This window comes from Dasypus novemcinctus, chromosome 21, assembly GCF_030445035.2.
Source record: "Dasypus novemcinctus isolate mDasNov1 chromosome 21, mDasNov1.1.hap2, whole genome shotgun sequence".
Taxonomy (NCBI): domain Eukaryota; kingdom Metazoa; phylum Chordata; class Mammalia; order Cingulata; family Dasypodidae; genus Dasypus; species Dasypus novemcinctus.
This window is the reverse complement of record NC_080693.1, coordinates 15141873-15415399: the sequence shown is the minus strand read 5'-3', so window position 1 is coordinate 15415399 and position 273527 is coordinate 15141873. Positions and strand designations below refer to the sequence as shown.

The 273527-nt window shown below is 43.3% G+C and overlaps 2 protein-coding genes, 1 long non-coding RNA gene, 1 other non-coding gene and 1 pseudogene across 7 annotated transcripts; 1 reads left to right on the top strand and 4 right to left on the bottom strand.

Moving 5' to 3' along the window:
- Positions 1-8165: 8165 nt before the first annotated feature.
- Positions 8166-8673, bottom strand: LOC101423179 (protein tyrosine phosphatase type IVA 1 pseudogene; annotated as a pseudogene).
- Positions 8674-48326: 39653 nt separating this feature from the next.
- Positions 48327-76215, top strand: LOC131274970 (uncharacterized). Of its 2 annotated transcripts, none has more exons than XR_009182297.2 (2): positions 48327-48610; positions 65604-76215. It is a non-coding gene; the product is annotated as an uncharacterized lncRNA (long non-coding RNA). The 2 variants fall into 2 exon arrangements; XR_011646765.1 differs by lacking the exon at positions 48327-48610 and adding an exon at positions 48623-58811.
- Positions 76216-78103: 1888 nt separating this feature from the next.
- On the bottom strand, positions 78104-155041 carry LOC101437429 (multidrug and toxin extrusion protein 2-like). 2 transcript variants are annotated; one of them, XM_071210279.1, is made up of 16 exons: positions 154946-155041; positions 147993-148061; positions 145809-145957; positions 145098-145140; positions 144484-144528; positions 142630-142727; positions 140588-140685; positions 128797-128910; positions 127820-127887; positions 107601-107709; positions 106995-107070; positions 92327-92396; positions 91250-91382; positions 80059-80153; positions 78971-79025; positions 78104-78587 (listed from the first exon to the last, which is right to left on the bottom strand). In XM_071210279.1, exons 1-16 carry the CDS (start codon positions 155030-155032, stop codon positions 78346-78348), a joined length of 1551 nt encoding a protein of 516 aa, XP_071066380.1. In that variant the 5' UTR covers positions 155033-155041; the 3' UTR covers positions 78104-78345. The 2 variants fall into 2 exon arrangements, with proteins under 2 accessions (XP_071066380.1, XP_012380243.3); XM_012524789.3 differs by having other exon boundaries at positions 78104-78584.
- Positions 155042-158494: 3453 nt separating this feature from the next.
- SLC47A1 (solute carrier family 47 member 1) lies at positions 158495-211151 on the bottom strand. 2 transcript variants are annotated; one of them, XM_058283379.1, is made up of 18 exons: positions 210971-211151; positions 203304-203405; positions 199853-199921; positions 196447-196595; positions 195525-195567; positions 194603-194647; positions 189356-189453; positions 188697-188794; positions 187223-187336; positions 187077-187144; positions 182644-182752; positions 182443-182518; positions 175129-175198; positions 174701-174833; positions 171398-171492; positions 170680-170758; positions 158909-159096; positions 158495-158796 (listed from the first exon to the last, which is right to left on the bottom strand). In XM_058283379.1, exons 1-18 carry the CDS (start codon positions 211088-211090, stop codon positions 158776-158778), a joined length of 1677 nt encoding a protein of 558 aa, XP_058139362.1. In that variant the 5' UTR covers positions 211091-211151; the 3' UTR covers positions 158495-158775. The 2 variants fall into 2 exon arrangements, with proteins under 2 accessions (XP_058139362.1, XP_004446552.2); XM_004446495.3 differs by having other exon boundaries at positions 158495-159096.
- Positions 211152-257935: 46784 nt separating this feature from the next.
- TRNAW-CCA (transfer RNA tryptophan (anticodon CCA)) lies at positions 257936-258007 on the bottom strand. Its single transcript has one exon. It is a non-coding gene; the product is annotated as a tRNA-Trp (tRNA).
- Positions 258008-273527: the final 15520 nt, after the last annotated feature.

Sequence of the window (273527 nt, the reverse complement as noted above, 5' to 3'; positions counted from 1 at the left end):
TAGCTAACGAGCCTCTCCTGCCCCGCCTTCTGTGAATCAGCCGACCTTGCACCTGCCTTCTGCTTCTGTAACCCCGTTGCCAAAGTTCGCCTAGCAACCGTTAGCCACTGAGCACAAGTGATGCTGATCCCACGTGAAATCCTATATAAACCTATGAAAACTGAAAAACGGGCCTTCAAGTTTGGAGACTGACTCTCCTCTGGGCCCGCGCATAATAAATGTGTTCCCCCGCCTCTCTGAGTGCCGATTTGGGTTATTCTTTGCCGCAGCAATTGGTTCTCTGGCCGGGAAACCCAACCGCACTGGCCCTTTGAGCCTCGGGATCGGGCCCGGCAGGCGCGGCCTGCAGAGGTCTCCACGCGCACAGGGCAGCGCCGCCTGTCCCCTTCACGGGGCCTTCTTCCCGGAAAGGATGCCTGCGGGCGGCGTCCTCCAACCCGGCCTGACTCGGTAGAGAGGTGGATTGAACAACATCAGGAGACGTCGGAACGGTAAAGCCCCGGGGGTCTGAGTCCCAGCCGGCCCGTCTCCAGACGGAAGGGGAGACTGATCACCTCCCCAAATCTCGAGATTCTAGATTCCAGGATAGGGCAGTCCCTTGGGTGAGCCTGTGTGACCTCTGAGTGATTGGGTGAATGAATGGGGACTGCAGAGGCCTCCACTGATCCAGCCTGTGGCTCCACAGTCTGCGCTACAGAGTCCGAGGGGGCCCCAATCTGCACTCCGCGGCCACAACATACGGCATAACGGCTAATCCTGACCCTACATGGACGCTTTAGCAAAGACGAGCCTGAGGTCTCGTGAGAGACGCCGGCAGGCGGGCACCTGAGTGGCCTCATGAGGGTCTCCCTCCGTTGTTTGTCCTGTGACACTGGTTCAGGGATGGGATCATCACAATCCAAACTCACAGTCTTAGCGTGTATGTTAAAAAACTTCAAGAGAGGTTTTTCCAGGGATTGTGGTGTCCGTATGTCCCCCAAAACTCGCTGGACTCTGTGCAAATTAGAGTGGCCTAAGTCTGGTGTTGACCAGCCCTCAGAGGGAACCCTGGATGTAACCAAGGTTTGTGCAGTTTGGCGGGCAGTCACTGGGACCCCTGGCCGCTCTGATCAGTTTCCCTACATCAATTCCTGGTTAAAAGTTGCCCAAGCCCTGCCCTAAGGAGAACTCCTAACTTAAGGAGTTCGATTCTATGTTGAAAGGGTCAGAGTAGGGTCCTAGTATCTCAAATGGCTGGACCTCGAAAACCTATTATTCTACAAAAATCTCCAGAAGAAAACCCATTGCCCCTGCCATATGTTCAGCCGTTCCAGGACATCTCCCTGTCCTGGAGCCTCCACAGGCAGATCTCCCAGAAACTCCTCCACCTTCAGTCTCCCCGGGTCGTCATTCCCCCGAGGGGGGTCCTGAAACCTCTTTGGCAAAAAAAACTTCGGTAAGTACAACCTACGCTTCAGATGCCCCTTGGTGAGACACAGCGTCCAGCCCAGATCAGTGCAGACGGGGCAGTCCAACCTGGGAGGCCAAGCCTGCTTTATCAGCCTTCCACAGCTACAGATCTCTCACACTGGAAGCACCACCACAGCCCTTCACGTTCAGAAAAGCCTCAGGCTCTTAGTGACCTCATGGAGACCATTTTCCAAACCCACTGCCCCACTTGGAATAAATGCTGCCACCTTCTCCTAACCCTGTTGGCTACAGATCCTCACGGAAGCCAGAAAGTGGTTTCGAAAACAGGCGCCCGCAGGTGTCTTGGAGCCAGAGGAAAGGGCCCGAGAGGCGGCACCAGAAGCTCAGCCAGCCTCAGGGATGGGCTGCCCTTCAGCGGTGTGGAGAAGCCCTCCTCAGAGGGGCATGGGAAAGAGTCAGGTGGCCCACAGACATGTCCAAAAAGGCCTCCGTCACGCAAAAGCCTGAAAAAACCTCCGGGAAATTTTTATGAGCGATTCTGCAAAGCCTTCAAAATTAAACCGCCTTCAACCCAGAAGCCCCAGAAAGCCAGAGAAGGGTCAACGCAGCTTTCCTCGCCCAGGCAGCCCCAGACACCGAACAAAAACTTCAGAAGCTAAACGGGTTCGCAGAGATAAACATCTCCCAGCTCCTCAGAGTCACCAACAAAGTATTTGTCAATCGGGACAAAACTCCTGAGGGGGAAGCAAAAAAACGAATAAAACAGTAGGTCTCCCTGTTAGCAGCAGCCTTAAAAAAACCCAGACCCAACCAATTGAGGGGGGCCACCCCAAAAAGGGGGGAATACTTTGCCCTGAAACACTCCGCTGCTGCCAGTACCGCCCGGGGCTGCCTGGTTCACGTGGCCGGATTTAAAGAACACTTTTTTCTGCACATAGGTAGCTCCCCAGAGCCAGTCCCTATTTGCTTTTGAATGAGAGAATCCCAGGACTCAACAAAAAACTCAGTTAAGTTGGACTCGACTTCTGCAGAGCTTCACAAAATCCCCTACCCTTTTTGGAGAAGCCCTTGCAGTGTATCTGGCTTAATACCCATGGAAAAACTTAAATTGTATTCTCCTTCAGTATGTAGATAACCTCTTGCTGGATAGCAAAACAGAAAAAGGATGTGCCAGCTGCCCCAACCTCCAGGACTGGCCACTTCTTTGCCCAGCTCAAACCCTATTCACAAACGGCAGCAGTTTTATCAGAAGTGGAGAGAGCCTTGCTGAGTACACCGCAGTCACCCTGGCTAAACGGCTCCCCTACCTACAGGGTAGTCTGCACAGCAAGCAAAACTCTGGGCACTAATTCAAGCCCTACAACTGGCCACCGGGCAAACAGTAAACATTTACACTGACTCTAAATCTGCATTCGCTACTGTACATATCCATGGAACAATTTATGAGGAGAGGGGACTCCTAACTGCAGGGGTAAAAAGAAATAAGAAATAAAGAAAAAATCCTTCAAACACTGGAGGCAAAGCAGGGTCACCATCATACACAGTCGGGGCCATCAGAGGGGAATGGATGCAGTTACTAAAGGAAACACACTAGCTAATGAAGTGACTCAACAGGCAGCCAAAAAGCCCTCGAACTGCAGGCCCTGCCGCCAGCGCCTCACCTGTCCCTTCTCAGGCAGCACATTAAAAAACAAAACAAAAACCTAAACTATACCCGGGAGAAACAGGAGTGGGCAAAGGAAAAAGGAGGGCCCCAGACCCCAGAGGGAAACTGGCTACTCCCAGATGGGAAAGTCTTCATCCCAAAGGGGCCACCTACACCCTTTTTCCACGATACCACCAGCTCACCCACCCGGAAAAACTGCTTTAAAAGCCCTGCTCGGAAAATATTACTACATCGCCCAGATGACCTCACTCTGCACCACTGTTAGCAGCCGATGCCAAACCTGCACTAAAAACCATCCCTCCCGAGGTTCCCAGGCCCCGGCCAGCAGCCAGCACACAGGAACTGCCCCTTTTGAAAACTTAACAATGGACTTTACAGAAATAAAACCGAGTCAAGGGTATAGGTTCTTATTAGTAATCATGTGCACCTTTCTCAGGCTGGGTTAAAGCCTTTCCCACCTGCACTGAAAAAGCAAAAGAAGTAACTAAAGCTTTACTTTGAGAAATAGTTCTCCGGCACAAGATACCCTTATCCATTAGCAGCAACAACGGCCCAGCTTTCGTAGCAGCCATCGTCCAAGAGCTAGCAAAAATGTTAGGAATTAAGTAAAAGCTCCACACAGCAGAAAGGCACAAGAACTCAGGGAAAGTAAAATGCGTAAATCAAACCCTCAAAACCATCCTAGTCAAGTTCTGTAAAAAAAACTGGCCTACTGTGAGTAAATCTACCCCCATTAGTCCTCTTTAAAGTCAGACCCTCAGGCTGTTCACCTTTTGAAATTCTGTTTAAACAACCATCCCCAATTATTCAAACCTTCAAGGGAAATCTCAGGCTCCTAGGAAAACCTAGCCAGGATTCTACCCTCCAGCAGTTAGGAAAACCCTAGGCCAAATACACAAAACTGTCCCCTCTCAGGATCCTATTCCATTAAGCCACTGAGTACACCCACACTTACACCAAAACCTAGTTTGGGTAAAAAACTGAAAAAAAAAAGAGCCCCTTCAGCCCATCTGAACAGGCCCATATACTGTTATCCTTATAACTCCCACTGCTCTCAAAGTTTCAGGTATTGCCCCTTGGGTTCATCATGCTAGAGTTAAAAGAACACACTCCAATAAAAACAAGATGACTGGACAACTCACCCTGTACCTGACTGTCCCTTAAAAATCTGAACTGCCCGGAACCGCCAAAAATTGTCATCACCTGAATAAATGGACTCCTGTTCCCTGTGATTCCTGCTCCTCTTCAGGCTGCTCAGCTTACTGTTTGGGGCTGGACTAACAACTACAGCTCCCAAAAGACTGGAATGTAGTTAAAAGGATACTAATCTTAATAATGTACTTGTGTTTGTAAAATGCTTTACTACCTTAAGTTGTTTTTCCACTTAGCTCAAGTAATGCCCTATAAAAATTATAAGGGGGAAATTATTGAGAAATAAAAAGCATAACCTTGCAGAAAAAATAGCTAATGAACCACTCCTGCCCCTGCTTCTGTAAATCAGCCTGTGAGAACATAGCCTTGCAGGAGAATATCAAATGAATGACTCCGGCCCCTGCTTCTGTAATCTAACAAACCACTCCTGCCCACCCCCACTTCTGTAAATCAGCCCGTGACCTTGCACCTGCCTTCTGCTCCTGGGTTTTTCTGCCACTCAGAACTCCTGGCTTTGCTGCAACACTTATACCTCACTGACTGAGTCCTCTGTGTTCTCCTTTATTGGATTTTTCTCCCCTTCCCGACCTCTTAAGGGATCAAGTACCCTAGGGCTCAATCCTTGGTCCTCTTTTCACAGTCATCCATCATCTGATTCCATGGATGATGGACAGAGCAGGCTTTAAATTCCATCTCAAATCTTAAACTTTCCTCTGAATTTCAAGTAGTATATCCAGCAATATCCTATTCCTCTCACTTGACTTTATAGTAGGCATCTTAAGGTTAACATGTCTAAAACAGAATTTGTGCTTTATCTTCCTCCTACCAAACCAGCCTCCCTGGTGCCGAGGGATTACTACCAATCACCAGCTGGTGATGCAACTAGAAAAAGACCTTGAATAAAAGGGGAAAATGGTAAAGACAAATGAGTTTATATGACTAAGAGACTTCAAAATGAGTTGGGAGGTCATCAGAGGGGTCGTGCTTACACACATCTCAGCAGGATCTCAGTGACAGCCAAAGTAGATACAACCCCAGGCAGTGGTGCTCCTGAGGGCTACGGAGACACCCAGGTCCTACGGTTATGGCAGATGGCTCTGGAGTTCAGTGCCTTGCCAGTGGGCCCTACTTTGGAATTTGTGCTCCTGAGTGTGATGGAGTTGGACTCAGATGTGACCTCTCTACACGTGCCTCTTCTGTTACTTTTACTGAACCTGTGATTGGTCCTGGGTTGGTGCATGCTCAGAAGACTTGAATCTCTGGACTGTCCATATGCCAGCTGGGCCCTGAGCCTCAGCAGAGTTGCAGCACCTACTCTCTCTTTCATTGGACTTACCCAAGTCAGCTAACAGGGAGGTGAGGATGGTCAACCACTACACCAGGGGACTGAGAGAGTCTACAGCTGCAAAGAGGAAAATCGCATCCATCAGCCATGTGGGATCTAAGCCCCTTCTAGATTTAGAGATGGAGTGGACATTGCCATCCCAGGGTCCACAGGATGGAGGAATAAAATATGGATTAGAGTGGACTTACTGGTATTCTACTAGAGAACCACTGTAACTCTCGCAGTGAAGAAATTGTGTCATTGATGTGGAGACAGTGGCCACAGGAGTTGCTGAGGGCAGGGAGAGGGAAGAAGAGGTGTGATAAGGTGGCATTTTGGGGACTTGGCATTGTCCTGAATGATCTTCCAGGGACAGGTGCAGGACGTTATATATCCTGCTATAACCCACTGAATGGACTGGGAAAGAGTGTAAACTACAATGTAAACTGTAATCCATTTGGTGTAGCAGTGTCCCAAAATGTATTCATCAAATGCAATTAAGGTGCCACGCTAAAAAAAAAAAAAAAGGTGCCACACTGATGAAAGAGGTTGTTGATGTGGGAGGAGGGGGGTGGGGTGGGGAGTGGGGTATATGGGAACCTCATATTTTTCAATGTAACATTTTGCGTGATCTATGTATTTATTTTTTAAAAAGACAATAAAAATTTTTCATTTTCAAAAGAACCCAAAAAACAGAAAACAGAACAAAACAAAAGAAGTATATTGGTTGCCGGTCATTTCTACAATGGAAATGGAGGTAGGGCGATTTCTGACTCTAACAGTTCCTTCCTTGGTCCAGGTGGCACCTCTCTAGTAGAAAGAGAATGACAGCTCCAGCATTTCCAAAAGGCAAAGGAGCAGGTATAACATCATAGGTTCCCACCAAGGGTATTTTCAGCAGCTTCTAACTTCTGATATCACCCCATTCTTCATTTTCCTCTTCCAGCCCACTTATCACTCCTATAATCAATTCTCTATACTAAATTCCCTTTGCATGAAACACCTAGAGTGTTTTCTCTTTGTCTTGACTGGATCCTGACTGATATACTCACTACAGCCTGTTCTCCACCTACCTGTCAGCGATCCTTTTAGAAGGTACCGTGACCAAGTTACTTTCCTGCTCAAAACTTTCCAGTCACATTTAGAATAAAATCCAAAGCCCACACCATATCCTATAGCCCAAAGCCCAATATATCCTCACCTCTGGCTGCCTCTTCAAACTCTTTGATTTATCCACTGAGTTCTAGCCAGAGTGGCTTCCATGCTGTTCACAAAACACTCCAAGCACTTTCCCACCTCAGGGTCTTAACATCCTGTTGTTTCCTTTGCCTCGAGCGCTCAGCTAACTTTTTTCTTATTGAATCTCTGTTTAAATAATATCACCTTCTTAAAGAAGACTTCCCTGGTCACCACGTCTAAAATAGCAGACTCTGCTGCTCTCTGCCTCTTACCCTGCTTGACTTGTCTTACTAGCAGGCTTTATTTTTCTAAGTGTACGTATGTGATTATTTGTTTACATCTGTGTTCCCCACTCAAATAGCTTATAAAGACTTTGTCTTTCATGGTTACTGTAACATCAGTACCTGGAAAATAACTTGTGCCATAGTAGGTACTCGATAAATATTGTTTAAAAACATTTTCCATTATTAGAGAAGTTGTGAATTTATAGAACAATTACGCATAAAACACGGGATTCCCATACACCACCCCACTACTGATACCTTGCCTTGGTATAGAACATTTGTTACTATTGATGACAGCACATTTTTATAATTGTAGTATGAATTAAAGTCTGTAGTTTAACTTAGGGTTTATTGTGTAGTGTAGTTCCAGTGATTTTTAAAAAATTACTTTGTGTTCATATATATAATCTAACATTTTCCCTTTTACTCATATTCATATATTTCAGTGCTGGTCATTGAGTTGACAATGTTGTGCTACCATCACCACCATCTATTACCAAAACTTCACCACAATTTCAAATAGGAAACCTATACATTTTAAGCTTTAACATCCCACTTCCTATGACCACCGCCATCCCCTGGTAACCTCTATTCTAGATTCTGACTCTATGAGTTCATTTACTATAATTGTTTCAAATCGGTGAGATCATACATTATTTGTCCTTTTGTGCTTATTTCACTCAACATAATGTCTTCATGGTTCACCCATGTTGTCGAATGTATCAGGATTTCATTCCTTTTTACAGCTGAATAGTATTCTGTTGTATGGAGATACCACATTTCATTTATCCATTCATTGGTCGATGGACATTTGGGTCACTTCCATCTTTTAGCAATTGTGAATAATGTCACTATGAACATCAGTGAGAAAATATCTCAGTACTGCATGATTTCAGGAAAGGTCAGTTGGTACAAATGATAATCCCATTTTAAATGCTGACTAGCAAGAATCTTTGCTAAGTATCCAAATAGGCTGATTATAACACATAGAGGTTGTAATTCTTTCAAACTTGTAGTGTGGTAAAACAACTTTTCAGTATTCCTATGGAAATTTCTTTAGTCTTATTCTCTAAGATGTTGACTAATGCATGACAGATTAGGTCCTCTTTCAAGTTCCAATTCCAAGGTAATAGCAGCAGGCAACCCAATTTTATTGAATACAGCAGTTGCTTCTGTGGCCATTGGAGTCTCTAAAGTGCAGCCACATTTTAGGATGATACTTCTCCAGATAAAAAAGTCACTTGCTGTTAAAAGCTCCATACTGCTATTGTCTTAGGAACTGTACTGCATCTTCATATTTCATTCACCTTCAGTCACTGCTAGGGCAATGAGCACTGGGGCGCTCCCCAGACCGGCAACACAGTGAATAGCAATGCAGCAACCAGGTTCCTCATGAAACTTAGCCTTCTGAAGATTTACGTAAGCATCAACAATATGGTCGAATGGTGGGGCGCCATCATCAAAGGCCAGTCAAGCACACCATGTCTTCTTTCTTCACAAGAGTTGCGTCATCAGTTGCCTCACATACTCTTATTGTTGTGGTAACTCTAACCCTCTATAAATTTCCTTAAGGTTGCATTGGTTGAATTGTGCGTGATAAGAAATCTCATGTTCTTGTACGTGACTCCCACAGGAAGTGGGTGGTTCATTTGAGCCATGTTAATTTAGTTAAAATACACTCAGTAGGGTTATGAAAGAATTAAAGGAGTTGAATACAGAAATGATTTAAAATAATTGAAGTCTACTTCAATATACACCACTTGAAATTCTCAGGGCTTTGAGTTGAGTATGAAATTGGGAGTAATGGAAAATGAAATGAAGCTCCTAACATGAAGAAGCGATTCTTCAATCCAGTAATACTGAGGCAGTGTAAAGAAGTGCCCTGAGGGTTACCCCATCCAGATCAGAACTCTTGTAAAATGCTCTGTCAATTTCAACTCAACACTTCTGTGTCCAGGTGAACCACTCTTATGGGGATTTCTTGGTGGAGTAGCAATGAGTTTCTACAGTTCACTTGTCTGCAAAGAGGTCGTGCTGTGCCTGGCAGTCATCTCCACTGCCCTTCAGAAACTCCATAAAGGTGTGACCAAGAATACCACAGAACGGAGGAATTAGTTTACTCATTGAAGATTTTGGCCTAATCATATAGCTGATCCTGAGGCAGGAGGAAAAAGGCAGCAGTGGTGGCATCAGGTTCTACCTTGCAGTGAATAGCTCTGAGGAGAATGAGTTACCAAGCTGTCCTGCAGCCAAGAGAGCCAATATGTCTTGAGGCCACCATGGTCTTTTTTTTTTTTAAACATTTATTTATTATAATTATTTCCACCCCCATCCCTTGATGGTTCTCTTGTCTGTCTATTCATTTTTGCTCACCTTCTCCAGGAGGCACTGGGAACTGAACCTGGAGCCTCCCACATGGGAGGTGAGTACCCAAAGACCTGAGCCACATCCACACCCCACCATGGTTTTTTGATCACTATAACTTTGTAATTAAGTTTTAAGATGAGGAAACACAAGTCCTCCAACCTCATTCTTCTTTTTCAAGGTGACTTTAGTTATTCAAGTCCCCTTGCCCTTCAATATAAATTTGATGATTGGCTTTTCTACTTCTACAAAGAAAGTTGTTGGGATTTTGATCAAAATTGCATTGAATCTATAAAATACTTCAGGCAGTGTATTAGTCAGCCAAAGGGGTGCTGATGCAAAGTACCAGAAGCCTGATGGCTTTTATAAAGGGTATTTATTTGGGGTAGGAGCATACAATTACCAAGCCATAAAGCATAAGTTACTTCCCTCACCAAAGTCTATTGCCATGTGTTGGAGCAAGATGGTTGCTGACATCTGTGAGGGTTCAGGCTTCCTGGGTTCTTCTGGGCTCAGCTCCTCTGCTTTCTCCACAAAGTCAGCTGTAGACTATCAGGTGAACAGCTCTGTCTCTCTCCCTGGGGTTTCTGCTGTGTCTAAGGAACCATCTCTATTCCTTTGTGTTCTTCTCCTGGCTCAGGTCCTCTCTTCCCAAGGCTTGCTTCTCTTTCCTCTGCATGCTTACTTCCTGGGGCTCCAGCTTAAGACTTCAGCATCAAACTCCAACATCAAAACTCCAAAATCAGAAACCCCCAGCTCTGTCCTTTGCCATGCCTTTTATCTGTGAGTCCCCACCCTTTGTGCCCTACTAGCACAAGAGGTTTACATGATTACTTAATCAAGCAAACCTCTAAATCCAATATAATCTAATATGCCCAGAGAAAAAGATCAGTTTAAAGACAATCCAATATTTCTTTTTGGAATTCATCGATAATATCAAACTACTACAGGCAGTATTGACATCTTGATGATAAAATTTTTTCCATCCATGAGCATGAAAGGTCCTATTTATTTAGGACTTTTTTGGTTTCTTTTAGCAATGCTTTGTAGTTTTATATGAATAAGTCCTTTATATCCTTGGTTAGATTTATTCATAGATATTTGATTCCATAGTTGCTATTGAAAATGGAAATTTTTTTCTTGATTTTTTCTTTCAGTTATTCATTGTGTATAGAAAGACTACTGATTTTTGCATGTTGATCTGGTACCCTGCCACTTTGTTAATTTATTTATTAGCTCTAGGAGTTTTGCTGTGGATTTTTTTTTTTTGATTATCTGTTTATAGAATCATATTATCTTCAAATAGGGAAAGATATATTTCTTCCTTTCATTTCTTTTTCTTGCCTAATTGCATTGGCAAGAACTTCCAGTACAATGTTGAATAACAGTGGTGATAGAAGCATCTTTGTCTTGTTCCTGATTTAAGAGGAAAACTTTCAGTCTTTCACCATTAAGTAGGATGTTAGCTGTGGGCTTTTCATATATTCCCTTTCTCATGTTGAGGAAATTTCCCTCTGTTCCTAATGTTCTAAGTGTATTTATCATGAAGGGGTGCTGGATTTTGTCACATGCTTTTTCTGCATTGTTTGAGATGATCATGTGATTTTTCCCCCTTTATTCTGTTAATGTGATGTATTACATTAGATGATTTTCTTATATTGAACCAACATTGTATACCAGGAATAAATTCCATTTGATCTTTTAATATGCTGTTGGATTTGGATTCTTAGTATTTCATTGAAGATTTTTGCATCTATTTTCATATCATATATTGGTCTGTAGTTTTATTTTCTTGTATCTTTATCTGGTTTAGGTATGAGGGTGTTTCAGTCTGCTATGTTGCTGAAATGCAATATACCAGAAAGCGCTGGCTTTTACAATGGGGATTTGTTTGCTTGCAAGCTTACAGATCTCAGTCTGAGAATAATGTCCAAATCAAGGCAACATCAGGTGATGCATTCACCCCAGAAGTGGGCTGCCAGCAATCACGGACTCCACTGTCATATGGCAAGGTACATAGCAGTGTCTGATGATCTCTCCCTTCTCTGGGATTTGTTGTTTTTAGCTTCCTGTTTCCCTGCCTTTCTCCATGTTCCTCTGCATTTCATTCTCTTATAAAGGACTCTAGTAAAAGGATTAAGACCCACCCTGGGTCACACTTTACTGAAGTAACCTAATCCAAATGTTCCACCTACATTAGGTCCACACTCACAGCAATGGGTTAATCTTAAGAACATAATCTCCTGGTCCATCCAGCTTCAAACCCTGACAAAGACCTAATAGAATGAGTTAGGGAGTGTACCCTCTTCAGTTTTTTGGAAGAGTCTGAACATAATTGCAGTTAAGTCTTGGAATGTTTGATAGAATTTCTCTCTTCCCCTGTGAAGCCATCTAATCCTGGGCTTTTCTTTATTGGGAGGTTTTTGATTACTGATTCCATCTCTTTACTAGTAATTGGTTTGTTGAGATTTTCTATTTCTTATTTTTCTTTCTTTCTATTTTTTCTTGAATCAATGTTGGTAGTTTGTGTGTTTCTAAGAATTTCTCCATTTCATCAAGGTTAACTAATTTAATGGCATTCTGTTGTTCACAGTATCTTCTTATAGTGCTTTTTATTTCAGCAGGGTCAGTAGTAATGTCCCATTTCATTTCTGATTTTTGTTGTATGCATTCTCTTTATCAGTCTAGCTAAAGATTTTTCAATTTTTAAAAATATTTTCAAAGAACCAATTTTTAGTTTTATTGGTTTTCCATATTGTTTTCTTTCTTTTTCATTTTTCTTTTCTTTTCACATGGGAGTAAAGAGTTTATTAAAAAACTGGAACACTACAATTGAGATAAGTACACAACCCAAGACATGAATTGCAGGTGTGCCACAGGGTAAGATGCATACACGGGGCCCCAGGTTAGGCCTGTTCAGGCCTTTCCTCCTCCCTCTTTTAATGTTGTGGAGAGGCCCCAGCTGTTTGCTGTTCTGATTGGTTGCCCCACCTGTTAGCTCTCAGGGGGCAATGATGAGGCTTTTTGTTTGGGGTTTTATCTGGGGCTTCCCTTTGACCTGGAAAGAGTTCCAAATGGGACCTTGTGGCCAGGGCCTCAGTGGGGTCTTCCTGGCCTTATTCTTAGTAGTAGCCTTCCATCAGGTCAGGGTTTCACATCTCTGTTCTCTGCCGGGGCTCAGCTATGACTCATCTCCCCTCCTTCCCCCATGCTTACCTGCCTCAACTCGCCCCTCGGAGAGTTCATACACTTATTCTTAAGAGGGAGCTGGAGGGTGATGGTCATTCTTCTGTAGCTGCTTCCTGCTAGTTGGAGGGAGGAGTGACACTCTGCGTGACAGAGTGTAAAACCTCTGGCTATTCTACTGAGGTTGAGGGAAGATGGGTCTGGCACCATGGCTCAAACTGGATGAAATCCCTGCATGACTAATATCTTGTTCTGGAAGGCATTGATTCTGGAAGAAATATAAACTTAGTTAGAATTTAAGCTACATGGTCCTACTAAAAGGATAAAGAAGATGGTGGTAAGCAGGCCCAAAAAGGGGGCTCACCATGACATCCTGCACCACGAGAGTGAGAAAGGCCAGGGGCCTTCAGAGGCTGAATTCTCTCAAAGTTGATGGGAAACAGCATTCTTCCTTGTGTTCTTTTCTGCTGTTGATTAACTCTAAGGAGAGAGTGTGGTAGATCTGCTGGGTTTGATATAAACTGCTGTATTAGTCAGCCAAAGGGTGCTGCTACAAAATTCCAGAAATTAGTTGGCTTTTTATAAAGGGTATTTATTTGGGGTAGAAACTTATAGTTACAAGGCCCTAAAGAATCCAACTCAAAGCTACTTTCTCACCAAGGCCTGTTGCCATATGTTGGAGCAAGATGGCTTCCAGTGTCTGCGAGGGTCCAGCCTTCCTCTTCCTCTTAAGGCTCCATGGTCCCAGCATCGTCTGGTGTCAGCTGCAGGCTGGGATAAGTCTCATCTCTCTCTCAGGGCTTGTTTCTCTCTGGGCTCGGCTGCTCAGTTCCTTCCAAAGGTCAGCTGTAGACTATCAAGCTATCTTCCCAGGGCCTCTACCTTGTCTATGGAGCCATCCTATTCCTCTGTGTTCTTTTCCTGTGTGTTTACTTCCCAGGGTTCCAACTCCACATTCCAACTAACTCCTGTGCCTTGCCGATTTCTCTGAGTCCCCATCCCCTTGGTGGGCGGGGACTCAACATCCTACTGACATGGACCAATCAAAGCCCTAATCATTATTTAATCAAGTAAAAGTGAAGCCTCTGAAGATAATACAATCTAATACATCCCGCTCTTTTAAGAATTTCCATTTGTTAATTTGATATTACCATTCCAAAGTATGAACACTGAACAAATAGGCAGGCACAAATAGAGTTAAACACAAACACTCAACTCACTAAAGTTACTTAGAATTTTCATTCTCTTACAAAAGTAAGTTTAATTGTAAAATAATATTATATTCAAAAAAATCCCTTTGAAGTCTATTTCTGATTATTCTGCACTGTGACCATGCAGTTTTGCATAGAAAATTTCATTCTTTTTAGTTATTAGCTTATAATGAAATTGTTCTCAATGCTTTGAAATACAGTAGAAAACAATTTCCTTTACTTCAGAGCTCTTCTTATTTTCCAACTTTGACTTTGAGAGACCTTGGATGAGCAACATTAATTCTAGTAAACACTCACTGAGGTGGTTGAAGTCTCAGGGGAAAACTTGTTTTTTTCATAACCTGCTTCTTTCAGAATTCTTGACGCTCAAAGTAGGAGACCCCTCAATCCCCAGTTCTCAGAGATAACAGGACTCCAGTGGCTGCTGTACTGGAAGAGTGGACATCCAACCCCAGGGTGGAGAATTTCATGAGTAGCAATTTCCTCAAAGGTTGTGGGGTCCCTCTGGGCTCTTGCCTGGAGTAAGTAAATTGGAGTCCACCCCTGATAATCATGAGAAAAGGAGGACCACTAACACCAGTAGAAGAACAGGAGACAGGGGCATCACAAATTTGCCTTTCCCCAAGCCATGGGGAACAGAAGTTTCCATGGATTCAAACGGGGGAATAGAGTGAGCAAATACATCCAAAGGTGAGGCCAGTCCTGAAATAACCATAAACAAAGGCAAACTCAGTTCAGAATTATCATCACAATAGCTCAAGTCTAAGGGTGAAGCTATTACGCTAGTCACAAAATAACCATAATCAAAGGTGAGTTCAGTTTATGATTACCATTACTATAGCAAGCACCTGGCAAGGGTGAGCCTAGACCCAAGTAATGATAAACAAAGGTAATTTAGCCTAAGATGACCATCACAATAGTAGGTCTAGGCTAAATCCACCCAGTTATAGCAATTTCAGCTTTTGCTCTTTTATAATATAAACACATTTATATAATGATCTTAACTCTTAGTTACAGTTTCTATTAAGTTTCCACTTAAAAACAATCTGGGCACTTTCATTTATTAACTAAGCAACTAAAACAATTTTATTAGTAGCATTAATGTTGCTAAGTTTTCCTGCTTTTCCAGCAGTTGAACTAATTCCACTTGTGATTTCCTTTTATAAATCAAATCCAATTGCAAGATAGCATTGACATTTAAAGGCTTATTTTTAGGTTACCTTTCACCGTTATCTAGTTTGTAACAGGAGAACGCCAAATCTGATCTACAGGTTTCTAGGCAGGAGCAGACTGACCACGTTAAAGTTAGCACAGATCAAAACAGAAGAGAGAATTTTACATGCTTACTTAGCACAGGGGAAGACCTGATGAAAGTCATTCTCCAGGCACTTTTTAATCCCTCTGCTTCTAATTCCTCTTCTACAGAGGAGAGGGTTAGGAAGTGGTCGAGATCTTGAGTCCCCATTCACTCACTTTAGGCGCAGCTGAGCTAGAGGTCTGGAGTGGCAGGTTAGCTCCATGTAAAATGGCTCTCGTGTTAATTAAGAAATTAAGAATCTTACCTGCCATGTCAAGGGTCACCCAAGGGTCCTGGTCGATGGTTCACACGTGACTTTGTTCCCCTTCTGTCCTCACCTGGGGCAAGTCCAGGTGGTGGGACAACTTGGGGCCAAGTTCCTGCATATGTGAGCCCCAATTCAGATGGCCCAGAGGCGATGGTGCTTTTTATGGTGGCAGTTAAAAGGTGAGCCTGTCCCAGACCCCATGCCCAAAGCGCTTTACCTTCTCCGTCCTGACAGTGTGGTCTGGATTGTTGAAAACTGAGAAGGCTGTTTCTCAACGGGAGTTAAGGAAGTGTGGGGGGCCAGGGAAAGTTCCTGCAGCTTTCTGTGGCTATCCGAGGCAGAATGGCTGGGAGAGGCTGTCCTTCCCTAGATGCAGGAACTACCGAGGGTAGTTTTATTGCCTCTACCAGCTTTCCTAAAATAAGGCTGGTTTTCGTCCTGCCTCTGAGTAATTTCCTTGATCTTGTTAAAATTCACCAGTTTGGTAGCACCTTTCCTCATCCCTTTAAAGCAGGGGTTCTTTTTTTATTTTTTAAGATTTATTTTTTAAATTTATTTCTCTCCCCTCCCCCCCCCCCCTCCCCGTTGTCTGCTCTCTGCGTCCATTTGCTGTGTGTTCTTCTGTGACCACTTCTATCCTTATCAGCGGCATGGGAATCTGTGTTTCTTTTTGTTGCGTCATCTTGCTGTGTCAGCTCTCCACGTGTGCGGCGCCATTCCTGGGCAGGCTGCACTTTCTTTCACGCTGGGCGGCTCTCCTTACGGGGTGCACTCCTTGCGCGTGGGGCTCCCCTACGCGGGGGACACCCCTGCGTGGCAGGGCACTCCTTGCGCGCATCAGCACTGCGCATGGCCAGCTCCACACGGGTCAGGAGGCCCGGGGCTTGAACCGCGGACCTCCCGTGTGGTAGGAGGACGCTCTATCCGTTGAGCCAAGTCTGCTTCCCAAAGCAGGGGTTCTTAACCAGGGGGTCCGTGAGCTTGAATTGAAAATTCAAAAAAACATTATTCTTGTGGGGACGTGTTGATGTGGGTGTGATGTATTAATTAAATAATGCACAGTAGAGTGTGGACTCAGTAAGGAGACTGTGCAACAAAAAAGATTAAGAACCCTGCTTTAGGGAGACATGACCACGTGGTCTCTGGCCCTCAGATCTTTAAGGGTAAGGCCACATTGGGAAAATAGGAATAGAACTACATTAGGAAATAGGAATTGCAAGTGCCTTCAGAGAAATAAGTACCTTAGGGCTGCCTCCAAGGAGAGTGCCAATAAATAACGTAGGGCTGTCCCCGAGAAAAGGGCCAATAAATAACATGGGAATGTGCACAAGAAGGGGCTTTTAAAAAAAGAAAAAAATAGATACGCTATCTTCAGCTAACCACAGTGTTCCGCTTCTGTGCCTGCTGGCTTGCTCCCAAACGCCCCCCTTCCTAAAAGGCTATAAAACCACCCCTTCCCTGAGGCTCGGGGCTGCTCTCTCCTCTATGTAGGATGAGGCAGTTGCCGCACGGCTAATAAAGCTCTCAATTGGAACTTTATTCAAAGTCTGAGTCTGGTCAATATCGCTGGTTTATAATAATGTCTCCCCTTTCCTCTTCCACAGGTTTAACTGGAATTCAGGGTCCCATACAGTGGTCACTCCTGGCCATAATTTGGCCACATAGTATGGCAGGAAAAGATTAGTCTTTTCCTTTTTAGGCCTTCAGTAGGCAGGTTGCCCCAGTTCCTGGGAAGACGCCCCATGGGGAGTCTGCAGGAATGCTAGAGGGAAAAGGAAAAAAAGTCTGTCAGCTGATCTGGCATCCCAGATCCCAGCCTGACCAAACTTTTGTCCTCCAAACCAAAGTGCCCAAGCCACTGAAGTCTTGGGGGACATTTGGAATTGCTGCTCTGGTTCCCGGCATCCTGGAAATTGCAGAGACCATGTCACTGAGCATCTCCAGGGCCGGCCAGGACTTGGGAGACATCCGGACCTAGGTTCTGGACCAGAGCTGCCAGGCTGGATCCTTTCCCCTAGAAGAAGGGCTGGCCTGAGGCCTTTCTTTGACCTGCTCTTGCAGAGCTCTTAGAAAGGTTGGCCATGAGAAAGGCCACTGCCAGGGACCAAGTTCTACAGTTAAAACCAGACATTAAGAGGCACATTAAAAAGCCAAAGGCTGATTGTTCTGGGGCTTCCAGGCAAAGAGCCCCAGGGGCCCCCGAGGTGTTGGCTTAACACGACTCTCAGGGCCTCCCGGGGGCTGAGTAAGGAACAAACTTCCAGGAACAACCCAGGGTGAGAGTCTTAGGTCTTGGGGGCCTCACAAATGAAATAAAAGAGGGCACAGACAGACTTTAATTAAATGTTTAGACTAACCAGCCCTTCTGGGTTCGGGGAGAGTTACTTGTCTCTGTCTCCTGGCTTGGCTGACCAAATACGTTAGCAGAACGCTTTGGGTTCCCGGCTTCTAGGTTCTTAGCTATGTTGCATAAAAGAATTTAAAGACCCACCATAGGGTAGGCAAGGGAGTAAAGAGTTTATTAAGACACAGGAAAAGGAGAAGTGAGATAAGTACACAACCTGAGACAGGAGTTGCCCTGTTTTTTGCTTGTTTTTTTTTTTTCTCTTTCTCTATTTCATTTATCTCTGCTCTAATCTTCATTTAGTTCCTTCTGCTTGCTTTGAGTTTAGTTTGCTCTTCTTTTCCTAGTTCTTCCAATTTTGAGGCTGGTCTCTGATTTGGTCTTTTTTTTTTTTTTTTTTCATTTTTATGTAAGCATTTAGAGCTTATATCTCTCTCAGCGTTGCCTTCACTGCACTCCATAAGTTTTGTTATGTTGTATTTTCATTTTCTTTCTCCTCAAGATATTTCCTAATTTCACTTCTGATCTCCACTTTAGCCCATTGGTTGTTTAAGCGTATGTTGTTTAATTTCCACATATTTGTGAATTTTCCAGTTCCCCCACTGTTATTGATTCTAGCTTCATTCTGTTGTGGTTGGAGAATATACATGGTATGATTTTAATATTTTTTAAATTTACCGTGACTAGTTTTATGACCCAAGACATGGTCTATCCTGGAGAAGATCCATATGCACCTGAGAAGAATGTGTATTCTATTTTTGTTGGGTGAAGTGTTCTATATATGTTTGTTAGGTCTAGTTGGTTTAGAGTATCATTCAAGCCCTGTACTTTCTTCTTATTATTATACTTATTGTAATTATTATATTATTCTAATAATAATTATCAGTGTATCTAAGGCATCTGAATAGCAAAGAGCTACTTCTACTGAGGATCAGATATGAGGATTTCTTAAAAAGAATAGGTTGTTGTATAGAAGTATTAAGTGTTTATGAAGCATAATGTAAATAATCTATTCAAATGTTCAGAAAATAAATTGATAAGTAGTAGACAGATAAATAGAATGATACAGAAAATGTGGCAAGATGTTAAAAGCTGGTAGATGTGCATATCTGAGGGTATGTTAGAGTGTTCTGTATGGGTTTGAAAAATCATTTTTGCAACTGTCTGTTAAGTTTGAAATTATTTCAAAATAAGTTGTGTTTGTTTTTTTTTAAAGAATGCATGGTTATTCTAATGACACACTAAGGAAGAGTATGACACTTCACGAACCCTTGAACATTTTCTTTAGTAGTTGGAAAAATCAAATGATGGCATTTTGTTGGGCAAATTTACAACCAAATATTTTAACAGAACAAAGATATATTTTGGAACCAAAGAGAGGACTGGAAATTCTTCCACCACACTCCCAAGCTGAAACATTCCAGCTTTTTGAATATGATATATTCATTGATTTAAGTAGTTATGGGTCAGTGAAATCACCACGACACGATATAGGACTAAAGAGTGAGTGCTCAAAGGCTATTTCTTTCAGAAAATGTAGCAGACTGTGGTAAATGTAGTATACATGCCCAATATATGTTTTCTATTCCATCCTTCAGTTAAAGGAGGCTTCCTTATTGTGGGTGATCCCTGCCATGACCCCTCTCTGTCACAACCTCAAGGCTGCCACATGACCTCGGCCTGTGTAGTCAAAGCATCATCCCTTCCTCACCACAGGGCCCAGGTCAGGAACGTGACCCACACCTGACCATTTAACCCTCCCTGGAATGTTGCTAGACCTACCATGGAAGAGCTGTCCTTTCCCCCACAAGATCACTAGCTACATGGGTAGTATAATCCTAGAGCCACTGTTAACCTTTTTTTTTTTTTTTTGGTCAGTCTGAAGAGAGAAAAGACTCTGTAGCAGTGTGATATGGATATATAATTCCAAAAACAGATACTGGATTATGCTTGTAATCTGATCTGCACCTGGGCATGACTGAGTTATGATTACGGCTTTGAGTCCCCACCCCTTGGTCAGTGGGGACTCACAGATAAAAGGCATGGCGAAGGACAGAGTTGAGGGTTTTTGCTGTTGGAGTTTTGACGTTGAAGTTTGATGCGAAAGCCTTAAACTGGAACCCTAGGAAGTCAGCTCACAGAGGAAAGAGAAACCAGCCCCAGAAAGAGAGGAAGCTTGAACCCAGAGAAAAGCAAGCCCAGGAACGTAGGAACCCAGGAAGCCTAAACCCTTGCAGATGTTGGCAGCCATCTTGCTCCAAATAGACTTTGGTGAAGGAAGTAAATTAGGCTTTATGGCCTGATATCTGTAAGCTCCTACCCCAAATAAATACCCTTTATAAAAACCAACCAATTTCTGGTATTTTGCGTCAATACTCCTTTGGCTGACTAATACAGACTCCCTGAAATTAAACCAGTAAAAAGGATAGCAGACATACAGTTTGAGAGAACTTCTGGGAAGATGACATCAGAGTAGGTAAGCAGGGCTCAACTCTCTCACAAAAACAATTTAGGAAGGATAAAAAGCTACCCAATGTAGATGCTTTGGGGATCTGCAGACCCAGAAGAGTGCTGCCCATTCTCCAAAAGAACAAGGGACAGAGATATAAAGAAGCCAAAACAAAAACTGTGAGTTACTGGTCCCCATGGCTGGAAACAGCACCCAACCCTCACCTCAAGGCAAACAACCTGGATAAAACTTATGGCTAACTGCAGCCAAGAAGAGAACAGATGTCTTACTTCCTGGGAAGTGGGAGGATGCAGCAGAGAGCAGAGAGTGGTTTCTCTTCAGTGAGTTTGGCCAACAGAGCCTGCTTTGAATCTTGGCTCTGACCAGACTCATGGAAAAGTGGAGGTTGGAAGACATACATCCATGGAAAGATTTGCTGACAAGTGCCATGTGCTGGCTATATGGGAAACTGGAAAGAGAAAAAACATCTTCTAGAGTCTCTCGTCTCAGACCCCTTTGATCAGTTCTGTGCCCATTAGTAAAGCCCTGGTCCTATTTTGATAACTTAGGATGGGCAATTTTAAAGACTTAGAATAAGGTGAACCAAAAATCAAAGAAGAGCTGTGAAACAAAACCACTAGGCAAGAGAGAGAAATTAACCATCAGAGTCAATTAGACATCAACAAAAAATTATAAGCCATACTAAGACACAGGAAAAGATGGCCTTGCCAAGGGGGAAAAACACAAAAATTCTGATGACACACATGATTTAAGACATGTGTGTCAATGATAATCACATAAATCTCCTAAATCAGTTCAAGGAGTTGAAGGAAAATATGACTAAAGAGGTAAAGGATTTTAAGAAGACTGGATGAGCATAAAGAACAAACTGAAAGTCCTAAAGAAAAGTCACAGAGCTAATGGGAATGAAAGACACAATGGATGAGATTAAAAATACATTAGAGAGTGAAAAGGATGTGGCTCAATTGATTGAGCTCCCACATACCACATGTGAGGTCCTTGGTTTGGTTCCCAGTGCCTCCTGGATTGGACAAGCAAGACAGCTGGCATGACAGGCAGGCACAGTGAGCTGACACAAGCTGATAACACAAAGAGGAATGACAATGAGAGACACAACAAATCAGGGAGCTGAGGTGGCTCAAGTGACTGAGGACTCAGGTTCAGGTCCCAGTGCCTTCTAAAGAGAAGATGAGCAGACACAGAGACAGCACACAACAAATGGACACAGAGAGCAGACAGCAAGCACAAACAATGGGGGGGGGGGGATAAATCTTTAAAAAATACATTAGAGGCATAAAATAGCAGATTTAAATTGATGGAAGACAGAATTCATGAATTGGAGGACTGAACATCTGAACTTGTAAAAACAGGAGAACAAAAAGAGAAAAGCATGGAAAAGTGGAACAGGGTCTCAGGGAATTGAATGACAATATGAAATGCAAAAACATGTGTCTCCAGTGTCCAAGAATGGAAAAAGGGCAGAAAGAATATTTGAGAAAATAATAACTGAAAATGAAAACATCCCAACCCTTATGAAATACATAAATATCAATATCCAAGGACAATGTACCTCAAATAGAATAAATCTGAATAGACCTACTCTGAGACACTATTCTGAATGACAAATACCAAAGATAGAGGATTCTTAAAGCAGCAAGAGAAAAGCAATACATCACATTCAAGGGAGCCCCAATAAGACTAAGAACTGATCTCTCATCAGAAACCATGGAGACAAGAAGAAAGTGGTATGTAGTTAAGGTACTGAAAGAGAAAAACTGCCAGCCAAGTATTCTTTATTTGGCCAAACAAAAAAAGAGACTATTACCAAAAGGCCAGATTTACAAGAGATACTAAAAGAAGTACTACAACCTGAAAGGAAAAGACAATGGCGAGAGACTTGGAGCAAAGTGTAGAAATGAAGATTATTAGTAAGGGTAACTTAAAGGGTAAAAAGACAGATAATAGTTAAATGTAACAGCAGAAAGCAAAAGGATAAAATAGATGAAGTAATGCCTTTACAGTAATACCATTGAACACTAATGGATTGAATTGCCCAATCAAAAGATATTGACAGAATGGATAAAAAATATATATATGAACCATCTATATGCTGAGTACAAAAGAGTTACCTCAGATATATAAGGACACAACCAGGTTGAAAGTGGAAGGTCAGTAAAAGTTATTCCATGCAAACAGTAAGCAAAAAAAAAAAAAAAAAAAAGACCTGGAATAACAATACTAGTATCAGACAAAATAGATCTTAAATGCAAAACTGTTATAAGAGATGAAGAATATCACTATATATTAATAAAAGGGACAAAGTAATAGAGTTCAGCATAGTGGTGGGATACAGAATTAATACCCCAAAATCAGTTGCATTTTTATACACTACAGATGAACAATCTGAGGAGGAAGTCAGAAACAAATTCCATTTATAATGGCATCTAAGAGAAACAAATATTTAGGAATAAACTTAACCTAGGACATAAAGAACCTGTATTCCTAAAAATACAAAATATTGCTAAAAGAAACCAAAGAAGACCTAAATAAATGGAAGGACATTCCATGTTCATGAATTGGAAGACTAAATATCAATAAGATGTCAATTCTACCCACATTCACTTACAGATTCAAAGCAATCCCAACAAAAATCCCAAGTCTTTTTTGCAGAAATGGGAAAGCCAATTATCAAATTTATTTGGAAGGGTAATGGACCCTGAATAGCCAAAAAAAAAAGTCTTAAAAAAGAAGAAAGAAATTGGAGGACTGTCACTTCCTGAATTTAAATCATATTACTTAGATACAGTGGTAAAATAGCATGGTACTGGCATAAAGATAGATTGACGAATGGAACTGAATCAACAACTCAGAAATATACCCTAACATCTATGGTCAAGTGATTTTTTTTTTCTGTTAGGAGGTACCAGGGATTGAACCTAGACCTCATACAAAAGAAGCATGTGCTCAACCACTGAGCTACACCCTTCCACTTAAGTGATTTTTTAAAAATATTTATTTTTTATTTATTTCTCTCCCCTTTGCCCCCCAGTTGTCTGCTCTCTGTGTCCATTCGCTGTGTGTTCTGTGTCCACTTGTATTCTTGTCAGCGGCACCAGGAATCTGTGTCTCTTTTTGTTGCATCATCTTGCTGCATCAGCTCTCCGTGTGTGCAATGCCATGCCTGGGCAGGCTGCACTTTTTTCATGTGGGGTGGCTCTCCTTATGGGGTTCACTCCTTGTGCGTGGGGCTCCCCTACATGGGGGACACCTCTGTATGGCACAGTACTCCTTGCATGCATCAGCACTGTGTGTGGGCCAGCTCATCACACAGGTCAGGAGGCCCTGGGTTTGAACCCTGCACCTCCCATGTGGTAGGCAGTTGCTCTATCCATTGAGCCAAATCCACTTCCCTTAAGTGATTTTTGATAAGGCTGTCAAGCCCAGCCAGCTGGACCAGAACAGTCTATTCAACAAATGATGTTGGGAGAACTGGACATCCTTATCCACAAGAGAGAGGACCCCTATCTCATACCTTATACAAAAGTTAACTCAAAATGGATCAAGGATCTAAACATAAAAGCTACAACCATAAAACTCCTAGAAGAAAATGTAGGAAAACATCTTCAAGATCTTGTGGTAGGTTGTATTAGTCAGCAAAAGGGGTGCTGATGCAAAATACCAGAAACTGGGTTGGTTTTTATAAAGGGTATTTATTTGGGATAGGAGCTTACAGATATCAGGCTGGAAAGCATAAGTTACTTCCCTCACCAAAGTCTATTTGGAGCAAGGCAGCTGCCGACATCTGCGAAGGTTTAGGCTTCCTGGGTTCCTATGTTCCTAGGGCTTGCTTTTCTCTGGGTTCAAGATTCCTTCCTTCCTGGGGCTAGCTTCTCTTCCCTCTGCTTGTTGACTTCCCGGGGTTCTAATTTAAGTCTACAGCATCAAAACTTCAACATCAGAAACCCTCAATTCTGTCCTTTGCCATGCCTTTGGTGGGTAGGAATTCAATGCTCTAATCATAACTCAATCATGTCCAGGTACAGATCAGATTACAAGCATAATCCAATATTTCTTTTCGGAATTCACCAATTATATCTAACTGGTATACTCTGCCCTCTGAATTCCAAAAAGTCATTACAATAGTTTAAAAAGCCTTAAATCAGTTACAATACAAGTACTAAATCATATCATAACCAATTTAAAGAAATATAGTTTGTCTTGAGGAAAAGTCATCTGCTATAGACCTCTGAAACTTACAAAACAATTTATCTGCTTCCAATACACAAAGGGAAACATGAGTTACAGTTTCTCTACAGTTCAGTAGACCTGCAGGGAATCCTCTGTTCAAAGTCTGAGAGTCATTCTTAAGAGGATGGTTTCTTCTCCTTGGGGCCATATGGAGACCCACCCTTTCCACGGTCTTGCCCAACGGTCATTTGCTTGGTTCCACTCTCATCAAGCATCTGGGTGTCGACCAAGCTCCAAACCTCTCCCTCCAAAAGGGTTGGGGTGGTTGCCATACCTTATGCAATATTTGGGTTAGAGTCTTAACCCCCCTAGTACAGTGATGTGAACATAATATTTTCCCTAACTTTTGGCATACAGGCTCAACTCAGAGCAACAAGTTGACCACCTGGCCTTCCCTAACCTTTGGGGGACAAGTCCACCCCTCTCAGACCTGTGGGGTGCTGACCTTAACTGCCCTAATCCTTGGGGAATGTGCCCTACCCTCTCTGTACCCTGGGGCAGTAAAACTCTCCCAGAGCCTCAGACAGGAACATCCACCCTCTTCAACTGCTGGGGCAAACTCACTCTCTCTTTATTCATGTATGGGGTTCCTCTCTTGGCCCAAGGTGATGTCCGAATTCCAGATTTCAGCTTCCACGGTTTTCCTCTTGAAGTTGTTTCTCCTTCAATCTCTCCTTTCCATGTCCTTTTTATTCCAGGCTGACAGTGGTTTTGTTCATACAGGTCTCTCAAAAACCTTGTTGGTTTAGCATGCAGGCAGCAGGGGTCCAAGCCATCACACAGTAAGACTTCCCACAAGTCTTTCTGATATAACTGCATCTTCAATCCTGATTTACAAGTTCCAAGTTTAGTTAAGTCCTCCAATTGGGCACTTTCTTCTGGGAGCCTTGCCAACAGTGGTTCATGAAGAAATGAAAAAAATCATGCAGACTGGGGTTCTTGGGATCAGAGCAAATGCTACTGACAAGTTTATTGTACCAAGTCATAGTATTTGTACAATTCCAAACAATGCTCTTTTTAGCAAAAAGGCCCTAGCAAAGCTATAATTAAAAACTTGGCAAACACTACGCACATTTATCCTAACATGCACCCACACAATGAGGAACAAGAAGTCACCATCTCCTTCTGAGGAGATGGCTCCTCTTTCTGAGCCATTTATTTCCATGCCAACTGCAAACATTTCTGTTTAAAGCAGTCGTGTCAAGTATCCCAGCATGCTTTATGCTGGCTAATACTCCAACATGTCCCCCTTCTATTTTTATAGCAAGGTAACTGTGCCTGTCTTAGGTTGTCTTCCTCTGAAGATCTTACCCGTCATTGACTACCAGTTAAGCACCTGCTACGGGGGGTTGCTGTTGTCTTAATATGGCTCAAGACACAGAATGTCGTTCCATATGATGTTTTGCCACCAACCAAGATTTCCATACTATTAGTATCACTAAGAATAGTAAACAGTACATGATAAGGTCATGAAACATAGGAATCCATTGTTTCCACCAAGAGACAGGATTTAATGATTTTAATTCTTTTAATCATTTCATTCCACATATCTGACATTTCTATCTCTAAATTTGATTGAGACATCAATATAGCTTTCTGTTGCAACGCCTGAATTTGCTGAGTTATATTAGAATGTTGATAGCGTAACAAATGTTTTCTAATACTATTTTATTCCTCTGAATCACTCCATTTTAAAGGAGTAACACAAACAGAACTTTGATTATAATCACATTTTAAAGCTAATTGCATTTGCATATTATATCCTGTATCCCCAATATGTGTTACAGTGTTTTCCAGATCATTAACATGGTTGGATAATTCCAAATCAATTTTTGTTTGACTTTGCCACATATCTGAGGCATTTCTATGCCAATCTTGCACATATGCTGCTGTTTTTATCACCTTATGCAAAGCAACGCCAGCAACACTAGCTGCAGTAATAATACCTATGAGTCCAATAATTCCTGCTATTAACAATCCAATAAATCTTTTGTCCTTTTAATGTAATGATGTAGAAAGTCCCAAAGTACACTAGATTCCGCTGCCAGCTGCCAGCGTCTTTTCAAATCAACAGGAAGCCAAACTCCATGCCATCTTCTAGTGAGAACCATGCTGCTATTTGGATGCTGTAGAAAATTCCATGCTCCTGGCCTTAGAAAAGTAAAATGCTTACAATCCTTACAAATAAGCAGAAAATCGTTAAAAGTAAAATTTCTAGCAGCAAATACCAAAGGATCATGCACACAAGCTTGAATATGAACACTGCTATGCGTAGATGTACTGAAAGTTGCATTTTTAGTAATAACATTAACAGGGGCCGTCCAAACATTCACTGGAGCCATAGCTAAAATCCATCTCCATAAGGTATTTTGATAAGGAAATCCTTTTGCTTCCAATCGAGGATTAGGAAGCCATTTACCTAAAGGGGCATTTCTGATTGATATTTGTTTCCCTGTAAAATTTCCGTTACTGTCACCCACAGGGTACCCCATAGGGGTACCATCATATATGATACCATAGGAATCATTGGTGACAGTAGAATGATGAGATATAGCACAGTATACCCAGCATTTTGTGTGATCAGATTTTATTCCTACACAAGAACAGTTGGAAGAATGTCCATGAGTTGCATTTAAAGACACATAGGAGATGATGGATAAGTTGCCCTGCTGGAAAAAAAAATACATATCGAACTTGAGGTTTCACACAAAGTCCTAAAGAAGCACTGAGACAAAGGGGACGCTGGAGCACAGGAAGGACACATAGAATAAACCTTTCTCCATAGGCTGCAAAGGCAGCCGATCATCATATGGACCAGGGAAATAACCAGTATTGCTAATAAAAATAGGAAGAGGAGAATCTTCCCATGTCAGTGTTTGCAATAAGGGCGGATTGGGAATATAAACCCAATAAGTATAATCCATGTCATTACTCACACAACTAATCCCGATAACGTGTGGCGACAGGAATCCATTCTTCGGTTCCATTTTCTGTAATGACAAGAACATACCCACGACCCCAAACCTTTACTTGTCCCTGACACCAACGGTTAACATGAATATCTAAACAGAAAACAGGCTGTAATAATGGTTCCTTCTTGTATTGGTTATACCAGAAACGCTCAGCGGCTGTTAACTTATCCTGTTCATCACGATTTAATAAATTCAAAGTAAGCAAAACCCTTAATAAAAGTTTCTGGTTGTCGCCGTTGGTTTACATTAAACAATTCCTCTTCTTCATCTCCCCCTTTTATTTTATATTTAGCAAGATACGCCTTTAAGGTCGCATTTTTCCTTTCAACTATAGCTTGCCCTTGAGGATTATATGGACTACCATATACTAAAGAGATACTCCAATATGTACAAAATTTCTGAAATTTAACAGCCGTATAAGATGGCATATTGTCACTTTTAATTTGAGTAGGAATGCCCACGATATTAAAACAGAACATACAACATTGTATGACATGTGAAACAGTTTCACCAGACAAAGCTGAAGCCCATGCAAAACCACTGTAAGTATCCATGGTAACATGTATATAAGAAAAACGATGAAAGACTGAATAATAAGTGACATCCATTTGCCATATTTGTCCACTACATTGCCCCTGTATATTTACTCCCATTGGTATAGATAGATGAGAAGCAGAGCAAGAGGGACACCGTTGAATTATAGGCTTGCATTGTTGTGCAGTAAGTGAAGGAAAATAATGTTTCAGACCTTTCGCATTTATGTGTGTGAGACGATGAAAAGTGGAAGGAGATAAGGAAGTAACAGAAGCGATGAGCTGATCTATGGTTTGGTTTCCATGGACCAAAGGTCCAGGTAAATTGGTATGAGCTCGAATGTGTGCAATATATAATTTTTGTTGATGTGTTTGAAGAACCTGTTGTAAGGACAATATTACATCGGTAGGTTCTATTTCATATATATTAGCATCAAGAATCTTTTGTACAGAAAAACAGACATATCCTGAATTAGTTATGACATTAATAGGTTGAGTTACATCCTGTAATAACTGAATAACAGCTGCCATCTCAGCTTGTTGGGGAGCAGGATAAGTTTCTTGTAAAATTTTAGTGGTAGGACCATAATAACCTGCTTTTCCTTTTCCATTACCATCTGTAAAATAATTAGGTCCATCAATAGGGACGTCAGAAATTATCTGATTGCATACAAAGGTGTCATTTTGAAGAATTGTACAAGTTTATTTTGTGGGAAATAATTATCAATTTGTCCCAGGAAATCAGCAAGAACTATTTGCATACACATGCTATTTTCTAATAAATGATTTATCCTTTTTTTTGTTAATGGTAGGATAAGAATGTCAGGATTCTTTGCACACAATTGCTTTACACGCTTTCTTCCTTTGCATATCAAATCCATAATTTTTTCGACATAAGTGAACAATTTTTTATTTTCTTTATTTGGAAGATAGAGTCATTCAATAATTAAATCTGTTTGATACATAAGTCCAGTAGGAGAATACTTGGTAGGAAAAATAAGCAGTTGCGTAGGCAACTGGAGAGCAATTCTTTGAGTAAAAGCTTGAGATATTCATTGATCCGCTAATTGTAATTCTTGTTCTGCTAAAGCAGTTAACGTCCTAGGGCTATTAAGATCTGAACTTCCTTCTAAAATACGAAATAAATTTTGTAATTGATAATTAGGAATGCCAATAGTAGGATGCAACCAATTAATATTCCCTAATAATTTTTGAAAATCATTTAAAGTCTGCAAATGATCACTCCTCATAGATATTTTTGCTGTGATAATAGTGGTTTCTTGTCATTTATATTCTAAACAATCCATAGGATATGTATCTTGTACTTATCTGGAGTAATATACAAACTATATTCAGATAACTGTAGCACAGCTTGTTCAAATATTTGCTGTAAAAGTATATCTGATTCTGCAGCAAATAAAATACCATCCATATAGTGAATTATATATTGGAAAGGAAATTGTTCTCAAACTCACTGCAAAGGTTGATGTACAAAATGTTGACATAAAGTAGGACTATTATTCCCTGGGGTAATACAGTCCACTGATATCTTGCAGTAGGCTGCATATGATTTCTACTTGGCACAGTAAAAGCAAATTTTTCTTTATCCTGATCCTTTAAAGGAATTGTAAAAAAACCAATCTTTTAAATTTATTATTTTGAGTTTCCAATTTTTTGGAATCATATTAGGAGAGGGCAGTCCTTTAGATAAGGTAGCCACCAAAGTATTAATATCATTGGTTCCACCAATATCCTGACAAGCTTTAATGAAATCAGCGAACTTTCCTCCTGCGGCTTTAATAGGTCAAAGTGTAGCCTTACATTGCTTATTGGTGTTGTCAAAAGCCAACATTTGTAAAAGCGTCTCTCTCATATCAGGGTCAGTTATAGTTTTATGAATTACATCCTCCAATCGAGCCAGAAACTCTGTATATGGCTCAGAGGAACCTTGAGTGACCTTTGAAATAGCTAATTTTGCTTTACCTGGATCTTCAATTTTTCTCCAAGCGTTCAAACAGCATGTCCTAACTTGTATGATAGCTCTAGCTGTGTGATTGACCTGACGTTGGATACAGAACCAAGCCCCTGTGCCCGTTAATTGTTCTAAGGTAATTGGTACAGGAGGATTTTGATTTGGATTTCTAACAGAAGCTCTTTGAGCTTCGCCTCTCCACCAGGTTTTAAACTGCAGAAATTCTGATGCACTTAACACAGTTCTGCCCATCATATCCCAGTCCCAAGGGGCAGTCTCATTTCTTGTGAGACCTTGAAGTAACCCAAATGTAAAAGGACTCTTAGTTCCAAATTGCACACAGGCTGTTTTTAGTTCCTTTACAGTTTTTAAACCCAAAGGTTCATAGTTAACTTGCATACCACCTCCTGCAGAAGAACTGAAAGTTAGAATGTGAACTGTCATTTGTACACTAATGTTTATAGCAGCATTATTAACAATTGCTAAAATATGGAAATAGCACAAGAGTCCATCAACCACTGAATGGAAAAACAAAATGTGTTATACACATACAATGGAATACTGTTCAGCTGTGGGAAGAAATGAAATTGGGATGCATATGACAAAATGGATGAAGTTTGAGTATATTATGTTGAGTGAAATAAGCCAGACACAAAAGGACAAATATTGTATGATCTCACTAATATGCACTAAAAATATAATCTGTAAATTCATGGAAGTAAACTCTAGAGTGTAAGTTACTACTACAGGGTGTTAATAATTGGGTGGGGTTGGGGGAAGAATATACCAAATGTAAGATATGGGCTATACTTAGTAATATTTTGATGATGCTCTTTCATAATTTCTAATAAGTGTTTCACAACAATTCAAGGTGTCGGTGGTGGTGCGATGTATGGGAGCTTTGTGTGATGTTACACATGTTTGTTTTCTAAGTTCACAATTTTTACTATACATTTATTCTTTATGTATGCTCATGTAAGAATGATATACTTCAATAAAATTTTTTAAAAAATCTCACAAATATCTAAGGTGGTGCCTTAGAGAATGTTCAGTCCCTTTAAAGGCATGGTATGTTTTAAAAAGATTAAAGCTTTTTTATAAGGGTACAGGTTGATGAATTTTCACACAGTCGAACACCCATGTAACTACCACTCAGGTCAAGAAATAGAGCATTATGCGCACTAGAGAAGACCCACTTGTGCTTTTTCCCAATCACTATCCAACTTTCTCCTCCAACTCTTGATTTCTTGTATGGCTCTTTCTGAACTTTATATGAATGAAATCTCACAGTACATATTATCTTGTGTCTCACTTCTTTCATGCAACATTATTTTTGTGAGGTTAAGCCATTTTGCTCGCATATCTGTGGTTCATTCATTTTTTTAAAACTCCCCCCCTTGCAGCTTTTTGCGTGCTGTCTGTTCTCTGTGTCCATTCACTGTGCATTCTTCTGTGTATTTATTTTTATTTATTTCCCCTCCTTCCCTTCTGGCTTGCTTGCTGTCTGCTCTCTGTGTCTGTTTGCTGTGCTCTTCTGCATTTTTGCTTCTCTCCCTTTTTGTTGGGTCACCTTGCTGAGTCGGCTCTCCGCGGCGCTTGCAGTCTGGGCAGCACTCTGCAGCATTCGCAGGCTGGCGGCTCTCCACAGCACGTGGGTGAGCCTGCCTTCACGAACCCAGGGCCTCCCATATGGTAGACGGGAGCCCAGCTGATTGAGCCACAGCCGCTTCTCATGGTTCATTCATTTTTATAGAACTTGCAAGGAAATTTCATTATTTGAATTTATAATTATACCCATCTGTAATTTATATACATTTGTTTACACTTTGGGACTCTTGTAAATATTGTTGTTCACTCTTCATGTTTTTGATGGATACAATTTATGCAATTCTGATGGGTTTATAACTAGGAATTGAATTGTATATACCTAAATTCAAATTTGGAACATACTGCCTAATATTATCTGAAGTAGTTGTACCAAGTTCCCCTGCCCCCAGTACTGTATGAGAATTCCAGCTGCTTCACATTTTCAGCAACACCTGATGTTGTGAGTCCTTTTCATTTTAGTCATTCTTAGTGGATGTTTAATTATTTCTCGTGGTTTCAATTTGCATTTCCCTGATGACTAATTAGATCAAAAACATTTTTATTTGTTCACTGGACTTTTGCATATCTTTTTTGGCATGCCTCTATCTCTATTGTGTTGTTTGTTATTTTTTCTATTAATATATAGACATTTTTGGTATTCTCTACTGTGTGGTTATATGTTGCACACATATTCTATCACTCTGTAATTTATCTTTACACTTACTGGTGTTTTTTTTCCCCTCATTAACAGAGGTTACTACATTTAATAAAGTTCAATTGATTAAAAAATAAAAAAGGGGCGGCGGACTTGGCCCAGTGGTTAGGGCGTCTGTCTACCACATAGGAGGTCCGTGGTTCAAACCCCAGGCCTCCTTGACCCATGTGGAGCTGGCCATGTGCAGTGCTGATGTGCACAAGGAGTGCCCTGCCATGCAGGGGTGTCCCCACGCTGGGGAGCCCCACGTGCAAGGAGTGCACCCCGTAAGGAGAGCCGCCCAGCGCGAAAGAAAGTGCAGCCTGCCCAGGAATGGTGCCGCACACACGGAGAGCTGACACAGCAAGAGGACGCAACAAAAAGAAACACAGATTCCCGTGCCGCTGACAACAACAGAAGTGGACAAAGAAGATGCAGCAAAATAGACAGAGAACAGACAACTGGAGTGGGGGGAAAGGGGAGAGAAATAAATAAATAAATAAATCTTAAAAAAATAAAAAAATAAAAAATAATAATAAAAAAAGAAGATAACAAAGTTCAGAAAGTGTCTGGTCTGGTTAAGATTATGTTAGTTCTTGTACCCAGCACAACTTGGAGCTAAATGTCTATCCAGACTTCCCAGTTCCATGAACCAGTGATTCGCCAATGTTTACAGGCCCAAAATTTACATTGAATTTTTGCTGTTTGCCACCAAGAGACTTGAGTATAAGCAAGAGACTTGTCAAATTTCACTCAATTTTGTTGTTCAGAGCCTCAAATTAACTCTCCTGTGGAGTAGGCAGAATTAAAACATCTTGAAACTTTGAAAATATATCTAAGTATATATTATACCGGTTTATTCCTTGCAGGGGAAAAAAGTGATAAGCAAATCATATCTGTTACAGCAAAGCCAGGAGTACTGAACTGCAGAAGAAACCCCAAAACCGGCACTCAGGAGAAGTGGAGGAACAGATTTATTATGTGCGGGCCCAGGGGAAAGTCAATCTCAAAAATCTGAGCCCAGTTTTTCAGTTTATACAGGATTTCATGTGGGATCAGCGTGACTTGTGCTCATTGGCTAACGTGTTGCTAGGCGAAATTTTGCAAGCAGGGTGACAGAAGCAGAAGGCAGGTGCAAGGCCAAGCTTTCGCAGGATTTACAGAAGCTGGGGCAGGAGTGAATCATCAGATATTTTTGCAAGGTTATGCTTTTTATTTCTCAACATATTCAGTTTCCCAGAAAACTAAATCAGCACCAGAGAGAAGAAAGAAGTTCTGGGCATACAGTTACAACCCAAGTTCCTCTGAGGGTGAGAGAATTAAGGTGTATATTTCACCTCTATATTTAAGAAAGCTTTCTTTATATACCTAACTACCAAGTAAATCAAAGGTATACAGATTATTTTTTTGGTAATATATATGACAGTTTTATTGGATATGATATACGTATAAAAATGCATAAATCAAATATATATAATGGATTTTTATTTCTCTCCTTTCCCCCCCCCCACCCCATTTGTCTGCTCTCTGTATCCATTTGCTGTGTGTTCTTCTTAGTCTGCTTCTGTTGTCAGCGGCACAGGAATCTGTATTTCTTTTTGTTGCTTCATCTTGCTGCATCAACTCTCCGTGTATGTGGTGCCATTTCTGGGCAGGCTGCACTTTCTTTCATGCTGGGCAGCTCTCCTTACAGGACACACGCCTTGCGCTTGGGGCTCCCCTATGAGGGGACACCCTTGCGTGGCACGGCACTCCTTGCGCGCATCAGCACTGCGCATGGGCCAGCTCCACACGGGTCAAGGAGGCCCGGGGTTTGAACCGTGGACCTCCCATGTGGTAGACAGACACCCTATCCACTGGGCCAAGTCTGCTTCCCTATAATGGATTATTATAATGTTAATCTGTGTATCTATCATCCAGATTACTATCAACATCTCATCTCTCTTGGGCCCCTACCCAATCACTACTACAGAATTTTTGGGTGAAAGAACATACATGTTAAACATGTTTAACTTTTTTAGCCAATAATTTTCCAAAATGCTGATACCAATTTACATTACCCACCAGTGGTGTATGTGAGCCAATTTTTAAATTATCCATTTTGCCAGGTGTGTAGTGATGGCTTCCTGTGATTTTAATTTGCACGTCTCTTATGACTAATGATGGTGGGCACTTTTTTTATGTTATTGGCGATTTGCAAATGCATTTTTCATGGGCACTCAATAACAGATTTTATGCAAGGTATTTAAAACAAAAAACAAACGAACAGGGAAGCGGACTTGGCCCAGTGAGTGGTTAGGGCATCCATCGACCACATGGGAGGCCCGCGGTTCAAACCCTGGGCCTCCTTGACCCGTGTGGAGCTGGCCCATGAGCAGTGCTGATGCGTGCAAAGGAGTGCCCTGCCACGCAGGGGTGTCCCCGCGTAGGGGAGCCCCACGTACAAGGAGTGCGCCCTGTAAGGAGAGCCACCCAGCACAAAAGAAAGTCCAGCCTGCCCAGAAATGGCACTGCATACATGGAGAGTTGATGCAGCTATATGAAGCAACAAAAAGAAACACAGATTCCCGTGCTGCTGACAACAACAGAAGCGGACAAAGAAGACGACACAGCAAACAGAGACACAGAGAACAGACAACCGGGGGGGGGGGGGGAGGAAATAAATAAATAAATCTTTAAAAACAAAAATAAACCAACCAAACAAACAAAAAAACCACCTGAATTGAAGCTTCAGACTTACTTGGATACCTGTCCTAGCTCTCCCACACTCTTCCTCAGCAATGCTGGCCTTAATACAGCTGTCTGTGTCCACGGATAAGTAATAGCCAGAAGAGAACAAATGCAGGACCTACGCATCAACAATATACACAGTCTCTCTCACAAACACAAGCACACACCTCTAAGGAAAGAGATGAAAACCTTATACAAAAGAGGAGGCATCCAGATGCATAATTCTTACAATTCCTTGAGATTGAAATATGATCTTTGATTATTTAAAAAAGGTTAAATAGATGCTATAAGAGATTAAAGAAGAGATGATCAATAGAAGAGGGCAAACCAGCAGTTAAAACTCAAGAAAGAAATGGAATAGAAAAAGGAAATCTTAACAGAGCTGAAAGCCACATTAGAAACAACAAAAAGTTAGACAAGAGATATGAAAAGAGAAGTTGGACAAAATTACATGAACATGAAATTGAAAAGAAAAATATATAAAAGGGTGTGATGGTTGTGTTCATGAGCCATCGTGGCCAGATCACGGTGTCCGGTTGTTTGGTCAAGCATGCACTGATTGTTACCGTGAGGATTTTTCACGGACTCAAATCATCAGGAAGTTGCTTGCATTTATGGCTCATTACAGTCAACTGAGATTGCCTTCAGTAATGAGAGAAGTCTCGGCCAATTAGCTGAAGGCTTTAAAAGGGTAAGTGATAATTTCAGCAGTCAGAAGAAAGCATTTCCATCTCTGCTTCAGCCAGCCAGCTTCTCCCGTGGAATTCACCAGAAACCTTCACTAGAGTTCCCAACCTGCAACCTGCCCTATGAATCCCGACTTGCCCAGCCCCACAGTCATGTGAGATGATTCTTATATAAACACCTCATAATATTTACATATATCTCCTGTCAGTTCTGTTTCCCTAGAGAACCCTAATAGAAAAGGATTGAAAAGAGATTCCAGGGAAGCAGATGTGGCTCAAGCAGTTGGGTGCCCACCAACCACATGGGAGGTCCTGGGTTTGGTTCCCGGTGCCCCTTGAGGTAAGGACGAGCAGGACAGGGAGCTGAAGTGATGGGCTGGTGCAGCGAGGTGGCACAACAAGATGACACAGTGAGATAATGTAACAGGAGACAGTGAGGAAACACAATGAGACACAACAAGCAGGAAGTGGAGTAGCTCAAGTGATTAGGGTGTTTTCCTCCCACATGGGAAGTCCCAGGTTCAGTTCCCAATGCCTCCTAAAAGGAGAAGATGAAGAGAGAGCATACAGCAAATGCAAATGAGAGGGCTGGAGGGGGGAAATAAATCTTAAAAAAAAACGGAGAGGGAAACGGACTTTGGCCCAGTGGTTAGGGCGTCCGTCTACCACATGGGAGGTCCGCGGTTCAAATCCCGGGCCTCCTTGACCTGTGTGGAGCTGGCCGTGTGCAGCGCTGATGCGCGCAAGGAGTGCTGTGCCACGCAAGGGTGTCCCCGCGTGGGGGAGCCCCACATGCAAGGAGTGCGCCCGTGAGGAAAGCCGCCCAGCGTGAAAAGAAAGAGCAGCCTGCCCAGGAATGGCGCCGCCCACACTTCCTGTGCCGCTGACGACAACAGAAGCGGACAAAGAAACAAGACACAGCAAACAGACACCAAGAACAGACAACCAGGGGAGGGGGGGAAATTAAATAAATAAATAAATCTTTAAAAAAAAAAAAAAAAAAAAAAAAAAAAAAAAAACGGAGAGATCCCAGAGGTTACACTTATGCACGTCTCAGCAGGATCTCACTGACTGCCACAGTAAACACTGCCTCAAACAGCGGGGCTCCTGAGGGCTCTAGAGATGCAGACACCATAAGCAGGGCAGACAAGCTCAGGAATTCAGCACCCTGCCAGTGGGCCTGACTTTGGCATTTATGCTCCCCAGTGTAACAGAGCTAGAGTCATGGCTTTTCTGCCCCTTTTATATGAACCTATAATAAGCAATATAATTGTTAAATATATGTCCCAGAGACTTAAGTCTGGTCCATTAATGTACTAGTTGAGCCCTGAATCTCAGTAGAGTTGCAACCCCTACTCTCCAGTTCATTGGGCTCACCAAGAACAGCTAACAAGGAGATGATGTTGGACAACACCCATCCCAAGGAACAGAGAGTGTCTACAACTGCAAGCAAGGTAGTTCCAGGCACTGCCCCATGGGATCTAAGCCTCCTCTCAATTAGAAACAGAGTGGGTATCACCATACAAAAATTCACAATTTGGGGAATGAATGATAGACTAAAGTAACCTTATTATTATTCTTTTATAGACTTACCATTCTACCAATGGAAGAATTTTTATCATTGATATAAAGACAGTAGCTACCAGAGGTTCTGAGGGAAGGGAGAGGGAAGAATAGGTGTGATATGGGGCATTTTGGGACATTGGAATTATCCTGCATGACATTACAACGACAGATAGAGGCCATTGTACATTTTGTCTTAACCTACAAAACTGTGGGACAGAGTGTACACTGTAATGTAAACTATAGTCCATGGTTAGCAGCAATGCTTCAATAAGTGTTCATCAATTGTAACAAATGTACCACACTAATGAGAGATATTGTTAATGTGGGAAAGTGTGGGAGGGGGAGAGGGTGGAGTATATGGGAATCCCCTATGTATTTATGTAACATTTTTGTAATCTAAAGCTTCTTTAAAAATAAAAATGTAATTAAAAAAGAGATGTAAGTCAGAATATTAAAAAAAATAAAATTTATAAAAGAGAAAACAGTAGAAGAAATGTCAATGTATATATTGTTCTTGGAAAAAACAAGAGAATACTTAGATTGACCAAGATGACAGTATAGGACGCCCCAGGGTGCCCTTCCCACACCGACAACTAGCAAAAGCTAATAGAGCTATTTTCCTCAAAATTCCAGAAAACTGTTAAAGGGTTGCAGTAACTGGGTGAGTGCTTCATCAAGAATACTCAGCTTTAAAACCAGTAGGAGGGAAGCGGACTTGGCCCAATGACTAGGGCGTCTGCCTACCACATGGGAGGTCCCCAGTTCAAACCCCAGGCCTCCCTGACCCGTGTGGAGCTGGCTGGTGTGCAGTGCTGATGCGCGCAAGGAGTGCCATGCCACACAGGGGTGTCCCCAGCATAGGGGAGCCCCACGCGCAATGAGTGCGCCCCGTAAGGAGAGCCGCCCAGCACGAAAGAAAGTGCAGCCTGCCCAGGAATGGCGCTGCACACATGGAGAGCTGACACAGCAAGATGACACAACTTATAATTTGTAACAAATGTTTGACCTTGGTGTGGTGTGTTGATAAAGGGGTGTTGTTTGGGAATTCACATGTGCATGATTGTCTTGTATGTTTTAAATTCTGTCATAAAAATATATTTAAAAAAATAATAGGGTGGATTGTGGGAAAAATTCACCAAATGTAAGATAAGGACTATAATTAGTAGTAAGATTTTGACAACAGTCTTTCATAATTTGTAACAAATGTCTCACGACAATGCAAGGTGTTGGTGGACAGTTGATGTATGGGGCCCTGTATGATGTTATGCGTGTTTGCTTTGGAAGTTCACAACTTTTACCATACACTTTTTATTCGTGCATGTTTGTATATAAATGACGTGAAATATTAGTAATAATAGGGTGAGTTGGGGTAAAATACTTTGATTAGTAGTAATATATATTTTTAATCCCCCTCTTGAGGCTTGTGTGTATGTGTGTGTGCTGTCTGCGCTCTGTGTCTACTCACTGTGTGTTGTTCCTCTGTGTATTTATTTTATTTATGTCCCCTCCCTGCCCTTGTGGCTTGCTTGCTGTCTGCCCTCTGTGTCCATTTGCTGTGCTCTTCTGTGTTTTTTTTTTGTCTCCCTTTTTTGATGCATCACCTTGCTGAGTTGGCTCTCCATGGCGCTTGCAGGCTGGGTGGCTCTCTGCAGCGTGTGGGCAAGCCTGCATTCACAGGAGGCCCGGGGACACGAACCCAGGGCCTCCCGTGTGGTGGACGGGAGCCCAAGTGATTGAGCTACAGCCACTTGCCTATTAGTAGTCTTATTTTGAGGATGCACTTTAATCATTAAAAATGTTTACCCCCCAGCATGGGACATGACACCCGGGGATGAGCCTCCCTGGCAACGAGGGACCACTATCAACTACCAACTGATGATGCAACTGGAAAATGACCTTATATGGAAGGTTCAATGCGGATCAGCAGAATATCCATGTCTACATAAAATACCATGACTTTAAAATGCTGTTTGACCTAAAGTAAGGGGGAAATGGAAAGGAGAAATGAGTTTATATGGCTATGAGTTTCTAAAAAAGAGTCTGGAGGCTGGCAGAAGGATTGCCCTCATGCACAACTGAGCAGAGTCAGAGAGACAGATAAAGCAGATACAACCCCCAGATATTGGTTCCTTTGAGGGCTAAAGAGACCCATGGGAGTTATGGTCATGGCCGATGGGGTTAACTACCAGGGCAGATGGCCCCTCTTTGGAAATGGTGTTTATGTGTGATGAATCTGGACTCAAATGGGATCTCCCTTCATAAGACTTTCATGCTAATGTGCTGGAGGTGCAGTTAATGTTGGGGTTTAAGATATATTTAGGGGATTTGAATCTCTGGACTGACAATGTGATAGCCAGGTCCTGAGCCTCAACAGACTCCAGCACCTACAATCTGATCTATTGGACTTACCACACTCAGCTAAGATGGAGTTGAAGAAGGACAACCACCACACCATGGAGCCTAGAGTGATTACAACTGAAAATGGGAGGATTGCATCCAGCATCCATGTGGAATCTGAGCCTCCTCTTGACATAGAGGTGCAATGGACACAACCAATCCAATGTCCACATAGAAGAGGTGGCATTGGATTGGGAAAAGTGGACATGGTGGACGATGGGTATGGGGAAAGGCAGGAAGAGATGAGAGGTGGAGGCGTCTTTGGGACATGGAGCTGCCCTGGATGGTGCTTCAGAGGTAATCACCGGACATTGTAAATCCTCACAGGGCCCACTGGATGGAATGGAGGAGAGTATGGGCCATGATGTGAACCATTGTCTATGAGGTGCAGAGGTGCCCAAAGATGTACTTACCAAATCCAATGGATGTGTCATGATGATGGGAACGAGTGTTGTTGGGGGGGGGAGAGGGGGAGTGGGGGGGTGGGGTTGAATGGGACCTCACATATATATTTTTAATGTAATATTATTACAAAGTCAATTAAAAAAAAATAAAGAAGCAGGTGGAGGAAGTGGAGGTGGGAGACGAGAAGCCAAAAAAAAAAAAAAAAAGAAAATAAAGAGAAAATTCAAGTGCGCTGCAACTTGAAAATATGGATTTTCAATGGGTGGTAGGTCATAAACTCCAGTGAACACCTGAACACCAGGGGGCAGCCTCATACCAGGCTCCCAGGGAAGAGTGCCTCTGAGTGCTGAGGGTCCTTTTTTCCACCTTAGCGTGCACAATAAAGTAAAACTCAACAGTTAAAAAATAAAATAAAATAAAATAAAATAAAAAAATAAAAATAAAAATGTTTAATAACAATGCAAGGTATTGGTGTTAAGGTAAGATATGAGAGCCTTGTATGAGGCTCATATATATGTTTGATTTGTAAGTTCACAACTAGTACTATAAACTTGTTCATGTGTGTTCATGTATGAGTTATATGCTTCAATAAATTTTTTAAAAAAAGAAAAAAATCATCTGATTGAATAAAACTACCTTTGTACAGCAAAGAAAAAAGAAAGAAAAAAAAGAAACACAGATTCCCAGTGCTGCTGATAAGCATAGAAGCAGTCACGGAAGAACATGCAGCGAATGGACACAGAGAGCAGACAACCACGGCGGCGGGGAAGGGGAGAGAAATAAATAAAAAATAAATAAAAATAACACCAGCAGGAGACTCACGGTGCCATTGCTGGTCCCGTTACTCCTATGCTCCCGTTTCGGGTCCCTGGCCCTGCCCTGGAGGGTTCAGAGTAACCCCTCTGTGCATACTGAGGTGCCTGTATGTCAGTGCTAATCTGCCTGGTAGTAGTGAAAGACTAAACCAAGAAACTCACCTCTGACTCACTGTATCAGAACTTGCCCTGCAGGCAGAAGTAGCTTGGGACAGTCAAAGCAGTGTAAGGAAAAAGTCAAAGCAGCCTGGGGCAAAGTCTTAACTTTGTCATACAATAGAGCACCTGAGAGGAGGAGAATCTTGTTCAGTCTCGCATTGGTTTTTTTTGAAAGGAGGGGTAAACACTGAAGGAGAGCACTAACCAGGCCAAAGCCAATGTGCAAAAACTGTCAAAGGTGTTTTTTGCAGTTTCTTTCTGTTAGCTCTTGGCACTCAAGGAAATCTCTATCATATCATTAACTGGATACAAACTTAAGGAGCAGAAGATCAGGGACTAAAACCCAGAGTTGACACTTTAAAATATGAAAATGTACACTGTGCAACAAAAGATTACAAATGAAAAAACAGGAAAGGATGGCCCATCCAAAGGAGCAAGAGAAAAATTCAGAAACCATCAACAAAGATGACTAGACAAAGACTTGAAAAAAGAAAAAGAAAAAAGAAGATCCTTAATATGCTCAAGGAGATAAAGGAAAGCACAGAGAAAGAACTAAAGGGTATCTGGAAAACACTGAATGAACCTCAGTAGAAAGGTAGAAAATTTAAAAAGGAAACAAGCAGAAATATTGGAGTTGAATAACATGATAACTGAAATTAAAATTCCCTAGATGATTTCATCACCAGATTAGAACAGACAGGAGAAAGAATTAGTAAACTAAAAGATGAGTATTGAAATGATTCAGACTGAGGGACAGAAAAAAGAATGAAAAAAGTGAACAGAGACCAACAGACATGTGGAACACCATCAAGCATCTAATATACCTGTACTAGCCAAAGGGGTGCTGATGCAAAATACCAGAAATCTGCTGGCTTTTATAAAGGGTATACATTTGGGGTAGAAGCTTACAGTTACCAGGCCATAAAGCATAAGTTACTTCCCTCACCAACGTCTGTTGCCATGTGTTAGAGCAAGAGGGCTGTGGACAGCTGCAAGGGCTCAGCCTTCTTCCTCTGAAGGCTCCCTGGTCCCAGCCTCTTCTATTCCAGCTGGAGGCTGGGCTAAGTCTCATCTCTCTCCCGGGGCTTGTTTCTCTCCAGGCTTAGCTGCTCTGCTCGCTCCACAAGGCCAGCTGTAGACTATCAGGCTAATGGCTCCTCTCTCTTTCCAGGGCCTCTGCCATGTCTCATGGAGCCTTCTTTCCTTCCTCACATATCTGCTTCTCTGTATGTTTACTTCCCAAGGCTCCAATATCAAAACTCTAACTTTCTCCTCTGATTTGTTGTTTTCTCTGTGAGCCCCCACCCACCAAGGTGGTGGGGACTCAATATCCTATGGACATGGCCCAATCAAAGCCCTAGTAATAATTTAATCGAGTAAAAGTGAAACCTCTGAATTCAATACAGTCTAAGGGTATTACTAGCCCAGAGGAAGAGACCAGTTTACAAACAGAATCAGTATTTCTTTTTGGAATTCATCAATAATATCAAACTGCTACAATACCCATTATGGAAGTCCCAGAGGGAGAAAAAAAAAGAAAAAAGGATGAAGGAATATTCAAAGAAATAATGGCAGAAAACTTCCCAAATTTTACAAAAGACATGAACATGCACATGCAAGGGACCAAATGAACCCCAACAGGATAAACTCAGGAGAACCATGCCCAGACACACATTAGTCAAACTGTTGAGGGCCAAGGACAAGGACAAGCTGCAAGAGAAAATCAATGTGTTGTGTAAAAGGGGATCCTAATAAGAATAAGTACCAATTTCTCATCAGAAACCAGGGAGGCAAGAAGGCAGTGGGATGAAATATTTAAAGTGCTGAAGGAAAACAATTGCCAACTAAGAACTTTATAGCCAGTGAGAATGTCTTTCAAAAATCCAGGAGAGATTAAGACATTGCAGTATAAATAAAAGTTGTGGGAGTTCATCACCACTAGACCTACTCTACAAACAGTGCTAAAGGGAGTCCTTTAGACCGAAAGGAAAGAGCACTAAACAGTGAATTGCAGCAGCATAAAGAAGTAGAGACTTCCAGTAAAGGTAACCATTTGGGTATGTTTTTTTTGGGGGTGGGGGGGTAGGGTACGAAACTCCACTTTTTACTTCTTACAGGTTATAAAATGCAAATGCATAAAAGTAAGGATAAATCTTTGATTTTTGACATACAGTGTATAAAGATATAATTTGTAACAAGTATAACAAAAAGGTGGGGGGCCGATGGGTATAGGGATAGTGTATGTATATGCTATTGAAGTTAAGTTGGTATCAAATCATACATGACTTTTTGATTTAAGCCCAGTGGTAATCACTAAGAAAATATCTTAAAAATATATACAGAAGGAAATGAGAAGGGACTCAAAATGGCCAATACAAAAAATCAAATAAATATGAAAGTAGGCTTTAACAGAAGAATTGAGGGACAAAAAAAGTATGAGTATACAAAGACCAAGTAGCAAAATGTCAGAAGAAAGTCCTGCCTTGTCCATAGTTACTTTAAATGCAGATGGATTAAACTCTCCAGTCAAAAGGCAGCAATTGGCAGGATAAAAAAGCATGACACACCAACTATACTCTTTACGAGAGACTCGCCTTAACTTCAAAGACCCAACAACGTTGAAATTAAAAGAATGGAAAAAAATATATCATGACAATAATAATCAAAAGAGGACCGGGATAGGTATACTTGTTATCAGATAAAGTTTAAGTAAAAAAATGTTACAAGAGACAAAGAAGGTCATTATGTACTGATAAAGGGGTGAAATAAACAGGAAGACATAACAATTACATATGAACTTAAATGCAGAGTCCCAAAATATATAAAGCAAATATTGACAGTTTTGAAGGGAGAAATAGTTCTACATTAATAGTAGCAGACTATTATAAAAAACTATATTATTTTAAAAATGTATTATAAATATACAAAATAGTAGACTTATTTAAAAACTATATTGTAAAAAAGACCCACAATGAGATACCGTTTCGCACTCACTAGAATGACTACTCTTAAAAAACGGAAAATAATGTTGGAGAAGCTGTGGAGAAATAGAAACACTCATTGTATGTTGGTGGATATAAAAAATGGTGCAGTTGATGTAGAAGACAGTTTGGCAGTTCCTCAGAAAGCTAAATATAGAATTACTATATGAACTTGCAATCTCATTTCTAGGTATATACCCCAAAGAATTGAAAGCAAGGACTTGAACAGATACTGGCACATTGATGTACATAGCAGCATTTACCAAGAGATGGAAGCAACCCATCAGTCCATCAACTGATGAACGGATAAATAAAATGTGGTATATGCATGCAATGGAATATTATGTGACTGTAAAAAGTAATGAATTTCTAACACATGTGACAACATGGATGAAACTCATATGGAGTGAAACAAGCCAGGCACAAAAGGACAAACACTGTATGATTTCACTAATATGAAATAATTAGAATAAGCAAATTCATAGGGTCAGAAACTAGAATACAGGTTACTAGGGGCTGGGCTGAAGTTAGGGAATGGAAAGGTAATGCTTAATTAGTACAGAATTTCTGTTTGGGGTAATGGAAAATTTTCAGTAATGGTGATGGTAGCACAACATTATAAACATAATTAACGCCACTGTATTATAGTTTTGGATGTTATCAAAAGAGGAAAATTTAGGTTGTATATATGTTAGTAAAATATTTTTTTTAAACGATAGGACTGTACAACACAAACAGTGAACCCTGATGTAAACTTACAGTTGTTATATTATTCTTTCATCAATTGTAATAAAGCTACTACACTAATAATAATAGGGAAACTGTGTGAGGAGGAGTATATGGGAACTCTATTTTCTGCATGATTTTTCTCTAAACCTATAACTTTTCTAATAAAAAATTGTTTTTAAAAAGTTGAGCACCTGCTTCACATGTATGAGGTCCTGGGTTCGATCCTTGGTATCTCCTAAAAAAAATAAAAATAAAGCAAATGGAACAAATGGAAGAAAGAAATTATTCAAACAAATAATAGCTTGAAGTCTGCCTATTAAGAGGGCACTCTGTTCCAGAAAAAAAAAAGCTAAGACATATCCTGGTGACATTTCTTCAATGAGAAAGAATTTCAAGGCCTTTAGGCAGAAAGAGTAAATCACTTACAAAGGAAAAAAATCAGATTGCTTGCTGACTTCCATCTACACAGCTACATTTATTTTGAGAAAACAATAAAGTAATGTCAGGAAGTGGATGTGGTTCAAGAGACTGGGCTCCCATCTACCATACAGGAAGTCCAAGTTTCGATTCCTGGGGCTTCCCGATGAAGGGAAGCTGGCCCATGTAGTGAGCTGACCTGAGCAGAGAGCTGGTCCACGTGGAGTGCTGGTCCATGTGGAGTGCTGACCCACAGGGAGTGCTGGCCCACAGGGAGTGCTGACCTTCAGAGAGTGCTGGCCCACAGGGAGTGCTGACCCACAGGGAGTGCTGACCTTCAGAGAGTGCTGGCCCACAGGGAGTGCTGGCCCACACAGTAAGATGACACAGCAAAAAGAGACACAGAGGAGAGGCAATACCATGCAGCAGACCAGGGAGCTGAGGTGGCGCAAGAGATTGAGCGCCCCTCTCCCACTCCAGAAGGTCCCAGGATTGGTTCCCAGTGGTACCTAAAGAGAAGACAAGACACAGAGGAACGCACAGCAAATGGACCCAGAAAGCAGACAGTGAGTGCAAAAAAAGTCGGGGGGGGAGGGGCGGATAAATAATAAATAAAGCTAATATAAAAAAGGTAACAACTATAGAATTCTGAAGGGGGAGAATGAATCACATGACCAAAGAGTTCTGTACATAACCACTTTGTCATGTAGATACTGTGTAAAGGCAACAGATAGATATCCTCCAGCATTCAACAATTCAGCAGATATAGCATCCCATCCTCAGTTATTTTTGAGGGAAAAAACCCAACTACTTGTGAAAGAACTCAAGATAATACAGAGATGAATCAAAATAATTCAGTAATAGGACTGTTTGGTGAAAGGACTGGCAATATAGAATCTGAAAATAAGGCTTAAAAACAATGTGAGTTGTGATTATAGAACATTATGTATATGTAATTAAAACTTAAAAACATTAAAATAACACGATTTTTAAAAATGAGTAGGTGTGGAAAGGGGATGTGGGATAAAGTATAAATGCTTTAGTATCCTCATTTTACATATCAATATATCTTGCCCAAGGTTGAAACCTGTAGTTTAAAAAAACTTACAACTTCTTTTCAATAAATAATGACTTTTTTACTTTGAGGAACTTTAAAAAAAAATGATCTCTTCTAAAGAAAGCTCACAAAGTTTAGCAATTCAATTTCACTTCAGTCTTTTTCTTTCAATGAATTCAATTAAAATTAAATTGCATTGGTTTTATAAATATAATGTTACAGAATAATCCCACTTTTATAAAGGCATAACTTCCTATCCTTGTGTGTGTGTGTGTGTGTGCAATGTCCAGATTGATATCCAACAAATGTCAGCAATAATTATTTCTGAGTTGGAGAATCTGGAGTGATATTTTTTACTCTTTGCTTTGTACAATTCTGTATTGCTTAAATTTTAAAAAAATTGACTGTTGTATCATTTTCCCAAAACATAAGATCATTTATTTAAAAAGCATTGCCTCCTTCAATGCACTAAGAGAACATGGCATAAGGCCATGAAGTTATCATTACCTTTTCAGTGCAGTTAGGTGAAGAAACAGAAGTGGGCAAAGAAAAAGTACCCTGGATACCTCCATCTTCTCTCTCTTTTTTTTTTTTTTTAACTTTTTTTACTTTTTATTTTTTATTTATTTCTCTCCCCTCTCCCCACCCCCACCAGTTGTCTGCTCTCTGTGTCCATTTGCTGTGTATTCTTCTGTGTCCACTTGTATTCTTGTCAGTGGCACTGGGAAACTGCGTCTCTTTTTTGCTGCGTCATCTTGCCGTGTCAGCTCTCTGTGTGTGCGGCGCCATTCCTGGGCAGGCTGGACTTTCTTTTGCACTGGCCGGCTCTCTTTACGGGACACACTCCTTGCGTGTGGGGCTCCCCTATGCGGGAGGCACCCCTGCATGGTACAGCACTCCTTGCGCGCATCAGCACTGAGCATGGGCCAGCTCCACACCTGTCAGGAGGCCCGGGGTTTGGACCCTAGACCTCCCATGTGGTAGGTGGACGCTCTATCAGGTGAGCCAAATCCGCTTCCCACCTCCGTCTTCTCTGGACTCCCTCTGCCCTCCCAGGAAAGGATTTGTTCACAGCTCGATGAAGGTTCCCTAACACTTTTAAAGGCCAGAGTGTCACACTGTGATCTGACATTTACTTTTTTATTATGACAAAGATTCTTAAACTTTCAGGATTCATGACACCCTTAGTGTTTCAGTAATTTTTCTACTCACCCCAAAGCCAAAAAAAAACCTAATAGTTTTATTTATTAATTAGTTAGATCAGAGCACCTTAGTAAGTGCTTATATCCTGATAATGTATTATTTGTTTAAAAAATATAATACACATAAGTTCAAAGAAAAAATAATATTACAATTTCTTAAATAATTACTAACAGAATGTGTGCACCTGTTGGCACTGTACACCTTCTCAAACACTGGAATCAGATTGGACCCCGCCACCCTCACACCTGTTTCACATTGATTTTCACATAGTAGTACTTTCTATCACAGCAACTGATGAAAAAACCAGCTTGGCAAAGATATGACATGATCAAAAGGAATATAGTACAATCTAATGATGAAACCGTGAAGCACCTTCAGCTGTCAGTTTGCATGGTGTCTGAAAGTTGTCTAGTATCAGTGTGTTTCTCTCAAAAATTTAGAGTATTGCACCTGTGCATCCACTGCTGCTCCCCATAGCACCTGGGCCCACAGACTGGGAGCCATGAATAAATACAAAGAAAAAAAAAGTCTGTTAATGTATAGAGCATTAACAGTAGGTACTTGTGGCAATGGTATTACAGACAGTTTTAACTTTTTACTCTGTAATTTTCTGCATATACTGAAATCTTTTAAGTGTACATGCAATACTGTTACAATCATGGGGGGAAAAAAGCAAATGATAGGGAGTCATCAGATTAACAAAGTTAAAAATATCTGACAATATCCAGTGTTACCTCGTATGTGGAATTATAGGAACTCTTAGACACTGCTAGTGAGAACTCTAATTCGTACAACCACTTTGGAAAACAGTTTTGTATGATCTAGTTGAGAAATTAACCTATGACCCATTAATTCCATTCCTAGTAATGTACCCTAGAGACAAACGTGTACATAAACACCATGATACCTATGTAAGGATATTCATTGCAAGCTTGTTTGCAGTAGCCTTGTGATGGTGAGCCTACTGTGTCAACTCAGGCAAGGTGACTGTGCCTTGCTGTTTGGCCAAGCAAATATTGGGCTAACTTTAATACAAGGACGTAATATGGACTTTAGTCACCAGTGAGTGTATTTCATAGATGGCGTTACAACTACAATCAATCAAGGAGTCTGCATCAGCAATAAAGTGATGCAAACCAGTCCGTTGAGTGCCTTAAAAGGGGAAGCAATTGCAGCATTCAGAGAGAACTTTCCAGCTTGACTTGAACAACCAGTATCTCCTGGGAACTCATCAAGGACCTTCATCGGAGCCCCTGGTTTGCAGTCTGCCTACGGAGTTTGGACTTGTGCATCCCCACAGTCATGTGAGAGAATTTTAGAAAATCTTATACTATTTACAGATATCTCCTGTTGATTCTGTTTCCCTAGAGAACCCTAATACAACCCAAGAAGGAAACAAGTCCAGTACGTGGTATATTTACATTGATTGACTTTCTTCTGTTGCACTAAACTTCCATTCTTGGAATAAGTCCCACTTTATTATCCTGTATAATCATTTTAATGTGCAGTCAGATTTGGCTTGCTATGATTCTGCTGGTGGCTTTTGCAACTATGTTTATAAGAGATACTTGGCTGTAATTTTCTTTTCTTGTGACAGGTCTATTTGGCTTTGGTATTGGGATGATGCTCATCATAGCAAGAATTTGGAAGCTCTTCCTTCCCTTCCATTTTTTTGGAGAGTTTGTGAAAGATTGCTGTTAATCCTTCTTTGAATGTTAAAATTCGCTAGTGAAGCATCTGGTCCTGGGCTTTGCTTGTTGGGAGGTTTTTGATTACTGATTCAATCTCTTTACTAATTATTGGACTGAGATCCATTTCTTAAGTCAGCATAGGTAATTTGTGTGTTTCTAGGAATTTGTCCATTTCATCCAGGTTTTCTAAATATTGGTGTGAGATTGTTTACAATATCCTCTTAGAATCACTCCCCAGCCTTTTTGTTCTCTTAAGATCAGTAGTGATTTACCCCATCTTAGTGTGCCAAAGGGCTGCCAAAGCAAAGTACCAGAAATGGGTTGGCTTTTATAATTGGGGATTTTATTTAGGGTAAAAGTTTACAGTTCTGAGGTCATGAAATGTCCAAATCAGAGCGCCATCAGAGTTTCTCACCACAGTCAGCTACTGGTGATTCTGGTGTCCTGCCACGTGGCAAAACAAGATGGCAGCTGATCTCTGCCGAGGCCCCTGCCTTCCCCACCAGAATCTACCATCTCCTGGAGCTCAGCTGTGGGCAGCCAGGCACAGGACTTGTCTCTTCCTGGGCTTTCTCTCTAAGTCTGGGCTGCTCTGCTTTCTTCCAGAGTTCAGCTGTAGGGTGTCAGGCATATGACTCATGTCTTCAGTCTTGAGATGGGTCCTTGGGCTCAGCCTCTTGCAGGCTTTGTGCTTAAGCTTTGCTGCCAACGATCCTCAATCCTTGAGGCCCTTCCATGGCAGGGTCAAAAATTGCAGCTTCCTTTCTCTGTGTGTTTCTTCCTCTGATTCCCATTTATATAAGGCTCCAGTAAGACAGCAGAGACCCAACCTGAGCCATTCCTCACGGATGCAGTCAGTGCCCTACATCCATCAGCCATGTGGGATCGAGGCCACCTCTCAATTAGAGGGGGAGTGGGCATCACCATCCCAGAATCCTCAGCATTGGGGAATAAAAGATGGACTAGAGTGGACTTACTGGTATTCTACTATAGACTTGTTGTGATTCTAGCAGTGGAAGAACTTGTATCACTGATGTGGATATAGTGGCCACTGGAGGTGCTGAAGCCAGGGAGAAGGAAAAAGAGGTATAATACGGGGGCATTTTCAGGACTTGGAATTGTTCTGAATGACATTGCAATGACAGATACAGGCCATTATATATCCTGCCATAGCTTACAGAGTTCAATGGGAGAGAGTATAAACTACAATGTAAACTATAATCCATGCTGTGGGCAATGCTCCAAAATGTGTTCATTAATTGCAATGAGTATACCACACTAATGAAAGAATATGGGGAAAGTGAGGGGTGAGGGGAGTGGGGCATATGGGAATCCCTTATATTTTTTTATGTAACATTTCATGTAATATAAGTATCTTTTTAAAAAGACAGAAAAAATATATATATTTTTAAAAAAGGTCCCACACCTGGGGTAGCCCTGCCGAGGCATGGAGCCTGGGCCCTCCCCCAGACAGTGCTGCAGGGGTACGGCGGTGTGCGGCTGGGCGAAGGGGCAGCAGCCGGCTCTCCGCGCCCTCTCCTGGTCAAACTCCTTCAGACCCAAGGTGTGTCCAGCGTCTTCTTGTTAGTTTTAAAAGTTCTTTTTTTGTATATATGTCAGCAGGAACTTCTTTTTTTTAAAGATTTATTTATTTCTCTCCCATTCCCCCCACCCCAGTTGTCTGGTCTCTGTGTCTGTTTGCTGCGCCGTCTTCTTTGTCTGCTTCTGTTGTCAGCAGCATGGGAATCTGTGTTTCTTTTTGTTGCGTCATCTTGTTGTGTCAGCTCTCCGTGTGTGCGGTGCCATTCCTGGGCAGGCTGCACTTTCTTTCGCGCTGGGCGGCTCTCCTCACGGGCGCACTCCTTGCGCGTGGGGCTCCCCTACGTGGGGGACACCCCTGCGTGGCAGGGCACTCCTTGCGCACATCAGCACTGCGCATGGGCCAGCTCCACACGGGTCAAGGAGGCCCGGGGTTTGAACCGCGGACCTCCCATGTGGTAGATGGTCGCCCTAACCACTGGGCCAAGTCCGCGGCCCAGCAGGAACTTCTTGAACCCAAGCTGGAGAGACGTGTGTGTGAAACCTGCCCCTGGGCACTGCGGGCCTGGCCACCGTGTGTCACAGCGTCAGGAAGCCTGTTCTATCATCTCATTAAGGAAAAGGTATTTATTGCAGCAGCATCTCTTAAACACTCAAACTGGTAACAACACAAAACATGCCAGAGGGGGTGAACTCTCAGCAGAGCCTTCATTCAGAACAGCGGCCATCAGCCAAACTCACCGCACAGCCAAACCCAGCGTGTCGCATGTTCCCCACCAGCAGCTCAAATATGCCTTCGCCATGCAGAACACAGGCGTGGGGCGGTTGCCAGGACACCCCAGACCCCGGGCAGACCCCACCATTGGCCACACTGCAGGATGGCAAAGAGACCCCACTCTCCACCGCTCCCCTCTTGCCAGAAGAGCTGAATGAGGCCCCCCCAGCAATGAGACGCTGACGGCGTCTGAACGACACTGCAATGACAGCTACAGGCCATTATATATCCTGCCGAGCAGTGACCGCCTCCAGGAGCCCCTCGGCCCCCACAGGATTCACCCCGGGCAGCGCCTCCCCCATGGCGCCGCTCCACCAGCCTGGCACACTGGGACCCCGTCCTGCGTTGAAAGTGACGGGGGAGGGCCACAGCAGAGGCAGGGCGACCTTGGAATGTAGTGACCGCAGGACGTGTGAACGTCGTGGCCTGACCAGGAGAGCATTCTGCGCCGCGTCCTGGGCCCACGGCCCATGTGCCGCCACGCTCAGGGCTGAGCGAGAAGGGAAGGGCCCGGGACCTCGGTGGGGAAGGGTGCATAGCCGCCCCGGGACCCCGGGGGCCCGGGCTCCCAGGCGGGCAGGGCCCTTCTGCCATCTGGGCTGGCTCTGCTTGGTGAGGGGCTGGGCCACAGGCGGCGGCCCCTTCTCCCTCCCCGCGACTCTGCCCGCATTCCTGGGAAGCTGCTCCGCGCCCCTCCGCCCCAGCTTCCCACAGCTGGCAAGCCCCGCTCTTTCTAGTGACCCCTGCATCAGGCCCCAGGCCCCGAGCTGGGCTCACTTCTCCCTGAGTGAGATGAGACAGGAGGACATGCTGCAGAGGGGGCTGGCAGGAGCCATGGGGCAGGGCACGCGCTGAGGGCCGTCAGCCTGTGCGCCAGGGAGAGAGCCCTTATGCTGTTGCAGAATTTAAGAGAGGTTTAATTATTTGCGTATAGAGAGGCCAGGACTCAGGAATGATTTTGAGAAGGAAAAATGGTTTATTTACAGCCGGCCAGACTCGGGAGTTTTTTGTTTGAATTCCGAGCTCGGAACAAGATTTTTAAATGTTTTTTATACAGAGAGGAAAGGCCAAATAGTCCCTTTGTTTCAGTTCTCAATAGGCTTCAATTAGCACATCTGTCTTTCACATCTTAGGTAAGCTTTTAGCATGGACTCTAGACATTCTAGATAAGCTTTTAACATATTTGGTTTGCATTTCCCCTAAATACTTAAAGTTTATAGACCTTGCATTGTTAAACTGTTTCCTGGGACTGGAGTTGTTGCCATTGTCACTAAGGGCAGGACTGCAGCCTTTTACTGTTCTACACCCACAAGTCACAGACAGCTTAGGTTATCTCTGAAGAGACAAAGAGCCTCCCACCCATAGCCCACATCATTCCCCCCCTTTGCCAAAGATTAACTTGTTAAGCTTTGGCATAATTATTGTTGGAGCTATGAGGTGGATGGCTGTTTGTTGTTTTGATTGATTATTTATCAATCTTTAGTGTAGCATTCAGGACTGTTTTTAAAAGTTTAGAAGTTTTTATTCTGGACAGCAGAATCTTGGGGCGGGGGCCTCCTGCAGTCATTCTGTGGCCCCCGGCGCTCACGTGGATTTTCAGTCAGGTTTCAGATCCATCTATTAATTTTATTTTACCCTTGAAGAGTTTACACCTTTAATTTAAAAGGGGTGCTAAAGGGAGACGATTTCTTTTTTGTAACTGCTTCTTGCTGGTCATGGGCTGTAATTATTGCCTAATAAGGTGTAAAACTCTTAATTTATTTTAACTGGAGGAAGATGGATCTGGCATTCTGTACGAAGTTGGATGACGTTTTCATATGGTTAATAAGATGTTTACTTTGAAAGAAACAAACTTAATTAAAAATTTGGAATACTCGTTTTTAAAAGAGGACATTGGATTACAGAGGTAGACAAGGTTACGTGCCTATAAAGATGCACTCCTTAAAAGCTGGTGGGAACAGTATATATATATATATTTTTAAATTTATTCATTTTTAGAGAGAAATTGCAACAGACACTTAGCTTTGTTTGAAGACACATTCTAAGCTGTTTAATGATTGGCATTCATTCGCTCTGTCAGATGCTCCTGGTGAACTGGCACTCCTTGGGCAACTGGCTTTATTTAGGATTAGAACACTAAGTTGGAAATTTTCTTAGTTTTTCCCTGTGGGAGTGACCAGAACTACAGAATAAAGGTTTTTTTACACCTTGGTTTTAATTGTACAATTTCTAGCAATTTTGACTTGTTCAATAGGTGACTCACCATCAGCAAGCAAGCCTCACCTTTGCTACACAGCATAGTACAGCAGAATATAGTAAGTTTGTTGTAGAATTTGAGAGAAGTTCAATTTATTGAGTATAGAGAGGCCAGGACTCAGGAATGAGTTTGAGAAGGAAAAATGGTTTATTGACGGCCGGCCGGACTCGGGAGCTTTCGGTTTGAATCCCGAGCCCTGAACAAGATTTTCAAACATCTTTTATACAGAAAGGAAAGGCCAAATGGTCCCTTTGTTTCAGTTCAATAGGCTTTAATTAGCATATATATCTTCCACATCTTAGGTAAGCTTTTAGCATTGACTCCAGACATTCTAGATAAGCCTTTAGCATATTTGGTTTTTGCATTTCCCCTAAATACTTAAAGTTTATAGCCCTTGCATTGTTAAACTGTTTCCTGGGACTGGAGCAGTTGCCATTGTCCCTAAGGGCAGGACTGCAGCCTCTTACCGTTCCACACCCACAAGTCAAACAGCTTGGGTTATCTCTGAAGAGACAAAGAGCCTTCCACCCATAGCCCACATCAAGTTGACTGAGACTGGATGAGACTGCCACCTTATTCTATAGACATGTTTATTAACTGTTTAGAAAATGATTTTACTAGGAATTTAACATGTCTAATATACTTTTGCACTTGATCCAAAATAGAAAAGATAACGTTATAATTATTAGGCATATATTTAGTACAGGATAAAAGTACAGCACTTAATATTAACTAATGTATTACTTAATGCATAAGGATTCAGAGTTGCAATTATTAGTTTTGAGTTTCAGGTTTGTAATACTTTACATGTAATCTCTCCATGAGAGAAGGCCATAATGCTAATTGTGTTTAAGTTTTACTTACAGTATCCTGGTATCATGGCTCCACTTAGCATGTTCTTTAACGCAGTGAGCAAGTTGCAGCATCCTTGATTTTAGAGAGATTTTCTAGTATTCTACTAGCCTGGTGCATAGTGCTCTCTGGCACCATGGCAGAGTGCCAGTTAGGAGGCGATATCCATTGTACACTTGGCTGTACCGAGTCATTATTGGCTGCTGCAGGAGCTTGAAACTGCAACGTAGTTTCCATCGACTTCAGGAGCAAAACCAGAGGCTGATATAGCAAATATTTTTAATTGAGGGGTTAGGGACCAGCCTAGCCAATAACTCACATGGAGAGGCAAAATGCAATGTTTGCAAGGCCTGGTTTGAATACACAAGAGTTTGATAATGTTAACGTTTATTCTTTGTTTTTATATATATTTTAAACAATTTAATGCAACGCATATATCAAATGACTGTTTACTTACACAATTTTACTGTGAAGATAACAATAGGTACTTTACTTTAGTAATAGAGGGAAAAAATTATTTTTCATTGTTAAAATGAAAACAGAATATTTCCAATAGAATCAAGATAACTTTTTATTACCATTTACTTAAATATGTACCTTGTGGTGGCCTTCAGACAGGTTTTATTATTACGATGTTATTTTTTTTAACCAATACCAATCTAAGTTTTAGTTAACAATGACTTTTAGAACTAGAACTATTTAAATGTTTTTAGTTTGGAAGATGTTTTACAAACTCTTTATAATTGACTATAACCACATTGACTAGCTACTTTATGTTTAAATAAACTTATTAAATTACAATTACCAACCAAAGATATGTACTCTATTTATTTAAGAGAGCATATTTACAATTTTTCTTTTAGCCTGATTTCACTAATGTGAACTTATAATTTTATTACTCTAAAGATATCGTACATATAATGTTAATTTAGTTTATAAATTAACTATGGGATGGGAAACGGACTTTGGCCCAGTGGTTAGGGCGTCCGTCTACCATATGGGAGGTCCGCGGTTCAAACCCCGGGCCTCCTTGACCCGTGTGGAGCTGGCCATGCGCAGCGCTGATGCGCGCAAGGAGTGCCGTGCCACGCAAGGGTGTCCCCCGCGTGGTGGAGCCCCACGTGCCAGGAGTGCGCCCGTGAGGAAAGCCGCCCAGCGTGAAAAGAAAGAGCAGCCTGCCCAGGAATGGCGCCGCCCACACTTCCCGTGCCGCTGACGACAACAGAAGCGGACAAAGAAACAAGACACAGCAAATAGACACCAAGAACAGACAACCAGGGGAGGGGGGGAAATTAAATAAATAAATAAATCTTTAAAAAAAAAAAAAAAAAAAAAAAAAAAAAAAATTAACTATGGGAGATTACGCTCAAGTTAAATAAAATTGAAACTATTATAGTTTATGCAAGGAATGTTCTCTTTTTTCCTTACAGGAAGCTAAAAACTTTTTTTCTTTGTTTAAGTTATGAAAATGAATAATTTAAAAGCATACTATCAGGTTTTAAAACACATTACACAATTACTTAATTTGTTTAATTATAACCCAGGAAAGATTTTTTCATAGTTTTTATGGACTTTTCTTTACTTACTGAAATTTGTTAATAGAGCCACTAATTACCTTTATTTTGTTGGACAGAAACTTTTGGAAGTAAGTAAGGCTTACTAGATTGTGAAGAAGAAAATAATTTATTCTCAATTTTGCAAGAAGGGGCACAGAGCCAGATATGGCTGGTGCCCCGAACAAAAAAAAAATGACACAATTTATACCCCTAAGCCTAGCACACAAGCTCTTTTTCTGTTTTTCCATAGATTGGATACTTCAGAAGTTAAAGCTTATCTGAGATTTAACTTTCCTGTGCAAAAGTTTGTGATTTAACTGTTTTCTCTATCACATTCCAACTATTTTAGTTTTTACTTGTTCCTCTTTGTTAAATAAGGAATAGAATTTAGTGCTGAAATGGCACCGACCTAGCTCCTTCTTAGGCAACCTTTCACTGCCCATAGGATTGGCCTAAGCTGGTTTTCTCCACTGCTGTTCCACCCGGGAGTGGGAGACTGAGGCAGCAGGCCGCCAGTTTACAGTAATCAACATTTTTTTTTAATGTGAAAATTAACTTAATCTTTGTTTTTTTTTACATTTTATGGCTGACAAAAGGTTTAAACTGGGAAATTACCAGGCAAACTGATTCTTAATTTCCTAGCCTAGTAGATAGGTTTTATCTGCTACACCTAGTCTTGCCTTTAAAGCTCTTGCAAAGAGGAGACCTTTTCCCAATTGTTTCTATAATTAGATTTTTATGACTTTTTCATCCTGCTTAGTTTAATTTGGGCTTTAAGAATATTTATTTACATATACAACTGCATATTTAATTAACAATTTGAATAGAGTTTTTTTAAGAATTTTTATTTGTTAATTTGATATTATCTTGATGTATGAAGACATACACTTAGCAAATGGGCAGACACAAAGAGTTAGACACAGAAACAAAACTTATTGATATTATTTATAATTTGCATTATTTTATATACTGTTTAGCTTAATTTGGGGTCCCGAAATATATATTACTTATAACTGCATATTTAACCTCAACAATTTGAGCAAATAGGCAGACATGAATAGTTTGACACAACATAACTTTAGTTACTTTAAACTTATAATTTTCATAAAGCAAGTGTGACTGCAAAACATTTCAAAGACTCTTGAAACTTTTCTTAATTTGCACTATGACTGTTGCAGTTTTACACAAGAATTTTCTTTCTTAATTAATGGATTGTAACCAAAATGTTGTTAATGCTTTAGCACTATTTTGTTTTAGAACTTTATATTTTACTTTGAAATTAGCAGAATTTTGGATAAGCAACAAGATTAATCTTATATATATTTACTGAGGCTATTTGAAGCCTCAGGGAGACAGACTGGTTTCTCTCATGAATTACTACTCTTAGGAACACTGACCGTCAGGGCAGGAGACTTCTCCCCCACTGCCCCCCTTTTTTTATTTTGGAGATAATAAAACTTCAGTGGTTATTTAACCTTATTCTAGCAGGCAGCAATTTATTTAGTTTACACTTGAATTCATGAGAGAAAGGGTTACTAATACCAGGACAGGAGACAGTGATGTCCCAGCTCTTTTCTGGCTTGTAGGGGCAGAAGCTATTATGAAATAACCATAGGCAAAGGCAAGGGGTGAGGTTAGGCTTGAAGTAACCATAAACAAAGGAAAGGTTAGTTTAGAATTTACACTTAAATAATAGTTTCAGGCTAAATTCACTCAGCTATAATTTCAGTTATTATCTTTTCACTGTTTTATAATATAGATGCACTTATAAATGATTTTAACTTTTAGTTACAGTTCTTATTAATTTTTAAAAACCTGTTAATTTTATAACACTTTTAAACACTTTTCATTTGACTTATAACATATTAAATGAACTTAACCATTACTTTAATTTTTTTTTAAGGTAAAATAAATCTCTTGCAGTTAGTTTGAAATAAAAGCTACTTTTCAGGATTTGATGACATAAGACCCTTTTTCAAACACTGAGGAAATGACGAGGTTAAAGCACAAGAAGCTATTTTGATAAAACAGATTTTCTTTGTATACTAATCTTACTCAATTTTAATCATAAAAGTTTCTTTCCACAAACCTTCTACACTTTCAGTATTCATTCAGGTTTTGTCCCACACTCTACTCTTTCCAATAATCAATCATTTTATCTTAGGACAAAATCATTTTCTGTTTCTTTAACAATAAAAACACATTCCATATATCTTACATACTAAGTTACCAGGCAAACTTCTTACAATATATAATTGCTATTAATACTAAACAAGCTTGTTAAAATAATGAACTTTTCTTCGCTTTTAATACTTAGTAGCATGTAATACCAGAAACAGTTTTTTTGGATGCAAGTTGGCAGGGAAGGCTGGTATTATCAATTCAGTTTTTGTTTAATAATGACTTTCTGCAATTAGCCATTTAAATACCTTAATTTAAACAATGCTTTGTTAAAACTTTTATAACTATTTATACCTTTAAGACAAATTTTACTTTCACAGAACACATTCTCTTACTTAAAGTTACTACAACACCTTCTAAGAACCTGGGCAGAACGCAAACGTATTTTGGCTTTGACACCCTATGGAGGGAACTTTACTGCATTTATTCTGATTCTGCTTTTCACCCCCTTTACTTCCTCTCTTTCAGGCAGTAGGGTGCACAACAATTAAACAGGAATGCGGCTTATGAATAGAAGGTGTGGACTCACTGGAAAGGGGCAAGCCACTCCCCCCTTTCCAGCTTTCAGGCCAAAATGGGCAGACAGAACCTACTCAAATTCGGCAACCCTCCAGGGGACCCAGCCACCCTGACTGGGACATCCCCAACAAATGGGTGCGTGGCACAGACACAGATGGCCTCCAAGCCCCGGCAAAGGGCCAGACCAGAGACAAGACAGCAGAGTATGCACAAACATCCAGACTCCGCAAACATGCAGACTCCTCAGTTTTGCCCCATAATCATTTCACCCCCTTGCCAATGGCAAGGGAGGGCTTCGGCTCAGCTGTAATTCTACTTTATATAAGGACACAACTCCAACACTAGCATTGAGCTGACACAGACAGAAGCACAAAGGTCACTAATCTGACTCACAAGTTTTATATATATATTTTCAGCATGGCTGCCTCCACAGCCATCACAAACCTTAGAACACTTAACATTTGGTATAAAGTGAATTCATTCACAATTTAGCACCATATCAGAAGATTTCAGCTAGACTTTTTCCCACTGTTTAACTTTACACCCAGACTAAGCTTCACTAGAAAAGCTGATCCATTTTCCTGTAACCAAGTTGTTTCTTTTGGGTTTTTTTTTTAATCTAGACCAATTTCCAGGACATGAGGACTTGAACCTATAAACAACCCTTTTTATTAAAATCAAGCCTCCACTTCTTTAGTGGATATAAGACTAGTACCAGATTCTAACATGCAGTTAGACAAACCCAAAACACCAGGGCTTTTTCCCGGTTTTTCTCCAAGACATTAGGACTCGAACCTATAAATAGCCCTTCCTATTAAAACCAAGACTCCACTCCTTTAGTGGATGTGAGACTAGTACCAGATTTTAACATACAGTTACACAAACCTAAAACACCAGGGCTTTTCCCTGGTTTTTCTCCTTTTCCCAGGCCTAGAGAGAACGGCTTCTCCCCAATTTTGGGGGGCTACTAGGGTTCTCTCGGGAGGTGATCAGCCTCCCCTTCCTAGCAATTAAAGCTAGGGCCTTCCAGACTGTGCTCACCCGGGGAGTCTTACCTTTTTTCATGTTTGGAGTTCTTTTTCGTTCCCAGAATCTTTCTCTTCAGACTTTCCATTGCCCTCAATTTTTGTCGGGAAGATTCTGGTGAAGCCCACATCTTTTTTGGATTAAATTTAATCCAGGGGCGCACAGATTTGGGGTTCACCCGAGTCCTTCTGGTTTCTTTGGGGATTTGGAAGGGGCAGCAAAATGCTACCGTCTCTGGCCTTCGTTTGCTGTCCCATCTGAGTCACCAAAAATGTTGTAGAATTTGAGAGAGGTTCAATTATTTGCGTATAGAGAGGCCAGGACTCAGGAATGATTTTGAGAAGGAAAAATGGTTTATTGACGGATGGCCAGACTCGGGAGCTTTCTGTTTGAATTCTGAGCTCGGAACAAGATTTTTAAATGTTTTTTATACAGAGAGGAAAGGCCAAATGGTCCCTTTGTTTCAGTTCTCAATAGGCTTCAATTAGCACATCTGTCTTTCACATCTTAGGTAAGCTTTTAGCATGGACTCTAGACATTCTAGATAAGCTTTTAACATATTTGGTTTGCATTTCCCCTAAATACTTAAAGTTTATAGACTTTGCATTCTTAAACTGTTTCCTGGGACTGGAGTCGTTGCCATTGTCACTAAGGGAAGGACTGCAGCCTCTTACCATCACACCCACGAGTCAAACAGCTTAGGTTATCTCTGAAGAGACAAAGACCCTCCCACCCATAGCCCACATCAATTCCACTTTCCAGAAAACCACGGGGGTTGTGGAGACCCCCGGGTACAGGGGGGCCTCAAAGAGGTGCCCGTGACCCAGGACACGGGGTTGAGGGGTGTCTACAAGGGCAGGGGGGCAGTGGGGGGGGCCTGCGCGGCGCACATGGGACCCACTGTAGGAGAGGCCTGTAGCCAGAGCTTGCAGTCCAGCCTCCTGGTCGGGGTACGGGGAGTACCTGCCGAGACCCTCCCAGCCCTGGAGCCCGGGTGGCTGCTTCTGGGCCGCCCTTCACAGCCTGAGGCCCTTCCGGCCCAGCCGAGCCCGTAGAGGAAGCCCGTGGCAGGAGGCAGCCCGAGCTGCGCAGGCGCAGGCCTGCCCACTCCGGCCCGCGCTCGCGCCGCCTCGCGTTGAACGTGCTCCTTCCCGGCGGGGCTGCGCTGCTCTCTCACTGGAGGGTGTGCGTTCTGCCCGTCTACCTGCGTGAACCCCAGCGACACAGGTTTGTGGCAGATATTTGCCCTGGTCAGGTATTCCCCATTCTTATTTTCTATTGTCCAGAAATTAAATTTTCCCACCAGTCAAATTTGTTGAACTTTCACTTTATGTCTTCATTTCCTTCAGTCTAGAAAGTATCCTCTACACTGGGGATACATATTCTATATTATTTTCCACTAGTTTTTCTTTTCTTTTTTTTTTAAACGACATCTTAGTCCATACGGATTGCTGTATTGATTTCCCAGGTCACTTTCCACTTGCCTCCGTGGCATTTATTACGGAATGCAGCTCTCTCCTGCTGTTCGGCGTTACCTGTTTTCTCATGTAATAAATATCTATTTCTGACCTGTAAAGGAAAAAGAGAAAGGCCTCACACCCATAGGAATGGATTAATTAAAAAAACAATCATTTTTTTCTTAATTCACCAAATTAAACTGTCACACCCCCTTTCTTTTTTTCTTTTGCCAGTGTAGCTAAATGTTTGTCAATTTTATTGATCTTTTCAAAGAACCAATGATGGTTTAATTTATTCTGTTGTTTTTCTATACTTTAGTTCACTTTATCTTTGCTCTAAACTTTAATATTTCTTTCTTTCTGCTCACTTTAGGTTCAGTTTCCTCTTCTTTTTCTAGTTTCTCTAGGTGTGAGTTTAGGTCACTAATTTGAAATCTTTTTAAAAATACGTTTCCCTCTCAGCACTGCCTTCATTGCATCCCATAAGGTTTGATATTTTGGTTCTCATGTTTTCTTTTTTTTAAAGATTTATTTGTTTATTTCTCTCCCCTTCCTCCTGCCCCAGTTGTCTGTTCTCTTTATCTATTTGCTGTGTCTTCTTCTTTGTCCGCTTCTGTTGTCAGTGGCACGGGAATCTGTGTTTCTTTTTGTTGCGTTATCTTGTTGTGTCAGCTCTCCATGTGGGTGGTGCTATTCCTGGGCAGGCTGCACTTTCTTTAGCGCTGGGTGGCTCTCCTTATGGGGTGCACTCCTTGCATGTGGGGTTCCCCTATGCGGGGGACACCCCTGCATGGCATGGCACTCCTTGCGCACATCAGCACTGCGCATGGGCCAGCTCCACATGGGTCAAGGAGGCCCGGGGTTTGAACCACGGACCTCCCATGTGGTAGACAGATGCCCTAACCACTGGACCAAGTCCGCTTCCCTTCATGTTTTCATCTCAAGATATTTCCTAATTTCCCTTGTGATTTCTTTGACACATTGTTTAAGAGAGCGTTGTTTAATTTCCACATATTTATGAACTTCCCAGTTCTCCCTCTGTCATTTTCTAGCTTCATTCCATTGTGGTCAGAGATGACACCCCTTATACTTCAATCTTTATTAATTTATTGAGATTTGTTTTGTTCCCTAACGTATGGTCCATCCTAGAGAGTGATTCTTGTGCACCTGAGAAGAGTATGTATCTGTTGTTGGGTGAAGTGTGTGATGTATGTCTACAAGATCTAATTGGTTTAAAGTATAGTTTGTCTGTCCTCTGTTACCTTATTGATCTTCTCTCTAGATGTTCTATTATGGAAAGTGGTTTATTGAAGTATCCTACTTGATGTAGAATAGTCTATTTCTCCCTTCAAATCTGTCAATATTTCCTTCATATATTTTGGGACTCAATGTAAGTATATATATGTTTATAGTCATATTTTCTTGGTGAATATATTGTGGCCTTCTTTGTCCCTATTAATAGTTTTTTTTTCTTGTTTTTTTTTTTTTTTTTGTTGTTGTTGTTGCATCACCTTGTGTCAGCTCTCCGTGTGTGCAGTGCCATTCCTCAGCAGGCTGCACTTTTTGTGCTGGGTGGCTCTCCTTATGGGGCGCACTCCAATAGTTTTTGACCTATTGTCTATTTGGTCTGATATTACTATAGCCACCCTGCTATCTTTTGATTACTATTTACATGCAAATTTTTTCCCTCCTTTCACTTTCAACCTACTTGCCTTTGAATTTAAGGTGAGCATCTATAAATAACATATAGTTGGGTCTTTTTTTTTTTTTTTCCCAATCCATTCTGCCTTTTGACAGGAGAGTTTAACCCATTTACATTTAAAGTAACTATTGATAATACAGGACTGACCTGCACTTCCACTCTTGGAGTTTTGTATGTTTTATCCTTTCTTTGTTCCACAATTCTTCCATTACTGCCTACTTTTGTATTTAGTCAAACTTTTTGTAATAAACACTATAGGATCCCTTCTCATTTCCTCTTGTGCATATTTTTCATATATTTTCTTTGTGGTTACTAGGAGGCTTAAATTTAACATGCTAACTCAGTGACAATATTGCTAGCTTTGATACCAACTTAATAACTTCAATAACATAAAGTATGTTCCTAAACCCCTCTGTTTCCCCACTTTTATATAGTTTCTGTCACATTACATATATACATATATATATATATATATATGAGTCCCAAATGACTGATACATCATTACATTTTGTTCATTTGATTTTTAGACCCTGTAGGAAATCAAAAGTGGCTTTACAAATAAAAAATACAATAGCAATGGTATTTGAATTTACCCATGTCATTATCTATAATGGATATCTTTATTTCTACTGCAGCTTCTGTCTGTTGTATAGTGTCCTCTCCTTTCAACCTGAAGAACTCCCTTTAGCATTTCTTGTAGGGCTGGTCTAGTGGTGACACACTCCTTCAGCTTTTCTTTATATGGGAATGTGTTAAACTTTACCTCATTTTTAAAAGACAACATGCCAGATATGATTCTTGGTTAGAAATCTTTTTGCTTTTAGAACTTTAAATACGTTATCTCATTTCATTCTTGTTTTATGGTTTCCAGTGAGAAACAGGCATGTGATATTGAGGCTCACTTGTACAGGATGCTTTGCTTCTCTCTTGTGGCTTTCAGGAGTCTCTTTATCTTGGTGTTTGACAGTTTGAGTATCTCTCTCAGTGTAGGCCTATTTGGGTTTATTCTGTCTGGAATTCATTGAGTGTCTTGGATATTTATCTTCATGTCTTTAAATGTTCAAAGTTTAGAGCCGTCATTTCATTGAGTATTCTCTCTGCTCCGTCCTCCCCTTCTGCTCCTTTGAAGGACTCCCACAGTGTGTATATTGGTATGCTGGATGGGGTCCCACAGGTTCCTCAGGCTCTGTTCCCTTTTCTTCATTCTTTATTTTTCCTGCTCCTCAGACGGGATAATTTCAGTCATCTTATCTTTAGGTTCTTCTACCAGCTACAATCTGCTGTTGAACCTCTCTAAAGAATTTTAAATGTCTATTCTGTGACCTTCAGCTTTGTTTGGTTCCTTTTCATAATTTCTATTTCTCTATTGATATTTTCTTTATATTCACCTATTGTTTTCCTGATTTCTTCTGGCTTTTTGTTCATGTACAGAAGCTAACAAAAACAAATTTTAAGGAGGAGACAAAACACATTTTCCGGTCTTGGAAGATCGACCTGTGTGAGTGCCCTTCTTCAGGACTTACTTTACATTCCCTGACTGTCCCCCTCTTTGTGTGATGGTTTCCTCATGGTCCCAGGCATTCCACTGTATGCCCTACAACCAGCAGTCCCTTGCCTCAGGCATCAGGACCACTGCTATCCCACAGCCTTCTGTTGGAGACTCAGGGAGCAGCCTTCTACCTGCAGGGCGTGTTCTGGGGCAGTGAGTTCCTCATCATGCTTCTAGTGTGTGCACAAAGTTGACTGTGCGCTCTCCAGAACCGGGGCCAGGGATACACCCTGGGACTGCGAGGCAGCACCCGGAGCCAGTGAGGGGATGGAGGAGGAGCCCACCAGGGAACCACTTTTAAGTGGCCTTTTCCTTGATTTGGCACTCACTGTGTTACTGTAGCCTTTTAACTATTTTCTAGAGCCTTAAATCTGTTTCTGCCAGTTCTTGTTGGTTGTTCAAAGTATCTGTAGAGGTCTGGAGTCCTGAAGCAACTCACTCTGCCATCTTCATTCCAGATATATCCTTAGGGATACTAATGCTCATAGAGAGTTTGCTAGGTCCCTTGCTCCAAATCAGGACAACTCTTGGAACTTCAGAGTTCCCTGTTGGATGTGTTGAAGTCTTGTTGAGCTTTCATCACAACCCAGCTTCTCCCTTCACCTAATTCTGCTTCCTTTCCTTTTCCCACAGTTGTTGATCCCAAGAGCATTTCAACTACAAACTCGGAGTGTACTTCTTTGGGGACCTAACCTACATGTTAAGTTATTATACTGATTGGCTTTCCAATAATAAACCATGTGGGATAAACTCCACTAGTCTTATTTGTTGGAAACTGAGGCACAGTGGTCTCACAAGGAGAGATGTGCTGTCTTCATGACTACACTTAAAACCTAAGGAATGCAGTAATTAAGAGTTCCCAGCAAACAGGATGAAGCTTTTAAAGGCTGAAAGAAAAGATAAGCACATACCTTTTGTACAAAACACTTAAGCTTTGTACCTTGAGATAAGATTTTTTTTAATTCCTTAAACTATGAGTAATGCTGATAGTTAACTGCATGTTGCTGCTTGTTGTCACATAGACTGCTTGTTGTCACGTAGACTGGGGTATATAGAGCCCCTTGTAAACAATAAAGTTGTCTGAGGAGTCTCTACTTGCAGACCCCCTGATCCCATCTCTCTTGTTCTTTCTTTCTTTTCTTTCTCTCTTTCACTCTCCTTTTTCTCTTTCTTTCATTCCCAATACCCTTCAGACCCAAATCTGCAACAACTGGTGCCCAACGTGGGGCCTGAAGAAGTGAGTCTTCCAAATAAGTATCGGGAACCGCGGAAAAGACCTTGTCGAGGGTCAAGTGTGACGTCCAAAGCAGAGTGACTCAAGTCTTCAAGATTAAGTAACATTTCCACAAAGTCATCAGGGTAATGGGTAATCAATGGGACGTGTGGAAGCATATTCATGTTAAAAACTTTACTGAAAGTTAATGGGGTGTCTGTAAAAAGCTATGAATTACTAGAATTGTTTGTTTTAATATAAAAGCATTGTTGCTGGCTTCAGCCTCAGGGGCATAATGTTTTAAATTTGAAACAGTGGAGACGTAATGAAAGCTTTAGGAAGAGCATATAAAAAAAGGGAATTCATTCCATTATGAGTATGGGCCTTATGCCACCAGGTAGTGACAGCTTTAGATCCTTTCCAGTCTGAAGAAGGAGAGAAAGGAAATTACTGTATTTTCTAAGCCCATAAGTCAATTTGAAATCAAAGAAAGTAAATTGGATCAAGAACGGGCGCTTGAGGCGAATGGGGAACCATCAGGTTTTTTTCCTCATCCTGATATTAACCCTTTCATCAACAAAAGCTCAGCGAAGTGTCCTAATGAAATATCTTCTGTGTATCTAGTACAACCTTTTGCACCTACTGAATTGCCTTATTACTAAGCCTAAGTTAGAAATGTTTTCAGATGTTGCCGATGCTTTGCCTTATGTTAAACAATTATTATCTGCTTTTCCAGTAACAGTGTTGTAGAGTAGTGGGGTGTGCATGGTATCAAAGGCCAGGACACGAGAACTCTGAGCAGGAAGTTGGTTTATTTCAATCGGCCGGACCTGGTGGACTCCTGTCCTAATAAAAACCAAGCCCCGAATATAGCATTTTTCAGTCCCTTTTATACAGAGGAAATAGGATTAGGGAGACAAACAGTGATTGTATGCAAACAGACTTTTTGTTAGTTTCTTCAGTGTTTTATCTGAGTATCAGATAGGCTATTTCCTCCAGGTAAGTTTGATTTAACACATATTCCCCACATTCCAAGCCAGCTTGAATTTAGCATATCCTCCACATTCTGTCTGGATGCAACCTTGAATACACATTCAGTCTTACATCCTTTCTGAACATTCAAGGACTGTAGGGCCTATATTACCTATTTGGATTTCTAGAGACTAGGTACACTTGGAAACAATTTTGAGTTTATGCACAGGCTATATTAACATTACATGCGATGCCACCAGATACAAATAATCTGCAAGGGGGTGTTGAGTTTCATCCTGAGCCAATAACTTTTAAACTACTGAAAGATTTAAAACAGGTAAAAATACTAAATAAAGTATTTGTTAGTGATATCAGGCTTGTAAGAAATCTCTCTGTTAAAGTGTTAACTACGATAAGGAAACTATTCTGGCAGCAACTCTGCAGACCCCCTCCTGTCTACATGACAATGTAGCTGTGGGCCAGTGGGGGTTAATAGAGTTAAGCCACTGGAAAAAGAGAAAAACATGGCAACAGTAGTGTTCTGTTTTGTTTCCAGGCAAATTCTGATTGGGCCTATTTAACCAAAATAATAAAATTAGTACAAAATTTTTATCAAGGTGTTAAAAGGAATTTTCAGTTTTAAATCAATAGTTTACTCCTGAACTTGGTCTCAGTATAGTCTTACAGAGTAGTAATCCAAAAATGTGGGTTAACAGTCTGTCTAAACTGCTAAATAAGAGCTTAACTATATTTAAGCTGCTCAAGTTATCGTAACTGATTGCTGATAATTAAAATGTTTCCAAGCACAAGCTTGCATGTTACAGGCAACATGGATTCCAGAAGAAATCTTAAAAAGTAAAATCTAAGATGTGATATAACGGAGAACTTAAAAACAGCTATACCAAGAAAGTAAGAATTATGAGTCAATTGTAAACTGTATGTTTCTGTTAATGTGTTATAATTGTTTTGTGTTTGTTTGTTCAATGTCAGTGTATATTTTGATACTTCCGGATGGTAATATAAATAAAAATTTTTTAAAGAGCTCTATTCAAATGGCCAAAAATTAAATAAGCGCTTATATTAATACTTAAGTTTAAATGTTAAAAAGATCTCTACAATGATAAAAATTGTAAGTCTTGATTAACAAAATTACTGTAAATCTTTTCATAAAAAGTTGTTCTTGCCTAGATTGAAATGAGTTTATTTTTCTTCACAGGATAAAATGAAGGATGTAAAACTTAAATGAATATTAAAGAAGGTTAAAAGTTTGTGGGAATGCTGACTGAAATTTAATAAGTTTTTTCAAAGAGGTGTGTTTTGTCCTAAAATAGGATGGCTAATTTTCATAAATTCATGAGACCTAAATGCATGTGGCAAGTTGTAGAAGGTATTGTGGTAACTTTAAGTAAGGGAATGTATTCCATGAAGGTAAAATTTGTCTTAACATAATATAATTATAGTCTATATGGTTATAAATAACTATAAGAAGTTTAATGATGCATTGTTTAAATTAAGGTATTTAAAGCTAATTCCAAAAACTCACTATTAAACAAAACTGAATTGATAATACTACTAATAAAAGGTAATTTTATAACAGGAAAACTTGTCAGCAGCCAGCCTCCCCTGCCAACTTGCTTCTAAAAGACTGTTTCTGGTATTGCATGCCACAAAGTATTTAAAGTGAAGAAAAGTTCTTTATTTTAACAAGTTTTAGTGTTAATGATAATTATATATTGTAAGAAGTTTGCCTGGTAACTTATGTATGTGGGATGTATGGAATGTGTTTTTATTGTTAAGGAAACTAGAGATGCTTTTGTCCAAGATAAAATGTTTGATTACTGGGAAGGAGTAGAGTGTGGGACAAAACCTGAATGAGGCAGCGGACTTGGCCCAGTGGTTAGGGTGTCTGTCTACCATATGGGAGGTCCGCGGTTCAAACCCTGGGCCTCCTTGACCCGTGTGGAGCTGGCCCACATGCAGTGCTGATGTGCGCAAGGAGTGCCGTGCCATGCAGGGGTGTCCCCCATGTAGGGGAGCCCCTTGCGCAAGGAGTGTGCCCCGTAAGGAGAGCCGCCCAGCGCTAAAGAAAGTGCAGCCTGCCCAAGAATGGTGCCACACACATGGAGAGCTGACACAAGATGATGCAACAAAAACAAACACAGATTCCCATGCTGCTGACAACAACAGAAGTGGACAAAGAAGACGCAACAAATAGACACAGAGAACAGACAACCAGGGTGGGGGGTGGGGAGAGAGAAATAAATAAATATATCTTAAAAAAAAAACCTGAATTAATACTGAAAGTGTAGAAAGTTTGTGGAAAAGAAATTTCTATGATTAAAGTTGAATAAGATTTGATGGGTCTATAAAGTTTTAAAAGGTTTAGTATCAAGTAGTATACTGATGCAAAGTTAAAAATTTTGTTCTTTCTCAAAGTCTCTCAAGTCATTAGTCTGTTTTGGTAAAAGTTTCCTGAATAATCAGTATACAAAGAAGTCTGTTTCATCAAAATAGCTTCTTGTGCTTTAACCTCATCATTTCCTCAGTGTTTAAAGAAGAGTCTTACTCTTTTAAAGGAAGATAATGTTCAAACCTGCTTTCTAAAAATCAAATCCTGAAAAGTAGCTTTTTATTTGAAACTAATTACAAGAGATTTGTTCTTTTACCATGAAAGAAAATTTAAATAATTGAGTTCATCTAATATAAGTAGGTGTTTAAAAGTGTTATAAAAATTAAAAGGACTTTTTAACCCTCTGTTAATTAAAGTTGTATGAGTAAAAGGTTCAAATGAATACTTAAGAGTGTATAAATTTACCAGTATTTCAGCAAATTTTATACAGAAGTACAATGTGGTTAATTATGGTTTTATTATTATAAAAAGGTATGTGTCACAGAAACAACCTCTTATCATAAATTAAAATAACAACACTGTAGTATGCAGCAGTCCCAAATATTGCTAGTTTGTTGCAAGAAGTTAATGTACAGCTATGTCACTATCACTTTAAAACTTGCTAAGACTTTCTTTAGTGTCTCCTTAGTTGGGTCGAGCCAGCCTGCATTCCCCTATCTATGGAAAACCCAACAATGGACTTTTGCAGTGCTTCCCCAAGGCTGTGTGCATATTCCAACCATTTGTCCTGGCATGGTGGTGATAATCTAGCTGCATAGAAAAAAATTGGTGGCTAAAACTCTACTGATGACATTATGTTAACCAGTAATCCTTTTTTCAGAATGAAAAGAAACATCAGAGACAATAGTATCTTACCTTAAGAGCCTGAACTAGGCAAACAATTTGGACGGGCTGCAAAGTCCCTGCTGCCTATCAAATTCTTCAATGTTGTTTAGTTGGGTAAAACAAAACTATACTCTCTGCTATAATTGATAAAGTACAATGTTTTCTCATGTTAATGTAGTTTGTAATATTGTTGGAATACTGAAAATCTTTCATCCCTCACTTAACTCAAATATTAAAACCATTGTATGTACTAATTGGGAAAAGTCCTTCATGGAAGTAGGAAAACCTCCAGCAAGCTGCTTTAAATAATAATAAAAGGAAGGTAAATTGTGGACATTAACTTAGCCTGTGAATTGGATGCAGCAAGCACCAATACTGGCTTTGTGTGGAGTTTGTGGCAAAAGCAAAATTCTAAACAAGTAACCCTTGGCTTTTAATCACAATTCTAAAAAGAGGTCAAACGCAAAATATAAAAAACAATTGTGTGCAGCATGGGAGGCCCTGATAAAAGTGAAAGACTTAACCCAATAGTGTCTGGTCACTCTGAAGACTGCCATCCCTATCCAGGGGTGGACTGCAAATACTAAAAAGCAAGACAGAAATGATGGCATTATAGCACCAAAGGACCAATTGGCAAAAGCTTTGTTCACTTTAAATTTCCTTAATGTATATGATTCAATAACGCCTACTGAACGACATTATGCATTGAGTAAGAATAAAGAAAAGGTATTGTGTGACTCAGCTGAGCATCAGCCAATATATTGGAAAGATGTACTAACTAACACCTGGCAAAAGGGAAAGGTTAAAGTATGGGGGAGAGGATATGCTCTTGTCATTACAGAAGACAGAGAACAAATTTGGTTGCCAGCTTGCTGGATTAAACCACGGATAGAGGAGAAGAAAGAATTTTGACGATGATTTCTCCTCTCCTGATCATATTAATGTTAACTCTGGGTCATGCAGGTGAAAATCATACTTATTGGGCATATATTCCTAACCCACCTCTAGTACATGCTCTAACATGGACAGACCCATCATTTCCTATATTTTTGAATAAAACACATGTATTTCCTGGGCCTATAGATGACAAACTACCCTTAAAACCCGGTGAAGGGAAGGAAATATATAATCTTACCCTTCCTTTTGATCATAGACCCTTATGTATTGGAAAAAGCCCCCCTTGCATGCAAACAAAAAATCGGACTGTGGTTATCATGAAAAGTAATGGTACCAAATTATTAATAACTTTGTTTCCCTCATATAATTCTTTCATAACTGAAAAGCAAAATTATAATTGTCCACCCCAAGAACCTGAAGAGAAAGAGGGATGGCAGGACTGCCATATAGGAAGAGGATCTGTCGTTTTTAATGATTCCTATGGAATAGTGTGGGAAAGTGCTCCTATGGAGACCCCCAAAGAATATAACAGCAGATTTATATGGTATAGTCTTGACAAGGGTCACCAAGTTAGTAATATGCAATATCCTTTTTCAGAATCTCTATTCTTGGGTGAACAAGTGGTATATACTAACAATTTTACTATTTGGAAATGTAAAGGAAAATGGTTACCAACCCCTTGGATTAATGACACCTATAATCTTAATATACATAAAAACTTGTGGAAAGTATTTCTTGGAATTGCCCATACTTATGAATGAATCAGTAATTACAGTCAAACAAGTGAATATCTACAATTAAATCAAACCTATCAATTGAAAGCATGTGTCAGGGATCCTTTCGTATTCATTACTGGAAAAATAACTATAAAAGATAATGCCTTGTTTTATAAAAATGGTGCCTTGTATACATGTCTGTCAGAAAGTGTGTTGCAGGACAGAGACACCATCACAATGGCCAGAAGATAGGTATATGGATTCCCATTCAAATGAACCGAATATGGCAGTCATCACCTGAAAGTCAGCTATTGCTCCACATGGCACAAGAAATCCTGAAACAAACAAAAAATATTTGTTGGACACCTAATAATTAGTATAATGGGACTGACTGGAATCATCACAGCTGCTGTAGCTTTGCATGAGACTGGTCAGACTCAACAATACATGCATGATTGGCATAAAAATGCTAGTGATTGTGGCCTAGCCAAGAGCACATTGATGAACAGTTAAATAATCGGGTTAATGATTTACAATCAGCTGTGTTACATATTGGAGGTCAATTATATAATTTAAACTTGTTAAGGGGATGAAATGTGATTGGAATGAAAGCAACTTTTGTATTACTCCTCTTGCCTATAATTCATATGATATAGAATGAAAAAAAAATCATTTCCTAGGCCATAAAAGTAATCTCTCTGGAAATAATTGAATTACAAAGGAAAATATTAGAAATGTCTCAAAATCAAATTTATGTAGCCAGTGATAAGGATATTTTCTCAGATATGATTTCACATATTACAAAATTTAACCCAGTTAATTGGTGGAAATCACAGCATTTCCTGTCAGCTTTAGGAATAGGGCTAATCATATTTGTTCTGTTGCTCATGATTCTTGCCTGTGCCAGACAGTGCTTTCGAAGAAAATTGCAAAGCCTAACAGCCATGGGACATGTGAATAATCTAGTGCTAGCAAAATCAATAATTTCCCCAAGTCGAAGATCTTGGCTGGTAGTCAATGACGGGTAAGACTCTCAGAGGAGGGCAACCTAAGACAGGTACGGTCACCTCAGACTGAAACAAAAAGGGGGAAATGTTGGAAAATGAGGCACAGTGGTCTCACAAGGAGAGATGTGCTGTCTCCATGACTACGCTTGCAACCTAAGGAATGCAGTAATTAAGAGTTCACAGCGAACAGGATGAAGCTTTTAAAGGCTGAAAGAAAAGATGAGCACATACCTTTTGTAATAAATAGAGCACTTAGGCTTTGTATCGTAAGATTTTTTTGAATTCTTTAAACTATGAGTAATCCTGATAGTTAACTGCATGTTGCTGCTTGTTGTCATGTAGACTGGGGTATATAGAGAGCCCCTTGTAAACAAAGTTGTCTGAGGAGTCTCTATTTGCAGACCCCCTGATCCCAGCTCTCTTGTTCTTTCTTTTCCTTTCTTTCTGTCTTTCTCTCTCCTTCCTTTTTCTCTTTCATTCTCGATACCCTTCGGGCCCAAATCTCCAACACTTATTATCCTTTTTTATGTATCAACACATCTAATTAATATTTTAAAAGAATTTTTGCATCATTGCCTTGAATATTACTGGTCTGTTCTCATAATAACTTGGTCTGGTTTTGATGGGTTTTGGTATAAAATGAGTTGGGAATTGTTCCTTCCAACCTGTTTTCTGAAATACTTTGTGAAGGGTTGACATTATTTTACTTAAAATGTTTGATAGGAGTCACAAATGAAGTCATTTGGGACTGGATTTTTCTTTTGTGAGGTTTTGTTAAAGGAATTTATTCATGCCATGTAAATTGTCAAATTTATGGATATAAAGTTATTCAGAATATTCTTTTGTAATCCTTTTAGTATCTTTTTTATCTCTGGTGATATTCAATCTTTGAATGTGCTGAGGCTGTTGAGCTTTCATCATAAACCCATCTCCCTCCACCTAATTTTCTTTCCTTCCCTTTTTCCACAGTTCTTGATCCCAAGAGCATTTCAACTTTACAAACTCTGGGTAAAATGTATTTTGTAAATGTTAAGTATTTTGAAATTTATTGAGACTTATTTTATAGCCCAGCAAGTGTTCCATCTTGGTAAATATTCCATGTGTTCTTGAGAAGATCTGTATTTTGATAGTGTGTTTTAAATATCACTAAGATCAAGATAGTAAACAATGTTGAAACTTCTAAATCTTTAATATTTTGCTAAGTTTGCTATCAGGTACTGAGACAGGGGTATAAAAACCTCCCATTGAGTATAATTTCTCCCTTAATTATCTCAGTTCTTGCTTCATGTTTTTTGAAGTGCCATTATTTGAAGCATGAATATTCATGATTGTTTCGTCTTCCTCATGAATTTACCTTTTTTTCCCCCTCCATTATTAAATAACTCTCTAAACTCTGGTACTTCTCCCTGTCTTTATGTCTACTTTGATGTTAATATGCCATGACAACTTGCTAAGGCATACTGTTTGCAGGGTATAACTTTTTCCATCCTCTTAACATTAAATTTTTCTGTAGTTTACATGTCAAATGTGCCTTCAATAAAAAGCATATAGTTGTATTTTGCTTTTTAAAAAAATCCAGTCTAACAATCTTTTAATTGGAGTCACTTGATGCCATGTGTGATATGGCTGGTTTTAGGTATACCATTTTGGGATTTTATCTTGTTCCATCTTTTTTTTTAGGTCTGTGCACCTCCTTTCCTGATTGCTTTTAGGATCATCAAAAAAATTTTTTTCCATTCCATTTTGATTCCTCTAATGACAATGTAGATACATTATTTTCATTTTATTTTTTGGTGGTTGCTCAAGGTATTACAGTATACACCCTTATCAGTCTAAATAGAATTGATATTGTATCACTTCACATAAAATGTAAGATACTTGCAACATAAACTTTCATTTACCACCTGCTTCCACCTGTTACTGCTGTCTTATATTTTACATTTACATGTAATAAACCCCATCATCCAATGTTAAAATTGATGCATTATGCAGTTGGTGATCTTTTAAAGAAATTGAGAAAACAAATACTGCCTTTGTCTTTTATACTTCCCCACATAATTACTACTTACAAAACTCTTCGTTCCTTCTTGTATTGATGTGGGCTATGGGTGGGAGGCTGTTCATCTCTTCATAGACAACCTAAGCTGTCTGTGTCCTGACTTGTGTCCCAACTTGTGGGTGTGGGATGGTAAGAGGCTGCAGTCCTGGCAGCGACTCCACGGAGCCTTAAGAGGGAAGAGGAAGGCTAAAACCTTGTAGATGTCACCTGCCATCTTGCTTCAACATGTGGCAACTGACTTTGGGTGAAGAAGTAACTTTGAGTTGTATTCTTTAGGGCCTTGTAATTGTAAGCTTTTACTCAAAGTGAAAGTCAACAAATTTCTTTTTTGTGTATCAGCACCCCTTTGACTGACCATGGCAACGACTCCAGTCCGCGAGAAACAGTTTAGCAATGCAAACTCTATAAACTTTAAATATTCAGGGAAAATGCAAACCAAATGTGCTAAAAGCTTATCTTAAATGTAGGAAGTTCATGCTAAAAGCTTACCTAGGATGTGGACGATATATGCTAATTCAAGCCTATTGAGAACTGAAGCAAAAGGACCATTTGGCCTTTCCTCTCTGTATAAAAGGGACTCAAAAATCTTGTTCAGGGCTTGGGTTTGAAACAGAAAGCTCCCAAGTCCAGCCGGCCATCAATAAATCATTTTTCCTTCTCAAAATCATTCCTGAGTCCTAGCCTTCTATACGCAAATAATTAAACCTCTCTCAACTTCTGCAACAGTATATCTGAGTTTCCATCTGGTGGTGTTTCTGCCTGAAAAACTTCCTTTAGCATTTATTGTACTGCAGGTCCACTGAGTTCTTTCAGCTTTTGCTTTTGTGTAAAGAAATACCTTTATCTCATCTTCATTTTGGACGGGTATTTTTGCTGGGCATAGATTTCTGGGTTCACTGTTTTTTGTTTTGTTTTCCTGTCACCACTTGAAATGTTATTCACAATTAAATCACTAGAAAATCCTGTGTTACATTTTTTCTATGAAAGTTTTGTTTTACTCAAGATTAATAATTGTCTGGATTTTTAAAAATTTGTTTCTGGGTACTTCCAATTAATTCAATACCAAACCTTTTACTAGTTTTCTAAATCAGTGCTGTTCATAATAGTCTGCAACAACATAAGGATCTTGCCCAGAATGTAAATGAACATTTAGGTTTTTTTTTCATTAAAAAGAACTTGCTATGAAAGAACTATCAACTAAAATAAAGAATATATTAAACGACATAGTTGAGTTACGTTTTGGAGCAATTCCTTATCTCACTGTGGACAACAGCAAAGAAGTTTAGGGAAGCGGACTTGGCCCAGTGGTTAGGGCGTCCGCCTACCACATGGGAGGTCCACGGTTCAAACCCCAGGCCTCCTTGACCCGTGTGGAGCTGGCCCATGCGCACTGCTGATGCACCCAGGGAGTGCTGTGCCACACACGGGTGTCCGCATGTAGGGGAGCCCCACGCACAAGGAGTGCGCCCCATAGGGAGAGCCGCCCAGCACAAAAGAAAGTGCAGCCTTCCCAGGAATGGTGCCACACATACAGCTGACACAGCAAGATGATGCAACAAAAAGAAACAGATTCCCGTGCTGCTGACAACAACAGAAGCAGACAAAGAAGAACACACAGCAGACACAGAACACAGACAACTGGGGGGGGGGGTGGGTGGGGAGGGGAGAGAAATAAATAAATCTATCTTAAAAAAAAAAAAAAAAAAGAGTTTAAGGCCCTCACAGTCTGCGGAGCATATTTTGAGTAACACCAGTATAAATCACTTTCACTTCAGGTATTCTACCAATTTCACCTAAATTAGCCAACCTTGTCCAGACTGAACTAGTTGTTCTCTGACTTGGTATATAGGCATCCTGAGTTAGCTTTTGCTTTCATCCTAAAGATGCCTTCACTTCTTTCCGGGTTGGATCTCCTTCTTTTGGACCCCAAGTTTCCTTTTTACTTGCCCCATTCTCAAATTGGTAGATTATACTTTCCATCAGTTCTTAAGAAAAGTTGTGGGAGGGAAATTTTTTGAGTCAATTGTCTGAAAATGTCTTTTTTCTATTATTCTCTGTAATTGATTGATGGTTTGGGTGTAAATTCTTGGTTAAAAATTATTTTCCTTTAAAATTTTGAATGTGTCACATCATTGTTTTCAAGCTTCTAGTTTTACTGAGAAATCTGAGGCCATAATTCTGAATCCTTTGTGTGTGATAGCCTTTTTCCAGTCTGGAAGCTTGAATACTTCCTTGGCCACAATGTTCTGAAATTCACAGTGATATGCTCTAGAGTAGGTATTTTTTCATTCATTGTGCTGGACCCTTTTAATCTCGAAGTTTGTGATTTTTTAATTTTTTTGCTTCATTGATGATCTCTTTCCCTCTATTTTCTTGGTTATCTCTTTCTAGAACACCTATTCAAACTTTGGACCTCCTAATTTGGTCCTGTAATTTTATCTTTTCATTCCTCTTTCCCATGTCCTTTTTTTTTTTAAGATTTATTTATTTATTTCCCCCCCCTCCCCCGGTTGTCTGTTCTCTGTGTTTATTTGCTGCGTCTTGTTTCTTTGTCCGCTTCTGTTGTCGTCAGCGGCACCGGAAGTGTGGGCGACGCCATTCCTGGGCAGGCTGCACTTTCTTTCACGCCGGGCAGCTCCCCTTACAGGGCGCACTCCTTGTGCGTGGGGCTCCCCTACATGGGGGACACCCCTGCGTGGCACGGCACTCCTTGTGCACATCAGCACTGCGCATGGGCCAGCTCCACACGGGTCAAGGAGGCCCGGGGTTTGAACTTCAGACCTCCCATGTGGTAGACGGACGCCCTAACCACTGGGCCAAGTCCGTTTCCCTCCCCATGTCCTTTTTTGCCTCTATTTTCTGGGAAATTTCTTCTACTTTACCTTCCAAACCTTCTACTTACTATTTAATTTTTCTTCTGTAACATTTTTAGATTCCAACAGTACAGTACTTTAAAAACTTCTCTAAATGTTTTACTCTATAGATCCTATTCTGTATTAAGGTTGCAATATTTTCTGTTACCTCTTTGAGGATATAAGTCTATGCCCTGCAAGGTCTTTATTTCTATCTAGTTGCTCTCTCATTTAATTGGCTTTTTACAGATATCTGATAATCTCAGGTTGCCGGGAATCCTTGGTGGGGCTTTTAATGGTGCGCTACACTCTAGATAAGGTAACAGGCTCCTTGTTAGGGAATCCTTTCTCTCTGGGCTGGTTGGATTCCCTAGAGAAGCCTCTTACAATCTCCTGCCTGGAGGGTGCAGCCAGAGCTGCCAGCATTCTTGTAGCTGAGTAGCAGAAGTGAAAATAGATTTTCTAGTTTAATATGAATGTTGCCACCCAAATTTGTTTAAAGGCAAAAAATAGTAAAAGTTATTTTTAGATTGTGATTTTGTATCATCAGGACACATTTTATATTTTAGGGAGTTTATTTTAGAAAAGGTTATACGGTAATGCCTAAGATAGGCTCCAATGTGTAACAGGCACTTGTACCAAATTAAATATGTTAACTGAGAAATAAAAACAACTTAGTCAGCAATTAATATCTTCTACAACAATAAACAGCTTTTAACATACAGAGTAAAGAACACTTACACCAGGGCAAATCAAATTTATAGATTTAAGAACCATGATCGGGTTAACATTTAGGAGAAAAGAATGCTTAAGATTAGAGCTCCTTTCTTGATCTCCAGTGGGATAGTGCCGTTTGTTAGAATCACCAAGAAAACCAAACATATCCTTGCCATCCACAGTTGAGAGGTTCACGAGTTCATTTCCATGCCTTATGTATGGCATATAATTATTTTTAATTTGTGGGTTGGTGGTAATTCATTTAGTTTAGCCCCGGTCATTAAAAACTCTTATTAAAATTCCTGCTAAGAGGACAGCAATGGCAACAGCTAAAGCCATTCCACGGTAGAAGATCAACTGGCTCACTGTCAAGACATCCCCAACGGTGGGCGCTGCGTCCTGGGTGTCTTCCTCAAGGGCCATCAGTTGGATGGCCTGACTCTGTGGTCTGATGACGTCAGGCAAAATCACTCCCTCAGTTCCCTCTCTTTCCAGGACAGGTAGGTCTGCTGGCAGAGAGAAAGCAGTGTGGGTATTTATTTGTATACTGGATTGAGTAAAGGGGCTTTAGGAAGATTATGCAATAATACATTGTAAACAATGACAATCAATCATTGATTGGGGTATGCTAAAATTACACTGAAAACATTTCATGGAAGAACAGAGTTAACATCTCATCAATTATTGGAGCAGAGACAAGTCTTACTGACCAAGAGAGCAGGATGTCATTAAGCAACTCTGGCTACATTAAGTTTTAGTTTTTGTAAATGGCATTATCTAAAGGAGAGTTTATGGTCCAACATTATGTCCTCTGTACTTTATTCCCATAATAAACCAAATTGAATACAATATACTAGTAAATACAACATTCCAGAGGTAGGTCCTCTGTTACCTGTTGAGGTAGGTATGGTCTCTTTAATATCTTTTAGTCCAGCTCGAACCTGTGCCTAAAAACAAGTATCACATGAATGGAGATAAATTCATTTTAATGGAGGGTAATTCAAATTAAACTAGTACTCTTTTAAAATTGAAAACTTTCAATTTAAGCTACTTCTGAAACTACTGCTAAAGGGTTACAATATCTAGCACAGTCTTTCTTGGTCCTGAAAATGCCATCTGCTGACAGAACCTAACACCAGAAAACCCCAACACTGTGCTCTAATGATAGTATAAAAAACTACTTGTTGCTATACTTGCAAACCTAATGTATTTTTCCTACTTGTTCCCTTCAGTGTTTCTAAACACAAATGAAGGGAGTAAAGTCTAATGATAAATGGTGTTATCTAATGGAGAGTTTATGGTCCAACTTTATGTCCTTTGTACTTTATTTGTGTAGTAAACCAAACTGAAGATAGTTAACACATAAAAGGTCGCAGTTAGGCTAATGGAAAGGGATCTGGACTCTGAAAGATGGTCAAAACATAGCCCCTGACAGTTTGTGCATCTGAACGCAGCCTCATGTCTCTGTTAATATCACCTCCTGTAAGCCGGCCTCCCATCCATCTAATCTCACACCTTGACACAATAAAGCGGGCTCACAATGCAACACATAAATCCCCAAACCAGTCAAGATCCTCATCCTCTATGCAAATGTTGTGGTTCTGCTCCCAAATACCTTCTACTGATCACAGACATTTAACAGACCGCTTTTAAGTAAACCAAGGCCCCCCACAAAAAACTAAACGAGGAAACAGCTAACAAAATCAGTATAAACAAAAAACAAACTGTTTTTCTAAGACTAGTACATTAAAACATCAAAATATTTTAAGCTATTTTTTGAAAGACTGAGGCCCTGATTAAGAAACAATAAATTAGCTCTATATTGATAGGAAAATTTCCCTTCCTCCCACACCAACCTTATTATATTGAATTCATGATTCATACTGAATCATGCTGGCAATGGCTTTCTTAGCATTTTGACCCTAAAAGATATCATGGGATCAAGTATAGCTGCATTTCTAAAATGACACTGATTGTTACCTGCTCTGCAACTCTATTCCAGTTTGTCCTCAAGATGGACACCAGAAAGAAGAGTGCTTGAAAGAAAACACAAACTATCAATCCAGACCAGAGACCTACGGGTGTAAAATAAAGAATATCACATTTTAGATGTTCTTCAATTCTGTTCCTATTATCATTAAAATTCTTCTCTAACTACTATTCAGAAAGTAAAATTTCAATTAAATCAACTTCCCTCAAATTTTAGATTGTTATGGACCATGGATTGGACTCAAGTTGCCTGCTGTACTATCAATGGCTATCAATGAATAAACATCCAAACACCCCCAAAACTGTCGTGTTTTACATAAGCTGATGTAACAGATCTTTATGGATCGGTCCTTTGTAAGCATGCTGGGTTTCACGTGCTAAGGATGCAGGCTTGACCAGGCGGACGGTGCCCTCGCTGACGTCAGGCAGCGTGGTGGAATAACCTGGAGGGGACATTTTAAGTAGGACACACAGCAGGGCTCTCTGGGTGGTCATCTGAGTGGTCAGGAGCCGCCTCTAAGAACATCCAGGGCTGGGCGTGCCAGGCTGAGAGCAAGGGCAAAGGCCCTGGCACGGACGCTAGCTTGCATGTGTGAGGGACAAAGGTCGACATGGATGAGCGCAGTGAGCGAGGGGGTGTGCAGAGGAGACGAGGGCAGAGAGGCAGGCAAATGCCAGGCCACGAAAGAGCCCTGGAAGCTGTGGGGGCGTCTAGGTTTGAGTCCAAGCCTGGGGGAACCCATGGGAGGGCTTTTGACTGGTGGGTGACTTTATGTAGATGAGACCTGATGTTTTAAAAAGCTCACTTTAAAAACAATCACTCCACCTGCAGTGTGGAAAAAATTATTGGGAACATAAGAGTGCTCCATGAAAGAATATGTAAGCTGTGCGTACCTTCTTATAAGAAGGAATTACTTCTTTCTAATCATTAAAAATATCCATTTTATACCAACAATTTCACTGCAAAGCAAGCTGCCTAGGCTAGAGTTGTAATCACCTGTAAATTGGGAATTAGTTGACTAATTCATTTAAGATATTTGGGGTCCCCACAGTGGCAGACACACTGAGGCTGGCCCTCACATACACTCCTGGCAATAACCCTAAAACTGGAATATCCTCTCCAGTTTAGAATGAGATTCACTGGGAGTTTATACCCTTTGACCAAGTAATTGCATTCCTACGAATCTATCCTCAGGAAAGATTCAGGAATGTTGTTCATAATTCTTATATTTGAGATGCTTAACATACTGTTTTTAATAGAGAGAAGCAATTTAAATGGCCAATATTAGGGAAGGATTAAAAAATCATACAAGGAAATATTATATAGTTACTAAAAATCATGTCTTTAACAATTACAAGGAGAAAATTCAGTATAACCCCAATGTTCTGAATAATAGTAAAAAAAAGTAATGGAATAAAATATACTGAAATGTTGATAATTTTCCTCTCTGAGGAGTGAAATTGAAAGTGATTTATATTTTCTTTATGTTCCTCTAAATGCTTCAAAATTTTCCATAATTTTAATATGTTGCTTTAATAATTTAAAAAAATGTTAGAGAATTAAGGGATGATGGCAGAGTAAGAAGCTCCAGGAATTAAGTCTCTCTACAGAAACAACTTTTGAATTGGCAGGAACAGTGTGCATCAATTGTTTTGGAACCTTGGAGTCTAGTGAAACACATGCATCAACCAACCAGGGAAGAGCTGGTAGAGACGATGGTAAGTTTCAGTGAGTTTTGTTTTCTGCGTGGCAGCTCCCACCACTCGATACCCAGCCTCTTGGCAGGCAGCTGTGGGACGGAAGCCCACGTCCTGATGCGCCTCTGGTGCCACGGCGGGTGCTAACCTCTCTTCCACAATTCAGGGTTGTGTGTTTTGACTGCTTGACACTGTTTTTGATCTCTGTGCTGGGGGGCCAGGACAGAGAATGGCCAATGTCTCAACTCTCACAGGTTGAAGCTACAGGAAGTGGAGATTTTAAAAGACAGCGTTTTTTTTCCTCCTTTCCCCATTTTGGAGCCAGTGTAGTTTAGAAAAGTCACAAATGCATGGCTCCAGCACTCAACAAGCAAATCTCAGTGATCCCTGAGGAAGAGAGAATTATATCTTCACAGTTAGCACAATATACTCAAAATGTATACTTCTACACACACACACACACACACACACATATATAAAAATACAGAGGAGGAGGAAAGGATGGCTCATCCTCAGGGGAAAAAAAAGAATTTGACAGATACCATCCCTGAAGAAACACACTGGAATTATTAGTCAAAGATGTTAAATCAGCGATCTTAAATATGTTCCGTAAGCCAAAGGAAACCAGGGACAAGGATCTAAAGGCAATTAGGAAAACGATATCTGGACAAAATGAGATTATCGATACAAAGAAATTATAAAAAGGAGCCAGACAAAAGATACGATGCATGAACTTGAAAAAAAAGACAGTTGAAATTATCCAGTCTGATGAAAGAAAGAACAGAATTAAGAGGCATGAGCAGAGTACGAAGGAGCTGTGCACCACCACCATGCACTCCCACAATGCAGCATAGGAGGCCCAGAAGGAGAAGACAAAGAAAGGGCCAACAAATATTTAAAAATTAGCAGAGAACTGTCCAAATCTGATGACAGACATGAATTATACACACCTAAGAAGCTCAACAAACTCTAACCAAGCTACACTGGTTGAGACACATAGTCAAAATGCTGACGTCTAAAGCAAGAAGAGACTTTTGAAAGCATAAAAGGGATCCTCCGTAAGATCATCAGCTGACTTCTCCTCAAAACCATGGAGACCAGAAGGCAGTGGGATGACGTATTTAAATAAATGTCCTATCGCTTCTCGGCCTTTTGGCTAAGATCAAGTCTCTGTTCTTATCAGTAAATAAATGTCCTGAAAGAAAAAAAAACAAACATCAACCAAGAATTCTTTATGTGGCAAATGTATCCTTCGCGCATGAAGGAGAAATGAAGACATTTACTGGAAAATAAAAGCTAAAGGAGTTGATCACTGGTAGAAGTGCCCTGTAAGAAATGCTACAAGGAGCCCTTCAGGCCGAAATGAAAGGGCAGAAATGAAATGAAAGCCAGATAGAAAAGGACAAATATCGTCTGATTCTGCTTACGTGTGGTATCAAGAATAGGAAGCTCAGACAGACAGAAAGTAGAATAGTAGTTACCAAGGGCTGGGGGAGGAGAAGTGGAATGGAGTTTGTATTGCTCAATGGGTACAGAGTTACTGTTTGTAATGATGAAAACATTCTGGAAATAGTGGTGATAATTACACATTATGAATGTACTTAATGTCACTCAGTTTTAAACTAAAAAAATGATTAGAATTTCATGTATGTGTTTTTAACTATCATTTATTATTTTCTTAAAAAAGATTTATTTATTTCTCTCCCCTCCCCCCCCCCCGTTGTCTGCTTTCGGTGTCCATTCACTGTGTGTTCTTCTGTGACTGCTTCTATCCTTATCAGCAGCACCAGGAATCTGTGTTTCTTTCTGTTGCATCATCTTGTGTGTCAGCTCTCTGTGTGGGCGGCGCCATTCCTGGGCAGGCTGGACTTTCTTTCATGCTGGGTGGTTCTCCTTATGGGGTACGCTCCTTGTGCGTGGGGCTCCCCTATGTGGGGACACCCCTGTGTGGCAGGGCACTCCTTGTGCGCATCAGCACTGTGCATGGGCCAGCTCCACACGGGTCAAGGAGGCCCGGGGTTTGAACCACGGACCTCCCATGTGGTAGGTGGACGCCCTATCCATTGGGCCAAGTCCACTTCCCTTAACTATAATTTTAAAAAAACTTTTTTTTAAAAAGGGGAGTAAAGAGATAAAACAACCAAAAAAAAGTTATTTAAGAAGTCTGACTGGGGAAGCAGATTTGGCTCAACTGATAGAGCATCTGCCTATCAAAGGGTTCAAACCCAGAGCCTCCTGACCTGTGTGGAGCTGGCCCACGCGCAGTGCTGATATGTGCAAGGAGTGCCCTACCACGCAGGGGTGTCCCCTGCATAGGGGAGTCCCATGCACAAGGAGCGCACCCCGTAAGGAGAGCCACCGCATGCAAAAAAAGCACTGCCTGCCCACGAGTGGTGCCACACACATCGAGAACTGATGCAGCAAGATGACACAACAGAAAGAGACAACAGATTCCTGGTGCTGCTGACAAGAATGCAAGCACACAGTGAATGGACATAGAGAGCGGACAAGGCTGGAGGGAGAAAAGAGAAATAAAAAAAAATAAATCTTTAAAAAAATAAAAGTCTGACCATCTGTACGTACTACACGAGAAGCCTTTATGTGTGTGAATTTCAAATCCAGCATGATATTTAATAGAAAAACATTGGAGGCATTATTACTAAAGTCATGATAATACAAGGATTCCCGCAAATACCATAACAATTTATTATAGTGCTGAAAGCATTAAGGATAAAAAAAAAGAAAAAATATATATATAAAAAAGAGAATATAAAATTAAGATTATTTGCAGATGATAAGATTATGTACCTGGGAAGCCCATGAGGATCAACTGAAAACTACTGCAGACAGAAATTGTAACAAAATACAAAATTAACACACACAAATTAAGAGCCTTCATATATATAAACAGCAGTCACTTAGATTATATAATGGAAGGCAAGGCTTCATTACCAAGAGCAACAAAAGGATAAAGTATCTAGGGATAAGCTAACAGGAAATGTGAAAAAGCTTTGAGGAAAATGATTTTAAAAAATAAACATGCCTGAGCAGGAGCCAGCATTTCCAAATGTTCATCAGATATTTGAACATAAAAGCTGAGAGCATCAGATAAGCACCCATTTCATGAAAACAAAGATGGCCTCTAGGTCTTGGACAGACAGGCAGGTGGACGTCAGGTCTGGCTCCCCAGTCTTGTGGCAAGATTGCATCAGAGTGGTGTCATCTTGAGATGAAACCTGGGAAAGGAGAACTGCCCTGAGAAATAAACGAGGCAACTGTTTTTAAAAGGAAGCTGTGTTAAACCCTGCCCTCTGCAGGAGCACAGGAGCTAAGCTGTCGTACCATAAGGAGGTACTAGTACCCCAGCTAGGAACAGATAATAAACACTGAGCTAGGTGGGCCACGGCCATAGAAAGTGTATCACCTCTCTGTCCTTGACCTTGCAATACATCTTTCACAGATAAGAAAGATACCCGAGACAGAACTGTTAAGTAAGATTTGGCAGCTTGACTGGGTCAGAGTTCTTGGCACTGGTGACTGGGGAACGAGGAGCTGCACAAGAGGGAGCGATGTTGGCAGGACGTCCAGTGACTCAGCAGATGGAGACTGACAGCCATAGTCACTGAGGAGTGAAGCCCTGAGATTTTCAAGGGTGAGTATGCTGAAGAAGAAAAGCAAAAGAATCAACTTTCTGACCCCTGGTAAAGGCCTATATTTTCAAGGGCAGAAAGTACAAGAAGAGCCAGAGAACATCAGAAGGGAATGAAAGCTTAGGAAATAGAGTGAGAGCTCACAGAAGACAGGGACCTCGCCTGTTTCTCTTTATATGCCCAGATCCTAAAGTAGCACAGGGCCTGATACACAATAGCTACGCAATTCGGGTTGGTTGAATGAATGCGGAAATCCTATAGCCCAAAGAGAGTGGCAGCCTGCATGGGAGTTACAAGTGCAGCTCTGGAGTCAAACTTTGTGGGTCTGAATCCTGCCTGCCATTTACTAGCCATGGGACTTTGAGCAAATTACTTGACCTTTTCAGGTTTTAGGTTCTTCATGTGTAAAATGGAGCTAATGGGGGATCATACCGTATGTAGCCGTCATAAATTCAAGTGAGAGAATGTGAAAAAAGGGTTTAGCATATTTCTGACAAAAGTTCTTCATGAATCTGAACTTGGATCTTATACATTTTAGCTAGTATTTATTTAAATTAAAAATAAAGGGGGACGCGGACTTGGCCCAGGGGTTAGGGCGCCTGTCTACCACATGGGAGGTCCGCGGTTCAAACCCTGGGCCTCGTTGACCCGTGTGGAGCTGGCCCATGTGCAGTGCTGATGCGCGCAAGGAGTGCCCTGCCACGCAGGGGTGTCCCTGCGTAGGGGAGCCCCACGCGCAAGGAGTGCGCCCCTAAGGAGAGCCTCCCAGCTTGAAAGAAAGTGCAGCCTGCCCAGGAATGGCGCCGCCCACATGAAGAGCTACACTTGACGCAACAAAAAGAAACACAGATTCCCGTGCCGCTGACAACAACAGAAGCGGACAAAGAAGACAACGCAGCAAATAGACACAGAGAACAGACAACTGGGGTGGGGGGGTGGGGGAGAGGGGGAGAGAAATAAATAATCTTTAAAAATAAATAAATAAATAAAGGTACCAGGGAAGTGGCTGTGGCTCAGTTAGTTGGGCTCCTGTCTACCACGTGGGAGCCCCTGAGTTTGTGTCCCGGGGCCCCCTTGTGGAGGCAGGCTCGCCCACCAGTGCCATGCAGCGCCACCCGGCTCCCCAGCATTGCAGAGAGCTGACTCAGCAAGGTGATGCAACAAAAAAAGGGGAGACAAGCAAAAAACACAGTGAATGGACACAGCAGACAATAAGCAAGCTGCAAGGCGGGGGGAATAAATAAAAATACAGACACAGAAGAACGCACAGTGAATGGACATAGCGAGAAGACAGCAAGCCAAAAAAAAGCTACAAAGTGTGGGAGGGGGATAAAAAAGTAGAAAAAAATAAAGATACTGGAGAAAAATATAGAAAAATTAAAATTCTATGGGAGGGTGATTGTAGTTTATAAGACTCAACGTTGGGGAAACGGACTTGGCCCAGTGGTTAGGGCATCCGTCTACCACATGGGAGGTCCGCGGTTCAAACCCCGGGCCTCCTTGCCCCGTGTGGAGCTGGCCTGTGCGCAGTGCTGATGTGCACAAGGAGTGCCGTGCTACGCAGGGGTGTCCCCGTGTAGGGGAGCCCCACGCACAAGGAGTGCGCCCTGTAAGGAGAGCTGCCCAGCGTGAAAGAAAGTGCAGACTGCCCAGGAATGGCGTCGCCCACACTTCCCATGCCGCTGACGACAACAGAAGCAGACAAAGAAACAAGATGCAGCAAAAAGACACAGAGAACAGACAACCGGGGTGGGGGGTAAATAAATCTTAAAAAAAAAAAAAAGACTCAACATTGTTAAGATGTCAATTCTTCCCAAATAAAACTATACATTTGAGGCAATCCCCATCACAATCCTAGCAAAGTTTGTTGTAGAAATTGAAAAACTGATTATAAAATTTATATGGGGGAAGCGGACATGGCTCAATTGATAGAGCATCCGCCTACCATATGGAGGGTCCAGGGTTCTATACCCAGGGCCTCCTGACCCGTGTGGTGAGCTGGCCCATGTGCAGTGCTGCTGTGCGCAAGGAATGCTGTGCCACACAGGGGCACCCCCGCGTAGGGGAGCCCCACGCGTAAGGAATGGGCCCCTCAAGGAGAGCTACCCCACATGAAAAAAGTGCAGCCTGCCCAAGAGTGGCGCCGCACACATGGAGAGCTGATGCAGCAAGATGATGCAACAAAAAAGAGACGCAGTTTCCCAGTGCTGCTTGATAATAAAGCGGATGCAGAAGAACACACAGTGAATGGATAGAGAGAGCAGACAATGGATAGGGGGAAGGGGAGAGAAATAAATAAAAATAAAATCTTTAGGGGTTGAATGGGACCTCACATATATATTTTTAATGTAATATTATTACAAAGTCAATAAAAAAAAAAGAAAAAGAAAAAAAAATAAAATCTTTAAAAAATAAGATAAAATAAAATTTATATGGAAATACAAAAGACCTAGAATAACCACAGCAATCATGAAAAGATATATAGATTTGGAGCATTCAATACTACCTGACTTCCAAGACTAACCAAAGCTGTAGTCATCAAGAACATAGGATGGACAAAAAGATCAATGGGAAAGAACAGAGAGCCCAGAAACAGAGCCACACTTGCATGGTCATCTGAGTTTTGAAAAAGGAGCCAAAACAATCCAATGGTGGAAGAAAGTCTTTTCAACAAATGGTGCTGATGTAACTGGATTCAGAAAAAAACAAACAAACAAAAATCTGGACTCCTATCCTCACATCATATATAAAAATTGGAGATAATTATAGACCTAAGCATGAACACTAAAAGCATATTACAGGAAATCAGCAGAATATCTTCATGATTTAGAGGAAAGCAAAAATTTTTTTACAACAGAGAAAGCAATAAACCCAAAAGAAAAAATTGATAAATTAGACTTCATCAGCATAAAAACTTCTGTTCATAAAAAGCTTCCATTAAGAAAATGAATAGGCAAGCCACAGACAAAATATTTTCAAAATATAAATCTGATAAAGAACTGATATCCAAAGAACTGAATACAAAGGACTCTTACAACTTAATAGTAAAAAGACAAACAGTCTAATGAAAAATGGGCAAAAAATTTGAACACTTAATAAAAACACATCACAAAGAAGACATACAAAAGACCAATAAGCAAATAAATAAATAATATTATTCATCAGGAAAATTCAAGTTAAAACCACAATGAGCTGCCACTACACACCCACTAGAATAGATAAAAAGACTGACCACACCAAATGGCAAAGACTTGAGCAACTGGAGGTCATACGTTGTTGGTAAGAGGGTGGTATGGTAAAACCATTTTGGAAAAATATCTAGCAGTTTACAATAAAACTAAACACATATATATCCTCTGACTCACTATCCCACTTTAAATTTATATACCCAAGAGAAAAATGAAGACTTATTTCCTCAGAAGACTTACAGAAGACTGTTCTCAGCAGTTTTACTCGTAATATCCCTAACTAAGAAACAGCCCAGGGGTTCAGTCAAAAGGAGAATGGACAAACTGTGGTATATTCACACAGCAGAATACTACTTAGTAAGAGAAACAAGTCACTATACATGCACCAACATGGATGAATCTCAAAAACATTGTGCTGACTGAAAGAAGCTTTATTCAAAGGAGTACATACTGTAGGTTTATTAGTATGGAGTTACAGAATGGCAAAACTTGTCTATGGGGGGGGATTTGGAGCAATGAATGGCTAGGGAAGGGCACGGTGTAACCTCTGGGATGCTGTAATGTTCTACATCTTGACGGGTTTGGGTTACAAAGGTGTATACCCATTCATGAAAACTCAGCGAATGGCTTGGTTGTGTCCACTCCACATCTACATCAAGAGGGGGCTTAGATTCCTCATGGATGCTGGATGCAATCCTCCTGCTTTAGGAACAGAATATGGATTAGAGTGGACTTACTGATATTCTATTCATGAACTATTGTGATTAGTGATCGAAGAAAATGTGGCATTGGTGTGGAGAAGGTGGCCATGGTGGCTGCTGGGTGCGGGGAAGGGGAGGAAGAGATGAGATGTGGAGGTGTTTTCGGGACTTTGAGTTGTCCTGGGTGGTGCTGCAGGGACAGTTACCAGACATTGTGTGTCCTCCCATGGCCCACTGGGTGGACTGTGGGAGAGTGTGGCTATGATGTGGACCATTGACCATGAGGTGCAGCGGTGCTCAGAGATGTATTCACCAAGTGCAATGAATGTCTCATGATGATGGAGGAGAATGTTGCTATGGGGGGAGTAGTGAGATGAGGGGGGTGGGGGGTATATGGGGACCTCATATTTTTTGAATGTAATATTTTAAAAAAGGAATTTAAATAAATAAATTTAAAAACTCAGCAAATGTACACTTAAAATTTCATGTAAACTTTACCTCAAGAGAAAAGAACTGTAAATAAATATTGAACTCTAGAATGATATGCATACTGAAGAATTTGGGGAGAATGAATGAAACTAAATCTGAAAGAATGAGAAAGACAGAGAGAAACAATAGGTAAAAAGTTTCTAGTTCTACTTAACAATATCCAGAATGCAGTTTCCTGACCTATACAATAACTTAAAAGTGCCAGTAAAAGAGTCCACTTTTCATGACAGCAGAAAAGGTATTGATGACACATGAAGAGGAAAAAAAAAACAAAAACAGTTTGCAAGTCAAAGAAATGAGGTGGTCTCAGGGAGCATCTGACCAAAAAGTGCAAAGGATTATTTTTACAGTGGTTTGAGGAAACAGAATTAAACTTCTCTTCTTGCTGGTTATAAAATATATATACACTTATTGTAGAAGTCCATAGTGCTACCATTCAGAGACAATGGTTGCTAATTTTTCACTAAATCGCTTTCTAATTTTGATACCACTACCTTGCCTAAACCTCTTCAGTGATTCCCACTTACTTCAGCATTAAGCCTAAATTCCGAAATGGACGCCGGCAGACCTTCCCGGTCTAGCCCCACCTGGTTTCTTTCCCAGTCTCTAAACTCAAACCTCTCTGCCCTTGTTTCGGTTCCTTGAACAGCTGGGATCAATCTAGCGGGGCCACCATAAACGCTACTGCCTTGAGCAGAAACCCCGCTGCTGCTCGCTTGAGCTTCCCCGTCTGAGCCGGCGCCTCGCTCCCTGGGGGCTGTCCTGGCAGCCAGGCTGGCTGAGATGGCCCACAGCCCGTGACAGGCGCACACCACGCTCTTCTTCTCTTGTGCAGTACTTAACCCAACTGTAATTGAATAACTGCCTAATTAATCTCGGTTTCCCCTTGAGTGCAGAAGCATGACTATTTTGTTCAACACTGTATCTCCAATATATTTGTACAGAGTACAAATTTGTGGAGAAAATAATTTTCCTCAATAGAAATCAGGACATATACAAAATTTTGTAATAAAAATTAAAAAAAAATTTCAATGGCATATATTATTCTATTGTATGGAGATACAGTTTCTTAATTTTTAGAAAATGCTGTGCCTCAACTACACGTTTAGGTGGTTTCCACTTAGCGATTAACAACGCTGCAATGGTACTATTTTTATATATATTTTTCTTCCTTCTTGTGTTTCCTAAGGAGGGATAGCCCAGATTTGGATAGTGCAGGTCAATAGCTATGAAATTTTAACAAAGGACGACCCCAAATATCTTCATCAAGTTTATTCAGGAGTTTGGAGAAGATTTGAAAAATCTCTTAAGCTAGATGAGAAGACTGAGATTCTGAAGGACTCAAATTCTTGCATATATTGATTCCTATTCCACAGGGACAACTTTCCAGTTAACTACTTTTTATCTCCAGAGTTTATCTGTTATGTGGTGAGTCAGTGAGAAATCAAACACATACCTACTATCCCAAGTTTAGCAGCAAACATCAGAGATACTCCAATGGGAAAACCAATAACGTAATAACCAATGGCATTCAAGATGGCACCAATCTTTTGTTTTCCTGTACCTCTCAGTACTCCACCACAGGTGCCCTAAGGAGAGGAAAACCAAAAGCAACATTGCAGTCATTATCCACCATCATATCAAGTTCAGATTCTGTTTTACAATTTTGGGTATGGTCAGTAGACCTCTATCTCAAAACAGGCATCGCATACTATGTAAAAGATAAAGGAAAATATTTTGCCTCTAAAATTTTAACAACCACTAAAAAATCTACAGCAGCTTTCATTAGAAACCCATCAGGCAATATTATTTAAGTCTCTAAAGTGTTTAAAAATATTTTGGTAACAGGATATGTTACAAAAAGATTTACAGGTTTCCGTGATGGAAATCTTATCAGAAACTATAGTCAGGTATCACGGCTGAAAAATGTGGAATGTAATTGTGGACTTCAATACCACTCAGCATCAGGCTGCCGACAATCATTTTGCGCTCTTCCACATTATGCTTGCCACAGTCGGTGTTAAATCATGGTTACTGCATCTTAGGAGAGATACCGACAAAGTAGGAGAAATTCCACTGGGAAAAAGTAAGATGGTAAATGAGCCTAGAAATCATGTCAAGAGGAATAATGGTCAAAACTGGGCATAAGCTTCAGGACGTGATTCTGGGGTATAGCAGAAGGGTCTCCAAATACCCAGCAAGCCCCAGAAGATCAGCCTAGAGAAGTACTTTCTAGTGGTCAGAGTGAAATCAAAGGCAGCATGGCCTGTCATGAGGAATTCAAGCAGAGATCACCTAACCACTTGGCTAGGATTTCAAACAGGGCATTTAAGTAACAGCTGGCATAGAAGAGGCTGGGTAACTCTTCCAGTTGGAGATGCGACAATCTTAAACTAATCCATTTGTCCCTCAAATGGCTCCAAATGCTTAAAGCACGAGTGCTCCTTTACAAAAATGAAACCACATTTAATTAAAAATCTAGAAACATAAATTTTGCTATACTAGACAGAATAAAATCACTCCAAATACTCACTGCAATTGCATCAAACAGATGAAAGGGAGCAAATATAGGCATCACTTGGCGCACAAGGGAAACAATATCTCTGTTGCAGGAAAACAAAGTAGACACTAATCAAAGTCATGTTTACATGGAACACTAATTCCTGATCTAATAAACGTGATTAGTCAATTCAGTCCAAAAGTTCTTTTCTCCCCCACAAAGTACACAATATAGCCTTATTAATTTAAATTTTATTAAGTTAGAATTTAGATTAAAAGGGACATGGGCTAGGCGGACACTTTAGAGGATAGTTCTTAAAAGTTCTGCATAGGGAACATAAATGTGTGGGTGGGAAGAAAAAGAAGCCAACTTTAGCCTATGGACAGGAATCTTTCTCTTTGTATGGGTCTCTTCCCAAAAAATGGAATTCAAGGGCAGTGTTCATAAAAGGAACATTTGCTGCCTCATAGCACCCCCAAACTTTCCCCAAATATGGGAAAAGAACTGCCGGGAGGAGACCTGCAGTGTGGGGTTGAAGAGAGCCACGGCAGAGGCAGGGGCGACTGGAGACCTGCACAGGCATCCAGCACGGACGCTGTACATGAGATAGACGGCAACAGTTTCCCTAAGGCAAAGGATTTCCTGCTCCACTTCCCAGTCACCCTAGAGGGAAGCCAGCTGGTCAACCGGTTCCTCCAACCCGGAGCCTGTAATTAACCCTCTCATTCAAAGGAGAGACCTCTTTGGGTAAATCCATAGGACTGCAAAATCACCTAACAGGTACACATTCTCTACCAGTGAACAGGACAATGTATTTCATCCATAAATACAAAGTGTTTACCAGGCACTGAGGAAAACCAATGGCACACCAAAAAAGACCAAAATTAACATGTAAAAGAGCTGATGCAAGGAATGAAATGAATGCAAGGAAATGAAAATAAAATGAAATGAATGAAAGTAAGAATGAAAGGAATGCAAGAAAAATAATTATAATTACTATTCTTGAGACATCATAAACAACAGGCACTTAAGGAAAAGAAGCCGCTGGGGGAAAAGTACTCAGAAATAAAAACTATGAACACTAAAGTAAAATATTCTATTTAAACACTGAATAATGAAATGGACATGGCCAAAGACTCAGTTTCAACTTGCAAGACAAAGCTGATGAAATATCCCCAAAATCAAAGAGATAAAAAATAAAGAAGAGAGAAGCAGACTTGGCCCAATGGATAGGGCGTCCGCCTACCACATGGTAGGTCTGTAGTTCAAACCCCAGGCCTCCTTGACCCATGTGTGGAGCTGGCCCATGCACAGTGCTGGTGCGTGCAAGGAGTGCCCTGCCATGCAGGGGTGTCCCCTGTGTAGGGGAGCCCCATGTGCAGGGAATGCGCCCCATAAGGAGAGCTACCCAATGCGAAAGTGCAGCCTGCCCAAGAATGGCACTGCACACCGGAGAGCTGACACAGCAAGATAACGCAACAAAAGGAAACACAGATGCCCGGTGCCGCTGATAAGGGTAGAAGCGGTCACAGAAGAACACACAGCAAATGCACACAGAGAGCAGATAACTGGGGGTGGGTATGGAAGGGGAGAGAAAGAAATAAAAATAAATCTCTTTAAAAAGAAAAAAGAAATTAAAGAAGAGATATGTCAGATAAATGCATAAGTTCTAACCTTCATCTAAAAGAGAAATTCTAAAAGGAGAGAACAGAGGAAATGTATTGTGGAGGAAGGGTCATGAATAAAATAAAAAAAGGAAATTTCCTAGAGCTGAAGTCTACACCAAGTGCCAAGTAGAATAAAAAGAAAAAAATATTCACCCACAAATAAGCACCTTGAAGGACAGAAAGAGTATCTGAGCTTTTTGCTACATCTACTGAGAGAATGAAGACCATAATTAGCAGCCTGTCTGTCACATTCCAGGAAATGCTGACATCACACACTGAAGGGATGCAGTTATGTCCCTAGAGGAGGCCTGCAGAAACTTCAGTCACATCAACACAGAACTCAGTTTCCTCGGAAAGAAAAAGAAGAGACCTCAGGTTGACAGATGGTGGGGAAATAGAAAGAACCAACCACGTTTCTCACGATCTGTAATCGTGTACAAATCATCATCAAGACACTGTCCTGGGCATGCGTTACAAGACGAGGTCTGGGTACCTTCACTTCCCCATCAATGTCATTATTCAAGAGAGTGGGTCTCTTGCTGAAATCTGAAATTTTGAGGGTGAAAAATTTACCCATAGGGTTCAGATAAGGCCATGTGTTGCTTGTGCAGTATCTCAAGGCCAGAAAGAGGAGTACATTCTTGAAGGAAATGACATTGAGCTTGCATCAAATTCAGTTGCTTTGATTCAGCAAGTCACAATGATTAAAAACAAGAATATGAGAAAATGTATGGAGGGTTATCTATGTCTCTGGACAAGGAACAAGAGCTAAGAGTTGTCCAGTTATGAAAACAAGATACCAGACCTATATGTGATACTTTAAAGATGTAGTAAAGTTTATCTGTTGGGGGAAAAAAAGAGAAATACTGAAAGCTTTTCTGGGGAAAAAAAAATCTACAAAGGAAAGAGAGTCAGACTGGCAAAAAAATTCTATAGCCAGCCAAATTATCAGTCAATTGCTAGAGCAAAATAAAGACATATTTAGATCTGCAAGGATGTAGTACGTTTACCTCCGTGCATCCTTTCTGGAGGGAAAAATGACTATAAAATGAAAAAGGAATCCAAGAAAGATGACAATACAAATTGCAAGAAATGGTGGACCTAACCAAAGAGTGCAGTGAAAGAAATCCTAGAATGATAGCTATGCAGCAGGCTGAGAAAATAACCAGTCCAAGCTGGACTGAAATATTTAAGAAACTATATTCTAGTAAATAAATCATAGGGTTAAAAACCTAGAAGCTGATAACTAAGAGTTTGGGATGATGAAAAAGTTTTGGTGATGGTGAATATAATGCCAATTAATTTTACACTTAAAAATTATTAAAATGGAAAATTTTATGTTAAATTTTTTTTCCACAACAAAACAAAATAAACCCTAGAAGTAGTTTATGATATAATGAAAAGCTGTCTCTTTTGTTAACAGGAAAAAAAAGAGAAATGAAAACTCCAGGAAAAAGAAAAAGTTATACAAGAAAGACATGACCCAATTACGAAACAACCAAAAATATGGCATGATTTTAACCAACTACTAGAACATGAAACCAAGGAGAACCAATTTGGGTTAGCATCAGTTTAGTCCAGAGAGCTAAATCACGCCTCTACACTGTTTGGTTTTACAGTGACTAATAGTTACATAGTTATAATGTAAAAATTAACCAATGATCTTCAAATTTTAGATCCAAACAGTAGACAAAAGTACAGAAAATGTATGTGACAGAGTAGAATGTAAATATTACAAATGTAATATTTGACAATTTGACAATAGCTTGACAATGTAAGCTAATTGAAAGCAGTTGAAAGGTATAGGTATGGAGAGAAGTAGAAGGAAATCGAAGTACCTAAATTTCTCATACAGAAAGAAGTCAATAGATCCTGAGATTAGTAAGTAAAGACACAGAAGTGTAAGTAATGTTGAAGTATAACTGGAGTCAGTAGAAGAACTCCAAACAAATATGTATAAAATTGGCTACCTCTTGAGTGAAACAGAGCATATTAAATAAAGTTTCTTTTTAAAACCATGTTGGGAAGCGGATTTGGTTCAACTGATAAGAGCATCCGCCTACCATATGGGAGGTCCTGGGTTCAAACCCAGGGCCTCCTGACCCGTGTGGTGAGCTGGCCCACGCACAGTGCTGGTGTGCGCAAGGAGTGCTGCATAGGGGAGCCCCACACGCAAGGAGTGTGCCCCACAAGGAGAGCCACCCCCGCACAAAAAAAGTGCAGCCTGCCCAGGAGTGGAACCACACACACGGAGAGCTGACGCAGCAAGATGATGTGACAAAAAGAGACACAGATTCCTAGTGCCGCTAACAAGAATACAAGCAGACACAGAAGAACACAGCAAATGGACAGAGAGAGCAGACAACGGAATGGGGGAGAGGGGGGAAAGGGAGAGAATAAATCTTTAAAATAAAATAAAATAAAACCATGTTTATTTATAGGTGTATAATTTTAAAAATTATTTTTATCATACAATGAATAAAAAGGTAACTCTTATTTGGTCTCCCTGGCTCAGTTGGAAAAATGTTCTGATTTGAATAGTTTGTCTCCCTCAGTAAGATAAAGTACATTTGACCAATAGTAGACCTTTCTCATCCACCTGAGTCTTAGTGGGAAAAAACCTGGAGAGAGAGAAACCTCCCCTATCACATCCACCCAACCCCTTGATTCAACCCTCCTCTCTTCCTCAACTCATACAGCTACTTTGGGAGAGATGGACAAGTGAGAAGCTGATTTTACTCCGTATGTGTGTCTGCGTCTGTGTCTGAGTTTGGTGATGGTGGCTGGGTTAGTGAGAAGAGATCTGAATCCTGGTTACAGACAGGGGCTGCTCAAGTTGACATTCCATCTATCCCACGAGGATGGTGCCTTTAGATCCTACTGGAGGGACAGAATACAAGAGAAGAGCAGCAGGGAGAGCAGAGTGCAGTGAGTCGAGAGATACTTGAGCTGTAGCAGGTGGAGGGACTGGGCCCATGAGCTCCGGGACTACCTGGTTTGTTTTACTGATGACAAGAGGTACTAACCGCAATCCTCTGAATGAATGACAAGCGAGATAGATGTTACTATTGCTCCTAATTTTCAAAGGAGGAAACCAGGACTTAAAAGAGTAACTTGTTACATTAAAAAATATAAGAAGTTCCCGTATACCCCCCACCTCCCGCACCACTCCTCCCACATCAGATGTATATATCTTAAAAAAAAAATACAATTTACAAAAATGATGGGGTGGGGGGGGTGGAGAGTGGGGTATATGGGAATCTCTTATGTTTTTTATGGTTTTTAATGTAACGTTCTTTGTAATCTATTAGCTTTATTTTAAAAAGTGTTTTAAAAAAAAGTGTAACTTGTCTGGTTTCAAGTGGCTGGGAAGTAAAGGCACCAGGATTTGAGCCCAGGAGTCTGTCGTCGGGGCCTTGCGTTTAACCATGGAAGAAGGGACTAAGCCAAGAGGACAGCCCGTGCCCGGGCCTTGTCTTGTGGAAGGAGGGAGTGTGGGGCATTTCAGGAAAGGAAGGCCAAGAGGAAATGCAGAGGGAAATGAGGCTAGAGAGAGAGCTGGTGGGGCAAGGTGGGGTATGATCAGATATGTGTCCTTGAGAAGATCAATGTGGAGAACTGAGTGGAAGGGCTCAAGAACACAAGTGAAAACATCAGATACAAGTCCAGAGGAGGGACAAAGGTAGTTTAGACTCAGATGGCAGGCAGCTGCAGACTGAGGGGAGTGGAGGGGTCATTTTCCTTAAAAGAGGGAAGAAGGAAGGAAGCAGCCTACCTATAGCAAATTCAGATTTTGGCAGGGCCTTGGTCTGCTGTGGTGGAGGGGTCCTGCGTTTCCAGGCTGGGTGGGGCAGCGACACTGTTTGCCCTGAGAGCCGACAGAGAGCTAAAGACCATTTGCCTCCTCAGACACCTCCTACTGCCCTGGGCTGGTGACTGAAGACTCAGAGGGAGGGACAGTGCCGCTGGCCACGGGAGAACAGTTTCTGACAAAGTTTTGGCTTGCCCTGAGCACACTGTTTCTGCACCACCCAGAGCAGGGTTCAGTTAATGCATTCTCTCCTACCACCTGGAATCTGAGCTGAGAGGTCTGCCAAAGAGCACCATCTGCTGGCATACCAGAAAAGTGCACTAAAAGAGGGGGAAAATAATAATAAACAAACAAAAGAGGCAATCAGGTGCCTTTACTGTCCCCCTCGCCAAGGACCTTGGAAACTGGCCTGCACCCCATTACTGGGTCCTTAGTCCTGGTTTAAGTAGTTAAACAGGGGCAATCCTAAATATCTAGATCAAGTTGAACCAAGAGTCAAAGAACAGTGGTGGTATACAGCTACTTAGTAAATCCCTAGGCAAGAGAGAGTAAACTGAGCATTAGAATCAGATGCATAGGCATCAGCAAAAAATTACAAGCCTTACTAAGAAAAAGGAAGATATGACTCAGGCAAAGGAACAAATCAAAGTTCCAGATGAGACACAGGACTTCAAATAACTAATCAATGAGTTTCATATAAATCTCCTAAATCAAATCATGGAGTTGAAGGACAACATGGCTGAAGAAATAAAAGACATTAAGACAAGGGTTCTTGAATTGAAAAAAATCAACTTATCTTTATTTTCTCTGACCTCTAACAGAAATCTAGCATTCCTTCACTTATGAATGTATGCAATAAATCACAGTAGTATTCATTTCATATCACATTACAGTTGCTGCATATCTTGAAAAATCATTTACACTCATCCATACTTAGAAATTATGGCAGTTGTTAGACCCAATGGTAGTTGAGTGTCCTAAAACTATCTGCCACTACATTCTGAGAAGGGGTCCATGTTTTCCACCTGACTGGCAAATGGGTCTGCGGAACAACAAAGATTAAGAACTCCTGCATTAAGAGCAGAGAAGAATATGAAATCTTGGACAGAAAAATAACAGAGCTTATGGGAATGAAAGACGCAGTAAGTGAGATTGAAAATATAATAGAGGCACACAACAGCAAATCTGAAATCATGGAAGAAAGAATCAGGGACACAGAGGACAGAGCAGTTGAAATTGAAAAGAGAGAACAGAGAGAAAAAAGAATGGAAAAACTTAAGCAGGGGCTCAGGGAGCTGAATGATAGCACGAATCACACCAATATATGTTGGATGGGAGTTCCAGAAGAAGAGAAGGGGGCAGAGGCAGAAAGAGTATTTAAGGAAATTACAGCTGAAAATTTCCCAACTCTCAAGAAAGACATGGATATATGTGTCTAGGAAGCACAGTGTACTCCAATTAGAATAAATCCCAATAGACCTACCCAAGACACATAACATTCAGAACCCAAATGCAAAGTTAAAGAGAAAATTCTGAGAACGTAGAGAAGTGAAACATCACACACAAAGGACACCAGTAAGACTTACTGCAGATTTCTCTTCAGAAATGATGAAGCCAAGGCAGCAGTGGTATGATATAATTAAGGTACTGAAAAGAGAAAAACTGCCAGCTAAGAATTCTTTATCAGGCAAAACAGTCCTTCAAATATGGTGGTGAGTTTAAAATATTCACAGATAAATAGAAACTAAGAGTTTGCAAACAAGAATCCATCTGTGCAGTCAACACTAAAGGGAGTTCTGCGGCCAGAAAAGAAAAGATGAGAGAGAGGCTTGGAGGAGAGTGTAGAAGGGAAGACTTTCAGAAAGGTAACCAAAAGGGTAAAAAAGACAGACAAAAATAAGATATGACATGTGAAAGCCAAAGGATAAAATGATGTTAGTAACGCCTTTACAGTAATACTCTTGAATATTAATGAATTAAACTCCCCAATCAAAGACATAGCCTGATAGAATGGATAAGAAAACATGAACTATGCATATGCTGTCTGCAGGTGGAGACTTACCTTAGACCCAAGGATGCAAAAAGACTGAAAGTGAAAGGTTGAAAAAAGATATTTCACACAAGCAGTAACCAAAAGAGAGCAGGGGTAGCTATACTTGTGTCAGACAAAACAGACTTTAAATGCAGAAAAGTGGTAAGAGATGCATAAGAGACAATCTGGGAAGCGGACTTGGCCCAGTGGTTAGGGCATCCGTCTACCACATGGGAGGTCCACGGTTCAAACCCCGGGCCTCCTTGACCCGTGTGGAGCTGGCCCACGTGCAGCGCTGATGCGCGCAAGGAGTGCCATGCCACACAACGGTGTCCTCGCATAGGGGAGCCCCACGCACAAGGAGTGCACCCCGTAAGAAGAGCCGCCCAGTGCAAAAGAAAGTACAGCCTGCCCAGGAATGGTGCCACACACACGGAGAGCTGACAAAGCAAGATGACACAACAAAAAGAAACACAGATTCCCGTGCCGTTGACAACAACAGAAGTGGACAAAGAAGAACATGCAGCAAATAGACACAGAGAACAGACAGCTGGGGTAGGGCAGGGGGGGAGAGAAATAAATAAATAAAAATTTTTTTCTTTTTTAAAAGAACAGCAAACCAATCCCAAAGCAAACAGAAAGAAGCAAAGGTTAGAGCAGAAATAAATGAAATTGAGGGGGAAAAAATAGAGAAAAATCAACAAAACAAAAGCTGATTCTTTAACAAGATCAATAAAATCAACAAACCCCTATCTAGACCAACAAAGAAAAAAAGAGGATGCAAATAAATAAAATTAGGAATGAGAGGGGGGACATTATGACTGACCCCACAGAAATAAAAATGATCATAAGAGGATATTATGAGAACCCGTATGCCAACGAATTAGAAAGCCTAGATTAAATGGATAAATTCCTAAAAATATACAAACTACAATGACTCTATAAGAAATACAGGAACTCAACAAACAGACGAATCACAACTAAAGAGATTGAATCTGTCATCCAAAGTCTTAAACAATAAAAGTCCATGACCAGATGGCATCACAAGTGAATTCTACCAAACATTTAGAGAAGAATTAATATCAATTCTGTTTAGATCTTCTTAAATATTGGAGGGAAAATTACCCAACACATTTTATGAAGCCAACATCACATTAATACCAAAGCAAGACAAAGATACTACAAGGAAAGATGTCACACATCTGACAAGGGTCTAATATGCATGATGTACAAAGAGATCCTATAGGTCAAAAATAAAAAATACAAGTGACCTGATTTAAAAATGGGCAAAAGACCTTGTATTAGCCAAAGGGATGCTGATGCAAAATACCAGAAATTGGTTGGTTTTTATAAAGGGTATTTACTTGGGGTAGGAGCCTACAGATACGAGGCCTTAAAGCATAAGTCACTTCCCTCACCAAGGTATTTCCATGTGTTGGAGCAAGATGGCTGCTGACGCTGCGAGGGCTCAGGCTTCCTGGGTTCCCCCTTCCAGGGTCTTGCTCCTCTCTGGGTTCAGGGTTCCTCTCTTCCCAGGGCTTGCTTCTTCCTGGGCTCAGGGTTCCTCTCCTCCTGGGGCTGACTTCTCTTTCCTCTGTGGGCTGACTTCCCGGGCTCCAGCTTAAGGCTTCAGCATCAAACTCCAACATCAAAAGCCCTCAACTCTGTCCTTTGCCGTGCCTTTTATCTGTGAGTCCCCACGCCCTAATCACAACTCAGTCATGCCTAGGTACAGATCAGATTATAAGCATAATCCAATATTTCTTTTTGGAATTCATCAATTATTTCAAACTGCTACACTCCACCCTCTGAAATCCAAAAAGTCCTTACAATATTCAAAAAAGCCTTAAATCAGTTGCAATACAAGTACTAAATCATATCATAAGCAATTTAAAGAAATACAGTTTGTCTTGGGGCAAAGCCCTGTCTGCTATAGACCTCTGAAACTTACAAAACAATTCATCTGCTTCCAATACACAAACTGATAGAAAAAGGATAAATATTTTCATCACAATAAGGAGAAACTGGGAGGGAAATGTGAGCTACAGTTTCTCTGCAGTTCAGTAAACCTTCAGGGCATCCTCTATTCGATTTCAGTCTGAGAGTCATTCTTAAGATGATGGTTTTTTCTCTTTGGGGCCTTATGGGGACCCACCCTTTCCACATGCTTGACCAATGGCCATTTTCTTGGTTCCACCCTCATCAAGCATCTGGGTGTTGACCAAGTTCCAGACCTCACCCTCCAAGAGTTTTGGGGTGATTGCCATACCTTACCCAATCTTTGGGTTAGTCTTAACCCCCCTCGTACAGTGACGTGAAGACAACATTCCCCCTAACCTTTGGCAAACAGGCTCAACCCTCTCAGAGCAATGAGTTGACCACCTGGTCTTCCCTAACCTTTGGGGGGACAGGTCCATCCCTCTCAGACCTGTGGGGTACTGAGCTTAACCGCTCTAATCCTTGGGGAATGTGCTGCACCTTCTCTGTACCCTGGGGCAGCAAAACTCTCCCAGAACATCAGGTGGGAACATCCACTTTCTTCAACCACTGGTGCAAACTCACCCTCTCCGTACACATGGGTGGGGTTCCTCTCTTGGCCCAAGGTGATGTCCTAATTCCAGATCTCAGCTTCCATGGTTTTTCTCTTAAAGCTCTTTCTCCTTCAATCGCTCCTTTCTATGTCACTTTTATTCCAGGCTGACAGTCATTCTGTTCATACAGCTCTCTCAAAAAGTCTGTTGGTTTAGCATGCAGGAAGCAGGGGCCCAAGCCATCAGACAATGACTTTCCACAAGTCTTTCCGACATAACTGCATCTTCACTTCCTGATTTGCAAGTTCCAAGTTTAGTTAAGTCCTCTAATGGGGCACTTTCACCTGGGAGCTTGATTTCCAGAGGCTTGGAATTTCCAGAATCAGTTTCTGTTTTCTTTGTGCCTGACAGTTCCATCCTCAGCATATCTCTCTCATCCAGCATTTTGCTATAAGCTGCAAGCAGAAGCCAAGCCACATTCTCCAGGTTTACTTTCGAAATTTCTTCAGCTAAATGCCCAGGCTCGCCATTTTCAAATTCTGCCTTCCATAAAACACCAGGAGTTAATCTTGCTAAGCTCTCTGTAACTTTAAAACATGGATCGCCTTTCCTCCAGTTTCCAAAAATAGTTTCATCATTTACTTCCAAGGCATCATAAAAAGTCTCTACAGCATCCATATTACTATCAACAGTCTTGTCAAAGTGATCTAGGCCTTTTCCATCCAGCATCTCACAGTTCCTCCAAAAAATACCCATTACCCATTTATAAAACCTTTCCAGCATTTCGGTAATTGCAAAAGCACTTCCCCACTCCTCAGTACCAAATTCTCTATTAGTCAGCCAAAGGAGTGCTGATGTAAAATACCAGAAATTGGTTGGTTTTTATATTTGGGGTAGGAGCCTACAGATACGAGGCCATAAAGCCTAAGTTACTTCCCTCACCAAAGTCTATTTGGAGCAAGATGGCTGCTGACGCTGCGAGGGTTCAGGCCTCCTGGGTTCCTCCCTTCCAGGGTCTTGCTTCTTTCTGGGTTCAGGGTTCCTTTCTTCCCAGGGCTTGCTTCTTCCTGGGCTCAGGGTTCCTCTCCTCCTGGGGCTGACTTCTCTTTCCTCTGTGGGCTGACTTCCCAGGGCTCTAGCTTAACCCTTCAGCAGGAAACACCAACATCAAAAACCCCCGGCATCAAAAAGCTTCAACTCTGTCCTTTGCCATGCCTTTTATCTGTGAGTCCCCACCCACCAAGGGGTGGGGACTCAACGCCCTAATCACAACTCAATCATGCCCAGGTACAGATCAGATTATAAGCATAATCCAATATTTCTTTTCGGAATTCATCAATTATTTCAAACTGCTACAGATCTGAACAGAATTTTCTAAAAAAGAAATACAAGTGGCGGCCAAAACACATGCAAAAATGTTCAACATCACTGGCTATTAGGGAAATGCAAATCAAAGCTACAATGAGATATCATTTAACACCTGCTAGAATGGCCCCTATTAACAAAACAGAAAACTACAAGTGTTGGAGAGGATGGAGAGATAGGAATGCCTGCTCACTGTTGGTGGGACTGTAGAACGGAACAGTCATTGTGGAAGTCTGGTGGTTCCCAGAGAAGCTGGATATAGATCTGCCAGGTAACTGGGCAATACCACCACTAGGTAAATACCTACAAGTGAAAGCAGGGACATGAACAGACATCTGCACACCGATGTTCATAGCAAGCGTATTCATAATTGCAAAGTATGGAAACAATGTAGGTGTCCATCAGCTTACGGATAGACAAACTGTAGTATATACACACAACGAGGTATTATGCAGCTGTAAGAAAAAATGAAGTCTTGAAGCATAAGAAAACGTGGATGAACCTGGAGGACACTACGTTGAGTGAAGCAAGACAGGCACAAAAAGACAAATATTATATGATTTTGAGCAAACTCATGGAGTTAATAGGTAGATTATGTCATCAAGAGAACAGAATATAGTTAGAAAATGGAAAGCTGAGGGTTAATCTGCAGAATTGGTAAAAAGTTGTATGTAAGTGTTTGGAAATGAAGAGAAATGGTGAAAGCACATCATTTTTAATTAGCAGTGATAACACATAGGTATGATAGTGTTTTGTTTTTTTCCTTTTGGGAATAATGAAAACGCTCTAATTTTTTTTTTTTTTAGATTTTTCTCCCCTCCCCCATTGTTTGCTCTCTGTGTGCATTTGCTGTCTGTTCTTCTGTGACCGCCTCTATTCTTATCAGTAGCACACGAAATCTGTGTTTCTTTTTTTTTTTTTTTTTTTTTATTTATTTATTAAATTTCCCCCCCTCCCCTGGTTGTCTGTTCTTGGTGTCTTTTTACTGCGTCTTGTTTCTTTGTCCGCTTCTGTTGTCGTCAGCGGCACGGGAAGCGTGGGCGGCGCCATTCCTGGGCAGGCTGCTCTTTCTTTTCACGCTGGGCGGCTCTCCTCACGGGCGCACTCCTTGCGCGTGGGGCTACCCCACGCGGGGGACACCCTTGCGTGGCACGGCACTCCTTGCGCGCATCAGCGCTGCACATGGCCAGCTCCACACGGGTCAAGGACGCCCGGGGTTTGAACCGCGGACCTCCCATATGGTAGACGGACGCCCTAACCACTGGGCCAAAGTCCGTTTCCCCTGTGTTTCTTTTTGTTGTATCATCTTGCTGTTCTGTCAGCTCTCTGTGTGTGCGGCACCATTCTTGGGCAGGTAGCACTTTCTTTCACGCTGGGCGGCTCTTCTTATGGGGCGCGCTCCTTGCGTGTGGGGCTCCCCTACACGGGGGACACCCCTGTGTGGCACGGCACTCCCTGCACGCATCAGCACTGCGCATGGGCCAGCTCCACACAGGTCAAGGAGGCCCGGGGTTTGAACCGCAGACCTCCCATATGGTAGGTGGATGCCCTATCCATTGGGCCAAGTCCACTTCCCTCTAATACTGATTGAAGTGATGAATGCACAATTTTGTGATTATACCAAATTATACCAAATGATTGTACACTTAAAGTAAATTTATGGTTTATGAACAAAAATAATAATAATAGGGTGGATCAGGGGACAAATACACCAAATATAAGATATGGACTAGAATTAGTAGTAATACTTTGACAATGCTCTTTCATAATTTGTTATACTTTTCACAATAATGAAATGTATTGGGGGTGGGGTGAGGTATGGGAATCCTCTATGATATTATGTATGTTTGCTTCATAAGTTCACAATTTGTACTATGCACTTATTATTTATGCATGTTCATTATGAGTGATATACTTTAGTAATTTTTTAATAAAAAAAAAAAAGGCAACTTAAAAACAGTAGACAAGTAATGTGACATTTTTCCTTGCCCTTTCACCATCACTCCCACCTCTGGCTCAGCGGTGGTCTGGAAGACAACAGCCCATATTTCCAGAGTGGGAACCTGGCTCTGGAAGGGAAAAAAGCAGACTTTGTTCTTAGAGACTTCTGTTTGCCTGTTTTGACCTATGAGAATAGGCTACAGGAAGGACTGATGGAAGATACCTGCCTCAGAAATCTCTCAGGGAGGAAAGGCTCCATGCAGAGGATCTCCCCTTAAAACAACGAAAGGTAAATGCACAACCCATTATCACCTGAGGCGAAAAAAAAATTGTCACCAAGGCAAATAATAGATAATTCAAGCCTTGGAAGAAAAGCTGAGGCGAGAGATTCTTTAGAGAATTGGCCCACTAAAACTACCACGTATATCAGGGAATGTACCAAGCCACACGCATGCCCACGGCAGGAGCATGCTCAGAAAAGACACGCAGAGACCCTACGCTTTCAGCTCTGGCTCTTCTGTAGCCTCAGCAGGACATGAAGGCAAAGACAGAGTTGTAAATGGCTAAGGCTAAGCACTGAAGGGGTGCCCAACACAGAACCAACCCGCAAAGACTGGGAGAGCTGTGGTTATAATTATTATTATTTGCTGCAAGTGTTCAGGAAATGTCTGTCGATACACTAGCTGACCACAAGCTAAAGGAACAGAGACATCAGAGACTACGCATGACACAGAACACAGTCTCTACAAAAAACAGTTTAGAAAAATGACGAAACAAACAAATGTGATCAGATGAAACGAGGAACACACACTTGAAAGTAATAAAACAAAATTTCTTCATGAGAGTAAGAAAGGCCAATTGGTGTAAATTATTGACGTTTCCTAGGGAAAGGATTGGGTTTATTCAAGAAGACACTGCATTGTCTAAATAATTACGTAGTCACATAATTATAGAAAATGTAATAAAATTCAACCTAAGATTGGGCCAGCAATTCATGCAAATACTACACCAAATGGTCTGTGGCTCAGGCATGGATGCTGTGGGCTCTGTCCTTGGACTGCAGATTCTCTTCCCGGGGGTGAGGACATTGGATGTGCTTTTTCTATTTATCTCTAAGCAAAACCGGCTTTGAGTACAGGAGAAACCCCACTCATGTTCATGAATAAATAAATTGGGTGTTGGAGGAATGGAGATGATTTTCATGGGCTTCCTTCATTCAAATTAATCACTGGCTGCCCTACAGAGTCTCCTGGGAAGTATTAATAGAATCCTACTCCCCTCTCCTATTCAGAAAAGTGCAGTGAACGAAGTAAGGATAGACTAGAAGTATTTTTTCTATAAGTTGTGTACATACTTGTCTCTGGTAAATATATAGGCAACCACATCCTTCAAAGCTGCAAGTAAGACTCCCACTACGAGTGCACAAATGCCTGGAAAATATGGAAGCAACAACAAAAAAGAAAATTCACAGGGTGATAAAACCTAGGACTGACTTCTGATAATTTAAGAAATGTAATAATTTGAATAAGATCTCAGGTTTCTTCATATTGACTGTGAAAGAGATGTCAGATGGCTTTTTTTTTTTTTAAAGAAAGATTCATAGAAAAAGCACTCTAAGAAGTCAGTTCAAGCAGAAATTTTTTCTAACTTCTCAAATTATGCAACAGTAAAACTGAGACTTAAAAGCTGTGTGATTCAAGAACAGGGAGAACTGGTCACACCTGCACTACCCTTTAAAATGATTTTAATGGTACCAAACTTACCATTAGTTAGCTGGCATATAATTATAGAAAATCATCACGAGCAGCTTTATTTAACCGAGTAAATTGAGAACAGCACAGAGAGTAAAGGTTTGGTTTGCGTGTATGTATGACCATCCCTAGAGGAAGTCTGCTACGTGTACTTCAACTTGCCCTGCTGAGTTCAGTGAGGATGCGAGGAGCCGGCAGCTTGCGCTCACCTGCGCACAGGATGACAGTGACGCAGGAGTGCCGCGCCTGCTCGGCATTCCCCGCCCCCAGAGCGTTGCCCACTCGGACGCTGGCTGACACAGCAAAGCCAAGGGGTACCTGAGAAGGGACAGTGACAAATCACAAGGGAAGTAAGAGGACTTGAAAAGAAGGCTGTTAGCACACTGGGGAGTCTAACTGCATAGAAACCCTAGACAGAGACCTGGATTCGAGAACTGGTTCTGTTACATCCTAGCTGTGTGACCGTAAACCAATTACTCATCCTTGCTGACACCCGATTTCTTCATCAAAGTAGGATGAAAGCTACCCTGTATCAAATGTATAGAACAGCACCTCTTCATGGATCTGGATTTGAAGGCAAAACACTTCCCAGGTTGGCTAAATGCATAATATTGAGACTTAATTCAGTCTAGCTATGTTCTACAAGGAAAGAACATTATAAATATATAAATCATTTGCAAAAACCAAATGTATCATGTGAAACAGCACTTAGAACAAAGCCTGGCACAGTGTAGAAACTTGATGAATGTTGATTAAATCTAACCCTATACCATACCTCATGCATCCAACATGGTGGGAAAATGAAGCACTCTTATGATTATGCAGTAAATTGAAATACGCCTGTTCAAATGCCAAAACTGTATTTGAACCATCGCTTTTGGAAATATAAAGCTATAGGCTTCTTTGCTTCTTAAATAGAATCATTTAACCTTCAGGTTCATCTTTATGACCATCCCCCTCCCCAATATTATACCATGATACAGCACTGCCTTTGGGGACTGTTTGGGCTAACATGGATTGCACAGACTACCATGGTTTTAGCTATCACATCTATTTTTTATTATTATTTTTAAATATGATTCCATTTATTTATTTATTTTTTTAAATTTATTTATCCCCCCCCTTTCCCCCCCACCCTGGTTGTCTGTTCTCTGTGTCTATTTGCTGCGTCTTGTTTCTTTGTCCGCTTCTGTTGTTGTCAGCGGCACGGGAAGTGTGGGCGGAGCCATTCCTGGGCAGGATGCACCCTCTTTTGCACTGGGCGGCTCTCCTTACGGGGCACACTCCTTGCACGTGGGGCTCCCCTACGCGGGGGACACCCCTGCATGGCACGGCACTCCTTGCGCGCATCAGCACTGCGCATGGGCCAGCTCCACATGAGTCAAGGAGGCCCGGGGTTTGAACCACGGACCTCCCATGTGGTAGACGGACGCCCTAACCACTGGGCCAAAGTCCGTTTCCCCATATCTGTTTTTAATAAATCATACGTGAGCTTTAACTTCTCATTCCTATTAAGAGCAGCATCCTCCCAAGAGCCTTCTTATTTGCTTCAATTTTGAAAGATGGCCTAAGTTGATCTGATTGAGAACAAAACAAAAAGATATTAAGTCATTAAGATCTAACAGATTGCAAAACAGTAGACCTGACTATATAAAAATTTACAAGACTTTCATGTCTGAAGTGGACATATTTAGCTTCCAGCTTTCAAAATGACTGACACTGCTTAATTCCCCTTCTTCTGAAAACACTGTTAAAATACCAATAAAGATATTTAAAAGAAAATAAAGTGATGAGCGACACAGAGAATCGGAGAAGAGACCCAAAGCCTGACGAGTTTCTGGAAGAGGGGAAGCTGGCGCCCTCCCACTCCGGGAGGACACAGGAAGCCACGGTCTTGCATAGAAATAGAAGGCCGCATCTTGTTTGTCCCAGTGGCGCCCCACAGTGGCTTGAAGATTTTGGGTTCCTCAGAGAGGCAGTGATGAAGGAGTGAAATCAGGACGATTCGACCGCAGGTGACTGCTGGAGTGCGTCGCCACAGGGGCCCCCTCTCAGGCCCGAGGCGCAGCATGAGCAGGCTGACGGGAAGGACAAGGCGAGAGCTGCCCGCAGGCCAGCGCGCCCGCACAGGGCCCTGCTGGCTTTGGCTTGGGGAGGGCGGGCTCTGGAGGAGCGCGGGAGGGGTACCGTATGAACAAACTGCCAGGGGCCTGCCTGCCCCTCACCCTAAACCCCGAAACAGAGATGGTGGGTCGACACAACCCGCCTGTGCATTGAGCTGCCCCCCATCTTCCCACCCAGAGGAGAGGTCTACTGGAGAAAAAAACCCAAATGCCGGGACAGGAGAAGCCAGGCCATTTGTTTTATAAATCACTGTACTCGTTCACTCCTCAGGACAAATGGCCTGCTCACCAGAACTGTGAGGAAAACCAAAGGACACACGCCCCTCCAAAGATCAAGATAAATAAAAGACAAAAGGACTCTAGAGGAAACGTAACCCATGATTTGAAGATCAGAAAAAAACATTGAGTATTCTCAGAGATATTAAAGAACTGGTTCCTGTAAACGAGGGACGAGAAGAGGAGGAGATGGTCTAGACCTTGCCCTGGGCCTCTGGCCCTCTCGGGACCCTGGATCGTAAGGCCTGATAGGAGCACCTCTGTTTGGGGACCTTGTGTAGCCTAACAATGTGATGTAGGGTGGGGCAGGGCGCACCAGATAGAGGGCTGGAGGCTCCCCAGAAAGACCAGCAGTGTGGCTTAGGGAGAGGGCTTTGCACCAGCTGACGTAGAGACTGGGACCAGCCACGTGGGGAATGAATCATCCTAAGAAATTGGAGTCCCAGGAAAAACTCAGAGCACTGAGCCTCAGGCACGCTGCCCTGGTTGGCAGTACTCCACGCAGACTGTCACACAAATGCAGAGCGCCAAGGCCTGACTTCTCCTGGCTCTGCCCTACGTGCACACCCTGCGGCTGATTTTAATCTGTATCTTTAATCTATATCTAATAAACCATGACCATGAGTACAGCCACTTTCAATGAGGTCTGTGTGTCTAGAAAATTACTGAATGTGAGAGTGGCTGTGAACCCCACCTGAACTTGCAGCTGGTGTCAGAAGTGAGGGCGGTCTTGTGTGGAGACTGCTAATTCGTAGTTGGCCCTAAACTCCTTCTAACTAAACAGGCCCCCAAAACATAAGACTGAAATCTAAGAAAGAGGAAGAAACGGCATCAAAGAAACCATAGATTTAATTTATGAGGATAATGAAAAACAAGTTCTAGAATGTCAGCTGTGCAGCACATTAGAAAGTATAGAAATCAATGGATACAAATTAAAACAAAGCAATCAAAGGAAACTGAGAGACAGTTTTCAAGAAGAAAATAGATTGACTTAACTATGCTTAAACCCTGGATGATCTTAGAAATAGGGTGTAGGTACAGGTTTCTTCCGTGAATAAGAAATAAAAGCTATTAGAAGCCATATAAGTTACAATCTAAATAGGAAGAGCCATATAAGTTACAATCTAAATATGAAGAAAGATAAAATAGGACATGATTTTGAGCAACTGATGAAAATAATGAAAAATACTCTATTTAATCCTTTTTTTTTTTAAAGATTTATTTATTTAATTCCCCCCCCCCCCCCAGTTGTCTGTTCTGTGTCTATTTGCTGCGTCTTGTTTCTTTGTCCGCTTCTGTTGTCGTCAGCAGCACGGGAAGTGTGGGCGGTGCCATTCCTGGGCAGGCTGCTCCCTCCTTCGCGCTGGGCGGCTCTCCTTATGTGTGCACTCCTTGCGCGTGGGGCTCCCCTACGCGGGGGACACCCCCGCATGGCAGGGCACTCCTTGCGCACATCAGCACTGCGCATGGCCAGCTCCACACGGGTCAAGGAGGCCCGGGGTTTGAACCACGGACCTCCCATGTGGTAGACGGACGCCCCAACCACTGGGCCAAAGTCCGTTAAAGGTTTATTTTTTCCTCCCCTTCCTCACTTTGCCCCCACCCCCCCGGTTGTGCACTCTCTGTCCATTCGCTGTGTGTTCTTTTGTGTCTGCTTGTATTCTTGGCAGCAACACCCAGAATCCGTGCCTCGTTTTGTTGCGTCATCTTGCTGCGTCACCTCTCCGTGTGGGCGGCACCACCCCTGGGCAGGCTGCACTTTCTTTCGCGCTGGGCGGCTCTCCTTACGGGGCGCATCCTTGCGCATGGGGCTCCCCTACGCTGGGGACACCCCTGCATAGCACGGTACTCTGCGCGCATCAGCACTGCGCATGGGCCAGCTCCACACGGGGCAAGTCCGGGGTTTGAACCACGGACCTCCCACGTGGTAGGCGGACGCCCTAACCACTGGGCCAAGTCTGCTTCCCTAATCCTTTACTTTTAAAAGTCTTTCAAGTGGGAGATCTTTCATGACTATTGGGATTATGTGTCTTTCTCATCTGATCTAGGAACATCACTTAGATACATAATATTTTTAAAAATCATAATATAAATATTATTTACTGGCTTTCAGATTTGTAAGCAGCCTTTAACACAGGAAAGATAAAATGGTTATAAAACCCAATTCAATGTTAAAATCTTCACAAAGTAAAAATTATGACATAGCTGAGGTAGCATAATACAGTGATTAAGAACATGGACTCTGGAGCTGGACACTCAGGTTCAAATCTTAGCAAATATTAACTTCTTTGAATTTGGCCAGATTATCCTCCCTGGACCTCAGTTTCCTCATTTGTAAAAATGTGGGAAATTAACAGTAAATACGTCATGTAGAATGTAATGAGGATGAACTAGTGCCTGGCCCACAGCATCTGTGGTATCAGCGGGTGGTGGCTGTTAATGTCCTGTGGGATCTGGCAGGCAAATGAGAAAGGACATGGAAAGAAATGGGGATAATATTCCTCATTTTACAAGATGGCAAGTCAAGCTAAACCATCTCAAGTTGATGAATCAAGAAACAGAGGCCTAAGTGTATTATGTAAAGTTGTAAAAGTAACCAGGGATGGAACTAGAAACAAAATAACAAAAACCCACAAGGTAGAGGGAGGTGCCAGGAAGGGGAGCTGTATGTCTAGTCTTTCCTAAAGGGAAGTCGACTGACACTATGTAAAAGTGATAAGAAATGCAGATAATGAAACACTGGTGGCAACTTTTAGAACTAAAAATAGAAATGATTATAAATGGATACCTCTGGGGAGCCAGATTAAAAACGGGAAAACACACTTATTTTCAGTCTTGTAAATCCTCAGTTCTATTTAAGTGTTTGATGTGTGGCTTAGCATGAATTATTTTTAAAATATTTTTTAAGAATATAGAAAAATTTTAAGGAAAACGGGGAAAAATGCCACAAATACTACTGAAAGCAAACTAATTATTTTGTAGCTGGAGTTCATATAAACTGATAAACAGGCAAAGAATATAGATAATTAAAAGAAAAATAACTAATCAAGGAAAAATAGGGATAACCTAATAAATAAAACAAGAATGTTAAACTGCCCACTTCTCATGCATAGAATTAGCAAAGATACTTTAAAATACTCAGTTCTGACAAGATTTTCTTTATGTTCCCAAAGACAAAATTTTATGTGGAAAGATAATTCACTGAAACAGTACTGGTGGTTGTAAGAAGTTGCACACAAATTAAAAGTCCAGTTATAGTTGTGATTAAGTAAAGCACTATATTCAGGGGCTGATTATACACAGGCAAATTGGAACTTTGACTTATCTTTATCAAGAGCCTATAAAACCTGAAAGAATGCTTGTGTTGTAGTGTTAAGTGAAAAAAGTAGGATACAACTGTGGAAAAGCAAAGCAGAGCAAAAAATTTTGAAGGAAAAGTAACTCAACTGTTAATGATTCATGCTTTTCTGATTCCTAAATTCTACAGCAAATGAACATTACTTTCATAATTAGAAAAACCTAATTTGAGACTGTAATGCCAAGTCTGGGAATCTAGTCTAAGGAAATAAGTCTAAATAAAAATTATATGCTTAAAAATGGTTATTGTAGCATTATAACTGCAAAGCATTTGACACGATCTAAATGCTTAGAAAACCAACTTAACGGACTATTAGCAGCTGATGACAAAATGTGGGAGAACAACATTCACATTAGGACAGGGGTTTTTAACCTTTTTTTCCCACGGACCCCTTCTCAGAACGTAGTGGCAGATAGTTTTATAACACTCAACTAGTGTCAGGTCTAACAACTACCATAATTTTGAAGTATGGATGAGCATAAGCAATTTTTCAAGATATGCAACTGTAATGTGATAGGAAATGAATACTACTATAATTTATTGCATATATTCATAAGTGAAGGAAATGCTAGATTTCAGTTAGAGGTCAGAGAAGATAAGTAGATTTTTTCAATTCAAGCTCACAGACCTCTTGAAATCTTTCCATGGACCCCTGGTTAAGAACCCGTGTTAGGAATTTTCTCCTATCTTCTACTTTCCCACTTCTTGCATTCTAAGTTTTCTTTAGCTACTAAGTATATTCAATTTGTGTAACAAAAATATTTTTTGAGAATGAGTAGTCTTTAACAGAGAGGGCGGGAATACGTGGACTCTATAATAGCTATTTTGATCATCCAGGCTTCTCTCCAGGAGCGCAGTGGGGGGGAGCGGTGGGCAAGAGGCATGGCAGGTTTTGGAATTTCCTGGGCTTTGATGGAGCAATTAAGTAGTTCTCAAACTTTCTTTCCCCTTGAAACACACCTGAGAGTTGGGATTTCCTTCTGAAACAGTGGAAACTGAGTTGTGCCTTGTATACCACAGATGCCTGAGAGAGATGTTTTCAAAGAATGACTTGTATAGTGTTACTATAACTTGGAAAAAATATAAATATCTAACATAATGAAAGTTAAATAAATCCATAGAATGGAGTTTTAAGGGGTAATGAAAAATATTTTTTGTGTGTGTGTCACTAATGTATTTTTTTGTCTTTATTCTTTTAATGTTACATTCAAAAAAATATGAGGTCCCCATATACCCCCCTCCCCACTCCTCCCCCCATAACAACAACCTCCTCCATCATCATGAGACATTCACTGCACTTGGTGAATACATCTCTGAGCACTGCTGCACCATATGGTGAATGGTCCACACTATAGTTTACACTCTCCCCCAGTCCACCCAGTGGGACATGGGAGGACATACAATGTCCGGTAACTATTCCTGCAGCACCACCCAGGACAACTCCAACCCCCGAAAATGCCCCCACATCACATCTCTTCCTCCCACTCCCTAGCCCCAGCAGCCACCATGGCCACTTTCTCCACACCAATGCCACGTTTTCTTCAATTACTAATCACAATAGTTCATGAACAGAATATCAGTAAGTCCACTCTAATCCATACTCTACTCCTCCATCCTGTGGACCTTAGAATGGTTGTGTCCACTCCACATCTATATCGAGAGGGGGCTTAGATTCCACATGGATGCTGGATGCAATCCTCCTGCTTTCAGCTGTAGGCACTCTTGGCTCCCTGGTGTGGTGGTTGACCTTCTTCACCTCCATGTTAGCTGAATGGGGTAAGTCCAATAAACTAGAGTGTAGGAGCTGAAGTCTGTTGAGGCTCAGGGCCTGGCTATCACATGGTCAGTCCAGAGATTCAGGTCTCCTGGGTATACATTAAACCCAGCAATAACTACAGTTCTGATAAAAGTAAAAGGACAGACTTGTGGACAAAGATCACATCTAAGTCCAGCTCTATCACATAGAAACACAAACTTCAAAGTAGGGCCAACTGACATGGCACTGAACTCCATCTGCCATGACCATAGAACCTGTGGGTCTCTGTAGCCCTCAAAAGAACCAATACCTGGGGTTGTATCTGCTTTATCTGTCTCTGGGACTCTGCTGAGGTGTGCATAAAGGCAACCCCTCTGATAACATCCCAACTCTTTTTGGAGACTCATATGAAAAATATTTTTTAAAACATTTAACAACATGGGAAATGCTTACATCTAACACTAAGTTATAATAAACATGAGGAAAAATGTGATGTGAATATAATAATTCGTAGTATTGGTGCACCTAGGTGAAAAAACAAACAAAAGTCAGGAATGTTGTGAAGACTCTGTGACGAGGTGAGTTTATGAGGAATTAAAAATTATATTTCTCTACATGCTAAATTTTCTACAATAAAAACTGTAGGAAAAAAACAAAACCAAAAAAAAAATCAACGTAACACAAAAAACCATAGAAACCTCTCGTATATAAATACCACAACCACTGGCAAGGAAAATTTCTACTACATTTTCTTGGGGGCTGGTTCTTTTAACCAAGATGACCTTAAGATTCACTTAAAAAGGAAGTTTACAGATTAGAGGTGAGCAGACCTAGTAGGTTTTTTCCTTCTCTGTTTTGAGTACAAAATAGTAGAGCCTTGAGCTTAGGTTCTTTGTTAAAATGTGTTAAAAATCAATGCATAGAAAAGTAGAGAAAACAAAATAAATAAAACCCACGTTCCCTCCACTGAGATTATTTGATCTATTCCCCACCCTTCCCTTCCCTCTTTCCCATCCCCTTTCCTTTCTCTAGAAATGCACGACAGGTGGAGGTCAAGTCCAACAGATCATCTCTACTCCCTGCCTCCCGAGAGGTCCATTATCCCCAAATTGGTGTCTATAATTCTTTGATTTCTTTCCTCTCCCACTTTTTTTATTCTTTAAAAGATAATTTGATTACATAATTGTTACAGACTACAGGGTATTCCGTATGCCCCACTGCCCACACCTCCCACGCTTTCCCGTATTAGGAACGACTTGCGTCAGTGTGGTATATTCTTTGCAATTGATCAACACATCGTGGAGCACGGCCACTAAGCACGGAGTATATTAATGGTTTACACCGTGGTTTACACTCTCTCCCACTCGACTCCACAGGCCATGGCTGGGCACACAATGGCCTGTATCTGTCGTAATGTCATTCAGGTAATTCCTCCCCACTGCACCTGTTCCTGCCTCTCCCCGACCACAGAACATCTATGGTCACCGCCTCCACAACAACGGCATCTCCTCCACTGCCAGATTCACAGGGAGTCCATAGTCGAACACTAGTAAGTTTATTTTAACCCACAGCTTGCTTCCCAGTCCTGAGGACTGTGGGAACGTGATGTCTACCCCGCCACCAAGTGAGGAGGGCTTCGATCCCATACATCCGATAGATGGGACTCTCCTGACTGCAGCCACAGGCTCCCCCAGCCCCCTGGCGCGTTGTCTGTCCATCATCTCCTCCGTTAGTTGTTCAGGGTGAGTCCATCAACCAAAGAGTAGGTGTTACAACTCCCCTGAGACCCGGGGCTCAGCTGGCACATGGACAGTCCAGAGATCCAAGCCTCTTGGATGTACACCCACCAGCTCCAGCAAGTTTGGTGTTTCGGATCCCTCCTCTCTGTTCCCCACTCTTCTGTCAGTTGTGAAGCAGTGTCCTGGTCTCCTGCACCCTTGGTAAGGGCACCAAGGCAGCCCCAGACTCCCTCTCCATCGTTTCAGTGAGAGCAAAGCGTTATGTCTACCCCACTGGCCATATTCCCACAATCGGTGTATATAATTCTAAAGCGTGGTTTGCTGTTCCCTACATATATTTGAATCCAGCATATACATTATTGTTTTATTGTAAATGACATCATACAGTATATATCCTTTTGCAGTTTTTTCATTAAACTTTGTATTTTTGAGATTTGTCCATGCTGATGGCATGGGTCCAGTTCATTCATTTTAATTGCTTGTAGTATACACTGACAAAACTGCACTTTAGTTATTGCTCTCCTACAGAGGACTGTTAGGTTGTTTCCACTTTTTTCCCTACTACACATAATTTTTTAAGATTTAAAAATTTGTCTTTCTCACCCTCCCCTCATTGTCTGCTCTCTTTATCCATTCACTGTGGGTTCTTCCTGTCAGCACCACTGGAAATCTGTGTCTTTGTTGTGTCATCTTGCTGCGTCAGCTCTCCATGTGTGCGGCACCCATTCCTGGGCAGGCTGCACTTTTTTCATGTAGGGCAGCTCTCTTTGCGGGCACACTCCTTGCGCGTGGGGCTCCCCTATGCGGAGGACACCCCTGCGTGGCACAGCACTCCTTGCGCGCATCAGCACTGCACATGGGCCAGCTCACCACATGGGTCAGGAGGCCCGGGGTTTGAACTCTGGACCTCCCATGTGGTAGACAGATGCTCTGTCAGTTGAGCCAAATCCGCTTCCCTACACATAATTTTTAAATGAACATCCTTGTACATATTTCTTTATACATGTGAGAATATTAAAAAATGTGAAACTGTTAGATCATAGGTTGTTTGCATCTTCATCTTTACAAATTAGTGCCAAATTGCCCACCAGCAATGTACTGAGTTCCCACTTCTCCACATACCAACAATCAATGTCCTCAAATATTAAATAATGGCAACCCTTAAAAATGTTATCTCAAAGTTTTAATTCACATTTCCATTGACCCGTGAGGTGGAGAATCTTCATATATTTATTGGCAATTCTGGTTTCTTCTAAAAGTGTCTTACTATGCTTTGTCCGTTTTTCTACTGAATTGGTACTCTTTTTCTCTCTTTAGTTCTTTTTATATGCTGAATCCTAATTCATTAATAGCAATGTGTCAAATATCTTTTATAGTCTTTTAATTGTCATTTTCTTTATGATGTCTTTTGTCTTATTCAACCTTTTTATATTTTAATCAAATTTATATTTTCCTTCATAGTTGGACTTTTTATATCTTGTTGAAAAAATTTTTGCTTCACAAAAATCATGGTTACCTACAATTTTACCTAATTTTGTAGTTCTGCTTTCCACATTTAGGACTTTAAATAATTTCTGATTATTCTGTGTGTACATAAGGACCAAATTTTTATCTTCTTCCTTTTTTTAAAAAAAAAAGATTTTTATTTATTTCTCTCCCCTTCTCTCCCCCCCCCCCCCCCCGCCCTGGTTGTCTGTTCTCTGTGTCTATCTGCTGCATCTTCTTCGTCTGCTTCTGTTGTTGCCAGCGGCACAGGAATCTGTGTTTCTTTTTGTTGCGTCATCTTGTTGTGTCAGCTCTCCATGTGGGCGGCGCCATTCCTGGGCAGGCTGCACTTTCTTTCATGCTGGGCAGCTCTCCTTACGGGGCGCACTCCTTGCGCGTGGGGTTCCCCTACGCGGGGGACACCCCTGCGTGGCAGGGCACTCCTTGCGCGCATCAGCACTGCGCATGGGCCAGCTCCACACGGGTCGAGGAGGCCCGGGGTTTGAACTGTGGACCTCCCATGTGGTAGACGGACGCTCTAACCACTGGGCCAAGTCCACCGCCCTCTTCTTCCTTTTAAATAGCCAGCTGTCCTAGAAGCATCTCTTTCCCATTGATATTTATCACCAACTCAAATCACAGAACAAGTTCTCATGTGCACATGGATCCAGTTGCAGATTTGTCTATCCCTGAGCAAAACATTTCACAATTGTAACTATAGAAAATCTTGACATATAGAAGGATGAATTCCTCTATCTCTTCTTTCTCTTCCTCTTTTTATTCATCTTGTTCTTCAAAAGTTTTTTTCTTTTGTCTGTACTTGGCCAATAACTTTCCCATATTTAATTTACAATAATTCTATAAAGTTTCATTGAAAATTCAGTTGGAACTCCACTGGCTTTTATATTAATTTTGGGAGAACTACCATCTTTGCAATATAGACTTTCCCCACCCGTCAATGTGGTAGAATCCTTCATTCATTAAATTCTCTTTTATGACAGTCAATGAAGTTTTTTTTTTCTGGAAATATCTTGTACATGTCTTGTTGTATTTTATTCTCAGGTACCTTATAGTTTTAAATATATGTATCTGGCTTATTGAATTTACTCTTTATTGTTATTGTTAACTGGTTATGGGTTGCTATATAATGATACTGATTTCTGTCTAATAATTTAACATCTAACAACTGTATTAAGTCTGAAAACTTTCAGTCTTTGAATTTTTATGGATAGTCATATCATCTTCAAATAATGATTTTCAAAGAAATTTTGTTTTAGTTTTATGGCCACCAAAGCAAATACCACGCAATGGGTTGGTTTAAACAATGGGAATTTATTGGGTTAGGTTTTTGTTTGTTTGTTTTAAGATTTATTTCTCCCCCACCCCACCACTGTCTGCTCTCTCTGCCTATTTGCTGTGTGCTCTTCCATGTCTGCCTGTACTCTGAACAGGTGGCTCCGGGAACCAATCCCAGGACCCTCTGGAGTGGGAGAGGGGTGATCACTCTCCTGCAGCTCCCCAATTTGCTGTGCCTCCCATTATCTCTCCTCTGTGTCTCCTTCTGCCGTGTCCCCTTGATGTGCCAGCTCTCCACGTGTGCCAGCACTCCTGCGTGGGGCAGCACTCCCAATAAGACAGTACTCCGTGCAGGCCAGCTCGCCACACGAGCCAGCCTGCCCCACCAGGAGGCCCTGGGCATCGAACCCTGGACCTCCCATGTGGTAGGCAGGAGCCCAATCAATGGACCTCCCCTATGGTAGGCAGGAGCCACACCCGTTTCCCTGGGTTAGGTTTTGAGGCCAGGAGAAGTCCAAATCAAGGCATCATCAAGGCCATACTTTCTTCCAAAGAACTAGTGTTCTGGGGCTGCTGCTGGTGATCCTTGGTCCTGGGCTCCTCTGCCACCTGGCAGTGCACATGGCGGCCTCTCCCGGCCTCTCCCTTCTCTTCTGGGGCCCATTGACTTTCAGCTTCTGGCTGCTTCCTCTGAGGCTCCTTTCTCTCTGTGTGATCCTCCCTTAACTGAAGTAATGCTGTCAAAAGATCCTATTTACAAGGGCTCACACCTCCAGGAACTGATTAGGAACAGAGCTCCAAACTACCACACATTTATAGTCAAATATTTCATCTTTCCAGTGAAAAAAGTCTGAGTAGATTTGGTATTATTTCTTATTTAAATGTTTGGGAGAATTTGCCAATGAACTCTTTAAGGTTTGGGAAGGTTTTTCTCTTGCTGCTTACTTACACCATTCTATCTTTGACTTTTTTTGTTAAATAAGGAAATTATTTATTATAAGGTTTGTAACCAGAAAAGAAATTCATTAGCATATTTAACTAAAAATAGACCTCACTAAATCTGATTTCCAATTCTGAATAAGCAACTACTTGTATGCCACATTGTTAGCTTTCTTAGGTATACTTACAAATATTCTTACAAAAAAATTGTAAGAACACAATATAGATAGCTAATTTTATAAAACAAATTGTCTTTTGGCATACAACTAATTTTTTCATTTTGAAATGATTTTTGGATGAACAATGAAACAGTGGGCAAATATAGATAAAAGGACTGATTTTTTAAAAAAGTGAATTACTCAGCATTTTTATCTAGATGGTAATAGTGCTGTTTTTCTTCAGCTCTGTGATCTACAGGCATACCATAATTGAAATCAGTGCTTAAAAATAAGACCTTAGGAAGTAGACATAGCTCAGTGGTTGAGTGCCTGCTTCCCATGCACAAGGTCCTGGTTTCATTCCCAGTACCTACTTAAAAAAAAAAAAGACTTTTTATGCTGTTCCTTGTCCCTTGTATTTTCTCCCTGCAATAGTCAGCTGAACCATTTTCTTGGAGCACACAAGAAGATGGAAGTGCATGTGTTAAGAATACAGTGTGAACCACCTCTGTCCCTGGTGGATAAATCCATTTGAAAGATACATTCTTCCTTCTGGAAGGGCCAGTCTCTGAGTTCTGTCCCTACAATTATCAGTGCCAAAATTCTTATCTAAATACCAGTTGGTTTTATGATATCAGGAAGTGGGTAGTCTTGAAAGGACCTCGGTCTTTGTAGGGATGTTTCAGGTTCAGAGTCTTTCAATGGTATCTGTTCTTATGGATCACAAGGTGGGTGGTCACAGTAGGATATTTGCCTTGGGCCGGTTCCATTGCTGAGATAAAAATTTCTTAACTGCATCTGATTTTGAAACTTTTTAAAGGGTGGTGGTCTCTGTCCATGACCTGTTAACACATTTTTTCAATGGCATTTTATCTGAGAAATCACGGTTGGAATGGTCATATGAAAGTCCTATTTTGTGCGCTGATACTTCAGCAGTATATTCTAAATCTTCCAAATTCATTTCATCATGAGAATAGTGCTGGTGGAAAGGACTTTGCCTTTGAAAACCACCTCTGTGGAGGAAATTAAAACCTTGTACAAGTAACTGGTCCTGAAAATCACGTTGAGGTGTGTATTCTTAGTGGTTATAGGAAGATCGTTAATTTTTGTCCCTGGTCTCTATTAACAAAACCAATAGTTGTTGTTGGAAATTGCTCCTAGAAGTTACTATAAGCCTGATGGTTATGAGTAGAATGCATCCTTTGTCCACAAACTCTGCTAACAAAATCAAAATCTTCTCTAGGGCCCAGTCTTTGGTCACTGTGATCATAAAAAGGACTTGATCTTTTTCTTGGTTCTAGGTATGCTGTTTTTGAAATCCATGACTTATTGGGAGACATTATAACATCACTTACTAGCAAGAAACAAACAAAACAAAACAAAACAAAACAAAACATCTTGGTCCTGGTCTCGTTACCAAAATCTCAGTCCCTCAGATGTCTTTCTGCCAGCATGCTGTCACCACACTGGTGACATAAAATTCCTGTGACTCTAAGCAGGTCCATTGTTGACATAATCATAATCCTCTATATGTACATCAGTTCGAGGGTATTAATAAGCCTTGACCTTTCCCCCACACCTCGTTAAAATTTTCCAAACAGTTTGGAAAACAGTGTTTCATATCATGATAATGCTGTTCCATGGAAGTCTTCATTTGGGAACCAATCCCAGATCACACAGTAACTCCAGATCACAGTTACTGAGCAACTGCCAGGCTCTTTCCCAAAGTAGTTGCACCATTTTACATTCCCTTCAGCAAGGTATGAGTTCCAATTTCTCCACATCTTGTTGACACTTAATTTTACATTTTAAAAATTATAACCATCCTACAGGATATGAAATGGTATCTCATGGTGTGTTTTGATTTGCATTTCCCTAATGTGCATTTCCAATGACCATCTTTACATGTGTTCATTGCCTACATGTCTGTTTTCTTTCAAAAATATCTGTTTAGATCCTTTGCCCATTTTTTTGGTTGGGTTATCTTTTTTTTTTCTGTAATAACTACATATTCTAGTTACAAGACTCTTATCAGATTAATAATTTGCAAATTTTTCTCCTATTTTGTGGGTTGTCTTTTCACTTTCTCGGTGGTGGTCTTTAAAGCACAAATTTTAAAAAAATGATCGTCCAATTAATCTATTTTTGTTTTGTGGCTTGTGCTTTTGATGACATATCTAAAATACCATAGCCTAATTCAAGTTCAAGAGAATTTATGTCTGTTTTCTTCTATGAACTTTATAGTTTTAGCACTTACATTTGGGTCTTCGATCCTTTTGAAGTTACTTTCTTGTGTGTGGTGTGAGGTAGGAGTCCAAATTCTTTCTTTGGCATAAGGATATCCAATTGTCCAGCACCATTTGTTGAAAAGACAGTTCTTCCCCCATTGAGTGGTCTTGGCAACTGTGGATTTTATTTATGAATTCCAAAAAGAAATATTATGTTTATAAACTGGGCTTTTCCTCTGGCATGATAACCCTTTGATTGTATTAGATTCAGCTGAGATGTCTGATTAAATTATGTTACACTTAGGGTTTTGATTCAACCATATGAGAGTGCAACTCAGAATGGAGTCCCAGCCCCTTTGGGCTGATCAACTCTCACAAGGAAGTAGACACAGAACAGATACGCTGGGGGAGAAGTGCTCCATAGATACAGACCCAGGGAAGAGATGAGCCTGAGTCTACAGCAGACCTTGTGGAGAGAACAGCTGAGCCCAGAAAGAAATACCCAGGGAGAGTGATGAGACATATGCCAGCCTACAGCTGAGAATGAAAGAAGCTGGGACCATGGAGCCTTACAAGGAAGAAGGCTGAACCCTCGCAGACATCGCCCACCATCTGCATTAACATGTGGCAACAGACTTTGGGTAAGGAAGTACCTCTTATGGTATCTTGAGTTGGACTCTTTAGGGTCTGGTAACTGTTGGTTTCTACCCCAAATAACCTTTATACAAGTTAACAATTCTGGTACTTTGCATCAGCACCTCTTTGGATGACAAATACAGCAACCCTGACAAAAATCACTATCACTTGCTGATTGACGTATGGAATTATTTCTGGACTCTCAGTTCTGTACCACTGATCTACATGTCTATCCTTATGTCAATACCAAACTTGGATTACTGTAGCTTTGTAGTAAGTTTTAAAATCAGGAAACGTGAGTTCTTCAATTTTGTTCTTTTTCAAGAATGTTTTTGCTAGTTTTGGTCACTTGCATTACCATATGAATTTTTAAGATCAGCTTGTTCATTTATGCCAAAAAAAAAAAAGGCAGTTGGAATTCTGCTGGGGACTACAGTGAATCTGTAGATCAATTTGGGAGGTAATTTCGTCTTCATAATATTAAATCTTCCAATCCATGAACACAGGATATGTTTCTATTATTTATTCTTAATTTTTTTCAAGTGATGTCGTTTTTACTATTCAAGTCTTATACTTCTTTGCTCACATTTATTTCTAAGTATTTGATTTTTTTTGGACACTATTACAAATGGAGTTGTTTTCTTAGTTTCAATTTTCAGATTGTTCATTGCTAGTGTACAGAAATTCAACTGATTTTTATATTAATATATTGATCTTGTATCCTGCAAACTGGCTGAACTCACTTATTCTATTTTGCGTGTGTGTGTGTATTCATCAGGGCTTTCCTGTCATCTGCAAATAGAAAGCTTTACTTTTTCCTTTCCAAACCGTATCTTTTTACTTCTTTATCTTGCCGAATTGTCCTGGCTAGACCCTTTAATACATTCTTCATTATGAGTCTTGAATATTAAAATTCATGTCTTACTTTTACTGTCTTAGTCTCCATTCCCTCCTGTGGAATTCCTATGTGACATATAATGGACCTCCTCATTCTACCCCCTTATCTTATAATTTATCCTTCATATATTCTTTCTCTTTGTATCTTTTTTGCTTCATCCACAAGTTTGTCCATGGACGTATCTCCAATTTCATTTATTTTTCAGTAGTAACTCATCTGACTCCAAATTTCAATGACTATATTTTCTGTTTCTGGAAGTTCTATTTAATTCTTTTCCAAATATTGTTCTTTCGGTTTCCATTCTTCTATGTGAAATTATTTTAAACATAATCATTTTCTCTTCTCTGATTTATTGTACCATCATTTCAATTTCTTTCCTTTAGTTGTATCTATTAACTGACATTCATGGTGAACTATCCCTTTGTATTTTATAATTTTTATTTTAAGCTCATCGCTAGTGTTTTAACCATGAGAATAACAAGGAATTATTGTCTAAGTCTCTAACAAAAGGAAGTAGATATTGATATATTATATTCAGTAGGTAGAAAAGAGAAGATCAGAACATAAGGTAGAATTTCGTAGGCAGTTACTCTATACCAAATATCTAGTGAGCTCCAGTGTCACCATTTAAGAACAGAAGCAAAACCAAATCCCACCAAGAAAACCAAATCCCGTTGCCTATTTCCTTCCATTGACAACCAAACCCCTAGACAGAATTGTCTATCTTGGCAGTCTCTACTTTTCTCCCTCCCTCGAAAGTCAGTGCATTCAAATCTGGCCTGCAATCCTCATCACTCGGTGAGGTGTCCAAGCATCCTAAACCCAGCAGACACTTTTCAGACTTCACCTGTGTCACCTCGCAGCAGCGTCTGACCCAGTCAGGCATTCCCTACATGAAAGGAAATTCTTTGTTCCTGCGTCTCCAACACGTTCACTCAATTCCTCCTCCTACGCTGGCCAGCCCTTCAGCCTCCTCTGCTCAGGCTCCCCACTGTCTCTGACCTCTACCTATGGGCTCGCCTCCTACACACTCTTCCCTTTTACTCCTAGATGACCACATCAATAACCATTCAAGATTTTTTTTTAAGATAAAAAATGTAGACATGCAAGAAAACCCCCCACAAAACTGGCCCATAATCCCATTCTCAGATGTCTGATCATCTTAAAAAGCAAAAAATGAAAAAAAAAAAAAGCGAATAGCAGTACAGCATTAGAATGCACAAAAATTGTCAGAAGGTGTATTAGTCAGGGTTATCTAGGGAAACAGAATCAACAGGAGGTATCTGTCAATAGTATGAGATTTTGGTTTTGTTTTTGTAAAAGATTTATCTTTATTTCTCCCCCTTCTCCCCACTGTCTGCTGTGTCCATTCGCTATATGTTCTTCTGTGCCTGCTTGCATTCTTGTCAGGTGGCACCAGGAATCTGTGTCTCTTTTTTTGCGTCATCTTGCTGCATCAGCTCTCTGTATGTGTGGTGCCACTCCTTGTTGGGCTGCACTTTTTTCATGTGGGATTGTCCTTGAGGGGTACACTCCTTGAGCATGGGGCACCCCTATGCAGGGGGCACCCCTGCGTGGCATGGCACTCCTTGCACACGGCAGCACTGCGCGTGGGCCAGCTCACCACATGGGCCAGGAGGCCATGGGTATCGAACCCTGGACCTCCTATATGGTAGGTGGATGCTCTTATCAGTTGAGCCACATCTGCTTCCCAGTATGAGATTTTATAAGAGTCTCTCATGTGACCTTGGGGATGTACAAGTGCAGATTCTGCAGGCAGGCGGCAAACCAGGGGCTCTGATGAAAGTCCAATGAAGGTCCTTGATTAGTTTCCAGGAGACGTTGGCTGTCCAAAGATCAACTGGGAAATTCTCTCTGAATGCTGAAATCACTGCCCCTTTCAAGGCATTTAACTAATTGGATAAAGTGTCACTCATGGCTGACGGCAATCTCCCTGATTGATGTAGATGTAATCAACCATCTATGCAGTAAACTCACCGGTGACTAAAGTCCAATTATTACAATTATCCCAGTGCTTGCGTCACCAAAAAACTGGGCACAATTACCTGGCAGCATTGACACACTAGCCTAACCATCACAGTAGGTCAAGCATTTCCTCCCACCTGGTTGCTCAAGCCAGAAACTCCCAAGTCCTTTGTAACTCCTCCCATTCCCTTGTTCTCCACATGCAAACTCCAAATGAATCCCATCAATTCTGCCTCTACAGTAAAGCAAATTCATCTGCTTTTCTCCAATCCACCAGCTGTCCTCTTCGCCCCACTGCTCCCTACCCCACTCTGCTCTTACCCGAGCCATCTTCTATGTGGCAGCAAGAATGGCTGTTTCTTACCAGGGCCCACCAGGCTCTGTGTGCTTTCTCCAGCCACACATTTCACCAGCCTCCTCACCAATTCCTTCAGCTGGCTGCTCTTGAGTTTCAGGACCCTGAGCACACAAAATGCTTCTTTCCACCCTTGAGGCTTGGCTTCCCTCTTGGCCAGGGATGACTTCCAATTGAGCTTCCCGGGCTGGCCCCTCCCATCCTTCAGGTCTCAGCTTAAGCAGCAACTCAAAAAGACCTTTCCCAACTACCCTATCTTAAAAAGTGTCCTCTGGGGAAACAGACTTTGGCCCAGTGGTTAGGGCGTCCGTCTACCATATGGGAGGTCCGCGGTTCAAACCCCGGGCCTCCTTGACCCGTGTGAAGCTGGCCATGCGCAGCGCTGATGAGCGCAAGGAGTGCCCTGCCACGCAGGGGTGTCCCCCGCGTGGGGGAGCCCCACGCGCAGGGAGTGCACCCATAAGGAGAGCCGCCCAGCGTGAAAAGAAAGTGCAGCCTGCCCAGGAATGGCGCCGCCCAAACTTCCCGTGCCGCTGATGACAACAGAGGCGGACAAAGAAACAAGACGCAGCAAATAGACACCAAGAACAGACAACCAGGGGAGGGGGTAGAATTAAATAAATAAATAAATCTTAAAAAAAAAAAAAGCGTCCTCTGTTTTTATCCATCTCAGACTCTTTCCTGCTTCTTTCATGGTACTCTCTATAATTTGTAAAGCTCTATTTATCTGTTGGTTTGTTTAGCTCTGTCCCCCCACCAGGCTGCAGCCAGGAGAGGGCAGGGCCTGGGTACACCTTACTCTCCACTGCAACCCAGCACCCACTCCATGGGCAGGCCCACAGGAAGTATTTGTTGAACTAATGTGCCAGGAATTGTACAAAGTGTCTCATGAGTTTCACTTCATTCAATCTTCACCTGCAAAATAGGTACTGCTTTTTTCCATTTTACATATGAGGAAACTGAAGCTCAGAAAGGTTAAGCAGACAGCTGTGGTCACACAGTTGGGAAGCAGCATGGCCAGGACTCGAACCAGTCCACCTGGCTCCCCTCACTCTGCTATGCTGCCTGGTTCCCGTCTCTCCCCAGGGCACAGAGAAGGGTGGGCACTCAGCACGCGCTGGTGGAAGGAACCAAAGACACTGGCCAAGCAGAGTTTAGGCAGAGCGTGAGGACTCTCAACCCCAGAGGTTCTTACCATGTAGGCCACAGAGGCCAGTTCATAAACAACAGCCTGGGCTCCAAGCTCGGTCACATTAATCAGTCCTAAAATGTTGGCACACACATACACACACGAAACACATTGCAAAGGCAGGTTAAAGCAAACATTTTCCTTATGAAACCATAACAAAATTTTAATTTTAAGAGAAGCTAAGAATGTCAGAGAAGCAAAACCCCCGGCAGAATTGGCTGGCTGTGCTGTAGGAAATCCCCAAGTATTCTTTCCCAGGGAATTACTAAGATCTTAAGCAGTGAAGATGTGATAGTTTCATTCTAGAAGTACCTACTTCTAGAACAAAACATTAGGTCTAAAGTAGATAAAAACGAGGCTCCTTGAACTGCAGGTCTCTTCTGACATTCTCTGGGAGATGTCGGGTGATGGTGTGGTCAGGGAAAGGACAGAAGACAACAGTGCTCTTTTAGATAAATCACAGGATATTTGAAGTGTTCAAGTGTCCAAGAAACCTTTGACATGAATTATTATCATCCTCTGTCTCTACAGTTTACTCTATTATTTTACTAGTAATGAGAGGGCAAACATGAATACTTGTGACAAAGTATAGTGCTGAAGTAAAGAGAGGTCCTGTCTCAACAGCCAACTCGGTCAGCTCTGCATTTGGAATTATCTTAACAACCTGGCATGAAGCCTAACAGGAGTCAGCTCCAGCTGACTGAGGATGGACTGAGGGAATCACAAGACCCAAGCCCAGGTGTTTTTTCTCCCACCCATGGCCTCAGTTTCCTCCTCTACAATATGAAGGCACTGGGGTAGAGCAAATGGTCCACCCAACTTGAAAATGCTACGGTTGGATGAGGATTTAAACCTACATTGAAAACTTTCACGGGGACCTGATCAAACATGCCAGGAAAGAGAAGCAAAACTTAGGTATCTTTAAAAGCTCTGATGCATGATACCCAGGCTAACTGTGGGTTTATACTGAACCACTGACAAACCTGCAAGGAAGGTTCCAATCTCAAAGGTCCACCACTCGATACACACCATGATCATGCTGGGAATGGCCAGTTGGATGAAGGAGCCCCACTCCTGGAAGCAGTCCCTACTCCAGCCTACAGAACAGGAAAGAAACAGACATTTACGTTCTTAGCAATCTCTGAGTATGCCTATCTCATGTACTTGCTTCCTCCAAATGGTCAGAGACTAGGAATGCTTGATGGCTATAGATGGTGAAACTGATGGGGGTGGCAGGTGGTCAAAGCATAAGTCCCAGTAAGGAAGGGGCTGAATGGGAGTTGGAAGCCAGGAAAACATTTCCTCCATCTGTGAATAAAGCCCAGAAAACCTGCCTGCAAACCTAGTGTCATATACACGAACAAGCTGCCGATCCCAAATCATGAACAGAAGGGGTCACCACATGTAGAAAAGAACTTGAACCTGAATTGCAGGCACAATGAGGAAACCCTGGCCTAAGAAACTGGGTTTGGAACAGGTATATTCCATTATACATAAGCAGACACAACCCTCAAAAAAAAAAAAAAAAAGGATGGGGTACTGGTGTAACTCACAAGGATGGGAACTCCCTTGGAAGATAAGCTCACAGACAAAACCATAAAGAAAGCAGTCAAAACTTCAGCCTTAGGCAGTGTGCAACAATCAGACAATACTGAATAAAAGTCGTATTGTATTTCATCAAGAGAGATGTCATTATGTGTCGCAAAGAATCTGCCAGTTAAAACATGACAATATTTTAACACATCAATTAAAAGATGAATTCAAATTTTAGAGATACTAAAGTGTGAAAATAAGTCTTAAAATCAACATAATATGAGGGAAGCGGACTTGGCCCAGTGGATAGGACATTCGTCTACTACAGGGGAGGTCCGCAGTTCAAACCCTGGGCCTCCTTGACCCGTGTGGAGCTGGCCCACATGCAGTGCTGATGCGCACAAGGAGTGCCGTGCCACGCAGGGGTGCCCCCACACGCAAGGAGTGCGCCCCATAAGGAGAGCCGCCCCGTGTGAAAAAAAGTTCAGCCTGCCCAGGAATGGTACTGCACATATGGAGAGCTGATGCAGCAAGATGATGTAACAAAAAGAGACACAGATTCCCATGCCACTGACAATAACAGAAGCAGACAAAAGGAAAACATGCAGCAAATGGACACAGAGAACAGACAACTGGGGCGGGGAAGGGGAGAGAAAAGAAAAGAAACTTCACAAAACCAACAATGAAAGATTTCACACCTGATGAAATAGAAATATTAGGGCAATTCCAAATAAATTTTAAAATGAGCACTCAAAAATTTTCAAAGACAGGAGGTTTTGAAACAAGGATAGGCAGACATAAAAAGAACTAAGTAAAAATCTTAAAGATTAGAAATATAACTGTTGAAATTAAAACCTTAATAACTGGATCAGAATGAGACAAGACATAGTTAAAAAGAGAATTAGTAAAGTAGAAGATAAAAGTAAGAAAACCTCCCAAGGCACAGCAGTTACAGAGACAGAATACAAGAATGAGAAATGAAGAAACAAGGATGATATCTGAGGGCAGAGGAAAGAATAGTTATTAAGTGGAGGGAAAAAAAAAAAGAATAAAAGATTACAAAATCTCCACTACTGACTAGAGATTTAAAAAGTTCACCAGGGAAACAGATGTGGCTCAAGTGGTTGGGCTGCCATCTACCATATAGGAGGTCCAGAGTTTGATACCCAGGGCCTCCTGGCCAATGTGGTGCTGGCCCGTGTGGAGTGCTACCCTGTGCAAGTAGTGCCCCCCATGCAAGGAGAGCCCCCTGGGCAAGGAGTGCTGCCCCACGCAGGAATGCAGCCCACCTAGGAGTGGTGCCGCCTGCATGGAGAGCTGACACAGCAAGATGAAGCAACAAAAAGAGACACGGAGAAGAGACAATATGAGACGCAACAAACTAGGGAGCTGAGGTGGTACAAGAGAATGATCACCTCTCTCCCACTCTAGAAGGTCCCAGAATGGGTCCCTGGAACCATCTAATGAGAATACAAGCAGACACAAAAGAACACACAGTGAGTGGAAACAGAGCACAGACAACTGGGGGGGGGGGGGAAGGGGGGAGAGGGCTGGGGGAGGGGGGGAAGGGGGGAGAGGGGAGAAATAAATAAATCTTAAAAAAAAAGCTTACTAAATGCCTATGAGATAATAATAATAAAAAAGAATCCACATGTGGACATGTTGTAGTGAAACTATAAAAAGGAAAAAGGAAAAATCTTTACAACTATGAGAGAAAATACCTGCTTGTCAACAAAGCAAAGACAATCAGATTTATGTAAGACTTAATACCAAAAACAAGAAGGCAATAGTATAATATCAGCCAAAAAAAATTACTATCATCTTAGATTTTTATATACCACAATACTAAAGAATGAGAACAAGACTAAATATTTTTAGAACATTTAAAGACTATGAGTTTCCTATTTACAGCCCCTCACTGAAAGAACTATGAAAGATGTATTTTAGCAAGGATAAGCATCAAGGATCAACAGTGAAGTTATTGGTAAGGGATGGAGGTGGTGGTCGCACAACATTGTGAATGTAATTAACACCACTGAATTACACATTGACTGTGATGAAAAGAGGAAATTTTAGGTTATATATATGTTATTAGAATAATTTTTAAATGGTAATGTACAACAAAAAATGTAAACCCTAATGTAATCTATGGACAATTATAATAATATAGTACAATTATAATAACATTGTTTCATCAATTATACCAAATGTACCACACTAGTGCACTGTTTAATAATAGGGTAGAAATATGGGAATTCTGTATTTTCTGCAAGTTTTTTTTTTTCTGTAAATCATGTGGAAAATTTTTGTAGAATTACTGTAAGCTTTATGTCAGTGTTAGATTTCCTACACTTGGTAACTGGACTTAAGGTAGACACGTAAATGAATATCCTTGCTCTTAGGAAAAATACACAGAAGTACTTATGTGTTCAAGGAGCATGGAGTTCACACCATACTGGCAAATGTTAAGAAAAAACTGGTACAATGTTACATTGGAACACAGAAACAAATGGGTAGATGGATGGATTGTTGGTAGGTTGGTTAGTTGGATGCGAGGGAGGGCAAATGTTGCAAAATTGTTGAAAGTTGGTGGATCTTGGTATCTGGGTGGGGGTATGTTGAAGTCTTCTGTATGGGTTTTGTATAATTTTTGCAACTATCCTGTAAGATTGAAATTATTTCAAACTAAAAAAAAAAGAAAAAGAAGAAAGAAACCAAGAATGAGCAGGTAAAGGGCAATGAGATAGAACTCCTGCTCTCAGGCTTATTTCCCTCTGGTTCATTGTATTGTTTTCCTAGGGCTGCCATGAAAAAAGAAATGATATCGAATATAGGGTTGGGAAGAGAGCAACTTAAACTGTACAATCTTATCTGCTAACAGGATAGAGATAAGAAAAACAGGACTTTAGGTGCCTGCCCAACAACTACTCCTCTTCTCTTGGACACTCCTACCTTTCATTCCCGTACCCCTGTCTCCTCTGCACAGCCCATACCATTGGGAGGAAGTGACACCACCTCTGGTTCAAGGGGTGGTAAGATGGAACTCGGGCTTTACTGCTGGTTGCAGTCACTGCTTTAGTCTACAATCTGACCCAGTCTGAGCGGCAAAGCATGAAAAGAAATGTATTAGAAGCTCCTAGGAAAGGAATTTCCTAACTTCCTGACAGAGCATTCAAAATCAGCCATCTTGTGAGAATGAAGGGAAAACAACCTGGGGGTGAAGCTAACATCACAGAGAAGAAAGCAGAAAGAAACTGGGCTCTTGACGACCCTGCTGAGGCACTGAATCACACCGAGGCTGGAACAGCCACTCCTGGACTTCCAGTTTCATGAATCAGTGATATAAATCTTGAATGGTTAACCTAGGTGGAGCTGGGATTTTGTTTTGTTTTTAACTTATAACTGAATGCATTTTAACTGAGACGAGTGTGCATACTAAACATTTAAGAGTTCGCCAATGGAATCATTGATTCAAGTGAAAATCATGAGTGGATGCTTAAACCACTGTATGAAAGGTAAACGGGGAACCAGACAGTCAAATTATCTCAACCTCCCTACAGATTACACACTAATTACTTACAATGGAGAAATCTGGCAATCACTACCTCAACCAGGAAAAAACAGAAAACACACAAAAACCAGGCCTAACATTTCGTACAAATTACAATAAATGCAAATGGGTTCAATTTGCTGAACTATAAGCAAAAACTTGGCTGGTCCTTTCCCCAGCAGCCTCTGAATCTTTGCAATAACCTGTGGTGTGTCTTTTGTTCTTCATGGTGAGCTGGGGACCACCCCTGACAGTGGCAGGGTAGGGCCGTGCCAGAAAGACCCACCACGTGGCTAGGCCTAGCGTGCTAAAGGCTGCTAAGACAATATACCAAAAATGGGTTGTCTTCTACAACGGGGATTAGTTTATAAGCTTACAGTTCTGAGGGTGTGAAAATGTCCAAACCAAGGCTTTGTCAGGCAGTGCTTTCCTCCCCGAGGACCAGCTGCAGGTGGTTCCAGATTCCTCCCAACTGGCAAGGCATATGGCAAGGTACACGGTGGCATCATCTCACCCCCTTCTCCACGCCTCACTGCTTTCAGCTTCTGGCTTCAGTGGCTTCCTCTCAGTTTCTGTATTCCACTGATTTCAGCTTCTGGCTCCCAGGACCTTCTCTCTCAGCTTCTGGGGGTTGTTCTCTGTGCCTCTGCGCACCACCGATTCCAGTCTCTGGGACCCTCTCAGTGTCTGGGGTTTTCTTTGAGCTCCTGTGTGTCTCTGTGGCTTCCTCTCTCTTCACAGTCATCTGTTTATAAAGGACGCCCTAAGAGAATTAAGATCCACCCTGGGTCATGCCTTACTGATATAATCTCATCAAACGGTCCCATACCACAATAGGCTCACAGCCATGAATGGACCGGTTTCAAGAACATGATTTTCTGGGGGTATACAGTCTCAAACTACCACAGGGGGTTGGGGCTCTGGGCCACATCACATCATATCATATCATGAGACAGGGAGCTGCAGATTGAATTCCATCAAGCTAACACTGAGGATATAAATCATGCCTGCATGAGATCCCATGTGCACTCGGGATACTTACAGCCAAGAGAGCTTCAAAAATTGAGAAGAGGGAAACGGACTTTGGCCCAGTGGTTAGGGCGTCCGTCTACCATATGGGAGGTCCGCGGTTCAAACCCCGGGCCTCCTTGACCCGTGTGGAGCTGGCCATGTGCAGCGCTGATGCGCGCAAGGAGTGCCGTGCCACGCAAGGGTGTCCCCCGCGTGGGGGAGCCCCACGCGCAAGGAGTGCGCCCGTGAGGAAAGCCGCCCAGCGTGAAAAGAAAGTGCAGCCTGCCCAGGAATGGCGCTGCCCACACTTCCCGTGCCGCTGACGACAACAGAAGCGGACAAAGAAACAAGACGCAGCAAAAAGACACCAAGAACAGACAACCAGGGGAGGGGGGGAATTAAATAAATAAATAAATCTTTAAAAAAAGAAAAAAAAAATTGAGAAGATTCATTTCTGGCCAGGAGGGTGATGTGTTCTGAATCCATTTGGAGAAGACCCAGAAACTTGGATTTGAGACCCTCCCAGACCTCACCCTGTGCATCTCTTCTCTGGGCTTTTTCTGATTTGTGCCCTTTTACTGTAATAAACTTTTAATCCTAAGTATAGATAGTGCTTTCACAGTGAGTTCTGCGAGTCATTCTGGTGAATTACTGAACCCAAGGGGATGATGAGAACCCCCAAAGTTATGCTCAGCTGGTCAGAAAGTGCAGGTGGCCCTAGAAACCCCTAATCTTGCAACTGGTGCCTGAGGGGCAGTCTGGTAAAGGATTGCCCTTATCCTGTGGAGTGTGGCCTAACTTGGGAAAGTCAGAGTCAGGGTTGAATTGACTGAGTTACTACAGTCTTGGCAGTTGCTGATTGAACTTTGATGGCCTATACATTCACTTTAAAATATTACAGTTTCTTAGATTGATTAATACAATATGCTGTCTACAAGAGAAACAACAAAAACAAAAGCAGAATATAAAAAAATAGCTGTACTTTCATACATTTTGATAGGCATTGCCAGGCTGCTAATTTATGACAGTCAGTGAGAAATAAAAGATAACAGTTTTTCAGTGATTTTAATTAAACCAGACCAAGCCTCACACAGAGCAAGCTACAGGGCTGTACTACAACATTAACACACTCAGAACAAGCTCTTGTTATGGTGAGTAAATATCAAGTTACACTATGAAAGGAACCACTTAGGTTAAATATTTTTAGGGGAAAAAAATCAGGATTGGAAAAAACATATGAATGGTCACAGAAAATAATGTAATGGGAAAGTCTATCCATAAAAGAAGGCCTTACCTAACTAGATTACTGTGACAAATTGAATCTGGGTGGACCCCAGAAAATTATGTTCTTAAAGCTAATCCACCCATGCAGGTGTGGACTATTGCAGAGAGGGTCTTTTGATTAAATTATTCAGTTGGAGGGTGGCCCAGGGTGGCTCTTAATCCTCTTACAGGTGTCCTTTATAAGAGAATGAAATTCAGATGAAGAGAAAGAGAACCGCAGAAGCCAGAAGCTGAAAGCAACACACCTAGAGGAGGAGAGCCCAGCAGACACTGCCATGTGCCTTGCCAACGTGACGAGAGTCCAGGGTCGCCAGAAGCCAGTCTTTAGGGAGAAAAGTGTCACCTGATGATGCCTTGACATGGATATTTTTCTCAGCCTTGAAGCTGTAAGCTTGCAACCTGATAAATCCCCATTGTAAAAACCAACCCATTTTCTGATATATTGCATTTTGATGGCCTAGGTGACTAAAATAATTATAGACTCAGAACCACCTGTCAAGGCATCTCCAAGCCTGTGTCTCTGGTCCTGAATCACAGACTACCACCAGTAACCTTATGCTCAGCTGGTCTAAGAAGGTAACCTTGCTCTCTAGGATAGATGATTAAAATTATTTAAAAAATAAAGAGAGAGAGAAAAAGAAAGAAACAATGTTAAAAAAATTATTCCTTCAGGAATAATAACAGTAAGAGAAAAGATAGTGAAGAAATGAATTTACATTTTGAATATGTATACTTTTATGACAAATTTTAGTGCAAGTATATTTGATCATTAAAATCATAATTATTATAAGTCATCATAATCACTATAAATGTTTACATATTTTTAAAAATTGTTTTAAGTTGGTTTAAAGCGGGGAAAGGCAGGAAGAGATGAGAGGTGGAGGCGTCTTTGGGACATGGAGCTGCCCTGGATGGTGCTTCAGAGGTAATCACCGGACATTGTAAATCCTCACAGGGCCCACTTGATGGAATGGAGGAGAGTATGGGCCATGATGTGAACCAATGTATATGAGGTGCAGAGGTGCCCAAGGATGTACTTACCAAATCCAATGGATGTGTCATGATGATGGGAACGAGTGTTGTTGGGGGGGGGGGGGGGTTGAATGGGACCTCACATATATATTTTTAATGTAATATTATTACAAAGTCAATAAAAAATAAAAAAATTTAAAAAAAAAAAAAAAAAAGTTGGTTTAAAGCATAAATTCACAATCAATATTTAAATGTTTGATGAAATCTAAATTGCTTATTCTTAGGTACTTGATTTTTAGTTGTGTAATTTACTGAATTATTTAAGAGAATGGTGATTATTTTATTTAATTAATTTATTTTTAAAAGATTTATTTTTTATTTATTTTTCTCCCAGTCCCCCCCGCCCCCCCCAGTTGTCTGCTTTCTGTGTCCATTTGCTGTGTGTTCTTCTGTGACTGCTTCTATCCTTATCAGCAGCACTGGGAATCTGTGTTTTTTTTTAATTGTGTCATCTTGCTGTGTCAGCTCTCCAAGTGTGCAGCGCCATTCCTAGGCAGGCTGCACTTTCTTTCACGCTGGGCAGCTCTCCTTACGGGGCACACTCCTTGCGCATGGGGCTCCCCTATGCAGGGGACACCCCTGCGTGGCACGGTACTCCTCGCGTGCATCAGCACTGCGCATGGGCCAGCTCTGCATGGGTCAAGGAGGCCCGGGGTTTGAACCGCGGACCTCCCATGTGGTAGACGGACGCCCTAACCACTGGGCCAAGTCTATTCCCGACTTTATTTTGAACTACTTTCAAACTTACAGCATAGTTACAAAATAATACAAACCCCACACAGAGAGCTACAACATCTTTTCTCCCTTCCTCACCTGAAATCCAGATGCACCAATTTTAACATTTTGCCACATTTGCCATATCATTCTATCCATCTATCCATTAATCCATCTATCTGTCTACCCATCCATTTTTCTCAACTCTTGAGTGTAGACTGTATACATCATACTTCTTGAACACTTAATACTGCCGTGACCATTTTCTACAAACAAGGATATTCACTTCTGTAACCACCTTAAATACAGTCACTAAGTTCAAGATGTTTAACATTAATATAAAGTTTACAGCCTATATTCCAATTTTTTCCTCCTTCTTGTTAGAGCCTGTCCAGGGCCATGTATTGTATTTGTCACATTAGTTTTTGTTTCTTTTAATTGTAGTAACATACAACAAACTTTCCCACTTCAACCACTCCCAAGCATACCATTTCAACAGGATGAATCACACTCTCAATACTGGGGCACCCTCATCACCCTCCGTTACTAAAACATTCCCATCTCCCCAAACAGAAACATTTTCTGAATGCTCTATACTCCCCATGTGTGGCAGAGACTACTACTTGTCTACCAAAACCCAATTTTTCTTTTCTTTCATAGAAATAAACACATCAAATTTTGGCCAGTGGGATAAAATCAGAATTGGTTTGGGCAACTTTTCAGGAAATGTTCTTGTATGTCTTGTTCTTCTCTCCTTCCAACTAGCTGGAATGTGGTGGCAACGCTGGTATTCCAGCAGCCATCTGGTCCATGACAGACTTCAGGAATGGAAACGATATTAGATGGAGAAACAAGGTAATGAACTTGAACCTATATGGTGCCTTTTGCAACTTAGAAAAACGTGGGAAGCAGATTTGGCTCAACTGATAGAGCGTCCACCTACCACATAGGAGGTCCAAGGTTCAAACCCAGGGCCTCCTGACCCATGTGGTGAGCTGGCCCATGCACAGTGCTGACGTGTGCAAGGAGTGCCATGCCACGCAGGGGTGTCCCCCATGTAGGGGAGCCCCAGGCGCAAGGAGTGCGCCCTGCATGAAAAAAGAGCAGCCTGCGGGAATGGCGCTGCACACATGGAGAGCTGATGCAGCAAGATGATGCAACAAAAAGAGACACAGATTCCCGGTGCTGCTGACAAGAATGCAAAGAGACACAGAAGAACATACAGTGAATGGACACAGACAGCAGACAACAGGGGGGTGGAGGGGGGAGGGAAGAGAAATAAAAAATAAATCTTCAAAAGAAAAAGAGAAGAAAAACGCACCACCTCTGGCTGGATACAACCCCATGGACCCAGAGCTCGGCATGTAAAGCAAAGGCTGGATTCCAGCCCCACGCACCCCCTTACCTGGGCCCTTTGTTGGCAGCGCCACCACTCAGGATGGCCCTGCCTAACACCCTGGCACTGTGGGAAAGCCACAGCCCCAGATAACTATATCTGGATTTCCTGCAGGTGAAGGAAAAGTAAACTCCAGTCTCATTTAAGAAATTGCCACTTGGAGTCTTCTGTTATTCACAGCAGAACCTAATCCCAACTAGCAAACTCTACCTACAACGTTTACTTTAAAAAAAAAAAAAAGGGCAGGATGAAATTAACAAAACATTAACAGCTATTAAGTCCGGCATTATAAATCATGGGCATTTGTTATGTTAATATTTATACTTTCTGCTAACTTTTAAATATTCAGTAATTTCTGACTTTCATACCAAAGACAGGAGAAGATGATAAAAGAATTACATATGGTGTAAAACATCTGAGGGAATGGCATGGAAGCATCTTTGGAGCCATACAGGTAACTAAAGAAATGCCAGAGCCAAGCAGGCCAGGAAAGCACAAGAAGAGATGCTCAACTTCATTAGACCTCAGAGAAATGCAAATCCACCTACGATGAGATGCCACTTCACCCTGCTAGGAAGGCTGGATTTTTTTTAACTAGATAATAGCATTAGTAAGGATGGGCACTGCTGGGAATGTAAAGGGGTGCAGCTGCCCTGGGAAAGCAGCAGGTGCGCAAATGGTTCAACACAGTCACCGTATGACTCAGCAATTCCATTCCTACATATGTACCCGAGAGAACTGAAAACACATGTCAGGAGAGATGCAGAATCCAATAGGGGCCATTTAAATGTGTGTGACAGCTAGACAGGAAAGACAGTGACTATCAATTCAGTGATGTGCTACAGGCTTTCTCTTGGGCATGATGAAAATGTTCTAAGATTGATTGTGGTGATGGATGCACAACTCTGAAAATACATTAAAAGCCACTGAATTGGTGCACTTTAAAGGGGTGAATTGTATGATATGTTATTCACATGTCAAAAAGCTATTTTGTTTTTAAGCCAACAGACAGTGCAGGGTGTTTCCTGACTCTTGGATACAACTGACAGCTCCTGGCTACTCACACCAGACAAAGTACGAAGCGGTGGGATGACCCGAGGAACACGGGCCGTGAGTCTGCCCCACGCACCTGTTTTAAGGGCACATGTAGCCGAGGGTCCCGGGCACATCGCACAGGGCACATGCGGCCCCAGGGCTTGCCTGAGTCCCGGCCAAAACCCTCTGCTGAAGTGGAAATCCCAGGCGCCAGGGATGGTGAAACGGCTCCCTTTGTGCAGGGCATTTTGGACCAGATAGTTCTTTGTTGCAGAGAGCTGTCCTGTGCATTGTAGGACATTAGTAGTGTCCCTGGCCTCTACCCACGGACTACAGCAGCACCCGCTTAGCTGTGACAACCAAAAACACGCCAGATGTCCTCTGGGGGCAAACTCACCCTCAGCTGAGAACCACTGCCTTAGGAATTAATGCACTTCATCCTGGGGAGGTTACCAAGTTAAATACTAGATTCAGATTACTTCATATCGAATATTCTTACATTAAATGTAAGGGAACCGCGTCTTGTATTTAAAATAGTTATTTCATTTAACAGAGTTTTACACATTAGAATATGACAGGTTAGCCATGCGATTCCAGATTAAAATGTGTAATTGAATAATCAATTTTAGACTTGCAATTTTAAATTGAAAGGAATAAGAAAACTGAACTTATAAACTAGAATGTTTAGAATTTGAGAGTCAATACTTTGATAAGTTTTATTTATTAGATTAAGTTATAATTTGGGAACTTTTTTTTGTCAGTTTAGGCAAAGCGCATGCTGAAATAAAATAACTCAATTTAACTAAATTTTTAAGTGTACTCTAAAATATTTTAAAGGCATTTAGCTAATTTATAAATGATACTGATTATTTCAGAGAGTTTGACCCATTCATATGACTTGATAAGACATTAATCAAATTTCTCCTTAAAAGAAAAGAATGATTTACAAGGAAAAGCTAGAAATTTATGTTGACAATTTAAACTAATTAAATGTCAATTCTTAAAACCTCAGTAGCACCAAGTCTTCTATAAACAGAAGCCGCCTTTGTAGACATAAAACTCATATTGACACTGTGATTTTTATATTTTCAGTAACTTAAGCACTTTCTTTAACTTTTAAATTTCCCAAAAGATGAAAACAACAGAAAATCCCCTCCAAGGGTTAAAATCCAGGAACCAGAATTATACGTTTCTGAATGACAAATCAGTGTCTCCTTACCTCCCCAGGTAGCCACATGGAGTTTTTTCCACCACACAAACAGGAAAAGGAGAGCCCACAGGAAAAACTGGGACATGGTGTTGGCCCAGGCAGACCCCCTGAGAGGGAAAAAGGAGCCTGTGAGTTTGTTCCTCTAAACATAAACAGACAGACATCCCCTGGAAAGCTTGCTCTGCCCAAGAACCCCAGCCACACCGAGAGCTTAGAAACTGCTGTGCTGTCTCCCTTAATATTTTAATACCATGCCCATTTACTATAGACCTGTTTTCTTTCCACCCTGATGAAATATTGCGGAAGACTCAAATGCTACTATCCATCAACAGAGAAACTAGGATGGAGGTGATGGGAGCATGACATTGGGAAAAGCACTGCACTGTACATCAGAATGCGGTTAAAAGGGGAAATTTTAGGTTGTGTATGTTACGAAAATACAAATTAAAAAATAAAACAACCTAGAACTATAAAATAGAAACAGGGAACTCTAATGTAAACCACGGACTATAGTTAATCGTGCGATTATAATGATATTTGTTCAACTGTAACAAAGGAACCACATTAATGCAAAAAAGAGGGACATATGGGAACTTTGTATTTTCTACATGATGTTTCTGTAAACCTACAACTTCTCTAATAAAAAATGTATACTTTGAAAAAAGGGCATAAAGATTTAGCTTTATTCCTTGAGTTTCTTAACAGCCTGAAATAACCCATCAAATAAATTCTTGAACATAATTCGTTAAAAGGGATCTGTCCAACAAGCTGCCCTGCTCAGCACATTTGTCTGGGTCACAATAGTTTCATTTGCCAGGACTGTAATAAATTTGTGTTCTCTTTTTCAAAATAACTTAAAGCATCTCAAACAAGCGACATTTCATAATCTCAAATAAAAATGATGTCCCATTCTGGTACAGAGTCAGAAATCCAGCTTTTTTTTTTCTTTTCATTTCTTGTCTTCTGGCCAATCCTCACAGCTCATCACTTAATCCATTCTCAGATTTTCTTCTGCTTCTGCCCACCTACCCCACACTGTTCCTGCATACATCTGTCTGTTAGGAATTCCTAAGAGCCCCCTCTCAGGGTGCACTGGGCGTCCACCTGGGTGTCTATGTGGGTCGCTGTCTCTGCTCCTTCAACTTGCCTGTTTGATGCCTCATTCCCCAAAGCTGCTTTCAGTTTTCTGGCATAACAAAGTTGTTACAAATAGGTTTTCACTGATTGCTCTTGTGTCCCAGCCCTCCACTAACCTTTAATTAATGGTGTGTGTATGTACATATATATATGCCATCAACAGTGAGACATGTTTTATTCACATTGCTATCCAGTGGCCACGTGAATACCGTACAGCACCCTAGTACATAGCATACAAACCTGAAATAAAAAGTTCTGTGAAAAACACTCCCACCATACTTGATGCGCTTTGATCTTTTCTATTCTGTTTCATTTTCTGAAAGTGCCTGTCATGGCCCACAAAAAATGATTTTGGTTAGAAAGGAACAAATTGCCCTTGGACAGTAGTAAATTGCTGGTGCTGGGCTGGCTCTGGACCATGGAGCCAGGTGCTTCCTCAAGCGAGGGGTGGACAAAACAGCAAGGTGTCCACTGAGCTACGAGGGGGCCCAGACTGACAGTGCCCTCTAGGCGTGAGCCCACATCCTCTCATGCCTCAGGAAAGGCAAATCTGGCTCAGTGTCTTACCATTCAGAGGCACGGGAAGAGCCCCCGTGGCATTCAGCCTGCCCCGCTCCTTGCTGGGGTCTCCTGTCTCCCCTCTTCACAGAGCGGAGTGGCTCCTTCCTCTGCACTAACCCCACCCTGACACACAGATCCGTTTACCCATCAGTGCTTGCACGACCTGCCCTGGTCCTGCCCCTCCCGTGTGCCCCCAGCTCTCACCCTGCTACCCAAAGCATCCAACAGCAGCTGCCTGCCTACCTGCCCACTTTCCCTGCCAGGCCAGCCCTAAGGCGGGACGTGCACCGCTCTGCTTGCTTCCCAGGCCCCCGCAGACACTCAGGGTTTGTGGAATGAAAGCCGTTACTTACACCACCCCGAGGTCCAAGGCGTGCAGCAACAGGGCGTTCATGCCGACGTTGAGGACATTCGCTGCAATCCCGGTGATCACCTGAGGCATGACGATGCCCTAAAAACCCCCAGACAAATCAGCGGGCCCTGAGTTAAACCGTGGGCTAGAGTCAACAGTGCCGTTCCAACAACGTGCGTACAAGTTACCACGCCAGGGCAAGGGGTTAACAGTAGGGTGGTACAAGGGAATCCTGGATACATGCTTGTCCTGTCAACCTTCAACGTCTCGAATAAAAAAGAGAGGAGCACATCAACATTCTCAAATGCCAGCTAAGGGGGTCGATACATAGGCAAGCTACATAGGCAAGCGTTTTAAGTTATGGCAGAGTGACACCTGGCCGTGGCAGCCAGGAGTTGAAACTCGATGGGTATGGCTCCCAGCCAAACCCAGCCGGAGGTCTGTCAGAGGCTTCTGAAAGACCTGGGCAGGTCATAGCTCCCATGAGAGGAGCAGAGAGTGAGAGAAGCGAGGTGACAATCCCATGAAGAGCAAACCAGGTCCTGGAAGGTGGTCAAAGTCATGGCCAAGTCCCAGCCTCCAGTCCCGTGGGTGTGAACCATTTGGAAATGGGATCTCTGAAGGTGTCACTAGTTAAGATGAGGCCAGACTGACCAGGGAGGGCCTTAATCCAGTATGCCTCAAAGTCCCCAGGAGCAGAGGAATCTTGTAGAGTCAGGAGGAGGTGGACAGAGGTGGCCATGGGACGGAGGCGAGGGCAAGCAGGCTGCCTCGAGGATGCTGCAGCGCCAGACAAAGCCCAGCCCAGCCGACACCTTGACCCTGGACTTGCAGCCTCCAGAATGGCTAGACAGGAAATCCTCGCTGTTCAAGCCGAGAGGCCTGTGCTATCTGTTAAGGAGCCCTGCACGCTAAGATAGGGTGTACAGTAAAAAGCTGGGGAGACACGGGGGCCAAGTTACTAAACTCCTCTGAGCTTTGGTTTCCCTGTCGGCAAAACGCGAAGCTGTGCCGCTTCCCTGGTGGGCGGCGGTGAGCCTCTATGAGGTCATCTTGTACAAACACCTGGCAGTGCCCGCTTCACAGCAGGCACCCGGGGAAAGCCTGTCCCTTTATTTTACGGAGACCCATTACTCGTTTACCTATGTGGCCTACTCTCTACTAGTACTCAGATCAACATTTTAAGTAAGATTTCTACACTCTCCTCCATTCATTCATTCACTCATACATTCATTTTTTTGAGATACTGGAGTCAGGGACTGAACCCAGGACCTCGTATGTAAAAAGCCAGCGTTGGCTTCCCTGAGTTAGTTTTCTCATTTGTTTGCTTGTTGTTGTTGTTTTGTTTGTTTTTAGGAGGCACCAGGGACCAAACCCAGAACCTCCCATGTGGGAAGCAGGTGCTCAACTGCTTGAGCCACATCTGCTCCCGCTTCCCTACATTTAAACAGATTTGACTGCTGTCAAAGTGAAATACATTCGTGCCTTTCTGTCCCCAACGAAGGAAAGGTGCCTCATCTAGACGGAACAGGGAGGAGGCCCATGCCTTCACACTGGGCCTTCTCCTCGGTTTCCTTCTCCCTCACTGCCCTGAGAGCACCCTGGGCCCCTTAGGCTTCCAAGAATGTGGCCTGGCAACTCCCTGCCCTGTCCTGCTGATCCAGAAGCTCCAGAGGCAGTGCCCACAGCCAGCCTCCGGATGTGGCAGGATGGGGTACAAGGGCCGCAGCACCCCATGGTTCAGCACAGGCACCTCCCCTAAGGGGACAAAATCAAACACCCCAGAGGAAAAGCTCTAAGATAACGACTACATGTTTCTCATCTTATGGAGTAAAATTAGGTGAAGACTCCATACCTGACTTAGTAAATATCTTGTCTGTAGCTGGAAGAGGAATGACACCTGTGGAATAAACAGAAAGCAAACCCCTCTCATTACTATAAAAGGGAAATTCCAACAGTTGCACTGCAATTCTGTTTTTTCAGAGAACCAGACGCACACTAAAAATATGCTAAGGACACATTTTTCTAGTGTGTATGAAAGATCGACTCCCTGGAAAACTAAGTGACCCAGGCAAATTCTAACTAGCTGAAGCAGCAGCTCTACCTTGACAATTTGCTGGCTTCCCAGTACCTGCTGGCATTCCTTCACAAAACAGCAGCTCATCTCACCCAAGGAAACAAGTTAATTTATTTGTAATCAAAAGTTGCCACAGAATATGGAAAGAGGAAGGAAATTCCTTCCCCTCAAATGTTTATATTTAGCCTAAGCTGTTGGACATCAAAGTGGCACAGGTCCTGACAATCCCTGAGGTAAGGATGGCAGGTCCAAGAAATCCATGCTGGACTTGTGTTCATGCTGCTATGATGAAACCATCAAGGAAGCGGAGGCAGGGCGGGGGCATACACAGATGACACTCACGAGATGCTTTACCTCATGAAATAGAAGAACATTCTAGAGTTGAAACTTACAGGGAGGGCAGGAATAAAAATCATCACATAAACTTGGGCTATCCTGAAAGAAACAAGAAATAGCCTTCAGTGAAGAGTAAAACAATTGCTGGACATACTGTTTTCGAATGGAAGAGAGTTAAGTCAACACTGCATCAGACACACTAAATGGCTGCTTTGCAGTTTTCAGCTCATTCTCCGCACAAAGGGTGAGATGAACACAGCAAAATGAAATAAAACTTGGGCAAAATTTAAAGGTTTTGAAAGAGTCAGGACCATAGCTGCACTCTGCAATAAAGCAAATAGACAAACAGCCTTCTAGAAAGAAGAAACACCTCCTTGGTCCCACGTGCCCTAAGGACAATACCAGAGAGAAGGCTGGCATTATAGATTAAACAAACCCTGAGAACAAAAGCGAAGGCAGCCATGCTGCTCTTCTATTTTTTGGGGTGGGGTGGGGTGGGGTGGAGAGGGAGATCCTATACTTTGACCAAAGACCAAAATGGAGGAACTAAGTGAAAAGCAGACAGGGCGAGAGATTTATATTCCTTCACCTGGGGAGGGCACTTGGTCATGCTGGCTCTGGGGGGTCCCTGCCAGTTTTAGGATTCTGTGGTCTGTGTTCAAAGCGTTCAGAGCCCGGACGCTGGCCGGGAGCGGGACAGAGGCACGGGGCCCGGGCGGCCGCCTCTTACCCTCCGGGGAGGGTTCTGAGGCTCGGGACGTGCTGACCTGGAGACCTCGGGGTCCTGCTTCAAGAGCAGGAGGATGCGCTCCGTGTTGATGAGGACGGCCCAGCAGGGCAAGCAGCACAGCAGCAAGATGAGGGCTCCTCTCTGAAGGATGACCCCCACTCTTTTTGGGTTCTTGGCTCCAAAGGACTTGAGGAAACAAACGTAACTGTAAAAACAACGCCGCGCGGAGGGGCTGGGCCCACACCGGGCCGCCTGCACCCCCTGCGCGGCCCTCGGGAGCAGAACCATTCCACCGGCTCGCGCCGCGGGCGGCCACGCTCCCCGCCACCGCCACCCACCCAGCTGTCGGGGCCAGGGTCCGAGGGCGGCCATCAGCGGGCTGGCCCCCGGGGCACCGTCAAGCTGTCCTGGGGCAACCAGACCCCCGGGCTCTGCGGGACTCTCCAACACGGAGGGCGTCAGCCAGCGGCACCCGGAGCTTCCCAGGCCTGGGTGGGGCCGGGCCGCCGTAGAGCCTTCAGGTCACTCGGCTGCTGCCGCTCCGGCTCCTGCCCTGCGTCAGGCCTCCTGGAGGCCCGGCCGTGAACAAGGTGGGGGGAGGGCCTGCGTGCCCAGAGCACGCGTCCTGAGCGACAGGACGGAGCTGGGCGAGTCGAAGCAGCAGGCCTGCGGCCCGCGGTCTGTGACGAGGGACGTGTGCTGTGGAGGGAGTGAGGGAGGGGAGGCAGCGCGACTGCGACATCCACGGACCCGACGAGAAGAGCAGCCCGGGGGCGTCAGGGAGGAGAGCGTTCACCAGGGAAGGCCCGCGGGAGGCCGTGTGCCTGGAGCCCGAGTGGGAGAAGCAGGAGATGGGGCCGGGGAGGTGGGGGCCGGAGCACGGGAGGCTCCACCGGACCCCCGCAGGATCTGGTCTTCTGAGGGAGATGGGGCTCTGGGGTGTCCCAGGCAGAGGGGTGACTTCCTCTGACTTAAACTCAATTGAGTCCTGTGGGGGACGGAAACCAAACAGAGCAGAAGCCGAGACATCCAGGCAGAGCAGAGTCGAGGGGGCAGAGGAGGAGCAAGAGCGGGCGCCCCGGGAGAAGGGGGACGCCGCGGCGGAGGTGCGGGCCAGCGGCCCCCTGCCCACCCTCGGCTCCTCAGCTACAGCGTCTGGCCCTGTGCATCTCCTCCAGGTGCCTTTCCTGCAAGTTTTCTCTCATTCCCAAAGCGCCCAACTTAAACACACATTATGAGACAAATGATTCCTTTAAAATAAAATTCAGATCCTAGGCTATGCCAATCCAGGGCTAACTTTGGCCTCAATTACATTAAGTCTTTCGGAGCCGCGGCCAGCTGAGCCGGTAAAAGCTGTCTCAGGACATCCTCGTGTGCAAACGGCGGGGGCGGGAGTGCACGCGCAGGAGCCGCCACGCGTGCTCAGCACTGCCCTCTGCTGGCACATCGCTCATCCTCACTCTCCCAGGTGGTGGGTTTCAAGGCAGAGCCCAGCCATCATCAGTCCATCCAGCCATCACCCAGCCATCTGTTATCCACCATCTCTCCACCCATCATCCACCCATGATCGATCATCATCCACCCTTCCCTCCTTCTCTCCCTCCCTCCCTCTCACTCCAATAAATTTCAGAGGTACCCTCTATATAGCAAGCACAATGCTAAACTCTGGAGACTCACAGACTCTAGAGTTTTCTTCTTAAGGAGCTCTGAGTCTACAAGGGAAACCATCATGGTTAAAGAGCAGACAGGAAAGAAGGAAGACAGAGGCAGGAGTTGGCAGCCTGGACCAGAACCCGCCCGTCCCCTGGTGATGCTGGGCACGCCAACCTAGAGCTCCCTATCCAGGGGGCAAGGCTGGAGTCCTGGCCCAGGGCGTTTGGGCAAGAAGGCTGGATAGTAATGCACAAGTTCAAGAAATACTCTGGAGTCAAAAACGAGAGTAATTAATAGTTCTGCTAATGTATGGAGATGGTTCCTGGCTTAAGTAGAGGGTGGTGTTAATTCCTCAGAGAGGAGACCCTGGAGGAGAAACAGTTAAGAGTGGGAACACTGATGCGTTTAGCTTGGGCTGAGGTGGAGATGAGAGCCACAGAAAAGGATTAGCTACCCTAATTCTACCCTAATTCTATATGCATTTACAGCCATGACCAGCATTTTATTTGACAAAGAGCATCAGAGCACATGCCCCTCTATGCAGTTTCTAAGAGGAGAGGCAACTGACCTGAGACATCAGGGTGTCACAAGCCGAGGCTAAACCAGTTCCAACTGAAATCCCAGTAACATTCACAACCTGCAAAAACAAAAACAAACACTGATGAGGTGCAACAAACATTCGGGGGCTACACAGGGATGGTATCACCATCGAACAGTCAAGGAACAGCAACAAGCTTAGCTCGAAAGAGCAATTCCTAATTGCACACTTTTCTCAATTTCAGATCAAATGGGTGTCCACATTTCTCCTTTCCAATTATAAAATGAAACGAGAATTGCACTTTGTCAACCAGTGAAGCTTAGAATCCAGCATTTCTTAAATGATATGGCACATTGCAATTATTCTACATTTAAAAGTCAAGTTGTAGATGTTATCTGGGCAAAAAACAACCAAAACAAACTATGGGCTGCAGTATATAGTAATATATTAATAATCTTCCATCAATGGTAAAAAAAAAAAAGAGTATGCTAAGTGATAGAAACTAAAGTACTACATATTGTTTGACTCCATCTATACAAAATGTAAACACAAATAAATTATAGAAACGGAAATGGATTAGCAGGGGAAGGATAGTTTGAGAGGAGATTACTGATGGGTAGGGTTGTTTTTATTTGGTGCAATGAAAATGCCCTAATATTGATTGATCAATGTACAACTTTGTGATTATACCAAATGCCACTGATTATACATTTTTGATGGAATTGTATGGTTTATGAATACATTTCAATAAAATTGACTATAATTTTTTTAAAAAGTTGTGTCTTTTTGGAGGAACGAAAATGTTCTAAAATTGATTATGCACAACTCTGTGATATACTGAGAGCCACTGATTGAACACTTTGGACAGATTGGATGGTGTATGAATATATCTCGACAAAACTGGAAACAAAGTTAAGTTTTACTTTATATCAAAGGTGTCGGCCCGCATCTTTCAGGCAGGTATGCACTTGATAACAGGAGCCTCCACCGAGCACTCATTACGTGCCAGGTTCTGCCTCAGCCCCTCCGCACGGGATGCTGTACTGCTACTCCCGCTCCACAGGGCATCTGCATGGCTCAGGAGGCTCAGAAGCTGGGAAGGCTCCAGATCCCAGGCTCTGTCTCGTCCGCTCAGGAGAAAAGAGATGAGGTCTGTGTCACCCTGCCTTTGGCCAACACCCAGTCCCCACGACAAGGGTCAGGGCTGAAGAGGACAGGAGGCAGGGCTGGGGGTCTGAAGACCCTTGTTCTCACCCTAGGTTCTCACATCCAGTGGCTGAGTCGAGCCCAGATGAGTTCATGCCACTGACCTCTAGTTTTCTCATCTGCGGGGAAAAAAGCAAGATGGGGCACTCCCCGCTCACCTGCTCACCTTCAGTCTTAGGGATCACGTGGGCCTGCGTGTGAACACACCGTGGAAGACCGGGGAGGAGGAACACGGCTCTGGCCCTGTGACCACAAACCCCAACCCCCAGGCCACACCCAGGAGGTTACCACGGGGGGCTCAACCTAGCGAGAATCAGGGGCGCCTACGAGCAGGTAAGGACCAGGACACGCCACCACCCTGTCTGCTCTGAACTCCACCCAGAGCGAAGGCAGAACTAAGCTCCAAAACCACCGAGGCCTTCTGGGAAAAGAAAAAGGCGAAGCACATCCATTTCTAAGACGTTCTGTATTTTTTTTTTAAAGTCACCCACGAGAGTCGTTTTTTGGTAAACCAACTCACTTTGGTTGACTTAGGATATGGTTGTTGCTCTACAGCCTAAATTTTACTCGAGTTGAGCCCGCCAGGGAGCTGCGGGCAAGACCCCACTGCTTTTGTGTTGAGCAGGTTAACTGCTTTTGCCAAACAGAGCACTAATATGCTTTACTTATACCTTTCACTTATAATGGATGACACTACAATAAAGGTCTGGATGAAATGATTACTCTATCTCTTACAGCCAAGTTGTCTAGGACGCACAGAGGCTGCTTTATGAGAATCTACAAAAGACGTTTCTCTGTGTCTATCAAGAAAGGCTGTCCTTACCCAGAATAAATGATCCATTAGTATCTCTGAAATGCTAAGAATCATGCAAGTAGGGAGCTTAGGGTAAAATCTGCACCCAAGCTTGAGTCTTGTTCCATCCCTGCTTCTTTGACCCAATTCACCAAGCTTTTTATTTATCCTTCTGTATTGAACATATCTTAGTAAACCAGGTCAAACTCTTTGGGGAATGAGATAGAGCAGAAATAAATGTTCTTTTACTTAAAAGACAAACACTTTTGTAAAACCTTTCATACTATATAGAATTTTTCATAAGGTTAAAAAATGTTTTCTCAGCGGCAGACTTGGCCCAGTGGTTAGGGCGTCCGTCTACCGCATAGGAGGTCTGCAGTTCAAACCCCGGGCCTCCTTGACCCGTGTGGAGCTGGCCCATGCTCAGTGCTGATGCACACAAGGAGTGCCCTGCCACGCAGGGGTGTCCCCCGTGTAGGGGAGCCCCACGTAAGGAGTGCGCCCCGTAAGGAGAACTGCCCAGCACGAAAGAAAGTGCAGCCTGCCCAGGAATGGTGCCGCACACACGGAGAGCTGACACAGCAAGATGACGCAACAAAAAGAAACACAGATCCCCATGCTGCTGACAACAACAGAAGCGGACAAAGAAGAACACACAGCAAATAGACACAGAGAACAGACAACCGAGGTGGGGGGAAGGGGAGAGAAATAAATAAATAAATAAATAAATCTTTTTTAAAAAAATGTTTTAAGTTGAGTCTATTATCTTCCCAGAAATTTGTTATAATTTAACAGCAGATTAAAAACAAATTATGGGGAGCAAATGTAGCTCAAGCAGTTGGGTGCCCACCTACCACAGGGGAGGCCCCGGGTATGGTTCCCGGTGCCTCCTGAAAAACAAAAACAAACAAGCAAAATGGACAAGGAAAAAAAAAAACCAGCTCGGGGAAGCTGATGTAGCTCAATGATTGAGAACGAGTTTCTCACATGCAAGGTCCCAGATTCATTCCCCAGTATGTAGAAAGAAAAAAAACCATCCCCCCACTCACCCATTTGCCAAGGGGGGATAACCACAGAACCACCTTATTTAAAACATTTTCTATGAAAATTCCTGTCTTTGGTACACTCAAACCTTCCCTCATACTGTCCTAAGGCTTTCCATACAATTTTGGCTCCTTATTTGTTCCTATTATTTTTATATGGAAAAGTAGGAAACATCCCCCCTACTTCCCATCATTGGTGATTTGGGCAGGGGGAACAGAAAGGAAGGGGAAAAGGAATCAGCATAAACCACATTTAAAATCTTAATTTAGGTCCCTCCCCACAAAATGTATTTTTAAATAGGTTTAATAAAATAAATGAAAGGGCAGGAATCATAGGACTCTACAGGAAGACATATCATAATGTTTAAAACCCTCACTGGATTACAGAATGGAAAAGGATGAAGTAGTGAGGGAGATGGAAAGAAGAAAAAGACAAATTCAGGAGATGCTAAGATGAGAGCTGGCTCACAAAGAGGAGCACATCTGAGCTGCGTTTGCTCTGCTCTGCACCAGGAACAAAGCTGGGCAAAAATTAACATGACACAATGACAAATACTGTACAATTTAACTTCTATGAAATACCTAGAAGAAGCAAATTCATTGGGACAGAAAAGCAGAATAGAAGCTACCAGGGGCTGGGTGGGGGGAGGAGGGAAATGGGGAATTATTACTTAATGGGTGCAGAGTTTCTGTTCGGGGTGATGAAAAATTTTGGAAATAGTGGTGATGGCTGTACAACACTGAACGTAAGTACCACCACTGGCTGTACACTTAAAAATGGATGAAATGACCAACTTTATATTACATATATTCAACCTCACACAAAAATTATTCTGTGACAATGCAAGGGAGGTGGGAATGAAGCTTGAGGGGGAAACAGCTGTGATAAGTAAACGGGAAGAGAGAGAAGAGAGATGAATTTCCAGGCATGAAATGCTCCAGATCCATGTTTCTCCCTTTTTAAGGGAGCAGACAATAATTTCCACTGGGTATCAGGGAGGACTGAGATTTTCAGTTTTCCTCCAACGGTAGAAGGAAATTCAAAAGTTTAGTTCTGGTTCCTTCATTTCATCCTCGTTAGAAAACTCCAGGGGCCTATTCTGAGTGAGGGTTTACATCTTCACGCCCTCCAACTCCTCATGCATTTAGCTGCAGGCTCCAAACTGTTGCTGCAAAGTTATCCATTTACTTGAACTTGACTATGTCTCCACCTTTCCATAATCTTCCTTCACAAGCTTCCTTACTTTGGCTTCAAACAGTCTGCCTTTGAGGAGTGTCTGGTGTGTTTAAGTTGACCTATCCTGCGAGCAGTCAGGCAGATGAGTTGGAAGCCAAGGTCAAAGATGGAGATACAGATGTGGGAAACACCAGCCAACAGGGGAGATCCTAAAAATAAAGCAGGGAGGGAAGGAGGGACAACGAAAGAGAAGTCCATCTATCAGAGAGGCACCGGGTGAGCCAAGAAAGAAGAGTGATGGACACACAAACACTGTGGGCAAAAGAATCTAACATGAAAGAGGCTGTGTAAGGGCAAGTCCTCTGGCAAAGGGGGTGGGATTCACTGACGACTTTTATCAAAGCCGGTTCAAAGGAGTGGTGGGGAGAACAGAAGCCAGTCTGCAAGGAGGAGAAAAAGAAATCAAGGCATAAATGTGGGTGTTCTGTCAAAGAGCACAGATGGAAAGAGGCCAGGGAGAGGGTCTGGGCCAGGAGAGTAGAGGTAGGTGGAGGAAGATGCAGCCATTTTTATAAAAGAGGAGAAACTTGAATATTTTCATAGTATTTCCAGTAGACTCAGTTATGGACCCCAGAAAAAAAACAGGTTCTTATTCTTAATCCCATTCCTGTGGGTATGAACCCAATGTAAGTAGGATCTTCTGAAGCCACTATTTTTAGTTAAGGTGTGGCCCAACTGAATCAGGACGGGTCTACATCCTCTTCCTGGAGGCTGTATAGAGAGAAAGTCACAGGGAAGAGCTGGAAGCAGTGGGAAACCAAAAGAGAAGGGAGAGGCCATCACCATGTGACAGGAGCCCAAGGATTTCTAGCTGGCCAGATGCACCAGCCCAGGAGCAAAAAACCTTTTGGCCTCCGAAATTATGAGCCAATGAATTCCTGGATGTTTCAACCAACCCAATGTGCATTTGTCACAGCAGTCCGCAAACTAAGACAGTAACGGAGCATGAAATAGAGAAGAGAATTTTCAGGTCAAGGGGCTGATGGAGAAAGAAGTTTCCTGAGCACAGGTAAAGGTCTTGAGGGGGTGTGATGGAAGGTCTGGGATGACAAAGGTGAAGGTGTCAGTGAGAGGAGGCCAGGAGCTGACTTTTTGACCCAGGATTTAGGGGGCTCTGAGATTGGGAGAGGGTGGAGGGATCACGGTGCCAGAAGACTCAAGGAGGGCAAAGGGCAAGCAGGATGGCATGAGCTGTGACAGGGCTGAGCTAGGAGGCGGAGGCGAGTGGGTACATAAAGGCTATAAAACTCCTCCTGGGGGTCCATGCTGAGTGATGAAAATGTGCAGGGTGTGGCGGGGGCGGGTCTGAGTGGATTCAAGAGGTCCTGGAAGTCAATGGGGAAGAAAGGGTGGATGCACCCACCACACCTGCTGAAGGATGTCAGCAGGTCTGAGGTCACCAGTGAAGCCATGAGGTTGCTTACGGGCCACTAGATAACAGCAACAGGGAGAGGACAGGTTGGTGCACCTGGAGGGACCTCAAGAAATGAGCACTGAGGGGTAGTGTGGAAGGAGCAATAGGTTTCACGGACAACTACTCACTGTCCACACTCTAAAATTACAGCACAGGGTATGATGTGGGCCGGTGTTGTGCTGTACCCGGGCCAGGGTCGCATTGTACTGTGCGACAGGAGGATCAGGCTCATCTTTCTCGGAGGGGACACAGTATCAGCCTGCAGAGAAAGCTCCTCTTTCTAGAGGCCGGAGCTAAACTTTCAATGAAGCAGAAACAGCCCTAAGCCCGAATCAGTTTACGGTATGTTGCCTGAAAATAAAACGTCTGATTCCAAGGTTTTCTCTGCCATAAAGTTAGATAAAAAATACCTACGACGCTGCCATTGTCTTAGGGTATATACCCACCTCCTAAGAGGACATGGACGGGTCATTTTCTGAGACTGGTAAAATGCATGCCTGCCACCCCCAGTGGAAGTGTTTTTCACCTTCGTTGAAAGCTGCTAACAAAAACCCAGGGCCAGAAGACTTCAACGGCATGTAATTTCAATCCACAGAGGAGGGGAGACACTTGTCACAAGGGTAAAACTGCACAACCTTAAAAAGCAAGTAATTCACACCAATGGCAGGTGACCTCCGTGACCTGAAAGCCTTTTTATTTAGTTTCATAATTAGCAAAAAAGCAGATTCTTAGTTTCATCAGCACAATGGATCTAACTGCTAAAAACTCCCTGCAGCACTCTGCCCCTCTATAATTAGAGGTTATAATTAGGCTCAGAAGGCATGGTTTCAGAGAACCAAAAACACTTTTCCTAAGTAGTTGACACAAAGTCTGCTCAAACTGACAGTCTTTCAAAGATAAGGTAACAGTCAACCGTACATAGCTTATGCCCAGACCCTACAAGGTAAGCCGTGGTGAGCTATAATACAATTACCAGGAATTGACTGCGTTCTCAGTTTGAATAAAAAAGATAAAATGTACACATATTTGAATGTGGGTCAAAGGGGAGGCTTCGGGTCATATATATGTTGCTGGAATAAGTGAAAATTTAAAAATCCACGTAACTGCACAACACAGTGAACTCTAAGTTCAACCGTGGCCCATAACTAACAATACAATGATTAAAACGTGCTTCCACCCACCGTCACAAACGTTCCACAACAAGGCCAGGTGTTAATAAATGGTGGTATATAGGGTGGGTTGACCTTTCCATCAACCCATCACTTCTCCCATAAAATCAAATGTACCTACCGATATAGCCAGTGTCACAGCATCCAGCTCCACTTTCCCGAGATGTCCGCAGAAGATGGAGCTGACGACACTTATGAGGAAAATCATCAGCTGTGCAAGGAACTGCCGAGGGAAAACAGGGGGGGCGTGAGGGGCCAGAGGGCCTGCACTAACCCCCGGGGGCCCCGAGGGGCCAACCCTGAGCGCACTGGGAAGGGCTTTTGCAAAACCCCTCAACCCCGGGGGGTGCCCTTGCCTAGCCCGGGCTCCTCCGGCGTTCCCACCGTGGGGGGTGACCGCGGACGTAACCTCGGGGGTGGAAAGAGCCCCTGGCCCCTGCGCGCGCCGGGACCGGCCCGGCGCCCCCCACCGCGAGGGCAGGAAGGGAGGGGGAGTCCCCGGAGGCTGCGGGACGGCGCGGACTCACCACGGGCCCCGCGAGCGCCACCAGCGCGGTCACCTCCCGCCGCACGTCGGGCGGCAGCGCGTCCCGCAGCCTCCGCAGGTGGCGGCGCCAGCGGGGAGCGGCCGGCAGGGCCGAGGGGCGGCCGGCGGGGACCTCGGCGTCGGGGACCTCGGCGGCCGGCGTCTCGGCGAGCGGGGCCAGGGGCTCCATGCCGGCGCCGGGAGAGGGACGCGCGGGGCGGGGCGGGGCGGGGCGGGGCGGGGCGGGGCGGCCTCACCTGCGCGCGCGGCCCCGGCGGCGGTGGGGGCGCCCTCGGGCCCAAGGCCGCCACCCCCGCCCCCGTGCGCGCCCCGGCCAACCGTCGCCCTCCGCAGCACCCCGGGGTGGGGGGAGCCCCGGGAGGCGACCAGGGAGGGGCGACATCTTGGGGCGGGCGGCAAGGGAGGGGAGCAGGGCTCTCCGGGGACCACGGTTTTTCTCAGGAGTTTCTAGCTGGGCTCTGGCTTGGGGGGTGCGTGAGGGTGGGGGGAGTTAGCAATGGCCTCCTCCGCGCCCCGAGAGCACGACCTGGGACGTTTCTTTCCTGTGCCTGGGCTAATGGTCTAGCCTGGGAATCTGGGGGGGACAGGGGACTCCTGCCCTGGGTCCTTTGCAGCCCCCCCTACCGCTGCTGGGAGGGCCTCGGGCCAGCGGCCACTCGGCCCTAACCAGTTGGGGCTCCCACGTGGCGGGGGGTGGGGTTGGAGGCACCTCTAGAGGGAAACGGGTGTCTGCCGGGGAGAGGAATTGGGAGGGGGCACAACTGTGGCCTCCGGGCCGCGTTCAAAGCACGCCTTCACCTCTGTCCCTTGGAGCCCCTGGGACCCAGCACCCAGAAGAAGGAAGCGTTGAGAGGGAGCCCACTCAAGGTGACCCAAACCTGCACCTGGGTGTGTTGCAGGTGTGAGTGCTGAACTCACAGCCGCCTAGGTTCTTCTGGAAGCCACAGCTGCTTCTCAGGCGCGGGCACGCTCACAAGCCACGGGCTGGCGGGGGCCCCAAGTCCCACGTGCACAGCCGCGTGCTTTCCAGGCGCTGGTCGGCTCGGGCCGGGGCCCGGCGCCTCCTGCCCCCACCTGCGTATTATCCGCGGTGGGCTCTCCCGCCAAGGCGCGCCTAGATTTCCGTACCCAGCGCCGGGACCCGTGGACAGAATAGGTACTCAGGCGTGAGACTTTCTCGTCCCCTGAGGCCCTTCCCTTCCCAGGCGGTCCCCACCTGCCGCCATCTGGCCCTGAGCATTTTCACAGCTCCCAAGGCAGGCAGGTTCTCTAAGGCTGAGAAGTGAGGCAGGTTAGAGGAAGGCGGGACGACAGCTGGGATCAAGGAGAGAACATGGCCTGACACCCCCCATTGCAAGCCCCCTGAGCGAAAGCCCGCTGAGACGTTGGCCTCGAGGGTGAGGGGAAGCCCGAATAACTCCACACAGACCTCGACATTGGCCCTGGGGACCTCGAAACAAAAGGTCCCCCCATTGGTCCCCTGAGAGCTAGTAGGCGGGGCCACAAGGCAGCCAATCAGAGCAGCAAACAGCTGGAGCCCCTCCCCCTATTAGGGAGGGGGAGGAGGAAAGGTCTTAAAAAAGGTTTACTTGGGGCTCCATGCAGCAAACCCTGTAGCCCAAGTATGCGTGTCAGGGGTTGTGTACTATCTTGTTCCTTAATAAACTCTTCATTTCCTTGCCTACCCTGTGGCATGTCCTTAAATTCCTTTATGCGACAGCCAAGCACCTAGAAGCCCAGAACCCAGAGCTTTCTGCAAACAGAAGGGAGCAGTCATTAAATCCTCAGCTTTCTATACCTGGGACCACAGGAAGCCTCCTGGATAGGTCATGTCCACCCCCCAAAAGCTTGGCCTTTTTTTTTTTAAGACAAAGGCAAAACCAAACAACATTAACAGGATGCCAGCCTCTCTTTTTCTCCTTGCCGGGCATCCCCTACTCCCTTTCAGCTGCCTTCCGACTTTCTAGACCCTTCCATCAAACAAGAAAGGGTCTGGCTGATTCCTCCAGTCTGGCTGGCTGAGTTAGTGCTTCACACCCTTTCCCTCTCTGGAATGCCCACCACCCTAGGAAAATGAAGGCCCTTAGCATGTGGCTCCATCTTTTTCTTGCCTCTGCCAATCCAAGGCTGTCCAAACAGACTTTAGGACAAGCCCTTAGGCAATGCTCATCAGTGCTATCTGACTATTCCTAAGAATCTATCTTTCCCCCTTTTAGTTTCTTAAGCATTTCCAGCACACAAGATCTGACCTCCAAACGAATCCTGATAAATGCTATTTCCCCACTGAACAATAAGGTGCAAGAAGAGACGTACTGTGAAATAGAGGAAGAATTCAGGCTTTGAAACTCCACAAGCACTTAGTACATGGGTTTGGGTCTGTGCAGCAATGAATTTGGCCTCCAAAAAGAGGTCTGGCATTTGTCCTGGCTCCTGGGCAGTGGGGGGGGGGGCGGCGTGTGGACTCTTTAAATATTTGGAATTTTGCCTAAGTGTCCTTGTTATTCACTCTTCAGGAAGTCTTAGGGGGAAAGGGGGGTTGGCCAAGCTAGGCATCATGGATTAGAAGGTTGGGAAGGGGATACTGAAGATTGAGCTCAACTGCACAGGAGTTGATTCTATTGCCCATGCCTCCCTAATGGAACCCCAAGAAAATCTTGGGCACTGAATTGATAATAGGGAGCCACATGCCTAGAGGGCGCCATGTTCTGACTCCTTGGGAAGAGGACATGGGAGCTTCATGCAGGCCCTCCCAGACCTCACTCGAGGGGTCTCTTCTTTTGGCTTCTGATTTACAAATCAGAAAAAGTTATAGCCCTTTTTGCTATATCTAACAGTCATCAGAAGTACAGCACTTTCCTGCGCTCTATGGTTTGTTCTAGTGAAATATCGAACCCACGAGGAACACAGGAGACCTGGAATTTGCAGCCAATTCTTCAGAAGCAAGGGTGGCCCTGGGGGCCCCCCAATTTGCAGCTCAGGCCTGAGCGAGGGCTGCCCTGGATGGGGAAGTGCCCCTAACCTGTGCAGTCTGACATAACTCCAGGTAGTTAGAAAATTGAATTGCGGTGGATGTAGTTCATGGCAGAAGTTCCTGAGATTACTTGCAGTGTCTACAAAACTCCATAAGCACTAAAATGGTTACTTTTATGTAATGTGAATTTCACTTCCTTTTTTTTTTTTTAAAAAAAAAAGGTAAAAACAAAAAACAGTAAACATGAGATATATCAAAGCTATGGATAAATGCAGCCAGCCATGGTGGGCCTTGGTTAAAATCCTCGTGGATGAATCATTACCCAAAAGCAATCTTTTCGACATTAATTCAGACCGTCAATTAGTTTCCTTCGTGAGGAAAACGTATCTTTGACTTCCCAGTTCTTGACATCCATGAATACAGCCGGATCCTGTTAACTGAAAAGGAATGCCCACTATTGGGCCAATGAATTACTGGTTTGGAAGCTCTAAGAACTTTGCCCCATTCTCTCTCTCTCTCTCACTACATCACTGAATTTTTACATATAATCTCACTAAAATCCCCACCAGCAAGACTAAGCTGACTGCCAGGAGCAGGAGCCCTCGCCGAAGGACCAGCTGTCTCACAGACAGCGCAGGCCTGTCCTCCGCAGGGCCGGGGAGAGGCTCCCCTCGGTGCGCCGGCAGCTCCAGATGGGACTCGTCCTTTTTTTCCACATCTCTCGGTAAAATTCTTCCTTGGTTTTCGGAGCCCACTGTGGGGAGAAAAGGAACTCAATTAGCAGACGCAAAGAATATTTTTCTCAACTGCACGAGAGGTGATGAGTGTGCTAATAGCCGAGAGAACGTTAACTCGGGAAGCAATTCCAACAGTGAGGAGCAAATCGCCTTCAGAGCATCTCCCCTTTCACAAACACTAACTGGAACCCTACTGTCTGTTGTCAGCTTGGGTGCCCCCAGGAAGCTCTCCCCCAAAAACTTGAGAAATAAGGGCCACCCCCAAGTTGTAGAAAGAAATAAAATAAAATAGAGGAGAGTGGGTATAGCTCCGTGGTCGAGTGCCTGCTTCCCATGTACGAGGTCCTAGGTTCAATCCCCAGTGTCTCCTTAAAAAAAAAAAGAGTGCCAGTGGCTAAGATACTTAAAATGGAGCCAGGAGGTCATTCTGGAGGTTACGCTTAAGCCAAGAGCAGCCAGATATCACAAACTGCTAAAATAAGCAAAGCCTCAAACAGTGTTCCTCAAAACTTCAAGGTCATCCTGACACCAAAAAAACAAACCACAAGAGAAAGGATTCAGTTTACTATCTAACCTGAAGGATAACTGCAGTACCTACCAAATAGCCACCAACCACAAACAACTTGTCTAATCTTTTTTTAAAAAAACCCTTGGGGGGAAGCAGATGTGGGTCAAGCAACTGAGCTCCTGCCTACCACATGGAGGTTCCTGGTTCAGTTTCTGGTGCCTCCTAAAGAAGACACCGAGCTGGCATGACAGGCAGGCATGGCAAGCTGATGCAACGAGATGACACAACAGAGACACAAGAAGAAAAACCATAATGAGAGACCTAAGAAAGCAGGGAGCAGAGGTTCCCAGTGCCTCCTAAAGCAGCAGCAAGCTGCTGCAATGGGCAGGCACAGCAAGCTGATGCAAAAAGATGATGCAACAAGAGACAGGGGGAGGAAAAATATAATGAAAGACCCAACAAAGCAGGAAGTAGAGGTGGCTCAAGCAATTTGGTGCCTCCCTCCTACATCGGAGGTCCCAGGTTTGGCTCCCAGTGCCTTCTAAAGAAAGAAGGAAGATAGACAAACACAGCAAGTGAAAATGACGAGGGGGTGGGGAGAAATAAATAAATCTTTAAAAAAAAACAATTTGGGGAGTGGATGTAGCTCAAATGGTTGAGCACCTGCTTCCCATGAACCAGGTCCCGGGTTCAAACTCTGATACCTCCTAAAAAACAAAACAAAACATTAAACAAAAACAATTTGTCTGGAAATGCCAAAACAGGACACAATTAATTTGGGTTCCTCCCTGATTCTGTGCTTCCTGAATTGCAATTCTAAGGCCCCCAAATAAACGCCTTTGTTACCCTGCAGCTTTGTTATTCCTCAGTTGACATGACATGATGTCAGAAACCGCTGACATGACTCCAGAGCCACCACTGGGTTAGAGTATGGTACTAGCAAGAGCCCTTTGAGCTCTGTCATGTGCCCGACAGCCCTGGGTTCCTAGTCCTCTGTGCTCCCAAATGCCCTCTTTCTGGCTGAGCGTCTAGCCTTTCTTTGGGTGTCTCCTGGTAAAGGGCATTGTGAGCTCTGGTGGTTCTGGTCTGGGCTGGTGGCAGCAGCCCTTTGTGTGTGCCCTATTTGGTATACAGAGAAGATTTTCCTCCTCTGGGGAGTACTCGAATGGGACTTGACAAAGGCCCACTTTGGTACTGAGCTCTTTTCAGCTGAGGGATGCCTCCCTAACAGTCAGTCTGACCCCTCTTCTGACTGTGCACAATCAAGCACAGGGCGGGCACTCACACGCCATCAGAGCACCCGCCACCTTCTGATGAGAAGCTTTGGCTTCCGAAGAATAAGACAATATAACGGCCACAAGGGGGATCTTTTAATATGCCTAAATTTGTGTAATTGCATGCTTAACTAGAAAATAGAGGCTCTAAGCAACTTGGAAGCATATAAAGTCATTCTCAACTAATTCTAAAATTTCTTCTCTTCAGGAAACAAACACTAAATTAACAAAGACCTACCTTACATAAAGTATCCAGAACTCCTGACTCGGGTCTAACCCTCCTTTAAACCCGTCCTTTCTCTGCTATGTCCTGGGTTAGTCTAAACCCCCTTCTATAGAGATAACATTTCCCAAAGCCTACTGAAGACCCAGCAGGCTTTGCCAAAGAGTTTCATCCTATCATTCAGACTTATGAGCCGGGATACTCGGACCTTTCCCAGTTAATTCACATGACTACTGGTGAAAGCCATGCCCAGATTTAGACAGACAAAGCTAACTGGAATGATCCAGGCACAGCGATCTGAGTGGGGTCCACGGTACTGGAGTGGGAGTGTGAGCAGGTTGGGGGATGGGTTGGGCCATCCATGGAGCTGACACGAAGGGCCAGAGAAGGAACAAGTGAACTTTGGGAAGGATGAGGAATGTGGTTGAAAATACAATTGTGGGATTGTTCTTTGGGGATCTGTATTACTCAGCCAAAGGGGTACTGATGCAAAATGCCAGAAATTGGTTGGTTTTTATATAGGGTATTTATTTGGGGTAGGAGCTTACAGATACCAGGCCATAAAGCATAAGTTACTTCCCTCACCAAAGTCTATTTTCATGTGTTGGAGCAAAATGGCTGCCAACGGCTGCAAAGGTTCAGGCTTCCTGGGTTCCACTCTTCCCAGGGCTTGCTTCTTTCCAGGCTTAGGGTTCCTCTCTTCCAGCTTAAGGCTTCAGCATCAAACTCCAACATCAAAACCCCAACATCAAAAACCCCCAACTCTGTACTCTGCCATGCCTTTTATGTATGTGCCCTACTGGCACAAGAGGTTTACATAATTACTTAATCAAGTAAACCTATGAATATGATATAATCTAATATGCCCAGAGGAAAAGATCAGTTTACAAACATAATCCAATATTTCTTTTTGGAATTCATCAATTATATCAAACTGCTACAGAATCTATGGCAGGGGAGGGTCAACGGTACAGGGTGTTGGTGGTGGAAGGATGTGTGGGGAAGGGACACCTGGGGCATGCTTCTATGGAATATGAATGTGCTTATATTGCCATAGGGTGTTATCTCAGCCCGTGGACACCCATACGATAACCCACAAAATATTGAACTACCATCCTGGGAAGTCCCACTACATTCTCAAATAGAGTGGCAAGAATCTCTAGAGTACATAGGCAGTGCCTAATAAAAGAAAAACAAACCAATATGCCAAGCCTTTGATATTAATGCTTGTATTTAGAAACCTTGTTCTTATAAAACTGAAACTTAGCCTAAGAGTTACCTCCTGAAAACCTCCTTGTTACAAACATGGCCTCTCTAGGACAAACTCAGCAAATAAACTCACTACCTTCCCCCTGGTGTGGGACATGACTCCCAGGGATGAGCCTCCCTGGCACTGAGGGATTAATACCAAGCACCAACCAGCAACACATTTGGAAAAAGACCTTAACCAAAAGGGGGAAACATTAAATACAAAAGAGTTTTTACAGCTAAAAGATCTCAATGTGAGTCAGGAGGGTGTTTCAAAGGTGATACTTATGCACATCTCAGACAGATATCACTAACTGCTACTGTGAACAAAGCATCATATAGTGGTGTTCCTGAGGGCTCTAGAGACATCCAGACACTATAGGCAAGGCACACAATCACATGAAATCAGTACCCTGTCAGTGGGCCTTACCTGGGAATATATGATAACCTATTTCCCCAATGTAACAGAGTTAGACTCATTTATAATTTCTTTAAACATGATTCTTCTCTTTTATTTGAGCCTATGATTAGCACTATACCCATTAAATCTATGTTCCAGAGACTTAAATCTTCAGTCTGTTCATATGTCAGTTGAGCCCTGAATCTCAGCAGAGTTGTGGCCAATACCTACTCCCCAGCTCATTGGACTTGTCCAGGACAACTAACAAAATGATGGTGATGGGCAACTCAACTCCTATCCCAAAAAATAAATAGTATCTACAACTGCAAGCAAAAAAGTTCAATCTGCTCCTTAAAATCTAAACCCTTCCCGATCTGAAGCAGAGTGGGCATCACCATCCCCAAATCCTTAAGACAGAGGAATGAACAAACACAAGAGAAAAATGCAATCATGGACCAAAAATAGCTTATTATTGTAGTAATAGAAGAACTTGTAACATTGATCTAAAGATGGTGGTTACAAGAGGTTCTGAGTGGAGGGGGGGCGGAGAATAGGTGGAACATGGGGCGTTTTTTAGGGCATTGGAATTGTTCTACATGGTCATTGCAATGATGGATACAGGCCATTATACATTTTGTCAAATCCTATAACACTGTACAGTGCAAAGTGTAAGCCACAATGTAAACTATAGAGCATGGTTAGTAGCAATGCTTCGATGTTTGTTCATCAATTGTAACAAATGTACCAAAATAATATAAGACTGCGGGAGGGAGAGGGGGTTGGGTATATGGGAATCCCCTATACTTTTGATGTAACTCTTATGTAATCTAAAACTTCTCTAAGAAGAAAGTTTATTGTATGGAAAGATTCCTTAAATCACTTTTCAAAATGAAGAACTACTGACAAAATGGGAGCATTTAAGCTGGCTAAGGAATGTCCCAAGTTCCTAAGGTCACTCACCCCTGCAGTTATTCCCCCAAATTACTGACTGGAGAAAAATCCAACAACATACCCAGAAACTAATCAGTAAGCCCATATATGAATATTATAACAGGCCCCCCAAAAAAACTTTAAACAATTCTCAGGTTGTGACAATAATAACTCCAAAACCTCTACCCTATTTAATCCTACTTCTGTTAATGGCTTTTCAGAAGAACTGAGCACTGCTTCAAAATGTACACAACTAAAATGGGCCACCATGGAACTTAATGATTTAGTAAATCTTACAGATCTATTTAGATCACACCTTTAAAAAGGCTGGGAGGAAAAAAAAAAAAAAAGAAATCCTCTCAAGCTAAAACAGCATCAACACAATTAGCACAAACCATGAGTTTCCAATTACAGTGTGCACATGCACAAACACCATGCTCTTTGCCTTCTAAGAAAGCAAGATGCCTTTCAAAGACTGCTAAGGCTGCCCCAAGAAAGGCAGTGGGTTTTCCAATTGCCCACATCACATCTTTAGGGGAAAAAGATATGATAATTGGGAACAAGGGTATATGAGCTCTAACAGATACTGAGGACAGCTTCTCTGTCTCTACAAGACATTCATCCATTTTTTTTTTAGGTACCAGGGCTGAGAATTGAACCTGGGACTGCTTATGTGGGAAGCTGGACTCTATCACTGAGCTACACTGGCTCCCCTGAGTTGGTTTTCCCATTTGTTTGCTTTTGGTTTGTTTTTTTAAAAAATTGTTTTTAGGAGAGCACTGGACTGAACCTGAGATCTTCCATGTGGGAAGCAGGCACGCAACCACTTGAGCCACATCTGCTCCCCTCATCAATTTTTTATTAGTTCCTCTGCCCCAATTCACCTTCTTTGACCTTAACCAAAATCCAAAGCCTTCTAACTTTCCCTCCTCCCAAGACCAAACGTCAACTAAGAGGATTTTTGTAAGGCTTGCAGGATATTGTAGAAATTGAATTCCTAATTTTTCCTTGATGGCTCAACCTTTATATGCCTTGTTTAAAGGTGAACAAATTGAGCCCCTAATTTGGGATGAAACTAGTCAAAACTCCTTCAAGGAAATAAAGCATTGTTTGTCCTGCTCTGGAATACCCTAATTAAATATTACTTTTTTTTTTTTTTAGGAGGCACCTGGGATTGAACTCAAGACCTTGTACATGGGACACAGGTGCTCAACCACCGAGCTACAGCTGCTCCCCAACATTACTCTTTTTGTCCCTCTTTGTCCATGAATGAGAAAGGAACAAGAGTGTCCTTTGTGAGCTAGAGCAAATGTATATCATTACTGCAGGGTGTTGGGAATGTAGAGAAACACAGGAAAAATACAGCTGGAGTGCCCTATGGATTGCGGTTAGTAATAATAATATAATATTATTGCATCTATGCGAAAGATGTACTGTGTTGACACTGAGGCAGTATAGAAAATGTGAGCCAAATGTGTACTATGGACATAGTAACAATTAGATGATAAAATTTATCTGTAGCAAATGACACACCACATTGTGGTGTGTTGATGGAGGGTGTTATTCTGCACATGTGCATGATTGTTTTATACGTTTACAACTTGTCATAAAAAATATATTTAAAAAATAATAATAGGATGGGTTGGGGAAAAAACACACCAAATGTAAGATAAGGACTATGATTAATAGTAAGATTTTGATGATATTCTTTCATAATTTGTAACAAACGTCTCATGACAATGCAAGGTGTTGGTGGAAGGTTGACGTGTGGGACCCCTGTATGATGTTATGCATATTTGCTTTGTAAGTTCACAACTTTTACTATATACTTGTTTATGTATGTTTATATATAAATGATATAAAGATAATAATGATAGGATTGGTTGGGGGAAGAATACTTTGTTTAGTAGTAATATTTTGACAATCCTCTTTTGTCATTAGTTGAAATGGTCTAACAACAATGCAGGTTATTGGTGGTGGGGTGAGTTATGAGAGTCCTGTATGATGTTATATATGTTTGTTTTGTAAGTTCACAACTATAATTGTACACGTGTTGTTTGTGTGTGTTTATGTATGAATGATATACTTCAATAAATTTTTTAAAAATCAAGATGAGGGCTTTGATTTGATCATGTCATTAGGGTGACTCAGCTTGAGTCCCTGCCCCCTTTGTGGGTTATATGAACAGTCACTCAAGTATATATACAGAAGCACACAGAGGAAGAGAGACAGCTCTATAGACACAGCAGAGGCCCCAGGAAGAGAGACCCTATGCCAGCCTACAGCTGAGATCGGAAGAAGCTGGACCCATGGAGACTTAAGGGGGAAGAGGAAGGCTGAACCCTAGCAGATGTCACCTGCCATCCTGCTTCAACACATGGCAACAGAGTTTAGTAAGGAAGTGACCTTGAGTTGGATTTTAGGGCCTTGTAACTGTAAGCCTCTACCCCAAATAAATACCCTTTATAAAAGCTAACACATTTCTGGTGCTTTGCATCAGCGCTCCTTTGGCTAGTATTGTCTGTATTAGTCAATACAGACGGCATCTGATGTAGACAACCCAAGACCTGGGAGCAGGCCTATACAGTTAATATTTATGGTGATCTTAGGCTTAAGTCACCCAGAAGTAGACTGTTATGAAGCATCTGTTATGAATAGCTAACCCAAGAACTAGGACGACCCTTGATTTTTATCAGACTGAAATGAACTAAATAGCACTGCTATAATCTTCATTATTATGCTATTAGCTCTTTTATTCACATTTTTTATCCTTCCCTTACCTGTTCTTTTGTACCCCAGTTCATCCTTATCCCTCTCATAATAAATCCTACCCCTTTTAAACTCCTCATTCTCACCTTACCCTCCTTCCTGGTCCCTTGTTATCCATCATCCTTTTCCCAGCCATACAAGAGCTGCTGACCTAGGCAATCTATCAAATCACTAGGTTGTGCTAATTTAGACTCCACAGAATGGCCAGTTATTGGCCACACCCACTGGCACTTATTTAGTTGGCTAAATCTTAAATATTGGGGAGACTAGATTCATAGCATATTTTCAAACCTTACTAATCCTTTTTTTTTATTATATTCACTATATATAATGTCCCTTAGTCATCTAATCTCCAGATTAACAGCCACAACTACCTCCCAAACCAGGCTAACGCACCAAGCTCTAGATCTCAATGTTTGCACTTATGAAACCTGTCTCTGCAACAAAGCCTAATTAGAATTAATGCCTAGGATTAGAATTAATGCCCGGGAAACTTCCTTGTTGCTCAAATATGGCCCCTCTCTGAGCCTCTCTAAGCAAATAAACTCACTACCTACCCCCCATATGAGACATGACTCCCAGGTATAAGCCTCCATGGTGCCAAGGGATTAATACCAAATGCTGATCAGTGATGCTTTTGGAGAAAGATCTTGATCAAAAGGGGGAAATGTAAAAAGAAATAAAACAAAACAGAGTTACTTATGAGATTTAAAATAGAGTCTGGAGGTCATTCTGGAAATTAGTCTTAAGCAAAGAGCAGCCAGATGTTACAAACTGTCAAAGTACACAGAGGCTCAAGCAACAATGTTCCTCAAAACCCCAAGGACATCTGGGCACCATTAAACAAACCACTAGAGGAAGAACTCAGTTAACTACCTAACCTGAAGGATAATCCAGAGTACCCACCAAATAGGCACCAACCACAAACAACTTGTCTAATCTTTTTCTTTAAAAATCTTGCCTGGAAATGCCAAAATGGGGCACAGTTTGGGTTGCCCCCTGAATCTGTGCTCCCTGAATTGCAATTCTAAGACCTCAAATAAATACCTCTGTTACCTTGCAGCTTCATTTGTTATTTCTCAGTAGACAAAGATGGGATTCATAGGAGAAATTTTCAAGGGGCTAACATCGATTTAATAAGCACTTCGGAATGAGAATAAAACAGGAACTAATTTAAGGCTATTTACATAAGTGAAGAAAGCTGTGTATTTTTATCTTGAAAAGATCTACTGTAAAGTAGAAGCAGGATAATAGCTCAGACTTAATGTCATAGTATTTCCAAATAGTTAGCATAAGTAAAATATCCCAAAAGCTTCCCAAGAGAAAAAACAAAGGCTGATTGCCTAAAGGAACAAGAATAAGATGGACATCAGATCTTATATCCAGGTGGATATAAGGAAACAGAATTTCCATGCCTTTGGAGTCCTGAGAGAAATTAATTTTGAATCATAAATCATATTAGCTGACACATACAAAATGCTTTCTCTGGGCTACTGTGCTTTTCTTGGCACTTTGCATACATTAGCTGACTTATCTTCACAGCAACAGTATGAGATTGGGATTCTAATTATCTGTGGTAGATGGGATCATACAGCCCAACAAACACATGTTCTTTATCTTAATCCACTGTCTGTGTGAGTGTGAACCCCTTATTAACAGGACCTCTTGGAGATGTTATTTTGGAATTTAAGGAGTGGCCCACTTTATGGGCCTTCACAAGGGTGGGTCTTGAGCTGGCTGGCTGGAGGCCCTCTAAAGCATCCCTGAAGCCGCAGAAGCAAGAAAGGAGAGGACATGGCCGTGTTACGGGAGGGAGGGAAAAGCCCAAGCCTCTCACAGCGAGGCCCAGAACGCTCCAGCCTGAGGGGAGAAAGCACCGCCTTGCCTTGCCGTTGGCCGACTCCTACCCTCAACGCCATGAGCCAATAAATCCCCATCAGTGAGGCCCAAACCAGTTTGTGGTATTTGTGAAAGCAGCCTGGCAAACAAAGACATCATCCCTGTTTTACAAATGGTAGAAAACGTGGACTACTTCTACCTCAGAAATAATTTATAAAAGCCAGACAGAACAAATTTTTGAATTATCTTCCTGAAGGTGTCAGAGAGCTAACAACATCATAAAGAGTCTAGAGGAAGCAGGGAAGCCAGAGGAGTGAGCTGGACCTTCAGGAGTGCTTCTGCGCTGAGCACTCCCCGCCTGGAACCCGTGGCCGAGAGGCTGAGCAGTACCTTTGGGAGTGCACTGCTGACAACACTGAACCACCAGAGCCCCGTGGTCCTGGAAAACAGTGGTGGATGAGAAATCCCCAACCTCTGTGTTCTGGAAAAAAAGCTACTGCAAGGAGCCCCCGCTTCCCCATGTGACTACCCCTCCACCTTGTTTACCTAGGCCAGGACCAGACCCCAGAACTTCCAAATTCCCATTTTTGCCTCATAAAAGCTTAGGTGACCTGCTTGGCCCCACTGATGAATCAGAACGAAATATTTGCCAGCCGAATTCTGGTGAAGCTCCTCCTCTTCCCCTGGGTCTCTAAATTTTGGTCCATCTTCAGCTGGAATCAGCAGGGAACCCCCCCCCACACACACACACGAATAGTCTGGTTTCTGATCTCTCTCTGATCATGCCACACTTTTATCCCACTTTCCTATGCCCAGTTCTTTCTAACCACATTTATTCCTCCTTATAAAAGAAAAACTTTGTGCCTAACCCTTGAGGAATTTGCAGATCTTTTTTTTCATATAACTGTGTTTTGTGTTTTTTTAAAGATTTATTTTTTATTTATTTCTCTTCCTACCCCCATCTCCAGGTTGTCTGCTCTCTGTGTCTATTCACTGCATGCTCTTCTGTGTCTGCTTGTCTCCCTTTGTTGCGTCATCTTGTGGCATCAGCTCTCCATGTGGGTGGCGCCAGTCCTGGGCAGGCTGCGCTTCTCTCGCATGGGGTGGCTCTCCTTGCAGGGTGCACTCCTTGCACGTGGGGCTCCGCTACACAGGGGACACCCCTGCGTGGCAGGGCACTCCTTGCACACATCAGCACTGTGCATGGGCCAGCTCACCACACGGGTCAGGAGGCCCGGGGTGTGAACCCTGGACCTCCCATGTGGTAGTCAGACGCCCTATCCATTGGGCTAAACCCACTTCCCTAGTTTGCAGATCTTATGGGCAGAGCACGCTCCCCACTGCAAGATCCTGTCCCTCTACTGCAATAAGCCCTTCCCCTCCTTGGGCAATAACTCTTTTGAATAAAGCCTCCCCTTACCAAGCCCGTATTTATTTTTCATCTGATAGTACCGACCCCTCTGTACTTTGAGTTGGAGCCCCGAGGGGCTGCATCCATGAACTGAGGATGAAACCAGCCCTTCACTGATCCAAGTCCACCTTTGGGCACACTGGGTGGTAGAAGAAACCTCAATTTCTGAAATTGCCCTAGACTGCAAAATTGCCTTAGACTCCGTACCTGAAAGAAGTGAAAGGAAACCTTCTCTGCTAGACCTCAAATTACTTAAACAAATAGTTTTTCAAATATAAAGTCTGGAAGACAATTAAAGACAACCAGTCACCAAAGGAGGCTTGAGTAGAAAAATAAGACACAGCAAGGACAATGGAATTGGGTCCTGGCTGTTGATTTCGTTGATCAAACAAATAAATCATATGGGGTTAAATCATAAAAAAGCAAGGAATTAGGGTGAGCACATGTCAAACGGACTTAGACTAACAGGACACGAGAAAAAATGCCATTATGATTGCATGATGTTCATCAGAAGCAGTGGCTACAACGACACCGTGTTGAAATCCTGTACATGTTTTTCTGATGAACATCATCGTCAGTTGCCAAGATATGGCCAAAGCACAGGATCACCAAGCATCCAAAATGCCTGGTGGATGCTCAGGTACCACAAATAAGCCAAGGAATTGGCATCCTTACAGTCTTTAACCATCTGTAGCCATTATGTTCACGTGTGGCCTTCAAGCAAATAAAAGTCAACATACTTCATACAAAAACAGGCCACAGGCAAGATCTGACCCACCAGACTTAGTGTGCCAACCCCTGTTTAAAAAAAAAAAGTCAATGTACTTCAAATCGGGGGTCCCCTGACTTCACTCGCAAGTTAGCAATTGTTTCTAAAACATGAGTGCCCTGTGGTAAATGGGAGCTCTCTGCGGCCGATTCAGCTGAGTCCCATAAATGTCACCTCCAGTTCCAGTTGGACAGGGTCTGTTCAAAGAGCAGAGGCCTTCATATCACACCTGGATAAAGTGGCTCCTGCAGGACAGCAGACTCCCCATCCAGCTCCATATTTAGTTTCAGATTGGCATGGACTCGAGCCTAGAAAATGAAACTCCAAGTCAGTCCGCAAGCTTTGTGAGAGTGTTAAGAAACCATTTTCCCTGCCTTGACCAACCAGTGTAGGAAAAGCCAAGCCCTTTTCCTAACTGACAAGTCAAGTTAAAGCTTCTCTGGTTCACAGGTCTCGAATCGTCTTTCATAAAGACTGAAGTGGGGACAGTGAGCAGGAGGAGCATTCGTTAGGAAAAGTACAAGGTAAGGGAGAAGAGAGAAAACAAGATCATTTTGAATTCTCCCTTCTTTTTACTCCCTTTCCTTTGTCTACCATCTATTTTCATACCCCACGTTGACCCTAGCAAGTTGAAGAGAATGATGCATACAAGTATCTTAGCAAAATATTTTAAAAATATAAAAAACAATATTAGGATGAATTTGATGACATCCCACCTTTCTCTCCAGTTCCAGTTCTTTCCCTGAAATGGGTTGAAACAAAGGGGAATGGATAAATCCAGGGCCAGCTGGCCCTTCACATCAGAATTAAATCCAATTAAAAGAAAAAAGAATATGAGTGACAAAAAAAAGGAAGAACCTTCTACAACGACAGTGAGATCACCAGATCTGATCCTGCTTATTTTCTAGGAGAGGAGCATATCCTTGCACAGTGGTGAGCCGAGTTACCTGTTGGCAGGCTTTCTTCCAATTTAGCTGAGCAATAATGCCCAGGAAACACACGGCTTGGGAGACGGAACAGATGATTATTCCTGCCCACAGACCTAGACACGGAAACAGGTAACACAGGTTAATTCCGCAGGAAGCTGGCCGTCCCTGGGAATTCCGTCTCTCCTCTCTCGCTTGTGTCAGCAGTGCGAGCAGCTCCTGCCCTGCTGAGGAGGGGCCTGCAGTCAGCCAGAGCCCTCCCACCCTGCTCTCCTTTGCTTCCCAGAAGCAAAGGATTTTTGGATGGGTTTTGGGATGTCAGGATGTTCAGAGGTCTTTGTGACCATAAATATCCCAGGACCAACTACTTCTGCCATATTTCCATTAAAAAGAGGGAATAACATTTTAAAGATGCAGAAAATTGCCAGCCATATAAATTAATAACACTCCTTCTTGCAGAGCTTCCACCAGGAACTTATGTGCTTTGGGCACAGACTGCTGGAGAACTTCCAGGACAGTTTCTACCTACAGACAACTCAAGCACAAGAGGAGGCACAGCATGGAAATGGACGAGGGGGGGAGGCTCTCGGACGCTACTTAACCCACATAGGGCACAGAGGAAGGACCCAAATGATGAGGGGATTCGGGGGCCAAGAGAAAGATCTAATGAGGCCTCTAGATTTGAGAAAGGTGGCCAGATACCATGCAAGGTTGAATAGCCCTGCTCCTCAGTACAAATCACCCTTATAACACACTTTCCAGGCATTAGCCTGTTTTTTAAAATCATAAACTAGATGACCACTTGCAGTTCTTATAAAGGACCAGTAAAGCAAGCCACTGGCTTCCTCTTTCAAAGTCAGTGTTCCAAAATCCGTAGGAACTCTAAACTCACTCTAACCATCTTAGACATAAACCATGACCAGCTCTCTCCAGTTGTAATTAGAAGTACATGAATTAGACTTCTAGTCATTCACTTCTTATCACTTAAAAGATTTCTCTTTGACTCAACCTACGAACCCCAAAGCAAGATGTTTATCAGAATCCCCTGGGCCGTGTCAATGGACTAGAAGTCATAAATGTGTGTATTTCAAAAGGGTCCTGGAGAATTACGATGGTGATTATGATTTGCCGAGATTTGTTCATGACTTTTAGCATCCTTGTTCTTCTAGACACTTTATGTAGGTATACTGCATGCCCTACCAGAGGTGACACAGTACTCTAAGATGGGGGGAAATGCGGGTTGACTGCCACCTTAGCAAAGTGTTCACCACCTCATCATTTGTTTTATGTGATTCTTCATTATTATTAATTTTTAGGAGGTACTGGAGATTAAACCCAGGACCTTGTACATGGGAAGCAAGTACTCAACCATGAGCTACATCTGCTCCCCAGTGAGAGTATGTTTGTTTGGTTTTAGTAGGTACTGGAGGTTGAACCTGGAACCTCATGCATGGGAAGCAGGCGCTCAACCACTTGAGCTACATCTGCTCCCCTCTAAGTGATTCTTAAATCTATCCACTTTGCACGTGATAGGCCTGCCTTTGCTAAATTAATGAGTGGGCCTAGTACAGAACTTGGGACACAGCTGGATGTACAGTTTTGAGCAGACTTGTCTAATATTTCCATTGACTAGGCCACTGGCAAATCCAAAATACAAATAATGCCAGAAACTCAGCTAAATAATTTTCTGTACCACAGTACAAGGCCAATGAACTTTGCATTGGCCACTCTGTTATTTGAACATCTTCCCTATTTTTCATGAAAATATTATGGAACTTGAGAACATGGAACACCCTGCCCTGGAAGGCCATTCGTGGTATCAGATGACCTCTCACTGCCTCTGAGCCCGTCAAATACTGATGGGCAGGGCAGGAACCAGGCCCAAGGCAGTCACTGCCTCACCCCCAAGATAACGGGTTCAAGTTTTAATACAATCACTTATTACCTGCTGGAATTTCCCAAGATATTATTATGGAAATCAAAGGCAAGCAGTCATGTATTTCCCTGCTTTGTAAAAGATTAGTGCTGGTCATTTTGGGTTCCTGGGGATTAAGTTCTTTCCCCTGGCTCTAAACAGAGGATAAAGAGGGGCCACCCTGCCCTCCTTCTGTGCTGGTCACAGGCATGACACCCCTGCCCCTTCCTCCGTGCTGGACACACAGGGACATTGCTTCAGGATGTCAACAGCTACCTTGGGTGCTTCCAGAAGGGTGAGAAATCAGTCCCACTTCCTCACCCCACACACTCAGGGCAACCAGCTCACCACGGCCCTCGGGCCAGCAGACAGAGAGTGTCACCAGAAAAGGGGTGTCACTCAGAGAAGAGAACGGGACCCGCATAAGCTGGACCTCTGAATGCTTCTTCAATGGCCCCTGCTGTCATCTCCTCTTTCTGCTCCCCAGCCGCCCACCACCACGATGGGTTATAGTTCACTACTGTCATTATACTTTAAACTTTCATTGTGGTTAACTTATATGCATTGTAAAGTTTCCCAATTTTACCACTTTCAAGTATATAATTCAGGGCTGTTAATTACATTCACAATATTGTGCTTCCACCAGGACCATCCATTACCAAAACTTTTCCCTCACCCCAAATGGAAACTCTGGACCCAGTAAGCATGAACTCCCATCCCCGACCCTGGCCCCCAGGAAACCTATAATCTAAGATGTCTCTGAATTTGCATATTCTTGTTATTCCATATAAATGAGATCATACAATATTTGTCCTTTTGTGTCTGGTTCATTTCACTGAACACAATGTTTTTAAGGTTCATCCATGTTGTCGCATGTATCAGGACTTCATTCCTTTTTAATGCAGAATAATATTCCACTGTACATATGTATCCTATTTATCCATTCATTGTTTGATAGATACTACTGCTGCTTCCACCTTTCGGCAACTGTGAATAGCGCCACTATGAACACGAGTGTGCAAATATCTGTTCGAGTCCCTGCTTTCAATTCTTTGGGGTTTATACCTAGAGGTGGGATTCCCGGGACAAGTGGTAATTCTATACTGCACTTTCTGAGGAACTGCCAGACTGTCCCCTCCTCTTGAAGGGAGAACCTGTTGACCCAGGACAGGGAGATAACAAGAACGGGCATCTTATTCTGCTCGAGTATGGCAGCACGGAAGGAGATCCACAGAGGCACGAAGGATGCGCACACATGGCCTTGGGTCCCGCCCTCTCCCAGCTATCTCTGCAGCAAGGCCCAGAATGAATGTGAGAACGCGCCAAAGCTCACAAAGTCTCCACGGCCTGACAGTCACTTCCTTGAACCATGAATAACGAAGCTCTAAGTGCCAATGATTCGCGCTTACCCATCACTCCAAGCTGAGCTGCAAACATCAGCGAAATCCCAATGGGGAGGCCAACGGCATAATATCCAATAGCATTAACGATGGCTCCAACCTTCTGGTTTCCGCTTCCCCGCAGAATCCCGCCACTTGTGCACTGGAAGGCAGATCGCCTTCCATCAGCGGGTGCACGGATGACACCTGCCCAGGCCTCGGCCGCCCTCAGTGCTTCTCAAAGACTCTCATTTCCCCAGCATGCACAATTCCACAGGATTGACTCAAAATCTGTGATCATAGGCCAGGATTCTTGTCATTTGAATACAATAAAAAATATCCAGTATTACCAACTTACCAAATACCAACTTACCTAGAACCTCTCTCCATTTAAATGGGCCATCAGAAGCAGCACAGAGATTATAAAATAACCGAAGGGCACACCACACAATACTTACAGCAAGACCTTCAAAGAGGTGAGAAACAGCATAAATTGGAACCACCTGAGCCACCAGAGCAACGATTTCTCTGTTAGGAAGAGAAAGCGCACGGTAATTAGTAGGAGGCAGAGGAGGAAAAGGAGAAATATACAGCTGCCAGGGGTAAGACCCAGGCAAGGCTCAGCCTTTTGTATTTAAGCGACCTGTCTCCCTTATTCCAGCCAATACCCAAGTTGAAGACAATTCTACTTTTTCTTTGCTGTAGATGAAGCCAACTATGCATTGTATCTCATGACTTCTGTAAAATATATACAGTCCATTTGGTTAAGGTAGACAATTCAATTGGGTGACTAGGTATCTCCTTCTCGTCCCCACCAAAAATAAATTTTGGATTCTACTGCCAACTTTCTTTTAAAACATGACTCCTCAGGCCAACTGTATCTTGTGTGTCCAAATGGGGCACAACAGAAGAAGAGACTGTTCTCTCCATGGAACCAAAGTTGGCAGGCTATCCAGGCCATGGATACACTTTGCAGGATTCTCTTTGGTTCTAGGAAAAGGGTTTTAGCCCCAAAAGCTAGATGCTTGGATTTTAATGCCTACTTATAGAGAAACTAGAAAAATGCTGCCAACTGACCTAGTGAGGCAAAAAATTCAGAGTAAGTTTGGCCACAATTAAACCTAGAATGAATATTGCCTGGCAATAAATATTCATTGAATTAAGGAGTAAATAAGAAATCTCACAGTGAATGAAACGACCACCCACCAAAAAAAAGAGACAGAAAGACATTTATTTAATTCAAATTTTATTTTATTTTTTGAATAATAATAGATGCAAATGGTTACAAGAAATCGAAATTGTATGAAAAGGCATTTCAAGAAAATTTTTACTTCTGCCCTTTCTCCAGACCACCCCACTACCACCCCTATCCCCACCATGTAATAATCCTTAGTATTTTCTTTATTTGTCAATGTTTAGGAAAAAAATATGCAAATAGAATTATATCTTCTTTTCTCCTCAATATTCTAATATTTCATTTCAAAGCATTCTCTGTATGAAATTCTGCATCTTGCTTTTTCCACTGAAAAATACATTCTAGAAATCTTTCCTTACAGAGAGCTTCTCCATTCTCTTCTACAGCCATTTGTTATTTCACTGTGTGTGTGTGTTTGTATGCCATACATTAACCCATCTCCAATGCAGATAGACACTTGTGATGCTTCTAATCTTTTTCAATTACAGACAGTGTTGCAAAGAATTACCTGTCTAAACATCATTTCTTCCATGTGCAAGTTTAAACCACAGAATTCCTTGAATTTATATTTGATGTATTTATAAATACATCAAAAATAGATGTATTTGTAAATTTGATAGATATTGTAAAATTGTGCTTTGCCCTCCCATGGCAACATATGAAGATGCCTATTCTCCTAAAGCTTTCCCCACAGGTGGCTAAACTCTGATTTGGGATTTTTTTCTAATCTGAGATGTGACAAATGGTTTTTCACTGGTGGTTTAAACTTGTATTCTCATATTAAGGATGAGATTGACCATCTTTTAATATGTTTAAGAATCATTTCTCAATAATAAAAATAATTCTTTTAAAAAAGTCATTTCTATGTATTTCCCATGAATTGCTAGTTCATATCTTTTGCCAATTTTTCATTGAGTAGTTGATTGTTTTCTTCTTGATTTCTCTAAGTGTTTTATATATTAGGGATAGTAACCCTTTGTGAGTGATGCAGGCTGCAAATATTTTCCCCAGTTTATCTTTTGCATTGCTATTGTAAAAGGATTTTTACATTTAAATTACACATTCCATTGTATCTTTTTTTACTTTGAAATACTTTCAAACATACGTAACAGTTACAAAAATATATGGTACAGAGAACTCCAACATATCCCTACCCCTAACCCCAGATACCCAGATCCACCAATTTTAACATTTTGTCACACTTGCCATATCATTCTATTTGTCTATGTATCAAAACATCATGCTCCTTGAACACTTAATACTGCCAGGCACATTTTTTAAGAACAAGAATATTCATTTACATAATCATCTTAAATGCAGTTATCAAGTTCAAGAAATTCACCACTGATACAAAGCTTACAGGCTATATTCCAATTTTTCATATGTCCCAATAATGTCCCTTTGAGCCTTTTCTCCTCCTTTGCTAGATCCCATCCAGGCTCATGTATTGCACTTGATTGTCACTGTCTCTTTAGTTGGCCTTTTTTTTTTTTAATTATGGAAACATACAACATAGACTTTCCTTTCTCAACCTCTCCCAAGCATACCATTCAACGGGCTTAATCTCATTCACAATTTTGTGGTACCCTCACCAGCTTCCATTACTAAACCTTTCCCATCTCTCCAAACAAAAGTTCTCTACCTACTAGACATTAACTCCCCACTGCCCCTGCCCCTAGCAACCTGTAATCTAATTTCTGTCTCTCCGAGTTTGCATATTTGCCAATATTTTCTTTATAGTTACCATGGGGCTCAAACTTAAAATCCTAAGTATGTAACAATCTAATTTGCTGTGATACCAACTTCACTTCAATAGTGTACAAACTATGTTCCTATACCCTTTTGTCCCCCCACTTTTATATTGTTCTTTTCACAAACTACATGTTTATTCCCACTAGAGTCCTAAATAATTGATTTCTTATTACATTTTGTGCTTTTGTCTTTTAGATCCTATAGGAAGTAGAGTGGAGTTATAAACTGAAAATACAATCATACTGGCATTCATATTTATCCGTTGTTACCATTACCAGAGATCTTTATTTCTTTATGCAGCTTTGATCTATTGTCTATCATCCTTTACCTTCAATGGCAGAATTCTCTGCAGCATCTCCTGTAGGGCCAGCCTAATGGTGATGAACTCCCTCAGCTTTTATTTATCTGGGAATGTCTTAATCTTGTCCTTATTTTTGAAAGGCAGTTTTGTTTGATACAAAATTTTTGGTTGGCAATTTTTTGCCTTAAGCTTTCTTTTTCCTCCCGCCTCCCCTGCTGCCCTGCTGTTTTTGCTGTCTGTGTCCATTTCTACGAAATCTTCTGTGTCTATTTCTCTTTTTGTCTTCTCTTCTCGTTTTCTTCTCCAGGATTTACCAGGATTCGATCCTGGGGATCTCTGATGTGGAGAGAGGTTCCTTGCCACTTGTGCCACCTCTATTCCTGGTTTCTGTTGTGTCTTGCCTTGACTCTCCCCTTTGTCTTTTTGTTGCATCATCATTTTGCTGCATGGCTCACTGGGCTGGAACTGGCTCTCCGCACAGGCACTGGCTCTCCACGCAGGCACGGGCTCGCTGCATGGGCACTTGGCTCGCTGTGTGGGTCACCGTGCGGGCACTGGCTCGCCACTCAGGCACTGCCATGCCTTTACAAGGAGGCCCTGGAGATCGAACCTGGGTCCTCCCATATGATAGACAGAAGTCCAATCTGCTTCCCTGCCTTCAGCTTTTTAAATATGTCATCCCACTGCCATCTTGCCTCCATGGTTTTCGATGAAAAATCGACACAATCTTAGGGAAACTCCCTTATACATGACATATCGCTTCTCTTTTATGGCTTTCAGAATTTTCTATCTGTAGTTTGATTATAAGATGCCATGGGGTCTATTTCAGTTTATCCTGTTTGGGCTTTTTTGAGCATCTTGGATATGAATATTCATATCTTTTATTAAATGTGCAAAGCTACAGCCATTGTTTCTTTGAATATTTTCTCTGCCCCTTTTCCTCTTTCTTCTTCTTCTCGGAGTGCCCCAATACTTATACTGGCATGCTTGGCAGTGTCCCACAGGTTCCTCAGGTTCTGTTCACTGTTCTTCATTCTTTCTTCTTCCTACACCTTAGACTGAATTTCAATGTTTGATTTTCAAATTCACTGATTCTTTCTTCTACCTGCTCCAATCTCCTGCTGAACCCTTCTAGGGTGTTTTTAATTTTTGTTACTGATGTCTTCAACTCGGTTTGGTTCTCTTTCATAATTTCCATCTCTTTATTAATATTCTCTTTGTGTTCACCTATCATTTTTTAATTTCCTGTAATTCTTTGCCCATGTTTTCCTTCAGCTCTTGGAGCATATTTCAGACCATTTTTTTTTTTTTTAAAGATTTATTTATTTATTTAATTTCCCCCCCTCCCCTGGTTGTCTGTTCTTGGTGTCTATTTGCTGCATCTTGTTTCTTTGTCCGCTTCTGTTGTCGTCAGCGGCACGGGAAGTGTGGGCGGCGCCATTCCTGGGCAGGCTGCTCTTTCTTTTCACGCTGGGCGGCTCTCCTCACGGGCACACTCCTTGCGCGTGGGGCTCCCCCACGCGGGGGACACCCTTGCGTGGCACAGCACTCCTTGCACGCATCAGCACTGCGCATGGCCAGCTCCACACGGGATATTTCAGACCATTTTTAAAGTCTTTGTCTGATGTGTCCCAGTCTGGTCCTCCTCACTGACGGTTCCTAATACTTTAATCTTCTCCTTTGCCTGAGCCATGGCTTCATGTTCCTGTTTCTCTGCACGTTTTGTAACCCTTTGTAGAAACCTGGACATTTTGATATTTCAGTGTGTTATCACTGGAATTTAGACTCTGAGGCATCTCTTCCTTAAACCTGTATCCAGCTAGTGTTATGACAAAGCTTTCTTTGTATGCCAGAAGCTGACAACCACAAAAGATACGAGGAAGGGAAAAAAGAAAACATCTTTCCTAGTCTTTGCAGGCTGACCTGTGAGTGCTCTCCTTCAGGGTTTATCCAAAGCTTCAGGGACAAAGTTTATGGGCTGCCCTGATCCTTTACGCAATTCTGAATGTTCCCTCCTCCCCAGGAAATAGCATTCCTCACGGTCCCGGGCACTGCACTGTATGTCCCACAGCCAGTAAGCCCCTACCCCAGGCAGCATGACTTGACTGTTCTCCCAGAGCATCCTGGGAGCTGCCTTCTGGGCTCAGGGTAAGTTCTGGGACAGTGAGTCCCTGAGGCCACAACAGACAGATTGGACCAGACATACATACTCCCTGTGTGTGCACGAGGATTTCTTTGCTCTCTCTAGAACCGGAACCACAGCTCCACACTCAGAGCATGGGCCAGCCCTGTGCCGAGCCTGTGAGGAGTGAGGGCGGGGCCCGCCGGGGGGCCACAGGCTCCTGCCCATTCACGTAGCCTTTTTCTTCATTTGGCACTCGCCTTGTTATTGCAGTCTTTTAACTGTTTTCTGGGGCTTTGAGAAAGACGCACCTGCCAGTTCTTGCTGGTTGTCCAAAGCTTCCGTGGGGATGGAGCCCTGAAGCATCTCACTCTGCCATCTGGACTGGGACCCCCTGTATCTTTTAACTAGTGGCTATAGGAAGGCTGCTGATTCTCTAAGTTAATACAGGATATATAAATATTCTGCTAGTTTATTGGATTATCTTTTTTGTATTAGGTTTTTAGTCAATTCCCTTGGATTTTCCAGATATGGTTTTACCTTTCTTTTCCCCCAGTTCTTAAACCCCATTTTCTTTCTCTTGCTGAATTGTGTTGGCTAATGTCTTAGTTTTCTAGGGTTGCTCTAACAAATACCATAAACCGCTGTCTTCATATGGCCATCTCTCCACTCTGTGCATCCCAGTGCCCAAATTCCCCTTTTTCTTATAAAGACACTAATCATATTGGATCAAACTAATGCAGTTGCATCTCATCCTAACTAATTACATCTTTGAAGACCTTACATTGAAATAAGATCCTATTCAGGGCATTCCTCAAATATACCACTTAGTCCAAATACCTTATTTTTTAATGTGCTGCTGCATTCTATTAATATTTTATTTTGAATTTTACATTGATATTAATCAGTGCGTTTGGCCTGTGGTTTTCTCTTTTTACATGCAAATTTTGTCATGTTTTGGTACCAATGTTACATATGCTTCAGAAACAGAATGTGGAGGTTTTCCTTTTTCTTTCCTCTGGAACAATTTAGACAGCACTGGAATTATCTACATTTTGAAGGCTCTATAAAATTATCCCAGGAAATCCTCTGGAGTTAGTGCCTTAAAAGTTTTTTTTACATAATTTTCTCTTATTTCTTCTAAGAAAATCAGTCTATTTAGACCTTCTGTAAGCTTTGATAAATTTTTTTCCTAGAAAATGTTAATTTCTTCCAGGTTTAAATATTTTTTACTTGCAAAAGTCATCCAAATGAGTCTCTTTTGGTTTATTAAACGTGTTTCGTAGTAATCTGCCCCTTTCTTATCTTCCCCTCTGTAATTTAGTCAGCATTTCATCTGTTTCACAAATCTGTGAGGTTCAATTGATCCTGGCCACCCACAAATAATCTGAGTTTAGGGCTTTCTTTTTCTCCTAATTTCACCAAAGACATGTTTTGTGGGCCTGGTTTTTTAGTTTGGTTTGGTTTGGTTTTGCTCTGTATGGTTTCAAGACATGGGCAGGTTAGAATCAAACTTCCACTGTGTTCCCATCAAAGCCCTGGTCCTGGACATACTTCTGCCAAAATGAATTCTGATTCGCTTTGAAGAAAATGATAAATATTTCTAGTTTCTCTTCCCCCTCACTCTGAAGTGAGAGATACTTAAATATTTTATTTCCTCAAGGCAAAATGGCTAAGGCTGAAAAATGACAACCAACCATGAAAAGGGCAAATTTCTGAAAATTGAACTGTGAAGCTTCACTTGCTTTTTGAATCCACGAAGGAAACTCCAATTTGCACTTGTAGTCACCAATAAAGGGCTAAGGCATTCCAAATAAGAGGCATTCCCACGATATCTCTATATTGTCAGAATGTACCAGCTAGCCTCATTAATGAAGATAAATGAAAATAATCTACAGAGAACAGAAGGGATTCACCATTTTCAAGAATTCTTCAGTAATCCATCTGGTAATGTGATTTTTGAGAGTTTATTGGTGAGATTTTAACTTCGATTCAGTTTGACAAGTAGCTTATACAATTTCTACAAACGAGGCATTTTTGGCAGATACTGAGATACCAACACAATTCTTGTCATCAGGAAGGAAGTCATTAACAGAAAATGTAATCAAATGGTACCCCAAAAGAGTTCCCTTCTATGGCAGACATGTGTATTCTAACTTCCAGAAGAATGCATCACCCTCAGTTCCTACAAAATTGGCATTCTAGACTATAACTCACTTCCTATCGGTAATACCTAATCAGTTCTTCTCAGGTAGCATCAGTTGAGTTTCTGATCTTACAAATGACTCAAACACCATCTGAAATGCAACAACCCCACGAGGCCCCTTGTGAAAGCGTTTACCAGACTTACCTGTTTCAAGAAAATCTCAGTTGTCATTTGTTTTGGAAAACTCAGCACTCACCTGTCAGTAGTAAAAATGTAGCCCACCAGATCCTTAGAGCTTGACAGCAGGATGCAAAAGGTTACAGCAAAGAGTTCTGGAGGTCAAAGGGTGGAAGAAACAGCAAAGTAAAAAAGGAGGTCTTCCAGAAACCAGGGAACCTGGGTTTTCAGGTGCAGAAACTGCATGCAAATTGCTGAGAAAATGAGCATAAACAACCACCTGTGATCACCAAGGCAACAACAGAAACTTTCTTTGCTTGCTCGATGTTTCCAGCCCCCAGTGCATTTCCAACCCGGACACTGACAGCCAGACTGAAGCCTGAAGGTATCTGAAATGAAAAGGAAACCTATAACCATGACATTAAAAAGGTGAGGCCATGTGGATGATAAGCTGTCCTGCTCTCTGTGTCAGTTCTGAGCCTAACTAGAAACCTTCCCCAGAGAAGAGGGCACTGGTAACTTGCAATTACCTCCCTGGTAAAACTTTGTCCCTGAAAGTTCTGAAAAGGCCAATTTGCAACATCTCCTTGGCTGAGGTATAACCTGGACTCTTAGGCTAGCAGACTCATTACATACTGGGATTTTCAACAGAGCTTCCAATTTCTGCCACGGGATAGCTGCTGGAGGACCCTACACAATCATGTTCCTTCCATGCGGTGGAGGCGTGGACTGTTACGGGCCCAAGTTCGTTTCTGTTCTGAAAGACTCTCAGGGGCACAAGTTTAGAAGACAGTACACAAAACAGTGAACATTTTTCTTTTCTCAAAATGTTGGATAAGAATGTAAGAAGATAGAAAGATGCATACAAAACTGATAATAGTGTTACCCTTCATGTGAAGGGAGGGGTGGGGAGAAGGGCAGGATAAGGCACGATGTTAAAAAATACATAGAGAAGTAGTGCAGCACGGTGGTTAGGAATGGGGATATTCTGAAGCCAGAATGCCTGGGTTCTAATCCTGCCTCAGCCAATTATAGGTGTGAGACTTGGAGCAAGTTATATAATTCTCTCTACAGCTCAGTTTTTTTTTATCTGTAAAAGGAGATAGTAATAGAACCGATCTCATGGGGGATTTATGGGGATTTAATGAGTTAAGACATGCCAACTGCTTAGAATAGTGCCTTAGAGGCAGTGACTGCTCAGGGGAGATTAGTCACAACTGTCCTCTAAAAATGGATCACCTGGGAAATTAAATATTAAAAAGAGGAAAAAGATTCATCACTTGTTTATATGTGAATTTTTTCTTATAGGGATAATTTTTAGGGAAAGGGTTCAAGAAAATTTGACATACAGATGGAGATATACAGAAGAAAGTTTAAGATTAAATTCCAGCCTAGAAACTCACTAGTAGGGAAAAATCCATTTAGATAGTCAAAATTACCCTCTGTAATGTATTCATTACAGAGAGAAAATTTACAATGGAGAAACCCGGCAGACACCACCTTTACGAAGCTATCAAAGTTCATATCACCAAAAAAGAGAACAAATCAACATCCTGAGACTCCCAAGGTGAGGTACTGAGAAGGACACAGCATCATTTATGTGGTATTCCTGCCAAAAAACATGTAGTCTGAATCCCTTCATGAGGAAATATCAGACAAAAACAAATTAAGAGTTCTACAAAATAAGTAGCCTGGATTCTTCAAAAATTCAATGTCAAGACTGAGGAAAGGGAAGCAGATGTGGCTCAACCGATTGGGCTCCCATCTACCATGTGGGCTCCCGTCTACCTGGGTTCACTTCCCAGGGCCTCCTCGTGAAGGCAAGCTGGCCCATGCCTGCGGAAAGCTGATGGCCTGCACCCATGGAGAGCTGGCGCCGCAAATTGACGCAACAAAGGGAGACAGGCAGACACGGAAGAACGTGCAGCGAATGGACACAGACAGCAGACAGTGAGCAAGCAGCAGGGGCGTAAATAAATAAAAATAAAAAATAGAAGACTGAGGACATATTCCAGACCAAAGGATACTAAAGAGATGTGCCAATTTAATGCCAGGGAAAAAAATAGTTATAAAGGACATTATCAGACCAGTGGAGGGTATTTGAATATAGACTGTGGAGATACATAAAGGGATGGCTGGATGGGTCGAATGATAAAGCCAATGAGAGAAAATGTAGACAACTGGTGACACTGAGTAAAAGGTATAAAGGAGTTCCTTGCACTATCATTGCAACTTCTCTGCAAATTTGAAATTATAAAAAAATAAAAACTTAAAAACAAAACAAAAAAATTTTCAGATTAACAACCTAAGTTTAAATAATTAAGTGTAAGGGAAACGTGGAAGCATTGTGGTGTGTTCTAGAATCCCTGTTCCCCTGTGTATAACCAAAAGAACGTTAGAGTCTTGATTCGGTAAAAACATAAATGTAAATGCTTATAAGCCTGTTGGAAAGCATTTGGCAAAATACACAAAAGACTTAAATTGTAAATAAGTCTCATTTTTAGGAGTTTATCTTACAGAAAACAATCAAAGATTTATACAAAGGTATTTGCCCTATGATGTTCACTGAAGCCTTCTTAATAAAATTGAAACATTACAAATGAACTAAATATTCAACAGCGGGAATCTGATTTAAAATGTATACTATATACCATGGCATACTAGAACCATAAAGCATTTTGATTTAGAGGCAGTTATTGAACTTACTGAAATATAAAATATAAAACAGAAGAAGAATCTACGTGGAAAGTAAGGTTTAAAATTTCTGCCAAGGATAGGGAAAAAAAACCCAAGTCCTCAAGAGAAGATTCTTAAAGTAAATAGCAATATACGCTATATGTGTTTTTTAAATGTAAGCAATCTCAGGGGGCAGGGGGAAATATCTAAGTATTGGTGCTACAAACAATGTAAAAGCGCATCTTTTTTTCAGTCCATTTAGTGCATTTCCACATTACAAACTTCTAACCCTGTCTGTAATTTTATGTAAAGTGACAGTTGCTAGAGAAGACCTGCAAGCACTAAATGCTTTCCTTGGACTTTGCTTTGCTGAAAAAATATCCACTGGAAACTTGGAGGGGCTTGCACAGTCATTTAGTAGGCAGCTGTCACACTGTCCCCCTGGAAAGATGATGGACAAGCCTTCTCATAAATAGTCCATCAATGCTTATTATGTTGTTGGCACCCAGCCCCACTGCCCCTTGTATGCTACCCTGTCTGGCCACCTCCTGTATTTATGTGTGACAACTGGAAGAGAGTTTCAACTTTCTGGCAAGTGTGGAAATAAAAATCACATCTTGCCAATTGGAACTGTGTTAGGAGGTAGAGAACCAGCAGGGAACAGGTTATTTGGAATCCTTAGCCAACCCTATCTCCCCACCCTCTGCCCCCTCTTTGGCTCTCAGAGAAGACCCAACCCTACAAAAGGACCCTCCCAGGCTCCAGGATGAAATTTCCCGTTTGTAAATCCATTCATAAATCCTTACTTAATGTTATGATCTTATTCAGCCATAAAAAAAAAAATGTTCTGATGTGTGCGAGGACATGGATGAGGCCTGAAGACATCAGGCTCAGTGAACTGAGACAGACACAGAAGGACAAATACTGTGTGGTTCCACTTACAGGAAACACCTAGAACAAGCAAATTCATAGGGACAGAAAGGAGATTAGAGGTTGCCAGGGGCTGAAGGGAAGGGGTAAGGGGAGTTACTGCTTACTGGCCACAGAGTTTTCATTTGGGGTGATGGAAAAGTTTGGGTACCAGATGACGGTGATGGAAGCACGACATTGTGAATGGGATAAACCACTGACTTGTGTATTTGAAAGTGGGTAACATGGGAATTTTGAGGCTGTAATATGTTACCACAATTAAAATTTTTTTTTAATAAATTAAAAACACAAACCACACCACACAATGAGAGAACACTAATGTAAACTAGAGACTTCGGTTAAGAATATAATTCTAATAATATTGGTTCATCAATTGTAACAAATGTACTGCAGCACTGAGAAATGTTAATAACGGGGGAATCTGGGGAGGTAGGGAAGGGATTATACAGGAACTTGTGCTTTCTGCGAAATTTTTCTGTAAGTTTACAACTGCTAAAAATAGTCTATCAAAAACAGTTAAAAGGGAAGCAGACGTAGCTCAAATGATAGAGCATCCATCTACATTTTGGAGGGTCCAGGGTTCGCTCCCCAGGGCCTCCGGACCCATGTGGTGAGCTGGCCCATGCGCAATACTGCGGTGAGCAAGGAGTGCCCTGCCACACAGGGGCGTCCCCGCAGAGGGGTGCCCCACGCGCAAGGAGTGCGCCCCGCAAGGAGAGCCGCCCAGTGTGAAAAAAGCGCAGCCGGCCCAGGAGTGGCACCGCACATGGAGAGCTGCTGCTGCAAGAAGACACAACAAAAAGAGACTCAGTTTCCCAGTGCTGCCAGATAATGCAAGCGGACGCAGAAGAACACACAGCAAATGGACAGAGGGCAGACAATGGGGGGAAGGGGAGATAAATAAGTAACAAATAAATCTTTGGGGAAAAAAAAAAGGTGAAAAGGGCACATTTTGTTTTTATATATAGATATACTACCCAATAAAAATTTAAAAACAGATAAATTACCGAAGGCTAGGAACACGTCTGCTCATTCTGAGGAATCTTCCAGAACATGAAGCAAGGAAGGCATTTAGCAAGTCTGCAGGGTCAGCTTTCCGGCACTCACCATGTACATGATGATGGCCAGTTCGTAGACAACAGACTGGGCTCCCAGCTCCACCATGCCGAGGATACCTGGTCAGGAGGGACAGCTGAGGCCTGGGGTCCAGGCAGGCCCGCCATCCAGCCCCCAGGGTCCGCCCTCACACTGACCGCTCAGGAAGCTCCCGATCTCGTAGGCCCACCACTCGATGCACAGCATCAGCATGCTGGGAATGGCCAGGGAGAAGAAGGCGCCCCAGTCCTGCAGGCACTCCAGGGACCACCCTGCGGCCGGAACACAGACACACCTCTGATTCTCAGTCCCTCTGGGCATCCGGCGGAACTCAACGCCAGAACGGACGTCCGTTGTTGTTGTTTTTTTTTGGGGAAACCGGGGATCAAACCCAGGACCTCGTACGTGGGAGGCAGGTACTCAACCACTTGAGCTACAGTCTCTCCCCATTTTTATTTATTTTTAAAGAAGTTTAGATTACACAAAAGTTACATCAAAAATGTAGGGGATTCCCATATTCCTCACCCCCTCCTCCATCCACACTTTCCCCGCTTAACAACATCTTTCTTTAGTGTGGTTCCCTTGTTACAATTGATGAGCACATATTGAAGTGCTGCTACTAACCACGAACTATAGTTTATATTATGGCTTACACTCTGCACTGCACAATTTTATAGGTTTTGACAAAATGTGTAACGGCCTGTACCCGTCATTGCAATGTCATGCAGGACAATTCCAATGTCCAAAAAATGCCCCACGTTACACCTATTCTTTCCTCTCTCCCCTCAGAACCTCTGGAAGCAGTGTCTTTCTATCAGTGTTACAAGTTCTTCCATTACTAGAATATTCTACTTCGGTCCATAGTTACACTCCCCCTTCATGTTTGTTCATCCCTCAATCTTGAGGACTTGGGGATGGTGATGCTTCCAGTTCAGAGGGGGCTTCGATCCCAGGGGACAGATGGGTAAGAGCTGATCTTTTTATTCAGTTTGGGGAGATGAAAAGTTCTGGGAATGGATGGTGGGGAGGTTGGCACCACATCGTGAACGGGATAAATACCAGTGGTAACCTTGGAAGTGGTTTAAATGGGAAGTTTTAGGTTGCGTATTTGTCACCACAATTAAAAAAAAAACTTTTAAAAAAGACCCACTGGGCTGTCTACCACAAAGAGTGAACCCTCTTGTCAACCATGAACTACAGTTAATAATATAATTAATACTGTTTCATCAAGTTTAATGCAAAATGTGGAAAACTGTGGGGAGGGTGTGTTTATGGGGGACCCTACTTTCTGCACGATTTTTCTGTAAATCAGTAACTGCTCTAATAATAAGAACCCGAAGGAGGTAAAACTTTTATGTTATATATATGACCTGATAAAAATTTTTCAAAACTCCCTAAAATGCAATTCCAGGTCAATAAAGAAAACTCTGATTACCTTTGACTTCTAAAAATAGACACTGGGGAGCAGATAGAGCTCAGTGGCTGAGCACCTGCTTCCCGTGTATGAGGTCCTGGGTTCCATACCAGGTACCTCCTAAAATACATATGTGTAGACACACACATGCATAAATGCCATTATTTAAAAGAAACTTATAAAAAAAATTTTTTTAATAAAAGGCCATCCATCCGTACCTCCCCAAGTTGCTTGGTGCAGTTTTCTCCCGAGGATGTAGAAAAAGAGGAGCAGGGCCAGGACGAACTGGGAAATCATGTTGGCCAGCGCAGAACCCCTGCAAGGACCATCACCGTGAGGGGCAGAGGGCCGCCCCCCAGCCTCTCCCCACCCCTCTGGGCGCCGGGGCGGGCCATCCGTCTCCCACCGAGGTGCCCTCGGCAGGCCCGGGCACCTCTCCTTCCCAGTGGAGCGTCAGTTTCCAGCCCCGACGGCATCGTCCAGGGTGGCCCGAGGATACCACGTGTGGCCCCAATTCGGCTAAGGTCCCCGCCTCCGCCCCCCGAACAAATCCCGGTCAAACCACTCCTCCCTGCACCAGGAAGAGACTGTGGCGACGGGCGCACACCCTCCGGAACGCGGTCAGCGCCACCGAACCGTGTCCTCGGACGTGGTTAAAATTTTTTAAAAATTAAAAATGAACGAACGGGAGCGGGTGTCGCTCGGTGGTTGAGCGCCTGCTTCCCACGTTCTGGGTTCCCTCCCGGGTCCCTCCCAAAAAGAAAAAAAAAAAAAATGAATGATCATGCACGATTGTTCTGTACAGCCACAACCTCATTTATGTAAAAATGTTAATTTGAAGAACGGATTAATCTTTTAAGGAACGGAGTGGACTCACATGACCCCGAGGTTGAGCCGATGCAGAAGCAGGTAGTTGGTGAGGGCGTTGACAAGGTTGGCGGCAACTCCGGTCAGGACCTGGGGCAGCACGATTCCCTGCGGCGAGGAGAGCGCGACGGCGCCCTGAGCCGCGGGACGGGCCCCCGTGGCCGCCAGCCCAGCTCGCACGAGGCTCCGCCTGGCCTGCCGGGCGCGCGTCCGCACCCCGGAAGGGCTCCCCGCACCCCGGAAGAGCTCCCCGCACCCCGGAAGGGCTCCCCACACCCCGGAAGAGCTCCCCCCACCCCGGAAGGGCTCCCCGCACCCCGGAAGAGCTCCCCCCACCCCGGAAGGGCTCCCCACACCCCGGAAGGGCTCCCCGCACCCCGGAAGGGCTCCCCACACCCCGGAAGGGCTCCCCACACCCCGGAAGAGCTCCCCATACCCCGGAAGGGCTCCCCTGCGGGGGCCGTGACCTTGCAGCGCCCACCTTCCCCCGCTCTGGGACGGTCCCTTTCAGGCGCTAACTGGGCCCAGCCCCGGCCTCGGCGCTGTGGGGACTTGCGGGTGGCACTGGCGCCCACGGCCGGTCCCCTTACGCCCGGGGGCGCCCTCCAAGTGGCGGGCGGGCCTCCCCTCCAGCGGGAGGCCTGGAGAGCGAGGACAGAGGCTTCCCGAGAAGCCCTTCCGCCTCGGAGCCGCGTCCACGCCGCGAGTCCCGGCCTGCGCCTGCCCCGAGGCCTCCACGCCCACGACCCACGCGGCGGCGCTTCCGGGAGCCTCCCGCCTGTGCCGCCCCCCAGAGTCGGCCCTGCCAGCCCTCCAGCGCGAGCCAATTCCTTAAAATATGCATTAATGTACATTCCTTAATGTATAGACACATACACACGTATATTCCTGTATATATATATATATACAGGTATTCTATTGCTTCTGTTTCTCTGGAGACCCATAACTGATACACCAGCCCATAAATTTACATATATACATACACACATGCATATATTCCTATACCTTATTGTCTATATATACATACATCCTATATCTATATGCACATATATGTATATAAGTACATATATGCCATAAATATACACATACATATAACCAACACGTAAATGCATATGTATCTATAAATATATCTATATCTATACACAAAGATATATCCTATTGGTTTTATTTCTCTGGAGAACCCTGATACATCAACCCATACATATACATATAAACACACATATGCAGATAGTCATATACCCTATTGTGCATATATATATAGCCAACATATAAATATGCACATACTATACTTCTTAAGTACATATATGTCATATATATACATGTATCCTACATATATATCTATAAATACACATTTTATATCAATGTGTGAATATATATATCCTATTGGCTCTGTTTCTTTGGAGCACCCTCTGTGATATACCATCCTGTATATATATACACACACACACATACATACATATATATGGCCTATAAATGCATATACATCATATATCTATACATGCACGTATGTCCTATTGGTTCTGTTTCTCTGGAGAGCCCTGACGGACGCATCCTCCCATTGCCTCCTCGTCCTCCTTTCTTTGAGGCTTGAAGGGTGTGGCTCTGGCCACAGGGAGACAGGTTCAGGACCTGAGAGGGCAGGACCAGAAACAGCCCATACTACAAGAGTACAAGGCCCGGCAGGGGACAAAAAGGATGAGCAAGTCATCTTGGGCACAGGACAGAGAGTGAAGACACAATGCTTTCCTGACCAAAATTGAAATTCAGAAAATTTACTAAAAAAAAAAAAAAAAATCTTATGAAACTAGAGCTTCTTTACGGAGTGTGGAATGGACTTTATCCTATCAAGCTCTGCTGAAAAGTACTGGGCCAGGAGGAAATAAAATTCGATTTCACATATCCAGTCAAGAATTTTCCAAAGCGAGAAGGTAAAATCACCTCAGACTAAGGAAGTGAAAACCTGCCATTCATCAGACTAGAATAACAGACACAAATAAAAGCAGCTCTCAAGTTTACAGGAAATACTATTTTCCCCAATGTGACGGGGCAGCTGTCAAGTGTCATTACAACCTCTTTGTTGAATGCCTACTGCTCTCTTACTGGGGTGGTTTGAAGCTGGATGGACCCCAAAATGTATGTTCTTAAAGTTAGTGCATCCTTGGGTGTGGACGCCTTGTAAGGAGGATCTTGGGGCGAGTAGGAATTACGATGTGATGCATCTCGTTCAGGATCGGTCTTAACCCTCTTACGGTAGACCTTCATAAGACAACGAAACTCAGATAAAAAGAGAGAAAGCCACAGAAGCAAGAAACTGGAAGCAACGAAACCCAGAAGAAAAGGGAGAGCCCAGCAGATGCCACCACGTGCCTTGCCATGTCACAGAGGAGCCCAGGATCGCTGGCAGCCTGTCTTTGGGAAGAAGGTATAGTCCTGAGGATGACTATTTGAACGTTTTCATGGCCTCAGACCTGTACACGTGTAAGCTACTAAACTCCCATCGTAAGAGCCAACCCATTTCTGGTATGTTGCTTTCGGCAGCCTAGCAAACTGGAACACTCCCTGAGAAACTTCGCTCTTTAAAACCATAGACTCTTAAGAATGTTTGCTGTTGGAAGCTGTATCGAGAAGAATCAAACAACCCACTCCTGCCTGAAGGATAAAGAGTCATTTCAATGCAGAGGAGCAGCCTCAATTTCTGGACATACCAATCCACATCTATCTCCACTTGCCAGCTCTCCCATCTTTAGGTTTCCAAGGAAACAGGATGCAGGATCCACTTTGCAACCCAAACCTGATACGCTGATACTTCACTCACTGTCCCCGTTTCCTTTGAGCTTTTCAAAACACAGCTTCATTAACTATCACCCTTCTTCAAAATCCTGTAACAACTTGGTCTTTTCCCTTTGTTTGGTGAGACACCCCGTATTTCCTCTGGGTCGATGAACCCGACTTGGCTGGACTACAGAGCTGTCTCCCGTGGTCTTAGGCTGCTTGGGCTAGGAGCAGGGTCTTGGCTTGTTACCAAAGGGATCGCTTATTGACCAGGAGATCCTGATGAACTTTTAGCAAGGGAGTTAGGTGATCAGATATAACATATCAGGGAGATAGTGATGTTTGGATTTACTTGGGGAAGACAGAAACAGGGAGACCAGTTAAGATCTTAGTGATTGTATTATTTCACTTAATTGAAATAACTAGAATATGCAAACATACAGAGACAAGAAGTAGATGACTGGTTACCAGGGGTGGGGGAAGGGAAAAGGGGAGTGAGTGCCTAATGGGTGCAGTTTCTGTTTGGGGTGATGGGAAAATGTTGGTAATGGATGGAGGCGATGGTACTCAACATTGTGAATGCAACTCCAAGAAACTGGTTCCTTCTCTTTGATCCTAGGCTCAGCTGTCTTCCTAGAGCTGGGCCCCTAAGTAGAGACTTTGGATTAAAGGACAGCCCCTTGCTGTCCCTTTCTCTCCACAAACAGCCAGTCATTGAATTCCATAGACCTCATCCCCAAGTCCTCTGTTTTCCCCTCAAGGCTATTCTTTCTTCACATTGACCTTCACTGTCTACCATCTGGACAGTATCCACCACTCTCCTCCTACCCTGGCAATTAATCTGTTTCCTATAAACTAAAATTCCCAGAAGAGACCTCAAGGCCCCAAACAGGCTGACCCTGGGCCAGCCCACCTCTCCAATTCTATCACCCGCTGTGCCCCTCCACCCACCTGTGACAGGTTGAACTACGTATCCCATCACAGACATGCTCTTCATGTCAATCTGCATTCCTGTGGGGGTGAACCCATGGTAAACAGGTTCTCCTGAAGAGGTTATTTTTAGTTAAAGTGAGATCCAACAGAATGTGGTTGGGCCAGAATCTGAATTACTGGAGGCCTTATAGAAAGAAAGAAACCAGAAGCTAGAGTAAGAGAAAGCCAGAGGAAGGAGCCAGAAGTCAGAGGGAAGCCAGAAAGAAAGACGAGGATGTCTCCACATGAGAAGAGACACAAGCCAAGGAACCCCACGGGTCACTGGCCAGCGAGAACATTACCAGCCCCATGAGGAAGCCAGCCGTCCAGGCTCTGAAACTGGGAACCCACAAGTTCCTGCTGATAAGCCAACTCATTGTTATGTGGCATTTGTCATAGCAGCTCTGGCAAACTGAGACAAACCCACACTCTGGTTACCCAGGATGCACCCTTCATGCCACACCTCCGGCTACTCCCTCCACCTCGGAGGTCCTTCTTCTCCTTCTCTGCCTCAGGAACCCTACCAGGCCTCCTAAACCCAGTCCAAGCCTCCCAGACCCCCTCTCACCTCCTGGTTCCTCCTTCTAGTTCTTTTCACCAAGATTAGGACCTTGCAATGAGGGGCCCCCGTGTTTGTTGGGAGCCTGATAATCAGGGAGAAGGATCGATGGGTACAAAGTCCTGCAGTCTGCTTTACATGACGTTATATATTGAAAGAGCGCAGCCCTGAGTTCCAAGATTTTGATTTCCTTCTCTCCGCTTTACGGATATTTCAAGCATGTAATTCCAGAAAAGATTCGAAATAGTCTCATATTACTAGTAGAGTAATATCTTAATTTTAAGGACATAAAAGAGATGGAGAACTTTCTCCCTCTTTCTCTTCTCCCTCCTCCCTCCCTAGAAAGTCTGCCTGCGAGGCCACGACCCACCGCCTGAGAACCCCTAGTTAGATCTGGAAGGAAGTGGACAGTCCCACATACACTGGCATCATAAATTCACACCCACCAAGTCAAGGGCACCACCCAGGGCCTTTAGTTAGTTCCTAAAAGCTCTGACTGGCATGAGGTGTCCCTGCAATTTGAGCATTACCGTCCGAATGGGAAAGTGAGCCCTTTTTTACAGAACTGAGCAGAGAGATGGCCTCCCCAGAGCCTTGCAGACCAGCCCGGACTTAACCCGCCCTCTGAGCTGCAGACGGGCGTGCATCCTCACTCCAGCTGGCTGGGCTAAAACACAGAGCCAAGGAACACTGCAGCTCTCCTCCCACCCTGCCAATGACAATATTTCCAAATGGAACTGGATAAGAATCTTCCAGAGCCAAAACTAACGTGCTCTCTTCTTGATATCACTTAACAAACCCCTCAGCACTGCAGTCCTGCATGCACAACATGGAAAAGGTATTTCCGTGGCTTCTAGCGGGCGGGCTCCCTCCCCACCCATGGCCTTCCTTATCACCCCAGAAAGGCACAAATTCCCAGGAGTCCTCCAAAGAAGAAAGGGCAGTCGTCCTTACCTGGTTGAGCAAGTATTTAACTTGTAACGAATAAAGAAAGGTTGCCTGTAAGAGAACGAGAGAGGGGAACGTCAACGTCTCGTCTCAGCCTTGCCGCCCAGCAGGGTGACCAGGCCAAGTGGAAGCCATGCTGGTTCTGCACCATGAGCAAGCCTGAGCCACCCAGAGCCCCCACCCAGAGCCACACAATCCAGAGACAGCGATGCAGGTCAGGAGTTTCCTGCATCTCTTGGATGGATGAATTATTATCCAAGGAACCTCGGAAACGCCCAGGGTTCTGGCAAAAGGCAGCGCAGTTTCTTTGGGCGTGTGGCGAGGACACGCTGGGGAAGTAAACATCACGGAGATCCCTGGGCGCCTCCGATGGAGGTGAGGCCAAGCCCTCGCCAGGGGGATAAGGAAAGAATATCTACCGTAGAGGGTTTCAGGATAAATGAAGGAGCTCGATGCCAACTAGGAGGGCATGTGGGCCAACTGTCCAATGGAAGGAAACGTCGCTTTGGTTGCTCGTTGCACAATACTGTGCAAGATTTAAGGGTCTGTGTGACCGCAGGAGACAAAAACAGTCTGGAGGTTCAGAGTGATGCCCTCAGAGTTCTGAGATGGGTAAAACTTTAACCCCCATACAAAAAAATAATAACAACATGCCAAGGCTCTTCTCCACGGGCACCCCAGAGGTGCCTCCAGCTACCAGAGCACAGTGGCCTCCCGCGGGCACCGTGACCCAAGTGCTGGTTTCCTCCAGGGACAAATATTTGTGTCCTTGATGGGTGTGAGGAAAACCACACTTCCCCGAAGGAGCCACCACCACAGGGCATGAGGTAAGCCTGAGCCAACACGCCGGGCTCAGCTATCCAGGGGATACCTAGCAACTTCACCAGTGAACCCCAGGCAGGATGCTCTTACCCCTCTGAACACTTACAGGGAGGGCTGGAATGAAGATCGTGACGTAGGTCTGGGTAAGCCTAAAGAATGGGAAGAAGGGGAAAAAAAGGTGATAGGAGGCACCATTTCCGGGGAAAGAGAGGCAAAATCAAATCACTGGCACTGCATTTTGTACCCTCTGGCTCTTTCTCAGTGAACGGGCTGAACCTGCTGGAACAACGGGCACGTTTACCCGAAGAGCTCGTCGTTTTACAACCCAAATGACCCCTTTTGATTCTGCCAGGTCTTTAGGTCTAGGGGAGGGTTTTTCAACCTTGGAATTTTGGCCAGATAATTCTGTGTGGAGGCAGGGCTTGTCCTGCGTGTCGTGTGTTTCTGAGCATCCCAGAATTTACCCGCAGCACGGCACACACAGCAGGTGTGACAACTAGAAATGTCACCAGATATTGCCAAATGTCCCCTGGGCTCAGAGTCACTGTCCTACGACAAGGGTTTGTAAAGGCCTTAAAGGTCCTTATTACCTAAAGCAGTGGGTCTCAAACTTGGCTGCACATTAGAACCATCTGGACGGCTCTGAAGGCTACCCATGTCCTGGCCTCAGCTCAGACCAATTAAATCAGAATTTTGGCAAGTGGGGACCAGACATGGGTGGGTTTTGAAAAGCACCCCAGATGGGTATTGTATCAGCTAAACCATGAACAAATTCCTCCAGCGACCATCCACATGGAGCATGTTGGCCAATCTCACTTTACCCAAAGCCAGTTACCCTTCGGGTCATCCAGGAGAGGACGGATCTTCTAGATCGTAGGTGCTGGGTGTGAAAAGCATGAAGGGCCCGTGATGGAAGTCAACGGAGGAAAGCCTGACCTCGTCTCGTGCCCGGCCTTGTCCCTGGCCCTCGGAGTTCCCAAAGCCCGACGCTGGAGCGGACCCTCTTCCGGCTGGTGTGTCGCCCTTACCTGGCCACGGCCGGGTCCTGCCTGAAGAGCCGCAGGATCAGCTCGGTGTTGAGGAAGAGCGCCCAGCAGGGGAAGCAGGCGAGCAGCAGGATGAGCGTGCCCCGCTGCAGGATGACCCCCACATGCCTCAGGTTCCGGCTCCCGTACGTCTGGAATGTAACAGCCAAAACGCACTCATCAGCGTGGAGACCCCCCGTTCCCACGAAGCCTTCAATGGCACCTCCTAAGAGCGCAGGGGGCACTAGAGATCGTGCCATGTTCTTTAGGCAGGAGAGCATGGGTGGTGGGAAAGAAGAGTGGGTCTCAAACTTGGCCGCCCATGAGAATCACTCTGGTGGGGCATTTATAAACACTGATGCTGGGGTCCCATTCCAGATATGCTAGATTTAACAGGGTCCAGGGTAGAACCCAGCTAACAAAAAAAAAAAATTTTTTTTTAAGGGGGTACCAGGGATTGAACCCAGGACCTCATACAGGGGAAGACAATGTTCAACCACTGAGCTACATCCGCTTCTAGTGAGAGTTGGTTTTTCCATTTGTTTATTTTTAGGAGGTACCAGGAATCGAGCCCAAGACCTCACACACAGGAAGCAGGTGCTCAGCCACTTGAGCTACATCTGCTCCTCTCAATAGTTTTTAAAAGCTTCCCATGTCTTTCCTGTATCATTGGAAATGGATTTTACTATGATTTTAGAATAAGTATAGCAAACAAGATTAAATTATATGGCATAAATCCTAATTCTTTTCTGATACAAAAGGAACTTCAATTTCTTATCATCACAGGTTTTTTTTTTTTTTTTTTTTTAAGATTTATTTATTTATTTAATTTCCCCCCTTCCCCTGGTTGTCTGTTCTTGGTGTCTATTTGCTGCGTCTTGTTTCTTTGTCCGCTTCTGTTGTCGTCAGCGGCACGGGAAGTGTGGGCGGCGCCATTCCTGGGCAGGCTGCTCTTTCTTTTCATGCTGGGCGGCTTTTCCTCACGGGCGCACTCCTTGTGCGTGGGGCTCCCCCACGCGGGGGACACCCTTGCGTGGCACGGCACTCCTTGCGCGCATCAGCACTGCGCATGGCCAGCTCCACACGGGTCAAGGAGGCCCGGGGTTTGAACCGCGGACCTCCCATATGGTAGACGGACGCCCTAACCACTGGGCCAAAGTCCGTTTCCCATCACAGGTTATTATTACAGATGTTGGCAGGGTTAAGTGAGGGGAAGGAATGATATTTAACCATTACTGGGCGTCTTCTATGTTGGGTATGGTTTGAAGGTGGAAGGACCCCAGAAAATTAATGTTCTTAGAGTTAATCCAATGTTATGGGCATAGACCTAGTGTGGGCAGGAGACTTTGATTAGGTTAGTTCAGTAGGGTGTGGTCCAGGGTGGGTCTTAATCTTCTCAGGAGGTCCTTTAAAAGAGAATGAAACCCAGACAAAGAGAGAGGAAGTCAGGGAAAGCCACCAAGCTGGAAGCTGATGGCAAGGAAGCCTGGAGAAGGAGGAGGGGGAGCCCAGCAGATGCCGCCATGTGCCTTGCCATGGGACAGAGGAGTCCAGGGGAGAAAGCACTGTCTGCAGAGACTTTGATTTGGACATTTTTCTCAGCCTCAGAACTGTAAGCTTGTAAAATAACAAATCCCCTTGTAAAAGCCATCCCATTTCTGGTATATTGCGCTTTGGCAGCCTAGCTGACTAAAACAGGCACTGTGCTAGGGGTTTTATATGTGTTCTCCTATATGTGTGATTATTTTTGTCCTATATACTTACAGATGTTCCAATTAATATTTTTTCCCTTTTAAATAGTGTGGGGTCTTGAAGCTGTAGGTATGCCAGGAAAACATGTTCTTAAACTCAACCCATTGTAAGTAGGATATTTCAGTGAGGCTACTTCAGTTAAGATGTGACCCACCTCATTGAGGACAGGTCTTAATCCCATTCTTAGAGTCCTTAATAAGCAGAATAAATACAGAGAGAGAAAGAGAAAAGTCACGGAAGCAAGAAACTAAAATCAATGAAATCCAGAAGAGAAGGGAGAGATCAGTAGACGCCCCCATGTGCCTTGCCATGTGGCAGAGGAGCCAAGGACCGCTGGCTGCCACTCTCTGGGAAGGAAAACACCACCTTCATGATACCACGATCTGGACATTTTCCTGGACTCTGTGAGCAAATAAATTCCCACTGTTTAAGCTGAACCAGTTCATGGTATTTGCTTTAAGCAGCCTAGGAATCTAAAACAAATAGCAAACCTTACTGCATATTATACATAATACTATTCATCAGCTTAATTGTTTGAAGAAAGGAAAGATTTAGGGCAAAACCAGGGTGGCATGGCAGCCGTATGAGAATGGCAGTTGTACTGGCTTGAACAATCCCCCCCAAAATCCACGTCTATCCTGAACCTCAGAATGCGACCTTATTTGGAAATAGGGTTTTTGCGGATGTAATTAGTCAAGATGACGTCATCCTGGATTAGGGTGAGCCATGAATCCAATAAAGGTCACAGGGAGACACAGCCGTGCCCAGAGGAGATGGCGGCAGAGATGGTGTGATGGGTCAACAAGCCGAGGAATGCCACGGGTTGCTGGCAGCCACCAGAATCAAGGAGAAGGGCAGGGAGCAGATTCTCCCAATGAGCCTCCAGAGGAACCAACCCTGCCGACACCTCGATTTTTGATTTCTCGGTTCCAGAACTGTGAGAAAATAAATTGCTGTTGTTTTAAGCAAAAACAAAAACAAAAAAACCCTCCCCATGTGATTCTAATGGGGAGTCAGGGTTGCCTCTACCTGGCAACTCCTTAGAAATGCAAATTCTACTGAAGCAGAAACTCTGGGGATAGGGCCAGCTACTACCAGCTTCCAAAAGCCAAGCGTGCACCCCTTCTCCCCTGCTCCCTGTTCAGGGACATCTCTGCGAGATGGAACTCATCCATGGAGGGACTGTTTACACCACCGGAATTGGCAAATACTACAGCTCAGAACATTCCCTCTCTCCCCCCAGCCGAGACCTGGTCGGGGAACACTTAGCAGCGTGCCACTGTGTGGAACCTGGCAATCTGTGTTTCCATGAGCCTTGCAGCTGATTCTGACGTTCTTGAAAGTTTGGGAACCACGGGACTATACCAAACTCAATGATTCCCATACTGTGGCAAGGGAAAGACTTGCACCAAACACCCCCTATTTGGTCAAAAGGTAGTGGTAATAGTCATGGCGATAAACACTAGCTCACAAGCCTGAAAAAAATCCAAAGAAAGCAGACAAGGAGAACTGGAACCGATGGCTGGCAAAATGCTGCATGGTGCTGGTTATTTGGGATTTGCTCCATCTGAGCACATGGCTCCCCCTTCTTGCTGGCAATGTTCTGGGGTCTGCACCCTAGATGTCTCATATTGAGAGGGTGACCGCCTCCATTTACCTGGGAGATGAGGGTGTCACAAGCAGAAGATAAGCCAAATCCCACCGAAATGCCAGTGACGTTGATAACCTGGAAACAAACCCAAGGAGATCAGGTCACACAATTAAAGTCGGAAAGGACGAGGAATCTTCTATCTGCACTGACCAGAGTCTGCAAAGCAGTGCCTTTGACGCCAAAAGGTCAATTTAATCAACTTTGCAAAGTTCCTGGAGCCCCTGCTGAAACTAGTTGGGCCAGCTTAAAAGAAGCATGAGTTTAATAAGGAATTATGCCATAACCCCGAGTGGACTGGGGGAGAGTGTAAACTACAATGTAAACTATAATCCATGCGGTGCAGCAGTGCTCCAAAACGTAGTCACCAAATGCAATGAATGGGCCACCATGATGAAAGAGGTTCATGATGTGGGAGGAGTGGGGGGTGGCAATGGGGTATGTGAGGACCTCTTATATTTTTTACTGTAACATTTTTGGTGATTTATGTGTCTTTTTAAAAAAAGACAATTTATTATTTTTAAAATTAATTAAATAAATTAAAAATTTTTTTTTTTTTAAAAAAAGGAATGATATATCCCAGGAAAATAACCATGTTGTTAATCTTATCCCGTTCCTGTGGGTGTGACCCCTCTATGCATAGGACTTTCAGAGATGTGCATTTTTCGTTAGGGTGGGGGCAACTGAATCAAGATGGGCAGTAATCCTGATCCTGGAGGCCTTATAAAGAGAAAGCCTAGGGAAGCAGTTGTGGCTCAACTGTTAGAGCATCCACCTGCCATGTGGAGGGTCCAGGGTTTGAAACCCAGGGCCTCCTGACCCATATGGTGAGCTGGCCCACGTGCAGTGCTGCTGCGCGCAAGGAGTGCCGTGCCACGCAAAAAAAGCGCAGCCCACCCACGAGTGGCGCTGCACACACTGAGAGCTGATGCAGCAAGATGACGCAACAAAAAAGCGACACAGTTTCCCAGTCCCACATGACAAGAATGCAAGCAGGCACTGAAAGAATACAAAGCGAATGGATACAAATAGCAGACAACGGGGAGGAAGGGGAAAGAAAGAAATAAAATAAATCTTTAAAAAAAAAAGGGAAAGCCTGGGAAGCAGATGTAGCTCAGTGGTTGAGCGACTGCTTCCCATGTACGAGGTCCCTGGTTCAATCCCAAGTATCTCCTAAAAAAAAAAAAGAGAGAGAAAGAACCATGAACTGGAAGTCAATAGCACCCAGAAGAGAAAGGAGAGGCCATCGCCAGGTGACAGGAAAGCTAAGGGACCCAAGATTTTCAGCTCTCTGGACCCCAGGAGAAGCCTGCCTTCTAGCCTCTGAAACCGTGAGATAATAAATAAATTGCCCTTGGATTAAGGCAACTCATTGTGTGCTATTTGTCTTAGCAGCTTGGTAACTAAGTCACTCCCCAATTCCAGAGGAACACGAGCCCTTCCTAAGGGGAATTCAATGTGGTCCAGTTTGGGGTGAGTCCATCTGCTCAAGACCTGGCATGGCCTGTGTCAACGGCCTGAGGGATGCAATCCAGAAGCAACTCTCTGAAGTCAAGGCTAGTGCCAGAGGCCTTCCAAGTGTACTAGACTTAACCAGGGTCAGCAACAAAATCTCTCAGGCCCCTGGACCTTTGGGGGAGCCCAGGGCGGCCTCCCCCAAAGCCGGGAATGGCCTTGCCAGATGCCTGTCTGAAATCTGCTACCTCCACTCGAGTCCTCCAGGAGGCCATGGACCGTGGCCCAAACTGGGCCCAGCCTAGAAGCACCAGCTTCGACAGGTCTTCAGCCGCGTCCTGCAATGTCTGGTCAAGAAGAATCTCCCTGTGGCTTGCTGAGTGCATTTCTGTCTTCCCTACAATTTCCAAGCATTAAAAAAAGGGGGTTTCCATTTGGAATGGTGGAAATGTTTTGGTAATGGATAGTGGTGATGGTGGCACAACATTGTGAACATAATTAACAGCACTGAAATATGTATCTGAATGTGCTTAAAAGGGGAAACATTAGGTTGCATATATGGTAATAGAATAAATTACTTTTTAAAAAGTCCATGGAACAGCACTATGTAAATAGCGAACCCTAAGTTAAACCATGGACTATAGTTAATTATAATTACAGAAATGTGCTTTTGTCAATTGTAACAAATGTTCCACACCAATACAAGGTGTTTATAGGGTGCTATAATCCTTCCAATGGGTGCAATCAATAGTAATTGGTATACTCATATAGTTGTGCATTCATCACTTCAATATTTATTAGAACAAACAATAAAATAAATAATAATAAGGTGGTATATGGGGATCCTATATTGTAAGTATGATTGTTCTGGAAACCCACAACTTCTTTAATAAAGAAAAAAAAGTGGAAAAAAAAAAAGGAAAATTAAGCCTAGTGTTGCCCATCTTGTTCCCTGAAGGCAAAATAAAGTAATCTGTATATATTTGGTGACTAGTTCACAACTAGTGGTTGTGCATACATGAGTGTGGGCCTCGGCAGGGCAGGAGCAGGGGGAGTGGAGGAGGCTGGGAAGAACAGAGAGCGGGGCAGGGAGTCCCCTGCTTTATAAACAGCTAACTCCCCAAACCAAAGGGCTGGGTCCCTCGGCCCTTGCTGAGCCAGTCAACCCCTGGCAGAGACGAAGGACGTAGCTCTTTGGTTACTGAGGTTCACATCTAGGATTCAGAGAGGATTTGGGGTTCCTCCCAATTTTAGGTCTGTCCACTAGGATCTAGGATTTCATCTTCCAGTTCCATTTTCAGATCTAGGGATTCCCCGGAGGACAGACAATTTGGGGGGGGGGGTGGCGGATGTCCCAGTTTCTTCTGATGAAGCCAGGCTTCAACCCTTTTACTAGTCCCTTCCCCCAGATGTGGGAGCAAGCGCAGGAACCACAGCTCCACAGACGACCAGTTGGATGGTGTGGTGGGCGGAGCGCGGGCCCGCCCTCCCTACGACGTCGTGTCCTAATCCTCAGAACCTGTGGCTAGGTCAGGGTCCACGGCAAAGGAGAATTAAGGGTGCCAGTCAGCTGACCTTGAGATGGGAGGGTTATTCTGGACTATCTGGGTGGGCCCAAGGTAATCACGAGGGTCCTTATCAGTGGAAGCGAGAGGCAGAAGAGAGAGTGTGTCAGAGTGACAGGATGCAAGAAAGACTCGACTGGCCACCGCCTGCTTCGAAGACGGAGGAAAGGGCCATGAGCCAAGGAACATGGCGACTTCCAGAAGCTGGAAAAGGCAAGAAATGGATTCTCCCCAGAGCCTCCAGATGGAACAGAGCCTGGCTGACACCTTGATTTTAGCCCAGTGAGACCCATTTTGGACTTCTGGCCTCTAGAACTGTGACATCATAACTGTGTGTGTGTGTGTTTTTGAGCCACAAGTTTACAGTGCTTGTTACAGCAGCAACAGGGAACTCATACAGATGGCTTTTGTAAGTCAGTGTTAGAGAGTCTAATACGTACCGCGATCGCGAGTGTGACGGCATCCAACTCAAGCTTCCCCAGGTGGCCGCAAAACACGGAGCTTATGAAACTGATCAGAAACACCATCAACTGGGCCAGGAACTAGGAAGAGACAGAAAACAAGGAAGCATAATTGAGTGTCAATGACCGCAGTAAAATGACTCCCCCCCTCATCTGAATCAACTCCAGTAATAGCCAAAGGAACTTGGCTTCCAGTGAGCCTCTGCCACCTTCCACAGACAAATGAACAATTCCTGATGGACTCCTTGAAATAGTAAAAAGGTCACTGGCAGCTACCATCAGAATCTTGTTTTTGAGAACTTCCTAGCCAGATTTTTTATTTATTTTTCACTTCAGATACACTGTGGTAGATTGAATTACATACCCTGACAAAAGACATCCTCTTAATCTTACTCCACACCCCTGTGGGTGAGGAATCCACTTAAATAGGACCTTTTGAAGATGTTATTTATAGTTAATGTATGGCCCAAATGATTCAGGGCAGGCCTGGATCCATATTACTGGAGGCCTTCAGAAGCAGAAGAAATTCGGACTCATTAAGAGAAGGCCACACAGGTTGCAGAAGCCTGAAGTCAGGAGAAATGGAAAGTCCATAGAAACCGGAAGCCAACGGCAACCAGAAGAACCAACACAAGGAGAGAGAAATCGCCACGCAATGGGAGGCAGAGATGCAAACCAAGGATCTCCAAGGATGGTGACAAGTCAGTGCCAGAAAGCCACTGACTCATGGGAGAAAGCACAGCCTTGCTGACACCTTGATTTTGGACTCCAGCCTCCAAAACCGTGAAGCCGCAAATGCTCGTGGTTCAGCCAACCCGCTGAGTGGTATATGTCATAGCAGCCTGGCCAGCTAAGACACACATGTACGTTTTCCCCGAAATGTTCAAGGGTGTCTCCTGGGCAAGGACAGGGGAGAATAGAGCCTTCAATACCAGGAACTCCAACCAGCAAGACATCCCACAGACAGCACCTGAGGGGAAACGAGGTCACCTGCTGGAAGGCCCGTGGGAGATGGAATCTCGGAGTGATCCACAGGTTCCACTTCTCTGAGGCTCCAGAGATGGAGGCAAGTTCAGCTTCTGGAAAGTTGACCCATTCTTCCTCACAGTTCCAGCAACCAGTAGGAATTGCTCCGGCATGCCTGGGCTTCCCATTTGGACACTCACCTTATTTCTTCAAGTTAATTTAAAGCCATCTCCAGTCCCCCGGCCATGTTCAGATCCCAGCAGCCCAGTTAGCGCCCTTGGGAAAGCCCCTTTCCCCTGGGAGGCCCCTGTGGCCCACAAATGGGCCTCATCCGACTTCACTCCCCAGCAGGAAACAGCAGGTGCCCAGGGCTTCCCGGCTTCCCTTGCATGTACCTGCCACGCAGTGACCCTTTCAAAGCTGATGCCCTGGGTAGAAATGCTTGCTTCTTGTCTGCCCGCAGGAACGCCTTTCGGGCCAGCTCCTGGCACAATTCTCCAAGGGAAATGGATGCCTCTGTGCTGAGTGCAGATGAGGGTCCCTTTTACTCGAGATCCCAGCGACACAGTTTCTAGCTGTCACCTCCATCAGGGCCCACATGCAGCCAGTCTTCTGGGGCTGCAACCCCCTCCCAAATTACTTTGTCAGGACCTGATCAGGTACCTGCCCCGTGAGGTTCAGAATCACTGCTCCCCTCCCTCCCCCAGAATACACACCTCTGGTGAGGGACAGTTTTCAACTTCCCTGTTGGGACCAGATCTTCAAAACACAAAAGGCGGGTCACTCACTGTGTGCACGTGCACGTGCTGAAGGGACAATTCCCAAACCGTGACCCAGGTACCTCTCTTATCCCCACGGAAACCAAGTGTGAATTTAATCTCCAAGTTATTGCAAAACTTAGCCAAAATGAGAGAGCAGATAGGGGGTCACAAAAAGCTGGGGGTGGAAGTATAAGTAAAAACAGGCCGAGATAAGCAATTCGAGTGTCCATCTGCAGATGAATGAAGAGACTATGGGACAATGGAAACATTTTGGTCATGGGTGGTGGTGATGGTGGCACAACATTGGGAATATAATTAACACCACAGAATAGTCTATTTGAAAGTGGTTAAAATGGGAAATTTTAGGTTGTATGTCTGTTACCAGAATAAAAATGTTTTAAAAAAGCATAGGGGGAAGCGGACGTGGCTCAACTGATAGAGGATCCGTCTATCATAAGGAGGGTTCAATCCCCAGGGCTTCCTGATCTGTGTGGAGCTGACCCACATGCAGTGCTGCTGCACACAAGGAATGCCGTGACATGCAGGGGCGTCCCCACGTAGGGGTGCTCCACGTGTGTGCCCCGCAAGGAGAGCTGCCCTGTGTGAAAAAAGCGTACCCACCCAGGAGTGGCGCCACACACACACAGAGAACAGACGCAGCAAGATGACGCAACAAAAAAGAGATGCACTCTCCTGGTGCCACCTGACAATGCAAGCGGACACAGAGGAACACACAGTGAATGGACACAGACAGCAGACAATGGGGGGGAAGGGGAAAGAAATAAATAAAATAAATCTTAAGAAAAAAAAATAGGGCCATAGCACACACAAAAAATGAGCCTAATGCAAATTATGGGCTAGAGCTTATAGTATAATTATAATAACATTGCTTCACCATTTATAACAAAAATACCACTCTAATGCAAAGTATAATAGAACTGTGGGGGAAGGGGGATATGGGAACTCTATACTTTCTGCATGATTTTTCTGTAAACCTACAAGTGCTGAAAGGAAGGAGGAAGAGAATAAAGAAGAGGAAGAAGAAGAATGAGAAGGAGGAGAAGAAGAAAAAGGGAGGAGGACAAGGAAGGAGGAAGAGGAGGAGGAGGAAATGCATATCCCCTGACTGTTCCAAGAGAGCTACCCAGGCAGTAGGTCTAGGACCAAGGAATCTGCATTTCAACCCACCGCGCCCCCCACCTCATACACACCCAGTCAAGCGGCAGGTGGTCGAGGACCACACTTGGATGATGCTCCAGACCCTTCAGCTCCGCCCCAGCACAGGGCAAGCTGCTGTGTCGGGGGGTGGGGTCGGGGGTAGGGGAGGAGCCCATTCTGGATAAACGTGTGCCCCCCCAGGCGCCTCAAGGGCTGCTTTCTGCACAGGTCAAGTGATTCAGACATAGGCAAAGCAGACGCTCGAAACCACCAGACTGTGCCTCTGCCCCTTCTTCCCATCACGGTGACCGCTCATCTTCTGGCCGGGTGGCAATAAACGACACCGGCTGCAAGACGAAGACTCTGGCCACCCAGGAGCTTCAGAAGCGTGCTCTCCAGGGGGTGTGGCAGCATCCTGCGCAGGCTGAGTTTCCAGGCCTTACCCGTCTCCCAGGGGTGCCTAAGCGTCCACTCATAGCAGCCAAAGGCCAGCGCGGAAGGAACCAGAGGGCATCCACTGCAGCCCCTTCCGTTACTCATGCAGAAACACTAGACAGCGAGGCCGAGCAACCAGCCCTCGCCCTGGCCGGTGAGCAGCCAGGGCCCAAGCCACCTGAGACTCAATTCACCTGGGCCACTGGGGTCAGTGCCTTTGGATCATCAAGTTCCAAGCACAGATGACAGAGGTGGGAGGAGGATGGCAACCCTCTTCCCATCCCTACCCCATGGAGCCCACAGAACAGTAGGGGAAGATGTGCAATGCTCGATGACACGACTGATCCCATTTGGGATGAGTGCTACAAAGAAGCCACGACCAGGAGAGCACAGCCTGGAGGCAACGAGGCTGATGAACACCGGTCACTGCTGAACAGGCAAGGAAGGTGCCCCGCCCCAGGAGAACTTTCCAGGTGGATGGAACTGAGTGGAGCAGGAAGGTGCAAGGTCTGAGGTGTGGCCGAGGGACTGAAAGGAGGCTGGGGGATGGGACTGCTGGACCACAGTGAACCGAGATAAGGACAGAGGGCTTGGCCAGGCCACTCCAGCAAAGCTAAGGACTTGGGACCTTATCTTGCACCCATGCAAAAGGTACTGAACAGGGAACTGACAAGCTCGGACCCATACCTGGAAAGGCCGTCTAGGGCTGTGTGTGCAGCATTTTGAGCAGCATGAGCCATAGAGAGGAGACCGGTTTGGCTGCTGCTTTAGGGTGCTACAGGCTACCAATACAACATACCAGAAATGAGTTGGCTTTGTTTTTTAGGAGGTACCAGGGACTGACCCCAGGACCACATACGTAGGAAGCAGGCGCTCAACCCCTTGAGCTACATCTGCTCCCTGGGCTGGCTTTTATAACTGGAGTTTATTAGGGTAAGAACTTACCATTCCAAAACTGTGAGAACGTCCAAATCAAGGCATCATCAGAGATGCGGTCTCACCAGAGGGGGCCTGCTGGCGGTCCTGGACTCACGCCACATGGCAAAGGAAAATGGCAGCCCGTCTCTGCCTCCTCCTGCGTTTCCATAGGACACCAGCAAAGGATTAAGACACACCCTGGATCCTGCCTCCCGGAAGCACTCCAATCAAAGGCTCCTAACTGAATTCAATCCAATCAAATATCCCAAAAAACCAAAGACCTCGGTGAGGCGGGTGGAAAGAGGAAATGGGGAGGAGAGAGGGAGCTTCCTCTCCCGGTTTTTCCTCCGTTCATCACTGAACGCTTCCCCGACCCCCATTTCCATTCACTCCTCCACATGCCCCCCAGGTGAAGAGTCTTCTCCATTTTATCACCTTTGGCTTACAGCAGGGGTTCTTAACTTTTTTTCATTCCAGGACCCCTTTGCCAGTCAGGTGAAATGAATACTACTGTGATTTATCTATTGCATACATTCACAAGTGAAAGAAATGCTAGGTTTCAGTTAGAGGTCAGAGAAAATAAAGCTAAGAAGTTGACTTTGCTCAATTCAAGCTCACTGACCCCCTGAAATCTTTCCACAGAGCCCTGGTTAGAAACCCCTGGCTTAGAGCACCTCCTGCTGCTAGCAACTTCCTCCTGCTAAATCTTACCCATGTAGACCACAAAACACTCCCTGCTAAGAATTCCCCTACAGGACAAAATTCACACTCTTAGCCTGTATTTTGGGGTGTGCACCTCTGCACTGTGGACAAGCCTGTATCTCCAGGTGCCCCTTACCCAGGTAAGACCTTTCCTGACCTTTCCATCCTGAAGCCCAGAAAGTTCTCCAGCTCCTTCACGGGCATTCCTCTCACCACACAGCCGGAAATCTGCTCCCTCAGCTTGGGCCCAGGCTAATCCACTCTTTTGTATTCCTGGCCATGCCATGCAGAGCCCATGGCCACAAAGAACAGGCAATCCATCTTTGGAGTCATTTTGCCAAATGCCAATAGCCATATGACAGAGGCAGAAACTATTTTCCAGCAAGCTACCACCTGGGTGTAACAGCCTTCAGAGAAGGCTCAGCCTGCCAAGACCTCAGTTTTGGACTCCTGGCCTCCAAAACTGTGACACAATAAAGTCCAATTGCCCAATCCCTCCAGTGTGCGGTGTTTGTCATCACAGCTCTGGCACACCACGACCCAGCCTGGCTGTGAGCTGCTAATGACCAAGAGCAAACAGGGTTGAAATGCCCCCAGGCTAGGAAATTTCAACCACCGCCTCCCTTCCCTCACAAATCCATGTCTTCCTAAAGCTTTCTACACGATAAAGCGGAAAGTGTATCCAGAGCATCTCTGCAGATACACTTCGTTCAATTCACATTCTTCGCTTTACCGTGTGCATTACTCTCTTTATAGGCCTCATTTAAAGCTCAGCAGGAGGGGAGCAGATGTGACTCGAGCAGTTGAGCACCTGCTTCCCACACACGAAGTCTGGGGTTCAATCCCCGGCCCCAGGACCTCAAAAACAAACAAAAAATCTCAATGGGAGAGTATCATAAATCCTAACACCTTAGCCTGAACCATTTCTGGGATCCTCAAGGGCAAACGTTCATATTCGCCTGGAAGGTGAATGGCAAAGAGAGAAAACAGTTGAGAAGAAGAGAGCAGATCCCAGCTACTTTACGGCAAAGCCTGGGGGAGGATGGCATTAGACAGAAAGCCCTGGAAAAGAACAGGACACTTTTCCTCCTCTTGCATGCCCTGAAGGAAATAGATAACTAACAGCACACAGGAACAGGGATGGAAAGAGACCCGAGAGGGGCTCCAGATACATCTCACAAGAGACTATAAGGCAGGCGCCAGAACTATGTGACCTCATTTACGTAAAGCAGTCTCACCGGCGCAGATAGAAAGGATGGGAAGGAAAATTCCCAAATTCTCTCTCCGTGGGGAGATTGCAGGTTTTTATTTTCCTTTTGTTCTTGGTTTTCTAATTTCCTACCATGAATATATATGACAGCTGTAATAAACACAATCACATACAAGTGACGGTGGCAAACAGACACGCTCATCTCTGGAGACCCGGGGACATCTGCCACATCGAGGGGACCAGGTTCCCTAGTGACCCCCAGAGACCAGGCCCACCTGGGCAGGCGGGCCTCAGAGAGCTGGCCCTTGATGTTTCGTGCTGCTAAAGCAGTAGCAGTGAGCCTCAGGGTATGGATGGATGAACAGCGGAGAAGAGGTGGAGAGACCGCTCAAGCTCACTGAGCTGTTTCGGCACACGCCCACCCCCTTAGCCCCAGGCCAGGACGTGAGCACACCCCCCCTCACCCCCCCCCCACCCCCGCCCCCGTCCTGCTCCCAGACTACAAGTTCTTTCCAGTTTGGGCAGGAGCCTCCCAGCTCCTGTGTCCTCGGTAGTTTTCATTTCTTGGTTTTGTCACTGGCGTTTTTACTGCCACCCGGACCTACGGCAGTGGGTATCACCATATCCCAGCAACGCCCGGAGGCGCCAGGCCAGGGGTCACACCTGCCGGCCCCTGCGCCCCTCCCAACACACCTGATTCTTCCTGTCCCACGCAGTCTCCTTCCTACCCCCCTTGACTTGCAAACCACCCAAACTGGTAGGAGAACACGGATGGGATTCTATTTTTGTGGTTCTTGTGCTTTTTAAAATCCACATCATTTCTAAAAAGCCACGAAGGAGAAAGAATACTAACCTAAGGCTAAAAACTTAAAATAAAAAAAAAAAACACAAAGCCTCAATCTCAAAACAGAACCACATTTAAAAAACGCAATTATTGGGTGAAAAGGCGGTAAGACGCATGCCTCTGGTTTCCTCTTAGAGAGGCTGATTCTAGATAACTCCGAAGGGCTCGGTTTTGGAGACCTAAATCAAAGACAGACAATTGTCTGGGCGCCTCGGCAGCTTAGATATCTGAGCACCCAGATTCTACGGCTAGTTTGCAAGCAAACCAAGGTCCCGAGCTTTTTGACGCCGTTGAGTAACTCTGGCTTTGTTCACTTGAACCCACACCCTGAAGCCCGAAGCCCGAAGCTGGTGCACCTGCAGCCAGAGAAGGCATCCCGGGCTGAGCCACTTGAGGCAAGCGGGTCCCGCTCCCCAGAGGCTGCTAATTCAAGAGGCGGGAGCCCCGGGGCGTGGCTGTGCGGCTGCTGCCCGCGCCTCGCCCAGCTGTGCCAGCTGTGCCCGGAGAACCCGCCCCGCCGGGTGCGGGCGGAAGCGGCCGGAGGCCCGGGGCGCACGCGGAGACGGGCCCGGCTCTCTGCGCTCCTGCCCGCCCCGAGCACACAGGGTGACCCGCCGGGTCACGGGCCTCCGGCAGGGGCGACCTGACTCACCGCCGGGCCGGCCAGGACCGCGAGCGCGCGCAGCTCCTCTCGGAAGTGGGACAGCGGCGGGCAGCGCGGCCGGGGGCGCTCGGGGCTGAGCCCCGGACCTCCGTCTCCCGGCTCTTCCATGTGCCCGACTTGGTGCCCGGCAACGCACCCGCGGTGGCGGAGAGGCGCTGGGCCGGCCCCCACCGCGGTCCCGCCCCGGCCGCCCGCCGCGCCGCCCGGGAGGCCCGGAGCAGGCGGGGCGCGCCTGAACGCACGCCCGGGAGGCCGATCGTGGCCGCGCCCCCTGCGCCTCCGCACGCCCGGGCACGCCCGGGGCTCGAGCAAAGTCCCACGAACTCCTGGACTTGGAAGGCAAAGTTTGGGGAACGTTCTAGAGGCGGCAGGAAGCTATCCGAAGGCGCTTGGGGGACCCGGCCCCAGGGCTCGAGCCTTTGGGGTTGCAAGCGCTGGGCGCGCGCCAGCAGCACGTGCGCCTCCGCGAGGTGGCGGTCCCCGCTCCGCAGAGGCCCCAGCGAGCGCTCCTGGGTTTCGATTTTGCCTGCTCCTTTTCTCCCGCCGATTAGTTGTTCTATTAAATAACTTCGGATCTACCCAAACAGAGTAGCAAGCCCACATTTTCCAGTTAGGAGAGTCTGAGTTGGCTGGTCTTTGGGGGGTGTTTATCCATCATCCTGATGGGGAGCCCGGGGAGGGGGGGTGCGTGTGACAAGAAGCCGTGAGCATCAGGCAAACGTGGGTTCGTGAGCCGCCTCCCGCATTCTGGCTGCGTGGGCAATTTGCTTGCTTCATAGAGCCTCCGTTTCCTCATCTCTCAATGCAAAATACTATGCATCGCTGGTTGTTGAGAAGACTAAATGAGATTATGTAGGCGAAGGACAGGTGTGAATACCCTCAGCTCCGCACGTGATAATTGCCTGACAAATGTTGGGTAATCAGGATAAGGATGATTTCTGCAATAGTCAAAATTCTTTCCGTTGTAAGAAAAAAGAAAAAGGCAATTTTCTGGCTCACGTAACCAGAAAGTTTTGCTTCAGGCGTTTTTAAACGGGGTCCTCGGTGTTCTCCATCTCCTGTCCCACCTCCCCTTCTTTGAGTCACTCCTTGGTTCCATTCTCTTCTTTTCTAGGCATCCGCTCTCTTCCTGTGCTCCGGAGATGGCCTCATACAAATCTCTTTACTATCTTTTCGACTTTGTAAGACAAAGTAAGAAACCCTCCTATTCTTCCAGGCGCAAACTGACAAACATAACAAAGGGGACACCAAAACTTGACTGGCCCTGCTGGGGTGTTTTGTTTTGTTTTTAAGATTTATTTTATTTATTTCTCACACACACACACACTTGTTTGCACTCGCTGTCTGCTCTGTGTGCTCTCTGTATCTGCTCATCTTTTTTTAGGAGGCACCAGGAACCAAACCCAGGACCTCCCATGTGGTAGGCAGGTGCCCAACTGCTTGAACCACATCTGCTTCCATTGTGACTTCTTACCTACCTCTGGATCAATCACCCTGGCCAGGAAACTAGGTTTTTGTTTGGGTGGCTATGGACCATATAGTCAGCCCTGAAGCTAATGGGGTTCGGTGCTATGACTGGCACACTGTCCCACCAAAATTACAGGTTTGGAGTGGAGGAGAAGTTTTCCAAAAGGAATGAAGGTTCTAACAGGCAAAAATTCTAGGTTATATATTAGATCTTTGATCACTGCTGAATTCTTTAACAGCCTTCTGGAAATCCTGGCCAATGCAATAAAACATGAAACAGAAATGGCATGAGGAAACATTGGAAAAGAAGAGGCAATACCATTATTTGCAGTTATAATTCCAGATAATCCAAAGAAATCAAGTAGGAAAAATTAACAAAGATGCTTAATAAAGTTGCTACATACAAATTCTGCAACAAATAATGTTAGTCCTTTATGTTGGTAAGAAAGTGTTTGATAATACTAAGCAGAAATCCCTTTTACAACAGCCAAAGGGGAGGGGCAGGACTGCCAGGGAAGATGGCAGAATAGGGAGCTCCAGGACTCAGTCCTTCCATCAAAACAACTATTAAACAGGCAGGAACTGTCTGAAACAGCTCTGAAGTTAAGTTAGTATCCAAAAAATATCATTGTTGCATATTTAGAGTGTTAAAATTTAACCCCATGGTAACCACAAGGAAAATAGATAAAAATATATCTAGATAGAAATGAGAAGGGGTTAAATATGATCCAACACAAAAAAAGCAAACCAATATAAATTAGGCATTAACAGAATTGAGGGACAAAAAAGGTTTAAGACTTACAAAAGCTAAATAGAAAAATGGCAGAAGAAAGTCCTGTACTATCAATAGTGACTTTAAATAGAAGTGGATTAAATTTGCCAGTCAAAAGGCAGAGACTGGCAGAGTGGGTAAAAAAGCATGACTCAGCTATATGCTGTCTGCAAAAGACTCACTTTAAAGTCAAAGATACGATAGGTTGAGGGTGAAAGGACTGAAAGGAGAAATTGACAGTTCTACACTAATAGTAGGAGACTTTAACACGCCGCTATCAACAATGGATAGTACTTCTGGACAGAAGATCTATAAGGAAGTATAGGACTTGACTGATACTCTAAACCAACTAGACCTAACAGACATACACAGAAAATGTCTGTCCTCAATATAAACAGAAGTCACATTCTTCTTGAGTGCACATGGATTATTGTCCAGGATAGACCATATATTGGGTCACAAAACAAGTCTCATTAAATTAAAAAATATTGAAATCATAAAATGTACATTCTCATGGAATAAAGCTAGAACTCAGTAACAGAAGGAGAAATGGAAAGCTCACAAATATGTTGTTCCATACACTTAACCAATGGGTTAAAAAGGAAATCAGAAGTGAAATTAGGATATATCTTGAGGAGAAATAAAATGAATATATCACATACCAAGACTTATGGGATGCAGCAAAGGCACCGCTGAGAGGGCAATGTATAGTTCTAAATACTTACATTAAAAAAGAAAGACTTCAGGAGACAACCAGCAAGATGGTGGTGGAGTGAGGAGCTCCTAGGGTCAGCTCCTGCTACAGGGCAGTTAGCAAACACCCAGAGCTCTCTGGAGCTGCTGAAGCACCTGTTTGGGGGCTCGAGGAGGCCAGAAGAGCATCCTGCCACGTCCTTGGGGGAGTGGAAGGAGGAGACTGCCCGTCTGCAGAGAAGACTCGTAAGTAGAGGCTCCACGCCCCAGAGGGCAGTGCCCATCCTCCACTGGAGGCGCAAGCCGCCTGGGGAGCTGTTCCGCGGCTGGAATTGGAAGCTCCACTCCCCAAAAACGGGGGAGGAAGAGACAGTTGGGCACCAAGTTCAGCTCCTGATGAGGAAATTCAGTGGGCTACCGTTTGAGCTAAAGTTTGAGCCTGTCCAGGTCAGAAAGAGGCCAAATCTCCTGGTTTATGCTGGTGTAAAGTCAAGTCTGTAGGGAAAGAAAGTCGATTACTTGCAAATTCAGAAATCGTTTTTATAGTCTTTCCTAGGGAAATGACTGCATCTTTCTGCAATCATCGTACAGACTTTGCATAGACATATTCCCAATTATATTTTGGGGGAAAGGCCACCCATAAATCATTTCACAAGGACTCCAACCGGGAGAGGAGGTGGCTCAAGCTGTTGAGCACCTGCTTCCCACATGGGAGGTCCTGGGTTGGATCCCCGGTGCCTCCTAAAAAAACAAAAGCAAACCAAAGAACTGCTCTCAGGGGAGCCGATGTGGCTGAGTGGTTGAATGCCGGCTTCCCACATAATACGAGGTCCCAGGTTCAATCCCAAATCCTAGTACCTCAAAAAAAAGAAAAAAGGACTCAAACCTAGTCCTCTTCTAGGGGCAACCCGAATTCTGAGAAGGGCAAGAGGCCACGCCTTATCCCAAGTAAGATTAGTTTCCTGACATAGACTAGCATTTAGTTTTCTTCAAAGTGTAATTCATCTGTTTAGTTTTTCCAGTCGATCGAAGTCTCCATGATGCATGTGATTTCCAGTTAATTCCAAGTGCTTGTGACACTTCTTGAGTGTTTGTATTGATTTATTTTTATTTTTTCGGAGGTCCTGGTTATTGAACCAGGGACCTCGTACATGGGAAGCAGGCGCTCGACCACTGAGCTCCACCCACTCCCTTGAGCTATTTTTGAAACAAAGGCACTGCCATTATCATTTTGACGGGGGAATGGCATGCCAAATCTAGGTATTATTTCCTTTAACAAAACTTCTGTGACTTCAGGGGCTTTTTCAGGGCAGGTGGGGAAGGCTTCCACCCATCCTGAAAATGTATCAAGCAATCCTGGAAGATAGCGAAAGTTCCTGTTTCCTCAGGGGATCACTGTAAAGTCTGTTGGCTGATCTTTCTCCGGGTGAAAAGCCTCGAGTTTGCACCCCTGCTGTCAGAGGAGGTCAGCTAGTCTTTGGGCTACTTTTATGACATAAAACACGTTTGTCCATAATCTTGTGAATTGTTGCTTGAATTTTCGGTCCCGCTATAAGCCTGTGCTGCAAAGCCCTCTTTTCCATAGAAGGTTCCTTGGTGCAAATACGATAGTGCAGGATCCTCCATTTTTTCTGGTAATCAAACTTGGCCTGATTCTGACTGCAGCCATCCTTCTTTTGACTCGACAGTAAATCCCCTTTCTTGAGCTCTGTCTAGATCTTTTGTTTCATAGGATAGGGTAAGTGAGGAGAAGTCCAAAGTTGGGATAAGAGCAAATTCTCTCGTGTCCTGAACTTGGTATCCAGGCAGGGTTTTTTGCTGCCAAATCAGCTTTTGTAGTCCCTTTTGCTAGTAGGTGTCAGGCAGTTAGACACAGCAGTGGGTTCCCTAGGCATGACGCTTCTGTCCTTCTATTTGGACCTATAATTAGTACTAGAGTTGGTAGGTGTACATCCAAGAGACTTAAATCTCTGGGCTGTCCACGTGCCAGCTGAGCCCTGAATCTCAATGGAGTTGTAGCACCTACTCTCCAGTTCAGTGGACTCACCCAGGACAACTAACGGGGAGGAGATGATGGACAACAACACACCAAGGAACTGAGAGTGCCAGCAACTGCAAGCAGGAGAGTCCCGACCATCGGATATATGGGATCGAAGACCCCTCATTTAATGGTGGTGTGGGCATCACCATCCCGGAGTCCTCAGGACTGGGAAACGAACTACGGACTAAAATGAACTTACTAGTAGTCTACTATAGACCTGCTGTGATTGTAGCAATGGAAGAAATACCATTGTTGTGGAGGCATGGCCCATGGATGGTCTGGGGTTAGGGAGAGGGAAAAATAGGTATGATAGGAGGCCATTTTCAGGACTTGGGAATCTTCCTGAATGAGATATTACAACAACAGATACAGGCCATTATATATCCCTCCATAATCTGCAGAGTCGAATGGGAGAGAGTGTACATAAAATGTAAACTATAATCCATGCTTAGTGGCAATGCTTCAAAATGTGTTCATCAATTGCAATGAGTGTACCACGCTGATGAAAGAAGTTGCTACTGTGGGAAAATGTGGGAGGTGTGGGGAGTGGAGCATGTGGGAATCCCCTATATATTCTCTGTAACATTTATGTAATCAAAGTATCTTTTAAAAAATAAAAAAGTGGAAAAAATAATAATAAAAATAAATAAATAGTTGTCAGGCTTTGGTGCCCAGGGCAGTGCTTTCCTGTAACTTCTGTGGGTAGCAATCCAGCTTCTAGTAGGGCTACTATAGCTTCTGGATGTTTAATCTCTTCATTCGTGGTGCTCAAAAGCCCTCTTTCCTTCCAAATTGTGCCATGGGCCTATACTACGGAAAAAGCACAGTGAGAGTCCACGTAAACATTTACTCTCTTACCTTGTCCGAATACCAAGGCTCGGGTCGGGATATAAGTTCAGCCTTTTGGGCTGAAGTACCGGGGGCAGGGGTTTGGCCGCTAGCACCTCTGCTAGGGTCACCACAGTGTGTCCAGCTTGTCGATGTCCATGATTTGTAAAACTGCTCCTGTCTGTGAACATCTGCAAGTCAGGTTGTCTTGGGGATGTCCCCCAGGTCTGGTCGACTGGAGAACAACTTCTCAGTTACCTGAACGCAGTCGCAGAGAGCAGGGCCACTGGCTTCCGGTATTGGAAGTGTAGAACTTAAGAAGCGGGTGTTTGTATTAATTATCCAACAGCAGAGTCTGATATTTCCCTAGCTTGCCGGCAGTCAGCCAGTAGCCCTCTTCTTGCTCAAGCAGGGAGAGCACACTCTGTGGGGTGTGCACCTCAGCTTCCTGACCCCAGGTAAACTTTGCAGCATCCTGCAGAGCATTGCAAGTGGCAGCCACAGCCCAAGGGCAAGGTAGACTCACTGTGCCACCCACTGCAAGTTTGGTGGTGGCTCCTGATGCCCCCCTGGCATCTACTCACAATCCAGGAGAGGGTGCAGCTGCAGAAAGGGCTTCTCCAGCCCACACCCACAGTCATGCACAATTTGGTGAGGGAGCAGCCAGTTCTGGGGTAGGGCAATTCCCAATGTGCCAAGTCCCTGTAGGAATTGATGATCAAGGACAGCCTTGAGGATTCGTGCTGGTACCTGCCCTGTTCTCAGCCTCTGATTTAATAAATTGGGAAAATAGCACCCCTGGCTATAGAGAAGGTCCTGAACAAATGAGAAGTTGCTTGTATCTATCTTTGCCACACACACACTTACATGAGTAGAAAATCAGGCATTATTGAATGTTTTACTGACTCCAGAGGGAAGTCAGATGGTTCTGGATAAGGCTAGAAAAGAAACTGAGCACCTGAGGGAAGGGGCCCTCAGAACCTGTTTTTGCTGCCCTAGGAAATGCTCTTCCTGAAGCAGATCCCCACTGGGACCCAAACGAGCCTGCGGTCGGTGCCTGCAGTGGGTGGCAGAATAGGGAACAGAATATCATCTTAGGGATATCCCCTCCTTCAACTGCGTGAGGCTCTCGAGGCACTTTCTTTTGGCTCTTTAAAACTAGTAATCTACATTTTCTCTTTCTTAATAACCAGTCATTTTGTTAGGACAAAATTACTTTCTTTTTCCTTAATAATAATAATAAACACATTCTATATACCTTACATACTTAAGTTACCAAAATGATTTTGGAAACTGTCTCCAAGCAAACCTTTTACAACATACAATTACCATCAACACTAAACAAACTTGCCAGAATAGTTATTCAATTTGGTTATACGCAAACATAACTTCTCCTCATTTTAAATACCTAGTAGCATGCAATACCAGAACACTGATAGTTCATAGGGGACGGTTTTCAGAAATATGTGCCTTCTTAGTTTACTATCTTTTTTTTTTTACATTTTATTTTTATTGATTTTGTAATAATATTACATTAAAAATATATATGTGAGGTCCCATTCAACCCCACCCCCCCACCCCCCCTTTTCCCCCCCCCAACAACACTCGTTCCCATCATCATGACACATCCACTGGATTTGGTAAGTACATCTTTGGGCACCTCTGCACCTCATAGTCAATGGTCCACATCATGGCCCATACTCTCCTCCATTCCATCCAGTGGGCCCTGTGAGGATTTACAATGTCCGGTGATTGCCTCTGAAGCACCATCCAGGGCAGCTCCATGTCCCAAAGACGCCTCCACCTCTCATCTCTTCCTGCCTTTCCCCATACCCATCAGCCACCATGTCCACTTTTCCCAATCCAATGCCACCTCTTCTATGTGGACATTGGATTGGTTGTGTCCATTGCACCTCTATGTCAAGAGGAGGCTCAGATTCCACACGGATGTTGGATGCAATCCTCCCACTTTCAGTTGTAATCACTCTAGGCTCCATGGTGTGGTGGTTGTCCTTCTTCAACTCCTTATCAATAGTTCAGAGAGACCTATTATGAAACATTTAGAAGGACACATTTCTGAAATAGTTTTCTGGAGGCAAGTTGGCAGGGGACGCTGGTTGCTATTGGAGCTAAGTCATGGTTGAATTACAGGCTTACAAAAGCAATCAGCGTTTTTCTATTTTTTTCCCTCTTTTCCTTGTCCAGTTCAAAAGTTATTTAACATTAATAACATTAATAATATTTTGTTATTTAACAAAAGTTATTTAACTTTAACAGCACCAACTTTATTAATGTGGCTATCCAGATCTAATTAGAATTAACATGGAAACAAAACCGAGAACATTAATGTTGCTTAGTTTTTCCACTTCTCCAGCAGCTAAACTAATTCCATTTGTGATTTCTTTTACAAAACACATTCAACTGTGAGATAGTATTGAAATTTAAAGACTCATTTTTAGGTTACTTTTCACTGTCATCCAATTTATACTTGGGCGAAGAAGGATTGCAGTAGAAAATCATTTTCTTTTTCTTAAGTGGGTCTCCTCCAAATTTAGAACAGTTACCCAATATACAACCCAGAGGAGATATAGCTGGCACATTCTAAAAGTTTTCCATGGCTAGGCAACACCAACAGAAATCACAAACACAGAATGTCAAGAACAGGAGCTCCTCAAAATCAACAGGTTCCCCAACTTCAAAGCAAAAATGAGATTTCAAAATCAACAGGTGAGCCCCAAATCTGAGATCATGAATAATGGGACTCAAACCCACCAGGTCCATATTCCCAAGTTCAGATCAACTCAAAATTCAACAGTCCCCTTGGCATAAGCAGACCGACAAAGTTATAGCAAGCACAGATCAGAACAGAAGAAAGAATTTCACACACTTACCTGGCACAGGGGAAAACTCAGCTTCAAAATCTTCCTTCCTACAAAGTGCCCAGTGTCCACCCATGGCAGAAACCTCGCCTGGAATCTCCAGCCTCATTTTCCAGGAAAATACCCAGGCGGCCACTAGGCATGGAGCTGAGGGATCCAGGGAAACCCCACAGCTGACAAGACACAGATCGGGGCTGCTTTGGGGGCTGCATCCCAGAGCAGCAAGGCTCCTGGTAGGCTCGCCAAATAGAAAGCCCTTTCAGGGAAGCAGATTTGGCTTACCTGATAGAGCCACATGGAAGGTCCAGGGTTCAAACCCAGGGACCTCCTTGACCCGTGTGGAGCTGGCCCACGTGCAGTGCTGATGCGCACAAGAAGTGCCGTGCCACGCAGGGGTGTCCCCACGTAGGGGAGCCCCACGCGCAAGGAGTGCGCCCCGTAAGGAGAGCCACCCAGCGTGAAAGAAAGTGCAGCCTGCCCAGGAGTGGCGCCGCACACACGGAGAGCTGACATAGCAAGATGACGCAACAAAGAGACACAGATTCCCGGTGCCGCTGATAAGGATAGAAGCAGTCACAGAAGAACACACAGGGAATGGACACAGAAAGCAGACAACTGGCAGGGGTGGGGGGAAGGGGAGAGAAATAAATTTTAAAAATAAATCTTTTGAAAAAAAAAAAAGAAAGCCCTTTCGATCCAGTGCCACAAAGGACATACACATCTCTTAGTGAAAAGGTGATTTATTGCAAGTGCACAGTCAAGGAACTGGGGGAATCTTTCCAAAACCAGTTCAAAGTGAAAATGGGAGCTAGGGTTTTTATCACAAAAAGGAGAGGTGTAGGGAGAAGAAAAGTGTATCTATCTAGCTAGCTAGCTAGCTGTCTATCTATAAAACAAGTGATTCCAGAGGTTTTGTAAAGAGGGTTGTGCAATTTTTCAGTCTTGTGTTATCTCAAGTAAGTCCAATTTGTCCTTGATTTCAGTGGCTAATAAACCACAGTTTAGATGTAGTTCCGCAGGTACAAGGCCTTCATGGCTCCTTTCTTAGCCAGCCACTCAAGGATATCAAGCTTTTTGTCTCTGACAAAAGCAACAGATTTCCACCATTTTGTCTGGTTTTGCTTTGAGATATTATCTTATTCCTATAAGCAAAACTGAGAAGATCTGGCTAATGTCCTTGAGGGAACTAAGTGTAAAGAGTAAATCAAATTAATAGAAAACCAACTCAATTAGTTTTAGAACTTTCAGAGCTGCCTAAGTGAAGAAATTTTAATACTCACATTTTCCAGATATCAAAACTGGGTGTGGGGTACATGGGAACTCTTGTACTATCATCTAAATCTGTATCTATAAATCTAAAATTAGTCTAAAATTAAAAGTTTATTTTTAAAAATATTCCCTGTCAGGGGAGATTTTCTCTTGCCCAGAATAAAAATATATTTAAAATTTTATGACCACCATTCCTAAGAAAGGTAAGCCACCACATTTCCCATAAAAGGCATATATGCATTGAGAAAAGATGAATAATATACATAAAATTCCCCTACGAAAGTTCTTTGGGACATCCTGATGACTTAGCTCTTCTCTTCATAGTTTACTGAATCTGTTTACCACCATTTTAGGGTGTGATGGGATGATCTGGTCAAGATCGTCCCCTACAGATGAATGACCCATGCTCATCATCGAGCCATTGAGCTCTTTCAGCTCTTGAAAGTTATTGAGTAAACGGCACCAGAGAACTGCCTCCAATTGTTAGAGCAAAGCACTGGGAACTTCCCTGAAGAGGTTCAACTCTCAACAGAAACTTACGTGGAATCTGGGATTATGGAGACAGTGAAATTTTTCACTTGCAGAGGGCTGAGGGCAATAGATGCTTGTAGTTTTTCAGTGTCAACTGGGGATTACAATTAACAGTGAATACAATGCTTACCATCTGACCTGTCTCTGTTTTGGCGTCCTCACATTTTCATCTCATTGAGATTCAAAGAGTCAAGGCTAAGTGCAATCAGGCTAGAAAGTAGGAATATTTTTAATATGAAATATATGTGATACTTATTTATGGATTTTAGAATAGAATTAGTTAGAGGTTTGTGATATTCTTTAAAATGATCAGCTTTTTTCTAAATACTATATCGAGTTTTAGTCCACTTCAATATAGTCCGATCTTTAAAAATGTAATAAAATAATCCTAAAAGCATTTGAGAGCATAAACAGACAAGGACATGTAATAAAATTTTGAAAAAAAAGGAAAGTAATGGGGAGGAAAGTAACTCTATTGGTGGATAAATAGATTTTAAGACAATGTGCAATTAGGAAAGACGACAACTAAATCAAGGGAACAATAGGCAATCAAGATAAAGAGTTCATCCATAGGCCTTATCTCACATTAGAATGTGATGTGTGTATGTTGAAGGGTCATTGGAATTGACGTGGAAAGAAAGGATTCTTACTTCATAAATGGTTATGGGGGAAAAAATCTGCTTGTCTTGCACAGTGTTGGAATTTTGATTGACATTGCATAATATCTGCAGAAAGAATTCACATCTTAAAATATTGATCCTTCTGGTTCAATCATATCCCTAGTCTGATCAGCTTCCCACTCTCCTACATATTAACTTGCCTAATTCCATCTATAACAATCCTATTTCCAAATAACAGTGTCACAGTCTGAGGTACTAGGAATTAGGACTTCAAAATATCTTTTGGGGGAACACAATCCAATCCATACCACCGAGTATTTTATTTGATAAAAGCAGTCATCATATCATTCATATGTAGTTGTTAACTTGCTGAGAGCTATTGTTAAAATCATGTATTGAAGTTGAATTTTATCAGATTTGTTTCAGCATTAATTGAAACAATCATATTTTGTCTTCTTTTTTAGGATATCAGTTTAAGTTCACTGCAGATTTCCTAATGTTTTTACCATCACTGAATTCTGGAATAAGCTTCTCTTGATCATGGTGTAGCATTATTTTATTACAGTGGTGGAATATCATTAATGTTATAGCCAGGACGTCTACATCCACGCTCATAGGTAAAATTCCTTTGTCTATGTGTTCACTGTCTGTCCAACTTAGATTATCAAGGTTAATTATGACTTTGTAGAATGAGTTGTGACACTTTCTGTATATTTTTACGCTCTGTAATTGTCTAAATATCTTAAGAATTACCTGCCCTTGAAGACTTGAAGGAACTTGACGAGAAGACCATCTGGCACCTTTTGGGGAAGATATGTTTTGTTTTAAAAAAAGAAGAAAGAAAAAGGAAAAGGAAGCTTTCTATTTCTTCTAAGTTTGCTGGTCTGCTCCTTGAGCCAATTTCAGTCAATCATGGTCAGTGTTTATAGATCACTGCTGTAACTAATTGCCACAAACTTAGTGGCTTAAATCAATTCAAATTCACTAACTTGCAGAGATCCAAAGTCCACCATGGATCACGGCAGGGCTAAAATCAAGTGTCTGCAGGGCCACGTGTCTTCTGGAAGTTCTAGGGGTGAATCTGCTCCCTTGCCTTTTCCAGCTTCTAGTGGTCACCTGCTCTTCTGGGGCCGCCGTCCATCCTCTGCCTTCAAAGCCCTCACTCCCAACCTCTGCTTCCATCACCACGTCTCCTTTTTCTCTCAGGATGAGTTGCACCTCCAAATCCTCAATCACATCTTCAAAGTCTCATTTGCCATGTGTTTTAGTTTGCCAAAGGGCTGCTGATGCAAGTTAACAGAAATGGGTTGGCTTTCTGTGGGTAAAAGCTTACAGTTCCAAGGCTGCGAAATGTCCAAATCCAAGACACCATCAGAGACGCTTTCTCACCAAAGCCAGCTTCCGTTGATTCTGTTATCTGGCCACACGGAGAAGCAAGGGGGCTGCCGACCACTGCCAAGGTCTCTGCCTTCCCCTCCAAAATTGTCTCCCTGAGCTCGGCTGTGGGCAGCGAGCCATAGAGCTGTCTCTTTCCAGGCTTCCTCTATCAGTCCCAGCTGCTCCTCTTTCTTCCTGAGTTTAGCTGCGAGCTCTCAGGCATGTGGCTCATCTCTCCCTGGCACTCAGCTCTTTGAGCCTCTCGAGGGCTTCTCTCCTTGCACCCCAGCTCTAGGCAAAACTGGAGTCCTTTCTCTCACTGCAGCATCAAGTATGGCGGTTCCCTTCTCTGTGCGTCTCCATTTATATCAGACCCAGCAAGAGGGTGGAGACTCAACCCAAGTCATGCCTCACTGATGACGTCCAGTCGAAAGGGTCTCACACCCACAGGAATGGATCAGTTCACCAACACGATCTTTGTCTTTTGGGGATTCATAAAAGAATTTCAAACTGCCACACCATGTTAGATAACATAGTCACAGCGATTAGGACATGGACTTCTTCGGGAGGGATTATTCTGTCTACTCTCCATCCTCCCCCATGTATTCTCAAAATTTCTCTGGCTTTCCTGTATTCCTTATTCTGATTAACCTTCCATTTTGTAATGGGTATTTCTCAAGTAGCTGTTTCTCAGGAAGGACACGTGGTGTGTACTTTCTTTTATTTTTTCTCCCCCCTCTCCCCACCCTGATGTTTTTGCTGTCTGTGTCCATTCACTGTGTAATCTTCTGTATCTATATCTCTTTTTGTCTTCTCGCTTTTCTCCTCTGGAATTTGATCCTGGGGACCTCCGATGTGGAGAGAGGTTCCCTGTCATTTGCGCCACCTCAGTTCCTGGTTTCTGTTGCGTCTTGCCTTGATTCTTCCCTTTGTCTCTCCTTTTGTTGCATCATCATCTTGCTGCGTGGCTCGCCACACGGGCACTGGCTCGCTGCACAGTGTGGGTTGCTGCACGGGCACTGGCTCGCTGTGCAGGCATGCCTTTTACCAGGAGGCCCCGGGGATCGAACCTGGGTCCTCCCATATGGTAGACGGAAGCCCAATCACTTAAGCCACATCCGCTTCCCTGGTGTGTACCGTCTGACTCCTTGTATGCCTCTGCGCTTTTCATCTGTTCTCACCCTAGCAATGCTGTGGTGTCTCATATTACACGTTATCAATGGAAAGACAGGGGCCAGGCAGATTCTCTTTTTATTGTAGGGAGCTGTTGTGGTTGTTACCGTAAGCACAACTATTTCCAATAGAATGGGTCTCCCGATCCGGTGCCACAAAGGACAAACATGTCTCTTAGTGAGAAAGTGATTTATTGACAGTTCACAATCTTCCCAAAACCAGTTCAAAGTGAGAATGGGAGCTAGGGTTTTTAATAGGCAAAAGGAGCATGGTAGGGAAGAAGAAAACAAGTGAAAACAACAACAACAAAAACAAGTGATGGGAAGCAGCTGTGGCTCAATCAGTTGGGCTCCCGTCTACCACATGGGAGGCCCTGGGTTCGCGTCCCAGGGCCTCCTTGTGAAGGCAGGCTCGCCCGCACGCTGCAGAGAGCCGCCGGCCCGGGCGCCGCAGAGTGCCACCAGCCTGCAAGCGCCGCGGAGAGCTGACTCAGCAAGGTGGCGCAACAAGGAGGGAGACAAGCAAAAACGCAGAGGAGCATGCAGCGAATGGATGCAGAGAGCAGATAGCAAGCAAGCCACGAGGGGAATAAATTTTTAAAATAATAAATACAGACACAGAAGAACACACAGCAAATGGGCACAGAGAGCAGACAGCAAGCAAAAAGCTGCAAGGCGGGGGGGGGGGGGCGGGGATTAAAACAACAACAACAACAAGTGATGTCAGGGGTCTTGTGAGGTGCAATTTCTCAGTCCTGTGTTGTCTCAAGCCCATCCAACTTGTCCTTAATTTCAGTGGCTAATAAACCACAGTTTATTAGCTCAAAGATAGCAAGCTTTTGTCTCTGACAATATTTACAGATTTCCACCATTCCGTCTGCTTTGCTTTGAGACATTAGCTTATTCCTGTAGGCAAAACTGAGAAAGTCTGGTTTATATCCTTCAGGAAGGGAGCAGATGGGGCTCAAGCAATCGAGTTCCTGCCTCCTACATGGCAGGTCCCAGGTTCGGTTTCCTAGTGCCTCCTGAATAAATAAAAAAACAAACAACAAGCAAACCAACTTGGGGGAGCTGATGTGGCTCAGTGGTTGGGCGCTGGCTTCCCACATGCAAGGTTCCCAGGTTCAATCCCCTGCCCCAGTACTTCAAAAAAATCCTTGAGGGAACTCAGTACAAACAGTAAAATGCTGAGATTAGATTAATAGAAAACCAGCTCAATTAGTTTTAGAATTTTCAGAGCTGCTTAAGTGAAGAAATTGTAATAGGCACATTTTCCAGCTATCATGGTTACTGCAATTCTTTCACCCCAATTAATTCATCTTTGCCAGTAATCTCATCCTTCTTGCCAGGGCCCTGGATAGAATTGGACATGTGCGGAACCCAATTCTAGCCTGAACGATACATAGGAGAAAAATCAGATGGAGTTTCTGGAAAAGTCTCCTTGTTTCTAAGAACATAGAACTGCTCTGGCCACTGGGCTACCAGCCCAAGGATGAAGCCAATACCAGAAAAAGGCAAAGCCAAGAGAATCACAGATATGAAAGGAAGGCTCAGAGGAAGACAGAGAGGAAGAGCCAGGAAGAGTATATAAACAGTCCATTGTACAAGGCAAATTGCTATCCTTTTGCAAGAAGGGGAAAGTCTCCTTTTATTGACACACACAGGAAGAGAACCAGTTGCCTCAGTTTTATTAACTTGACCCGAAAGTCAAAAAAAGTAAAACACAGAACTCAAAACTCCCCAGTTGGTTGAGCTGCAGACATCAAAGAGCTGCCCTCCATTCCAGGGGGTGAAAATCACTTTTCTTATTGAGCTATTTGAGCGCACAGTGGTGCACCAAAAATAAAAACAAAACTGGGGATCCCAGGAGATAACAGAATTCCCAAGACTAACGAACAAATCAACTAGTAACCAGAATTCCTGTTGTCTGCCACCTGAATGAGATCAGCAAGGGTTCAGACCATAAAATCCTCGCCAAGGAAGACAGAAAAAGCAGTACATAAATCAGAATTTCTGACTAACAAGAATTAGAACCAGATTTGGCCGCGAACCAGACAGAATATAGAAAGCAAAACAGAAAAAAGAGCCAGAAAACAGAGGGAAAAAAAACAAACTAAATAAATAAAATACAATGTCAATGAGAGGATGAAAGGAAAGCTTTCCTGCTACTTGAAATCCCCTGGGGCCAATGGCCCCTAGAAGTCCCAGGGACAAACAAATTTTCAGACTAGAGAAGAATGGTATTCATCAGACAGTTGCAAAACCAGACTTAAGAGAATGGATTGCCAAGTCAGAAAGCATCACAGGCCCCGCGCCAATCAAGATGGGGGAGGGAGCCATTCCAGAGCTCCATGCCCAACAGAAGCTTGCTTTGAACAACCAGCAAGTACTATCTGAAACACTTTTCTAAAGGTTCCAGAAAACAGTTAAAGGATGGTAGTAACAGCACAAGCACTGAATCAAGAAAAAAGCCACATAAAAGCAGTAGGAGCCAAGACACATGTTTAAAAAGTATAATTAAAATTAAAATTTAAAAATAAATATACAAAAAGTGGTAGGAGCTCATAGCAGCCTAGCTGGACCTTCCCCTTACCCCTCACCAGCTGGACACAGAGCCAGCCTGCACTCCCAGTACCAATCCCTGATTCCAGTTCTGGAGGGAGCAGAGGAAGCCTTGTGCACATATGGGAGCATGTATGTCTGACCCAATCTGTCCGGTGGCATCCTGAGGGACACTGTCCCAGAAATTGCCCTGCACATAGAAGGTAGCTCCTGGAGCTCTCCTGCAAAACGCCATGAGAGAGCAGTCAAGTCGTGGCTGCCTGGGGCAAGAGGTGGCTGGTTGTAGGACACACAGTACAGTGCCTGGGACTTGAGGAAACTGTTTCCTAAGAGGGGCCATTTGGATCTGTGTAAACGGGGGAGTTCCCAGGGCCACAGACACATGCCCAAGATAAGAGCACTGTGCAGAAAGGACCAGAGAGAACCCCCTGCTTGGGCCTCGAGCTGTTCTCCAAACTCATTGTAGGGATAGGCCTAAAGGAGAGCACTCCCACAGGTCAATCTGCAAAGACTCGAAAAGGTGTTTTCTTTTTCTCCTTCTTATGTTAGCTTCTAGCATTCAAGGAAAGCTCTATCATAACACTAGCTGGGTACACGTTTAAGGAACAAAGTCTAAATTTAGCCTGAGGGTTTAAATTCTAGTGATAGCACACTAAACATCAAAATGTCCAGGTTTCAAGGACAGATCACAAAACATACAAAGAAATAAGAAGTGATGGCCCAGGCATAGGAGAAGATTAAAGCTTTAGAAACCATCAGTGAAGACAATCAGACCTGGTACATACCAGACAAAAACTTTTTTAAAAAAGATTCTAAAAATGATTCATGCAGAGTGGGTGTAGCTCAGTGGCTGAGCACCTGCTTTGCTTATACAAGGTCCCAGGTTCAATCCCTGGTACCTCCAAAAAAAAAAAAAAAAAGCTCAAAGAGCTAAAGGAAACATGGTCAAATAACTAAAGGAAATCAAGAGAACAATAGATGAGCACAAAGAAAATATCAGTAGAGAGACGGAAATTATGCAAAGGAGCCAAACAGAGCTGAAGACCACAGTAACAGAAATTTAAAATTTCCTAGAGGAGTTCAACAGCACATTGCCAGAAGAAATGATTGGTGAACTTGAAATAAGACAATTAAAACATCCAGTCTGAGGAGCAGAAAGAAGAAAGAATGAAGAAAAGGGAACAGAGCCTAAGGAAACTGTGAGACCCCATCAAGCATACCAATATACACATTATGGGAGTTCTTCAAAAGAGCAGAAGGAGAGAAAGGGGCAGAGAGAATATTCAAGGAAATGATGGCTTTAAACTTTGAAAATTTAAAGAAAGACATGAAGATACATATCCAAGACACTCAATGAATTTCAGACAGGACAAACCCAAACAGACCCACACCCTGAGATATCATAATCAAACTGTCAAATGCCAAGATAAAGAGAATTCTGAAGCCACAAGAGAGAAGCAAAGCATCGTTACATGTGAGCCTGAATATTATTACATGTCTATTTCTCATCGGAAACCATAAAAGCAAGAATGCAATGAGATAACATATTTAAAATTCTAAAAGCAAAAAGATTACCAATCAAGAATCTTATATCTGACATGCTCTCTTTCAAAAATCAGTTAGGAAAGTGGACTTGGCCCAGCGGTTAGGGTGCCCGTCTACCACATGGGAGGTCCGCGGTTCAAACCCCGGGGCCTCTTTGTCCCATGTGGAGCTGGCCCATGCGCAGTGCTGATGCACACAAGGAATGCTGTGCCACACAGGGGTGTCCCCCGTGTAGGGGAGTCCCACGTGCAAGGAGTGTACCCCATAAGGAGAGCCGCCCAATGCGAAAGAAAGTGCAGCCTGCTCAGGAATGGAGCCGCACACACGGAGAGCTGACACACAAGATGATGCAACAAAAAGAAACACAGATTCCTGTGCCACTGACAACAGAGTTGGACAAAGAACATGCAGCAAATAGACAAACAAGAACAGCAAACAAGAATAAAAATGCAGCAAATAGACAAACAAGAACAGCAAACAAGAATAAAAAAAGCAAATAGACAAACAAGAATAGCAAACAAGAACAGACAACTGGGGCGGGGGGAGAGGAAGGGAGAGAAATAAATAAATCTTTTTTTAAAAATGAGTGAAAGTTAGACATTTTCATATAAACAAAAGCTGAAGGAGTTTGTCACCAGTGGACCAGCTCTACAAGAAATGCTGAAGGGAGTTTTTCAGGAAAGGACAGGACACTATACAATAGATCTAAGCTGCATGAATAAAGATACCCATTATAGATAATGGCATGGGTAACTACAAATACCAGTACTATTGTATTTTTTATTTGTAATACCACCTTTGATTTCCTACAGGGTCTAAAAATCAAATGAATCAAATGTAAAAACATATCAGTGGTTGGGAACTCATATTATATTTATAAGTAATATGTGACAGAAACTTGATAAAAGTGGGGAGATAGAGGGGTATAGGAACATAGCTTAAGTATGCTATTGAAGTTGTTAAGTTGGTATCAAAGCAAGCAATATTGTTACTGATTTAGGATGTTAAATTTAACCCCCATGGTAACCACCAAGAAAATATATGAAATATATGCACAGAAGGAAATAAGAAGGGATCCTATAGTGTTCATTACAAAAAGTTTGACTAAATACAAAAGTAGGCAGTAATGGAAGAATTGTGGAATGGAAAAGGGCTCAACCAAACAAAAAACAAAAAGCAAAAGGGCAGAAGTCAGTCCTGTATTATTTGGTAGTTACTTTAAATGTTAATGGGTTAAGTTCTCCTCTCAAAGGGCAGATATTGGCAGAATGGATACAAAAAGAAACCATGACCCAACTATATGCTATTTATAAGAGACTCACCTTAAATTCAAAGATAAGCAGGTTGAAAGTGAAAGAATGAAAAAAAGTTGCAGGTAAACAGTAATCAAAAGATAGCAGGGTGGCTGTAATATAGAAAAGGAAACAATCAGAGCTGAAGTCCATAGGAAGGAGTTAAAAATTCTTTAGAAGGATTCAATAGCAGATTGGAGCTGGCAGAAGAAGGACTCAGTAGACTTGAAAATAAGATGATTGCAATCATCCAGTCTGAGAAGCAGAAAGAAGAATGAAGAAAAGTTAATTGAGCCTGATGAACCTATGGGACACCATCAAGTGTACCAATATACACATTGTGAGGGTCTTAGGAGGAGAGAAAAGAGAGAAAGGGGCAGAGAGAATATTCAACGAAATAATGGCTGAAAACTTCCCAAATTTAACAAAAACATGAATATACACATCCAAGATTCTCAACAAATTCCATACAGGATAAACCCAAATAAATCCACAAATGTCAAAGATAAAGAGTGAATTCTAGAGTTGCAAGAGAGAAGCAAAGTGTCACATACAAGGGAGCCTCAATAAGATTAAGTACTGATTTCTCATCAGAAATCCTGGAAGCAGGGAAACGGACTTTGGCCCAGTGGTTAGGGCGTCCGTCTACCATATGGGAGGTCCGCGGTTCAAACCCCAGGCCTCCTTGACCCGTGTGGAGCTGGCCATGCGCACTGCTGATGCGCGCAAGGAGTGCCGCGCCACGCGAGGGTGTCCCCCGCGTAGGGGAGCCCCACGCGCAAGGAGTGCGCCCGTGAGGAAAGCCGCCCAGCGTGAAAAGAAAGAGCAGCCTGCCCAGGAATGGCGCCGCCCACACTTCCCGTGCCGCTGACGACAACAGAAGCGGACAAAGAAACAAGACGCAGCAAATAGACACCAAGAACAGACAACCGGGGGAGGGGGGAAATTAAATAAATAAATAAATCTTTAAAAAAAAAAAAAAAAAGAAATCCTGGAAGCAAGAAGGGAGTGGGAAAACATATTTAAAGTACAAAATTTGCTAGCCAAGAATTTTGTATTGGACAAAACTGTCTTTCAAAAATGAGGGAGGATTTAGTTTGATCATAAAACTTTGGTAATCAAAAACATATAGGGGACGACAGACTAATAATGTAAACCATAAGGCAAAACATAGGATAACTAAAAAATTTAGAAAACTGTACAACCTAAAGTATGGACCACATAGTAAGCACAGATGTCATCTTGTTTGAAAGCTATTGTCTCGGAATCTGTACATCAGTTTCAGGAAATATGATATGAATAAGGTAAAAGATTATCGCTGTGGAAGGGAAAAGGTTTTATGGTGAAATTGACTATGGGGAGCAGTGATGCTCAGAGATGTACTTACCGGGTGCAATGGATGTGTCACAATGATGGGAGAGAGTGTTGCTGTGGGGGGAGCGGGGGGTGGGGGCGGTGGGGTTGAATGGGACCTCATATTTTTTTAATGTAATTTTTAAAAATAAATAATTTTTAAAAATGTTATAAAATTAACAGTTTTTTAACCCTCTGTTAATTAAAGTTGTATCAGTAAAAGTCTCAAATAAATACTTAAGAGTGCATAAATTTACCAATATTTCAGCATAATATTAAATAGAAGTACAATGTGGAAAAATAAAATAAAATAAAACTTTGGTAATCAATGGTGGTGATAGCAGCACAACATTGTGACTGTAAGTAACATCACTGGATTATATATTTAAATATGGTTAAAAGGGGATATTTTAGGTTGTATATATGCTATGAAAATAAAATTTAAAAAAACAATAACATAGGACTGTACAACACAGTGAACCCTATTGTAAATGATGTACCATAGTTAATAGTACAATTTTAAAAATGTTCTCTCATGAGTTGTAACAAATGTACCACACTAATGCAAAGTATTAATAATAGGGTGTTACATGGAAATTTTGTGTTCTATACAACTTCCCTAATAAAAATTGTTTTTAATGAGAAAGGAATTAAGACATTCCTAGAAATCAAAAGCTGAGGGACTTCATCACCACTAGACCAATCCTACAAGGAATACTAAAGGGAGTTCTGTAGGCTGAAAGAAGAGGACACTAGACAATTGACTGAAGCCATATTAATAAATAGAGATTTCCAATAAAGATAAAGAAATGGGTAAATATAAATACCAGTATGATTATATTTTGGTTTGTAACTCCACTTTTTTTTTATCCCCACCCCCCACGGCTCTCTGCATGCTGTCTGCTTTCTGCGTCCACCCGCCATGTGTTCTTCCGTGTCTGTACTTTATTATTTTTATTTACTCCACCTCCCTTGTGGCCTGCCTGCTGTCTGCTCTCTGTGTCCCTTCGCTGCACGCTCCTCTGCATTTTTGCTTGCCTCCCTTTTTTTTGTTGTTGCATCACCTTGCTGAGTCAGCTCTCTGCAGCGCTTGTGGGCCAGGCAGCACTCCGCAGCACCGGGGCCGGCGGCTCTCCGCAGAATGTGGGCAAGCCTACCTTCACAAGGAGGCCCCAGGACGTGAACCCAGGGCCTCCCATATGGTAGATGGAGCCCATGTGATTGAGTCACAGCCGCTTCCCTGTAACTCCACCTTTTACTTCCTACAGGATCTAAAAGGCAAATGCATAAAACACAATGATAACTAAATGGCTTTGTACTCATAATATATAAATATGTAATTGGTAACAAGAATTACATAAAGGTAGCGGGATGGAGGGGTATGGGAGCTTAGTTTGTGTGTGTTATTGAAGTTGTAAGATGGGTATCAAAGCAAACAAGACTGGGCGGCGGACTTGGCCCAGTGGTTAGGGCGTCCGTCTACCACATGGGAGGTCCGCGGTTCAAACCCCGGGCCTCCTTGTCCCATGTGGAGCTGGCCCATGCGCCGTGCTGATGCGCGCAAGGAGTGCTGTGCCACACAGGAGTGTTCCCTGCGTAGGGGAGCCCCACGCGCAAGGAGTGCGCCCTGTAAGGAGAGCCGCCCAGCGCCAAAGAAAGCGCAGCCTGCCTAAGAATGGCACCGCCCACAAGGAGAAAATGACACAGCAAAAAGAAACACAGATTGCTATGCCGCTGACGACAGAAGCGGTTAAAGAAGATGCAGCAAATAGACACAGAGAACAGACAACCAGGGTGGGGAGAGGGGAAGGGGAGAGAAATAAATAAATAAATCTTTTTTAAAAAAAAGCAAACAAGACTGTTATATATTCAGGGTGATAAATTTAAGTCCCATGGAAACCACAAAGAAAATATCAATGAATATGCAAACTCATACAGAAAATAGAGCACAGGTTACCAGGGGTTGGGGCAGAGGCAATGGGGAGTTAACACAAAACAAGTGTAGGGTTTCTGTTTGGGGTGAAATGAAAGTTCAGGTAATGGATGGTGGTGAGGGTATTGCAACAATGTGCATGTGATTACTGAATGGCTGCCTGGGAGGGTTGGGATAAGCAGATTTATGTTGCTTATTTGTTTCAACAATTTAAAGAGGAAGAAAGAGAGAAACTAAAGAGATAATTAAATGCAATATATGATACAGGATGGGATCTAAGAATGGAGGAGAAAAGGCTCAAAAGAACATTGCAGAGACATAAGAAAAAAATTGGAATGTAGACTAAAATCTTTAAGTTTCTTGAACTTGATAGCTGCACTTAAGGTGATTATAGAAGTGGATATCCTTGTTCATAGGCAATGTACATGGAGTGCTACATGTTCAAAGAGTGTGATGTGTGCAACGTGCTCTCAAATGTTCAGAAAATTAGGAAAGAAGGAAGGGAGGGAGGAAGGGGCAAGAAAGACAGATGCAGATAGAATGATAGGGCTAAGTGGTAAAATGGAGAAATCAGGACAATTTCTGTCTATGTGGATATGAAACTAGCAACCTGGATGTCCTTAAATTGCCCCTTCTGCCCAGTTTGCCCTGTCATCTAAAATTAAAATCATAAATGGTTGAGCCCCATCTCACCTGTAGTGGGAAAGCCAACATCCTTCCCAATAATATCTCCAAAAAGGCTTGTGATGGGTTGGAAAATGGGCTTTGGTGATTGGTTTAGGCTAATCAGGACCTACTCCTTGAAACTGAGGATGAGATTAACTTCCCTCGATGTACAGGCTGTGGCTGGTGAAAGGAGTGGGGAAGGGTCCATGAAAATTCGTGCGGTTCTGGTAGCATAGCACCTGGGATGGATGGGTGGAGAGCAGGCAACATGTGCTCAGCAGATGTCCACGTGCCTGTCCAAGGTTTCAGAGAATTGTTTTCTGGCTCCCTTGAACTTGTAACACTGCCCCCATCAAGTGCCCCCAATACCCTGGATAGGGACTGCTTCCCTGCCTCCCCCCCCCCACCCCAGCTCACACCTAGAAATGACCTGAAGCACAGCCTGAGATTTTAGGTCCAGTTGAGCACTGACTAAAGGTAGAGACACAATCCCTTATAATATTGACCAGCGACCTCCGCCAGAGGTGAATGTTGGCCCAATGGCTGCCCAATTTGTGCTCAGGACTCACGGACCAGACTAGAGGAGAGGGCGTCAATAGCTCAAGTCCCTTGGGCTCAATGGACTCAGAGCTATGGTTGAGTGCAGAGCAGAACGAGACTAGTACTGGGTTTGGAGGCTAACACGAGACGTTTTTCAGATTCTTAACAGGGCCTGCCAAGGCCAAGCTCATTCAACTCCCCACCAAAGGAGGCTCATGTCCTTGGACTCTGAAAGAGGCAGCATGAAGGTGGAAAGAGCCGCTGGGGTGTAAATCAGGACAACAGAACGGGGTACAATTGAGTCACCGTGGGAGTGTGCCTGGAAGTGTTTTTAGCCCAGGAGCTCCATTTGAATGTCTCCCCAGGAATACTGATAACAATGACAACAATATAACAGTAATATCATTACCTACCATTTTAGTTAATAAATTTCCTTTTTGTAATACCATTACCCACTGCCATATTCCAGGCCTGTGCTAAGTGGTTTCATCCATTATTTCACAGTCCTCAAAACAACCCTAGAGGGGATTTTATTCCCTTTCTTCAGATGATGGGGTAGCTTAGGTTCAACACCGCTAAGTGACACTCCCAAAGCTAAATGGCTAATACGTGGCAAAGAGGGGATTGGAAATTACACTGCCTGACTCCAGAGACAGAGGAGGAATAAAAGATCATAATTAAATTCCAGATAATTAAGAAACTGGGATAGTCAACTCTGCACACTTGCTCACCAGTGAATACCTTGTGAGTACTTCACATAATCAAGAATAAGACAATAAAAATGAATAAATGTAATATTTTCAGCAATGAGGAATATTTTACCTAAACTCTCTGGAGCAATCTATACCCTAGAGTCAACGAAATTTCTATATTTATAGTCATTCCAGTTGCTTGGTTCTTTCTCTAAGTGCCCCAAGACTATGTAATCAGAGAACTGTAGAGCAGAGCTTCTCCACCTGTGACGCACCTGGGGATCACCTAAGGATATCGTTAATAAGCAGATTTGGAGTCAGGAGATCTGAGGTCAAGCCTGAGAATCTGCATTTCTGCTTCCAGGCATGACTCAACTGCAGGTCTGAGGACATTGGGGAGTAGTTATAAAATTATATAAAGAAAGCCTGGGGGACCCCTGAGAGCCAACGAAACACCCAAACTCCCTCTCGAGTTTCCCGTCTTTTGAAATTTGAAATCTCCACCAAGGTGGTTGATCCAGATAACCAGTCAAGTCCCTACTTCATTACATTTGACTCAATACAAAATAAAGTCCGCTTGCCTTAAACCTGCGCCTATAATATGACAAACCCTCTTCCAGTCAAAAGGAGTCAAACTAACTTCCTTTTTATGTCTCTAAAAATCATTTGCAATTCCTAGAAGCTCAAAGCTACTCCCATTCTTGCAAGCAATCTGGCTTCCTAGCTGCAGCAAAACTTCTGGTGTGCCAAATTTGTTGCTTTAATCTGAAAATGTGACTGATTTGTCTTTTGACAATAGTGAGTCAGTGGAAAGTTAAGATTAAGAGAGTGTTAAAGCTGGATGGTCCTTAAAGAGTATAATTCTTGCATTAGACACATTAGGTAAATAGGCCTAAGAGGGTAAAGGGACTTGCCCAAGTTCATATGGTAATTTAGGGGAAGAGCTGGGTCTAGATGTCATGGCACTGAGACCAATCATTGTATAAAACATGACATTATCTGACATCACCACAAGAATTTGTAAACACATCTAAGTCCCAGGCCCTGTAACACACTATCTCATTTAATTCCTGCCAAAGAAAGAAAGAAAGGAAAAAAAAAAAAATACAAGGTAGGAATTGTAATTCCTTTTTATAGATAAGAAAATTCAGGCTTATATGAAAGCAAATGGTCACACTAGGATTTGATGTGTGAATGTCTAACTTCAAAGCCTATTCTTTTCACTAGGACACATATATTTCACTCTATTCCAAAATATATAAGATCAGACATCAAGTGTGATCTTCAAAATGCAGTGGGCTCACACTGTATTAAATTACAAACTATTCCATTTTTTAAATTTACAAGACAATTTGGTGGTTTTCAAGTATTTTCATTTTTTCATATTCAAATTCTATTTACATGGGTTGCTAAAAAGGGAATTTACAGAGCTGTAAATTATTTCAGTGAGCAGAGTAAGGTAATTTAATATAATATAGATATACATAATATTTATAATATATAATACAAAAACACTTATATAATATAAAATATTGAAAACAACTACTACCTGCTCATTGATCAAATATTGGGAATATCTCTAAAATTTTCAGATCACACAGAGGAGGGGCAAAGGAAATTTAAAAGGTGGTGCTCTGTTTTTCCTAGCTGTAAAGTAATGAAACCATTTGGGAAAATTAAAAATATTTTTAAACATTAAAATGTTTAATAAGGTCAAATGTAAACACGTGGTAATTTTTGGACTTGATGATAGCACATTATAATGAGTATAACAAACATTGTTGATTTATGGATGTGATTGTGGCTGAAATGAGTAGTCTAGGAAAATTAATGTTAGTTGGAGAACAGCTGGAGGATAATATTGGGAATGTATAACAATGATTTTGGAAGTAGATGAAGATTGTGGTGGATAATAGAAATACAAGAGTGTTCTACTACAGGGTGTTAAGAATGTGCTGATACTGGGAAAAACACAACTAGTGTAATTTAGGGACTATAGTTAATGACAACATTGTAATGTTTTTGTGGCAAAAGCAAAGTTGGTACTATATTAATCCTAAAGGTTAAAAAAAAAGACTATGGGGTTTGGTTTTATGAGATATGAAAACAAGCTTTTTTTTCATTAATAAAGAGACCTTGACTAGGTCATTTAGCTAATCTTTACCTGTGTATCTTTCTGAACACCAGAGGAACAACTGAGCTGCCTTTTGCTGTTCTTTTATTTTTGTGAATTTGAAATAAACTTGTTAATAAAAGTTAATTAATTAAATATATATATTTAAATTTGCTAGCCCTTTTCTAAAGATTCCCTCTATGCCTTCAGCCTTGAGGTCTCCTTTGACTTTGACAAGGGATTTCTGGCACAGCTCTCCTTTAGGATAAACCACTTCCGGTCTCCACTGGACCCATGGACCAATCAACTTGTTCAGCTTTTCCCTTGTCTCAAAATCTATGTGAGGGCAATCTTCCAACTGGAATCTGCACACACCTACAACATGCCAAGACTACCGGCAAGGGTCTGCTCTCTGTGTCCATTTGCTGCGTGTTCTTCTTTGTCCACTTCTGTTGTTGTCAGCAGCACGGGAATCTGGGTGGCTCTCCTTACGGGGCGCACTCCTTGTGCGTGGGGCTCCCCTATGTGGGGGACACCCCTGCGTGGCAGGGCACTCGTTGTGCGCATCAGCACTGCACGTGGGCCAGCTCCACACGGGTCAGGGAGGCCTGGGGTTTGAACCGCGGACCTCCCATGTGGTAGACGGACGCCCTAACCACTGGGCCAAGTCTGCTTCCCAAGGGTAGCTTAAAGGTATTGGTTTTTCCACATCTCCAACTTCCACACTTCCTTCTCGTTAAAACCGCCCTGCCTGAGAAAGTGCCTGTGGGTGGAGGCTTCCCCGCTTCTCCTTCCCCTCTTCGTTCCCATTCTCCCTTCTTCCACTTTACAAAGGATGGCCCTCTGCCTGCCTGCCCTGCCCCTGGGCATAAAATCTGCTGTGCCAAACAAAGGGGCAATTTGACGATTTTGAAACTTTATTATCAAAACATGTGCGATACTTATATTGTCCTTATCAATAGTGCATTCATATTAATTATTGTGATAATTTAATCCCAAACAAAAATTGTTAGATCTTCAAAGCCTCAGGAAATACGAAATTTTAATTTTCAATTTTTAGTTGTATTTTTATAGAGAGAAATGGTAAGTAAAATAAAATGGTCACCTGCACTGGGCATTGCCTGGAGGGACCCCTTTCCAAGAAGAGCTTTTCTAGGAGACAAAAACAATTGACCTGCAGAGGCTTTCTGAGACAATGGTACCCTACAGATCGTAGATAAGCAATACCTGCCGAGAAATCAGTTTTGGTCCAGTAGTGATGGCTTATGGGATTGGACAAGCATACTGTCCTAATGGACGTACAACTGCTCCCCACTTTGTAAGACCCTCTTAAGTAAAACGGAAACTTCCAGTCAGCCAACGAGACCATCTCCTCATTTGCTTCTACGTTCATTGTATTTGAGCTTCCCCTTCTCTCGCCGGAGCTTCCTTCCTCTCTTTGAATGGGACGCTGTCTGATTCATGAATTGCTCGATAAAGCCATGAGATCCTAAGTAGCATGAAAAGTTTTGCTTTGATCAGTTTTGGCCAAGCAGACGCCATTCGAAGGCACCTGATGAAGACTCTGGAGACAACAAGAAAAACAAGGAAGGTGCCGTAGAACCCTCTGAGTTCTCTACTGTCTTCACCATCTCCAGGGGCTGTGGTTGAGTCCCTCCCGAGCCGAGGTCTACTCTCTTTGTGTTCAAACCCTGATCTGACTAGCCTTTAGTGCAAAGGCTAGCGGGTCAATCTTGATGGCCAAAGGGCTCAAACTGTGAGCCTGAGTCTTTAGCCTTTTGGCGCAGTTTGCCATTTTCATTTTTGCCACTGCTGCTTTCTTTGTCCTGTGCACAAGGTCAAGAAGGGAAATGATAAAGATGGGATCCTTAAACTCTAAGAACTTTGATTCTCCATGCTCTGGCACCCTGACATATTACATGGTCAAAAATTATGGGGCCTGAAGCTGTGCCTACCTAGCAAAATAGCAAAATCTCACCAGAGACAACCTAGACTTGCCATGGCCATTATAGGAAATGTTCCAAGTTGACAGACTTACTCATCTCAGGGGTGCACTTGAGAAAAAGGCCTCCTGAATTAAATAGGCCAAATGGGATGCCTATTTTAATTGGTACTCAGAGGCTACTAAGAAATTGCAAGACACTAAAATACATAAACTAGTGAGTTTTGTATTTCTATGTTTTCTGTGTTTCTGTATTTTTATGTCTGACTCATGGCAAAAAATTTTAAATTAAAATTATAAGCTCTGTATTTGTGTCTGTCTGTATGTTTGATGTATGACGTTTTTCTACCTCCAGATAAAATTACCATATCAACTAAAAAAACTCCTTAAAAGAGCTCTATTCTAATTGGCTTAAAGATAAATAAGTACTTATAGGTAAGTTAATACTCTTAACGTCCCAGAAATTAAGGAAACCAGACTTCTAATATTTCCAGTGAGAAAAGAGTACTCATCAAACTATAATCAAACATTTTTTTTTAAAGTTCAAATTCACATAGTTCAGATAAACCTTGACAAACAGGACTAGTTTAATATTATTAGTTAAATAAAAACAGCTATGTCTTCTGAGTTATAAGTGTTAAGTACAATAGAAACAAACAATTTTTTCTTCTTAGATTTGTTTTTCCTAAATTTATATGGGATTACTGATCAAATAAGGTAGGATTATATCTGCTAGATCTTTTAGATGATGAAAAATGTAAATTTGTATTTAACCAAACTGATTTATATGATTATATAAGTTCATATATAAATAAATAAGTTTAATTATATGGGTTTATTTGAGGAGTTGTTGTGTTTTGTAGGATGTTGGTTTGAAGACCATTTCCAATATCTTCTTGGTAATTTAAGTAAGTCAGGTTTGAAGGATGTATTTTTCTTAAGGAAGAAGAGAGTAGCTTTGTCCTAAAGTAAAATGACTGGTTGTTGCAGAATGAGAACCTAATGTGTAGGACAAAATCTGAATGGATATAGAAAGTTGTAGGTTTGCAGAAAAGGAATTCTGTTTGTCATGTTCAGGGTTGGCTAAGATTTAATAGGTATATAAGATTTTTAAGTGTTTTCTTATCAGTTTATTTATGCAAAACTAGAATTTTATTTTTTCTCTGTTAAATGACAAAGCTTTCTTGGATTATTGGTCTGCTCTTATAAGAGGTTGTAAAAAATTTTCTTAATAATCTGAAGGCAAAGATTTCTTAACTATACCTAGAAGGCAAAGATTCTGTATTTGATCAGATTCCATTTTTTACACTGACCTTATTTAGCATCCTTTATTGTTTTAGAACACAAGTCGTCTTACTTTTAAAAGAGCTAAGTCTTTTTTTACAGTCTTGTTAGCTCCTCTACAAATGTCTGAAATCTTTCATTGTCACTTCGGTTAAGGAGGGAACCAAATATTGTTTCACAGGGACCCATGATCCAATTTAACAAAATGGTCAGCCCTGACAATTTTTACATCTTACCTTTCCCAAATCAGACCCTAAATTACATATTCTTGATCTCAAACGGTCCTTGGGATTTCCCCAGGACAATCACTAATGAAACCATTCTTTCACCTTATAAAAAGAGGCGCTAGAAATAGGTTGATTTGCTGTGTTATGAGTTGCATGGGAAGTGTTGTCAAATTTAAAAGGGTTTCTAAACTTCTGTTAGTTAAATTTGTATGGATAAAATATTATTAATGTAAACATTTCAGAAATTATATGATGTTTCTAGATATTTTTCAGTGTCCTCACTGTCCATGAGAAATCCTATACTGCTATGCCTGATATTAGACAACAGTACAGTTTTATTGGTTAGAGTTTCAGTTATTCTTAAAAAGAATGTGGGAAGCAGATGTGGCTCAATGTTAGAGCTTTCCCCTACCATATGGGAGGACCTGGGTTCGATCCCTGGGGCCTCCTGGTGAAAAAGAAGAGAAAGCGTGCCTGCACGGCAAGCCAGTGCCCGCTCGAGTGCCTGCGTGGTGAGCCAGTGCCCACACGAGTGCCCGCGCAAGTGCCCGCATGGTGAGCCAGTGCGCGAGCAAGTGAGTGATGCAGCAAGATGATGACGCATCAAAAGAGAGACAAGGGGAGAGTCAAGGTGCAGCGTGGAAGAAACCATGAACTGAGGTGGTGCAATTGACAGGGAACCTTCTCCACATCAGGGGTCTCCAGGATCAAATCCCGGTGAATCCTAGAGGAGAGAAAATGAGAAGAGAAGACAACACAAACAGCAAAAACAGCAGGGCAAGAGGAGGGGAAGGGGGGAAATAAATAAAGAAATCTTTTTTAAAAATGTTACAGAAACAGCCAAATTTCTTTCTCAACTGCATCATTTTTGTAATGAACTTTCACTTTTGTAAAACACTAATAAGTTAACCAAGGCCATTTTCAGTCTTCCGTCATCTACAGATAGTTTTTATTCTGACGCTTCTCTGAAAAAAACTCGTGATAAACTACAGGCCAGAGTGCTTTTTTTTTTTTTTAAAGATTTATTTTTATTTATTTAATTCCCCTCCCCTCCCCCGGTTGTCTGTTTTTCTGTGTCTTTTTGCTGCGTCTTGTTTCTTTGTCTGCTTCTGTTGTCGTCAGCGGCACGGGAACAGAGTGCTTCATTTTTAACCAAAAGGACTGTCTCAGAGACCCAGGGAAAGTACTGTCATGTACTCTGGAGCACAGGCTTCTAGTGACATCAATAGAATAACTCTAGGACCATACATAGACTGCATCAAGAGTCTAGAACTCTAGTGAAGAAAGCGGTGGGATCGTGAGCTGCCAACCCAAGATTGAGTGGCTCAAGGACTAAGTGCCTAGGACTGAATGAACTGATAATGATTATAGTTTTGTTTAGGTTATTGCTGATATTTAATGTTCTCTTTTCTCTTAAGCTCTCTACAGTTTATAAAGCATTCATATTTTTCTCCCTGCCTGAACCCTCTAGAATTTGGAACGTTTATTGAATATTCTTATTTTTCTAGCAGAATAATTATTCGCATAGGCACAATCAGAATCTGACCTTGTTAACAGGACATAATGGGAGACAGTGTTTATGTGACCAAGGCTTTGACTGGCATGTTACGTTTGAGAATGATACTCATTTAATCAGATATGACCAGACACTTTCAGGGAACTGAGGTTGACTTTACGGAGCCAATACTTACAAAACCAGCCTGGCCCCTGGTTCCAGGGTCCCCAGCCCTCCAAGACAGTAAAGAGGGTTACTTTCTGGCAAGCATAAGAACCACATGAGACCTTGGGGACCTACAGAAAGAGGAATTTCACCACAGGGGAAAGCTGGTATGGAGTTCTAGGCGTGGTTTCCTGACCCCAAGAGACCTTTAGAAGTCCATTTGTAGGCTCCTTAAGGAAAATTCCAGCAAAGCAAACTTAAAAAGACCTACGCAGGGGTACAGATGTAGCTCAAGTGGTTGAGCGCATGCTTCCCACATACAAGGTCCTGGCTTGATCCCTGATACCTCCTAAAAACAAAATAAATGAACAGATGAAAAACCAGCTCTCACTGGGGAGCGGTGGAGCTCAGCGGCGGAGCGCCTGCTTCCCATGTACAAGGTCCTGGGTTCAATCCCCAGTACCTCCTGGAAAAAAAAAGCCTATGTGGCAAATCATCCACTGTGCTTGTGAAAATAACCAGGCCAAATCTAGTAAAACTGAAGGAGATTACTACAGGGAAAGGGAAGAGGTGGGTCACAGCTGAGGCCAGCAGACAGCAGGGCTGACAGATAACAAGGCCCGAGATCCCACCTGGAAACTTCCTGAGGGATCTCGCAAGACCCTGGCCGTGAGAATCTCATTTGGGATGAGAGTGAAAGCCCAGATACCCTCAAAAGCGTCACCACGGGCCCCTGAGAACTGGCAGGTGTGGCAACCAATCAGAACAGCAAACAGCTGGGGCCCCACCCCAACGTTACGAAGGGAGAGGAGAACAGATTAAAAAGCCCTGACCTGGGGCCCCACGCGCGTGCAGCTCGCCCTGCAGTACGCCTGTGGTCTGTGCCAGGGCCTGCGTACTTTTCTCATTTTCCTGTTTCTTAATAATCTCTTTATTCCTTTGCCTTCCCTATGTCATGTCCTTAAATTCTTTTCTTTTTTCTTTAATTTTTTAAAAACGAATTGAAGTATACCACTCATACATAAACAATATGTGTATAGTAATAGTTGTGAACTTACAAAACAAACATATATAACATCATACAGGACTCTCATACCTCACCTTACCACCAATACCTTGCATTGTTGTTAAATATTCTTAACTAATGATTAAAGAGCATTGTCAAAATATAACCAAAGTATTTTTCCCCCAACCCACCCTCTTGTAATTATCTTTATATCATTTGTATATGAATATACATAAACAATAAGTGTATAGTAAAAGTTGTAAACTTACAAAGCAAACATGCATAACATCATACAGGGGTCCCATATATCGACCCTCCACCAACACCTTGTATTGTTGTGAGACATTTGTTATAGATTATGAAAGAATATCGTCAAAATCTTACTACTAACTATAGTCTTTATCTTACATTGGGTGTATTTTTCCTCCAACATACCCTATTATTATTTTTTAAATATATATGACAGAAGTTGTAAATTTACAAAACAATCATGCACATGTACAGAATTCCCCCCCAAAAAACCTTCTATTAATACACCACACTGTGGTGTAACATTGATTATAGATTATAAGATATCATCCGATTGTTACCATGTCCATTCTGTACATTTGACATACATTTTCCACACTGCCCCATTATCAACACAGTATATCTTTGGTACAGATGCAAGAATATTATATTATTACTGCTAACCACAGTCCATTCGTCACTCCAGTTGTATTTTTCCTATGCTTCTCCACAATCCTACCATATTTTCCCATATTTGTATATGATGAAATAGTGATGTACATTTGCTCTAGCTAACAAAGGACACTCTTGCACCTGTACCATCAACCACAATTCTCCTCCACCTCTGGGTGTGCTGTGCTATTCAGTTCCTAGATTATTCTCTAGCATTCTGTCAATTGGCATTTACATCCCTAGGCTACCATTTTCAGCCACATCCCCATTTATAAGCCAGCTGTTACTCACTATAATGTGTTACCATCAACTCTGTACGTTTCCATGCTTTTACCGTAAAGCTAATTAAAACTTCTGCATACGTTAAACATCAGTAGTCCATTTCAGTCCTCTTCTTAATCTCCTTTAAGAATTCACCACCTACCACCAGGTCTTGAAGATATTTTTCTACATTTTCTTCTAGAAGTTTTATGGTTTTTGCTTTTATATTTAGGTTTTTAAACAATTTTGAGTTAATTTTTGGATAAGGCATGAGATAGGGGTCCTCTTTCCTTCTTTTTGCTATGGATATTCAGTACTCCCAGCACCATTTGTTAAATGGACTGTTCTGCCTGAGTTGAGTGGGTTTGACAGGCTATTCAAAAATCACTTGACCATACATGTGAGGATCTGTTTCTGAACTATCAATTTGGTTCCATTGGTCTACATGTCTGTCTTTATGCCAGTACCATGCTGTTTTTACCACTGTAGCTAGGTAATATTTGAAGTCTGGCGATGAGAGTCCTCTAACTTCACTTTTCCTTTTTAATATGTTTCTGGCTATTCAGGAACCCTTACCCTTCCAAATAAATTTGAAAATCATGTTTTCAATTTATTCTTAAAATGCCCTGTGATGGTAAGGCTATTGTGTCAACTCGGCCAGGTAATTGTGCCCAGTTGTTTGGTCAAGCAAGCACTGGGCTAACTGTAATACAAGGGCATTTATGGACTTTAGTCACCATTGACTTTACTGCAGTGGTAAATTATAGATAGCTAGTTATAATTACATCAATCAGGGAGATTGCCATCAGCAATGAGTGATGCTTTATCCAATCAGTTGAATGCCTTAAAAGGGGAAGGGATTCCAGCATTGAGTGTGAATTTCCCAGCTCGCCACTGGACAGCCAGTGTCTCCCAGAACTCGTCAAGAACCTTCATTGGAGCCCCTGGTTGCAGCCTGCCTGCGGAACCTGGACTTGTGCATCCCCATGGTCACGTGAGAGACTCTGATAAAACCACATACTATTGACAGATATCTCTTGCTGATTCTGTTTCCCTAGAGAACCCTGACTAATACATGCTCCGTAAATTCTTTTATGTGACATAAGCCAAGAATCTAGAAACACAGAAACCAGAGTCATCCAGTAACAAAATCAGCCTTATTTGATGACCAAGAATAATCTCTGGGGGGGTTATCTTTGATCAAAAGGAGAGTGACTGGAGAGAAAGTCTGTGTTTTAATAGAAAACTCTAACATACTCCAGTGGGTTATCAGGTTCTGCTCCTGCTCATTAACTATTTTGCATCCCCTTTGCAAACTGCAGATAACTGCATGGTTTTGTTACCCACCTATAAATTGGACTAGATCCTGTGATCTTACACATGTCTGCCTTAAATGCCAGTTACAATACTAAGTTACGATCTTTTGTATATTGGGCCTCAAGTGGACAAAAGAGGAATAATACCCCAATCCCTTGACCTACCTGAATTACAGGATTCCACATACCTTTCCTAGGAACACATGACTTAGAATGAGCAGATGCGTGTCTACAGTTATAAAACAGTTTCAATACCACCCCAAATGCTCTTTGGACTTTCCAGGCTAAATTTGAGAGCTGAGCATCTGTGGACTTGCTAAACATACAGGCTCTGGAGACCCTGGCTGCCCACAAACAATGGTGCTTATTTATATGTTAATAAGTCTGGTACAGTCATAAATCACCTAAATATTTTAAAGGACCAAGTTAAAGTGTTTCATGATATCAGTCAGGCTCAAAAATTGCAACGGACAGACTTATTTCTTGACCTAGGTTCTTGGTTTGATGGAATATGAGGACGAACTATTATGCCATGTATTTACGCTTTTCATTGCAATAATCAGTGATATGTTTTTATTTCTTGTTGTGCAAACTATGTTTCATGATTCTGTTCAAATTCCTTGTCACCCTCCAGACAGATGGTTGCTCTTAAGAAGCTAATCAAAAGGAAAATGAGAAAAAAGTGGGACTATCTCTAGTGGACCAAGGTTAAAATAAAAATAAATAAAAATAGCAGTGCAAAGTGTTGGTGGTGGGTTGATGTATGAGACCCCTGTATGATGTTATACATACAAAAGTTCACAACTTTTACTATACACTTGTTTATGTATGTTCCTGTATGGAAGATACACTTCAATAAAATTAAAAATAAGTAAATAAATAAAAATAAAAGATCCCTGACTCGAACAGAAGGCCACCGTACCTGTAATCCACTCAGTTAACCCCAGTCCACGGTTCTAAATGTAACCAAGCAGCCAACCCACAATCCTCACTGCAATCAAGAAAGGAAACAAATGAGAAGGAAAAATGATACCAAACGACTCACGGAGCCTACGCGACTGCCTGACAAGAAAAGAAATGAATGGTGGTGACCAGGGTGTTTTGGCCAAGCCTCCGGTGAGATTATTAGAAAAATGACCCTAATGGGAGGACAACTTTAAGTAAAATAAAATGGCCGCCTGCGTTGTGTGTGGCCGGGAAGGGCCCTTTTCCAAGAAGGGCTTTTCTGGCAGATAAAAACAATTGGCCTGCAGGGGCTTTCTCAAACGATGAAATGTATCCTAGAGATATGGAGATAACCAACACATGCCGATAAACCAGTTTTGGTCCAGGAGAGGAAGCGAATCAAAATGGATAATCAACATATATCTGCTCCCCACTTTGTAAGACACCCCCCCCCATATAAAATGGAAACTTAGTGTCAGCCATCTAGAACATTTCCTCATTTGTGTCCATGTTCACCCCATTTGAGCTTCCCCATTCCTCTGTCTGGAAGAGCTCACTTCCTCTTTCTGAATGGGATGCTGCCTGAGTCATGAATTGGCAAAGAAAGCTGTGAGATCCTAAAAGGTTGTATATATCAATCATGAAAAGTTTATCTTTTCTTTTATCAGAAGTCTGATAGGACGGTAAATCAATGCCTCTTCACATAAAAGTCTATGTAAATCTTAAATTTATGGGAGAAGGAATGCAGCTACTAGGAGAACAAGAAAGATGCAAAATATCTGACTGTTAAAGAAGTTACTTGTCCCTATACTTTTTAGATAGATGATAGCATCAAATGATTGTGGTGCTTATATTTCACTGGATATGTTTAAAAGAATGGGATAAACCCATTTATTTTTAAATGTTACTACTTACAACATGCTAGCCCTTGCAACTATTTTAAATGACAGTGAACATTTTAAATGCCCACTTGAAAATGAGCACAGGTTACATAGTTTTCTAGAAATTCATTTAGGAGTTATTCAAGGAAAGGGAAAAAAATGTTTAGCTTCCAAATGAAGAGGAAAGAAAAGATGTTCCAGTGGACAGTCTAGTTTTTCCTGAGTTTGCCAGGTGCGCCCTCTGCTGGTGAGCTGTATTTCTGTTTTTAAGAAGGCAACCGCCTGTCCTTTCCTGTTGTTCTCTCCTTCCCTGGAAGGTCCTGACACGAGGAGGCTGCCTCTGCTCATCTTGGTAGGGAACCTGTCGTGGACTGAACGTTCCGCTCATAGCGCACAGGCCACAGAATCATGAGATCAAAGAGTCTAAGGCCAGGTGAGAGCCGGAGCCCTGAACTTATATAATCTTCCTTTATTGGTCTAATGAATTTCTAGCTTTGGAAATGTTAGTAATTTTACAAGAGTACCAATAATCACGGTGACAACGTATAGTGTTTGCTACATTTCAGGCACTGCTTTAAGCATCTAGATAAATTAACTCACAGAAGCCTCTCGGTTGTCCTTGAGGTAGGAATCATTATTTCTATTTTACAGGTCAGGAAATTGGGCACTGAGAAGTTAAAGACACTGTCCAAGGCCACGCAATAATGAGGGGTGGAGCCCTTCCCGCTCCACTAGTCTTTACTGTTCAATGAACAGTCTTCACTGTTCACTGCAGAGAAAAGAGATAACACGGGCAAAATGATGAAAAACAAAACAGCTGCAGTCTCACCACCCAGAGATGTTTTGCCATGTGCCTTTCCAGTTCTGTATGTCTGTCTCTGTCCTTCTGCCTGTTTGTTTTACACAAATAAGATCTTAGAGTTCTGCTTTGGACACTTAAAAATACACCCAAATTCCCCTTGGTAATTTTTTTTTTCTTTTTTTTTTTTTGAGGTACCAGGCCTGGGAATTGAACCCTGGACCTTGTATGTGGGAAGCCAGCATCCAAACACTAAGCCACATCGGCTCCTCTGAGTTCATTATATTGTTTGTGTGCTTGTTTGTTTTTTGTTTTGTTTTTGAGGAAGCACTGGGAACCGAACCCGGGACTTCCCAATTGGAAGCAGGCGCTCAACTGCTTGAGCCACATTCGCTCCCCAGTTGGTCACTTTTTTTTAACTTTTAATTTTGAAATCATTTCAAACTTACAGGACAGTTGCAAAAATAATACAAGCCCTACACAGAGAACTCCAACATACCTTCCACCCAGTACTTGGGTCCATCGGCTTTTAATATTTTGCCATATCATTTTATCAACCATCTCTCTATATTTCTATCTATTTTCTAAACATCTGAGGTGGTATACCTCAAGCTCCTTGATCACATCATCCTGCCACGTACATTTCCTAGGAACAAGGGTATTTGCTTATGTAACCACCTGAAGTGCAGTTAGCAAGTTCAAGGACTTCAACACTGAAGAAAGCTCTGAGTCCATATTCCAAGTTTTCCATATGTCCCAGTCATGTCCCTTGGGGAATTTTCTCCTCCCTTATCAGATCTCATCCAGGATCACGTATGGCCTTTAGATGGTTGCCACTTTTGGTCACTATTCTCAGCCTTTGTCAGTTTTGTCAAATTAAAACGAACCCAGACGTGATGAGGAAAGACTTCACTGGAAAGGATTCTTGTGAGGCGGAAGGGAGACTGCTAAAGGGAGAGCGCTGATGCCTGCGGCTCTTTTATCAGAGGAAGGAGCAAGGTGTGAGGAAGTGGGCTGAAAGGTCAGCCTGATCAGACAGTAGATCAGAGGATGTTTTATGCTGATGCAGCCTATTTTCTAGGAGAACTCAGGGGCCTGAAGGAAGGAGAGACACTTCACCAAAGTTTGGTTAAATAAGAAGCATTTTGTTCTGATCCATCAGTGGGGACAAGCACTTCAGCTAATCATGTGGGAGGCTAAGAATGGGACTGTGGGGGGCCTTTGTCCAGCCTTGTCCTAAGTAAACCAGGGGCATCAGTGAGCCCCTTATCAAAGGGGAATTCTTTGCAGTGAGCCATTATTCCTGAATAAGACGCGGGGGAGGGGGATTTCCCAACCTTCCCTGTTTTCCAGGATAACAGGGCTCAGGTAAAAATTTCATATTGTCAGTGGAGCGTGAAGTCGGCAGAGGGCACTCTGTCTTTTTCTGGCATTGAGCTTCTAGAATTTTCTTTCCTCAGGACAGCTTGAGGGAACAAGATCGGGGGGATCTCTCCCCACAGACTTTGCCTGGCATCGCCTGCCAGTGAAGAAATCCCCCTCAAAGAAGCATGACCCGTCCTCTGAGGCAAGGGGGGTGGGGGCTGACAAGGAGTTTGTGGTGCTGAGGGCCAAGCAGAAATCAGCTGCCAGACCTTGGTTGCTGCTGCTGGATTCTTCTAGCTGCGGAGATGAATGCGCAGCCTTTAGCCCCTTAGGGGAGCAGTTTCTGAGGGGAACATTCACCGTTCAAGAGTTAAGGATGACGGGATTTGACAGGGAGAGTCCTGCTGGCTGCCTAGAACATTCCACCGACTGGATCTGAGCCGGGAAGCCTGCGAGGGAGCGGCCTCACATCCAGACCACCCGTCCTGAGGGCTCAGGGCAGTACCGTACAGGAGCCTACAAGGAGGGGTGCGGTGCTTTACCCCTAGGCCTGACGATCTGAGGGAAGCCAGTAGATCCCGGAACCTGGGAGAGAGAGAGCCCTGTGGAGACGGTCACCTGGCAGGAGCTGTGACCTTTAGTCAAGGTCACAGTTTGCCGTGATCCTTTCTGGAGGCAGCTGGTGAATAAACACCCTCTATCTTCCATCCTCCTGTTGGCGTTCCACATTAGCCAAACTCAGCGGGAAGCCAGAGAGCAGGGGTCACTGTGAGGAGACCCTGTAAGTGGGATCACGTCCACAAAAACCCATGTTCTTATCATAGGTACAACCAAATTCCCTTGTCAGTTACACTGTTTTACTCTCTATTTTCTCTGAAAGTACATGTGAAGAGCTTTACATGAGAAGTAAGGCAAGGATATCATTTAATTAACCTGTCAATTAACCCTAGTAAGAAGGTAAGGACAGGAGACAGTCAGGGGTCCTGACAGACAGTGTCTTTCGAACATCTTGAAAGTTAAATAGCTAGATACTTCTATGGGATATAAAAGTGAAGCAGGCTAATAAGATAGGGAATTAATAGACGGATCTGGAACCTGGCAAAGTCCACGTGGTTATCTGGAACCCCCAAGATGGCTGCTGGGGGACCCCCACCCCCGGGATTCTGCTACCAGAACAGAGACTCCTTCCTGCGAGCAAGGGAAAGCCCGGACATTCCCTAGAAACTTTATCATTGGGTCCTCACTAAGGGAGTGATGGGTGGGGTAATCAAGCCAAACAGCAAACAGCTGGAAGCCCCTCCCCTTCATTAGCAGAGGGGCAGAATAGTTAACAGTTTAAAAGCCAGGCACAAACCGGAGCCCCGGCTCTCTCACCCTGCTCTTTGGCCCGCGGACCTGCCTGCCCTCCGTGCGCCGCTGTCGCCATTTTTCCTCTGCCACGTGGCCACGCAAGTAACTCTTGGGACTTATAATCTATAATTATAATTATAAGCTACAATTGCAGCTTGTAAATTAGCCCTCTTCATCCCTTTTCATCTCCTTCCTCACTACCTGGGACCCCTGCTCTGTTATTTTCTCCCATTTCTCTTCCCTCCCTACCTGAATAAATTACTGGCCTAACTCACCCGGCGTGCGCTTGAAATTCATTTCTGTAGCATAGCCAAGAACCTGGATAAAATCCAGTAACAAAAGTATCCTGGTTGCCCTAGGTATGTTTTCTGGATAAATAGAGGCCCACATGGTAACTAACAAAATATTAAACTTTCCTCCTGGGAAAGTCCTGCTACTTTCTCAAATAAGATGGCAAAAAGCTTTGGATTATATAACCCTTACCTAATAAAAGAAAACAGGCCAATAAGCCAAGCCCTTAATCTTAAGGCTTGTACTTACAAACGTTGTCCCTATAATAATGAAATTAAGTCTAAGTTTAATTAATGCCTAAGAGTTACCTCCGGAAAACCTCCTTGTTACTCAAATGTGACCTCTCTCTAAGCCAAAGTCTACAAATAAATTCACTACCTGCCCCCCAATGTGGAACATGACTCTCAGGGATGAACCTCCCTGGCAACAAGGAATTATTACAAAGCATTAATCAGCGATGCAGCTGGAGACAGACCTTGACCAAAATAGGGAAATATTAAATAAAAATAAATAGAGCCAAGAGACTTCAAATTGAGTCGGGAAGTCATTCTGGAGGTTACATTTATGCAGGTCTCAGCCAGACTTCACAAACTGCCACAGTAAACAAAGCCTCAAACGAAAGTGCTCCCAAGGGCCCTAGGGATATCCAGATCCCACAGGCAAGCCATACGGCCACATGAAATCAGTGGGTCCTATCCTGGAATATATGTAACTCTATTTCCCCAATATAACATAGTTATATTCATTTATAAATCCCCTCATCTTGATTCTTCTACTCCTTTTATCTGAACTTATAATTTCCAGTTTACCTGTTAAGTATATTTCTCAGAGACTTCAGATTGTTCATATGCCAGGTGAGCCCTGCAACCCAGGAGCTATGCAGCCAACTCCTCCTCTTGAGTTCTTCCTGGCCTGCCTGGACAACTAACAAAACACTGAGGAAGGATGAGCTCCTCCCAAAACAAGGAGTATCTTCAACTGCAAGCAAAACAATTCTTTCCTCTGCCCCATAGTATCTAGTCCCTCCTCAGCCTGAAGCAGTCAGAGCAGACCTTGTCCCAAACCCCTCAAGACAGGAACGAGCAGAAATGGGGGCGGGGGCGGGGGGGGGGGGCAGAGAATTGTAACTATTGACCAAAGCAGATTATTATTGTATCTTATTATTTTATGTTTACTGAATAACTTGTAACAGTGATATAAATAATAAATTTTTAAAAACATATGCCCTCCATCCGTATTCCTGTGGGTGTGTGCCTGTTGTTAATAGGACCTCTTGAAATTATTATTTTCAGTTAAGGGTAGGCCCAACTGAAAGAGGAAGTTCTTAATCAGATTACTGGAGTCCTTTATAAGCAGAAGAAATTCAAACATGGTGAGAGAAAGGTGAGGAACAGGAAGTCAATGGAACCCAAAAGAGAAAGGAGAGGACACCACCATGTGACGGGAAAGTCAAGGACTGCCAAGTTTGCCAGCCAGCCAGAATGTTACCAGCCCCAGGAGGAAGCCAGCCTCCCAGCCTCTGAAACTGTGAGCCAGTAAATGCCTGCTGTTAAGTCAACCCATTATGGGTCATGGTCGTTGGGAAACTAAGACAAGGTCCACAGAGAAGCCACTTGGGAGGGTCACACACTGGGTCAAAGACCCAGAATGGCCCTTTATGGGAGTTTCATACATGGGAAGTCATGTTAGGAAGGTCAGGCATGAGATCAGGGCATACAGAAGTCACACATGGGGGAGATGGAAACGTTTTGGTAATGGATGGTGGTGATGATAGGACAACTGCGAATGTGGTTAATGCCATTGAATTGTGGACCTGAATGTATAAAATGGGTAATCATATGGTATTACAAAAAATATATAGTCACACACAGGAGCTCCCCCAGGGACCCTGACTCCATCCCCTTTTCCCTCCTGGCTCTGGCCCATTCCCACACAAGTGACTGTCGGAGGTTTCAGCATCCTTAGATATTAACGTCATAGATTTTGTTCTAGAAACCTGTTCTCTGCCTGCCCCTTTCAGATTTCCTGGATCCCGCTGCCTCAGCGAGGTTATTTATCAAGTCTACACTTCCTGCCTGCCCAACATCCTGCCCATAAATCCATGCCCAAATGTCCCTTAAAAGGCCTTTATGTGTCCTCAGGGAATACAAAATTCTTGGATGTTAATAACTTTTTTTTTGACTGGGCAATACATTCACATTGTGGTAAAAAAACAAATCAAAACAACATAAAAATATATGTGAAAGTTTTATCCTTATCTTTGCCCTTTCACCCCATTTCTTCTAACTAGTGGTTTCTGTACATTAATTTTGTACCTCACTATCTTATTGATTCCTTTTTGTCTTTAGTAATTTTCCAGATAATTTTTATCTTTAGGTTTTCAGTCATGCAATCATAACCTCAGTAAATAGTAATAGTTTTACCCCTTCTTTTGCATGGTTTAGATCTCTATTTTTTTTCCATTTTCTAAGTTTCTGATTTTGTTTTTGACCCATAAGGTAATTTAGAAGTATTTTTAAATATCCTATTCTGAGGCTAATTTTTTTTTTCTCTCCCCTTTCCCCCTCACCCTGGTTGTGTGTTCTCTGCGTCTTTTTGCTGCGTCTTCTTTGTTCGCTTCTGTTGTCGTCAGCAGCACGGGAATCTGTGTTTCTTTTTGTTGCGTCATCTTGCTGTGTCAGCTCTCCATGTGTGTGGCACCATTCCTGGGCAGGCTATACTTTCTTTCGCGCTGGGCGGCTCTCCTGACGGGGCGCACTCCTTGCGCGGGGGGCTCCCCTACGCAGGGACACCCCTGCGTGGGGCGGCACTCCTTGCGCGCATCAGCATTGCACATGGGCCAGTTCCACACGGGTCAAGGAGGCCCGGGGTTTGAACCTCCCTTGTGGTAGACGGACGCCCTGACCACTGGGCCAAGTCTGCCACCCTCTGAGGCTAATTTTGACAACCTTTTTCTTCTTGTTCTCTAGTGTGTAATTGTTGATTTGGTTTAGAGAAAGTGTCCTGAATAATATCTTTGCTTTGAAATTTGTTAATTTGAGACTTGAGATTTCCTTTTGTGGTCTAAAATATGGTCAAGTTTTAGAAAATGTCCCACATGAACTCAAGAACATTGTTCTCTAGTGGTTGTATGCAGTTCTACAAATGTCCTTTTGAACAGCCTTACTAATTTTATTATTCAAATCTTTTATATCTTTTATAGATTTTTTTTTGTTTGAATAATCAGTTACTAACACACTCTCTACTCTTTTCATGGTTATGCTACATTATGACATGTAATGTGGTCTCAGGCTGATAAATATCTTCCTCTTCCTTTCTAACAATGTAACTTCCTTCAAAGGTCTAGCTCCCAAAGTATGTTTACTTCTGAATTGCATGTTATTCTTGTCCAGTATTTTAGCTCCATTTTTTTAACTCCATACATTTGTAATACTACTATTGCTTTCATAGGGTCAAGGTTTGTTAGCAATACTCAAATGTATATCATTTTCTTTGCTCACTGGTGCTTTTTTTATCTGAGAGCTTCCATCTAGGATCACTTTCCTTCTCCCTGAAGTACATCGTTAGATAATCTTTCCAAGAGGGATGCTGGCAGTTTTGTTAGTTTGAAAATATCTTTTATTTTTACCATCATTCTTGAGAGAGAATTTCCCAGGTATGTAATTTTTTTTTTCTCTCCCCTTCCCTGCCTGTTGTCTGCTCTCTGTGTCCATTTGCTGTGTGTTCTTCTGTGTCCACTTGTATTCTTGTCAGCAGCACTGGGAAACTGCATCTCTTTTTTGTTGCATCATCTTGCTGGGTCAGCTCTCCATTGTGTCACGCCACTCCTGGGCAGACTGCACTTTTTTCATGCGGGACGGCTCTCCTTACGGGGCGCACTACTTGCGTGTGGGGCTCCCCTACGCAGGGGACACCCCTGCATGGCACAGCACCCTTTGCACGCATCAGCGCTACACATGGGCCAGTTTACCACACAGGTCAGGAGGCCCTGGGTTTAAACCCTGGACCTCCCATATGGTAGGCAGACGCTCTATCAGTTGAGCCAAATCCACTTCCCCCGGTATGTAATTTGAAGTTGGAAATTATTTTCTTTCAGCCCATTGGAATTACCAGTGCACTTTTCTGGGTTTCACTATTGCTGCTGAGAATTCAACTTCAGTCTATTTGCTATTTTTAGGTAATCTTTAGATAAATAATCTTTTCCTCTCTTTTTCTAAGGTCTTTTCTTTGTTTTCTGAATTGTGCAGTTTCCATATGATGTATATAGGTACGGGTTTCTTTTTCTTTGTCATGTTTAGGCTATATTGTGCTTCCTAAATCTAATCATTTTGAAAAAATGATTAGCCATTGCCTCTTCAAATATGACTTCTTCCCTATTATCACTATCCTCTCCTTCAGGGAACTCCATAGGCTTAGGTTAGAAGTTTTCATTTTATCCTCAGTATTTCTTAACAGTTCTTCATATTTTTTATCTATCTTTGCCTGCCCTTTGTGTAACTTCTTATATTATTTATATTAGTTATCTATTTCTGAGTAACAAGCGACCCCAAAACTTAGCACCTTAAATCACAAACATTCCCTATCTCACACAGTTTCTGAGGGTCAGAACTTTGGGTGTAGCTTCACTGTGGGTTATAGCTCAGGGTCTTTCATGAAGTTGGGTTAAAATGTTGACTGGGACTGCAGTGATCCGAAACTTGGGGATTGCTTCTAAGATGCTCTCTCACAGGGCTATTAGCTAGAGGCTTCCTTATATAAACCTTTCTAGAAGACTTCCTAAGTGTTCTCACAGTGTGGCAGCTGACTTTCCCCACAGCACATGATCCAGTGAGAGAACAAGCAGGAAGCCATAGCGGTTTTTATAACCTGGTCTCCAGAGTCACATACGGTACTTTCTTCTTGTTTCTATTGCTTAGATGCAAGTAATGAAGTCCAGACCACACCCAAGGGGAAAAGAATTAGGCATCACCTTTTGAAGGGAGTGTCAATCTGTGGACACATTGGTAACCACTACCATAAACCATTTCATTAAATCTCTTTTTTTCCCCACCTCTGTCTAATCTGCTATTTAATACATCCATTGTGTTTCCAATTTCAATTATTTACCTTTAGAATTTTTTTTAAAGTTTTTTTTTAATAGGAGGTACTGGGGATTGAACCCTGGACCTAGTATATGTGAAGCAGGAGCTTAACCACTGCGCAGGAGCTCAGCCACTGAACTATACCTGCTTCCCTCTTTTCAGTTCTTTATAAAAAATTTTCTGGTCATCTTATTGTCTCTTGTTCTGAGGTCAATTTTTTGGTTCTCTCTTTTATTTTTTAAAAGATTAAACCTATCCATTTTGTATTTCGTATGTGGTAAACCCCGTGTCTGAAGTCTGTGGGTTTGTTTTTGCAAATGTTGACTGGCACTTTATATGTGGGAAAACCAGAAGTCTTGGTTTGACGGTGTGTTTCTCTCAGAGAGAATTTACCTCTAGGTGATGCTTTGAAGTTATATGTACCCCAGAAAAACACGTTCTTAAACGTCATCCATTTCTGTGGGTGTGAGCCTGTTGTAAATCGGACCCTTTGGTGAAGTTACTTGGTTTAGGAGCAGCCCACCTCAGTCAGGATGGGCCTTAATCCTGTTCCTGGAGTCCTTTATAAGCAGAATGAAGTTCAGACAGAGAGAGAGCGCGCCGCAGAGGCAGCGGCCGGAAGCGGAAGCGGAAGCGCATCTGGGCGGGAAGCGAAGGCGCCTCCAGGAGATCCCGCCCGGGCAGCCCGTGGCAGCGAGGACCAGGACGCGGGCAGCCAGCCCCAAACGCCCCCGCCCTCCCCGAGCAAGCCCTGCTTAGGGCACCCCTTGATTGGGACCTTTTCCCAACCTCAAAACTGTGAGCAAATAAATCCCTGTAGTTTAACCCGCCCCATTCCATGGCATTTGCTTCAGCAGTCAGGGACAAGAAAGCAATCTACTCCGGCCAGCATCCTGTGGGACTACTCATTTCAGAAACTATAATTTCTTGGGCTGGAGACTTCAGACTCCAAACCCACATTTCCTAAGACCAGATGCCATGACTCCTCTCTCCAGGTTTAATAAATGTTAACGTTGGGGTGAATATCCAAATCTCTCTATAAATCTGCCTCCACCCAGTCTACCTCCTCACATTAAAAAATAACAAACACCCCACGTGGTGAGAGAAGCCGCCCCAAGACGGGACAACGTTGAGATACTAGAGTCTCTCAAAGCGAGGCGGAGAGAACAGGGCGAAGGTCAAGGCCGTGCAGAGCTGCCAGTCCCTGCGGGGGCGCGAACTGAAGCCGCGGCCCGCGGAGTCCCGACGCGCCCCGGGGAGCGGAGCGCGCGAAGGCTGGGGGGATTCCCGCTCTGTGGGGCTTGATGCGGCGCCCCCTGGCGCTCACCGGGAGGAAACGCTCAATCGCGGCCGCACGTTTGCCAACCCTATTACCCCGCGGAAAGCCAAAAGGAGCGCGGCTTTGTTTCGTGCCGGGCGGATTTTACATTTGGCGAGACCGGGCTCATTCTCTGCCTCTATAGTTGGGAGCGGAATCTACTCCTCTATAGTTGGGGGCGGAAAAATGGAAGCCCATCCCTGACCCCGACGTGACTTGAACACGCAACCTTCTGATCTGGAGTCAGACGCGCTACCATTGCGCCACGAGGTCACAAGGACTGAGGAGCTCGGCGTTGCTAAAGGCCTCGCTTTCTCGCGAGATTCAGGCCGGCGCCGCCGCCGGCTCCTGGGCGCCTTGAGAAAGAGCAGGCGCTCGGGAAGAGCTGGGGCCCCGGGTCCTGAGAGACGCGCGCCTGCCGGGGCCTCCGAGCCGGGGCCGCGGCGCCGAACCCCTCGCCCGCGGCCGCCCCCCCCGAGTGTCGCGGCCTGACGTCGCGGCGGGGACGCCTGGGGACGAGGGGACCCCGGGGTGGGGGCGGATGGGAGGTGAGGGGACCCGGGGGCACGCCCAAGGCTGAAGGCACCCCGAGGGGACGCGCTTGGCCGAGGGCACGCGGGGGCCTGGCGGGGGCCGCGGGCCACAGAGGCCCTGGAAAACTCCCCTCACCCGGCCGTTGCCGCCGCGCGCGCGCTCGGGACCCGGTGCGCGCTGTCCCCGCCGCGTTCGCTGTCAGCGCCGGGACCCGCGGAGCAGCTCGGCCCCCCGGAAGCCCCCCGGAAGCCCCCCGGAAGCCGCCCAGTGGCGCGGCGCTCAGCCCGGGCTCAGCCGCGCGCCTTCCCCGCACCACGCGCGCGGCCCTGGCGGCGAGAGCAGGCCCCGGGCGCCGCGCCCGCCCCGGCCCCGCGCGCCGGGACGCCACCCCGGCCCCTCCCTGGCGGGAGCTGGGTAGTTTGAGGAGAGTCCACCCTCCTGCATATTTTGAACCGAGAATGAAAGTTTCTGCTTTGCTTTGCTAAATCTGGGCTCAGTGGGCACCAGCTGACACCTGACGGGAGACCCATTTCGAGGGTCTGACCCAAAGGGGCCGGTGACAGCGGGGGTGTGGGGGGATTTTCTAGCAAAGCAAGAAAAGCGAGGGGTGGGGGGCGGCGAGCAGCTCCCACAGCCAGGAAACAGCTTCATCATTTGGAGAACCTAACAGTTTTCTCTGAACTATCAAAGTAAATGTTTTCTTTACATGAAATCAGACGGTATAGTGAAGAACATTAGAATCGCTGGAAATTCCACCATCCAGAGATTGCCTATTGCTAATATTTCCATGTGCTGTATTATTTTTCCCACATTTTTACTACTACATATTTATCCCAGATATGTTGCTGAACTTTCAATGGAGGGGTCATGCACATGCAGAAAAGTGCACAGTTCCACTAACTGTGCATACTTGTGTGTCCACGCAGGTCAAGAAAGAGAACATTTGGGAAAGGATGTAGCTCAGTGGTTGAGTGTCCTTTCTATGCCCGAGGTACTGGGTACCTCCTAGAAAAACAAAAAGCAACCCCTTTCCAGTCGCTTCAAATTCATTTTGAAATGCAGGGTCCAATACCGTCCTATTTAAAATGTTGATGTTATACTTAGCTATTATTATTAGATTTGAGTTTTTGTCAATAAAACGTTGTGGTTCATGTTTTAATTTTCTGTGGTACCTGCTGGGAAGATAATATTTTTTGAAAATGCAGAAATTTGAATACCCGGCACCGTGTACCATCTATTCAAATAAAAAGAAATGTTGATGTTTTGTTCATTATGGACTCTTTGCATTACTTTTTATTTTTAAAATGTATTGAATTAAAATATTTTTATTTATTCAAATATAACACTCATACATAAACAATAAGTGTATAGTAGTTGCGAACTTACAAAACAAACATATATAACATCAAACAAACGTATTTAACCTCTCACCCTACCACCAATAACTTGCATTGTTTTTAAACTTTTTAAACAATATTTATCTTGATGAATGGGTTTTTTGGCACCCCCTTAAATTGTGCGCCCTGAGAGTGCCTCACTTCTCTCCTCCTCTGCTGCTGAAATTCCATTTCTCCTTCACTCTCAGCTCCAGTGCTGTCCCCCTAGGAAGCTGCCCTGGTTACCATTCAGTCCCTCTCCCCTGGTTTCCCTCAAAGCCCCACTGCCATGTCTTTGTGTACATGTCTTTCTTCCCCTGGCCATACTGTTAACAGAAAGTTGCTAGTGGTCTGTCTTGTGCAAGAAATAGCAGCCCCCTTAGGACAAAGACAGTGTCTTTTTAAAGTTTTTGATCTCCATAAATGTTTGTGGAATGAATGGAATGCCCTCAAGAATTCATCAGGGGAGCTGGATGTGGCTCAACTGATAGTGTCCTCCTGCCATATGGAGGGTCCAGGGTTCTATCCTCAGGACCTCCTGACTCGTGTGGTAAGCTGGCCCACACACAGTGCTGCCACATGCAAGGGGTGCCATGCCACGCAGGGACATGCAAGGAGTGGAGCCCGCAAGGGGAGCAGCCCTGCGTGAAAAAAGCGCAGCCTCCCCAGGATTGGTGCCACACACACAGACAGGTGATGCATCAAGAAGACGCAACAAAAAAGAGACGCAGTTTCCTAGTGCCGCCTGGTAATGCAAGTGGAGGCAGAAGAACACACAGCGAATAGACACAGGTAGCAGACAAGGGAGGGGGGGAAGGGGAGAGAAATAAAAGAAATATTTTAAAAAATAAAAAAGAATTCATCAGGAGCCTCAACCCAGTCGAGATGGCAGAAGGACCAGAGGGAAGGTTGAGCCCTGAATCTCAACAGAGTTGCATCCAACACTGACTCACTCAGGACAGCTGCAAGCAAGACAGTTCCATCTGCCCCATGGGATCTGAGCCCCCTCTCAGTCAGAAGCGGAGTAAGCATCACCACCGCCAAATCCTCAAGACTGAGGAACAAACAAACATAAAGGGGGAATGCAACTATGAACCAAAGTAGACTTATTGTTATTCTAGCAATGGGAGACCTTGTAACATTGATACAAAGACAGCAGTGACCAGAGGTTCTGAGGGGAGGGAAAGGGAAGAACAGGTGTAATATGGGACATTTGGGGGAACGCTGGAATTGTTCTGCATGATATTGCCATGACAGATACAGGCTATTACACATTTTGTCAAAACTTATAAAATTGTGCATTGCAAAGTGTAAACCATAATATAAACTATAGACCATGGTTAGTATTATAGCAAGGCTTCAATATTTCTCTGCCAATTGTAACAAATGTACTGTACTAATGAAAGATGATGTCGATGGGGAAAATGTGGGAGGGGGAGGGAGAGGGGTATATGGAAATCCCCTATGTTTTTTATGTAACTTTTATGTAAACTAAAACTTTAAAAATCAGGAAAGGAAAAAAAAATGGCAGAATGAGACATTTCGGGGTTCTCTCCTCCCACCAAAGCTCTGAATAACCAGCAAGAACTGGCACTAACATCTTTCTCAAAGCTCCAGAAAAACAGTTAAAGGACTGCAGTAATAGGGCGAACACCAAATCAAGAAAAAAGTCTGCTTAAAAGCAGAAGGGTCTCGTGGCACCCTCGCTGGTCACTCTGCCACCCCACACCAGTTGGGTGTAGAGCCAGCCCCCGCTTCCAGTGCAGAACCCTGGTCCGGGTTCCAGAAGGAGCAGAGATGCCCTCGTGTACACACTGGGAGCATGTATGTTTGACCCAGTCTGTCTGGTGGTGGCTTGGGGGACTTGCCATCCCAGAACCCGCGCTGCATGAACACACAGCTCACAGAACTCTCCTGCAGAGCAGTGGGAGAGTGGTTAGGTTGCGCTGCCTGGGAAAGGGAGTTGCTGGATGGAGGACGTACAACGCAGTGTGTTTCCCGGGGAAGAGGGTGGCATCCCTACCTGTGTGAAAGGGGATACTCCTAGAGCGGCACAAACATGTCCAAGACAAGAGGCATGCACAGAAAGGATCAGGGAGGCCTCTAGGCTTTGGCCTGGAGCTATTGTCTAAACTCGTTGTATGACTAAGCTCTGAAAGAGAGTATTTGCACAGTTCAAATCTTCTTTTTGTTTGTTAGCTCATGGCATTCGAGGAAGGCTCTGTCATTACACCAGCTAGACACAAGCTTAAGGAACAGATGCCTGTAGTGTCTCAATTCCAGCAACAACACACGAAAACATCAAAGTGTCCGGTTTCAAAAAAAGATGATGAAACAAAGACACAGGAAGTGATGTCCAGGCAAAAGAGAAGGTTGAAGTGAAAGAAGAAAGAATGAAGAAGAGTGAACAGAGCCTAAGGAATTAGGGGACACCATCAAGCGTACAAATATACACATTGTGGGAGTCCCAAAAGGAGAAGAAAGAAGAGGTTAAAGCTTCTCAACTTTAATGAAAGTTATAAATATACACATCTGAGACACCTAATGAGCCCCAAATAGAATAAACCCAAAGAGACCCATACTGCACTCTTAGAATCAAACTGTCAAATGCGGAAGATAAAGAGAATTCTGAAAGCTGCAGAAAGAAGCAATGTGTCATGTACAAGGGAGCTTCGATAAGATTGTGCTGATTTCTCATCAGAAATTATGGAGGCAAGAAGACAGTGGAAAGACAGATTTAAAGTGCTGAAAGCAAAATACAAAACAAAAAACAAAACGAAAGTTCTATATCTGGGAAAACTATCTTTCAAAAATGTGATGGGATGAAGATATTCCCAGATAAAAGCTGAGGAAGTTCATTGCCGCTAGACTGGCCCTACAAGTTACCAAAAGGAATTCTACAAGTTGGAAGGAAAGGACACTGGACAACTGACAGAAGCCACATGAAGAAATAAGGATCTCCAATAATGATAATGACATGGGTAAATAGAAATACCAGTTCCTTTGTATTTTTGATTCATAACTCCACCTTTTACTCCTGAAGGAGCTAAAAGGCAAATGCATAAAGTGTAATGATAAATCAATGGTTTTGGACTCATAATGTATAACTATGTAATTTTTGACAAGACCTACATAAAGGTGGGGGATGCAGGGTAGAGGAAAATAGTTCATGTATGCTGTTGAGGTTAAGTGAGTATCAAGCAGAAGAGATTGTTATAGATTTAGGATGTTAAATTTAATCACAGAAAATATACCAGAGAATACACAAACTCATACAGAAAATAGAGCACAGGTTACCAGGGATGGGGGCAGAGGCAATGGGGAGTTAATGCATAATGAGTGTAGGGTTTCCATTTGGGGTAGGGGAAGGTTCTAGTAACGGATGGTGGTGAGGGCACTGCAACATTGTAAATGTGATAAATGCCACTGAACGGTGTGCTTGGGAATGGTTGAGGTGAGAAAGTGTGCTGTATGCCTGTTCCCACAATTAAAGAAAAAGAATGAGCCACAGGAGAGAATGACAATCAGATGTAGTGGGTGGTCCTGGACTGGATTTTTTTTTTAAGATTTATTTTATATTTATTTCTCTCCCCCCGCCCCCAGTTGTCTGCTCTCTGTGTCCATTCGCTGTTCTTCTGTGACCACTTCTATCCTTATCAGCAGCACTGGGAATTTATGTTTCTTTTTGTTGTTTCAGCTCTCCATGTGTGCAGTGCCATTCTTGGGCAGTCTCCACTTTCTTTCGCGCTGGGCGGCTCTCCTTACAGGGCATACTCCTTGCATGTGGGGCTCCCCCACGCGGGGGACACCCTTGCGTGGCACGGCACTCCTTGCGCGCATCAGCACTGCGCATGGCCAGCTCCACACGGGTCAAGGAGGCCTGGGGTTTGAACCGCGGACCTCCCATATGGTAGACGGACGCCCTAACCACTGGGCCAAGTCCTCTTCCCTGGACTGGATTTAATAACAGAGAAGTCCCAGGGGGACATTTTTGGGACATATGAAGAAAATGGAATATAGACTGTAAGCTTTGTGTTAACATTGAATTTCTTGAACTTGATAACTGTCCTTAAGGTGGCTGCCTAAGGGAATGTCCTTGTTCATATGAAATGTACACGGCAGTACTATGGGTTCAAGGAGTATGGTATAGGCAACCTGTTCTCAAATGTTCAGAAAAATAGATATAGATGAATGATAGATAGAGATATACATAGAATAAGGGAAGCGGGTATAGCTCAGTGGGTGAGAGCCTGCTTCCCATGTACAAAAGGTGCCAGGTTCAATCCTCAGTACATCCTTTAAAAAAATGATATGGCAAAGGTTAAAATTGGTGGATTGGGGAATTGGGGGATTAGTGGTATGTTGGAGTTCTCTGTATGGGTTTGTGTTATTTTTGCAACTGTCCTGTAAGTTTGACATTATTTCAAAATAAAGATTTTTTTAAAAAAGAATTTATCAGAAGAAAGAATGCTCTATGCAGAGTGGGTTCTTGATGCCTTCAGCCATCCAACTACTTAATTGAGTATCTATTATGCACCAGTATTCGATGGGGACCACAACCCTGAAAAAAATGACAAAATGCCTATCCTCATGGAACTGGCATTTTAGTGATGTGTGTGTGTTTCCACAAATAACCTTAACAAGGGAGGAGAAGTTTCCAAAGAGGAGCAGTGCGGGACTCTAAAATCATCTTGACATCACTTGTTCGGACATCAGAAGTGGGTGTTTATCCAACCAGCCACCAGGTGGCACTCTAGGCTCATGGAGGAAAAAAAAAATCCTGTGGCTGATTTTCCTTACCCTGCTCTGCCCCAAGACTTGATTTCAGCAGGCCAGAGCCTCAGGCAGGGAAGGTCTGAAGCTGCAGGTATATCCCTTAGGAGAGCCCAAGGAAGCCTCCAAATAAAGTGCCTGCTCCTTGCTGAACAAAGAGCAAGAAAGATTATATACCGCTGGACTAATCCTGGATTTCTAAAAGGGAAGGGACATCTAATGCATGTCCAGGCTTTTGTTTCTATTCCCAAACACTGACTTGTACTTGGATATTGGACACCCCTTGATTCTTTGGCCATGGGTTCTCCATCTGTAGGTTGGAAATTGTGGATGGATGGAGTGTGAGGTTCTGAGGTTCAGTTTTGTTTAGTGCGGGCACCTCTCTCGTCCTAATCCGTACTGGGTATAGCTGTTTGCTCTGGTCTAGGATGGACCTAGACCAACTGAGAAGATTTGGTCTCTATTCCAGAACATGTAAAACAGAAGCAGAATACTAATTTTGAGATGGAAAACACAGAATGCTGTGTACCCTCCTTGGGCAGCTGAAATAACTCAGTAGGGAGAATGTCTGGCTGAAGATCTGAAGCCTGCATTGACCCCAGCTTGCAGCAGGGAATGATTTTTTCATATTATTGAACCCAGGACCTCCTACATGCAAAGCAGGTGCTCAACCACTTTCCATCACCACTCTGAATGAAAAAAACTACTATACTTGATGTCTTCCAGAAAAAAAACCAAACTATATATTTATGGAAACAAAACCAGAATATTTTCCTCATTACATCCCATTTGGAGAAACGGGCAGAGGCGAACCCCGGCTCACTGGTTGGGGAGCAACTTCGTGCCTGCGCCTGTGGGAGGCTTTTGGGAGTTGGTTTAATAGGCTGGGAATGAAGCAACCCTTGCCCCAAAATGGTACTAAAGCCAGATCTTCAGCTCTGCAGTTTTTGCATTGGCTCAGATGTGACCTTGGCACCCAAAAGAGGGTCTGCCCAGTCCTTGGTTTCTCAACTCAGAATACAAATCTGGTTTAATTGTGCGTTGCCTAGACCATGGTTCCTGACATTTCCCAGACGTGAGCATTAATAGAAAGAGATGAGGGCTGTGGTGAACGTGGCTTGGTCTCCCCTTCCACTCAGGAGACTCTCAGCCACCTTGGGGAGAAGGGAGTGCAGTTTCCATCCCAGAACCACCCGTGTCAGCCTCTCCCTGGTCGGCTCATCGGGTCTTTGCTGAGAACAGACAGTGTGGTAGATTGACTTATGCTCCCCATTGAGACATGTTCTTAAGCTTAATGCCTTCCTGGCTGTGTGAACCCCTTGTAAGTAGGATCTTCATGGTATTTTTGGTTAAGGTGTGACCCAACTGAATGAGGCTGGGTCTTAATCCGGGTTACTAGAGACCTTTATAAACAGAATACATTCAGGCACAGTCAGAGGAATCCACATGGAGGAGCCAGAAGCCGCCAGTCAGCAGGGACCCAAGACCAGGAACCCCGAGGATGGCTGGCAGCCAGCTCCAGAATGTTCCAGGCGTTGGGGAGGAAGCATCACCTTGTACACACCTCCATTTTGGAATTCTCAAAACCATGAGCCAATAAATTTCCATTGTTTAAGCCAAGCCATCATGTGCTTTTTGTCATAGAAGCTAAGGCAAGCTAAGGCAGATAGTGTTACTGAAGTAACAGTACTCCCAGTCTTGACCAGCACTATGATAAAAAAAAAATCCCCTCCCTCGCCCCACCCTACTCTTACTCCTTCCCTTTTTTTGCCCAGAAATGGTACCCGATGGCAAGATACATGAAGCCTGAGATCTACTAATTACTCGATGCTTGTCAATGAATGGGTGAAAGAGTGGGGCAGTTTAGACAAATGTTATATCCTTTGACTGATGAGGAAACCGAGGGTCACAAAGGCCAAAGTCAGTGGTGGGGCAACAATTAGAGGCCAACAAAATCTTCAGCAGAGAGAGGGGTCCAATTCCTCTCCCAGAGCCATGACCTCCACTCTCTTTATTTAAAAATAAAATTTTATCAGAGAATTGTAAGTTTACAGAAAAATCGTGCAGAAAAAATAAAGAGCTCCCATATAATGCCCCCTCACTGTTAACACCTTATATTAGTGTGGCACATTTGTTACAGTTAATATAAACATTATTATAATTGTACTATTATACAATGGCTTCCTTCTTTGAGTTGTATAGTCCTATGGTTTGTTTCTTTTATTTTAAAGATTTATTTTTTTTAATATATTTCTCTCCCCTTCCCCCACAGTTGTCTGCTCTCTGTGTCCATTCGCTGTGTGTTCTCCTGTGTCCACCTGCATTCTTGTCAGTGGCACCGGGAATCTGTGTCTCTTTTCGTTGTGTCATTTTGCTGTGTCAGCTCTCCATGTGTACAGTGCGACTCCTGGGCAGGCTGCACTTTTTTCACACTGGGCGGCTCTCCTTATGGGGCGCACTCCTTGCACGTGGGGCTCCCCTACGCGGGGGACACCCCTCCCCTGCGTGGCACGGCACTCCTTGTGTGCATCAACACTGCGCGTGGGCCAGCTCATCACATGGGTCGGGAGGCCCCAGGTTTGAACCCTGGACCTCCCATGTGGTAGGCGGATCCTCTATCCATTGAGTCAAATCCGCTTCCCTGGTTTGTTTCTTAAAATTTTTATTCTAGTGACATATATGTAACCTAACATTTTCCTTTTTAGCCACATTCAAATATATAATCCAGTGGTGTTAAGTACATTCACAAGGTAGCACTGCTGTTACCACCATACATTGCCAAAACTTTTCCATCACCCCATAAACTCTGTACCAAAGTAAGCATTAACTCCCCATTTCCACCCCACCCCATCCCCTGGTAACTTATATTCTAATTTCTGACTTTGAATTTGCTTATTCTAATTACTTCATATCAGTGAGATCATACAATATTTGTCCTTTGATGTAGGTTTATTTCACTCAACGTGATGTCTTCAAGGTTCATCCATATTTTCACATGTAGCAGAACTTCCTTCCTTTTTCACAGCTGAATAGTATTCCGTGTATGTTATACCACACTTTATTTATCCATTCATCCATTGATGGGCACTTGGGTTGCTTCTACTGTTGGCTATTGTGAATAATGCTTCTGTGAACATTGGTGTGAAAATATCCGTTCAAGTCCCAGCTTTCAATTTTTGGGGAATATGCCTTGTAGGAGGATTGCTGGGTCACGTGGTAATTCTACACTTAACTTTCTGAGGCGCCACCAGCTTCTCTTCCACAGTTGATACGCCATTTGACATTCCCACCAGCAAAGAACAAGGGTTCCTATTTCTCCGCATCCTGTCCAACACTTATTTTTCATTTTTAAAAAATAATTTTTATTCTGATAGGTGTGAAATGGTATCTCTCCATGGGTTTGATGTGCATTTCCCCCCTGGCTAGCGATATTGAGCATCTTTTCATGTGCTTTTGACCATTCATATGTCTTCTTTGGAGAAATATCTATGCCAGTATAACCTTCACTTTCAGTCCCCCCGAGGCTCCTGGCTCTGCACCGAGCACACAGGAGGCCTTGGCAAGGCGCATCTGCTTGGCATCATGGCAGACCAATGGGAAAAGTCTTTTTTGCAGGGTGACATGACTATTTATCAAATGCAAAAACTCTCCTATTATTTTGGAACCAGCAAGTCTCCATTTGGATAGTTCTTCTAAAAGGAAATTAGCATATACCCCCCAAGAAGCATGATATTTATTGATTTATTGTTTGCAAAGGAAAATAATTTGGAAACATTTTACTGAGAAATAGTTGGCTATATTAATCTATTCTTTATGTGGCATAATGCAGCAGACAAAACAAGTGTGGTAAGTAGTGACCTGAAAATATCTTCAAAATATATTAAGCTTACACAAAGAATCAGATTTTCTGTCTCTGTGAAAAGCCAGCTGGGATTTTGATTGGGACTGCATTGAATCTGTAGATCAGTTTTGAGCAAATTGACACCTGAACAAGCTGGAATCTCCTAATCCATGAACTTGACATACCTTTCCATTTATTTAGATCATCTTCAATTTTCTTCAGTGATGTGTTAGAATTTTCAGCTTAGAGGTTTTATGTCCTTTCATTAAATTGTTATTTTATGTAATTTTAAATTTTCAATTTATATTTGTACATTTCTAGTACACAGAAATGCAATTGATTTTTATAATGACCTTGCATCCTGTAATCTCACTAATTAGTTCTATATTATTTTTGCTCGTGTTATACAGTTTTACATATATAATCTTGCCGTGTGCAAATAATGACTATTCTTTTCTCATTTCCAATCCTTATGCATTTATTTCTTATTTTTGACATATTGCCCTGGCTACATCCCTCATTGTAACATTAAATAGGAGGGCTGAAAGCAGTCATGCTTGCCTTGTTTTGAGTTTTAGGGAGAAAGCAGTCAGTCTTTCACCACAATGTATGATATCAGCTATAGGTTTCTGATAACTCACACGGAAAAAACATAAAATGCATATGTAGCAGTTTGATATTATTGATGAATTCCAAAAAGTAATATTGAATTATGTTTGTAAACTCATCTTTTCCTCTGGGCATATTAGATTATATTGGATTCATAGGTTTACTTGATTAAGTAATTATGTAAACCTCTTGTGCCGGTAGGACAGATTAAAGGCATGGCACAGGACAGAGTTAAGGGTTTTTGTTTTGTTTTTGTTGTTTTTTTTAATTGTCTTTTTTTAAAAAAAGATAAATAGATCGCATAAAACATTATATTAAAAAACATAAGAGGTTCCCATATACCCCACTCAACACTCCACCCCAGACTTCTCCCACATCAACATCCCCTTTCATCAGTAAGGCACATTCATTTTATTCGGTGAATGCACCCTGGAGACTGCCACAGCTCATGGACCATAGTTTACATTGTAGTTTACACTCTCTCCCAGTCCATCCAGTGGGTTATGGCAGGATATACAATGTCCTGGCATGTGTACTGCAATATCATTCAGGACAACTCCAAGTCCCCAAAATACCCCATATCACACCTCTTCCTCCCTCTCCCTACCTTCAGTAACTCCAGTGGCCACTGTCTCCATATCAATGATACAGTTTCTTCCATTGCTAGAGTCACAATAGTTCTATAGTAGAATACCAACAAGTCCATTCCAATCCATATTATATTCCTCCATCCTGTGGACCCTGGGATGGTGATGTCCACTCCACCTCTAAATCGAGAAGGGGCTTAGATCCCACATGGCTGATGGATGTAATTCTCCTGCTTGCAGTTGTAGACCAAAGTTAAGGGTTTTGTTTTTTTTTTAAGATTTATTATTTATTTATTTCCCTGGCCCCCACCCCCCAGTTGTCTGCTCTCTGTGTCCATTCGCTGTGTGTTCTTCTGTGACCGCTTCTATCCTTATCAGTAGCACCGGGAATCTGTGTTTCTTTTTGTTGCATCATCTTGCTGTGTCAGCTCTCTGGCACCATTCCTGGACAGGCTGCACTTTCTTTCGCGCTGGGCGGCTCTCCTCACAGGGCACACTCCTTGTGTGTGGGGCTCCCCTACGTGGGGGACACCCCCACATGGCACGGCACTCATTATGCGCATCAGCACTGCACATGGGCTAGCTCCACACAGGTCAAGGAGCCCCGGGGTTTGAACCCTGGACCTCCCATGTGGTAGGCAGATGCCCTATCCATTGGGCCAAGTCCGCTTCCCAAAGTTAAGGGTTTTTGATGTTGGAGTTTTGATGCTGGAGTTTGATGCTGAAGCCTTAAGCTGGAACCCTGGGAAGTAGCACACAGAGGAAACAGAAGCAAGCTCCAGGAAGAAAGGAACCCCAAACCCAGAAAGAAGCAAGACCCTGGAAGAGAGGAACCCAAGAAGCCTGAACCCTCGCAGACTTTGGAGCCATCTTGCTCCAACACGTGAAAATAGACTTCGGTGAGGGAAATAACTTGCGCTTACAACCTGGTATCTGTAAGCTCCTACCCCAAATAAATACCCTTTTTAAAAACCACCCAATTTCTGGTATTTTGCATCAGCACCCCTTTGGCTGACTAATACAGAATTTGGTACCAAGAAGTGGGGAAGTGCTTTTGCAACTACCAAAAAGCTGGAATGGTTTTATCAACAGGTAAGGGGTATTTTTGGAGGATTTGTGAGATGCTTGGAAGAAAAGACCTACAGTGCTTTGAAGAGACTGTTGATAGCAATATGGATGCTAAAGAGACTTTTTATGATGCCTCAGAAGTAAATGATGAAACTATTTTTGGAAACTGGAGGAAAGGTGATCAATGTTTTAAAGTTGCAGAGAACTTAGCAAGATTAACTCCTGGTGTTTTATGGAACACAGAATTGAAAATGATGGGCCTGGGCATTTAGCTGAAGAAATTTCCAAAATAAACCTGGAGAATGCAGCTTGACTTCTGCTTGCAGCTTATAGCAAAATGCTAGATGAGAGAGACATGCTAAGGATTGAACTTTTGGACATGAAAACAGAAACTGATTCTGGAAATTCCAAGCCTCTGGAAATCAAGTTCCCAGGTGAAAGTGCCCCATTAGAGGACTTATCTAAACTTGGAACTTATAAATCAGGATTGCAGATGTCGTTGTGTTAGAAAGACTTGTGGAAAGTCTTACTGTCTAATGGCTTGGACCGCTGCTTCTTGCATGCTAAACCCACAAGGATTTTGAGAGAACTGTATGAACAAAACCACTGTCAGCTTGGACTAAAAGGGACACAGAAAGGAGAGACTGAAGGAGAAACAGCTTTAAGAGGAAAACCATGGAAGCTGAGATCTGGAATTAAGACACCACCTTGGGGGTGTCCCCCGCGTAGGGGAGCCCCACACTCAAGGAGTGCGCCCGTGAGGAGAGCCGCCCAGCGCGAAAGGAAGTGCAGCCTGCCCAGGAATGGCGCCGCCCACACTTCCCGTGCCGCTGACGACAACAGAAGCGGACAGAGAAACAAGACGCAGCAAATAGACACCAAGAACAGACAACCAGGGGAGGGGGGGAAATTAAATAAATAAATAAATCTTTTTTAAAAAAAAAGGCACCACCTTGGGACAAGGGAGGAACCCCACCTGTGTGTACAGAGAGGGTGAGTTTGCACTAGCCGTTGAAGAGGGTGGATGTTCCCACCGGATGTTCTGAGAGAGTTTTGCTGCCCCAGGGTACAGAGAGGGTGGAGCACATTTCCCACGGATGAGGGTGGTTAACGTCGGCACCCCACAGGTCTGAGAGGGGTGGGCCTGTCCTCCAAAGGTTAGGAAAGGTCAGGTGGTCAACTCATTGCTCTGAGAGGGTTGAGCCTGTTTGCCAAAGGTTAGGGGGAATGTTGTCTTCACATCACTGTACTAGGGGGGTTAAGACTAATCCAAAGATTGGGCAAGGTGTGGCAACCACCGCAAAACTCTTGGAGGGTGAGGTCTGGAGCTTGGTCAACACCCAGATGCTTGATGAGGGTGGAACCAAGAAAATGGCCATTGGTCAAGCATGTGGAAAGGGTGGGTCCCCATAAGGCCCCAAGGAGAAGAAACCATCATCTTAAGAATGACTCTCAGACTGAAATCGAATGGAAGATGTCCTGCATGTTTACTGAACTGTAAAGGACCCGTGACTCACGTTTCCCTCCCAGTTTATCCTTGCTGTAATGAAAATGTTTATCCTTTGTCCATTTGTGTATTGGAAGCAGATGAATTGTTTCATAAGTTTCAGAGGTCTATAGCAGACAGGACTTTGACCCAAGACAAACGTATTTCTTTACATTGATTGTAATATGATTTAGTACTTGCATTGTAACTAATTCAAGGTTTTTTAAAATATTGTAATGTCTTTTTGGAATTCAGAGGGTGGAGTGTAGCTGTTTGATATTATTGATGAATTCCAAAAAGAAATATTGGATTATGTTTGTAAACTGATCTTTTCCTCTGGACATATTAGATTATATTGGATTCATAGATTTACTTGATTAAGTAATTATGTAAAACTCTTGTGCCAGTAGGGTGTTGGTGGGTGGGGACTCACAAATAAAAGACATGGCAAAGGACAGAGTTAAGGGTTTTTGATGTTGGAGTTTGATGCTGAAGCCTTAAGCTTGAGCCCCGGGAAGTAAGATCACAGAGGAAACAGAAGCAAGCCCCAGGAAGAGAAGAACCTTGAATGCAGAGAAAAGCAAGACCCTGGAAGAAAGGAACCCAGGAAGCCTGAACCCTCACAGACGTTGGCAGCCATCTTGCTTCAACATGTGAAAGTAGACCTTGGTGAGGGAAGTAACTTATGCTTTATGGCCTGGTATCTGTAAGCTCCTACCCCAGATAAATACCCTTTTTAAAAATCAACCAATTTCTGGTATTTTGCATTAGCACCCCCTTTGACTGACTAATACAGCATATTTTCCACATCTTTCCCTGCAGATTGCAATGCCTACTGATCTTGAGGATGGTGGGACAGTTTCAGGGATAGGTTTGCTTTAGAAAAGAATGAAGTTCTTAGAGGGGCTCTGCCTGCTGATCCCTATTGACCCATGAGTGAGGGGCAATGGCAACAAGCTGGGCTGGTGGTCAACTCAGTGCAGGACCCTCCCCCCAGTGAGGGAGATTCTGGTCTCCAAAATGAAGTTTATTCTCCATAAGACTGGAAACAAGGCAAAGATCCCACAATGGCCATACAAACCATCTCCATCTTACCCACAGATGTCTAATTACTGACCCAACAGATGCCTGTCACTAACCCCACAGAGACACCCAAACTGCTAACCCCACTCAGCCACCATCACTGGTCCTCAAGGACACCAGAATCACAAACAACAGAGATCCTTCATTCCCGACCACTGAGGAAAACCACCCAGTGCCTCGTTACTCAGCCTCAAGTCTATCGACTAATCCCTTGGCCAAACCCCTCGGTCACTTTCCGCAGAGAGCCATCAACCCTGATCTCAGTCTCTCAACCTTTGGACCTTGGATTCTGTTTCCCACTGGTCAGGACCCAGGTATCTCCCATCTTCCTAGCAGGTCCTTCCTCCTTTCCTCAAGACCCCTGGAGTTCCCTTTGAGCTTTTGCTAGACTCAGTCGTGTTCCAGAGGTGATGAGTATTGAGCAGGTGGCAGTAAG

Excerpts from the sequence above, each read along its gene's own strand:
- LOC101437429 (XM_071210279.1), bottom strand. The coding sequence starts at position 155,032 with ATGATTTTCCTCATAAGTGTCGTCAGCTCCATCTTCTGCGGACATCTC. Across the intron at positions 142,728-144,483 it reads CAAGATATTTACTAAGTCAG|GGCATCGTCATGCCTCAGGT; the intron begins GTATGGAGTCTT and ends GGGGGTTTTTAG. Across the intron at positions 79,026-80,058 it reads GGAATAGAGTTGCAGAGCAG|GCACAGGTTCGAGCTGGACT; the intron begins GTAACAATCAGT and ends ACTTGTTTTTAG.
- SLC47A1 (XM_004446495.3), bottom strand. The coding sequence starts at position 211,090 with ATGGAAGAGCCGGGAGACGGAGGTCCGGGGCTCAGCCCCGAGCGCCCC. Across the intron at positions 187,337-188,696 it reads GCACCAAGCAACTTGGGGAG|GGTGGTCCCTGGAGTGCCTG; the intron begins GTACGGATGGAT and ends TTCCGGCCGCAG. Across the intron at positions 174,834-175,128 it reads ACCTCTTTGAAGGTCTTGCT|TGCACAAGTGGCGGGATTCT; the intron begins GTAAGTATTGTG and ends TCTGCCTTCCAG.